We start from the raw sequence: 288358 nt of genomic DNA on the forward strand, positions 1-288358 counted from the left end.
CTCGAGCTAAATTTGTAAATCATAAAAGGATTCACTCCATAAATGTACAACTGGTATGCAACCACATGAGAATAATAATGCATTCTGGGCACTTATCATATCCCTGGCCTCACAATTTCACTGGGTCCTTTAAATTTAACTGCTTTATGGCAGCTCGTGCAATAAAAAGGGGCGTGGACGCCTTGAAGCTGGACTGCGTTGGGGCCTGTGAAGCCTCTTTCAGTGCAAGCCCCACGCAGCTCCTTTGATTGGAAGTTTCAGCGCAGCTTTGAAGACCAGGTAAGTGCTCATTAAAATCTTTTCATTCCTGCTGGCCATCACTTTCCAACCCTAGTCGGTTATATTAAATACACATTGTTGTTATCGGAAGTACCAATGCTTTTTCTAACAAGACAGGCTCATCCAACCAATTGGTTAGTGTTGTTTAGTGTCACAAGCTTAGAATTACTTCATGGCAGTCAGCTGACTCCTGAACCAATTATTGAAGGCCGTGTAAAATTTTCAGAGCATGCATTTACTGGTGTATCACTTTCCTTTCAGAAAATACAGCTACAAGCAGCCATTATTGCAAATGTTTTGTCTGCACTAGGCTGAGTGTTTTGATACACACCTTCTGAATCACGCACCTACCAATTCCCGCTTTCCAGAACAATGTTAGGTCATGAGGAGCAGCCAAGACTGCTGTGCACGCCTTTTGCCAATTCAACGAAGAAATAAGCTAGTGATAATGACTGGTAAATGTCATAATTATTTCCACTTGGTTGTCAAGAAGGAAAGAATTATCAGCCTCAACTGAGACTAAAACATTTTTTTCCCTCTGAACGGGCAGCATGTGGAACAGGCTCCTGGCAAAAACAGTAATGTGTCAATTAACTGTGCAATATCAGAAAGACAGGGAAGGAATTGGTAGTGACATTCCCCACATAGTCCTTGTGCTGCAGAGGTGATGAATGAGGTTCGGCGTTTTAAGCATGTATTGCAGCAGTGTGTTAATAATCTGCTGTTTCACATGATTGAAGATTCAGGAGAGAAGTCAGAATCGCTTAACCTTTTTTTTTGGAGATTTAAACTCCAGTTTGTTGCTCCTCAAGAAACTGAGTGGGGTGAGGTTCCATAAAAATGAACATTATCCATCATTTGTAGAAGGAACTGGCTTAATTGGCTGAGATCAATTTTCTTGACATCTCTTTTTGTCATAATAAACGTGATGACTTAAACTGTGAACACAAAGTGAAAGCTGTTTAAAACTATCAGTTTTTAGAGGGTTTTTGGGAAGCTTGTTAGTATACGTTACATAATTATTTGTGGTGATCTTTAGATTGTCACATCCTTATGTTGATAGTCACGCAGCCTTTATTTATAATTGAACTGATCTACACATATAATAGAGAAATGTGGCATGGTCAATTTTCATAATAGCATCACATGACACAAAGAGACAATTTTACTCAGAAATCATACGCTTTCAAAATAATGATTTTTCCATTGGAGCAAGGTGTAGGGTTCTTGTCTGCACTTGGCATGCATCAATAATGGCAAAGGGCATGTTTGACAAGAGGTCTGATCAGTTTCATGGTGAAGCCTCATTTAAAGAGAGCAGGTGAACTGCCACCCTGAATTGTACTGTCTTGGCAGTCTGCCATTTGATCAGGGCACCTGAGGAACACAGGCCGATGTAAGCTTACAGTAGCATCTTAAAAGGGTACATTGGAAAGACTGAGGTCTATCAGATAGGTAGATTAAGTGGCATGAAACTGTAAGGAGCATGGTACAGAAAGAAATTATACACAAGGACGTTTTTCAGTCAGCTTTGATCTTTCTGGATAACAATGCAAACGGCCACCTCCTGACCTGCAACATCCACAGTTTGCGCGCTAATTGACACCAAAATTACACTGGAGACCCAACTCTGTCATTTATTCAGACATATTTATCAGGCCTCAAATTGTTTCTGCATGAAGTACTAGTCACCCAAATTGAGGTCTTCCCAAAAATTAAAACAGTGGTAAATCAGCGGGGTGGTAATGAGATAAAAATCGGCAGCACTCTGTATAAAAAAGGCAGCAGCTGAATCGTTCTTACTACATTCCAGGTGTTGCTGCCTCTGCACCAATAAATCAGTGAATTCTCCTGGTTTAAAACCTTCATGTTAGTGAGTGTGTCTGCAATTGAATGTACTCTGAGACATACATCAATGGAGGTTAAAGATGTTTTCTCAGAACTCAATCTGGAGAGATTAAACACATTTTAGTGTTATATATTGAACTGTTTTCTTTGAGCATGAAGGGAATATTCAATGTTATCTCCAAGGATTTCAAACCTTAATACGGATGAACTGAAAGTTAACCACAGGAAAAATGATCAGTGAGATTGCCCATAACAGCATTGGCCCTAGAGCCAGTAAAATGCACACTGTTCTTTTCCCAATCGCATACTCTGTGAGACAGAAGGTTATATTCTAGAGCTGAAGGTATTAACTACACTTAACAAAAACCATTTAGTACCAGCTGCCACCTTGGCGAACACATGTATATAAAGAGACCAAAATGACAGTTAATTAAATAATACATTAATATTTAAAGACAAGATATTGTGCTCATAACCGCTGTAATAATAGATATCCCAACATTAAAAAAAACAATCTAATAGTACCTGCTGTCAGAATAGCCAAAAAAACATACATACAATCAATAAGATGGCAAATAGGGAATAGAATATTTTTCATTCTGCAACACACCTATTGAAATCTGGGTCAAGCTACTGGGCAGCACGGTAGCACAGTGGTTAGCAAAGTTGTTTCACAGCTCCAGGGTCCCAGGTTCAATTCCCGGCTTGGGTCACTGTCTGTGCGGAGTCTCCACGTCCTCCCCGTGTCTGCATGGGTTTCCTCCGTGTGCTCCGGTTTCCTCTCACAGTCCAAGGATGTGCAGGTTAGGTGGATTGACAAAGCTAAATTGCCCCTGGTGTCCAAAAAAGGTTAGGTGGGGTTGCTGGCATACGGGGATGGGATGGAGGTGTGGGCTTAGGTAGGATTCTCCTTCCAAGGGCCGGTGAAAACCTGATGGGCCGAATGGCCTCCTTTTGCACTGTAAAATTCCATACCTCAACATTTTCTTTTACAAAATTTAATTGGAAGGAAGTGGTGACCATCGATCACTTTGCGTGGCTCCATTTGGGGAAAAAAGTCCAAAAATCCTGAACTGTTGGTCCATGTCATATTACCCTGGCCCTGAAATTTGCGGTGGGATTTATTAATCACCCCATTGCGTGTTTTTCGGTGGCGGAGGCATCCCGCCAGCTGGATCCACTGACCCGCCGTTGTCAACGGGGTGTCCCGTTGACTGCACCCTTGTCGCCGGGAAACCCATGCGCCGACGGCGGGACCGGAATATTCCGACTGTGTGAACAGCAGGCAAATCCCACCCTCTGTGCCGTGGGATGTGCCGGCTTTGTGTTAATGTGCCACTGATGCTGCACACAGCTAAATCTGTTAGGAAGTGGTGTTTGCTTATTTTCATATTGATTGGTGGATCTCCAGAGCAAATCCCACGTGAATCAGGAATAATGAGCTTGAAGTGTTTGATAATTTGCATGCAGCATTAAAACAGACAAGTCCAGCTGAAGGTTGTAGTGACAAAAATGTCGGAATAGGTTTGACTCATCATTTCACTCTCACCAGTTGCATTGGGTGCCTCATGTGGATTATTTCCCCCATAAAGGTATTTTTTGTAAGAGACAATGAAAGAAGTTGTAGAGAAAAACAACTTATTTTATTTAACACATTAACTATTATGTGCAGTTCTCTAGTCAATGCCTGATTGGCCGACTCTATTTATACAGAGACACATGAACTTGTGAGAAGATCATCCCTTACCCTGTGAGACCCATGTGGTTTATAACAGTCATGCACCCAGAGAATCTTGCAGTGAAAGCCAGACAAAGGAAAAAGGAGATTCAAAATGAAAGGGGAGAAGAACCATGGGCTGGATTCTCCCAAAATGGGGCTATGTCCCCACGCCAGCGTAAAGACGCTGGCTTTGCCCTTCCCAGTTTCCTGCAAAAAATAAAAGTCGATTCACTTACCTTCTGGGGGCTAGCAGGGACCTGGGGAGCTTCACGCAGCCTTGGCTGTGGATATGAGCCCCCGCGTGTCCGGTTTCGAGTCCGCCCTTGCGCACGACGGCGGCCTCCAGCGGCCGCACCAAGCACCATGGCGGACTCGGGCCGCAGACCGACACGAACAAACTAGGCCCCCTCGATCGGGCGAGCATCAGACCTACCCTGGCCGCCCATAAGGCCCTACCCCGGTGCTTGATCCCCTGCCCCCACCAGGGCCCAACGAACTGAGTCCGCAGCTGCCGCGTGAGTGTTTGACCGACCATCCACATTATGTCCACGCCGTCGGGTACTCGGCCGGTTGGGAGCGGAGTATTGCTGGGAGGGCCTCTGGCAATGGCCCCCCAGCCGTGCAGCATAATTCGCGGACACATGATTCTCCGGGGCCCGGAGAATTGCCGGAGAGGCAACCACAATTTGGTTGGGAACTTCGATTCTCCGCCCCCGCGCCAAACGGGATTTTGGCGCGGGTGCTATGGCGAATCCAGCCCCACATTTTCAGAGGGATGAATGCAGAAACCTTCCTCAAGTAGACTGAAGACAGGGGAGACAAACTGCTGGGCCTGTACAGGAGGAAACCGAAAACGTAACACATCTAGCCAACCACAAGCTTCTAACACTTTTTCATTTTCGGTGATAGTGCACTACCCTCCCAACAGATGCCAAGAAAAAAGATGCCCATGGTGTCAAAGTCACGAGGCACAGAACTCAAACATGCTGACCTGAAAAGAAGAATATTTGTGGAAACAATATGCAGACTTTGACATCTGTTTCTGAGAATATACATTGCAAATGACAGCTATAATTGTGTTCACAACACCTATTTGTGACAAATTAGCTGAGCCTTTTCTTCACAGCAGACATCAATGAAGCACTTGTCTGCTCCTCTGGAAACTGCAGTAGATCCTGACCCAAGGACACACCAGTCAGCAGCCTCTTCCTTCATAAAAGTCTAAACTGCAGCCATAGGGGAAGAAGGCACAGCAGCCTAACTTCAATATACTTGCATCTAACATAGAGCCTTGTCTTTAGTGGTTTCAGAGTCTGTGAGTTGCCATGAGAACTGTCTGCCCAGATAAGTAGGGACATAGATCCCCGATCCAATTGGATTTTCACAGCTGGGACAGAACTTCCTGAAGCTCTCTCCACACAGCAGCACATAACAGTTCACCAGGAATTCCTCTCAGAGTATCACACCAATGATATATAGCAGGTGACACAAGACAGTGAAGGCATAAGTATCAGAGTTAGGACCAGTAGTGACATCAGTGCAGCAAACTGTAATGACTGGAGACCACCTTAGTACCTAATGCCTTTTGGAAGATTACCTCTCATGACACTGACCCTAAGCTTGCACCTTGGAGTAGGAGAAATAGGGTAAATTAAGCCGCCCACGGCAATCAAAGTGTTAGGACATACTAAATTAACTTGTATCCCCTCTGGATTTTGTTGTATTAAAGGAGAATGTGCACTTTTGTTGTGCTTTGCATGCATAGCGGTTAGACATACGTGAAAGGGTATACTTATTTTGTGCTGATTTATTCAGGTCGGTGACGATTATTGTAATGTAGGAACAAAGAGTTTGACATGCTGGGATGTTCGAGGATAAAGTAGTGGAGTGAATTGCCCTTTATTTGACGGTGGGAGAGAATGAGTTAAGGCAATTGTGACAATCAGGTCGACTGAGCTAAACAGAAGATTTTGCTTCCCTGATCTGATCTGCTCTGATATCCTTTGCAAAAGTCCTCTGCATGATTCCTTGGAATGATAGCCATTCTGATGCTCGCCTCCATGTATTTACTGCCTCCAAAACTAGGAAGGCCTCGTCCCCTTGAGGACGCAAATGTCTATGTGCAGGTGGTTTTGTATCAGAAAAATACCTATTGCAGGTTACAGAAAGCTGTAGCAGTGCAGAACACACCAGCTGGTGCATACTGCAGATGCCCTCCCAACTTTTCAAGGCAGCAAAATAGCCCTTTGAAAACCTCAATCATCCTCTTGACCTCTTTGGTAAAGGTGTAAGCCTTGTTGCAGTAGTCCTCAGCCTTCTCTTTTGGAAATGCTTAGAGAGAGGTCATTCTTCATGGCAGTAGGGAGTAGGCATTGTCACACGTAAACCTATCATTTGCAAGGGTGCTTCCTGTTTGATTCCCTTATTTCCCTTTTCTTTATTTTTGCTGAGATCGTTTTGATCCATGGATGCTTAATGAGCGTGTATCTTTGAGTCAGCAGCAGAGAGAAGGAGGCATTCAAGCAGTTGCAAGGTGGTGTATGGTACTGCTAGCTTTGGACAGCAAGACCGAGACTTTTCAGCACCCAAGAGATGGGGTGAGACTCAGTTCGATTGGTTGGCTGGTGGCCAATAAATAGGCCAAAAGGCCGTATTCTGCCTGGTAACAGGTGGTGATTGGGTCCTAGTTGAGTGGAATAATTTTCAGAGGCCCAAGGAGCTCAGTTTGATTCCTCGACACTCAGGGGTAAGGGCTTCCACTCTCTTCTCTCTCCCTCTATCCAAAAAGGCTGTGAGTTGCTGTATTTCTGAAACTGCAGAAACCTGAATGGTTTGACAGTGAAAACATTACAGAGACCTGGATCTGAAAGCTTACTTTGAAGGAAGGTCTGCTTAAAGACAACCATCTGAAACAAATAATCTTTTCCTTTTACTTATTATCTTCACCCCTATCCTCCACTCTGTCTTGTGGGTATGTGTAGAGGGTGGGAGGGGGAGGGGGGGGGGGGCAAGTTAAAGTGGAAGATAAGGAATTAGATAATAGTTAACCAGTTGTATTTTCTGCAAATTTGCTTGCAGTTCTTGTTATTAATAAAAAGTAATTGTGTTTAAATCTACACACATGGGGCGAAATTCTCCGCGGACCGACGTGACGCCCATTTCCGGCGGGAAAAAGCGGTGCGGATGACTCCGGCGTCCGGGCCTTCTTTTAAGCTGGCAATCTCCGTTCCCGGAAGGGCCAGCAGCGGACTGACGCGATAGGCGTCAGTTTCACCAGCTGCGGAAGTGGCGAGTCCCGGCGTTTGTGTGGTGGGGAGAGAGAGAGACCCAGTGGGGTGGGGGGTGGGGGAAGAAGAGCGACCCGGCATATGGGGGGGGGGGAGAGAAGAGCGACCCGGCATTGGGGGGAGGGGGGGAAGAAGAGCGACCCGGCATGGGGGGGGGGGGGGGGGAGAAGAGCGACCCGGCATTGGGGGGGGGGGGGAGAAGGGAGAGACCCAGCGTTTGTTGGGGTGGGGGGTTGAGTTGAGAGGGGAAGAGGGAGGGAGGGGGGGGAGAGCCGGAGAGAGGGAGGGAGAGAGAGAGGGAGGGAGGGAGGGAGGGGGAGAGCCGGAGAGAGGGAGGGAGGGAGGGAGGGGGAGAGCCGGAGAGAGGGAGGGAGGGAGAGAGGGGAGGGAGGGAGGGGAGGGAGGGAGGGAGGGAGAGCGGGGAGGGAGGGAGGGAGGGAGGGAGGGATGGATTGCGGCGTGGAGAGGAGAGGAGGGGGGTTACGGCGTTGAGTTGAGGAGAGGAGAGGGGGGTACCTGCGTTGAGGGGGGGGACCCTGCGTTGAGGGGGGGGAACCCTGCGTTGAGGGGGGGAACCCTGCGTTGAGAGGGTGGGGGGTTGCGGCGCTGAGAGGGGGGTAGGGGTGGTGGGGAGGGGGGTAGGGGTGGTGAGGGGGGGTGGTTAGGGTAGGGGGCAGCGGCGTGCAGAGGGGGGGCGACGGTGCGTTGGCCCTGGCCATCCGTCGCCACCCCCTCTCTGCATGCCGCTGCCCCCAAACCCCCCCCACCACCCCTACCCCCTCCAACGCCCCACCCCCTCACCACCCCGACCCCCTCACCACCCCTACCCCCCTCTCAATGCTGCAACCCCCCCGCAACCCCCCCCGCACTCGCCCCCCCCGCACTCGCCCCCCCCCCCGCACTCGCCCCCCCCGCACTCCCCCTCGCACTCGCCCCCCCCCGCACTCGCCCCCCCCCCGCACTTGCCCCCCCCCCCCCCCGCACTTGCCCCCCCCCCCCCCCCCCCCCCCCCGCACTCGCCCCCCCCCCCGCACTCGGACACTGAACGGCGTCAACCATCATCAATGGTTGACGCCGTTTTAAAGCTACTCTGTTTTTCGCCGACGTGACCCGTGGCCACGTCGGCGGGACTTCGGCCCGTCCGGGCCGGAGATTTGGTGAAAGAAAAATATAATGAAATCCCGCCGGCGTCAGCTGTTTTCAGAGGCTGCCGGCGGGATTTGCACAACGCCGGTTTTTGGCCGGTCAGAGAATAAAAAACCCTGCGGGAGCGGGAATAACGTCGCTGCCGGCCGATTCTCCGACCCTGCGTGGGGTCGGAGAATTTCGCCCATGGTGACTATAATTATTGGGCTGTCCATGCCAGGGGTCAGGGCCAGGGTAGGCCTCGCCTATTAGAGGTGGGGTGAGGGGAGCTCGAGCACCCCTGGAAGAGGTAGGTTGGATGAAGTGAGGGGTGGGTGGGGGGGGGAGGAGTCCTGAGGTCACGATGGGAACACAGATGGGGCTCAAAAGCTCGGGACTGCCTTTAAATATGGCGGCCAGATCCTCGAATCATGCATCAGTCGCTGAAAGTAAGTGTGCAGGTACAGCAGGCAGTAAAAAAGACAAATGGTATGTTGGCCTTCATAGCGAGAGAATTTGAGCATAGCAATAGAGATGTTTTATTGCAATTGTATAGGACATTGGTGAGGCCACATTTAGAGTATTGTGTGCAGTTTTGGTGTCCTTATCTGAGGAAGGATGTTCCTGCTATAGAGGTAGTGCAGCGAAGGTTTACTAGGCTTATTCCTGGGATGGTGAGACTGTCGGTTAGGATTATTTCATTAGCGTTTGGAAGAGTGAGAGGGGATCTCATAGAAACATATAAAATTCTAACAGGGTTAGACTGAGTCGATTCAGAAAGAATGTTCCTGATGGTGAAGGAATTCAGAACGAGGGGTTTGAGGATAGAGTCATAGAGTCATGGGGAGCACGGTAGCACAGTGGTTAGCACAGTTGTTTCACATCTCCAGAGTCCCAGGTCCGAACCCCTGCTTGGGTCACTGTTTGTGCGGAATCTGCACGTTCTCCCCGTGTCTGCGTGGGTTTCCTCCGGGTGCTCCGGGTTCCTCCCACAGTCCAAAGATGTGCAGGTTAGGTGGATTGACTAAGCTAAATTGCCCCTGGTGTCCAAAAAAGGTTAAGTGGGGTTGCTGGGTTACGGGGATGGGATGGAGGTGTGGGTTTTGGTGGGGTTCTCTTTCCAAGGGCCGGTGCAGACTCGATTGGCCAAATAGCCTCCTTCTGGACTGTAGATTCTATGAGTCATAGAATCAAACAGCACAGTAAAGGCCCTTGGGCCCATCGCATCAACACCTAACCATACTAATCCCATTTTTCAGCACTTAGCTCATAGCCTTGTATGCCCTGGGATCACAAGTGCACATCTAAATACTACTGAAATGTTAGGAGGGTCTCTGCCTCCACCATCCTTTCAGGCAGCGAATTCCAAACTCCCACCACCGTCTGTGTAAAAACGTTTTCTTTCAGATCCACTTAAAACCTCCTGCACATTACCTTAAATCTATGACCCCTGGTCATTGACCCCCTCCACCAAGGGGAAAAGTTTGTTCCTGTCTACTGTATCTATGCCTCTCATAATTTTATATATCTCAATTCCCCCCTCAGTCTTTTCTGCTTCAAAGAAAACAATCCAAGTCTATGCAATCTCTTTTCATAGCTAAAACTCTCCAGCTCGGGCAACATCCTGGTAAATCTCCTCTGCACCGTTTCCAGTGCTGTCACATCCCTGCTATAATGTGGATTCCAGAACTGCACACAATACACTAGCTGTAGGCTAACCAACATTTTATACAGTTCTAGCATAACCTCCCTGCTCTTAAACTCTGCCTCAGTAAATAAAGGCAAGTATACCTTAAGCCTGCTTAACCACTGTATCCACCTGCTCTGCTACCTTAAAAGACCGGTACATGCACACCAAGAACCCTCTGATCCTCGGTGCTTCCCAGAGCCCTGCCGTTCATCATGTGTTCCCTTGCCTTGTTTGTCTTGCATCACCTCACACTTATCTGGATTGAATTCCATTTGCGACTAATCAGCCCATCCTTCTGCAATCTAAGGCTATCTTCCTCACTATTTACCACCCCACCAACTTTTGTATCATCAGCAAACCTACGGATCAACCCTCCTACATTCATACCTAAATCATATATATGAACCATAAACAGCAAGGGCCCAAATACTTACAAAATTCTAACAGGGTTAGGCTGAGTAGATTCAGAAAGAATGTTCCTGATGGTGAAGGAATCCAGAACGCGGGGTCATAGTCCCCTCAGGACACAGTCTTCCAGTCAGAAAAACACACCTCAACCATCACCCTCTGTTTCCTGTCACTCAGCCAATTTTGGATCCAGTTTGTCAAATTTCCTCGGATCCCATGTGCTCTTCACTTCGCTATCATTTTCCCATTTGGGACCTTATCAAAAACCTTGCTGGAGTCTAAGTAGACATCGTCAAATGCATTTCCCTCATCTACGCACCTGGTCACCTCTTCAAAAAAACTCAATCAAGTTGGTCAGATATTACCTGCCCTTAACAAAAACCATCCTGACTCTTCTAGATTGATCCCTGCCTCTCCAAATGCAGATTAATTCTGACTCTCAGAATTGCTTCCTATAGTTTCCCCACATCTGAGGTTAGACTGACTTCCCTGTAGTTTCCTGGTCTATCCCTTCCTCCCTTCTTGAATAATGGTATCACATTGGCTCTCCTCCAGTCCTCCGGCACCTCTCCTGTGACCAGAGAAGAATTGAAAGTTATTGCCAGCACTGCTGCTATTTCCTCCCTTCCCTTCCTCAGTAGCCTGGGATACATTTCATGTGGACCTGGAGATTTGTCTACAGAGCCTCCACCCTATCTATGTTAATCTCTTTCATTTTATTACAGTCCTTCTCCCTGATTTTTATACCCACACTGTCCCTCTAACGAGTGGACACTGTCACAAAGCATTCATTTAGAACCCTCGCTACATCCTCCAGCTCCGCACACAAATTACCACTTCGGTCCTTAATGGACCCTACTCTTTCCTTAGTCACCCTTTTACCCTTAATATATTTATGAAACAACTTAGGATTTACCTTTATTTTACCTGCCAGTATCCTTTCATGCACTCTTAAATAACTGAAAGAGTGATTGCAGAGCAAATGAGGCAAAGCAATTTTACCATGTTCTGGAAAGAATATGGAATGCTTTCTCTATACCGCTAATCACTTTGACTGACAGGAAATGATGCACAAGTCACTTTATGAAGAAGCAACATTGAAGAGAATAAGGGGAAAAATAGAAACTTTATAAATGGCATGTTTGTTCCATGCAGAATGTGATTCAAGGCTGTTCTACTGAATGGTGTGACTCTGCTCATTCTGCATCCTTGGGGAGGCCCGACCCCTGAGTGGTTGGCGCTACTCCCCTACGCCGGCACCCTCCCTCACGCCGGGTAGGGGAGAATGCCGCCCAATATATCAGTGCAATGTCTGAAACATTTTTCACATTCCCACCCACATTTCCTCTCAGAGGCTGAACACCATTTATTATCCATCTGAAATGTTCACATGGTACTAGCAGCCCCTTCACACCTGCTTCATTTCCTGCAAGTATTCTATTATTAAAGGTAAGTTGTAAGGAAGTTTTGCATGGATTATTTGTTTCTTATACCTGCTATATCAAAGAAATGTTTACTCACATTAGGGCTGCATCGTATACGATGGCCGTTCGCGCTCTAGAATGACTTCTTAATGGGGAACTGTTCACAACCAAAGGCAAATAATTATCAGAGATGAAGGAACCCCCAGTTTCCGGTTATTTGACTCTAAGGAGAAGGAAATCCGAAGACAGTTGGATAGGTATATGGGAAAAGCTGTGCAAAGTGGGCCAGTTGTCGATTGCTAATGAAATGAACCTTTTCATTTATTTTCCATTCATGCAACACAAAGAGATCTGTCAGAGCAAAACATTGTGAATGTTTAAACCCATTTCCTACCTACTAGATGTGCCATGAGAACAAAGTAAGAAAGAGCATCCGGAGTGCTGTCCACTCTGTCTCAGGGCCTTCCACAATTAGGTTCCACTAAAGTTTGTTTCAAATGGGGGGAGTGAGTAATAGATTTCTCAGGCATTCGTGAGGCTATCACTCGCCCAGTGCAGCTGAAAGAGAGAAGAGTAATAAAATGGAGTGCCTTTTTATTTCCTGTGGACCAAGCTTTATTGCAGAAAGTGTCACTGTTAGGGGAAATAAAAACAAAGATAGGCTGAGCAGAGAAATGTTAAGTCCAAAGACATTACTGCTGGTACAAGGAGTTGTATTTGTTGAAGTCTGAATTTTGGACCTGAACTAAACCAAACCTCTATGACAAACCTGGTTTACTCATCCCTCATCATCCTGAGGGGAAGTGCAGGAGGCAAGAATGAAATAATTGAGCTGGTACTAACTGGGGATGTCACATTGATGGACTGGGTCCCATAAAGCACCGTAAAGCTGTGAGTCAGCTTAGATAATAATGACATCATGAAATTGAGTAATAGCCTACCTGGAAACCAAGAACATCCTCTCACTGGATCATGGGGGCTCGTATTTGTAAGCTGGAGATGGAAACTGGGAAATTTCTATATATCACTTAGTGTTATTGTGTATAACTCATGATTGAACCACATGGTCAATTAGGATTTCTTGTCAGGTACAGTAATGGCTCTTAAAATTTGAAAATGGACAGGTGGGACTACATTGTATCTCTGGCTATGCTCCAGTCGACAAGTGCAAACCTTTAAAACCTTCTCCTTCAGGACAGCTTTAATATCACTTATTGACGCTTGCATCCATGCAATTTGCAGTGTTTGAAAAAAGTATTTTTCTGCTTGCTTTAATCTTGCTGCAGCCCGGACCGGTTTTTACCTGCATCAATAACAGATTAGATCAATGTTGAGTGCTCGAGCACTAGAAATGCATTTTAGCTGGTAGAAAGGGAATCTTAGCATCGCAGAACAATTATTTAGAATGCACTGCTAAATTAATATTCAAATTGTGATCGACTTCGCACTCTTATACCCCTGCTCTAATCCGGCTGGCATTCAATGAGAAATAGACACAAAGTGTTATATTTTAACTTACTCATTCATCTCTAAATGCATAACTCCTAGGAAAAATAAAGTCCAAAAAAGCCAAAGTAAAGACAAAGGCCGCGATTCTCCGACCCCCACGCCGGGTGGGAGAATCGCGGGAGTGCCGGGCGAATCATGCCACGCCGCCCTGGCACCCCCGCGTGTCGCGTTTTGCGACAGGCCACTCGGAGAATCGAGCGGCAATTCTCCGGCCCGGATGGGCCGAGAGGCCTGCCGAATCCAACCAGTTCACGCCAGCGCCAACCACACCTGGTCGCTGCCTACGTGTGGGGCCTGTGGGGGGCGGAGGGAGGATCGAGCACCAGGGGCGTGCCCAGGAGGGGTCTGGCCCGCGATCGGTGCCCACCGATCGTCGGGCTGGCGTCTCTGAAAGACGCACTCTTTTCCCTCCACCGCCCCGCAAGATCAATCCGCCATGTCTTGTGGGGCAGCGGAGGGGAAGACGGCAACCGCGCATGCGCGGGTTGGCACCGGCCAACTAGCGCATGCGTGGGTGACGTCATTTAGGCGCCGCCGGCCGTGTCATTCAGGCCGCGCAGCTTTGACACAAGCGTCAAGGCCCGGCGCGCGAGATTGACGCGCCGCCGCTCCTAGCCCCCCTGGGGGTGGGGGGGGGGGGAGAATAGGGAGCAAGGAGCGGCCTCCGACGCCGGAGTGAAACACTCCGGGTTTCACTCCGGCATCGGCGCATTGTCTCCCTTTGGGAGAATTTCGCCCAAAGACAGGTGACAATCCATGCTGTCCTTTGGAGTGTGAGTCCTAGGTGCAAATTATGGACACTTAACCTGTCACAGTGTTGCAAGATCTGTGAGTGGACTGAGACGGACCCAATCCTATCCAAAGTTCAGCATGTGGTCTTATACGGTGGCCAGCATCGACAGCTCCCAGCCAAAGGGCATTTTCCTGCAAGCTGTCTTTTCTTATTTGTTCATGGGATGAGGATGTCGCAGGCTGTTCCCCCATTTATTGCCCACCCCAAATTGCCCTTGAGGGGGCAGCTAAGAGTCAACCACATTGCTGTGGGTCTGGAGTCACATGTAGGCCAGAAAAGGATGGACAACAGATTTCCTTCCCTGAAGGACATTAGTGAACCAGATGGGTTTTTGCGATAATCGACAGTGGTTTCATGGTCATCATTAGACTTTTCAAATTCCAAATTTTTATTGACTTGGCAGGATTTGAACCTGTGTCCACAGAACATTACCCTGGGTCTCTGGTTTACTAGGCCATTGACAATACCACTATGCCACCGCCTTCCCTATTCTGTGTAGAGGATGGTATCCTGTTGTACTCCACAACGGTCATCCAGGTGTGTCCAAAATGAAAATTCTGGCACGCAGGCAGTTCAGTAAGGTGGCCAGGCTCAATGCGGATATTGAGAAGATGGCTCCACAATGCTCCATTTGCCAAGAGCATCAGAAGCTCCCACTGGCCCCACTCCTGCATCATTGGGAGTGGCCAAGCCAGCCGTGGACACGGTTGCATGCCGACTTTGCCAGTCCATTTCAGCAGTCCATGTTCCTCTTGTTGATTGACACCCATTTTAAGTGGCTTGAAGTGCACAAGGTGGTGGGTACCACGTCCCAGGTAACTATTGAGGAGTTGCATTTCTTGTTTTGCATGCGCGGCCTCCCCCTGAAGTACTTGTCGCTGATAATGGCTCCGCGGATTTGAAGGCAAATTGGGTGCGGTAAATCGTACCACCCCATACCACCCGGCTTCTAATGGTTTAGCGGAGTGAACGGTGCAAACCTTTAAACAGGGCCTCAAGAAACAGTCTCCAGGATCGATGGACACTAGGCTGGCTCATTTCTTATTTTGAAATGAAATGAAATGAAAATCGCTTATTGTCACGAGTAAGCTTCAATGAAGTTACTGTGAAAAGCCCCTAGTCGCCACATTCCGGCGCCTGTCCTGGGAGGCTGGTATGGGAATCGAACCGTGCTGCTGGCCTGCTTGGTCGGCTTTAAAAGCCAGCGATTTAGCCCAGTGAGTTAAACCAGCCCATATTTTGCTACCGAAGCATTCCGCACTCGGTGACTGGGGTAGCCCCCGTAGCACTGCTGATGGACCGAAGACTTTGTGCCCACCTTAGTCTGATTTTCTCAGACATAGGTACAAAAATGTGCCACAACCAGGAGCAGCAAGCGCATTGCCCCACTCGACATCAACCTTCCAGATATTTTGTACCAGGTGACTCGGTGTTTATTCAAAACTTCGCCAATGGCGCCATACAGGGCCCGTTTCTTACCAGGTGCAAGCCCAGGGTCATACTATGCAAAAGCACCTTGACCATATTCGGTCCAGGCAACCGCTTCTTCGGAAAATTCCTCGTCCTCGGAAACTTCTTTGAAAACCGCGTCTGCTGCCTGATCAGGCCACAGCAGATCCCCAAGGGAGTCAAGATGGCGAGAGATGACTGAGTTCATCGACTTGGACTCAGAGGTGAAGAAGCAGGAGGTTTCCAATGGTGAACCCGCGGATCCACAGCCTCGGGAATTGCAGCTCTTACGTCGTTCGTGTTGGAAGCAGCATTCACCTTCGAAGTACCCGTCGCCTGATTCAGCATTACAGGTGCACGACGCACAGCCAAACGCCAAAACGGTCTGTATCCTCCTTGATCTTCGGAGGATTCTTCAGACTTGGTGGGGGGGTTGGGGGGAGGGACGTTATAAACACTCCGGGTCTTACAGGGTAGGGATGATTAACAACCTTGTAGATGTTGCAGAATGTGAGCTCCCCTGATAAGGGGGTGGGGGACCGTTAACAATAGAGTTGGCTAGTAAGTTAACAACTAGAGAAGATCCAGTAGGGACCTACTGGAGCTGCCTATAATAGTTATTGTAAAATTAAGCAAATTTTTATTCTGACATACTCAGTGTGGACTCTCCGCAGCCGTTACAAAATCTGGTAAAATCCAGCCCCTTCAGACGTACTGGATGAATGGGGTCCTGAACTGCTACTCCACAAAAATTAAAACTAATCAGCATTTGAGTGTTAAATCTGCAGGTGTCTCTGTTTAGCCCTTCAAGGGAAGTTCAAGTTATGGTAATTAGTAATTTGGACTAATGCTGCATCGGAAAATGTGCTTTCAAACCATCATGTTTTGTTATCACAGCATCCATACAGTGCCTGTTCCACCCTTTCAGCAAAATAACCCCAGTTCCTAAGAGGTGAGGACAGGAAAAATATTCCTGACATTTCTGGCCCACAAGGATTCCACATAAAAGTAATATTTCCCAAATCTCCAGGGTCTCTTCTAGCAGCTCCATGAACATTTGCTTAACTGAGGGATTTTGTGCCTCCTAAATGTGAAAGTTAAAGATAATGGATGTTCTGATAACACCATCGGACAGCGACTTGTCAACGTAAACCACACCCTCATTTGCCATGGAGGATAGTGTTTAGGGTAACAGGGCAAAGATGGATATATGGGGTGCAATTTAACCACTGCGTTGCACCCGGCGTGGATCTGGTTACACCGGTTAAATAGTGGGAAAGGCCAAAATGGAGATTCGTGCCAGACACAATTCAGTTTGCTATCTAACTGGCTCGCTCCCGATTGTGAGTTCCAGATCATTCTTATCATTCACCCTAATTTGCATTAATTTCCATCTCAATAGTGAGACGGAAATTAAGTGCAATGGCCTCCCAGGAATTAACCGGCTCCCTACCAAGAAATCACGCAGGACTCATTTAGTACTTCTTTTTAAAAACGTGAAGCTGAAGCAATGGCTGCTGAGGGGAACTGAGGAGGTGAGTAGCCATTCCCATTTTCCAGCATGCAGCTCAAGGGCACCGGAGTTTCTACCCCATTGCTCCGGGGGTTTGGGGGGGGGGGGGGTAGAGACTCTCCAGGGGGTTGGGCTTGGCAGGGGGAGGGGGAGTGAGGGGAATTTCATCAGTGAGGCCTTCAAGTTATCTTTAAATATTGTGGAGATCCATAACCGGGCAATCACAGCTGCTGCCTGTCTATCCGACCCAAAACTTCCAGGCCAGAGCCCTGCTCTTGGTTTTCTGTTGAAGGTCACTTTAACTCCCTTTGACTGTGAGCAACCTCTAGCTTCACAGCCGAAGGTTATTGCTAATAAGGAACGGGCCTTATTTTTCCTGGTCTTCCCATTTTATTTTGCAACTATGACATGTAGGCACAGTACCTCAACAGATCAATGTAGAAGACCTTCTCACGACCAGCATCTGAGATGCCTCCAAATTGTTGATCTTAGAAAAAGATGAATAAACAGAAGTGTCAGAGACAATTTGACATGCAAAATTTACCAAAGCCGGATCAGTCCTGCATCTTCGGCAGTTGTTCACCTGGACCTCTGCCTCAACTTTCGTCTTTTACACTTCAGGCTGCATATATGCTTAATCTGCCACTTTGCTCTGATCTCAACAAAGATCTCAAGACCCCAGAGTCAAAAGAAGGAGACGCGCTCGGCTTGCCCAGCCTTCTTAGTTGTGAGAGCATTTCACAACTCTCAAGTGGCTGCATGGTCCTGCTTTCGGCTCTAGAAATGCCTAAATGCCTAGTTTTTTGTTAGCTGCTGACTCTTCTGCCACTGCAGCCTGCAATAAGGTAAAGAGAGGGTGCAAGCAGGCCTGGTGCTAGTCTGAAGAAGGGGAATTGGTGCTTTTTCGACTCTTCTGCTGTGTCCTGTGTTAGTGTGGCTTTAACATACATATTGTTCCTGCCTTGGGTGTCTGGGAACTACCAGAGGGGGAGTGAGAGACGGAGTGGCCTAAATGCTGCCGCTGCTACTTGGAAGCTATGTGTCTGCTTGCGGCCACCTCTTGCTTCTGTTGCCTGGAGTGAGAAAAGGGAGAGAATGAGCTGCAACTGCTGCCAGTGCTGACGAAAGCAGAAGGGTGGTGGTCCAATTCAATTGAGCAACTTGCTGAAGGTATGAAGGGCTGCTCCTGCAGCTTGCTGGTGTTTTTATTGTACCGCTGAATGTTTAATGTTCAATGTCTGGAGGTCCTGTGTTCGCTTGCGATTGCCTCTTTTACTTCTGTGGCCTGGACCAAGGCCTGGGTGGAGTTGGTGACCAGATGTCGGTACTACAGGAGGGGAACAATGGCATGTTTCAACTGAGCAACTTGAAGTTCGTGATAAAATGCCTTGGAAGACTGTTAGTGGATTTATAGTGCTGGTGACTATTTACTATTTCAGGTTTGGAGGCCAGGCAAATTTCTGGTGCCTTTTTGTATTGTTGCTTGTTTATGTTTACTGTTTGGGAACTGTGTGCTTGCTATTGTACAGTTGTCATTGACTGTTTGATGCCTGCTGGCCATGGACTTGTTTGCTGCAGCCCTTTTTGCATCTGCGGCCTGGAGTCTAAAACTACCTTCAATGCTGGAGAAGGAGAGGGGTGTCCTTTCACTCGTCCGCCATGCTATTATACTGTTTGATATCTGGAAGCAGTGTGTTTATCTGTTGCAGACCCTTTTTTCTGAGGTCTAGAATCGCTCTTTGACCTTGCTGGGGGGGGGCGGAGGAGGGAAAGTGGGGGATTGATTTGGATGCTGGTAACTTGTAGGGGCTGGTTTAGCTCACTCAGCTAAATCGCTGGCTTTTAAAGCAGACCAAGCAGGCCAGCAGCACGGTTCGATTCCCATACCAGCCTTCCTGGACAGGTGCTGGAATGTGGCAACTAGGGGCTTTTCACAGTAACTTAATTGAAGCCTACTTGTGACAATAAGCAATTTTCATTTTCATTTCATTTCATTTTTCATTGTAGTGGTTACTGTTCCATGTGCATTTTGTTTTCTTTGAACAATTCCACTGTTCTGGCTTTATGTTTGTACCTATATTCTGTAGTGAGCAGGCATCTGTGTGACTGGCATGGTGGCTATTCATTGATGGTTAATGTGATATGTGGACTGTTGAGTAGTTTGATTGTATTATGCATTATTTACTGGTTGTTGCCTGGAGGCCATGTGTTTATCTGCTGCAGCACCTTTTGTCTGAGGTCTAGAATCCATTTTCAGCAGGCCGATGCACTGCTCAATGACCATATGGGTGGGCCTCATTATAACAGGTCTCCGCCTCAGTCTCAGGCCTCCACATCGGTATCATCAGCCAGGGACTGAAAGTAAATCCCTTGTCCCACAGGAGCCAACCTGGGGTGGCCCTCAAAGGCACCAGGAATCTCCGAGTGCCCCAGAATGTAACTCTCATGGACACTCCCTGGATAGCGGGCACACACGTGCATGATTTAGAGGCAGTGGTGGCATACAATCTGATCATTCAGGGAGTGAAACCCCTTCCTGTTAATATAGGACAATCCCCGATGCCCCAGTGTGTGTAGGGTGGCATGTATTCCATCTATGGCCCTCTGGACCTGGGATACCCCAGCGATAGCAGCAAATCCTGCAATCTGGGCATCTTGGTGGGCTTGGTCCCGCTGGAAAGTGATACGGTTGGATGCCAAGGCATACAGAGCATCCTCCACATCCTGGATGCACCTATGGGCTATTATTTGTCACAAAGATCCCATTTGAACCCTGGAATAATCCAGTGGCATTAAAGTTCAGGGATGCAGTGACCTTCACAGCCACTGGGAGCAGGTATCCTTCTCCTCCACATGATGCCACGTCCGTGAGGACGTGGCACAGTTGCCACACTGTCTCACCCCTGACACGCAGTCTTCGGCGGCACGTGGTGTCCGTCAGCTCATTGAATGACCAACAATGCCTGTACACCTTGCACCGTTGCTGGCCTCCATTTCTGGGTTCCTCCTCATTCTGATGGGCGGCTGTATTTTTAGGATGTGTGGCAGCCCAGTGCACCTGGGATGGTGCCTCCAGCTGCCACCTCCGGAATCTGCCAGCCTTGGCTGCCACCAGCCACGCGAGGGCAGCCTCTGAGGGATTGATTCCACCAGGCATAGTTTTATATGTAAGGAATTGTAGAAGGTGAGAGTCCGACAATCAGTTCGGGCTTTCACCCAGAGACCTTTAAATTGCCCCAAACCTCCCCCACCCTTATGTTTCCCGCCTTCTCTCAGACTATGCTTAGCTGTCCTCCTCTCATCCACACACTTACCCTTTGGCAAGAAGGTCCCCAGTGGTGAAGCCCTGCTCTTTATGCTTTATTGTTGGCAGCTGTCTCCATGGTGTGATGCTCCTCGAGGTCAGGCACAGTGTGCAGGCATCAAAGTTTGCTGGGCATGCTTTGTCCAAATCATCCTCGGAGGCATTGCACGTTTGTCCTCGAGGAGGTACTTGAGAATTAAGGAGTGTGAAGTGCTATCATACCCCCTTCCCTAGGGTGGGGATGGAGGCAAAATCTGGCTGCAATCAATGGGGCCTGGGAGGAGGTTGCAGAGGCGGTCAGTGCTGCCAGACTGATGAGGAGGACTGGAACCCAGTGCCAAAATGATGAAGGACCTCCTCAGGCCAGCTTGGTTGAATCACCTCCTCTGTGCCCTTAGCATCACTCCTATCCGTCACTGCTCACATCGCTCCCTGAATCCCATGGAAGCCAGTGAACCTGCATCTCCCTCACATCCCACCCTGCACCAAACCTCTACACCTGTATTATCCTCTTTGGTCAGGTGCCTTGCTGACACCTGCCACCAGCTCCAGGTACCCTGTGTAACTCGCCTTCATGCGTCTCACCATGTCCTTTCCATGTCCCCTAGGAGAAAACAGCCCACAACAGGCAAGGGCACCAGAACACCAGAGGGGCATCCCTGAGCTGCGAGTGCACCCTGTGTTTATTAATAATAATAATAATAATAATCTTTATTATTGTCACAAGTAGACTTACATTAACACTGCAATGAAGTTATTGTGAAAAGCTACTAGTCACCACATTCAAGTGCCTATTCGTGTACACTGAGAGGGAATTCAGAATGTCCAAATTACCTAAAACATAGACTGCAGCAATGGCAGTCTGAGCCCAATCCCGAGCGGGCACTCTCTCTGCAACCAAGTCGCTTCCCGTTAATCCCCTCCCAGACCAAGCAGCCACCTCCAGCAAGCTCAAAAATCTTGCCGTTTTTAAGAGTTACTTATCTTCTTGTTCCCCCACAGCATCCATGGCACTTGGGCCCCGCTTGTAAATACTTTATTTTTTGTTTAATGTTTCCAATTAAGGGGCAATTTAGCTTGGCTAATCCACCTACCCTTCGCATCTTTGGTTTGTGGGGGTGAGATCCACGCAAACACGGTGAGCATGTGCAAACTCCACATGGACAGTGACCCGCGATGGGTCCTCGGTGGCATGAAGCAGCAGTGACATCCGCCTAAGGGGGACGGAGCATCGCCGAGGGGTGGCGTGCCCAACGCACTAATGATAATAAAATCCATACAAATAATGGTTTTGCATGGAACCGCTGGCAGGGGGTGCAAACTTTGATTTTGCCGTCAGCAAGGGACTGGAGAAGGCGTTGCCATCAGCGTCAGGATATTTTCAATTTCAGGTGATTCTCCAGCCAATCGCGATTCACCCTTACGGTATCGCGATGTAGAGAATCCAGCCCCTGATCTGAGATTTTGCAGAATTTTCTGCGTTTATTTCTGATTGCTAACATCCAAAACATTTCACTTTTGTTTTCCTTTCAACAGCAATCAGTTTAATCACAGGATCTGGGACTTGCCAATGAGGCAACAAATATCTTCTTCATTACCGCCTTCAAGCTTTTCCCCAGGAAGGAACAATGAAAGGTTAGGTGGTAACGAGAATTGGAAGAACCTTTTGAGTTGTTTTTTTGTGAGTCACCATATTACTGTCTTGTCAAGTTTCTGCAATGCTCGATGATTACCTGACTGCACCAGATTCCTGCTATTAGAAATATGACGATAGATCTTTCCTGCTAACAGTAATTGTGCCATAAATGTCTGCGTCTGTCTGTTAGAAAGCAATGTTACAGCCAAGGGATGTATTAAGTCAAGAGTCCGTCAGGTAATAGACAGTTGGCAGTGAATTGCATGGCTATCATTCAATTAGAGGGCTCTGATAATGTTATCAATCACAAAACTGAAGCTGTTACAATTTATAAATGTCAATAGAAACCATAAAATAAAATGATAGTCTTAAGCTCACCCGCCTTTGCCATGAACTGAATGCTTTAGCTGTTTAATGCTTGGTTCCTCTTTGTGTTATTGGATGGGAGTTATACAGTCATGGGGCAGAGTCAGAAAGTCATAGTTATTATAGCACAGGAGGAAGCCATCTGGCCCATCAACTCCATGCTGGCTCTCTGAAGAGATATCCAGTCATCCTGACTTCCCTGCTCTATCTTTGTGGCCCTGCAGGTTTACTTTTCTCAGATAGTTTCCTTTCATAGAATACCTACAATGCAGAAGTAGACCATTCAGCCCATCAAATCTGCACTGACCCTCCGAAAGAGCACCCCACCTAGGCCCACTCCCCCACCCTATCCCAGTAATCCCACCTACCTTTTGTCACAAAGGGAAAATTTAGCATGGCCAATCCACCTAACCTGCACTTCTTTAGACTATGGGGGAAAACAGAGCAATCGAGGAAACCCACGCAGACGAGGGGAGAACGTGCAAACTCCACACAGTCGCACAAGGTCGGAATTGAACTTGGGTCCCTGGCGCTGTGAGGCAGCAGTGCTTATCGTTGTGATGATTCTCTGGCTGCAATGCGCCCGACGCAAATTCCACTGTGTTGGGAGAATTCCAGGAGAGGCCCGAAATAGGACTTGCGCCTGATGCCAAAGTGTTTTCGATGCTCCCGGCCCGCTCCGGCTGGCACGATCAGGTTCGCGCCCAGAAAAGGGGAGAACCTGATTCAGAGCTCATTTCCATTTATTTAATCTCATTAGTGAGACTAAAGTTGAATGCAGCAGCCTCAAGGTATTCCTGTTGCCGCCAGCGGGAGGTCCCGGAGGTCATGTGGCCGCAATTCACTGCAAGTCTCTAAAAGCAGGGACCAGGTGCCATGGACATTGAGAGGGATGAAGGAGGTGAGTACCTCTCTTCACTTACCTCCAGAGAGCACAAGGGCCACTGGTCCGATGCTGTTGAGAGGGGGTTCTTCGGGAGCTGAGGGTTGGGGGAATTTGGCTGGGCTGGAGGGAGCCAGGTCAGGAGTTTCCCCAGGTTGGGAGTTGCTTTGGGTCTGTGAAGCCTTGATGCCTGCTTTCTTTCACGTTGAACACCCCATTACAGGGCAAAGCACAGCTGCAGCCCCTTATGTCCTAAAATACTCTCACAGGAAAAACTCCAGAACAGAAAATTCCGGCCAAGTGCTCACGCCAATGGAAAATCGGTACTGGTCTCCACTGGCACTAGGAGCAGGGCCCGGTAAGCGAGTCTCTCCCCTTTACCATGCTAATTTATGAATGGGGAGAGCTCACCAGATTCTGTGGGAATCCCGGTATTTGAATGCCATTTTGAGCAGGTAGCCAGGTGCTGAGGTCTGGCAGAGCAGCCCCCCTCGGCTGCATAATGCAGATTCTGTGCCCACCCCCCCTGCTAACATGTAGGGTCATTCCTCTCCCCCCCCCCCTCCCCACCACCATAAGAATAATGGGTCAACTCCCCACATGAGGGGAGGCATGAGGTTGACCTGACCCCTCTCCCATGACCCCCCCAGTCCCTCACCATCAGACCTCTCCCATCATCCCCCGCCCCCCCCCCCATCAGAGAGCCATATCAGTCACCCCTGCCTGAAAGCTGAAGACCAGTCCACGCAGCAGAGTGAAAATCACTGCATTTTAACTTCCTCTTCCCTAACATCTGCCTCAGATAAGGGTGTTTAAAGTAGCAGCTGTTAGAAGTGTCAGAGAATTCCTCGAAAGCCAAGTATACTTCAATGGGTTTCAAATCCCTTGACAGATTTCTAAATGCAAAACTCTCTTTCAATCTCACACAGCAATACATTTCACTAGCCAGTGATTGGCAGTTTATTTCTCCAGACACATCTGCTTAGGGGAGTTGTTTATTTATCTTTCCCTTCATGCTTCAATGCATCTCAAGTACACAATATTAACTAACACTCTTGCTATGATTGACAGTTCCTTACCACTTCAAACATAGTTCAGTGTTTTCCATTCATTTCCCTTCACTGTTGAATGACTTTGAAGTGGTCAGCTGTGTAACTAACAGAAAGCACTTAACTCTGTTTGAGGTGGTCCAGGAGCTGTCAATCAAAGCTTGATGTTTTTCAGCATTGCAGTTAGTTTCACAACTGACCACTTCAAAGTTACTTAATTGTGAAGGGAGATGAATGGAACAATGGTGATAACTGGGTGTGTGTGGAAGTTACCAATTACAGCCCAGTAAAATCAATATTAAAGCGAAATAATTGAATAGCTTGCAGATCAAAGACCTGAGGGGTTGAAACACAGCTCTGTCTGGACTGTCATCAGCTTCCAGGAATGGGTTTCTCTTGTTGGGGGGGGGGGGGGGTGTCTGGACGATCGTTTTATTTTGGGGATTTGTAGGGGTTCTCTTTATTTAGGGGTCTCTGTGGGGGTCTCTTTTTTAGGGAGTCTCTGATGGGGGAGTGGTGGGTGGGGAGGGGTTCTGGTGGGTGTAGAGTGGGTCGGTCTTGCATGGTGGGGAGGCGACGTGGCTCTCTGATTGGAATTTGGGGTCAACTCCCTTAAAGAGTTACCCCTTTGTTCCACCGTGAGGTTCACCACGTTAGGTACCCGCTTGTCAGGACCAACACCAATTTTGGCTCAAAAAATTCCTGGTCCAGAGTACTGGAGAAACACAAGGGCATGAAGAATATGTTTCCCAGACTGTTAACTAACCCATTCACTCCGGGTCACTGTCCATGTGTGTTGTGTCCGGTTGTTTCTGATCATGAAGGTACACAGAACAGGAATATATGATTGCCACAAGTATTTACTCTTGATGGTAACCTTGCATTTCTACCTACAAACAATTCCATCTACTTACTGTAAAACTAAGGAGGGAGGTGACTATCCTCTTGTATGTCTTACTACCAAGTGCCCACATCCCATCCGTCCCACCTGCTGGCGAGAGGTCATAACTGTCCCTACATGTATTGGTCAGTGGCTATGTACAGTGGTGCTATTATATACAAATTTATACATTGGTACAACTATGTACAGTTATAGATAGATATGCCTATATGCATATCACCACATCCCCTTCCCTTTGGGAAACATGCTTTTATAATCATGTGCCTTCAGCATCCTTGCGTACAATCACATTTTTGTTTTAAAAATAAATATTCAGTCACAGGTTCAGTGGATCAGGCTTTCGCCGCATTCTGGTCGACCATCTGAGGACCAGCTGGGCTAGTGAGTGCCCCATCTGCATCAATCACTGAGCGTACCCCATCTGCATCAATCACTGAGCGTACCCCATCTGCATCAATCACTGAGCGTACCCCATCTGCATCAATCACTGAGCGTATCCCATCTGCACCAATCACTGAGCGTACCCCATCTGCATCAATCACTGAGCGTACCCCATCTGCATCAATCACTGAGCGTACCCCATCTGCATCAATCACTGAGCGTACCCCATCTGCATCATCAATCACTGAGCGTACCCCATCTGCATCATCAATCACTGAGCGTACCCCATATGCATCAATCACTGAGCGTACCCCATCTGCATCAATCACTGAGCGTACCCCATCTGCATCAATCACTGAGCGTACCCCATCTGCATCATCAATCACTGAGCGTACCCCATCTGCATCAATCACTGAGCGTACCCCATCTGCATCATCAATCACTGAGCGTACCCCATCTGCATCAATCACTGAGCGTACCCCATCTGCATCATCAATCACTGAGCGTACCCCATCTGCATCAATCACTGAGCGTATCCCATCTGCACCAATCACTGAGCGTATCCCATCTGCACCAATCACTGAGCGTACCCCACCTGCATCATCAATCACTGAGCGTACCCCATCTGCATCAATCACTGAGCGTACCCCATCTGCATCAATCACTGAGCGTACCCCATCTGCATCAATCACTGAGCGTACCCCATCTGCATCAATCACTGAGCGTACCCCATCTGCATCAATCACTGAGCGTACCCCATCTGCATCAATCACTGAGCGTACCCCATCTGCATCAATCACTGAGCGTACCCCATCTGCATCAATCACTGAGCGTATCCCATCTGCACCAATCACTGAGCGTACCCCATCTGCATCAATCACTGAGCGTACCCCATCTGCATCAATCACTGAGCGTACCCCATCTGCATCAATCACTGAGCGTACCCCATCTGCATCAATCACTGAGCGTACCCCATCTGCATCAATCACTGAGCGTACCCCATCTGCATCAATCACTGAGCGTACCCCATCTGCATCATCAATCACTGAGCGTACCCCATCTGCATCATCAATCACTGAGCGTACCCCATATGCATCAATCACTGAGCGTACCCCATCTGCATCAATCACTGAGCGTACCCCATCTGCATCAATCACTGAGCGTACCCCATCTGCATCATCAATCACTGAGCGTACCCCATCTGCATCAATCACTGAGCGTACCCCATCTGCACCAATCACTGAGCGTACCCCATCTGCATCATCAATCACTGAGCGTACCCCATCTGCATCAATCACTGAGCGTATCCCATCTGCACCAATCACTGAGCGTATCCCATCTGCACCAATCACTGAGCGTACCCCACCTGCATCATCAATCACTGAGCGTACCCCATCTGCATCAATCACTGAGCGTACCCCATCTGCATCAATCACTGAGCGTACCCCATCTGCATCAATCACTGAGCGTACCCCATCTGCATCAATCACTGAGCGTACCCCATCTGCATCAATCACTGAGCGTACCCCATCTGCATCAATCACTGAGCGTACCCCATCTGCATCAATCACTGAGCGTACCCCATCTGCATCAATCACTGAGCGTACCCCATCTGCATCATCAATCACTGAGCGTACCCCATCTGCATCAATCACTGAGCGTATCCCATCTGCACCAATCACTGAGCGTATCCCATCTGCACCAATCACTGAGCGTACCCCACCTGCATCATCAATCACTGAGCGTACCCCATCTGCATCAATCACTGAGCGTACCCCATCTGCATCAATCACTGAGCGTACCCCATCTGCATCAATCACTGAGAGTACCCCATCTGCATCAATCACTGAGCGTACCCCATCTGCATCAATCACTGAGCGTACCCCATCTGCATCAATCACTGAGAGTACCCCATCTGCATCAATCACTGAGCGTACCCCATCTGCATCAATCACTGAGCGTACCCCATCTGCATCAATCACTGAGCGTACCCCATCTGCATCAATCACTGAGCGTACCCCATCTGCATCAATCACTGAGCGTACCCCATCTGCATCAATCACTGAGCGTACCCCATCTGCATCAATCACTGAGCGTACCCCATCTGCATCAATCACTGAGCGTACCCCATCTGCATCAATCACTGAGCGTACCCCATCTGCATCAATCACTGAGAGTACCCCATCTGCATCAATCACTGAGCGTACCCCATCTGCATCAATCACTGAGCGTACCCCATTTGCATCAATCACTGAGCGTACCCCATCTGCATCAATCACTGAGCGTACCCCATCTGCATCATCAATCACTGAGCGTACCCCATCTGCATCAATCACTGAGCGTACCCCATCTGCATCATCAATCACTGAGCGTACCCCATCTGCATCATCAATCACTGAGCGTACCCCATCTGCATCAATCACTGAGCGTACCCCATCTGCATCAATCACTGAGCGTACCCCATCTGCATCATCAATCACTGAGCGTACCCCATCTGCATCATCAATCACTGAGCGTACCCCATATGCATCAATCACTGAGCGTACCCCATCTGCATCAATCACTGAGCGTACCCCATCTGCATCAATCACTGAGCGTACCCCATCTGCATCATCAATCACTGAGCGTACCCCATCTGCATCAATCACTGAGCGTACCCCATCTGCATCATCAATCACTGAGCGTACCCCATCTGCATCATCAATCACTGAGCGTACCCCATCTGCATCAATCATTGAGTGTGCCCCATCTGCATCATCAATCACTGAGCGTACCCCATCTGCATCAATCACTGAGCATACCCCATCTGCATCAATCACTGAGCGTACATCATCTGCATCAATCACTGAGCGTACCCTATCTGCATCAATCACTGAGCGTACCCCATCTGCATCAATCACTGAGAGTACCCCATCTGCATCAATCACTGAGCGTACCCCATCTGCATCAATCACTGAGCGTACCCCATCTGCATCAATCACTGAGCGTACCCCATCTGCATCAATCACTGAGCGTATCCCATCTGCATCAATCACTGAGCGTACCCCATCTGCATCAATCACTGAGCGTACCCCATCTGCATCATCAATCACTGAGCGTACCCCATCTGCATCAATCACTGAGCGTACCCCATCTGCATCAATCACTGAGCGTACCCCATCTGCATCAATCACTGAGCGTACCCCATCTGCATCAATCACTGAGCGTACCCCATCTGCATCAATCACTGAGCGTACCCCATCTGCATCAATCACTGAGCGTACCCCATCTGCATCAATCACTGAGCATACCCCATCTGCATCAATCACTGAGCGTACCCCATCTGCATCAATCACTGAGCGTACCCCATCTGCATCAATCACTGAGCGTACCCCATCTGCATCAATCACTGAGCGTACCCCATCTGCATCAATCACTGAGCGTACCCCATCTGCATCAATCACTGAGCGTACCCTATCTGCATCAATCACTGAGCGTACCCCATCTGCATCATCAATCACTGAGCGTACCCCATCTGCATCAATCACTGAGCGTACCCCATCAGCATCAATCACTGAGCGTACCCCATCTGCATCATCAATCACTGAGCGTACCCCATCTGCATCAATCACTGAGCGTACCCCATCTGCATCAATCACTGAGCGTACCCCATCTGCATCATCAATCACTGAGCGTACCCCATCTGCATCAATCACTGAGCGTACCCCATCTGCATCAATCACTGAGCGTACCCCATCTGCATCATCAATCACTGAGCGTACCCCATCTGCATCATCAATCACTGAGAGTACCCCATCTGCATCAATCACTGAGCGTACCCCATCTGCATCAATCACTGAGCGTACCCCATCTGCATCAATCACTGAGCGTACCCCATCTGCATCAATCACTGAGCGTACCCCATCTGCATCATCAATCACTGAGCGTACCCCATCTGCATCAATCACTGAGCGTATCCCATCTGCATCAATCACTGAGCGTACCCCATCTGCATCAATCACTGAGAGTACCCCATCTGCATCAATCACTGAGAGTACCCCATCTGCATCAATCACTGAGCGTACCCCATCTGCATCAATCACTGAGCGTACCCCATCTGCATCAATCACTGAGCGTACCCCATCTGCATCAATCACTGAGCATACCCCATCTGCATCATCAATCACTGAGCGTACCCCATCTGCATCAATCACTGAGCGTACCCCATCTGCACCAATCACTGAGCGTGCCCCATCTGCATCAATCACTGAGCGTGCCCCATCTGCATCAATCACTGAGCGTGCCCCATCTGCATCAATCACTGAGCGTACCCCACCTGCATCAAACACTGAGTGTACCCCATCTGCATCATCAATCACTGAGCATACCCCATCTGCATCATCAATCACTGAGAGTACCCCATCTGCATCAATCACTGAGCGTACCCCATCTGCATCATCAATCACTGAGCGTACCCGATCTGCATCATGAATCGCTGAGCGTACTCCATCTGCATCAATCACTGAGCGTACCCCATCTGCATCATCAATCACTGAGCGTACCCCATCTGCATCATCAATCGCTGAGCGTACCCCATCTGCATCAATCACTGAGCGTACCCCATCTGCATCAATCACTGAGCGTACTCCATCTGCATCATCAATCACTGAGAGTACCCCATCTGCATCAATCACTGATCCTTATCCCGGCACCATTGCAGATGCATCGTTAGCACCAGGGTGTGCTGGATCGTCTGTGACTATTTCGATCAAACCCGTCTGTTGGGTTGAGTACAAACGATCGCTGCACTTTGGGTAGGCCTCTTAGGTTTTGGCCCAGAAATGAGCTATCCTCGGTAAGCACCCTATACGAGTGTGGACCCACTTGCTGGACAACTGTTGCTAGCCTTGACCATCCTTTGCCATTGGGATCCTCGACTCTGACCGTGTCTCATATTTCCAAATGTTGGAGTGTCTCTGCAGATCTGTTATATGCCTCCTGCTTTTGCTTCTGCAGGACGAGCTTCATCTGGAGCTTTTGATCAACTGTGGGGGCCACCATGGAGGGCAGGGTTGTTCGCAGCTGCCTGTTCATCAATAACTGTGCTGGTAACAGTCTATTTACCAGTGGGGCTGACCAGGAGCTGAGCAGGCTGAGGTACATCTCTTCCTCACTGTCTAAAACCTTCATGAGCAGCTGTTTAACTATGTGAACGTCCTTCCCCGCCTTCCCATTCAGCTGTGGATAGAATGGGCTCGTAATGTGTTTGAAATCATACAGGTGAGCAAACGCGGTCCATTCATAATAACTGAAGCAGGAACCATTCCCCGACATGACGATGGGCGGTATGCCATGCTGGTCAAAGATCGATTTTACCTGCTGGATCATACAGCCAACTGTCGCATTGGGCAACTGCGCCACCTCAGGGTAGTTAGAAAAGTAATCGTTGACAACCAGATAGTCTCTCCCTAGAAAGTGGAACAACCCGACCTTGTACCATGGGCTACTTGCTTGGCCTGCAGTGGAATGTTTGATGGGGATCACACTTCTCCACCACGCCTGCTATGCCCTCGGTTATACCTGGCCAGTCTACCATCTCTCAGCCCCTGTGTTTGCATTTTCCAATGCCCAAATGTCCTTTGTGCAGCTTTTTAGCACGAGCGGCCGTAGTGAGTGGGGGATGACAATGCTGTCCACCTCTCATAGTTTGGCGCAAATGTTGTAATAGGCGGGACAGGAGCCTTTTGACCAACCCTCCCTTTGAAGCACCGGATCCTTGGCAGTTTCTGCCTTGATGAGCTTCAATTTCTTGTCCGATATCGGTAGTGACGCAGCCGCCATGTTGACATGAGCATGAACTTTGTCCCCAACCCCTCCCTGGACAGACTTCATTTGCAGATGCAGCTCTTGAGAGTGTGTCAGCAACAGCCAGAAATTTGCCTGATGTGTAGATCAAGTTGAAGTCATACCGCTGAAACTTCACCATGACTCGTATCTAGAGGGACATCTGGCATAGGTTCTTGTGGATTATTGCAACCAGCGGCCTGTGGTCCATCTCAATCAAAAATGTGGGAAGCCCATACATGTAATCGTGAAACTTTTCAAGACCCGTGACAAGTCCCAGGCATTCTTCCTTGACTGTGCATATCTGCGCTCTGTGTTCGCCATGGCCCTCGAAGCATATGCTATCGGCAGCCAATCCCCATCGTACTCTGTTGCAACAGCACCGCTCCGATCCTGTCTTGAGATGTGCCCGAGGAGAGTTTTGTCTCCTTGGCCGGTCGGAAAAGGCCAGAATGGATGCAATCATTAGGGAGACACAGAACGCTCTCCATTCCTGCTCATGTTTTGGCGACCACTGGAAGATCACATTCATCTTAACGGACTCCCTGAGCTGGGATGTCTTGGAGGCCAGGTTGGGAATGAATTTTCCAACGAAGTTGACCATACCCAGAATTTGCAGTACACCCTTTCTATCCGTGAGCCTCGACATGTTTTGATGATGGCCTTGATTTTCCCATCATCCAGCTGCACCCTTTTGATGATATCATGTCTCCTAGAAAAGTGATGGCATCCACGCCAACTTGGCATTTCGCCTGATAAAGATTGATCTATTTTTCCTGACCCTTTGGAGCACTTGCAAGAGCCGTGCATCATGTTCCTCATGCGTGGATCCTAGATTGTGATGTCATCCACATATACATGGACATCCGGCAGCCCTTCCACTATGTGCTCCACGGCCCGATGAAATATTTCCGATGCAGAGATAGTTCTGAAGGCCATCCGCTGGAAGGGCGTGTTGAAAGTGTGCAGTCTTGTGCTCGCCTCATCGAGCTTGAGCTACCAGAAATCCTGCAACGCATCCAGTTTGCTGAAGCATGTCGCTCCAGCCATTTCACACGCAATTTCCTCCCTTTCTGGGATGGGATTGTGCTCGCTTCTTATGCTCGCATTGAGGTCCATGCAAATTCGTAGGTCCCCGTTCCATTTTTTGACACATACCATCGAGTTCACTCAGTCCGTGGGCTCTTAGATGCACCTGATGTCACCCAGGGTTGTCACCCACTGCAACTCTGCCTTGGGTTTCTCCCTCAGTGGGGCAGGCACCCATCTGGGTTCATGCACAACCGGTCTCACGTCCTCCTTCAGTTGTATGCGATAGGTGAACGGTAGGGTGCCAAATCCCTGAAATACCTCCGGATGCGTCCTGGAGATGGTCTCCACCGAAGTGTGTTGGGGGGGGGGGGGGGGGGGCTGCCATGCAGTCTGCGGTGTACAACCTCTTGACTAGCCTGAGCTCTTCACAGGCCTTCACCCCAATGAGCGATTCACGTTCTGCCGCTATCACAGAGAATCGTATTTTGTGCATTACCTTTTTAACGGTGATATTCAGCTCGCATTCTCCCACAGTCGCGATCTGACGCCCATTGAGAATGACTCCTGCCGGATGCTGGATCAATGTGAGATATTACCTTTAGCTGCTGCACCACTTGAGAGCGGTATCACGTTGGCCCTTGCTCCCGTATCAAGCTTGCACATGATAACCATTTCATTGAGCATTACCGGGATCGTCCACCTGTCCTCGATGGTTCTGACATTTGCCTCGCTGGTTGTAGACTGTACGCATCACTTCTTCACCCATGCCGGCCGAATCGCTCGACTTATTTTGTTTGTAACCATGTTCACAACAGCTGGTGTTTGACCCTTTTGGCCTGATCTGGGCTCTTCTTTACTTCCCAATCAACTGTGTAGCAGCGAACAAAGTAGCCCTTCCTGCCACACTAGTAACAGTTCCTTTTGAAAGCAGGACATCGCTGCAGTGAGTGTCTGTTGCCACAGCACGAGCACAAAATGGCAGCTTGGATTTCCTGCCCAAAATGGCCACCCCCACGAGACCATGCTTCGTCTGATGTCTTTTGCAGGGAATTTTAAATGGCTTACCCCATCGTGAGCGCTTTTCTTTTGACCGTGCATAGCGATGCGCTCAAAATGGCCAACTATCCCAGGACCACATTTTATGTTTGGCTGCATACCAGAGCGTTCAAAATGGCCACCTACATCTGTTTCTTACTAAACTGCATCTCAGGATTTGTGGTGCCAGAATCGTTTCTCGGTTTGGCACCAGCACTAACTATGCTGAAGGCCCCGATCTGCTGCACAGAGGGCTCACTTGCCTGGCACATCCTGATGGTGGCATCCAGCGTGAGGTTGTCTTCCTTTAAAAACTGTTCTCCCAGTGCACCACCCGAGATTCCATATACGATTTGGTATCCGATCATTGGGGATTGCAATTGTCCAAAATTGCACGACTGAGGGCATTTAATCGCAGATTCATTGCAAAACTGTCGAAGGATGTTTTTGTCTATCTTGGCACTAGATCGGAACATGTATCGCTCAAAAGTTTCATTTCATTTAGGGGAGCAGTGGCAATCGAAGCGTTAAATCACCTCCTCGTAACTCTGCTCACTGATCGAAGCTGAACGAATTTTACAATTGAAGCTCTTGAGAGCCTATTGTTGTTAGCAGCAACGCTGTTAACACACCTTTCATCAGGCAGCGCCTGTAGGCCATGGGCCACCCAGAGAGTGTTTTCTGGGGCGGCACTGTAAAAGTTAGCAGCACTGTTGCTTCACAGCTCCATGGTCCCAGGTTTGATTCCCGGTGATGCGACCATCAATTCACTCAAAGACATGAGTAGAAGCAAACCAAGGTTTTAATCAGCTTAGAATAGAGCCTGCCTGCGACTAGTACAATACTGTGGACCGCCTACAGGTCAACTGCTCTTTATACTTCCTTTCATGGGGAGGAGCCATGGGCGGAGCCCGTACATGCCCCAACATATCCCCCTGTGGGTGAACCACACAATGGCCCATAGGTGGAGCCCACAAGGTCAACAACATAACATAGCTGTAACACAATGGCAAAACATGATACTAATACACTGGTGAATTACTGGTGCTATACATTCACCACACCCAGCTTGAGTCACTGTCTGTGTGGAGTCTGCACGTTCTCCCCGTGTGTGCGTGGGTTTCCTCCGGGTGCTCTGGTTTCCTCCCACAACTCCTGAAAAATGTGCTGTTAGGTAATTTGGACATTCTGAATTCTCCCTCTGTGTGCCCGAACAGGCATCAGAGTGTGGCGACTAGGGGCTTTTCATAGTAACTTCATTGCAGTGTATTGCAGTGTTAATGTAAGTTTACTTGTGACAATAAAGATTATTAAAAAGGCATGTAAAAAAGGCAATATTACAATAATCATGGGGACTTCAATATGCAGGTGGACTGGGAAAACCAGGTTGGTACCAAGAAAAGTAATTTGTGGAATGTCTAAGAGATGTTTTTTTTGGGAGCAGCTTGTAACCGAGCCTACTAGGGAACAGGCAATTCTGGATTTGGTGATGTGTACTGAGGCTGACTTGATTAGGGAACTTCAGAGAACACTCAGGGAGCAGTGACCACAGCGTAATAGAATTTACCCTGCAGTTTGAGAGGGAGAAGCTGCAATCAGATCTAACGTTATTAAAAATAAATAAGGGTGATTACAAAGACATGAGGGAGGAGCTGGCCAGAGTTGATTACAAAAGGGAGCCTTGCAGGGAAGACAGTGGAACAGCAATGACAGCGTTTTTTGCAGATTATTCAGAAGGCACAACAGAAATGCTAAGGGGAGGATAAGGCATCCATGGCTGATGAGGGAAGTCAAGGACACCATAAAAGGAAAAGAAAAAGCATAGAAAAAGCAAACAAAGTGGCAAGGATTAGTGGGAAGCCACAGAATTGGGAAGCTTTTAAAAGAGAGCAGAGGACAACTAAAAAAAGCAATAAGGGGGGAGAAGATGAAATATGAGTGCAAACTAACTAGTAATATAAAAGAAGATAGGAAGAGTTTTTTTCAATATATAAAAGGTAAGAGAGAGGCAAAGTGAGACATTGGACCACAGGTAAATGTGGCTGGAGAAGTAATAATAGGAAACAAAGAAATGGCAGAGGAACTGAATAGTTCCTTTGCACAGTCTTCACGGTGGAAGACACGGTGGGATGTCAGAGCTCCAGGAAAATCAGGGGGCAGAGGTGAGTGTAGTGGCCATCACTATGGAGAAAATTGTAGAAGATCTGAAAGTGAATAAATCACCTGGACAAGATGGACTACACCCAGCGTTATAAAAGAGATAGCTGAGGAGATTGTGGAGGCATTGGTATGATCTTTCAGAAATCACTGGAGTCAGGGAGAGTCCCAGAGGACCGGCAAGTGGCCGCTGTTTAAGAAAGGAGAGAGACAGAAGATGGGAAATTATAGGCCGGTTAGCCTGACTTCAGTCATTGGTAAGATTCTAGAGTCCATTATTAAAGAATGAGATTGCGGAGTACTTGGAAGTGCATGATAAAATAGGACTGAGTTAGCACGGCTTCGTCAGGGGGAGGTCACGTCTGTCAAAGCTGTTAGAGTTCTTTTGAGGAAGTAACAAGGAAATTGGACAAAGGAGAACCAGTGGACGTGATTTATTTAGATTTCCAGAAGGCCTTTGACAAGGTGCCACGTAAGAGACTGTTAAATAAGTTAAGAGCCCATGGTGTTAAGGGTAACATCCTAGCATGGATAGAGGATTGGCTGACTGGCAGAAGGCAGACAGTGGGGATAAAAGCGTATTTTTCAGGATGGCAGCTGGTGACTAGTGGTGTGCCTCTGGGGTTGGTTCTGGGACAACAACTTTTCACTATATACATTAATGATCTGTAAGAAGGAACTGAAGTCACTGTTGCTAAGTTTGCAGCTGATACAAAGATATGCAGAGGGACAGGTAGTATTGAGGAAGCAGGGGGGCTGCAGAAGGACTAGAACAGGGTAGGAGAGTAGCTTACCACTAAGAAGTGGCAGATGGAATACAATGTGGAAAGGTATGAGGTTATGTACTTTGAAAGGAGGAATGGAGGCATAGACTATTTTCTATTTCATGAAATGCTTTGGAAATCAGAAGAACAAAGGGATTTGGTCATCCTTGTTCAAGATTCTCTTACGGTTAATGTGCAGGTTTAGTCGGCAGTTAGGAAGGCAAATACAATGTTAGCATTCATGTCGAGAGGGACAGAATACAAGACCAGAGATGTACGTCTGAGGCTACATAAATCTCAGGTCAGACCCTATTTGGAGTATTGCGAGCAGTTCTGGGCCCCATATCTAAGGAAGTAGTGCTGGCCTTGGAACGGGTCCAGAGGAGGTTCACAAAAATGATCCCTGGAATGAAGAGCTTGTCGTATGAGGAACGGCTGAGGACTCTGGGTCTATTACTCGTTGGAATTGAAAAATCTGAGGGGGGGATCTTATTGAAACTTGCACGATACTGCGAGGCCTGGATAGAGTGGACATGGAGAGGATGTTTCCACTTGTAGGAAAAACTAGAACCAGAAGACACCATCTCAGACTAAAGGGACGATCCTTTAAAACAGAGATAAGGAGGCATTTCTTCAGCCAGAGGGTGGTAAATCTGTGGAACTCTTTGCCGCAGAAGGCTGTGGAGGCCAAATCACTGTCTTTAAGACAGCGATAGAAAGGTTCTTGATTAACAAGGGGATCAGGGGTTATGGGGAGAAGGCAGGAGAATGGGGATGAGAAAAGTATCAGCCATGGTGGAGCAGATTCGATGGGCTGAGTGGCCTCATTCTGCTCCTATGTCTTATGGTATGTCCAGTTTTCCCCTGGTAGCCCGGTAGCACAGTGGTTAGCACTGTTTCTTCACAGCTTCAAGGTCCCAGGTTTGATTCCCGGCTTGGGTCACTGTCTGTGTGGAGTCTGCTTGTTCTCCTCATGTCTGCTTTGGTTTCTTTCGGGTAGAACATAGAACATAGAACATTACAGCGCAGTATGGGCCCTTCGGCCCTCGATGTTGCGCCGACCTGTGAAACCATCTGAAGCCTATCTGACCTACACTATTCCATTTTCATCCATATGTCTATCCAGTGACCACTTAAATGCCCTTAAAGTTGGCGAGTCTACTACTGTTGCAGGCAGGGTGTTCCACACCCCTACTACTCTCTGAGTAAAGAAACTGCCTCTGACACCTGTCCTATATCTACTACCCCTCAATTTAAAGCTATGTCCCCTCGTGTTGGTCATCACCATCCGAGAAAAAAGACTCTCACTGTCCACCCTATCTAACCCTCTGACTATCTTATATGTCTCTATTAAGTCACCTCTCAGCCTTCTCCTCTCTAACGGAAACAACCTCAAGTCCCTGAGCCTTTCCTCGTAAGACCTTCCCTCCATACCAGGCAGCATCCTAGTAAATCTCCTCTGAACCCTTTCCAAAGCTTCCACATCCTTCCTATAATGTGGTGACAAAACTGGGTGCTCCGGTTTCCTCCCACAGTCCAAACATGCGCAGCATAGGTGGATTGGCCATGCTAAATTGCACTTGGTGTCCAAAAGGTTTAGGTGGGGTTACTGGGTTACGGGGATAGGGTGGAGGTGTGGGCTTAAGTAGGGTGTTCTTTCCAAGGGCCGGTGCAGACCCGATGGCCCGAATGGACTGTAAGTTCTATGATTCTCTGACTGCTCAATTCTGATGGAGTTCCTTGATGGATCCTGCACTGCACATTTAGTTTCAAAATGTATGTTTATTGTCAAGTGTTAGGAATTGGCAAGTGAAAAGGTGGAAAATGAAACCATCTTTAAAGTTGATGGGTTTTTTTTCTTGGGGGGAGGTGTTATGTAAGCGTCCCTTTAAGACAGGTTTTTGTCTTATCACACGACTTCAATTATGTAATTTTGTGGGTGCAGCTGAGCTGTGGCTGTGAGTTTTTCTTAGTTTCACTTTCAGATTTGACTGCTGTGGACTCGGGGAGAAAGAAATGTTTTGGCCTGTCTGCCTATTTTCATTTGAAAGAGTTGTTTCAAGGAAAAACCCATGGATTATAGCTATCTGCTGTTTTGGTGACTTAAATATATATTTTGCTTTCCAGAAGGGTTTAAATCTGCTGGTGAGATGGGGTCAGAATCTCAGATAAAGCCAGTCTTATTCAAGTGAGAATGCAGACTGTTGGCCACGCCCTTGAAAAGGGGTTTTTGTTTTGAATTGGGACAGTATAAGGGGGAATTCATTAAGTGTTATATATAGATTACTGTAGCTGTGGGGGGGGGGGGGGGTCATTATATTTGTAATTGATAAAAAATCTTGCTGTTTGTTTATATATAAATGTTAACTAAGTTCTTAGAATAAAGCTTATTTTGATTAAAATGTCTAGGAATACAATTGAATCACACCTCAAGTGAAGGCTCTTCTGCTCATCCTAGCCAAATTCAATAAAAAGTTACGTGTCAGGTGAACTCCATAATACACTTTGGAGTTTTTAAACTCTGGCCCATGACAGTATAGCCTGATGGGGGAGGGACTTCTGGGCCTTCAGGGAGATTGCCACCAGTTAGGAGGGTGTTGGGATGGAGGTGACCCTTCCCAACATCAATCCCCAAACCAGTACCCCTGCTACACCCCCAAGCCCCCAGCCTGAGATAAAATTAGTTTATTTCTGGACTTCCCTCCCTGAACGGTCATTCGCCTGCTAGCCATCAATTTGGGGCTGGGTGGGAAAGGCCCCTAAATGGCCATTCAAACTGTAAATAGTTTTGCTGTAAACAATCACTTCACTTCTGATTTGAAAGGAAGTTGGATCAAGAATAACTAATTAATATTTCAATATAGATAATTCAATGTGTTTCCTGATGTAATGGGGAAGAGGATAGAGGAAGCCATTTTGGGATCAGGTTACAGATTTCCCATTAACCAGGAATATTACAGACAGACAGCAATTGTGTCATGTGAGTGACCCTTTAAGAAATGTTTTGTCTTATCACATGGTTTCAGCGATGTCATTGTGTGGGTGGAGCTGGGCTGTGGCCCTGGGCTTTTGCTTTGCTTTGGGGCTGTTGTGTGGCTCTAAGTTTTTTGCTTTCATTTTTCATGTTTGGCTGCTGGATTCAGACAGAGAAGTCTTGTCCTGTCTCTCTCTCTCTCTCTGCATTTTAAAAGCTGTTTCCAGATTACGTGATAACTTGAAAATAAATAACTGCTTTCTGGAAGGAATTCAAACCAGATGTTTTGAAAGGAAACAAGAGTGTACACCAGGTTTTGAGTGCTGTGTGCTGGGCCACACCTTTGAAAAGGGTTTTCTGGTTAATGGGATGGTGTTATTAAATTGGAACAGCTAAAGGGGAACATTAATTAAGGGTTATACATAGGGTACTGTAGCTGTGTGGGGTATTTATGCTGGTAGTTGATAAAAATGCTTACTGTGTGTGTTTATAAAAATGTTAACTCAATTCGTAGAATAAACTTTATTTTTGATTAAAAGTGCGTAAGGCCTCTGTTGCATAACACCTGAAGGTTAGGCCCTTGTGCTCCCGTAACCAAAATTAATAACAGTTGTAGGTCAGGTGAGCTCCATGACATACTTTGGATTTTTCTAAACCCTGGCCCATAACAATTTCAGTTTTGTCTTGTGTGCTCTGTCACCAACTATGAAGTAGAACGCAAACTATAGAACCAAGCAGTCAGGCTTAGACCTTAAACAGATAAAATGTTGACTCTATCATTTGCCACACACAAAATGGATGGGAGCTCGAGCTCAAATTGAAGACAAAGTTTGTGAAGAGTTAAAATAATCTTCATTAGATGTTAGTCGGTTGTCAAAATAAAAAGGATGTAATCCTTTGGACACTGGGAGAACCTGTGAACTGCTTGTGGTAGGAAATGTAATTCCATAATGTGGGATTAGTGATAAGTGAAAAGGAACCGTTTACTTCTACAGTTTAAAGTGCAAGTTGCCTATAAAATAAAATAGTGTTTAGTCAATAGAGTTTTGGTCATTTGATGCAGTAAAAATTTGAAGTGTGGCACTGCTGTACCAGTAAAACCTCAGATTTGTTCGACCAGCTTACTTACTCAAAAGTTTTACCCAGGTGCCCTTATTTGCGAGATGAACAAAGGACAAAACAGGTTCACAGTTTAACACAATTTTATTCACAGTTCTATTACTCAAGAAAATATGACTCAGACGCACAGCTAAGCTTCAGGTTTTACCCGCACTTAGTGAAGGAGGTTGGCCAGGCTACGGTCACTCAATGTCGATGTCTTCTCTGGGCTTCAAAACCCAGGGTCCCGTCTTCTTGCGATGGTTGTGCCTGAGGGACTCTCAGGTTCTCACTGAAGATCTGTTTGACGTTCCTTTCTTTATACTGGTATGCTGGGATTGAGTCATAGATATCCGCCCACAACTGGCCATTTTGCCATCCAGACCCCAACTCGTTAATGGGAAAGACTGGATACTCCTGTTTATCAATGATGATTTAAGCAAGATCCATTGTGCTGTGAAACACCCTGGTCTGACCAGCCATCAGCTCATTAAGGAGTCTGATGGCTTCTTTTGTCTGTTCTTCGTCCTGCTGCAAAGTTGATCACCTGTGTCTGGAAGTTTGTTACATATTCATAGCATAGTCTTGTTCTTTGGAGTGGGTAATCACAAAGTCCATATAACAAGTTTATGCATTTACTTGGGTGCTTTTGCCGATGGTCAGTATCGATTCCAGCCAGGTGAGACGGTTTCTGTTCCTGGCCTTTGTTTATCTTCTCAGCCTGTTTTCAGTACCACAGCACCTTGACATATTATTCTTTCAGCTAGTTATCTGGGAGTTCAAATTTCTCTTTAAATGTATTGGTCTCCAAGGAGATCATGCCATTAAGGGATAGGTATCTCATGGACATATTCTGGGAGTACAGATATCAAGTTTAAAGTACCGTGAGTAAAACGTTCACTGTGCCTTTCTTCAAGGGTAATAGGTGACAATATTTGTCATGATGGTATGGAATGTTTCACATACTATCAGACAGCACAGCTGAAAAGGTTTATGAATCTCACACTGTTCCAAAGAACATACTATAACCTTGAACAGACATCCAGTTTTTAAAAAGTTCTCGATGATATATGTAACCTACTGTTTCTATCGCATTGGTAAGCTTTATTGTTCTTTGTTTTGCCATTGGAATCCAATAGATTCTCCTGAACACAGCTATAATAGTTGTCAGTTTGTCAATCGTGCATCACACGATTACATACAAGGAAAGGACATATTGCGAAGGAAGACATGACCAGGCAATAATGAACAAAACTTGGGTGTTTCCACTGAAATACTGCCCATTTTGGGGTTGATTTGTTGCACTAAACAGAGTAAAATGTGTTTGTAGACAGTAGAACCTCAAACATATGGCTTAGAAACTGTGTGTCTTAATGATCCTCCTCTACCTCAAACATATGGCTTAGAAACGGTGTGCCTTAATGATCCTCCTCTACCTCAAACATATGCCTTAGAAACTGTGTGTCTTAATGATCCTCCTCTACCTCAAACATATGGCTTAGAAACGGTGTGCCTTAATGATCCTCCTCTACCTCAAACATATGGCTTAGAAACTGTGTGTCTTAATGATCCTCCTCTACCTCAAACATATGCCTTAGAAACTGTGTGTCTTAATGATCCTCCTCTACCTCAAACATATGCCTTAGAAACTGTGTGTCTTAATGATCCTCCTCTACCTCAAACATATGGCTTAGAAACGGTGTGCCTTAATGATCCTCCTCTACCTCAAACATATGGCTTAGAAACTGTGTGTCTCAATGATCCTCCTCTACCTCAAACATATGCCTTAGAAACTGTGTGTCTTAATGATCCTCCAAAGTGGTTACAGCAGTTGCCTTTAAGGGCATCAAAAGGGATCCAGAAAATATCACAGAATGACAGAACTATTACAGTGCAGGTGGCCATTCAGCCAATTGTGTCTACATCAGCTCTCCAAAGCAGTTTTATGACTCAGTGACATTCCCCTGCCTTTTCCCTGTACCCCTGCACATTATTTTGATTCAAATAGTCATCTAATTTGCTCGTGAATTCCGTGATTGAATCTGCCTCCACCGCACTTCCAGGCAATGCATTCCAGACCCAAACCACTCGCTGTGTGAAAAGGCTTTTTCTCACATCAGATTTGCTTCTTTTAAAAATCACTTTAAATCTGTGTCCTCTTGTTCTTGATCCTTTTGCCAGCGGCAACAGATTCTCCCTATCTCCTCTGTCCAACCCCCTCATGATTTTGAGCATCTCTATTAAATCCCCTCTTGCCCTTCTTCTCTCCAAGGAGAACAGTTCCAAAATCACAAATACAGTACAGAAGAGGCCTTCGGCCCATCATTTCTGCACCAACGCATGAAAGACACTTGACCTGCTAACTAATCCCATTTGCCAGCCTTTGGGCCATAACCTCTTCAATGTATCATCATAACAGAAGTTTCCTATCCCTGGCCATTCTTGTAAACCTCTTCTGCACTCTCTGCAATGTGCTCACATCTTTCTTATCGTGTGGCGCCCAGAGCTGTACACAATACTCCAGCTGAGGTCCAAATCGATCTTGTATAAGTTTAGCATAACCTCCTTGTTCTTGTATTCCATGCCCCTTTAATAAAGCTCCAGATACTCTATGCTTTATTAACTGCTCTCTCCACCTTTCCAGTCACCTTCACCGATCTCTGTACATATAGACTAAGTCCATCTTTTCCGGCAACCCCTTAAAATTTTACTCCTTATTTTATGTGCCTCCATGTTCTTCCTACAAAAATGCATCATCTCTTACTTTGCTGCATGGAACTTCATCTGCTTCCTATCTGTCCACTCTACCAACTTGTTTTTGTCCTTTTGAAATTCTACACTGTCCTCCTCACAATTTATTTCACATTTTTTTATCATCTGCAAACTTTTGAATTTCCCCCTGCACATAGAGATCTTGACCATTAACGCATATCAGAAAAAGCAAGAGTCTCAGTCCAGGCCCCTGGGAAACGCCATCACAAACCTTGTTCCAGCCCCAAAAATATACACTGACTGTTACTCTTTGCGTTCTATTATTCAGCCAATTTTGTATCCACGCAGGTACTGTCCCCTATGTTACATGAACTGTAACATTTCTCGTTAGTTTGTTGTGTGGTATTGTTTCGAATACCTTCTAAACGTTCATTTACACCACGTCAACAGCAATACCGTCATCGACCATTTCTGTTACCTCTCCAAGAAACTACAACAAGTTAGTCAAACACGATTTCCCCTTTAGGAATCCATGCTGGCTCTTCCTCTTGAACCCACATTTTTCCATGTGACTACTACTTCTGACCCAAATAGTTATTTCTAGACGTTAGCTCACCACTGATGTTAAACCAACAGGTTTGTAATTGCTGTGGCTATCCTTGCAACATTTTTGGAACAATTCTTTAGTCCTCTGGCACATCCCTCGAGTCTAGAGAAGGCTGGAAGTTTATGGCCAGTGCCCCATTTCCATTCTCACTTCCTTCATTACCCTTGGATGCATCTCACCCAGGTGCATTGTCAACTTTAAATACTTACAGTCTATTCAACACTTTTGAACCCTTTTTGGGACAGAGTTTCCTTGTCTCCATGTCCTGGGTAAAATTACCTCCTTGGTAAAGACAATGATGTGACAAAACCTCAGATCTTTTTCTCCATATTACCGCTCAAGTTATTGCTGTCACTATAAGAATGGCACCGGATGAGCCAGTGCAATCAATACCTGAGGTAGATGGACATTGAGGAGACCATTTTGTGTAATGTTACTGAAAGTTATTGACCTGCTAGAAAACAAAGAGCTTTAGTTTTTGGGAGGCTCACTCAGCTTTTGCCTGAAGTACGGTTTTGCATTGGGAAAACAAATTCCCCAGTTGGAATCCCGATATTGTTATGCTGTGAAGAGGAGGAAAACAAGTCCTGGAAAAGACTAAATTGGAGACTGTTACAATCTAGCATCACAGATCATGGAGTGGAGGTTCCACTCTGGGCACAAATTACATCCAAACTTGGTGGGACCCAATTTGAAAAGTGGGTCCCACTCAATTTCATTTGACAGCTGACAAACACAAAATCTGCCATGAGCTATGATGCACCATCAATTGGACACGAGACGAGGATGAGATCCAAACGACAGGCTTTAATGCACAAGATATGTGCCCGGCAGCAGACGTACAGAAGAAGGGCCGGATGCCGGACAGTACGGGTTCTTATACCCCGCCTTGTAGGTGGAGCTACCTACCTCAGCCAATCAGCTGAGAGGCAGATGACTTCCCCAGCCAATCGGCAGAGAGGCACATGACTTGCCCGGGCCAATGGGCAGCGAGTCTTCTTCACCAATAGCAGATCGGTTCCAAGGTACCGTAATATCCCTAGTCATATTACCACAAGCTAATACAACCGGGCAGCATCTTAAATCTTAAAATGAAAACCTTTCTGATGCCGTAATTGACTAATGTGGCATTCATCATCTAATGGTGCCAGGAAAGGTTTATCTTCAAAGAAATTCAAGATACTGATTGCTTTGTCATTTGTTCAGGATCTAGGTGGGGTGCTTTGGAGTCTATTTTTCCTAAGTCAACTGCTCAAACCTGCAGTATTTTAAAACTATTATTTATTTACAGCTCTATGTATATATTGTGAACTCTGCACAAGGTTGGAACTTCCCCCTCCAGATCTCTGTTTCTTAGTCATTTGTCATTATATCATAGTTACATTAGTGTCAGATGCTTCTGCTGTTATTTCTTTACTCGACATCTCCCCCCAAATATCTATCCCAACTATATGAGTCCTCCTACATCTCCCCCACAATGTCTCAGTCTTCACAGGGTTAGTCTCTGAGATACCTCAGCCAATCTCCCTGATCCTGTTCTATTTCCTTACTGAGGTTAAGGATATTATGCACTCTCTCTTCATTCAATATATGTGTCCTTCTTTTGGGTGGCTATAGAGGTTTGTCTTGTCCCTTATCTCCATCCTGATTGGAATATTAAGCCCAAGTTTCTGTTTGTTTTCTTTCCATGACTATTAAGGCACTGTGGTTTCACCTTGTATTGCCCTGGTCCATCTAAACCCTGTAAGATCTGGCTTGCAAAACTCTTTCTGATATTATGCCTTCTCTCTGCTCATCTCCTATCCACACTCTCTCCCATTGCTGCATTGAAATATCATGGGCTGGATTCTCCATTAGGTGATGCTGAAATCACGAAACGCGATCGGCTGGGAAATTGTTTCCCACGCCGAAATCGAGCCTGACACCAGTTTCATGCCAATTTGGCATTCTCCAGTCCCCCAAAAATGGCGAAATTGCAGCGCCGGCTGTGCGGCCTGAAAGTACTGTATGCACCTCATTAGTGGTCCTGATGACTGATTCTCCAGGGCCTCAGCGATTCAGCGCCTCGGATGGGCCGAATTCCCTACGGTGTGTTTCTAATGTGCGATTATAAAAAATAGTGACCTGTTGTGCTGGCTGCGGCAGCAGAGGGAGGAGGTAGGAGGTGGTGTGGGGGGACTACGGTATCCCGGCCCGGACACCAGGCATGCTTTCTGTGGCGTGGGGGGGTGAAACAGGCTGAGCAGCCGGGGAGCTCCCAACAGGACAGGGGCGGTGCCCAGGCTTCGACCGCCATTATGACGCCCATCTTGCTGGCCATCTACCCTAGCCCCTGGGTGTACGCAGTGACAACTGCCATATGGGTGCCCCCTCACCCCCCCCCCACCCCACCCAACTGGCAACACCCACTGGGGATCACCCAGGGCCATGCAGATGGCAGCCCCCAGTGCCCCCAGAGGGCAATGCCATCCAATGGTGCCCCTGACAACAGGGAGGGGTGCCAGGACCGGGGGCACTGACAGGACCGGGATGTGGGGTGGGAGGCATGCATGTTTGGGGCGCGCGGTGATAACCGGGGTCCCCATGTAGACCATGGTACATGGATGGGCACGGGTGTATGTGCCATGTTTACCTTTCACCTCTTGTGGAGAATGATGGCATTTGGACATCGACTTGCGATGGCCGCTGCCCCGAATGCAGCCCTGTGGCAGCAGGAGCGACGGCGGCTCTGAGAGGAGGCGGAGGCTCTACCAGAGGAGTGAAATGCAGAGTGGCAGGCGGCAGCTGCTCAGGCTGAGAGCCGCCTGCCCGGCAGGCGGAGGCAGAGAAGGAGGAAGTGCCAAGAAGGCGTCGGATGAGGCCAGGGATTTACCGCGACCCTATGTCCTTTGAGGGCCTTCCGGACCGGACATGCAGACAGAGACAGCGGATGTGCAGGGAGACAGTGTGACATATTTGCTACATAATAGCATACCAGGCATTTACGCGACGGGGTCATTCCGAGTGGGGACCTGCCTGGCATCTCACAGGTGCATCCGTGCTGTCACAGACGCCTGTATGCCCAGGCGGAGTGGTACATCCAGTACCCTGTGGACTGCACCCACTAGGATGCCGGGGCAGTGGGCTTCACTGCCATTCACTGGGTCAAGGGAGTCATCAATAGAGTGCATATTGCCCTACGGCCACCGGCAGATAACAGGCCGCTATTCATCAACAGGAAGGACAATATTCGATTAACGTACAGGTGGCCTGTGACCATCAGATGTGGATCCTGCACGTCTGCGCCCCATACCTGGGCTGGGGCTGGTTTAGCGTAGTGGGCTAAACAGCTGGCTTGTAATGCAGAACAATGACAGCAACACGGGTTCAATTCCTGTACTGGCCTCCCCAAACAGGTGGCGGAATGTAGCGACTAGGGGCTTTTCACCGTAACTTCATTGAAGCCTACTTGTAAGTATCCCGGGCTGGGGTAGAGGATCATCTGCCTCTCCTCCACAGAGTCAAGGAGGGTCTCCAGCTCAGCGTCACAGAAGCGTGGCGCAGCTCTCTTTCCAGCCACTTTGGCTGCGACGCTTGTGTGTGGGAGGGCGAGAATGCCTTAAATGCAGCTGTACCGCCGTTGCACTTCCAGAGTGTGGTTTTTCCTATGGTGGCCATGCTAGCCCCTATGGAGTGGCTGAATACCTGTAGCGCCGTTTTTACCATTGTGAAACTGCACGATTTTCACGATGGCGTCGACACTAGTCTCTGGAAAGGAGAATCCAGCCCCCTATGTTTGGTGCCTGAAGCTGAAATTGAGCTTCTTTATGTCTCTGTTCCTCCTCATCCTTTTTAACCCTCTCGCCATCATTCAAAGTAATATTTGGTTCTAGTTTCTGTTGCACAGCTGGAAGTTGTGTTCTTGGTCATCTTGCCATTAACAGATCTGATGGTGAGTGTTAGGATGTCGGACCAGACACCAACCTTTGTTTAGATACCAGACAAGACCTCAACTTTTGTTAGGATACCGGACCTGACCCCGACCTTTGTCAGGATGCTGGACCAGACCCCGACCTTTGTTAGGATACCGGACCTGACCCCGACCTTTGTTAGGATACCGGACCTGACCCCGACCTTTGTCAGGATGCCGGACCAGACCCCGACCTTTGTTAGGATACCGGACATGACCCCGACCTTTGTTAGGATACCGGACCTGACCCCGACCTTTGTTAGGATACCGGACCTGACCCCGACCTTTGTTGGGATGCCGGGCCAGACCCCGACCTTTGTCAGGATACCGGACCTGACCCCGACCTTTGTCAGGATGCCGGATCAGTCCCCGACCTTTGTTGGGATGCCGGACCAGACCCCGACCTTTTAGGATGCTGGACCTGACCCCAACCTTTGCTGGGATGCCGGACCTGACCCCGACCTTTGTTGGGATGCCGGACCAGACCCCGACCTTTGTTGGGATGCCGGACCTGACCCCGACCTTTGTTGGGATGCCGGACCAGACCCCGACCTTTGTTGGGATGCCGGACCTGACCCCGACCTTTGTTGGGATGCCGGACCAGACCCCGGCATTTGTTAGGATGCCGGACCTGACCCCGACCTTTGTCAGGATGCTGGACCAGACCCCGGCATTTGTTAGGATGCCGGACCTGACCCCGACCTTTGTTAGGATGCCGGACCAGACCCCGACCTTTGCCGGGATGCCGGATCAGTCCCCAACCTTTGTTAGGATGCCGGACCAGACCCCGACCTTTGCCGGGATGCCGGATCAGTCCCCGACCTTTGTTGGGATGCCGGATCAGTCCCCGACCTTTGTTGGGATGCCGGATCAGTCCCCGACCTTTGTTGGGATGCTGGATCAGTCCCCGACCTTTGCCGGGATGCCGGATCAGTCCCCGACCTTTGCCGGGATGCCGGATCAGTCCCCGACCTTTGTTGGGATGCTGGATCAGTCCCCGACCTTTGCCGGGATGCCGGACCAGACCCCGACCTCTGTTCGGGTACCGGGCAAGAACCCCAAACAATTTTTCTAGTTTGTCTGGAGAATGTTTGCAGCACAGAAGGAGCCCATTCAGCCTGCTGTGTCTGGTCTGGTCCTCTGCAAGAGCAATTGAACTAGTGCCACTCCCCCACCTGTTACCGCCAGACCTACAAACATTTCTTCTTGCTTTAATAATCCAATTCCCTTTTGAGCATATTCTCATGTGGAGAAATAATGGGGCATCCAAAGCTAGAGCTCCCTGGAGAAAAGGGAAATATAAGTTAAAATAAATCAGAAAAAGGAAGATAATAACAAATTTCAAATTTGGAATATAGTCAAAAACAAGACAAAATACATAAGTTATGAGGGAGATTAAAAAAGCATTTGAGCAGAACAAAGAGAAAACACAGAGGAAGGATCAGTGGAAATATAAAAGAGAAATCAAAAATCTTGACTAAACATGTAAAAATTAAAAGCATAGTTCAAGGAATGTTGGTGCTGATTAAGCACAAATTTTAAATTTCCAATGAAGCAATGACCAAGACACTAATAAATATTTTTTCATCCGTTTTCACATGAGCAAAATAAAGGTAGTTTTAAGGGATTAAAATTGTATAGGTAATCATTAGAAATAAGATATAGACTTAAGTGTGTTTAATTTTATGTGTCTTTGCCTGGACGGGTAGGACCTATGCTTAGATTCATGCTGGACAAAGATGATCATTTGTGTGAGGGCTGGTTTCAATTCCAACTGTGATAGTATTGTGCTAAAAGATTAAATAAACTAGCAGTGGCTTCTTAACAACTGGGGACTTGTAAGGAAGATAAGCTTTTAAGTTTTAACTTAGCTAATTTTATTGCAGTTGGTGGTAGGTAGTGAGAGAGAATGCAACTTTCATAGCTCTGCAAGAAGCAGTTGGTTTTAGAAAGCTAAAGAGGGAACCTCTCTCTTAGCCTTGCTGGATGAAAAGCCATACTATGCAGTAATGGTTCACAGAACAGGGGCCAGCTAGTTAAGGAAACTTGAGAAATAAAGAAGTTTCCAAGAGGTCTGGAGTTAATGGAACAGAGGAAACTGGGAACCAGAACAAATTACTGCTCATAGTGAGTTGAAAAGGCATTGGATTGTGGGAGGCAAGAAAGAGATCAGCAGTTATGCTGAGGTTTGTGATGACTTGCTACACTTTGGGAAACATTATTTGAAATAATTGTGGAAAACTGTGGCTGGACCACAAGAGTTTGTGTAAAAGCCTTTAAGACAGAGGAAACCTGAAGGGAGAGGTGTAAAACTGTAAGCAAAACCTGGATGGAAGCAGTGGAGGTTATGCATAATTTAAAAGAAGGCTTGACAGTGTGACTTTTGAAAATGGAACTTGAATCACTTGTGTGTAAGCTGAAGTTCAGTGAGACAAGGTGGTTCATGGTGCAAGAATCATCTCAGGGATTTTGAAGAGAAATCCACGGACATTCATTTGGGTTCCGAGAGGAATGTGTCTTACCACAGGCATCCTGTGTGCTTAAAAGGGATTGTATGTGTTAATAGGACCATTATGGCTTAAGATATACTTTGTAATCCATGCTAACCCTAAAATCAGTATGCAATTGTTAAACTAAAGGGAGAGTAAGAGTAGTATCATAATCCAATTTTTTCATGTTTAATAGATGTTTTTTTCTTCTCAAGAATTATTAGCGGTCCTGTGATTCTGTTTCTCCATCTTTATTAAAAATAAAGGTTAAGTTATGTTGTTTTGAGCCGAGGATCCATTCTGGGATTTTCCCATTCAGTTATAACATCAACTGGGATTGTAACATCATCCAGCAAGGCTAAGAGAGAGGTTCCCTCCTTAGCGTTTGATAAGGTTCCCCACGGTCGGCTATTGCAGAAAATACGGAGGCTGGGGATTGAGGGTGATTTAGAGATGTGGATCAGAAATTGGCTAGTTGAAAGAAGACAGAGAGTGGTGGTTGATGGGAAATGTTCAGAATGGAGTTCAGTTACGAGTGGCGTACCACAAGGATCTGTTCTGGGGCCGTTGCTGTTTGTCATTTTTATAAATGACCTAGAGGAGGGCGCAGAAGGATGGGTGAGTAAATTTGCAGACAACACTAAAGTCGGTGGAGTTGTAGACAGTGCGGAAGGATGTTGCAGGTTACAGAGGGACATAGATAAGCTGCAGAGCTGGGCTAAGAGGTGGCAAATGGAGTTTAATGTGGAGAAGTGTGAGGTGATTCACTTTGGAAAGAATAACAGGAATGAGGAATATTTGGCTAATGGTAAAATTCTTGGTAGTGTGGATGAGCAGAGGGATCTCGGTGTCCATGTACATAGATCCCTGAAAGTTGCCACCCAGGTTGATAGGGTTGTGAAGAAGGCCTATGGTGTGTTGGCCTTTATTGGTAGAGGGATTGAGTTCCGGAGCCATGAGGTCATGTTGCAGTTGTACAAAACTCTAGTACGGCCGCATTTGGAGTATTGCGTACAGTTCTGGTCGCCTCATTATAGGAAGGACGTGGAAGCTTTGGAACGGGTGCAGAGGAGATTTACCAGGATGTTGCCTGGTATGGAGGAAAATTCTTATGAGGAAAGGCTGATGGACTTGAGGTTGTTTTCGTTAGAGAGAAGAAGGTTAAGAGGTGACTTAATAGAGGCATACAAAATGGTCAGAGGGTTAGATAGGGTGGACAGTGAGAGCCTTCTCCCACGGATGGAGGTGGCTAGCACGAAGGGGCCTCACGGTAGCATGGTGGTTAGCATCAATGCTTCACAGCTCCAGGGTCCCAGGTTCGATTCCCGGCTGGGTCACTGTCTGTGTGGAGTCTGCACGTCCTCCCCGTGTGTGCGTGGGTTTCCTCCGGGTGCTCCGGTTTCCTCCCACAGTCCAAAGATGTGCGGGTTAGGTGGATTGGCCATGCTAAATTGCCCGTAGTGTAAGGTTAATGGGGGGATTGTTGGGTTATGGGTCTACGGGTTACGTGGGTTTAAGTAGGGTGATTATTGTTCGGCACAACATTGAGGGCTGAAGGGCCTGTTCTGTGCTGTACTGTTCTATGTTCTATGACAGAGGTCAGAGGTGGGTTTTTTACGCAAAGAGTGGTGAGGCCGTGGAATGCCCTACCTGCAACAATAGTGAACACGCCAACATTGAGGGCATTTAAAAGTTTATTGGATAAGCATATGGATGATAAGGGCATAGTGTAGGTTAGATTGCCTTTAGTTTTTTCCATGTCGGTGCAACATCGAGGGCCGAAGGGCCTGTACTGCGCTGTATCGTTCTATGTTCTATGTTCTAAAAGAGGATGAAATGAATATTGCAGCAGCAGGAGGTAAGTAAAGATATTCAGTAGAATAAAACTAATAGGAAAAGGCTGGTAAATATGTTGGCACTATTCAAAGTTGGCAAGTCACCTGCTCAGAACAGATGCATCCTTGGTCGCAGAGGAAGTATGGGTGAAAATAACAGAAGTTCTGAACACCTTGGACATAACAGAGGACTGTAGGATTGAAAATGTTGCTAGCCTGTTTAAAAAGTGTTTACAGAGAGAAAGATAAACCTGATGAGTATAGAATCTAACATTTATGGCAGGAAAGCACAAGAGATCATTGTCAAGGGCAAAATTACCTCTCACTTGGAGAAGTATAGGTTAATAAGAGAGAACCAGCACCAATTTATTAAAGGAAAATTGTGTCTGACTAACCTGATTGTGTTCTTGGTGAAATAGCGGAGAAGGTTTGTGAATTGTGGGTGTGATTCAGCCACCGTGTTGCACCCGGCACGGAGCTGGGAGCAATGGGTGAATCCCATGAGAGCCCCAAATTGGGTTCTGCGCCGGGCACTGGGCTGATTACGAGGCACTTGACTCACTCCGACTGGCATGATCTGAATAATGCTCTCACTGGGCTAGTGCCACCCTGGCACTACCATGGCATCTGAGTAGCACTTCCAGGGTCCCAGGGAAACCGTCACGCTAACAGTGCTAATGTGCCCAGATGCCAGATTGGCACTGCCTAAGGTCAGACCCTGGGAGGTCTTGCTCATTCGAGAGGGGTTAAAGGGGGGGTTTGAAGGGCCTCAAAACAGTAGGGAGGGTGAGCGGAGTTTCTGAAAGTGGGGGTATAGCAATCAGGGCAGCCTGTCAAAGGAGTGCCCCGATCTGTGAGGAGCCTGTCCTGTTCACCAGTGCAGGAAATCTGCTAAAGTGTGGCCTCAATGGGAAGAAACACCTAGGCCCAAAAAACCAGCAAAGTGCTGGTGAATGTGGTGATTGTGTATCAGTGTAGATGCAATACAACTGAGCAAGCACTAGAGGGAGCACGGGAGAGCTATAAATACACAGGGACAGGAAGTGAGGACATCTTCACAGAAGGGAGAACTGGGGACAGACACACAAGCAGGCAGCATTTGAGGTAGCCGTAAGTTAAGTTCTGAAGAGAGAACAAATTCACAATAAAGCATCTTCTCCACCTTTTGAGACTACGAGCTTTATTAAGATACGAGGAACAACACAGTGAATAGAAGGCTGAATCATGTTATTGTAACCACTGAGAAATACCCCACCAAATGCACCCAAAAGCGCTCTTTGATTTATGTCTGCTGAATCGCACACTGAAGTTATGCATATGGACTTTCAAAATACATTTGATAGAATACACTAACCAGATTTATTGAAAGAAAATGGAGGAGCATACAATTAAAGGAATGGTGGGAACTTGGATGTATAATTGGCCAAGGGATGAAAAATAAGATTAAGACTAAAGGGCTATTTTTCTGACTGGAGAGAAAAGCCTCCCACCACCAATCAGACCATGATTTGTCTTGTTACAGGTATAAGTATATGATCCGAACTTGGGTGCAAGATATACATTTCCGGTGTATGCAGATGATACAGAATTTGGAAGTGTAGTAAATAGTGAGCTGGATATTAACAGATCTCAGGAGAATGTAAATAAACTGGTGAATTGGTCAGAAACATGACAAAGCAACTTAATGTGCATTTGTGTGAAGTAATGCACTCTTGAGAGGCAGCACATTCTAAATGGTACTATTTTAAGGTGAGGGGGAGTGCAAGAGCAAAGAGAACTGGACTGAATAATCACAAATCTTTGAAGTTGGCAGGGTTATTTGAAAAGGCAGGTGGTAAAACATATGCCATCCCTCACTTTTGTTTTCCAGGACCATTGAATACAAAGGCAAGGAGGTCATGCTAAACTTTTACAATCAATGGTCAGGCCTCAGCTCAGACGTTGTGTACAATACCGGGCAGCACTTCTTCGGAAGACTGCCAAAGCTTTGGAGACTTTGCATGTGAGATTTATTAATGTGATATAAGGGACTTCAGACATGTGGGGGTATTGAAGAAACTGGGATTATACTCCTTGGAACAGGGAAGGCTAAGGGAAGATCTAATAGCGCTTTTCAACATTATGAGCCGTATTCTGATAGGCCGTTGGGGTAAAATGCAAGTGGGTCAGTAATCAAAGGTCAAACGTTTGAAATAAATGTCAAAAAAGTCTGAGGTGAAATGAGAAGAAACATTTCACTCAGGAAAAAATGTAACTACTTGCATTTATATAGCATCAGTGAAAGTATTTTTCTGAAGTATAGTCATTGGGCGGGATTCTCTGTCCCGCCGCCCCAGTTTTCTGTTGCGGCGCACACTTTCCGTCTCGGCAGATGGCCAATGGGATTTCCAATTGTGCGCAGCTCCACGCCATCGGGAAATCTCCGGGCCTGGGTGCGCTGCCAGCGCAACGGAGAATCCCGACAGCGGAGAATCCCGACAGAGTCTCTCTCTGTAAAATGCGGCAGCCAATCTGCACACAACAAGCTCCCAGAGACATTAGTGTGACTATGGCTTTTGTTTAGTGTTGTCGGTTGCGAGATAAACACTGGCCTGGACACCAGGGCTAATTCCTCTGTTCTTTTCCAACATTGGATCATCGGGTGTTTTACATTTAAATGTGAGAGCAGACAGGGCTCAGTTTAACACTTCATCCAAAAGGATTGACAACGTGGCACAACCTCAATGCTGCATTGCTGTATCAGCCTGGATTCCTAAGCTCACGTCTTTGGAGTGGGACTTGAACCTACAACTTTCTGCTCAGAGGGAAAATGTTACCATCGTAGCCATGCTTGGCAGAAAACTGTTGAGATCTGTGACACTACTTGAAAGGATATTGAAATCATATTCCTCAGGAGCTTTCAAAAGGCAATTAAACATATACTTTAAGAGGAATAATTTACTGGGTTATGAATAAAAAATGAGACTATGTTGGGCACCCACTTCAAAGGAAGGGATTTTCTGGCCCTCCCCACTGGGATCTTCCGGACATGCCGAAGGCGACCCCCCCCACACACTGTAGGTTCCTCAGTGGTGGGGCCGGTGAGAAATGCAATTTGTATTTGACTTCAGTAGGACCGGAAGATCTCACTGACGGCCAATGGCGAGCCTCTCTGCTACGGGAGAACACGCCATGGGGCTGGGATGGAAAATCCCAACCAAAGAGTCAGCATAGGCAGAATGTGCTGAATGGCCCCTCGCTCCCATGCTGTACGATTCTGTGATTCTCCTCAATGATTCAGTTTGATATGTGGAATAGGGAGTCAAACTGTTTATAACCAGAAAAAAAACTGAGAAATTACATGCAGTCTGCACACTGTATGAAGAAAAGAAAATCCAGACAGAGCTTTTATATTCCAGGCATTAGCTATTACTTGTGGAAATAGGGTGTTTTGGTAAACAACCAGTAGTTATTCAGCTCATTGTTTCTGATGGATGGTATAATTTGTGCTTCCATTTGTTTAAATCTCTCAGTTTATTTATTCTACTTAACAAATGATGGAAGACAACCCATTAAACGTATAATTCTAACGGCAAATCTATGTGCAGCTTTTGCCTCTGTGTGGTAGTTTGGAGCTATTGCATTTTACATAAAGATTATGCGGGAGCATTAAACAGGAGATAAATGTGTAACCACAAATTGGTATAATCCACCTCTGCTCCCGCCAGTCTTCTCTTTTTTACATCTCTCCACCCATGAGATATAGGTCCATAAGTGTGGGCAGTTTTCTAGTAATTCAAATTGATAGCCATCCTTCATATGGTTAATACGTGTAGTAAATCTGTTTTCACAAAAAAACTGAATGATAAATAGCAGAGGGTGGATCTGAATGATGAGAGTTCACTTTCACTCCCAAAAAGGGATTGGATTTGTTTATTGTCACGTGTACCGAAGTGCAGTGAAAAGTATTTTTCTGCGAGCAGCTCAAACAGATCATTAAGTACATGGGAAGAAAAAGGAATAAAAGAAAATACATAATAGGGCAACACAAGATATACAATGTTTCAAGCCTGCAAGAGAAGATAAAAGAGAGAGGTTAGTAATAATGGGCAAAATTCTCCGACCCCCCGCAGGGTCACAGAATCGCCCGGGGCCGGAGTAAATATCTCCCCCGCCGTGGCCGGAATTCTTCGCCACCCGGGAATTGGCGGGGGCGGGAATCACACCGCGCCGATCGGCGAGCCCCCTGCGGCGATTCTCTGGCCCGCGATGGGCCGAAGTCCCGCCGGTGAGAGGCCTCTCCCGCCGACGTGGTTTCAACGACCTCTGGTGGCGGCGGGATCGGCGGCGCAAGCGGGCCACCGGGGTCCTGGGGGGGGGCGCAGGGCGATCGGACCCCAGGGGGTGCCCCCACGGTGGCCAGGCCTGCGATCGGGGCCCACCAATCGGGCGGGCCAGTGCCGTGGGGGCACTCTTTTTCTTCCGCCGCTGCCACAGCCTCCACCATGGCGGAGGCAGAAGAGAATCCCCCAGCGCGCATGCGCCGGTGGTGACGTCAGCGGCAGCTGACGCACCGGCACATGCGCGAAACGGCGAAGGCATTTCGACCAGCCCCGACGCCGGCCGGCGGGTGTCGAAGGCCGCTGGAGCCAGTTTGGGCGCCAGTCGATGTGGTGCCAACCGCTCCGGCGCGGGCCTAGCCCCTCAATGTGAGGGCTTGGCCCCTAAAGGTGCGGAGAATTCCGCACCTTTGGGGAGGCCCGACGCCAGAGTGGTTGGCGCAACTCCGCTACGCCGGGACCCCCCGACCCGCCGGTTAGGGGAGAATTTCGCCCAATGTTAGTTTTAGAATTAATTTTTAAAAGATTAGAACAAGTATAAGTTAAGTAAAAAGTGGATTTGTTGGGGAGAGAGCTCACAGAGAGGCGCCTCGCTCCGGCGCCATCTTGGAAAAGCTTGGGTGGGCTTGGTGTGGGTGGAAATTACAATTTGAAAAAATTTCATGTCCAATCCAAATCACCTCAAACACACTCTCGCTCACAGAGACGAGAGTGAAAGGGGCAGGTGATCAACCTGGAGGTGGGGGAGGCAGCCATTGAAACCTTTTAACCATTTTAACAAGGTGTGTATTAAATCCATGCTGGCCATGTTTCCCAAATCTCAAGAAAGTTGGCTGGGAAAAGCAGATTAGAAAGGGATGGATTCATTAGGTTAAGTGCCTTTATATCACTGCTTTTAGTCAGTGAGAGCTGGACTGTTTTCTCAAGCTCACCAAGCCAACCCTGTAACCCCTCCCACCTCTCTCCACAACACACATCCCCTCAATCACTGACTCCCAAGGCTCGATCCCAACTCCTCCTGTCGGCTTCCCCAATCACACTGCAATGTCCCGTTTTAATCTGTTATTTCCCACCCCTTCGTCCCCATTGTGATCACCCACCACAAAATCACCTGCTCCTCCGCCATATACCACAGCTTTCCCTGCCTGACAGGTCACATGCCTGCCAATCGGGTGGCTGTCGGGCAGAAAGGCTGGGGAAAATACACAAATACAGCCTGTAGTTAACTCTACAGGGTGATTAGGGAATGGTCCTTCTGCATTTCCTCTCCATGACAACTCACTGCTTTCCACCTTCCCACCACATCCCTCCCCACCCCATTCCTCGCTCCAAAAGCACAGCCAGCAGATACTGAGGCCGTCGTTTTCACACCAGAATTTCTATTTTATTTTGAAACAAGATTTGTGTCTATTCCTATCTAGTCGTCCATTGTTATTTGCCATACCACTCAACAGGATCATGGGACATTCAAATGTTTTGTATGCTAACGATCACTAAAAATGCATTATTACAGACGATTCAAACTCTCTGGAGTGTTCCATAGCACTAGATGAGAGCATTTAGTTTCTCTGTGTGCCACAAATCACTTAAGTATTTGGTCTAGGTACCGCAGTGTTGTAGTTACTCTTGGCATTGATGGACTGAAACGCAGTCACTCACTCAACCTGGCAAGGTTATAATAACTTGTGTCAATGTGCACTGGAACTCACACACACACACACACAAGCTTAAAGTCATGCATTGGAATGCTACATCTTGGGGAGAGATTGCTATTTACTGTCCTGTTAAGGCAATTTCAGCTATTGACCACACATACCAGGATACTGGATTGACATTTACAATACATTCCCTTGTCCTTAATTGCACCATGCCTAAAATAGTGCTCGGTCAGAAGTTCCATCTGTTTAACAAAATTAAGAAACAGAGATATGTTTTTCCACTGTCACATCTTTTTAATATATTGTACTCGGGTGTTGGCTCATGGTTTGGATACGCAATCCATGCCATGTAAATACTGTGGCTACAAGAGCATGTCAGAGGCTAGGAATCTGCAGCTGAGTAACTCGCCTCCTGACTCCCCAAAGCCTGCCCACCATTTACAAGGCACACGTCAGGGGTGTGATGGATTACTCCCCACTCGCTTGGATGAGTGAAACTCCAACAACACTCAAGAAACTCAACACCATCCAGGACAAAGCAAACCGCTTCATTGGCACTCCTTCCACAAACATTCATTCCCTCCACCATCAACGCACAGTAGCAGCAGTGTGTACCATCTACAAGAGGCACTGCAGGGACTCACCTAAGCTCCTTAAGCAGTACCTTCCAACCTGGCGGATGGGCTACTCCGGGGAGCCGAGGAGGTGAGGAGCCACCTTTGGTCACAGGCAGTGAGCCCTGGGGCACTGGGCATGCTACCCCTGCGCTTGGGGGATGTGAGGGGCAATTGGAGGAGGTGCCTGGAGGTGGCCCGCATTGGGGAGTTGACGCTATCGCGACTGGGGGTTGCCTGTGGGGTGGGAGTGAGGGGCACAGACATGCACGGGTCTGCCATGCCAACCCTTGGATGTGTGTTCCCATACTAGGGGAAACCTGAGCCCCTGCCTGTCTGCCAACTGACCACCCATAACTTCCACTGACCGTGGAAGATTCTGGCCATGTGGCTGAAGGCTATTGCTTATTGCTAATAGGGGTTAAACGCACATTTCACATATCCCAAATCGACCCCCGTGGATGGGTGGGACATGTAGCATGTGGGACTCATTGCCTAGCGTCCTAATAAACACCTTAATGCATGAACACTGCAGCCAACCTTTGATCACCCAGCGGATGGGCCCCTGCCCCGGGCACAGCCATGTCTGGGGGGGATGGGCCATGAGATTGGGGGTCAGCCTGCATCAACGAACAAAAAGCCCGAGGTTGTGTTGAGGGCATTTTAATGTTCCTCATACAAGTGTTCACCGCTGTGCCACTATCCAGCTGGTGCCACCCCACTACCCCCACCCTCCATCCCTCCATCCCCCTAAACCCCCCATAATACCCCCTCCAATGCACACTCCACTCCTTATCCCCCCCAACCTACCCTTGCCCCCTGCCCCCCCCTCCCTCCCCCAGTGTCCTCAGTTATCTTTGATGTGCTTGGCCTTCCTTGCTCTACAGCTAGGTAGCCAGCTGCTTACCATGCCCCGTGGCCTTCGATACTCCTGGCTGGTGTCCTCTGGAGGCTGTGGGGCCGGAGGGCTTTAGCACACTTGTTGGCAGCGCGCACACAGCTGTGCCGCCCGGTTCCAGGTGCTGGCTGGAGACGCGGCCTCATAAGAGGGGTGGAACTAATGGGAGCTGATGGCTACCGTCGCCAGTCTATAGCATGGGTGCGGGTTGCCACTCGGGGCTCTCTCCTCCCGCTCCTCTCCTCCTGCCCATAGAGCCCAGGGGTTCACCTTGTGCTGGAGGAGCAGCTGTTTTGAGCCCCGGCTGCCCCTGCATCATCCGGCTCTGCCAGCCTTGGCAGCTGCCCAATGCCTGCACCATGGCGTCGATGCCCTCCGTGATTGGGCCGTGCTGTGCAATGACTAGGCAATGCTCTGACTGGGACTGGGACAAGCTCCGCAGCACCTCGACTATTCCCATCTGAGAGCGGGACATGTCCCGCAGCACCTCATTAAGGTCAGGCTGGTGCTGGGTCACGTTCCCCCAGCTAGTCGAACATTCCGCCAAGGCCCTCAGCCATGGCTGTCAGTGACTGCGCGATGTCTTGGACATCTTCACTCATGCTGTCGACGTCGTGCACCAGGCTCTCCACTGCAGTCGCTACCCTAGCAGTGTTGGCCTCGGTGCCACACATTGTCGGCGACATCTCCTGCGACTGTAGCCTCTGGGACTCCTCCAACCGGCTATGGACCTGCTGGAGTGTCGCTAACATCTCCCTCCAGATATCCTGGTCACTTCCAAATGTCTCCATCTGCTCCAGGTAAACCTGTGCCAGAGGCTCAGCATCTGACTGGGACGTAGCTGTGTCCAGGGATCCAGGAGACTCCGACTGCTGTCTCGCTTGGGCATTCTTACCTCCATCTGATGTACATCAGCAACTGTGTGGTGCTCATCAGATTGTGCCACATTGGATGGGCTGGCACCGTCGGCTGCAGGACCTGCAGGTGAATGAGCACGTGGTTAGTGGTGAGGATGGGTCAGTCTATATGGCAATACGCACATGTTGCAGTCCACCCTGCTGGGGCCTGGTGGATTCTTACCTCTGCGGCGTGCATGGAGCTCTGTATTGGTGACTGTTCTGTCCTATGCCACACATGTAACCTCCAGGACCCTTTCCTCAAAAGGTTGTAAGGATTGTTATGTCTGGCACCGCTCCGCTGGTCTGGGCCCTCAATTGTGGGTCAGCTTCTCCTGCGTAGACACACAGAGGTTGTGCATGTGCTGTTTAAGTGCTGCTCAACCTTGTTAGCGGGGAGAGGGGGGGGGGAGGATTGATGGGGAGCGCGGTCCCGGCGAATCAGCTGGCGAGCCTTCATTTGTCATGTGAAGCCCATGCCATGAGGCCTCGTTAAGTGCACCAATTAACATTGAGTAATATTGCCGAGCCGAGCGCCGGGAAGCTCGCGGCAGTTCCCGCTCGTTACTTCGGAGAATCGCACCCACGGGAACACCATCACTTGGCAGTTCCCCTCCGAGTCACTCACCATCCTGACTTGGAAATATACCGCCGTTACTTCACTGTCACTGGGTCAAAATCCTGGAATTCCTTCCCTAATAGCACATTGGGTGTCCATGCACCATATCGGCTGCAGCGGTTCAAGAAGCCCATTGGGGGGGGTAACAAATCCTGGCCTAGCCAGCGAAGCCCACATCCCGTAAAATCAAATACATTTTGTTCAAATGAGCGGATAATAGAACAGTAAATTATCCAGAATACTTAGGAATTATGGAGGAGAGAATGAGGAAGATTTCAGTAACGCAACACACAAATGATCGAAACCGCCTTCACAAGTGGAATTAAATCACTATTTCACAATTCTTAGCCAATGATTTAGATTCTACCAATTAAAAGTGGAGATGACACTTTAACTCTCTGCAATAGATAGCATGACTTGATTCCTGTCTCGCTCCAGAAAGTAGTTTGTGTTGTTTTGAAAATCTCCATGGTGAAGTAGAAATTAAGTTGAAAGGTCATTGTGATACAACATGGGAAATTCTGCTGGAACAAAACACAGAAGTAAGATCAATTGAACCGATAATAATGTGTTTTCACAATAGACTTGGCCAAGCTCATGTATTTCATTAGTTTGTGGCTTGGCATTGAGTGGAGAACTAAAATCTTTGTCGATCTGCTTGATGAGGAGGGAATAGTTATCTTGGGCACAGAAAGCCCTGTGAATTTCTGCTGTAGTTTTTCTGGGCAGTCAATGTAGATCTATTTCTGATACATCAACCCATTCAGTTGTATCAAATTGCCTACTCAACAGGTGCAATTCCACAAAAGTTGTTCCATATTTTGACTGACAGGACAAGATTTATATGAATGATACAGGGATCGATTTAGGTGTGCTTGCTTCTCAGAAGCTATATGTTTATTATTCAAAAGTCGACCATTATGCTGAGTTTACATTCCTCTGTTTATTATTTTTTAAGGAAGACTAGATTTGAGTAAAACGTGCAACGTGCCAGTAATCACCCAATGTTGGCTAACGTTACTGTGAAAATTTCTACACTACAGGCGGGATTTACCAGCTGTTCGCACCAGCAGGAAATTCCGGTCCCATGCCAGCGCACGGGTTTCCTGGCTAAGAGGGGTGCACCGTTGACAACAGCGAGACCTGTAGATCCCGCTGGCTTGCTGCCTTCGCCGCCGTAAAATACACAGCGAGCATGGGGGAAAATCTCACCCATGGAAAATGTGGATCTGTAATGCCTGTATTTTCAGTGCTGTGAGTTCAGGTGGCTTTGCCAGGCTATCAGGCATAGTGCAGAGGACTTCAAGCTTTGTGAGCACCAGACCTTAATTCAGAAACCACAAATGCTTCCACTTCCTCCATATGCAGTTGGTGCGTGACATGCTCTTCACATAATCGATGCCCAATATAGAATCATAGAATTTACAGTGCAGAAGGAGGTCATTTGGCCCATCGAATATGCACCGGCCCTTGGAAAGAGCACACTACTTAAGCCAACAGATCCATGCTATCCCCATAACCCAGTAACCCCACCTATCCTTTTTTGGAAACTAAGGGCAATCTAGCATGGCCAATCCACCTGACCTGCACATCTTTGGAGTTACTCGCCGTAGGAGTCCCAACCCTCGACCTGCCCTGGCAGCCACGGTACCAATATGGCCAGTCCAGTTCATAATGTTTTTTGTTAATAAATTTAGATATCCTGCACATCTTTTTGGGTTGTGGGGTTGAGACTCATGCAGACACGGGGAGAACATGAAAACTCCACACGGGCAATGACCCGGGCCCATAATGTTTTAATTCTGAGGCAGTTTACAGTGCATCTACATTACCATCAGGCAACAGAGGGTGGTGACTGGAGAACAAGGGCTATCTTCTGACTACCTGGCTCATGGTTTGGATGTGCAATCCATGCCACATGAGCAGTATGTACAGAACGAGAACCATTCTGCCACATGCCATTCAAATGATAAAACAATGCTTCTGCTGCCTGTTCCACTCTGGAGGAGTCCTGCAGTTCACTCCACAGTATGTCTGTAAATAAAAACAGAAAATTGAGGGGGGAACTTGCAGGCACCGAGTGGGGGGAGGCAATGAGGGGGAAACTCGCTGGCATGTGGGAGTGGGCAGTGAGAAGAGGAGCGAAATTCTCCGACCCCCCCGCAGGGTCGGAGAATCGCCCGGGGCCAGCGAAAACCCCACCCTCGCCGTGGCCAGAATTCTCCGTCACCCAGGAATTGGCGGGGGCGGGAATCGCGTTGTGCCGATCGGCGTGCCCTCTACGCCCATCGGCAAGCCCCCTGCGGCAATTCTCCGGCCAGCGATGGGCCAAAGTCCCGCCGCTGAGAGACCTCTCCCGCCACCGTGGTTTCAACCACCTCTGATGGCGGCGGGATCGGCGGCGCGAGCGGGCCCCTGGGGTCCTGGGGTGGGCGCGGGGCGATCGGACCCCAGGGGGTGCCCCCATGGTGGCCTGGCCCGCGATCGGGGCCCACCGATCGGCGGGCGGGCCAGTGCTGTGGGGGCACTCTTTTTCGTCCGCCGCCGCCATGGCCTCCACCATGGCGGAGGCAGATGAGCACCCCCCTACCGCGCATGCGCCGTGGTGACGTCAGTGGCAGCTGATGCACCAGCACGTGCGTGAACTGGCGAAGGTCATTCGGCCAGCACCGACGCCGGCCGGCGGGCGTCAAAGGCCGTTTGTGCCAGTTTTGGCGACAGTCAGCGTGGCCCCAACCACACCACACCGGCCCGGGCCTAGCCCCCAAAGGTGCAGAGAATTCTGCACCTTTGGGGTGGCCCGACGCCGGAGTGGTTGGCGCCACTCCACTACGCCGGGACCCCCCGCCCCGCCGGGTAGGGGAGAATCCCAGCCGAGAACTGGCAGGAATGGGGGAAGTGGGCAGTGAGGAGAGAACTGGCAGGAATGGGGGGAGTGAGCAGTGAGGAGAGAACTGGCAGGCATGGGGATAGTGGGCAGTGAGGAGAGAACTGGCAGGAATGGGGGTAGTGGGCCATGAGCAAAGTACTGCCAGGTTTGGGGGTAGTGGGCCATGAGCAAAGTACTGGCAGGCACGGGGGGAGTGGGCAGTGAGGAGACAACTGGCAGGCTTGGGGGTAGTGGGCAATGAGCAAAGTACAGGCAGGCTTGGGAGGAGTGAGCAGTGAGAAGAGAACTGGCAGGCATGGGGGGAGTGGGCAGTGAGGAGAGAACTGGCAGGCATGGGGGGTAGTGGGCCATGAGCAAAGTACTGGCAGGCTTGGGAGGAGTGAGCAGTGAGAAGAGAACTGGCAGGCATGGGGGGAGTGGGCAGTGAGGAGAGAACTGGCAGGCACGGGGATAGTGGGCAGTGAGGAGAGAACTGGCAGGCATGGGGGAGTGGGCAGTGAGGAGAGAACTGGCAGGCACGGGGATAGTGGGCAGTGAGGAGAGAACTGGCAGGCATGGGGGGAGTGGGCAGTGAGGAGAGAACTGGCAGGCACGGGGATAGTGGGCAGTGAGGAGAGAACTGGCAGGCATGGGGGGAGTGGGCAGTGAGGAGAGAACTGGCAGGCACGGGGATAGTGGGCAGTGAGGAGAGAACTGGCAGGCATGGGGGGAGTGGGCAGTGAGGAGAGAACTGGCAGGCACGGGGATAGTGGGCAGTGAGGAGAGAACTGGCAGGCATGGGGGGAGTGGGCAGTGAGGAGAGAACTGGCAGGCACGGGGATAGTGGGCAGTGAGGAGAGAACTGGCAGGCACGGGGTGAGTGGGCAGTGAAGAGAGAACTGGCAGGCACGGGGGGAGTGGGCAGTGAAGAGAGAACTGGCAGGCACGGGGGGAGTGGGCAGTGAGGGAGGAACTGGCAGGCACGGGGATAGTGGGCAGTGAAGAGAGAACTGGCAGGCATGGGGGTAGTGGGCAGTGAGGAGAGAACTGGCAGGCACAGGGATAGTGGGCAGTGAGGGAAGAACTGGCAGGCACAGGGATAGTGGGCAGTGAGGAGAGAACTGGCAGGCATGGGGGTAGTGGGCAAGTGAGGAGAGAACTGGCAGGCACGGGGATAGTGGGCAGTGAGGAGAGAACTGGCAGGCATGGGGGGAGTGGGCAGTGAGGAGAGAACTGGCAGGCACGGGGATAGTGGGCAGTGAGGAGAGAACTGGCAGGCATGGGGGTAGTGGGCAGTGAGAGAAGAACTGGCAGGCATGGGGGTAGTGGGCAGTGAGAAGAGAACTGGCAGGCATGGGGGTAGTGGGCAGTGAAGAGAGAACTGGCAGGCATGGGGGGAGTGGGCAGTGAGAGAAGAACTGGCAGGCCCGGGGGTAGTGGGCAGTGAGGAGAGAACTGGCAGGCATGGGGGTAGTGGGCAATGAGCAAAGTACTGGCAGGCTTGGGAGGAGTGAGCAGTGAGAAGAGAACTGGCAGGCATGGGGGGAGTGGGCAGTGAGGAGAGAACTGGCAGGCATGGGGATAGTGGGCAGTGAGGAGAGAACTGGCAGGCCCGGGGGTAGTGGGCAGTGAGGAGAGAACTGGCAGGCATGGGGGGAGTGGCAGTGAGGAGAGAACTGGCAGGCACGGGGATAGTGGGCAGTGAGGAAAGAACTGGCAGGCATGGGGGGAGTGGCAGTGAGGAGAGAACTGGCAGGCATGGGGGGAGTGGGCAGTGAGGAGAGAACTGGCAGGCACGGGGGTAGTGGGCAGTGAGGAGAGAATTGGCAGGCATGGGGATAGTGGGCAGTGAGGGAAGAACTGGCAGGCGCAGGGATAGTGGGCAGTGAGGGAAGAACTGGCAGGCACGGGGGGAGTGGGCAGTGAGGAGAGAACTGGCAGGCACGGGGGTAGTGGGCAGTGAGGAGAGAACTGGCAGGCATGGGGGGAGTGGGCAGTGAGGGAAGAACTGGCAGGCATGGGGGGAGTGGGCAGTGAGGGAAGAACTGGCAGGCATGGGGGGAGTGGGCAGTGAGGGAAGAACTGGCAGGCATGGGGATAGTGGGCAATGAGCAAAGTACTGGCAGGCTTTGGAGGAGTGAGCAGTGAGAAGAGAACTGGCAGGCACGGGGATAGTGGGCAGTGAGGAGAGAACTGGCAGGCATGGGGGGAGTGGGCAGTGAGAGAAGAACTGGCAGGCATGGGGGCAGTGGGCAGTGAGAAGAGAACTGGCAGGCATGGGGGTAGTGGGCAGTGAGGAGAGAACTGGCAGGCACCGGGATAGTGGGCAGTGAAGAGAGAACTGGCAGGCATGGGGGTAGTGGGCAGTGAAGAGAGAACTGGCAGGCATGGGGGGAGTGGGCAGTGAGGAGAGAACTGGCAGGCACGGGGATAGTGTGCAGTGAGGAAAGAACTGGCAGGCATGGGGGGAGTGGGCAGTGAGGAGAGAACTGGCAGGCACGGGGATAGTGGGCAGTGAAGAGAGAACTGGCAGGCATGGGGGTAGTGGGCAGTGAAGAGAGAACTGGCAGGCATGGGGATAGTGGGCAGTGAAGAGAGAACTGGCAGGCATGGGGATAGTGGGCAGTGAGGAGAGAACTGGCAGGCACGGGGATAGTGGGCAGTGAGGAGAGAACTGGCAGGCACGGGGGTAGTGGGCAGTGAGGAGAGAACTGGCAGGCCCGGGGGTAGTGGGCAGTGAGGAGAGAACTGGCAGGCATGGGGGGGTTGGCAGTGAGAAGAGAACTGGCAGGCATGGGGGTAGTGGGCAGTGAGGAGAGAACTGGCAGGCACGGGGATAGTGGGCAGTCAGGAGAGAACTGGCAGGCATGGGGATAGTGGGCAGTGAGGAGAGAACTGGCAGGCCCGGGGGTAGTGGGCAGTGAGGAGAGAACTGGCAGGCATGGGGGGAGTGGCAGTGAGGAGAGAACTGGCAGGCACGGGGATAGTGGGCAGTGAGGAGAGAACTGGCAGGCATGGGGATAGTGGGCAGTGAGGAGAGAACTGGCAGGCATGGGGGGAGTGGCAGTGAGGAGAGAACTGGCAGGCACGGGGATAGTGGGCAGTGAGGAGAGAACTGGCAGGCACGGGGATAGTGGGCAGTGAGGAAAGAACTGGCAGGCATGGGGGGAGTGGCAGTGAGGAGAGAACTGGCAGGCATGGGGGGAGTGGGCAGTGAGGAGAGAACTGGCAGGCACGGGGGTAGTGGGCAGTGAGGAGAGAACTGGCAGGCATGGGGATAGTGGGCAGTGAGGGAAGAACTGGCAGGCGCAGGGATAGTGGGCAGTGAGGGAAGAACTGGCAGGCACAGGGATAGTGGGCAGTGAGGAGAGAACTGGCAGGCACGGGGGGAGTGGGCAGTGAGGAGAGAACTGGCAGGCACGGGGGTAGTGGGCAGTGAGGAGAGAACTGGCAGGCATGGGGGGAGTGGGCAGTGAGGGAAGAACTGGCAGGCATGGGGGGAGTGGGCAGTGAGGGAAGAACTGGCAGGCACAGGGATAGTGGGCAGTGAGGGAAGAACTGGCAGGCACAGGGATAGTGGGCAGTGAGGAGAGAACTGGCAGGCACAGGGGTAGTGGGCAGTGAGGAGAGAACTGGCAGGCACGGGGGGAGTGGGCAGTGAGGGAAGAACTGGCAGGCACGGGGGGAGTGGGCAGTGAGGAGATAACTGGCAGGCACGGGGGGAGTGGGCAGTGAAGAGAGAACTGGCAGGCACGGGGGGAGTGGGCAGTGAAGAGAGAACTGGCAGGCACGGGGGGAGTGGGCAGTGAGGGAGGAACTGGCAGGCACGGGGATAGTGGGCAGTGAAGAGAGAACTGGCAGGCATGGGGGTAGTGGGCAGTGAGGAGAGAACTGGCAGGCACAGGGATAGTGGGCAGTGAGGAGAGAACTGGCAGGCACGGGGGTAGTGGGCAGTGAGGAGAGAACTGGCAGGCCCGGGGGTAGTGGGCAGTGAGGAGAGAACTGGCAGGCATGGGGGGAGTGGCAGTGAGAAGAGAACTGGCAGGCACGGGGATAGTGGGCAGTGAGGAGAGAACTGGCAGGCACGGGGATAGTGGGCAGTGAGGAGAGAACTGGCAGGCATGGGGGTAGTGGGCAGTGAGGAGAGAACTGGCAGGCACGGGGATAGTGGGCAGTGAGGAGAGAACTGGCAGGCATGGGGATAGTGGGCAGTGAGGAGAGAACTGGCAGGCCCGGGGGTAGTGGGCAGTGAGGAGAGAACTGGCAGGCATGGGGGGAGTGGCAGTGAGGAGAGAACTGGCAGGCACGGGGATAGTGGGCAGTGAGGAGAGAACTGGCAGGCATGGGGATAGTGGGCAGTGAGGAGAGAACTGGCAGGCATGGGGGGAGTGGCAGTGAGGAGAGAAGTGGCAGGCACGGGGATAGTGGGCAGTGAGGAGAGAACTGGCAGGCACGGGGATAGTGGGCAGTGTGGAAAGAACTGGCAGGCATGGGGGGAGTGGCAGTGAGGAGAGAACTGGCAGGCATGGGGGGAGTGGGCAGTGAGGAGAGAACTGGCAGGCACGGGGGTAGTGGGCAGTGAGGAGAGAACTGGCAGGCATGGGGATAGTGGGCAGTGAGGGAAGAACTGGCAGGCGCAGGGATAGTGGGCAGCGAGGGAAGAACTGGCAGGCACAGGGATAGTGGGCAGTGAGGAGAGAACTGGCAGGCACGGGGGGAGTGGGCAGTGAGGAGAGAACTGGCAGGCACGGGGGTAGTGGGCAGTGAGGAGAGAACTGGCAGGCATGGGGGGAGTGGGCAGTGAGGGAAGAACTGGCAGGCATGGGGGGAGTGGGCAGTGAGGGAAGAACTGGCAGGCACAGGGATAGTGGGCAGTGAGGAGAGAACTGGCAGGCACAGGGGTAGTGGGCAGTGAGGAGAGAACTGGCAGGCACGGGGGGAGTGGGCAGTGAGGGAAGAACTGGCAGGCACGGGGGGAGTGGGCAGTGAGGAGAGAACTGGCAGGCACGGGGGGAGTGGGCAGTGAAGAGAGAACTGGCAGGCACGGGGGGAGTGGGCAGTGAAGAGAGAACTGGCAGGCACGGGGGGAGTGGGCAGTGAGGGAGGAACTGGCAGGCACGGGGATAGTGGGCAGTGAAGAGAGAACTGGCAGGCATGGGGGTAGTGGGCAGTGAGGAGAGAACTGGCAGGCACAGGGATAGTGGGCAGTGAGGGAAGAACTGGCAGGCACAGGGATAGTGGGCAGTGAGGAGAGAACTGGCAGGCATGGGGGTAGTGGGCAAGTGAGGAGAGAACTGGCAGGCACGGGGATAGTGGGCAGTGAAGAGAGAACTGGCAGGCATGGGGATAGTGGGCAGTGAGGAGAGAACTGGCAGGCACGGGGATAGTGGGCAGTGAGGAGAGAACTGGCAGGCATGGGGATAGTGGGCAGTGAGGAGAGAACTGGCAGGCATGGGGATAGTGGGCAGTGAGGAGAGAACTGGCAGGAATGGGGGGAGTGGGCAGTGAGGAGAGAACTGGCAGGCACGGGGATAGTGGGCAGTGAGGACAGAACTGGCAGGCAGGGGGATAGTGGGCAGTGAGGAGAGAACTGGCAGGCACGAGTGGGTGGGCAGTGATGGGAAGAGAACGTGAAAGACACTTGTGTGATGGGGATGAGGAGAGCCGCCGAAGATTGGGGAGGGTGGGGGAGAAGCTCCAGTAATACTCCTTTGTGGTGGGGGTCGGGTTCATCTACACTTCTGATCGGGGTGTCCTTTAAAGATGGCACCCTGATATCTGTGGAGCTGGTTCTATCAGGCCTGCCCCACCTGAGTGACGGTGTAAACCACACCCATTCATTTCCTTTACTCAGAGAGACTGAAGATCTGGAGTGTGGATTCACCGTCGGCGTTATCCTCTGTTTCACCGGCAGCTCACTCACGCCCGCGGATTTCCTAATGGTCTGGGGGTGCCCACAATGGGAAACCCCTTAGGCGGCTGGCGGAATGCCATCGGAGCACACCACATCAGAAAACAGGTGCAGCGGGACAGAGTGTCCCGCTGCCGGTCTGTGCAGCTAGAGAGCTACATGCTAGTTTCAGTCTGAATCTGACACTTTGAAAAAATATGGTACAATTCCACCCAATGTTTTGAGCCTCCCTGCGTGGGTTTCCTTGTGGCATGCCTGCCAAGCAGGCAAAGGTCACTGTCCTGGCATCTTGTCTCTCCTGGTTCCGGTCCAAGTTAATGTACATCTGGGCCCTCGCATCAAGAGCATCTGTCACATCCATAATTCATTTGTGTGCGGTTGACTAGATCATCGATGCTGCCCTGATATGAGCCACCCGCGTAGATATTCAGAGCGGTGGTGACTTTAAGGGTCATCGGCAGTGGGTGGCCTCCCATCCCATGTGGTGTTGGTTCTTGCAGAACATGGCAAATGTGGTCCACCATTCCTATGGACAGGCCTCTCCAGCACTGTGACTCGACATCTGAACATAGGAAGACCAATGCCAGAAGATTCTTTGCTGCTACAGTCTCAAAGGGGTCATCTCCCTTTACAGCTAAATTTCCACGCTCCCCCTCCTGAGCAGAGCGCCGGTCCAGGCCGTATGCAGAGACATGTCTCTGTATCTGCTGCTGCTCTATCGCTAAGAGTAGAAATGCCAACTTGACAGGTCCATGATTCTCCAGAGAAAAGGAAAGCAAAGTGAGCGGCGAGGATTCCTGAGAAGAGCCTGTCTCTCAGGTCTCTCCTCCTCTGCGACCTCTGCAAAGTGCTTCCCCATTCATCAGTGCCTCTCCACTAAGCCTCACACTATCCCCTCTCACACTGACATATTCCCACTCCTTTCCCTCTCACGTCCACCAGGACTATGCGCCTGGACACGTGAGAGTCTCATTGGCATACTTCTCATGGCCATTCCCCACCCTTCCTCCCCAATTCTTGTGTTAAGTGACAGTGTAGTTGAGTGAATGCATGTCATCTGCATCTGCATCCTCACAGGCAACATCAAAGAAACCCCCCATCATGACATGTAAGTAATGATATTCTTGCTTTGGGGTCACATAAGTGTATCCTGTGTGATGCAAACTCTTGATTGAGCATTGCAGTTTAATGCTTGGGACTCAAATAGTGGCAGTTCTCTGTAGCTTTGCATCTCTCATTGGCATTCCAATCAATTGAATGTTTTTTGTGATAGATGAGACACAGCTGATTAGAGTAAAGCCTGCAATGACCATGACATGCACATTCGAGAGGGGACCCTCATTCTCCCATTTCATAGCCCTAAACACCTATTCCTGAGAGACAGACTTCCTAGACAAGTGCAACTGATATACAAAAGAGGTCAACACCTTGGTCCTCAGAGTGTTGCCTGAGTGTGGGGTTCTACGTTCAGTTCATGTGGTGGTATGATTAGCATAGCTGCCTGCCATTGGTGCAGAACACCGGCTTACCATTGGCCCAGGTCGGTCATGTGCCTCTCGACCGGTTGGTTGAGACCAGTCATGTGACGGCTCCCCGATTGGTCGAGAGGCTGAGTTAACCCCGCCTCCAGGGCGGGGAATAAAACCCAGTACTCCCGGCGGTCGTCCTTCTACTGTAATCGACCGCAGGGCTAACATAGTCATCGAATTTACAGTGCAGAAGGAGGCCATTCGGCCCATCGAGTCTGCACCGGCTCTTGGAAAGAGCACCCTACCCGAGGTCAACACCTCCACGCTATCCCCATAACCCAGTAACCCCACCCAACACTAAGGGCAATTTTGGACACTAAGGGCAATTTATCACGGCCAATCCACCTAACCTGCACATCTTTGGACTGTGGGAGGAAACCGGAGCACCCGGAGGAAATCCACGCAGACACGGGGAGGATGTGTAGACTCCACACAGACAGTGACCCAAGCCGGAATCGAACCTGGGACCCTGGAGCTGTGAAGCAATTGCGCTATCCACAATGCTACCGTGCTGCCCCTAGTAGATTAAAGCCATACTTTTGTTCAGCAACTCTTCTCGCGTTCAATTGATGGTACATCAATTTAATCTACTAGAAATTTGAAGATGGAGCTCCAGAACAAGCCCGAATGCCTCCGCATCAGCCCGCTAACTCCAAATGCATCGGCAATCTTCAAGCATTGGCTGGCGTGTTTCGATAGCTATCTGGCGACCGCAAGCAGCCCCCCAACCATGGCACAGAAACTTCATATTCTCCATTCCAGCGTGGGCATGGCGGCCTACGCGATGATAGAGGAAGAAAAGGAATATGACGTGGCCATGGATATGCTAAAAGGACAATTTCTTAAGCCGGTAAACCGAGTGTACGCCCGACACCTGCTGGCTACCAGACAACAGTTCCCCGGTGAGTCCTTAGATGATTTTTACAGGGCCCTCGCTGTCCTGGGGAGGAATTGCGCCTGCCTCCAAGTTTCAGCCACTGAGCACATGCAACTTTTGATCAGAGATGCTTACGTGGCTGGGATGCAGTCCACCGCTATCCGCCAGTGGATGCTGGAAAAAGACGACCTCAGCCTAACTGAGGCACGGACTCTCTCCACCTCCCTGGAGGTCGCCGACTTAAACGCCCGCGCCTATGTCCCCAGCCGCGCTGCAGCGCCCTGGACTTCCTGGCACACTTCCCCACCGCCATCCACCGCTCCCGACCTCCCTCAGGCCTGCGCCGCGGGGTGCCCCGACAAGTCCACGGGGCCCCGCTGCTATTTCTGTGGGCTTGCCAAACACCCCCGCCCGCGCTGCCCGGCCCGTTCCGCCCTTTGTAAGAGCTGCGGGAAGAAGGGCCATTTTTCGTCGGTCTGCCAGTCCAAATCGGTCGCTGCTGTTCTGCGCAGCGACCGGGGATCTCCTCCTCCGGGCCCTTCCAGCGCACCGCGTCAATATCCCACCCCGCCCCCGGGCCCCTGCGCCCGGCCTGCGCGCCTCTCTGCCCTCGCTCTCAGCCGCTCCGATCGGCCCGCCGGCACCGCTAACCCCGCCCACAGCAACCACGAGGGTCCTGCGGGCGCCGCCATCTGGGGCCCCGGATGCCACGTGCGGGTCCTGGGCGCCGCCAACTTGGGGTCCCGACTCCACGTGCGGGTCCTGGGCGCCACCATCCTGGACTGGCACACAAGGTCTGCCAGCACCCACTCGGCCGACGACGATGACGACTAAGGATCTTCTCCACGGCTCGCAGCCATTCAGCTCGACCAGTCACGTCCACGCACGCTCGCCAAGACGATGACGCAAATCCATCTCAACGGGCAAGAGACGGACTGCCTGCTGGACTCCGGGAGCACGGAACTGCACCCTGACACGGTAAGACGCTGCACGCTCCCTGTCCACCCTGTAAAACACAAAATCGGGTTAGCCTCAGGTTTGCACTCCGTCCGCATCACCGGCTGCTGCATTGCGGACCTCACGGTCCAGGGGAAAGTTTTTTAAAATTATAAACTCCTTATCCTCCCCGACCTTTGCGCACCGGCACTCCTAGGACTGGACTTCCAGTGCAACCTGCAGAATTTGACCTTCCAATTCGGCGGCCCTATGCCCCCCCTCACTATCTGCAGCCTCGCGTCCCTCAAAGTGGACCCCCCGTCCTTGTTTGCTAATCTCACCCCCGATTGCAAACCCATTGCGACCCGGAGCAGACGGTACAGCGCCCAGGACCGGACCTTCATCAGATCCGAGGTCCAAATGTTGCTGAAGGAGGGGGTCATCGAGGCCAGCAACAGTCCCTGGTGAGCCCAAGTGCTGGTGGTCTGGACTGGGGAGAAAAACCGGATGGTCATCGACTACAGCCAGACCATCAACCGGTTTATGCAACTGGACGCGTATCCCCTCCCCCGCATTTCCGCCAAGGTAATCGAGATTGCGAAATACAAAGTCTTCTCCACGGTGGACCTCAAGTCCGCTTATCACCAGCTCCCCATCCGCGCGAGTGACCGCAAGTACACCGCGTTCGAGGCAGATGGGCGCCTCTACCACTTCCTCAGGGTTCCATTCGGTGTCACAAATGGGGTCTCGGTCTTCCAACAGGAGATGGACCGAATGGTCGACAAATACGGATTGCGGGCTACCTTCCCATATCTCGACAATGTCACCATCTGCGGCCATGACCAGCAGGACCATGACGCCAACCTCCGGAAATTCCTCCAAACCGCAAAACTCCTTAACCTAACTTACAATAGGGATAAGTGCGTGTTTAGCACCGACCGTCTAGCCATCCTCGGCTACGTAGTGCGTAACAGAGTGATAGGCCCCGACCCGGAACGCATGCGCCCCCTGATGGAACTCCCTCTCCCCAATACCTTCAAATCCCTTATACGCTGTCTGGTTTTCTTCGCTTACTACGCCCAATGGGTTCCCAATTACGCCGACAAGGCCCATCCCCTCATTCAGTCCACGACCTTCCCGCCGTCGACAGAGGCCTGCCAGGCCTTTAGCCGCATCAAAGCGGACATTGCAAAGGCCACGATGCGCGCCATCGACGAGTCCCTCCCCTTCCAGGTCGAGAGCGACGCATCAGAAGTAGCTCTGAAGGCCACCCTGAACCAAGCGGGCAGACCCGTGGCCTTCTTCTCCAGAACCCTCCAGGCTTCTGAACTCCGCCACGCCTCAGTGGAAAAGGAAGCCCAGGCCATAGTCGAAGCTGTGCGACACTGGAGGCACTATTTGGCCGGCAGGAGGTTTACCCTCCTCACAGACCAACGGTCAGTAGCCTTCATGTTCGATAATGCACAGAGGGCAAGATTAAGAACGACAAGATCTTGTGGTGGCGGATCGAGTTGTCCACGTACAACTACGATATCTTGTATCGTCCTGGGAAGCTCAATGAGCCTCCTGATGCCCTGTCCCACGGTACCTGCACCAGCGCGCAGATAGACCGCCTCCGCTCCCTCCACGCGGACCTCTGCCATCCAGGGGTGACCCGTTTCTATCATTTAATAAAGACCCGCAACCTGCCCTACTCCATCGAGGAAGTCAGGACAGTAACCCGTGACTGCCACATCTGCGCAGAGTGCAAACCACATTTCTACCGCCCCGAGCGCGCACATCTGATCAAAGCATCCCGCCCCTTCGAACGTCTCAGCATAGACTTCAAGGGGCCCCTTCCCTCCAGCAGCCACAACATTTACTTCCTGACGGTGATCGATGAATACTCCCGCTTCCCCTTCGCCATTCCCTGCCCCGACATGACCACACCGACCGTCATTAAGGCCCTACTCTCCATCTTCTCCCTGTTCGGCTACCCCGCGTACATACATAGCGATCGGGGGTCCTCATTTATGAGTGACGAGCTGCGTCAATTCCTGCTCAGCAGGGGCATTGCCTCTAGCAGGACGACCAGCTATAACCCCCGGGGTAACGGACAGGTCGAGCGGGAGAATGGTACCATCTGGAAGACCATACTACTGGCCCTCCGGTCCAGAGATCTTCCTATTTCCCGATGGCAAGAGGTTATCCCCGATGCCCTACATTCTATCCGCTGTACCACAACTAATCAGACACCTCATGAACGCCTTCTTGTTTTCCCCAGGAAGTTGTCCTCCGGATCCCCTCTCCCGACGAGGCTGGCCGCCCCCGGACCCATCTTGCTCCGGAAGCATGTGCGGGTGCACAAGTCCGACCCGTTAGAACATAGAACATAGAACGATACAGCGCAGTACAGGCCCTTCGGCCCACGATGTTGCACTGACATGGGAAGTCAAAAACTAAAGGCCATCTAACCTACACTATGCCATTATCATCCATATGCTTATCCAATAAACTTTTAAATGCCCTCAATGTTGACGAGTTCACTACTGTTGCAGGTAGGGCATTCCACGGCCTCACCACTCTTTGCGTAAAAAACCCACCTCTGACCTCTGTCCTATATCTATTACCCCTCAATTTAAGGCTATGTCCCCTCGTGCTAGCCACCTCCATCTGCGGGAGAAGGCTCTCACTGTCCACCCTATCTAACCCTCTGATCATTTTGTATGCCTCTATTAAGTCACCGCTTAACCTTCTTCTCTCTAACGAAAACAACCTCAGGTCCATCAGCCTTTCCTCATAAGATTTTCCCTCCATACCAGGCAACATCCTGGTAAATCTCCTCTGCACCTGTTCCAAAGCTTTCACGTCCTTCCTATAATGAGGCGACCAGAACTGTGCGCAATACTCCAAATGTGGCCGTACCAGAGTTTTGTACAGCTGCAACATGACCTCATGGCTCCGGAACTCAATCCCTCTACCAATAAAGGCCATCACACCATAGGCCTTCTTCACAACCCTATCAACCTGGGTGGCAACTTTCAGGGATCTATGTACATGGACACCGAGATCCCTCTGCTCATCCACACTACCAAGAATTTTACCATTAGCCAAATATTCCGCATTCCTGTTATTCTTTCCAAAGTGAATCACCTCACACTTCTCCACATTAAACTGTATTTGCCACCTCTCAACCCAGCTCTGCAGCTTATCTATGTCCCTCTGTAACCTGCAACATCCTTCCGCACTGTCTACAACTCCACCGACTTTAGTGTCGTCTGCAAATTTACTCACCCATCCTTCTGTGCCCTCTTCTAGGTCATTTATAAAAATGACAAACAGCAACGGCCCCAGAACAGATCCTTGTGGTATGCCACTCGTAACTGAACTCCATTCTGAACATTTCCCATCAACCACCACCCTCTGTCTTCTTTCAACTAGCCAATTTCTAATCCACATCTCTAAATCACCCTCAATCCCCAGCCTCCGTATTTTCTGCAATAGCCGACCGTTGGTGGAACAAGTCCAGTTACTCCACGCTAACCCGCAGTATGCGTACGTGGAGTACCCCGACGGTCGGCAGGACACGGTCTCCCTCCGAGACCTGGCACCCGCCGGCGTGCGGCCTTCCCCCCTTCACCACAGACCCCCCCCCGCCCCTTTTTCCCTCAGCGCCCCACCCAGGCCACCCCTTCCCCATCCATGGCGTCTCCACCACCAGCCCGGGGTACGGAGACAGTTCAAGGACCATCGCTCCCGGAGTCCAGGACACCAGCTGAACCACCACCATCGGCTGAACCAACGTCACCAACTCCACTGCGGCGGTCTGCCAGGACGTCATGGGCAACGAAAAGGCTGATCGAGTCCATTTAACTTCAACACCACCATGGACCTTGTATGGACACTATGTACTGTTGCTAAATGTCTGGGCCAGTGGGAAGCCAAGGATACATTTTTTTTTCTCCCCTTACTACTCATACCACCAGTTCTCCCCCCCCAGCTCTCGTTGACACCCCCACCCCCGGCTTCTTTCTCCGCAAGGGGTGAATGTGGTGGTATGATTAGCATAGCTGCCTGCCATTGGTGCAGAACACCGGCTTACCATTGGCCCTGGTCGGTCATGTGCCTCTCGACCGGTTGGTTGAGACCAGTCATGTGACGGTTCCCCGATTGGTCGAGAGGCTGAGTTAACCCCGCCTCCAAGGCGGGGTATAAATACCCAGTACTCCCGGTGGTCGTCCTTCTACTGTAATCGACCGCAGGGCTAACATCTAGTAGATTAAAGCCATACTTTTGTTCAGCAACTCGTCTCGCGTTCAATTGATGGTACATCAGTTCATTTGTGTTTCCCGAAGTGAGAGGGTCTTTATTACTGAGACAGGGATGCAAGCCATTCCTGAGGCACCCACTCTTCCTTTCCAGTCTGGCTTCTCATGGGACCCCACCCTGTTACCTCACAGTCACCTCCAGTGCTGACACCCCATATTCAATCCACGCTACCCACTTTCTAGCTCCTAGCACCCTCAATGGTGATTTGACCACAGGCCCAGCAAGGAGACAGGAAGCAATGCCTGCATGCCAGCATTCAGACCCCCTTAAATCAAGGGGCACCCAAAAATGGAAGGTAAGACCTGCTAGCAGCATCTTTGTATATTTCTAAGGTAGAGATGGTTACGTTCTTGGTAAGCAAGGGAGTGATAGGGTATGCAAAGTAGGCAGCGTGCAGATTTGAGGTTATTATCAGATCAGCCATGATCTTATTAAGTAACAGAGTAGACGTGAAGCAGTGAAGGGCCTATTGCTGCTCCATGTTCATATGTTCTCATCCCAGAACCGTTCTTGTAAACCTCTTCTGCACTCTTCCTAAAGTGTGGCAACCAGAACTGCAGACCAATATCCCAGCTGGGATCTAATTTGTGCCCTACACAAGTTCAGCATAACTTCCTTGTTCTTGTACTCTGTGCTGCTATTAATAAAGCCGAGAATACTGTATACTCCATGCGTCCCATCACATTTAATGACTTATGCAGAAATACACCCAGGTCCCTCTGCTCCTGCACAACTCCCTTAGAGTTGTACCACTTATTTGATATTGTGTCTCCATGTTCTTCCCATCAAAATAAACCATCTCAACCTTCTCTGTATTGAACTTCATCTGCCACCTATCTTCCTGCTCCACCAACTTGTCTATGCCCTTTTGAAGCTCTACACTGTTCCCCTCACATAGACATAGAACATAGAACAGTACAGCACAGAACAGGCCCTTCGGCCCTCGATGTTGTGCCGAGCAATGATCACCCTACTCAAACCCACATATCCACCCTATACCCATAACCCAACCCCCCTCCCCCCTCCCCTCCCCCTCCCCCCCCCTCCCCTCCCCCCCTCCCCTCCCCTCCCACAATCTAGGAATTCTCCCTCTTCACTTTACACTACCTCGGTCCCAATCCAAATTCGGGTAATTTATGTTCCCTGTTATAACTACTCTACAACACTTGTGCCTCTCTGTAATTTCTCTGTAGATTGTTTCCTCTACATCCTTCCCAATAGTTGGTGGTCTATAGAACACATTGAGCAATGTCATTTCACCCTTTTCGTACTTTAGCTCCAGCCAAATTGATCCTTGAACCCTCTGGGACATTCTCTTTTTCCCAGCACTGCAATACTCTCCTTAACCAATACCACTACTCCATCGCCTTTCCTTCATTTCCTATCTTTTCTGAAAACCTTGGGCGAAATTCTCCGCACCTGCGGAAAGTCGGCAAACGGTCGTAAAAATCGGGATCGTTTTACGACGGTCGCGAAGGCTTCATTTCCCGACCGATTCACTTCCTGGAAATGGGCTAGCAGCGCGGCCGCGTCAATTACGTGCGTGATGACGACGGAACGCGACGACGACACGAACCCGCCCATGTGACGCCGCCCGACGCCGTAAAAAGGCGCGGGCGACCACAGAATTTGTCGGGCAGGATGTCGGAGCCTAGGCGAGCTGCTCCTCGCTTTATTGATGCAGACGTCGAGGCGCTGCTCGATGCCGTGGAGCAGAGGAGGGGCATCATCCGCCCGCGGAGAGGGCATCGCCAACCTGCCAGCACGGTACGCCAGGCCTGGCGTGACGTGGCTGCTGCCGTCAGTGCTGTGGGGCAGACCCCTCGCTCAGCAGAGCAGTGCCGAAAGAAGCTACACGACCTCACCAGGTCTGCCAGGGTAAGTGCCATGAAGGTGCCCCCTAGTCACAACCATCCCTCCCCCTTAACTGCCCGGGGGGGGGGGGGGGGGGAGAGGGATTGGGGCAGAGTTATTTGAGGGTGGTTCACAAAGTTGTCACAGACCCAGCGCTCTGGCCCCGAGGAGAGATGCAATCATCTGATGACAACTTGCCCCCCCCAAACTGTGCCTGTATCAGAACGGACTGCTGATACCTACCGTTTTGTAATGATCTACCTATGTTCCCTCCCCCAACAGGCCAAGGCCGGTCATAACCACCGTGAGCGGCACAAGACTGGAGGGGGTTCGCCCGACATGCACCCCCTCAGCACCTTTGAACAGAGGGCACTGGACCTTGTTGGGGGGTCTGCCACCCGCGATATCGCACAATGCGAGGTTGGCGGAACTGCAGCAAGTGAGACAACCCTCCCTGACAAACACCCCCCCCCCCCCCCCCCCCATCCTCTGTCCCTTCACACACCCTGCCCACTGGGACACCTCCCCATCCTCTGTCCCTTCACACACCCTGCCCACTGGGCCACCTCCCCATCCTCTGTCCCTTCACACACCCTGCCCACTGGGACACCTCCCCATCCTCTGTCCCTTCACACACCCTGCCCACTGGGACACCTCCCCATCCTCTGTCCCTTCACACACCCTGCCCACTGGGACCGTCCAGCGGCCTGCCGAGCAAATCGAAATAACCCGTCTCATTCTCTTCCCTAGGACGTGATGCCGAACGACCAAGGCCGTCTGGCTGCAGACGGAGACAGGAATCTGCCGCCACCTCACCCGGGGCCTCACAACAGAGGGTGCCCGATCAGCGGGCAGCCCTATCCGCCCCAACCCAATCTGCGGACCAGGACGCACAGAGGGTTCGAAGTCCACCACCACCACCAGAAATGGCCAGGGACAACCCTCCTGTCGCTGAGCAGCCCCACACCATGGACGAGGACCTAACCATTGAGAGCGTCGGGCTTGCGGCACTGCTTTCTCCCACCACATCCATCATCCCAGAGATACACACCCCGGCGGGCCTATTTAGTGATGAGTCTCCTGGGGCACAGTCTGGTTGGCACATCACAGATGAGCAGGTACAGCAGGTGGAGGTCGGAGCAACAGAGGGCCCGGACTCGCGGAGGCCAGACCAGGCCCAGGATGCAGCTGGCTCCCAGACGTTTTCTGAGTTCCTGGAGTTTATCAACCCACCCGCACAGCCGATGCCTCAGGAAACCCAGGGAAACAATGACGGGATGAGGGCTTCCTTCCAGACTCTTCAGACGCTGTTAGAGGAGTCGAACCGCGTCCAAGAGCAGGGAGTGGTGCCGCTCATGGCAGAGACCCAGTCCGACACCACACGGGTGGCATCCGCGGTGGAGGCAATGGGTCAGGTTATGCAAGACGTTGGGGTTAATGTGCACGCGTCATCCTCGGCCCTGGACAGGGTTGCCCTCTCACAGGCAGCAATGCGCCAGAGCCAACACGACATTGCCGGCACGCTGCGGGTCTTGGCCGAGTCTCAGCAGGTCATTGGACAGTCGCAGCACGCCATGGCACAGTCCCAGCTGTCGATAGCACAGTCCCAGCTGTCAGTCGCGGAGACCATCAACCGCCTGACACATGTGCTGGATGGCGTCGTGCACACACAGGTTGAGATCGCACAGTCCCTGGCGGGAATGTCTAACTCCCTGGACTCCGTCTCTGCAAACCTTCGGATCCTGGTGGATACCGTTGCAGGCCTCCAGGACTGGCAGCGCCAGGTGTCGGTGGTGCGACGGGGAACCTCCCCGCTCGCACCTCTGTCCCAAAGTGAGGCCCGGGGGCCACCGGGCTCCCCGAGGGAGGAGGAGGTTTCGGGGCCCGTCCCATTAACTCCATCATGGGACGTCCCGGAATTCTCGGCCTCCCCCCGTCCCATCCCTGGTGCATCGGGTGGGCAGCAGGCAGAGCAGGGTGGCACAATGTCACCCGAGACGCCCGCAGAGCAGCCTGGCCCATCAAGGCCGGGTCGCCCCAGGAAACGCTTGGCCAAGGAGAAACGAGTCGAGGGGGGCGATTCGTAGCAATCCTCCTCCACTCCTGCTGTATCATCTGGGGATTCACTTAGACGTAGTGGTAGGGCCCGTAAGGCAACTAAGATAGACACTGAGTAAGTTGGCACGGGTGAAGGGCACAGTTTAGTTGTAGGGGCTAGGGCACCTGTAAATAATTGTTAATATTAAACGCACTGTTCCACCTTACTTGTAATACCGTGTGATTGTTCCACAGCCACAGGAATCGTGATGGTGACCGAGTGTCGCTGGGGGTGACGGGTGGTGAAACCTCGGTGCCGGGTGTGCAGTCCCTGCCCCTACCCCCCTCCCACAGCTAGCCCACGCGGGCACGTGATGGAGTGTCAGTGACGAACTCAGCGGCCACCAAGGTGGATGGTTCAGCTATTGCCATGGGTCAGACTCTCTCTAACGATTCTGAGCTCACAGCTCTTCGCAGAGCGGGCTGTCATCATTCCACATGGCACTGATCACACCCGCTGACACAGCCATCAATGTTGTGCCATTCGGTCTGGACCCAGTGATAAGCGTCATGTCGAAGTGGAGCAGTGTACACTGAGGGGGGGGGGGGGGGGGGGGGGTTGTGGTGGTGGCAGTTGTGTGGTGACCCTCTGCATGACTAGCGATGCAGGTGGTGGTTTGGTGTTCATCGGGGACGTCACATGCGATGCGTGAACCGTGCTGCCACCATGGCGTCGCGTGCCCGCCGTCCTTGCCGGGTCCGTCGTGCCGCCTCCTGGACATCACCAGCACCTGGGTCGTGTCTGCGTGCTGCGCCCGCCACTCCGCCAGCGTCCTCCTCCTCCTCCTCCTCCTCTGTGCTGGCACCACTGCCACTAGCTTCTCCCTCCGCCTCCTGCAACAGGTCATCTCCCCTCTGCATCGCGATGTTGTGCAGCGCACAGCAGACCACTACAATGCGAGCGACCCTGTCGGCCTGGTACTGCAGGGCCCCTCCGGAGCGGTCCAGGCACCTGAATCTCATCTTCAGGAGGCCAAGGCAGCGCTCCACCACACCCCTGGTTGCTGCATGGGCCTCGTTGTATCGTGTTTCCGCATTGGTCTGAGGCCTCCGTATAGGCGTCATCAGCCAAGACCTCAGCGGATAACCCCTGTCACCTAGCAACCAGCCCCTCAGCCGGGGGGGACGTCCCTCAAACATCGCAGGGATGAACGACTGCGCTAGTATGTAGGAGTCATGCACACTCCCTGGGAACCTTGCACAGACGTTCATGAACCTCATGTGGGGGTCGCATACCACCTGGACATTAATGGAGTATGTCCCCCTCCTGTTTGTGAACACGTCCCTGTCCACAGCAGGCGGGCGCATGGGGACGTGAACACAGTCGATTGACCCCTGAACCCTCGGTATCCCGGCCACACTGGCAAATCCACGGACTCGTGAGTCTTGACTTGCTCGGTCCTCGGGAAAGGTGATGTAGCGATCGGCGATGGCATAGAGGGCGTCGGTCACATCCCGGATGCACCTGTGCACCGATGACTGGGAGATCCCAGAGACGTCCCCGCTCGGAGACTGGAAGGAGCCGGTAGCATAGAAGTTCAGAGCGACCGTCACCTTGATGGCTACCGGGATCGCGTGTCCTCCCCCCGTTCCACGTGGGGCGAGGTGCGACAGGAGTTCGCAGATATGTATCACCGTCTGCCTACTCAGCCGGAGTCTTCTCCTGCAGGTGATGTCCGGCATTGTTAGGAAAGAGACCCGGACACGGTACACCCTCGGCTTTGGTCGTCGCCTCTGACGCCGTGGCTGCACCCTCACTCTCTCTTCTTCCTCTTCCTCCTCCTCCTCCTCCTCCTCCTCCTCCCCCCCATGCTGCTCGACGACTGGCAACTCCTCGGCCCTTCCCTCTGCTGCTGCAGCTGGCCCTGCATCCACTGCGGGTTGTGGGTGTGGATGCTGCTGCATCTCCAAATCCAGTAGAGCGGCCCCAACCACTGCGCAGAACATAGCCGTTCTGTTCCCATGCATCGTGCTAACCTACAGAAGGGTGGTAGGAGGCAGAGAAACGGGACATGTTAGACGGACGTTAGTCGACACCTCGGCAGCCGCCAGCCATGGGATACCAGTGTGTCCCGGTGGCCTGGTCGCGCTGCTGACACGCGGTCAGCCTAACCCCTGGTCACTTTCTGCATCCAACGGCCAGTAAACTATGGCCTCCTCACGGGTGCGTCAGTGGCCTGTGGCCGGAAGCCACAGGGGAACCAGCGGCCGTGTCCTCGTCACCTGCACACCATGGCATGGTGGCAGACATTTTGTTACGGGGTTGGACGGCTCACTCTCTACCTAACCCCCCCCCTCCGTCGCCCCCCACTGCCCCCTCCGTCTCCCCCACTGCCTCCCCCGTCTCCCCCACTGCCTCCCCCGTCTCCCCCACTGCCCCCTCCATCTCCCCCACTGCCCCCTCCGTCTCCCCCACTGCCCCCTCCGTCTCCCCCACTGCCACCTCCGTCTCCCCCACTGCCTCCCCGTCTCCCCCACTGCCTCCCCCGTCTCCCCCACTGCCCCCTCCGTCTCCCCCACTGCCCCCTCCGTCTCCCCCACTGCCTCCCCCGTCTCCCCCCCAGCTGCCCCCGTTCTGGACCCCCTCCCGTTCCCAGGGATGCCTTCCCCGCTGTGGCCAGACTCGAGCGGTGCGCTGAACGGTGCGCTGAGCGGTGCGCAGAGTGGTGCCCTGACCTCCTCCAAGCAGTCGTCAGCCAGGCCGACTGGTTGACGAATTTAAAAAGCAGGTGTGTTTCACGACGTCCAAACAGGGCGCCATGACGTCGGGACTTCGGCCCATCCGGGCCGGTGAATAGCGGGGGGGCTCTCAGTGGCGATTCTGGTCGTGTCAGGGGCGGGAAGGAGGCGTTTGTCGGGAAACGCGACTCCGACAATTTGCGGGGTTCGGAGAATGGCGGGAGGGCGTCGGAACAGCGTCGCCGTAAAAATTTCCGACGCCCGCTATTCTCCGACCCGTCGTGAGTCCGGAGAATCTCGCCCCTTGTACCCAGGAATATTAACACCTAGATCTGCCCTTCCTTGAGTCCTGTCTCCGTTTTCGCCATAACTTCACAATTCCCATGGCAAAGCAGGATTCCTCTGCCGCGCCCGCCCGACGACCGGAATATCCCTCCTGATTCAACGGACCTTTACGTGGTCATTGTCCCGTGGTGATCTTGCAACGGATGCGGTTGAAAGATCCAATCCACAATCTGCGCTTGTAACTCCCCAATCTTATTTATTATCCTCTGTGCATTCACATCTATGGGGTATAACGATGATTTGGATTTCATGACTTTCCCTCTTACTCTGACACCACTTATTAACTTACAATTCACTGGCCTTCCTCTCAGGTTATCAACCCCCTGACAATCTAGTTTAAACCATTCCCCACAGCACTCGCAAATCTCCCTGCAAGAATATTAGGCCTGGTGCTGTTAGGTTCCCAATGCCTTCCCTCCTACACCAGTTCTCCAGCTACGTGTTCATCCACTCAATCCTATTCCTATGCTCACTAGCAAGTGGCGTTGAGAGTAATCCCAAGAACACTGCTCTTGAGATCCTGCTTTTTAATTTCCTTCCGAACTCCCTAAAATCGAGGGTCAATTTGGCTAGAGCTAAGGAACAAAAAAGCTGGACCTGTACAATCTGGATGGGTTAAACCTCAACAGGAGCAGGACTAATATTCTCATGGGGAGATTTACCCGTGCTGTTGGGAGGGTTCAAACTAGCTTGTAAAGGGTTTGAGAACCTGAGAGGTAGCCCACTGAATAGTAAGTTAATAGTTGGTGTCAGAGAAAGGGGGGAAGACTTCAGCCACTCCAAGAACAAAGAAAGTACAAAGAAAAGTACAGTACAGGAACTGACCCTTCAGACCTCCAAGTCTGAGCCGACCATGCTGCTCGTCTAAATTAAAATCTTCTACACTTCTGGGGTCTGTATCCCTCTATTCTCATCCTATTCATGTATTTGCCAAGATGCCCCTTAAATGTCACTATCGTCCCTGCTTCCATCACCTCCTCCAGCAATGAGTTCCAGGTACCCACTGCCCTCTGTGTAAAAACAAAATTGCCTCGTACATCTCCTCTAAATCTTGCCCATCGCACCGTAAACCTATGCCCCCTCTACACTGGGAAAAAGCCTCTGACTATCCACTCTGTCTATACCCCTCATAATTTTGAAGACCTCTATCAGGTCGCCCCCTCAACCTCCTTTGTTCCAGTGAGAACAAACCAAGTTTATTCAACCTCTCCTCATAGCTAATGCCCTCCATACCAGGCAACATCCTGGTAAATCTCTTCTGCACCCTCTCTAAAGCCTCTACATCCTTCTGATAGTGTGGCGACCAGAATTGAACACTATACTTCAAGTGTGGCCCAACTAAGGTTCTATACAGCTGCAACATGGTTTGCCAATTTTTATACTCAATTCCCCGGCCAATGAAGGCAAGCATGCTGTATGCCTTCTTGACTACTAGTCCAGTTTAGTTTCTGGTCAGTGGTAACCCCCAGAATGTTGATAGTGGGTGAGTTAGCAATGGTATTCTTGGAGATGCTTATTGCCTGACACCGTGAGGAGGGAATGTATCTTGTTATATATCAGCCCAAGCTTGGATATTGTCCAGGTCTTGCTACATATGGACATGAACTGCTTGAATATCTGAGGAGTTGTGAATGATACTGAACATCGTGAAGTCATCAGCGAACATCCCCACTTCTGACATTGTGAAGGGGAGGAGATCAGCAATGAAATAACTCAAGATGTTTGGGTCTGGGACACTAAACTTATAAAACCAACCTAAGGAACTCCTGCAGTGATATCTGGGACTGAGGTGATTAAACTTCAAAAACCACAGCTATCTCCTTTGAACTAGATATGACTCCAATAGTGGAGTGTTTTCCTCTTGATTCCCTCTTTTTGTTAGGGTTCCTTAACGCCACATACTCCTTGAAGGATCATGCTAAATTACTCCTTCAACCTTATTTAAATCATTGTAGGACTGGAGTGGCACAGTGGTTCGATCCCGGCCCTGTGTTACTGTCCGTGTGGAGTTTGCACCTTCTCCCCGTGTCTGCTTGGGTCTCACCTCCACAACCCAAAGATGTGCAGGGTAGGTGGATTGGCCACGCTAAATTGCCCCTTAATTAGAAATTTTTTTAAAAATCATTAAAGAATCTCCCAACACCGGTAGCTTCCCCAACTGAATAAGTAAATTCCAGGCCACCCGCCTCATGCACAGTGGCCCACATTTAAACCCCACCGCAAGTGGGTCGGTAAATTCGACCATACCAGACTTTGCCGAGGTACTGGAAAATCCTGTCCAATATAAGGGTTCTCATACCTTGCTTGACTTGGAAAGACCAAGGAATTTTTTGCCACATTGCATTCACTGGTGCAGTGTGTGGAAGTTGCAGCCACAGTGGAAGAATTCTGCTGCCATTCCCCCGTTCCCTTGGTCATTCTTCTTTGAGGAAGCATGTGGTAAGTGCCAAACTTTCTCTTGCTCATTTCTTCAATCGGCACTTTTTCTGCCCTGGTGAATCAGCCCATTCCTTCCAGCCAGTTTTTATGTTGAGCAAGCTTGCTGCTTTGCAGTTTTAAATTACAGTTGTTTTCCCCTTTAAGCTGCCATAGGCCTTTAAATCCTGCAGAGGTATGTGATTATTTGCTCCTTAGTGGATAAGCTTAATTATGGTAGTGCGGCCCCTTTTAAAGGGATAGGATTTGCGGTCCACATGACCAGCTTGGGGCCAATCACCCAGGAGCATGCAAATCCCAGCCAATAGGGAGAAAGCACAGGGCCTTGTGAGTAGGGGCCCAGTCAGTGTGGGCCCCGGAGCTGGAAAGTCAAGACTAACCACCATTGCTCTCTGCCTGTGTATAGTTGCCTTTGCCTACTATTAATAAATCCACTTTATTGTTACTGAAAGTCTCCAGTGTATCCTATTGAGCCAGCACACTAACAAAGAGAGTAATCTCCATGTCTAAATTGCCTCTTATATGGTGGTCAGACTTAAACTGTATTTTTACCCAGATTCAGCATCTCATAAGTCATGGGATCATGATTTGTGAATCTACCAGCTTCTGTTAGCGGAGACCCAATTGGAACCTCAGCAAGGGTGGGTCACTAGATATTAATTTGGATCCATTAGATCTTCTTCACTACGGTCAGCTAATTCATTTCTAATTAGAAACTGGTTCCTGAAACATAAAGCTTGCTAAACCCCAGTCATACAAAGTCCAGTGTTCACCAGTAGTGTCCTTTGTGAGGTTTAATTTTGACCTACTACATCAGATTAGATAGAACACTAGCTGGGTGCAATTTAAAACTTGATTTATGTTAATCAAAGTGAGTCCCAGACATTTTCGTATTATGCTCAAATATTATTCATTTCCATTTCTCATTTGCTACCTTAACAACTTCTCACCAGGAATTTGGGTCATTTTGATACAACTCTGCTGGGTTTGGGGATGCTTTTGTGCACAGCAGCCTGGTTTGCTAGGCCCCAACTCATCACTCTGGATCTCTAACAACTATTGCAGTAAGGAAACCATTGTCTTGTCCCTCTAAAGATGTTGCTTCTTTAAAAACAGAGCCGTTTTGTGAGGAAATAATCTTATCGTCCATCAATTCTCACTGAAAAATTTGGAAATATTCTGTGAGACCTTTCTTTGCATTCCCGCAATTCTTTACAAATGCATTGCTCAGATGAAACAAACCATTTTGTTTTCAGATCTGCTTAAAGAAGCTTACATCCATCTGGAAAATGCTTCTGTCAGATGTGATGAAGATCTGAAATCATTTTTTTGAGTCATTTGAGTTCTATTATTTTGAGGTCAATGAAGCAGATTAACAAAGAGAGGGGCATACTACCTTATCCACTTTCCTACAGTGGATATTGTAAATCCAGTTTGGCACTCCTAATTCTCTGAATGTAAATTTTGGAGTTATTTTGGATAACCCCTTCATCCAGAAGTCTTGTACTCCCTGAAATCTTGGGATGTTTCCCAAACCGTGTGACATGAATGAAGGTCAACGTGCTTACACAGTAAAGAAAATTTGGAAGTTCCCATTACTCATGGTCAATTGACAGGAATTGTGCTCACTTTATCAGGATTGCATAAAAGCAAATACGTGCTTACACAGTAAAGAAAATTTGGAAGTTCCCATTACTCATGGTCAATTGACAGGAATTGTGCTCACTTTATCAGGATTGCATAAAAGCAAATATTTTAAATCTGAGCCTTGAAATACTGGGGCTAAAGAGGGGCGGAGAAGAGAAAAAAAAAGAAACCTATCATTGTTAATCTTGTTTGCTTTCCACACCCATTCACTTTCTGTATACATCAGAATTATGCTACAATAGTGCCAGGAATGAGTAGAGCTCCTCCATAACTTTAAAAATTTTTTTTTAGAGTATCCAATTATTTGTTTTTTCCAAATAAGGGGCAATTTAGTGTGGCCAATCCACCTAACCTGCGCATCTTTTGGTTGGGGGGGGGGGGGGGGGGGGGGCTGAAGCTCACGCAGACACGGTGAAAATGTGCAAACTCCATACAGACAGTGACCCAGGGCCAGGATTCGAACCCGAGTGCTCTGCGCCGTTGTCCCAGTGCTAACCACTTTGCCACATGCCAGCCCGCTCCTCCATAACTTAACAAAACTATTCTTCAGCATATTATTAATGCATTGTAAAAAATCTTATGAGGTACATTTCGAAATTACTTCTTGATTTTGGTTCCAAGATGGTCACACAGATGTAAAATGAACTGCTGACTCACCATTACCCATTTTACATGGTTAAACTAAGTTAAGATCTACCCCAAGGACTATTACATCATATTTAGGAGTGAACTTCATATCACTTTGCACTGGTTGCTATATAGCATCACCCAATCTAAAGGGGAGTTTTAAAAGTTCCTTGAGCCACTTGAGCTCTCCATAAATCTATTTTCTAATGTTTTGAAGACCATTACATGGAAACAATTTGAATTGGAAAAAATGCCCTTGCATTGTTTTTCACCCATTGCTCATTTTGTTTCCTGGAGATAGATCCCTGATAAGTGAATGGAACAGGGTTGACGCTGGAACTTTAGATCTGCTGTTTTGCATCATTCTTAGCAGTTTAGGTTTCAAAACAGTTCCAACATTACATAAATGCACTGCTTAGTTCAAGGCAACACCATCATACAAATATCTCATCAATGTGTAAACTAGCATAGAGAAGATGTAAAACATTGCAACTTCAAGTATTGTTACGAGAACCCCTTCATTTTAAGGAAAATATATATTTTGCACAAGTTTTCATTGTTTTATAAACATTTTAATATAATATGTACCTCAGTGTTTCCTGATACGAAGATAAAACAATACCTGATAATATACAAATTATTGTAGGACTACTGATTTGATTATGCACTCAATTCTTATTGGAATGTTTGTATCTAAAATTACATTTGGCATTATTGTAATAAACATGCAAAATCCATCATTAAGTTACTGATTTGGTAAGAGGTGTTTAAGATACAATGACACTATGCAATTGATTCCCTTTTGATTGGATTATGCTCCTAATTTCTCTCCAAGTTTTCTGATTAATTCAGCAAGATCTTCTGTGTTTTGTGATTTCTCTTCAAGAAGTTCATATCGGAGACTAGAAATATCTTGTTTGATTTCCTTGAGTTCACCTTGAAAATAATGAAGCAAACAATGTGAACAAACTACACTGATAAAGAAGAAATTTTGCAACCAAAATGGTTTTGAATGGAAGCTCTGGAATCGAGATGATAAGAAGACAAGATAAATATAATATTGAATAAAAGTAACCTCTGTTCAGGACTAAAATTCACAAACATTCACTCCAGTTCTAAGAACAATACATTGATAACAGTTGTTCAATAAACTAACTGTACCTTGCTAATATAAAATGAGAATCATAACAATATATAATCTGCTCACCCAGCCTTTCGACTAATCTATAATTCTTTTACTAGCTTGTCCTTTTTATTATGGTAAATGCAATAAAATCATATAAATATAGCACCTATTACCATTCCGCTTCCCGAAAGATATTGATGGGAATATTGGTGTTTACATTTTCTTCCATTTCCTTCAATATTTCAACAAGAATAAAAAAGAACAAGAACAAAGAAAATTACAGCACAGGAACAGGCCCTTCGGCCCTCCCGGCCTGCGCCGATCCAGATCCTTTATCTAAACCTGTCGCCAAAGGAGCTTTCTTCTCGTAACCTACTTGATGTGAAGTGTTTTGTTTTCATTAGTTTTGCAATATAGATTTCTTTTGTTTTGGGCAAATTTTGGCCTCATCAAGTTCTATATAATTAGTGCTATGGTAAATAGTAGCTGGGATTCTCCGAACCGCCGTGCCACAATCGCACTTGGCGCGGGTGCAGAGAACGTGTGTCAGGCCCGCGATCGGGTCTGACGCCGCTACCGTTATTCTCTGGGCAGTCTAGCTTGGAAACTCGATTGACAATTAGCTAATAATCTCCACAGAAATAGACTGATTTGTCCAGTTTAAGGACAGGGACGACATATGCAGCCTACTCTGTGAATTGTCTGAGCCCTTTTAACCTAGGTTTTCCCGACAGCAAATTTTGGTCTCAACCTTTTCCAAGAGGGGACAGGGAACCAGTCATGCTCTAAAATATTGGGTCAACATAAATCTTGGCTTTGGCTCCTTATAGACTCTTAGAATCCCTATAGTGCAGAAGGAGGCCATTTGGCCCATCGGGTCTGCACCGAGCGTCTGAATGAGCACCCTACCTTGGCACACTCCCCCGCTATCCCATAACCCTACCTAAGCTACACAACTTTGGACACTAAGGGGTAATTTAGCATGGCCAATTCACCTGACCAGCAAATCTTTTGGACTGTGGAAGGAAACCAGAGCATCCGGAGGAAACACATGCATACACGGGGCGAACGTGCAAACTCCACACAGTTACCCAAGCCCAGAATTGTACCCAGGTCCCTGGTGCTGTGAGGCAGCAGTGCTAGCCACGGTGCCGCTCCTCTTACTTTCCCAAGTCCTTCCTAGAAAACTTCAGTGTATTTGTTGATGACTTCAAACAGTCCTCCTACTTCCAGCCTGAAGATCTCCAAACAGTTCAACCTGATCCGCTGGAAACAGTGTAATTAATTCTTAATGGTTCCCCCGTGTAGGTGATTGGTCTGGCCTTCGTGATTTCTAAGCTCAAGGGTTGAAAAACAGTTTGGAGGTGATCATATGTCTGTTCCTCAATGATGGAGACCGCAGCTCCTGTGTCCACATTCATTTTCAATGGATGACCATTTACCAGCAATTCCACCATTATTAGGGCAACCTGGGTTGTGGTGATGCTGCAGAACTGAGAACATATAGGACATAGAACATACAGTGCAGAAGGAGGCCATTTGGCCCATTGAGTCTGCACCGACTTAAGCCCTCGCTTCCACCCTATCCCTATAATCCAAAAACCCTCCAAACCTTTTTGGGACACTTAAGGGCAATTTAGCATGTCCAATCCACCTCACCTCCACGTCTTTAGACTGTGGGAGGAAATCGGAGCACCCAGAGGAAACCCATGCAGCCACGGGGAGAATGTGCAGACTCCGCACAGACAGTGACCCAGCGGGGAATCCCACTGTATTGTCCCAGTTTCTGGAAGTGGGTGTAGCTGTATGGTGAGGGCCAGTACTGGCCTTGGCTTCTTCCCTGAAGAGTAGCTCACATTTGGCCTATTCTTGTAACATCTTCTTTGCTGTACTATTTGGCAATGCTTACAGTAATCCCATCATCTGACATCTGCAAACTTCCAGAGTAGTTTTCCTTACATCCCTGTGCTGTCATGACATTTCATTGACTGTTGGGTGACGTGAATTGAGTTCCAATGTTGTAATGGACTATTAGGCTTCTGATTTATACAGGCCCCTTCAGTTGAGGACTGGTCACTTTTACACGAGGCCCTCCCCCTAATCAGAGGACATTGCTGTCTGATGTCCCGTGTATCTCCTCAGCCCCTTTTTCTGCATGTCCCAGTGAGAGAGCTATTTTGATGGCTTTTAATAAAATCCAGATTGGGTTCTGCCAATAACTTTTTTGAGTTGTCACATTGTTTATTCCGCGTACCAATCTATCTCGCAACATTTTGGTTGGAGATTGTCTGAATTCACAATGTCCTGCTAATTTCTGCAAGAATTCGGTGACTGGTATCCCCAGAGTTCTCCCTGCCGTGTTAGAGCTGTATCTCTGGAGTACCGGGTCATAGTGTTTTTTTCACCAAGTTTACTAACTCGTTAAAAGTCTTCAAATCAGGGGCATCTGGATAGGTGAGACTTTTTATCTAACTGAATGTCGGGGCCCTTCATTCCGTACAATCACTTTCGGTTTCTCATCTTACTCAATATGATTAACCTGGAAGAAGTAACGCATGCGATCAGTGAATTGGGCCCAGTCTTCTCCATTGACATCATTGGATTCAAGTTTACCGAAGAGAGGAATTTTATTTTGTAACTGAAACAATCACTTGTTTTCAATAATGAAGGTTGCCTGAAGAAAAGAACTTGCTCACTCCTCGTCGCCAATGTAATAATCACTCCAAGGCCAGTCTTCCAGCATCATACCCTTTCGATAAAGCAACAAGAAAGGCCACTGCCACGACTGACAGCACACAAGTCCAAGCCCGGAGACCTACAGAATGCCAGCCCAGGTTGAAGCAGCAGGTTTTAAGTTCCTACTACTCATCCCCCATTGGGTGAGCTCCTGCCCGCTTAATAGTGGAATTCATATTCCACGAAGCCTACGGGGAGATCTATTGACAATTTACCAATGTTCTTCATGACCACCATAACAGGGGAATAATAGATGGTTTTGATTATCTGCATCAGCAAATAGACTTCTCTTCCCAAGCTTCAGCTAGGAATTTCCTCAGATCGTCTCACTCTCCACTGCTATAACTTTATTCTGTATGGTGGAAAGCAGGTTTAAAAGAACAGTCATGGTGTTAACACTGCTGCCTCATGACGCGGAGGATCCAAATTCGATCCTGACCCTCGTGTGGAGTTTGCACGTTTTCCTCCTGTCTGTTTGGGTCTCAACCCCCAACCCAAGGTGTGCAGGATAGGTGGATTGGCCACACTAAATTGCCCCTTACTTGGAAAAAAGTAATTGGATACTCTAAATTTTTAAACAAACAAAAAATAACAATCACGGTTTCTGGTGCCCTTCTGGTGGAGTTACAGCAACAAAACGAGCAGCTCTGGAGAAATTCTCACTCTTTTGTCATTTTTAGCAACAATACAAATGGGAAAATATAGTTCTGTCTTCAGTTTAGCTTATGCAAATATTGTGGGAAGTGGAAAATGATCAAACATTGTAACTGAGTGTCATTGGGATTGAGTCAATTTGTTGTCTTGGGCAATGATTCTTTAAAGTCCCTCCGGCAAGCCAATTGCTTTGACCAAGCTTTTGGTCACCTTTCCAAATATCGTTTAATGAGGCCCAGTGTCAAAATGTGTATCTTTACACTCCTGTGAAGGGCCTTGGGATGGCGCAATACATTAAAGATGCAGGATGCAGAAATGAAGCACCAAGGGATAGATTAAGAAGGAGAAAATAGAGTAGACGAGTAAGCTTGCAGAGAACACTGTAAAAGTTGCTGTAGGTGTCTGAAGAGAGTACGATTGGTGAAGGCAAATGCAGGTCCCTTCCAGTCAGAAACATGGACATTTATAATGGGAAACAAAGAAATGGCCGACCAACTAAATACATACTTTGTTTCTGTCTTCACAAAGGAGGACACAAATCAGATACCAGAAATGTTGGGGAACACTGGGTTTAGTGAGAGGGAGGAACTGAAGGAGATCAGTATTAACAGAGAAATGGTGTTGGGAAAATTGATGGGATTGAAGGCTGAGAAATCCCCAGGGCCCGATAATTTACATCCCAGAGTACTTGATAAATAGTGGGTGCATTGATGGTCATCTTCCAAGATTCTATACACTCATACAAATTGAAGGGTAGCTAATATAACCCCATTATTTAAAAAGGGAGGTAGAGAGAAAAATTGAATTATAGACCAGTAAACCTGATGCCGGTCTTGGGGAAAATTCAAGAATCCATTATCAAGGATTTTGTAGCAGCTCACTTGGAAAACAGTGGCAGGATCGGACAGAGTCAGCATGGATTTATGGAAGAAAAACCGTGCTTGACAAATCTGCTGGAATTATTCGAGAACGCAAAGATGATGAGGGGGTGCCAGTGGGTATGGTTTATTTGGACTTTCAGAAGGTTTTCGACAAAGCTGGATGGGAGGGTGAGCTGTAAGGAGGATGCAGAGGTCCTTCAATGTGATTTGGACAAGTTGAGTGAGTGCACAAATAAATGGCAGATGCAGTACAGTTTGGATAAATGTGAGGTTGTCCACTTTGGTAGCAAAAACAGGAAGGCAGGTTGTTATCTGAATGGCTATAAATTAGAGAGGGGAATGTGCAATGAAATAAAAGCAAATTACTGTGAATGCTGGAATCTGAAACAAAATCAGAAAATACTGGACAATCTCAGCAGGTCTGACAGCATGTGTGGAGAGAGAAGGGAGCTAACATTTCGAGCCTGTATGACTTTGTCAAAGCAACGAGACCTAGTTGTCCTTGTACGCCAGCCGCTGAAGGTAAGAAGGCAAATGGTATGTTGGCCGCCTTAGTGAGAGAATTGGTGCAGGAGCAGGGATGTCTTGCTGCAATTATGCAGGGCCTTGGTGAGGCCACACCTGGAATATTGTGTGCAGTTTTGATCTTACAAAGATAGACAAAGTACAGCACAAAAGATGGCCATCTGGCCCATCTTCTCCATACCAGTCTTATCTGAGGAAGCATGGCAAAGGTTTACTAGACTGATTCCTGGGGTGGCGGGACTGATGTACGGGGAGATATTGAGTCAGTTAGAATTGTATCTGCTGGAGTTCAGAGGAATGAGGGGGGATCTCCTAGAAACCTATAAAATTCTAACCTGACTAGACAGGGGAGATGCAAGAAGGATGTTCCTGATGGTGGGGGTGTCCAGAACCTGGGGCCACAGTCTGAGGATACGGGATAGACCATTTAGGACAGAGATGAGGAGAAATTTCTTCACCCAGGGAGCGGTCAGCCTGTGGAATTTGCTACCAGAGAGTGGTTGAAGCCAAAATATTGTATGTTTTCAAAAAGTAGCATTTGGGGTGTAGGGGATCAAAGGATATGGGGGGAGAGGTGAGACTAGGCTTGAGGGCCAAATGGTCTACTCCTGCTCTCTTTTTCTATGTTTCTGTAAGGGGTTGTTGTGGAGTAGAGGTTTCTACCTGTGATATACAGAGAGCGGCGGTGGTGTAATGGTGTCATCACTGGACTGGTAACCCAGGGTAACCTGGGGACCTGGGTTTGAATCCCTAGCCTAGACAGTGACATCCTCATCGCATAAATTAATTTTTTTTAAATCTGACCTGGTAGTGTTCAATGATGTGAAATATGGAATTCTATTTTAAGGCTTTGGAATACTAGGTACAGGATTTTGGCCGATATTGCAATTTCAATATTGGGGTCAACAACCCCACATTGTGTGGGGAAATTAAACACTCATCTGCGATTTTCCCTAAATTGTCCAATTAATGGCAACATTCTGGATTCGTCATCCAGTCAAAGATACTGTCAGGCTCAAAAGTGGGAGAGCCATTGCAGGTTCTCCAGCTTAGAAGGAGAAGCAGCTTGTAGTTCAGGGAAGAGACAGAGAAGGTGCCTCCACCTTAAAACTCCCCCTCTGAAACCTGACATTTTAATGTAACAAATGGCCTCGGCTTCAGGCTACCACCATGGAGTGAGAAGGGTGGCCTTTTGCAATTGCTGTGGCCAATGAGGCAGGGAGGACAGAGATGAGGAGAACTTTCTTCACCCAGGGAATGGTCAGCCTGTGAGGCAGGGAGGGCCTCAAAACCTGCCTGGAGCATTGGCCCAAGGTTTGCCACCAAGAGGCAGCTGGCCTGTTCCTGATGCCTTGAGGGGCGACTTGAAAATTCTGGTCTGCCTTTGTTAATTGGCCCTAAAATGCCATTTCCTGCCCTGAATTGGCTACAGGCCACTTGTGGATGGTACCCCTTCTGCTGCAGCTCTGGCAAAGTAGCTCAGGGGATGGTTGTCAGAAAACTGGCATGCCAGCTGGCGGTGTGAACTTTCATGCCCACCTGCCTCGTACCCACCCCACTTAGGGGTGAAATTCAGCCCTGGGTCATGTAACAGGATAGCACACTATCCTTTCACTTCCAGGGCCTTTGTGTACGTTGAGCTGAGGCGAATGAAATGAAAGTTTTCTCGCTCTCTGCTCATTCTAAAGGTTATACAGAAAATGAATTTGTGCAGCCTCAACACAGCGGGGAGAAAATCGACAGCCAGGAATATCTCTTAATTCTGCTCTGACTCAGTCTAGCAGCCTTCAACACTCAGGTAATTGGTTTAGGTCATATTAAAGTCCTGTTGGTGAGCAAAGCAGTGGGAGCTTTGCTCTATTTCTCTCCATGCTGCACTTCATCTGACAATGCGTGATGCTGGCACTGTCTCTGAAAAGATATTCCTTTCTTTATTCAAAGACATTAGTTAAGTACAAAAGTAAACTACAATGCATTTTTGTATTTCATAGTAATATTATTTGTTCAGGTGAATTTTCATCCTGCTTCCCATTGTCCATGTTACTTAATTTTTCAAAAATTAAGCCATCCCGGATGACAAAATAATACATTATTTTACCAGACGACGTATTACATGTTTCAGCAATGTTTCATGACTTAAATATAACAAGAGCTTTCCAAATTAAAAAAAGGTCCTAAGTGAGTCATACTCAGAATAACAAATTGTAAGACTTATTCAAGGAGGGCTGCAGAAGGACTTGGACAGGCAAAGAAGTGGCAGATGGAATACAATGTGGAAAAGTATTAGGAGTCCTAGTTCAGAATTCTCTTAAGGTTAACATGCAGGTTCAGTTGGCAGTTAGGATGGCAAATGCAATGTTAGTATTTATTTCAAGGGGGTGAGAATACAAGAGGTGCGATGTACTGCTAAGACTGTAGAAGGCTCTGGTCAGATCCCATTTGGAATATTGTGAGCAGTTTGGGCCCTGTATCTCAGGAAGAATGTGCTGGCCTTGGAGAGGTTCCAGAGGAGGTTCACAGGAAGGATTCTTGGAATCAAGGACTTGTCATATGAGGAGCAGTTGAGGGCTATGGGTCTGTACTCTATGGAGTTTAGAAGCATGAGGGGGGATCTCATTGAAACTCACAGAATACTGAGAGGCCTAGGTAGAGTGGACTTGGAGAGTGTGTTTCCATGAGTATGAGAAATTAGAACCCGAGGGTACAGCCTCAGATGTTAGAGATGAGGAGGAATTTCTTCAACCAGAGGGTGGTGAATCTGTGGAACTTATTGCCGCAGAAGGCTGTGGAGGTCAAGTCACTGAGTGAATTTAAGACGGTGATAGATAGGTTCTTGATTCATAAGGGGATCAGGGGTTATGGGGAGAAGGCTGTAGAATTGGGCAGCACGGTAGCATTGTGGATAGCACAACTGCTTCACAGCCCCAGGGTCCCAGGTTCGATTCTGGCTTGGGTCACTGTCTGTGCGGAGTCTGCACATCCTCCCCGTGTGTGCGTGGGTTTCCTCCGGGTGCTCCGGTTTCGTCCCACTGTCCAAAGATGTGCAGGTTAGGTGGATTGGCCCTGATAAATTGCCCTCAGTGTCCAAAATTGCCCTTAGTGTTGGGTGGGGTTACTGGGTTATGGGGATAGGGTGGCGGTGTTGACCTTGGGTAGGGTGCTCTTTCCAAGAGCCGGTGCAGACTCGATGGGCCGAATGGCCTCCTTCTGCACTGTAAATTCTATGAGAAACATATCAGCCATGATTGAATGGTGGAGCAGACTCAATGGGCTGAATGGCCTAATTCCGCTTCTATATCTTATGGTCTCATGTATTATTGTTGCTGCCTTGGTAGGATACTGAAATATTTTGGGCTGAATGTTTCTAGAACATGACAGTTTCCATTGAGAGGGCTGTGTTGCTAAGGTAAGCAGAAATCTTTAATATATATGTCTTCTGAGTTGATCAACCCTTCCCATTACATGATCATGTCTTTGACTTACCTTCATTGACTTCATCATTTTCCCTGTCCATTTGTGCTTTCAGCACATACCTCTTGATGAGACGCTTCATTATTTTCTGCAGGTGACAAGTAAGGACCCTGTTAAACTGAACTGCTGCCACATAACTACACATGATAAACTAACAATATAGCGTCAAAATCTGGCAATTCATTATTGTAGTTAACAGACAAATACCCCAAGTTAAATTTTAAATATTGCATTTATGGTTAGAAATGACAAGTCAAAGTTTTTCTTCAGCAGCCTTGGGCAGAGTACAACCACAAAATATCTAAGTGTCATTTTGGGTGAGTTTGGCGCGGTATTTCAGACATTTGTTTGGGTGTTGGGGAGTTACTCCCTGTCCAGCCCACACAGGGTGACAGGCTGGCAGTACCAAGGTGCCTGGGTGCCAGGAGAGCCAGGGTGCCACCCAGCTCTTCCCTGACCACCTGCATCTCAAAAGGCCTGGAAGACCCCCGAGTTCTGTTACACCTGGTCCATGCTAGTTCCCAGGTACCGGGAGAAACAGCAGATGCATAATTAAATTAGCTTAATGGCTCATTTAAATATGCTGATCTGGAACTCTCCCAGCGTGGGGAAGATCCAAATCACGACGTCTCGCGAGGTTCGGTTGAATCACATGAGATGTCTTCAGCCTCGCGAACCTCGGGAGAAGCCTCGTTGCAACACCAAGTCTGGTGCACTGTATTTCTTTTGTTTTATAAATTTAGAGTACCCAATTAATTTTTTTCCAATTAAAGGACAATTTAGTGTGGCCAATCCATCTCCCCTGCACATCTTTGGGTTGTGGGGGCAAACCCATGCAAACATGGGAAGAATGTGCAAACTCTACATGGACAGTGACCCAGAGCCGGGATCGAACCTGAGACCTCGGCACCGTGAGGCAACAGTGCTAACCACTGTGTTACCGTGCTGCCCCCAGTGTGCTGTATGTCTAAACATTTAGGAAAAAATGGAAGGGGTGGGTCCCACAATATAATGGTGGTGGGATGAGCTCAGATTGAGCCTAGCCCACCAGCATCCTCGGCTCCTTAATGATCGGGGCACCGTTCGCAATCAGAAAAATAAAAGCAGAACCACCTCACAGAACCCCACCCTCCCAACTGACACTGGACCTCTCCCCACCAAGGAATCTCCTCCACCCTAGAAAACTCCCAACGCTCCCCAACCCAAAACATCCCCAACGGAAGCCCTTCTGATACGGTCAGGATACTGGCTGGACATGACCCTCCGCACTGGGTATACCTGCCCCCACAGGTTCCGTTCGTCACGTTCCCATTCGTCAAGACCTGTTGTAAACTCCGCTGGATAATTCTCTGCGTGGGAGGTATGATAGAGAGGGGAGACGTGCTGAGTGGATACTAATGTTTGCGAATGGGATTCCCAACCTTTCATGACAGAAATCTTGGGCGTGGTTTAACTAAACGGGAACAAAGTCTCATAATGAGCGGGTTTAGCCGCATCTTTCCCAGAACTCACAGCACGGAGAAACACACGCTATAAAACGGCACTCTGGTTAGATGGGGGCTCAGAGGGGAACATGCGGTAGAGGCCTCATATAGCCTGTTTTGTGCACTGCCCGCCGGAACTCCTCACCATAGCGAGAGATCAGGAAGCCATCTCTGGAGCCCCAGACATAACCCTGTGACCCCCCCCCCTCCCCAGCCCCAACACAGTGTGGGAGGGTCACTGCGTCTTCACCCCTAGCACCCCTCCTGAACACCCACGCAGGGCACCCTTGGCCCAACAGCCACCGCGCAATAATGCCAGCTTGACACCTTGGCAGTGCGAACCTAACACCCTGGCAGTGCCCTGACACTACCATGACAGTGCTTGACCCAGCACTGAAAAACGCTCGCCAGAGGTCTCCGAGGAAAAGTGGATAGATCCCATGCCTCACATGCTTTGGGAAACTGCATATTACAGTAGCTAGCTGTTTCTCTGTAATATGCAGATTTGCCATAAAATGTTCCTGTCCATTTACATTGCAATGTCTCACGAGATCGCGTTAGATCCCGCGAGGTGTTGCGAGCTGGGTAGATCCGAGGAGTGGGATCTCCCGGCTACGATGCGCCGCGGTGTGCAATTTTCAGGTGCAACATGGCTGTAAAATCGCGTCTCTTATTACATCATTGGCAGGGGGTGGGGATACTGGATTCTCTGCCCTTCTGGCCCTCCTGCCTGTCGAATGGGGTGGAAAATTCACCCCAAAGGTTTGATAAAGAAACAGAGATAAAGGGTGCAATTTTTGGAAAGATTTTGAAGTGTGGTAGCGAGGAGGAACTGCCAGGAGCTTCCCAGCGCTTGGCCTGGTGAGGCCGGAAACACAATATAATCTTAATTGGTCCACTTAACGAGGTTCCACGGGCTTCAGGCCACAAATGAAGGCTCACCAGGCAATTAGCTGGGACTGCACTCACCAGCTCCCCCCCCCCACCGCTAACAAGGTTGGGCAGCACCTAAACAGCACTTGCGGGTGACTTGCTATTTCCACTCAGTTCGCAGCTGTTGCTCGTTCTGGGTGAGTGTGCTTTACACTCAATTTGGCTCTGTTTTATTCCTTAGCTCTAGAGTCGCCAGGTATCGTTATGATACCGCCACAAGATTCAAGTTCAAGTTCAGACCAATAACTCAATACACCAGTTAGTAAGTTCGAACAAGACACGTTTATTATAATAGTTATCTACTAATTATTCATATAAAACTAAAAGACTAGGCTAATCCTACCACTAACAGGCCAATACTTATCTGGAATAAGGGAACTGCCGGATCAGGGAACAATGGCCTCTTGCTTTGTCCTGGATTCGCAGGCTTCCAGTTGGTGTGGACTAAAGGGGTCAGGAGTGTCTACTCTGATAGCGTGCGTTGTATGACACTTACTTGATGGCGGCTGCTGACCAGGCCTCTCCTTCTCAAGGTCTTCTGCTGCAAAGGTGTTCTGCTGGGAGGGTCGGCTGGTCAAGAAGAAAGAATCAGTCCTGGGACCTGACTTTTATAGGTCCCAGGGGCTTCGCGTCCTTCTAGGCCGACCCTCTCTAAACCTGCAATCGATTGGGTCTCTTCCCAATCGATTGATTTGAATTTCCCCAATAACGGGGCTGTTCCTCGATCACCGGGCGGTTCCTTCCACCTTATTGGTGTCCTTTGTCTCAGACTCCACTGGCGCCGGGATGTCTGACCTTCCATAGAATATAATGATTGCAGTTAATTGTTGTGTCCATTATGCCTGGGATCACCGTGAATCGCTCATTAATATACGCAGCTCGTTAGTTACAATTCTGTCTGGTTTCTGTAGCAGCTGGAATACAGGGGATTCTGCAAACTGCTTGTTTCTTTGCCAATATCTATTTTTCCCTGTAACCTTTGCGTTCTTCCATTTTGTGTGAGGAAGTGGCCAACCCAGGTGGCTACAATGCCATGGTGTGGAGACATCCAGCCCCAAGGTTTGGAGATGCTGACCTTGGGAGGCTGCTAGATGCGGTTAAGGCCAGAAGGGATTTCCTGATCCCCCAAGGGTTCCGGAGGGTGAGCCACAGGGTTGCCAGTGGCGCCTGGGATGAGGTGGTAGTGGCCTTCAGTTCAGGAAGCATGACCAGGAGGACTGGCCTCCTGTGCAATATGAAGATTGACAACACAAACTGCTCCACACAAGTGAGTTGACTTCACCGCCCTCCCGCCTCCCCCCCCCCCCCCCCCCCCCCACCCCAGACCTTTCCGGGCAATACGAGCATCCCTCTCCAACTCTCTATGTGCCCACCAACCCCCTTCACCGCCCCCTTCCTTCAACGCCACCCAGACTTTTCCGCCCCACACGATCATCCCCTTCAAACCTCTATTTGCCCCCCAACCCTCACTTCACCCCCCTCTTTCAATCCCCCCAACCCTTCCTTCACCAACCCCCAACACTTTCTTCTGCACCCCCCCTCGCCACCACTGTGAGCAATGCGTGCGGCTAACGATGCCCTCTCTGTGTCTCCGCAGGAAAAGCTCTCCCACAATCGTCGGGAGAGGGCCCAGCCTAGCGAGGGGTACCGAACATAAAAATCCGCACTACCTTCATGGGACGGGCCCCGGAGGTTACAGCAGTGTGGCTGAGAATAGAGCGGCCACCGTTGCGGCCTCAGAGGTAAGGATCCACATGGCCTCACCCGGAGGACCTGTCAAATGTGAGTTGTTAATGCCGCACAGACTGACCCATTCCTCCGACCGACCACATGTCCATTGTCCCTCAGCTCTCTGTCGGGACCTCGGCCCATCGGTGGCGGAGAATCGCGGAGGCCCTGTAGAGTACCAGGTTGGCATGGCAAAGCCGGCATGGTTAACCCCCCCACGCACCGCCAATCACCCCTCCTCTCCTCCCCCCAACGCCAACCCCAGCAGTGGGTGTCCCTCACTTCCCGCCAAGCACTTGGGTGGCAAGCCTAGTGCTCCCGGGCTCTTAGCCTGTGAGCAAAGGTGGTTACTCACCTCCTTGGCTCCCTACAGAGGCCCTTCCACCATGTTCACATTTTTAAAAAAGAGTACTAATTGGCACCACTTGCTGAGGAGACTGCTGAATCGGAGGCCATTTTGGAGGGGCTGGTTTAGCTCACTGGGCTAAATCGCTGGCTTTTAAAGCAGACCAAGCAGGCCAGCAGCATGGTTCAATTCCCGTACCAGCCTCCCCAGACAGGCACCGGAATGTGGCGACTAGGGGCTTTTCACAGCAACTTCATTGAAGCCTACTCGTGACAATAAGCGATTTTCATTTCATTTCATTTTCATTTTATATGGGGTGGCTCCCGTTAATTGCATTGAGATAGGGCTTCGGTGGTGATTGTTGGCTTCTCGCCACGCTATGGCGCGATCCTGATTTCACCGACTGAGGCAGGCCAGTTGCATCGCAAACTGACACCTGGCGGGTTCACGTTTTTGGCATCTCCCGCTATTCACTGGCCTTGGCGAACTCTGGCTTGAGAGAAACTGGGCCAAGAATTGCGCCCCCAAATTTTGTTCTTTGGAGTTGAAGAAAGAGTATTACTCTTCAAATAGAGGCCCCTTGGCCCAGTGGGTCTGTGCCGTCCATCAAGCACCTATCTATTCTAATCCCATTTTCGAGCATTTTGACCATAACCTTGTATGCTATGGCATTTTAAGTGCTCATCTAAATGCTTCTTAAATGTTGAGTCTTCCTGCCTGTTCCATCTTTTCAGGCAGTGAGTTACAGATTCTCCCCACCCTCATTCCTGTCTGCTTTCTGTGGCCCTGGTGGGTCCCATGCATCCCCCCCGCCGGCCCCTCGTTCTATCCCAGCCTCAGATTTGACCAGCTGAGGATTTCTTTAAATAGCTTTTGAAATGGCAGCCTTGCACCAACTATGGTTGGTGGGAGCCAGAAGCACCATTAGTTGGATGATGAGATGTGAAAATGAAGTCAGTATCCTAATGACATAACTTGAGATGCTGCCACCCTTTGTACAGAACGTTTGCAGGTGAGGTGTGTGTTGGGGATTACAAATTGCCCCAATATCTTTTGGTTCAGGTTTTTCTGCTCAGACTATCTCTCAATACCATAAAATCTAAAAGCGCTGCTGCTGTCAATGGCAAAGAAAATAATGCGATGGTGAACTGTGTGTATCACCTAAAGAAGTGGCCTGTAACTCCAATAGTTGTGCTGCCTTTCAGGGAAAATTATTTGCCACTGAAGGTGATTCAGCTTTCTTGCTAGGGCAGCAGAGGTAACTGTAAAACTGTATAAGTGGTTTCCCTGTCACAAACCTGCACATTTTTCAACCTGGCCACTGTACAAAGTAACGACCCACAATAAAAAGTCATAATCTTCTCGGAAGAAGCACTTTTTCTCCAGTGATGAGCACAGATGAAAACTTTAGATGCCTGAAGGTTTTGGGGATTCCTTTCAAGGGGATATAGACTGCCTTCACTTGCAGTAGTTGCCTTGGAAGGTTACTTGTATAAATGATGTGGGAGAAAATGTTCCTGGATCTCATTCATCACTTTGTTCTTTGCATGTGTTAAAAATCAATGCTGAAGGATAGAAGTCGCTGAACAACCCCACACACAGCAGGCATTGCTGTTGCTCCAGGCCTGGAGTAGCAACAGCTTTCCCTTGCAAAGGCCCTTTCCTGTTGATTCCTTTACTTCCTATTTCTTTTGCGTTGTCATTATAATTTTTTGGTCCTTGGATCTATAATGGAGACATATCTTTAAGTCAAGGAGAGGAAGTGAGGAACTCAAGACACTGTGCTATGAAGATTTAGATTTTGAACAGAAGAACTCAGACTTTCTGGCACCCGAGCGATTGGAGGGATTCGGTTCAATTGGTTGGGATGGTGGCCAATGGATTGGCCAAGGACAATATCCTTCCCAGCAACAGACAGTGATTGGGTCCTGCCATGTGGGCCTTTCAGAGAACCCAAGAAAAAGCTACTGGGTGCTGAGAGGAGATGCTGTGGGTCTTTCTCTCTCTCTCTGTCTTTCTCTCTCTGTCTCTCTCTCACTCTTTATCTGTCTCACTCTGTCTGTCTCTCTCTCTCTCACATTCTCCCAAATGTTTCCTGCTGTTTCTCAGTCTGCAGAGAAGTCTGGATCCCTGATGAATCTACAGTGAAAACCATTACAAACTGAAAACAAAGACATCCAACTGGAGGCCTAGACTGGAAGACATCCATCTGGAACAGAGACTTTTATCCTTTCGCTTTTAGTATTATTTTTTATATTTCTGTCTTGTGTGTGTGTGTGTGTAGAGGGTGTGAGTAGAGGGTGGGGTGAGTTAAAGAGGGGATTAGAAATTATATAATAGTTAACCAGTTGTATTTGTTGCCTATTTAATTACAGTTATTCTTATTAATAAAAGTTAATTATATTTAAATTTACAAACCTGGTGACTGTAGTTATTGGGCAGCAAAAGATCAACGACTTCAGGTTTTTTAAAATTAAGAGTTAATTTCAACTATGTTGCGACTCTGGGTCAAGTGGGGCTGGAATTGACAGTGCACTAGCCCAGGGTGTCGGAAAACCTGGCCCCCTTTCAAGCCCTGGTAAATGCCGACCTGCAAGGGCCATTCACATAACCTGACTTGCCAAACATGGGCACAGTGAGGTCTAGACAGGTACAGATCCAGTGGCTAGAGAGACGTGACCAGGATAATCAGCCCGTTGTTTGCAATGTTAAAACAACTACACGTGCATAAGACCAAACGTGCACATGTACATGTGGGATGGGCATTATAGAAACCTTTTTACAATTTCAGGGAACCGTCTTTACTGTATTCAGAGCGATGGTACGTTTTGCATAACTGCTTTCTGAAGGATGACTGTAACACAAAGGCACTATGACCACTCGACTAATTGCTCTTCCTGCATTTGAAACAGACCAACAATAGCCAATACACACTTTGAAATCCAGTAAAGTTAAGCAATTTTGTTGCAATTTCTCAAGATAATCTTCTTCTTATATAACTATAACAAAAGGTAACAACTTATTGAACAAGATTCAGCTTCAAAGTGAACAAAAGGGGAGAGCACATGAACTGCATTTCTTCAAAATGCAATTTATCCACCATTACGGAGTAAGTTTATAAAGGCTTCGAAGCTCCCTAAATTATAATTTTACAACTGCCTGAAGGTGGTCTCAAAATCATTACATTGAAAAGATCTGAAGTCTTTCTCATTTATTTTTCAATTCACACTTTAGAGTAAAGCCACTTCCACCTGGTTAGACAATTATGATCAAGATCATGGTAACCTAGCAAGCACACTTTGCAAAGAGGATTTGAAAGACTTCTGTCTTCTAATAGAATCAGTTGGTAAGACCTGTAATGTTCTGAAACTTGTGTTATTGATTTTGCGGAACAGATTTTACAACAGTGGTGGCCACAGAGATACAATTGTCCATTTGTTAAAGGTTGTGACTTTCATTTCTGGCTATAGAATTTACCCAGTGGTCGGAGGAAATGTGTATAAGACCAATACATGCAAAACTGCACTGCTGGCTTCAGAGAGCTATTCGATCTGCTGCCAATCTGTTATTAATGGCTCAAGGCCTCTATAGTGGCCATGCTTATTTTTTACCAAAATTCCTGCTCCAGCGGAGCTTGTGAAAATCAACTCTGGGGGTATCGTCCCACTACTCGACGGCACGGTGCAACAGTGGTTAGCATTCCTGCCTCACAGAGCCAGGGACCCAGGTTCAAATCCAGTCTTGGGTCACTGACTGTGTGGAGTTTGCACGTTCTCCCCATGTCTGCGTGGGTTTTCTCCAGGTGCTCCGGTTTCCTCTCGGTGCAAAGATGTGCAGGTTAGGTGCATTGGTCATGCTAAATTGCCCCTTAGTGTCCAAAAGGTTAGGTGGGGTTACTGGATTACGGGGACAGGGTGGGGTTTGGGCCTAGGTAAAATGTTCTTTCAGAGGGCAGAATGGCCTGCTTCTGCATTGTAGTGATTCTATAATACTCCAGACACAACTAATGTCCCTCCATTATATTACAGTTCTGGCATCAAGATTAAGAAGGCACTTGCTGTGCCACTGTCTCAAACATTCCTGTGCTAAACTTTGTGGGTTTTGGGATTGAAGCGTATAAGAGGAAAATGCACCTTCCCAGAGGGGAGAACCAAAAACATGTGTTTTCCAGCTGTCTCATAGACTTAGTTGTAAAAAAGAACTCCCCAGATTTCCTAGACAACAGCTTGCAGCACAAACATATGGCCGAGGAGCAGCCACGTCCAGTGGTTTGGGGGGAGATCATAGAGGAGGCAGAGAAGGTCAAGGATCACAGTGTGGGTAGAGTACAACCAGAGTGGTGAGATGGAAGTTGCAGGCATGGGGGTGTTGGGGCATGAGGATGATAAGTTAGTGGAGGTCAATGGCAGTTAGAGATCAGAGAAAGTTTGAATGGGGGGGCGTTCAGTGCTGACCAAGGGTCATAGGGAGAGACTGTGGGCGGGATTCTGACCATAGGGAGAGACTGTGGGTGGGATTCTGACCATAGGGAGAGACTGTGGGTGGGATTCTGACCATAGGGAGAGACTGTGGGTGGGATTCTGACCATAGGGAGAGACTGTGGGTGGGATTCTGACCATAGGGAGAGACTGTGGGTGGGATTCTTCGACCCCGCCGTACTGTTTTCTGGTGTGGCGCACCCCCGCCGACAGCAGGATGCTGGCAGTCGGCCAATGAGGTTTCGCATTATGGGCACCCCCACGCCGTTGGGAAATCTGTGGGAGAGAGTGCGCTGTTAACAAAGCGGAGGATCCCGTCAGCGGAGAACCCAGAAGGTCTGATAGCACGGAAGTGGTGAGTTGGATAGATTCCAAGGGGGCTTACAGTAGAGTTTGTTGGTCTGGGAGAAATATTCCTACTGCTCCTAGTTCACAAGCAGTTCTGTAAATCCACTTTACGCTTATTCCCTCCTTTTACCTGACAGCTTTCCTGAGGCTCCTCATGAAGACGTGAAGAGGAAAGATTTGCAAGGCAATGGAGCAAGAGCAGGGAAGTAGCTCTTGAAAAAACAACCGGCCCAGGGATAATGGGCTAAACAATATCCCTCTTTGAATCTATACAATAATGACTAAACTTCAAAATAAATTAATTTGCTGCAAAGCACTTTAGGATATACTGGAATCTTGTAAGCGCGTTATGAATGCAAATTCTTGTTTGTTCCTTTTTAGATTGGCTGAGTTAATTCCTCCTGCTGTAGGTTTGAATTGGGTTACAAAGAAAATATTTTTTAATTGTGTACATAAAAATGAATAATGAAATCTATGAAAAACATCAAAACGGTGTTTGGGAATATTATGTTTCAAATGTAAGGATAATACTTAACACAGCTCCCCTGCTTTAACGAATATATACCTTTTGATACCGACAGACAAAAGATGGCATTATCTGCTCCAGTGTTCGGAGAATGATCATACAATTGTAAATAACTTTATTTCTGTCAAGATTAAGATCATTTATATATTTATAAAACAATTTACATGAAATCAAGTCAATACATTTAATAAGGGATGGATTAGCTCTGCACCCCATGCAGACAAATTTCTGTGCTGATTAAATGCCTGGTTAATTGAGACAATTACTATAGAAGAGATGCTGACTACAGTTATCGTTGTGATCTAAGCTGTAATTTAATGATATTTCCAGTCAGGAAAGCAGCTGCTTTTGATGATTAGCTGATTTTTTTCAAGCGCCTAAATACGTATGGAGTGATCCTGATTTTTTTGTTCATGGCAGGCGATTATGGTTGAAGTGGAATTTATTAAGAAGGAGCTCTCGCACTCTCACCCTACGACTATACACCAACAACTTTGGATCCACCTCCCGAAATGGTTGACATTTGATCAGTACTTATCACTACCCAATGTATTGATGAACATTTGGTGCCCGAAGTTTAAATATAAGCAATTATGAATAAATATTAGATATGTGAATCTACATGAAATAATTGGGTAGAGTAAGATTCTTTCCACTGCTGATTCACAAGTTATCCCCATCACTGAAGTGTGCATTCAGTATTGCTAATGTGCAAAATGACAAAAAAAATACTCTGCTGTGATAGGCACTGGGTGCAATTGTTCCTGGCATGGAACAGGGCATGCCGGGTGAATAGCGGCAGAGGGCCAAACCACGATTCGCACTGGGCACCAACCATTCTGCAATTTACTCGATTGGCTCAGATGGCAAGTTCTGGATCCCGGCCAAAAATGACGAGAATATCATTAACTCTAATTTGCACGCATTTCATTCTCATTAGCGAGATTGATGTTGAATACAGCAGCCTCCCAGGAATTACCTGTGGGGCAAAGTTTCGAGGAGATGCGCTGGGCAGATTTTTACACAGCGGGTGGTGAGTGCCTGGAACACGTTGCCAGTGGAGGTTGTGGAAGCAGATACATTAACGGCATTCAAAAGGCATCTTGACAAACAAATGGATAAGATGGCACAGAGGGATACAGCATAAGAAAGCGCTGAGGGTTTTGGCTAAGGTTAGTATCATAGAATATAGAGAACATAGAACTTACAGTGCTGAAGGATGCCATTCAGCCCATCAAGTCTGCACTGACCCACTTAAGTCCTCACTTCCACCCTAACCCCGTAACCCAATAACCTCTCTTAACTTTCTTGGACGCCAAGGGCAATTTAACATGCCCAATCCACCAAATCTGCACGTCTTTGGACTGTGGGAGGAAACCGGGGCACCTGGAGGAAACCCACGCAGACATGAGAACATGCAGACACAGCACAGACAGAGACCCAGCGGGGAATTGAACCTGGGACCCTGGCGCTGTGAAGCCACAGTGCTAACCACTGTGCTACCATGCTGCCTGGTCCAGGCTTGGAAGGCCAAAGGGCCTGTTCTTGTGCTGTATTGTTCTTTGCTCTTTGTACCCGACTCCCCAGAGGGAAATCATATGGGCGTCGCTTAGTGCACCTTTTCTAAATAGTGGAGCTGGCGCCATGGCTACTGAGGACAGGAGTAGCCATTACCATTTACCGGCATGCAGCTAAAGGACACTGGAGCTTCTGCCCCAGTGCTCGGTGGCGGCGGTGGTGGGGGGGGGGGGACCATTCAGGGGGGTTGGACTTGATTGAGGGGTCTGAAGCATTCCCGGTTTGGGTTTATCCCTAAGCGGGGGGGTGCGGAGGTGCTTTGCGTTTGTGAGGCCTTCAAGCCATCTTTAAATATTGTGGATATATGTGCATATCTGGGCAACCACATCTGCACACATCTGTCCTGCCAAACACTTCCAGGATAGAGCCATGCTGTGGCTTCAATGCTGAAAGTTCAGTTCACCCATGTTGACTCTGAGCATCTTCTATCTAGCGTCACAGCTGAAGGTTAATTCAAATGAGGAATTACCTTGTTAGTTATGAGGGCACTTCATGATCCTTAACTCTCAGGTGCCTCCTTGAAGGCGCAGGTGCCATGTCCCAGAGGATGTTTAGTGTACTGCATGCCCAGTAATTCTGAACAGTGGGCTGGATTCTTCAATAATGGGGCTATGTCCTCACACCAGCGTCAAAACATGGGCGTTTCACTCTGGACTTTGCTTAAGAAATTCCAGAGTGGTTCTCCAATTTGCAGGGGGCTTGCAGGGCCCCAGAGTGCTTCTCGCAGCTCTGGCTGTGGATACAGGGCCCCGCACTTCCAGTCGGGAGTCCGTGCATGCGCATGGCGGTGGCCTGCGGCATGGCGGACTCAGCCCACGGAACGGCATCAGGAATGTAGGTTCCCCCCCGAGATCGCGCGTGCCCGCGGATCAGTGCTGCCCGGTCGTTTGCCTCGCCGTCTGTGAGTCTACCGTGCTGCCTGCCCCCCCCCCCCCCCCCCCCCGACCCCCACCAGGGCGGCCGTGGACTTAATCCGCTACCGCCACCGGCCTTTCCTGACAGGCAATGACGTCGGGAACTCGCCCAGCTGTCCTCGGAGAATCGCCATGGCGGCCTCTGTCAATGGCCCCCAACCCGCACCGCGTAGACCGCGTACGTGATTTGCAGGAGCCGCATCAACGCCCATTCTCCACCCCAGCGCCAATCGCAATTTCGGCACGGAGGCAGCTGCCAACAATCAAACATCAAAGAGCAGGGCTTCACCACTGAGCCTGTCACAGTTAAAGGGTAAATGGCTTGATGAGCGGAGGGCAGTTGATCATAACCTCCCTAATGTTCCCAACAGAGGTTTGGGGTCCAGGGGCTCAGGGTCTGCCTGGGCATGAGTGTGCAGAGCCAGGTTTGCCTGGTAAGGGTGGGGGATGCCTGGGAAATTTGGGAATCCTGGGATGGAAGCTCTAACTGATTGTTTGTCTGTCTGTCTGTCTCCTTCTCCAATTCCTTCCAGACAAAATTTTTATCCTGGTATGGATTCCACAGAAGAGGTCCTGGCTGGACTTGTAGCAGCCGAGGAGGGCAGATGCCATGGAAAGCAGCAGTGACAACAAAGGCCGGAGGCAGCACCACATGTCCAGGGGGCCACTGCACAGATCCGACTGCTTACCAGGCTGAGGAGAGGACCAGAGGGGGAGGCAGCGACGCCCCAAGGTGTACAGGCATCGTTGGTCAAGCCATGAGCTGACTGAGACAATGTGCCGCAGAAGAAACCTTCTCAGCAAAGAGACAATGTGGTCCCTGTGTCATATCCTCACGGACATGGAAACCCGTGGCAGAGGAGGACACCTGTTCCTGGTAGCCATGAAGGTCACTGTAGCCCTCAACATCTATTGCACTGTATAATTTAGCGTTCAAGGAGGGACCAGTGTGGTATTTCTCAATCTTTTGCCCACAGGTGCATCTGGCTATCGGCTATAGTCTGACTCCTGTCTTTCTGCTGACCATGCGCTCACGCCCATCCTCTGAATGGGGCCTGAATCAGGGACTAACCTTAGACAATTATGCCCACAGCAGTCACCACCCTAAGAGTGTTGGTCTCAGTGTCATGCATTGCCGCCATCATCTTCTGTGCCGTAGCCTTTGGGATTCCTCCAATCAGCCTTGCAGTCACTGGAATGTCGCTGTCACAACCTCCTGAATCTCATGGCTGTGTCCTATCATCTGCATCAGCTCTGGGAGAACCTTGTCCAGAGGTTCGACATCTGGCTGGGATCCAGCTGAGTCCTGGAATCCAGAAGACCTCAACTGCGGATGTTCCTGCCTCCCCTGATGTACATGAGCATCTGTGTGGTCCTCACCAGATTGTGCCTCAAGAGGCATGCCCACGAACGTCGGCCACTGAGGGTGGGGTGGGGGGGTTGGCGGGCGGGAGGTGGGAGGGGAGACTCTGTTTGGCCGGCCTCATCAGATGGAGATCCTGCGAGACAATGGACATGTGGTCAGTGAGAGGGAAGGATCCTTTTGTTTGGCATGAACAACTCACTTCAGACAGATCATCTGGATAAATGTGCAGTGGATCCTCACTTCTGTGGCGCAGGCGAACCTCGCTCTTGGTGACTGCTCTCTCCTTAATCAACTCCACAATCTCCAGGGCCCATTCCTCATAGCGGGTGAGGACTCAAATCTTTGGGATTCCTCCCCCACCTTGTCCCTTTCCAGTTTATTATGGACTGTCTTCTCCTGCGACCACAAAGAGAGGGCATTGTATGCTGCACACCTGCTGGGTCAGGGGTGTCTATGGGTGACATAAGTGGGCACCGCACCTGGGCATGAAAGGGTTGTGCTGGTGGGTGTCAGGGGGTTCTGAGGAAAATGCTTGAAGCTCGGATCTGGGGAGGGTGCGAGGTGTCAGCCAATGGATTGGCGAGGGGGGGGGGTGCTTTGGGAATTTGAGGGGTGGCTGGCAGAATTGATGCCAGGAGAGGTGGTAACTTACTTTTGCAGCTTGTTGGAAGTCATTGGTCTTCTTTCAATATTGGACGGTGGTTTTCCTGGTCATGCTGCCCACACTGACAGACGCTGCCACTGCCTCCCAGGCGGCATTGCTGATCTTGCTGCTGGTTCTCCAACCCCCTCAGGGAAATATGATGTCCCCTCTCATCAAAGTGTCGAGAAGCATTGTTAGTTCGACATCCCCAAGGTGAGGAACATCTGCACGTTGCCATGCTTGTGTGATGATTGGCAATGAGTGGTGAGGGAGCGTTTAAAAACAGCTCCCCCTTGTTAGCGGTGAGACCTATGTCGGGTGAATCAGATGGCGAGGGAGCCAGTCATGTCGCAAATCTCATGGGGACTCATTTGTGGGGGCTCATTTTCCATTGTGTCGTTGAATATGGGACTGTTGTGAAACTCCCCACCAAAACTGGGCTTTAACCTTTTTGGTCCATTGAATCGAGCTCACTATTTCTTATGACATTCTCACCTGGAATTCCCCATTTTCTACCTCTAGCTGTAAACATTTAATAGCGGGAGCAAACATCTATTTTATCCACTTGCCCTCTACAACTTTGCCCCCTTCAGAAGTAATTTTCTGAAGGCCTGTCTCTGGATGCTCTTTCATATACATCACTTTATGGCCATCAATGAGGACTGCAAGGATCACAATATCATATTCAAATGGCAATCAATCCATGAGTGACTGATCACCATATGGGAGTATATGATCACTGTGAGAATCTGGAAAACCAAGAAGATTGGATCCAATGCTGTTTTCTGCGAGAAAATGGCTAGTTACCATTCATTCCCCAACAGAGCAGCCGGACATTCCTCCGAAATCCACTACAAGGTTGTTGCGAAGGATTTGCTTTTGTAAATTGATGCTCTCGTAAATGCTAATATTGTCATGACCACCTGCTCCGATATGTATCTAGCTCTCATCTCCTGGGTTTGCTGGTACTGGAACTTCTCAATTTAAATACTTCTGTAGATAAGATTTGTAGCACTCACAGAGTTGCCCTTATTCACTGGAATTCACCTACCTGGTACCTTGTTGGTGGATTCCTGATGCTTTGTAAACTGTGATCTTCAGCACTTCGAATACTCGAATGTTTGCTGTACCTGAGCTGAAGGGAAAAATTAAACAGCTTTAAAATGACAATATAGACCTCACTCTTTCTGTTTGTTCAACAAATCTATTGTGAGCCCTGAGTTATCTATCACTTGATAACTGAAACTGAGTGAAAACATTGTACTCCCCTTTTCCAAAATAAACTGTGATAGTCCAAGGTAACAAAATTGTCACTCATTCTGTCTCCAAACCTAAGCTAATGCCGGCTGTTCTAAGAACAGTCTACTGACATGAATCAAACATGAGGCTGTGCTCATGTACTGATTATGGAAATCAATTTTATGTAGTTAGGATAAAAACACCTTTTTTGATCCATTTTTAATTTTACCTGGGGGCAGGGATAATACCGATGAGGCTATGTTTATTGTCCATCTCCAGCGGCCTTCAAGTGTTGAATTGATGCAGTCTCTGCGATGAGGGTGCTCCTCCAATGATGGGATATTGGGATGTTGATCTGGTGATTATGAAAGTGTGTGAAGTGGGATGGTGATGGTGTTCTGATAAGCGCGCTGGTCCTGGTGGTAGAAGCCATTGAAGAGGAAACCAAGGGTGAAATTCTCCCATGCTGCCGTCGGTGTGATCAATGGTGGTGGGGGCAGAATTTAATGTGAGGTCCAAAAATTGATTTCACGGTAGTGTGAAATTACAGTGGGATCCTCCAATGCTGGCTACCACGGCAGATTGGGAATCGTGCCGGAGGCCGGTGAGAAACCGATTTACATCCTGCTAATAGAATACAGATAAAGTTCCAACCGGAAACTTTCCCCCCGATACCCGATTCTCAATAACCAGTGGGAAAACACATCAGTCCAGAAGACATCGGCTTGCAAAACCTGGGACTCACCTGAAGAAAGCCTGGGGCTGCCTTTGGAATTTGGAATGTAGGCCCCCAGCGTTCCTGGACCCTGGAACAACACAGCAGTAAGTGTGGGAGTATCTATCAGGTGGATCTTCCAGCTTCAGTATCTACGAGGAGGTCAACCTTCCAGCCTCAGACTGTTCCTGAAGGTCCATCTGCCTTTTTCAATGGTGGGTCAGTGATGTAGGATGCCTTTTAAATATGGCACCCAGGTATGACCGTGGGATGCGTGCCATCAAGATCACCCTGCCACAGAAGACAGCTCCAGATGCATAATTAATTATGGCATTGTGGAAGATATGGCATGGTTTCCCAATGGCCTCTGTAGTGGGAATCATTCCTCATCACCCAATCTTCCTCACTCAGGCTGGATGAGACAGGAGCAGCGAAATGCGCCCCGGCTGCAACTTTGTGGAGTAACTGGGGTGTAGAGAGATAAGTGGCGGGATTCTCCGACCCTCCCCCCGCCGGGTCGGAGAATCGTCGGGGCCGGCGTGAATCCCGCCCTCGCCGGCTGTCGAATTCTCCGGCGCCGGGGATTTGGCGGGGGTGGGAATCGTGCCGTGCTGGTCGGGGGCCGTTGGCAGCGCCCCCCCCCCCCCCCCCGGCAATTCTCTGGGCCGCGTGGCCGCCAATATTAGGCCGGCCTGCCGGCATAAAATACACCAGGTACTTACCGGCGGGATCTGGCTCCGTGGGCAGCCTCCGGGACCCTCGGGGTGGATATGGCCCGGGGAGGTGCCCCCACGGTGGCCTGGCCGCAATCAGGGCCCACCAATCCGTGGGCAGGCCTGTGCCGTGGGGCACTCTATTCCTCCGCGTTGGCTGCAGTGGGCCTCCACGATGGCTGACATGGAGATGAACTCCCCCTGCGCACGCGCTGGGATGATGCGAGCACATGCTGGCGCACCCGCGCATGCACCAACTCGCGCCGGCTGGCAGAGGCCCTTCGGTGCCAGTTGGGTGGCGCCGAGCCCCTTCCACGTCGACCGCGCGGCACAAACCACTCCGGCGCCGGCCTAGCCCCTGAAGGTGCGGAGGATTCCGCAGCTTTGAGGCTTCCCGCGCCGGAGTTGCCCGTCCCGCCGATTCCCGCAGAATCCTGCCCAATAAATATCCTGTTTTTATAGCATTAGCTGTTGTAAAGCAGGTATTTATAGGAACAATTAAAAGGCAATTGGTTCAGCCAATGGAGGGAGGAGGGGTAAAGCTTTACATGGGAACATCCTCGAGGGATTCCCCAGAGCATCATTGGGAAATCCCTAAATGCGATGCTGGCGAACCAGGGAGTTTATGGGCCCTTGTTATGGGTCAGAGTTTAGAGAACCCCAAAGTGTACCATGGAGTTTACCTGACCCACAACTTTTAATAGATTGTGGTATGGGGAGCACACGGCCCACTCGACAGGTGTGGTACAACAGAAATGGAAAAGTATTTTTTAAAGCAAAACAATGTTTATTCTATGAATTTAAGTAATCTTTTTAAAACATACAGTGAACATCTAAGAAACCATTAATTTAAATCCAACCGCCAAAGACTACAACACTGAGTAATCTGTAAGCTGTCCTTTTTACATCCAGAAGACTTACAAAAAACATAATCTTTAACAGAAGCACGTTAGGTTAAAGTCACTACTCAGAACATTTATAATTCTGAATTCACCAAATGACCAAGAGACAGTCTTTTGATGGCAGAGAGAACAGCAGTACACCTGCTCTGCCTGACTTCAGCTCCAACACTGAAAATGAAACTAAAACACACCCTGCAGCAAACAGCCTAAAACAAAAGTAAAAAGCTGACAGACAGCCCAGCTCCACCCACTCTCTGACACACTGCATTAGTAAATACTCATTTCTTAAAGGTACATTTCTTAAACACCTATTTCATAAAGGTACTCTCACATGACACCCTGGTGTTATTTCTAACTACAGTTTTTTTTCTGCTGGGGTTTCCTCTGTTCTGAAGTCCTCACTCAAAGACTTTGTGCTCGGAATGCTGCCCACTGGCAGTGCTAACTTGGAACAGGGCCTGAAGAGTATGCTGAAAGATAAAGGGGCCTGAAGGTGGCGGTCTGAAGGGGGGGGGGGGTCTTTGGCAAACCCATAGTGGGAAGTTGCCCACTAGGGGGAGCTCTTATCAGCGATTGTGGGGCTTTGCCAATGATTGTGAGGGGGCGGGGGGGACTTGTCAATGTCAGTGGGGGCCTTGCCAATGATTAGGGGCACAGGGGCCTATCCAGTGATTAGGGGAAGGCTATCCAGTGATTGGGGAGAAGGGGTGATTGCCAGTTATTGGGGGTCCTTGACAATGATTGTGGGGGGGGGGGTGTCATTGTCAATGACGGGGGGGGGGAGGGAGGGTCGTGCCAGCGATTGGGGGAGGGGGTCCTTGCCAACGATTGGGGGGAGGGGGGCCTAGCCAGCGACTGGGGGGAGTATGGTCCTTGCCAACGATTGGGGTGAGGGGGGCCTAGCCAGCGATTGGGGGGAGGGGGTCCTTGCCAGTGATTGGGGGGATCCTTGCCAGCAATTTGGGGGGGGGGGGGGGGGGCGGCATGCCTGTGATTGTAGGGATTGGGGTGATTGGTAGTGGGGTTGCTGTAGTGTTATTCTGAGATTTAAAAATGATTCCCAATCTTTGACGATCCGGCCTTGCCGGTTTATTTGGGCTCACGGCACAAGTCATCCCTGGCTCAAATGTTGAATGTGAGGAATTGCAATCTGGACCGTGCTGACCCACCTGAGGGGAATCACATCTCGTTTCCCTCCCCGGAGACCAGACTTGGAAAGCTTTGGAGAGAATTCCATTATTTATTTTGTTGCTGTTCCTGTTTCACTTGATGTTCAATGTTTGGAACTGCTGCATATTTAGTTTTGCTTATTGTTTGAGGTGTGTGCACTGATAGATTACCCATTCACTTTTATTATCACATTATGCATCCCATTCAAAATTTCTTGGTGCTAAAGATCCACTGCATGTGTTAATTATTAAAACTTTACCTTTTCCATTTCTGCATTTTCCTGATACGTTCCTTTTCTGCATCTCAAAAGGCTGGTCAGTGATTTTTTAATTCTCAGCAGGAGATAGAAGAAGGACTTTGGGCTTGGCACCAAGTTAAATGGAACTGCAAGTGTCCGTCCTTCTTCAAAATAGGAAATCCATAGTTTGGCTCTGGCAAACTTCCATTCCACATCAGCATCATTCTACAAAATCATGAAGTTTATAATAAAGAAATAGAAAAATATTAATATCTAATGGGGTGACATATTTGGAGCATTGTCTCATAAACTGTTTAAATGCAGAGAATGCAGGTCAAGTGGTTTGCACAGAGCAATTAACATTTGTATGCAGTTACCAGCCCACACAAATTGACTTTATTGTTGCTCTTAAGTCATATTTTATGTGAAACGTTGACAATAATGATTACAATCTACTGTTACATCCACATTTACCCTAACTTGTGTCTTGAAAGGTATACAAGACATATCAAAAGCAGTATGTGACTCAAATTATCAATTAGAGTTGTATTCACAGTGATAGTAAATCTTCTGTTGTGTTACTCATGGCATGTCCTCTGGCCCTCTATTTTTAAGCACCATTAACCTTCAGTTCTCTATTCTACAGCAGGTCTAACAGCAGCAAGACCTCCAAGATAGTTGGGGCTCGGAGGCAGGTACCAAAACCATGCCCATCTGGAGCAGGAATTGAAGCCATGCTGTTGACACCAATCGATCCATACTGGATGTCCAGTCAACTGCCCCTCCAAGGAGTCCAAGTTGCTATGGCAACATACAATTTTCATGCATGGGGCAACCTGGAGATATAGGTAGTGAGAGTAGAGACTATCCCGTGGCTGACCAGGAGTCTCTCCCTCTGTTACCACCTGCCATTGCTGTAAGTTGGAAGAATTTACAGGTTTATACTCAACCTGCTTGGTCATTTAATGAAATCCCTTCCTTGGTTATCCAGTGCTATGGTGGGACTGGAACCCAGATCTTCTGACAGGGCACTAACCATTCCACCACTGGACCTCCCACACCATTGATACCTTTGTGCTCATCTCTGACCACCTATCTTCGCTTCTTTGCAACGTGATCTCTTGTGATCCTACAATGCCTTGACTGGCACCAAATTTCTGTCATCATCTTCAGCCTCCTATCTCTGCTGATATGTCTTTCTGTTATCTCTATCTTTCTTCTCTGGACCTTTTACTCAACAGGTCTGCTCATTGGTCAAATGACTGAAATTGCTGAATTTCTGAAATACTAATGATTTGACTAAGGGCATGACTAATTGTGCAAAGAAAAATCTATTTTATTTGGCCTGTCAGTCAAAGAAAAAAAGTCAAAGTTATCCCATTCCTGCGTGAGAGAAAGGACGCAGGAGGAATGATTCATGAATAGTCATAAAGAAGGAAAAGCCAGCATTCATATTGCACTTTCCATGACCACCAGATTCCCACAAGTTGGTTATGTAGTTCTGGAGTGTGGTCACTGATTTAATATCGGAAACACAGTAGTCAGTTTGCACAAAGCAAAATCCCCCCCAACAGCAATGTGATAACCTGTTTTTGTGATGTTGATTGAGGGGCAAGTATTGACCAGGATACCGGAGATAACACTCCTTGTGTTCTGCAAAGTCCTACCATGGGACCATTTACATTTACCTGAGAGAGCAGAGTGGGCCTTGGTTTAGTGACTTATCCAAAAAATACATAGAATGATACTTATGACGAAGTGGAAAGAATGCTACCAACTGAGCTGTGACGGACACAATCAAAAAAGACAGCCCGAGTCTAGCCAGGTATCTGGGAAGAATGGTAACTGAGCTACTGAACAGTAGCAGTGTATCAATGCAGCTAACCATCTTCAGAGAAAGGGGGTGATATTTGGAAGGGGGAGACGGCAGAATGGGCAAGATGCTAGGAAGAAGGTTCGGTATAAATAAAAGGCTCGTGTTCAATGCAACAATGGCGTTTTGGAAAATAAAGATGAAGTTCTGAAAACTAGAAAGAAAGCCAAATTGGACAGGTGGGTCCATTTTGGAGAAGATAGGACACGACGTTACAGAGATGGTGACACTACTTGGAGCCTGAGGAAAAGGAAAGAACAGATGGTAGAGAGAATGAAAACTGGTCTCATGCAAACTGGTCTCAGTTTTATGCTATCTTTCTTCAGCACCGGCTGCCTTACACTCTAACTCAAAGCTGTGAAACTTCAGCGAATGAGGCTTTTCTTATTTTTCTGCAGAGGTCGGCCTATTACTCACGGGGGAAAAAAAATCTACTTTGCGATGTTTCTGATAATTAAGCAGTAAGTAATCAGATTCAGTCGATTAGGTGCTGCAAAGCTTTTTAAAATCAATGCAAGGTTCTGTTTACTTGCAAATACTTTATAGATGGAAGGATGTGGTAATGAGGGAACACTGCCAAATTTATAGGCTATAGAAATTCAGGGATATATTTTCTATTATGTTTCTGAGACACAAACATAACAGTAGTTGCTCTTTATTGATGGAACTCAAACAACCTAATACCATTCCTATTCACAGGTCTTGATTCTGCTGTCTCTGCCCCACACCCCCCACCCCCCGCCCCACCATAAAATGTCACATTTAGTTGCTCTTGCCTTCTAATCAATATAAATCAATCATTTAGTGTCAAACAGTTGCAGGAAAATATATTATCACTGGGAAATGTTTTGTTCAGTTGTACTTTACTCCTGCTGCTTCACTGTAATAACTTGCATTGGTACAATAATTGTTTTATTGGACATAAGGAGGTTTCATTTCTGCACAAAGCATCACGTTGGGCTCTTTTTGGTGGGGAAATAAACGTAATGGCTGAATTCTCGGTTTGGAGACTACTTCTGCCTCTGATTTGTCCTCATGCTGGGAGCAAGAATCCAGAGGCGATTCACTATCCCTTGCTATGGCGTGGAATGTGAAGGATTCCCTCACGAATCCAGCTGTCAGGCCACCATTTTGATCAGGCGGCCCAATAACAACGTCCGGCGGCTGGGCAACCTCTCTTTCCCCCCCCCCCACCTCCCCCCCCCCCCCCCCCCCCCCCCCCCCCCCCCCCACACAACCCCTGAATTGCAATTCCATCGACCTTCCACCATGGGATTTGCTGGGTTAACTCCCCCCCCCCCCCCACCCCCCCCCCCCCGCCTCCACCCCCCACACAGTACGAGAGTGACCAGACACCTCCGTCAACCGTCCCTCCACGGGAGACTCCCCCCATCAGAGAGAACATCACCAGAGATCCCCCATAACAGAGACACCCACCAGAGACCCTCTCAGGTGGGGGATGTTTGGTGGGGTTAGGAAGGGGTGGATTTGCATTGTGTGGGGGGGGGGGGGGGCCTCCGATGGACTTTGAGGCAACTGCCTTGAAGAGATATCCCTTGGCCCACAGCGAGGTCCACCGCACCAGGGCCATGCTGAAAACTCATGTACGCTTGGAGAATATGCGGCGGAATTCTCCCATCGGGAGACAAACAGCCGACGCCGGAGTGAAACCCGGAGTGTTTCACTCCGGCATTGGAGGCCACTCCTCGTCCCCTATTCTTCACCCCCCCCCTCCCCCGGGGGGCTAGGAGCGGTGGCGCGTGAATCTCGGGCACCGGGCCTTGACGCTTGCGTCAAAGCGGCGCGCCGGGAATGATGCGGCCGGCGGCGCCTAAGTGGCGTCAGCCGCGCATGCGCAGGTTGGCTGGCTCCAACCCACGCATGCGCGGTTGCCGTCTTCCCCTCCGCTGCCCCGCAAGACATGGCGGCTTGATCTTGCGGGGCGGCGGAGGGAAAAGCGTGCGTCTTTTAGAGATGCCGGCCCGACGATCGGTGGGTACCGATCGCGGGCCAGACATCTCCTGAGCACGCCCGTGGTGCTCGATCCTCCCTCCGCCCCGCACAGGTCCCACAAACACCGGTCCAGTGCTGTTCACGCCGGCCGCGACCAGGTGTGGTAGGCGCCGGCGTGAACCGGTCGGGTTCGGCAGGCCGCTCGGCCCAACCGGGCCAGAGAATCGCCGGTCGCCGTGAGAAACGGCGAGTGCCGATTCTCTGAGCGGCCTGTCAAAAAACGTGACACGCCATTTTGGGGCGGGGTGGGAGAATCGCGGGGGGTGCCAGGGCGGCGTGGCGTGATTCGCCCGGCCCTCCTGCGATGCTCCCTCCCCCGGCGTGGGGTGCGGAGAATCGCGCCCATGGTACCTGCCACATCAACAAGATGCAAATTGGTCAATTTGACCTATTTGAACCCTCCCGCTGGTGTGGGATGCAAACCTCAATACTGCCAGTAAAGGGGGACAGAAACGGCGTACATTTATCACATTTATATTTACATATAAATATTCTATTTATATTTCTTCAACTGTAGAATCCCTCACAAAAAAAGCTATTTTATTCAAATGCTTAATCCTGTATAAGAAGGAACGTTGAAATTCGTTGCCCCATTTCAAAGAGTCTACAAAAACTTGGAGCTGTCAATCAAACTGTGAAATGACAGCACCCTAAGGTGACACTGGAAAATTGTGAAATCAGTTATGCAGCACGAATAGAGAAATGAAAATCCTCAGGCTTATATCAAAAGACAGAAGAAATAATAAGCAATGATTTTGTTTTAACACTCCACAAGTTTTTCTTTCAAAGATTTAAAAGGCAGGAGTTTTAATGTTTTCATAGAATCATAGAATTTACAGTGCATAAGGAGACCATTTGGCCCATCGAGTCTGTGCCAGCCCTTGGAAAGTTGCCCCTATTTAAGCCCACGTGTCCATCCTATCCTCGTAACCCACCGAATCTTTTTGGACACCAAAGGACAATTTAGCATGGCCTAACCACCTAACCTGCACATAGTCGGACTGTGGGGGGAAACCGGAGCACCTGGAGGAAACCCACACAGACAGGGGGAGAAAGTGCAAACACCACACAGACAGACTCTCGAAGCCAGAATTGAACCCGGGTTCCTGGAGCGGTGAGGCAGCAGTGCTAACCACTGTGCCACCATGCCAACCACTCTGCCACCATGCCGCCCTTTTGACAAGTTGACAGTTCCTTTTAGCACTTGCTTTTCACGCTTGTCTTTGACAGACCTCTTGACAATTCCAATGAGTTTATGGACTTTTCACGCACATTCATGTCTATATTCAACAATCCCAGATGGCACTTTACTGCTCCCAAATGATAACTTACCTCTGCCAAAGGGCACCTGATTTTCCCTAAAAGTTTCTCAGGACTATATCAAAAGGGGTACTCTACTTTTCTAAAGGTGTACTTCACCTCTTCAAAGGACTCGGCAAAGTTTATACCTGCTCTTTCCAGATCTAATCTGCACACGCTATGTTATCCAACTAATAGAAATCAGATCTGAACAGCAGCTGCTGTTTTATATGGGCAGCTGCCTCTGTGAAATGCGCATGGACAAATCCCAATTCAGCCCCTTCCCAACTCCATAAAAATGGTTGGTGTCGTGTTCACAGTAGGACCTTCGGATTTCAGCCTCTTCTGCCATTTCTGCAATGGTAAAGGGGTTCTTTGTCATTGTGAAAATCCAGTCCTCAATCAACTTGATCATCCTAGGCGAATCCTAACACATGCAAAGGAATAACTTGCCACAATGGCGCAAGTAGAACATATTAACAGGAGACCTGGGTGCTTAAGGGGCGGCATTTATTTTCTGGGCTGGGATGCATCTGAGAGCAGTTGCCTCAGAAAGGTATCTGAAACTTTAATTTGTATATTTCCCAGCACAGAGTTCACTGTAATCTTGCCTTTCAAACCAGAAATATTTTTTCTGGAAGAGTTACAATGTTATTTTAAATCATTTTATGGATCTTAATAGAATTTTACAGCATGACATCAACATAAAATGGTTTAGTGCCCTACTTTAAAGATAGTACAGTGGAATTTAAATAAAAATCTATTAAAAATTCATCCACTATTACTACAGACAGTTGTATGGACTATATTGTTATTTTAACCTATGAAAGCATTTTTATCCTTTTACTGTGCAAAACACATTCATAAAAAATATATTACGTGTTTCTCCCTTTGATAGACTAAAGGCATGATTCTCTGGAAAGATTTCAAAGTATGATAGCAAGTGGGAACTGTCTCGAGCTTCCTGGTGCACTGTCCAGCAAGGCTGGCAACACTTTCAACGTTAATTGGGCCACTTAACCATTCCCGAACCCCCAGGCGAGACAGCAGTCAGATGTCTCTGGAGCCCAGGACCAATCTGGGTCACAGCCAGATGCTGAGCCTGTGGAATGTGATATCCCGGAGCTGATGGAGACGTTAGGGAGCAGCTAGGGAATTCAGAGGGTGATATCAGCAACACTCGAGCAGGTCCAAAGCTGATTGGAGGAGTCTCAGAGGCTACGGGCGCAGGAGATGTCACCAGCAATGCCTGGCACTGAGGCCAACACTGCTAGGGTGACGACTACCGTGGAGAGCCTGGTGACGACGTCGGCACCATTCCTGGAAATGTACATGGCATTGTGCAGTCGTTGCCTACTATGGCTGAGGATCTCAACAGAATATCCACCTTGCTCGGGGATGTGACCCAGTACCAGGCTGACCTTGATGAGGTTCTGCGGGACATGTCCCGCTCTCAGATGGCAATGGCCACGGTGCTGCGGAGTTTGTCACAGTTGCAGGTGGGCATTGCCGAGGTGCTGAAGAGCATAGCCCAATCACTGAGGAGCATTGCCCAGGGCGTCGACATCATGGTGCGGACCAAGGGGAACTGCCAGGACTGGCAGAGCCAGATAACGCAGTGGCAGCCGGGGCTCGAACCAGCTGCCCCTCCATCCTACGTGAACCCCAGGGCCCTTCGGATACCGACCGGGAGGATGGGGTGCTGGATGCCAACCCGTACCCATCCTATGGAGTGATGACGGTGGCCACCAGCATCTCACAGTCAGCACCTGGGTCAGGGCTGTGCATGTGCCACCGACAATGAGCCGTGGCCCTCCGGCCTCAGAGCCCCCAAAGGACACCCGCCAGAGGGCATAGAAGGCCACGGGACGTGGTAGGCAGCTGGCTGCCTCCACCTCTGATGTGCATCCTGGGACACACCTAGACGTAGCGGTGGAGCTAGGAAGGCCAAGCATATTGAGCGTCACTGAGGGCACCAGGGGAGGAGGGTGTTGGGGGGGGGGGGGAGGTAGGGAGTGAAGGGGGAGATGGGGGAGGGGGAGCACCATTGTGAGAGTGCAGAATTGTTACACAAAACACCCTTGTGCACAACCAGTATGATGCCTCTGTCACTTTCCACCGCAATGCTGGCCGACCTCTGAACCCGGGCTCATCTCTCCAGGCATCTCCCTCTCCCCGTGGCACCCACTCACCCTTCGGCCGTGGACATGTCTCCGGAGCTGTGTCTCATCCCCTGGGTGTTTGGGTGTTGGCTGTTACGTGTGTGGTGTTGCCTCCCACAGTGTTAAAGCACAGTGTCCAGGCATGAAGGTGTGATTGGAATACTAGTCATTGACTCCCACATGCTGCCTGGCCCGGCCACCCACGGGAATCCACTTGGGTTGTGTCAAGTGCTCACTTAACCTTGATAGCCAATTCCCTATTAGCGATAGCCTTCAGCCGCACGGCCTGAGGCCTCGGCAGTTGATGGGTGTGGTAGTATGGCTAGAGAGATCATATTACCTTAGAACCAAGCTGCCATTGGTACAGCAGCCTCGCTGCCCATTGGCCCAGGCAAGTCATGTGCCTCTCTGCTAATTGGTTGTGGCTGGTCATGTGACTCCCCACCGATTGGCTGAGAGGTTGGTAGCTCCGCCTACAAGGCGGGGTATAAGAGCTTGTACCGGCTGGCAGTCGGCCTTTCTCTGTACGACCACTGCTGGGCTCACATCTAGCGCATTAAAGCCTGTTGTTTGGAACTTCACTACGACTCGAGTCCAATTGATGGTGCATCAGTTTAATACGCTAGACTTTGAAAATGGAACTATGGATCAAGCCAGAATGCCACTGAATCAGCCCGCATTCTGCAAACGCGTCAGTAACTTTTAAACATTGGCTGGCATGCTTTAACAGCTACCTCACTACTGCAGAAAATCAACCAACAAAGGAGCAGAAACTCCACATCCTCCACTCGTGCGTGGGCACCGCCGATTACTCGATGATAGAGGACGAACTGGACTATGATGTCGCTGTGGATCTCCTAAAGGGACACTTCATCAGGCCAGTAAACCAAGTCTACGCGCGGCACCTCCTGGCAACAAGGCAACAATTCCCCGGTGAGTCCCTCGATGAATTCTATCGGGCCCTTATTGTCCTAGGGAGAAACTGTGCCTGCCCACAGGTCACTGCTGCAGAGCACACCGAACTCTTGATTAGGGATGCCTTTGTGGCGGGCATGCAATCACCCCAAATATGGCAGAGACTGTTAGAGAAGGACGCTCTCAGCCTCACTGAGGCACAGACCCTTGCATCCTCTTTGGAGGTCGCTGACTGCAACGTGCGCGCGTATGCCCCCGACCATGATGCAGCCCCTTGGGCAGCATGGCACACGATGCCCCTCACCCCCGCCAACTCGGACCCCCAGACCTGCGCTGCAGGTCGCCCCAGTAGGGCCATGGGCCCCCGCTGCTATTTCTGCGGGCAGGCCAAGCACCCTGCCCGCGCTGCCCGGCCCACACCGCAGTCTGCAAGAGCTGCGGCAAGAAAGGGCCATTTTGCGGCCGTCTGCCTCTCCAAGTTGGTCGCTGCCGTCCCAGACAGCAACCGCAGGGGGCCCCCCCTGCACTCCCCTACAGCCCCGTGCGGCCCGCTGACCTCGCTGCCTCCAGCCCCCACCGCCACGAGTGATTCCCAATCGCCGCCATCTTGGGCCCCCGATGGCACGTGCAGCCCGCGGGCTCCGCCACTTTGGCCCCCGACTCCACGTGCGACCCCCGGGCACCGCCATCTTGTTCATCCCCCACCACGTGCGGCCGACTGGCGCCGCCACCTTGGATCGGCACGGAAGACCCCACAAGCGATTACTCCATATTGGATGACGACTCCGCGTTCTTGCCACGACTCGCCTCGGTGACTCTGGATCAGTCACGGCCCCGCACGCTTTCCACGGCGACCACACAGATCCACCTCAACGGTTGCGAGACGAGCTGCCTACTGGACTCCAGGAGCACAGAGAGCTTCGTCCACCCCAACACGGTAAGATGCTGCGCGCTCCCCGTTCACCCTGTAAAGCACAAAATCGCTCTGGCATCTGGTTCGCACTCAGTCCAAATCACCGGGTGCTGCGTAGCAGACCTCACGGTCCAGGGGAGAGTTTTTAAAAACTATAAATTCCTCATCCTTCCCCGCCTCTGCGCACTGGCACTTCTTGGACTGGACTTCCAGTGCAACCTGCAGAGTTTGACCTTTAAATTCGACAGCCCTATTCCCCCCCTTACTGTCTGCAGCCTCGCGTCCCTCAAGGTCGACCCCCCTTCCCTGTTTGCAAACCTCACCCCGGATTGCAAACCCGTCGCCTCCAGGAGCAGACGGTACAGCGTCCAGGACCGGACCTTCATCAGGTCCGAGGTCCAAAGGCTGCTGAAGGAAGAAGTCATAGAGGCTAGCAACAGTCCCTGGTGAGCACAAGTGCTGGTGGTTAAGACTGGGGAGAAAAACCGAATGGTCATCGATTACAGTCAGACCATCAACAGGTTTACGCAGCTGGACGAGTATCCTCATCCTCTCCCCCGTGTCTCTGACCTGGTTAACAGGATCGCGCAGTGCAAAGTCTTTTCCATGGTGGACCTTAAGTCCGCCTACCACCAGCTCCCCACCCGTGTGAGTGACCGAAAGTACACTGCGTTCGAAGCGGATGGGCGACTCTACCACTTTTTAAGGGTTCAATTTGGTGTCATGAATGGGGTCTCAGTCTTCCAGAGGGAGATGGACCGAATGGTTGACCAATACGGTTTACGGACAACCTTCCCGTATCTCAACAATGTCACCATCTGCGGCCATGACCAGCAGGACCACGACACCAACCTCCGAAAATTCCTCCGTACCGCAAAACTCCTTAACCTCACGCATAATAAGGATAAGTGCGTGTTTAGCACCGACCGTCTAGCCACCCTCGGCTACGTAGTGCGTAACGGAGTGATAGGCCCCGATCCCGAACGCATGCGCCCACTAATGGAACTCCCTCTTCCCAACTCCCTCAAAGCCCTCAAACGCTGCCTGGGCTTCTTTTCTTATTATGCCCAGTGGGTCCAGAACTACGCTGACAAAGCCCGCCCACTCATCCAATCCACCACGTTCCCCCTGTCGATGAAGGCCCGCCAGGCCTTTAGCCGCATCAAAACAGACATTGCGAAGGCCACGATGCGCGCTATCGACGAGTCCCTCCCATTCCAGGTTGAGAGCGATGCGTCCGATGTAGCTCTGGCGGCCACCCTCAACCAAGTGGGCAAACCCGTGGCCTTTTTCTCCCGGACCCTCCACGCTTCCGAACTCCGCCATTCCTCGGTGGAAAAGGAGGCACAGGCCATTGTCGAAGCTGTGCGACATTGGAGGCACTATCTTGCTGGCAGGATGTTTACCTTCCTCACAGACCAATGGTCAGTAGCTTTCATGTTCGATAATGCACAGAGGGGCAAGATAAAGAACGACAAGATCTTGCGGTGGCGGATCGAGTTGTCCACGTACAACTACGATATCTTGTATCGTCCTGGGAAGCTCAACGAGCCTTCCGATGCCCTGTCCTGCGGTACCGGCACCAACGCACAGGTGGACGGCCTCCGCTCCCTCCACGCGGACCTCTGCCATCCAGGGGTCACCCGCTTTTTTCATTTTATCAAGACCCACAACCTGCCCTACTCCAGGGAATGCCACATTTGCGCGGAGTGCAAGCCGCACTTCTACCGCCCCGAGCAGGCGCATCTGATAAAGGCTTCCCGCCCCTTTGAACGTCTCAGCATGGACTTCAAGGGTCCCCTCCCCTCCAACAACCGCAACACATATTTCTCAAATGTGATTGACGAGTACTCCCGCTTCCCGTTCACCATCCCCTGCCCCGACATGACCACATCAACGATCATCAAAGCCCTCCACTCCATTTTCTCCCTATTCGGTTACCCCGTGTACATCCACAGCGACCGGGGGTCCTCATTTATGAGTGACGAACTGCGTCAATTCCTGCTCAGCAGGGACATCGCCTCCAGCAGGACGACCAGCTACAACCCCCGGGGTAACGGACATGTCGCAAGGAAGAACGGTACGGTGTGGAAGACCGTCCTACTGGCCCTGCGGTCCAGAAATCTCCCAGTCTCCCACTGGCAAGAGGTTCTCCCAGAAGCCCTCCATTCTATTCGGTCTCTCCTCTGTACTGCCACGAATCAAACACCTCACGAACATCTTCTTGTTTTCCCCAGGAAGTCTTCCTCTGGGACCCCACTCCCGACCTGGCTGGCCACCCCCGGGCCCATCCTGCTCCGGAAGCATGTGCGGGTGCACAAGTCCAACCCGTTGGTTGAAAGAGTCCAGTTACTCCACGCGAACCCTCAGTACGCGTACGTGCAGTATCCCGACGGACGACAGGACACGGTCTCCCTTCGGGACCTGGCACCCGCCGGAGTGCGGCCACACCCCCCAGCACCAACACCCTCCCCCCAGTCCCAACCGCCCCCAGCGCCCCTGCAACTCAGCGCACAGGAACTCCTTCCCCCGGCCCGACTACCGCTAACTCCGACCGGGGGTACGGACACAGGACCACGACCGCAGCTCCCGGAGTCACGGACGACCACCGCTCCAACGTCACCGGCGCCGCTGCGCAGGTCCGGCAGGACACCGAAGGCACTCACCCAGCTGATCGAGTCAATTTGATGGACCTTATGGACTTTCATGTTCTGCATAATGTTCCTTGCCTGTGTTTTTTTATTATTATTACTATGGTTATTGTTATTTTTTTCTCCTGAACACTGTATATAGTATGGTTTTCTTACACGTTCGTCGCGGGCCAGTGGGCAGCCATAGTTACCTCGGTACTACCTGAGAAGGTCTCTAGTCATACCACCAGTTTTATAGGACATACACCACCTACCCCCGTCTCTCCGTCACTCCTTCCCATCCCCCCCCGCTTCTTTCTCAACAAGGGGTGAATGTGGTAGTATGGCTAGAGAGATCATATTACCTTAGAACCAAGCTGCCATTGGTACAGCAGCCTCGCTGCCCATTGGCCCAGGCAAGTCATGTGCCTCTCTGCTAATTGGTTGTGGCTGGTCACCCCACCGATTGGCTGAGAGGTTGGTAGCTCCGCCTACAAGGCGGGGAATAAGAGCTCGTACCGGCTGGCAGTCAGCCTTTCTCTGTACGACCTCTGCCGGGCTCTCATCTAGCCTGTTGTTTGGAACTTCACTACGACTCGAGTCCAATTGACGGTGCATCAATGGGGTTATGGGTGGTTGGTGGGGCAGACGGCCAGGGACAAGGGCTGCCCCAGGAATGGATGTACATGATCTAGGGGTTGGTATGGTGGTTCCACGTGCGGTTGACCCTGGTTGGCCCCCAGAGCCTCCTCCACACCCTGCCATCGGGTCAACCACTCCCAGCAGCGAGTCCCGTCCCCACCGAGCACTGGGATGGAAAGCCCAGCACCCCGGTCTCTTTGCCTGTGAGCAAAGATAGATACTCACCTCCTAGGTCCCACAGAAGTCCTTCCACCAGGTTCATGTTTTGCAAAAAGAGTACTAATTGGCGCCAATGCGAGTACTTGTTGGGGCTGCTGAATCATGGAAGGCCATTGGATAAGGAGTGGATCCTATTACTTGCATAGAAATAGGGTTTAAGTGGTGATAATTGGTTTCTCACCACGCTACAGCAAGATCTCAATTTTCCTTACAGAAGCAGGCCAGTTGCGTCAGAAACTGTTTGGTGCCTGGCACAGTTCTCGTTTCGGCCTCTCCTGCTATTCACTGGCCTTGTTTTGCCAGAGCACAACAAGGCCGGAGAACTGCGCTATAAGTGTTGACGCCGGGACTAAATTGCATGAGGTTTGGGTTCCCATTGGAGGCACTATTTCCAGAGCAATTCAGGACATACCGATTGGCCAGCACTCTGCCCACATCAATCTAGAGCAATTCTCATTTTCCCCGGCATCAGATTGGCTGGGTCGGACTTGGCGCTGGAGAGCTTGGCAAAGCTGGAGCTGCTTATAAGCACTCAACTCCCCACACACTCTCATTACAGCCAGAAAGATGGCTGCATGAAGAACAATACCACACTTGGCGGATGTGGAGCTGGAGAGATGCGGTGGAGGAGGCGGGAAACCCCCTTCCTCAGGGTGGGCAGGAGGATACGGCCCATGGTCATCAACTGGGTCTGAGTGGAGGTGGCCAAGGTGCTCAGTGCGGAGACCCTCACCAGGTGGACTGGCACTCAGTGCTGCAAGTAGATGGAGGACCCACTTAGGGCAACTCAGGTGAGTCACCACCTCTATGCCCCTGGCATAACCCCTGTCCCTCCTCACATCACACACGCACTGCCATAGAGACCAATCAAAACCCACCTGCTCATATCTCCCCCCCCCCCTGCACCAAAACCCAAGACCTGTATTGCTCTCTTTGGCCAGGATCCTTGCACACACATGCTACCAGCTACAGACCATGCCCCCACTCACCACCCCCCCCATCCCATGTAACTCGCCTCCATACGTTGCACCATCTCCTTTATCTGCACCCGAGGAGATGAATGAAGGGGAGTCTGGGACCTCCAGGATTTCACCCCCACCCAGCAGTGGCCGTTATCCCCACACGTGCAGGAGACTGTACCTCAGAGGCGGAGGTCAGCATGCGACAACCAATTAAGCCTCTAATGCAAAATGATGTCCCTATAGCAAGTGAGTCACCCTTCTCCCCCTGACCACCCCTTTCCAAGAACTCACCATGTGTCTTTTGTCTTGCAGGATCACCATCAGACCAGACCGGCCCGTCTGGGGTACCTCACCCTGCAGCCACATCCCCAGCACAGCCTTCAGAGGTCCAGTCTGGGGATAACACCAACTTCTCAGCATTGTATTCACCTGCACCCTCCACCATCGCAGAGACTATCACCTCGGTGGGACATTTTAGAGAAGAGTCTTCTGCGTCACTTTCTGGTGCACACATCACACATACTGCAGCGCATCAGGTGAAGGTAGGGACTTACAAGGGAGCAGACAGTTGGACGGCTGCCCAATCCCAGGAAATATCTGTATTTCGGACAGGTATCGCGCTTCTGAAGATGCAGAGCCAGGATGTACAGGAGGGGGTGGCAGCAACTTTCCAACACCTGCAAGTGTAGCTCGAGAAGTCCAACTGCCTGCAGGTGCAGGAGATCATATCGACAATACACGGTACACAGGCCAACACTGAACGGGTCATGTCCACGGTGGAAGCCTTAGGTCAAGAAGTCACAGTTATGGGCCAAGACCTCCAAGGATTGGGGCATGTACCTGGCCACATGGACATTCCTGTGGCGCTCCAAAGCTTGGCCCATTCACAAAGGTCATGGTTGAGGGCATGGAGAGCATTGGCCAGGCACTGACTGATCTGGGCCAGTCACAGAGGGACATGGCTGAGGCAGTGAGGGAAATGACTCACTTGCTGAGAGATGTAGCCCAGTCTCTGTGCTTCATGGTTGAGGGCATCGAGACCCTGGTTCAGACAAGAGCAGTCCTCCAGGACTGGCAGCATGTAGTAGCCCGGGGCCATCGAGCGCTCTGAGGTAGGAGGAAGCGATGAGATGTGGGAACACCTCAGCTCTTCTGAGTTTCCCCCCCCCCCCCCCCCCCCCCCCCCCCACCTGACACTGGCACATCAGATGGGCAAAACAAAGTGACACCTCATCACCTGTGACACCCGAAAGTCGGCCGAGCCCATCCGGGTCCAGACCCTCCAGAGGACGGCCGGCAAAGGCATGAAAGGTAGCAGGCTGCCTCCACATCCGATGTGATGTCTGGGGTCACACCTGGGAGGTGTGGTAGGCCACATAAAATAAGAAAGTTAGAGCCTAGTTAAGTTGGCATGGGTGCCACACAAAGGTAAGTGGTAGGGGTCAGGGCACAATAACTGTATATAGTCATTATTAAACACCATTTCACCAACGTTCCGACCTGCCTCAATCCTCTTTCTGAAGGGTGTGAGGGATGGGCTTGGCTGGGTGTAGAGCGTGTGCTGGGAGTTGGGGGAGGGAATTATGGGAGGATGGTGATGTGGGGTGTGGGCGTTGGCGAATGGAACAGGGCAGGCTCCCACAGAACAACTGCATGTTCCACCTGGGGTCAAGCTCAGAGGCAGCAGGGAAAGGGGCCGGAATTGTGAGGTCGTCTTGAGGACAGTTTACGACCGCTCACCATCTCCTGTGGTGATGCTGGTAGGACCCTCGAAGGGGGGGGGAGGGGGAGCTGGACTGGTGGAATTGAGTGAAGGGAGGAGGGACAGGGGATGAGCGGCTGTGGGTAAGGGGGCGCCACATGGAAGGGTGCACGCCGCTGACTGTCCACTGTGAACTTAGTGCCACGGTTCGTATGGGTGTCCCTCCAGACCACGCCCCCCCGCCCCCCCAGCACAGGAAAAGGCTAGGGGATGGGCATGCTCCAGTGTAACCAGTGACATCTTGCTTGCTGGGATGTGTGTGATTGGGGAGTAGAGTGTTAATATGGGGCTGCAGCTTGTCAACCTCTCGAGTGCCATTCCTGACCCCGGCGAATCCAGGAGGGGGGGGGGAGCGTCTATTTGACGCAGGTTTCATATGCTCCACCCCTCCGAAACGGCGTCACCGAGGTGCGCGCCACACGCCTTTGGGGCAGCCCCACCATGTCACCTGAAGACCCTCACTCAATGTTCCACCCCAGACGGGCTGAGTTCCCGACCACGTGGTTGACGTGTGGTCTCAGCTGTGCGGAATTTGATAATTGGACTTGAAAATGAGAAGGCAATTTCACAAACCAAGGTTTTGAATTGAAGTAAGGCAATTTTGAAGGGACAAGGTCAAATTAAGTCCATTAAAATACATGGGCTAACACCACAATCCCAAAGTAGAGCATTTTTATGACATTACAGTAAGCATTTCAATTATAACATTTACAAGACAGAAGGGGGGTGTTCTGTCTATCATCCCTGTACCAGTGGTAACCCTTCAAAGCTGTTTTTCGTTTATGAGCAAGTAGTACATTTCCATAATAATCATTAATTTCACATTAAATCATTATCTTTTGACTTTTCGCAGCAGCATCAAGCATCAGCCTATTTTATCATACAACATAAAGCAATTTTTAAAAAAACTAGAACATCACCTCAATCTCCTGAAAAGAGCTATTGATCATCGCAATCAGCATATTTAAGAGGACAATGACCATTGTCACATGGTATACGCCATACAAAACATAGCCAATATTTTCAATAAATTTGTGACTATAATTGATGACGACAGACTTGACTTCTGATAATCCAAATATTGCCCAAAACAACGTTTTAAAGCTTTCTTCAACACTGAAAAACAGCAAGGGAAATAAAAAAAACACATGACCATTTTTCACATCAATTCAGTGCACATTCAAAACGCAAATAAAAATGCTACATATCATCGTGCAGATACAATATTATTTACAAAAGTAAGATACTGCAGATATTGAAAATCTGAAATACTAACAGAAATCCTTGACATACTCAGCACTCTGGCAGCATCCGGGGAGAGAGAAATAGAGTTAACATTTAAGTTTGATGAGATTTTGCCAGAACTGGAAAAAGTTGAGTTGAGAGAGAATTTAAGCACAAATAGAACATAGAACATAGAACAGTACAGCACAGAACAGGCCCTTCGGCCCTCGATGTTGTGCCGAGCAATGATCACCCTACTCAAACCCACATATCCACCCTATACCCGTAACCCAACAACCCCCCCCCCCCCCCAACCTTACTTTTTAGGAAACTACGGGCAATTTAGCATGGCCAATCCACCTAACCTGCACATCTTTGGACTGTGGGAGGAAACCGGAGCACCCGGAGGAAACCCACGCACACACGGGGAGGACGTGCAGACTCCGCACAGACAGTGACCCAGCCGGGAATCGAACCTGGGACCCTGGAGCTGTGAAGCATTTATGCTAACCACAATGCTACCGTGCTGCCCTCATGGAGGCAGGGGAAATTGGCTGGGAGGGAGATTGGAGGGAAGGAAATAACAGGACAGGTCTATGATAGAGTGGAAGAAAAGAGAGATTAAGTAACAAAATTGATGATGGCCCAGAACAAAAGAAGATGGCAATGGGACAAGTAAAGAAACAAAAATGAGTCAAGAGAATATGTAAATGGCAATAGAATAATCATTATCAATAGTTGCTGTCTGACAAAATGGGAGCAGTGATATGAACTGAAACTATTAAACTCAAAAGTTCAGTTCAGAAGGCTGGAGTGCTTAATCAAAAGACCAAGTGCAATTCCTCAAGCTCATGTTAATTTTCATTGGAGGAGAGGTTAATATTGTTCAGTGGGAGAAGGAATGGATAGGACTTTGAAGTGAGGGGTTATAGCTCCAGAGAGGGCCTCCATCTAATAAGGTGAGAGTTGCCGCATGATGTACCATCAATTGACGACAGGCGAGAAGTCGGGAGAAAAACTCTGGCTTTAATCAGCTTAAAGACACCTGCTGGCAGCCGGTCCCAGAATGAGGGCAGTGCTGGAGGTTGGCCACCTTTATACATGAGCCCGAGGGGAGGAGCCACAGGCGGAGCCAGCAGGGGCAAGCCCAGGCATGTAACAGTACAACAATACAATACAATACAGTGGTTTACTACACCACATAACCTTTGAACTCCGCCAGTGAGTTTCATTGGAACAGAGTAGGAAGCTGAGGACAGAAAATGTCAGAATGAATGGGATAAAGAATTAAAATGGTAGGCAACTCAAAACTCAGTGTTACTGCTTTGATTTCCACAGAGCAATGGAGGCCACATTGTGAATAGCGAAAACACGACACTAAATTGAAAGAAAACATAAATCGCAGCTTCACCTGTGTTATAGCCTGACTCAAGGTCACAGGGTCTGCACCATCAGGTGCTCCACAGTCCCATCTGAGAATGATCTCCCCAGATGAGAGGGCAGAGGTACACACTTAACCTAGAGTATCTTGGGACATAAATAACCCGGACCCAGAGTGGGGCGGGTGGGGGACACCCTTCTGGGAGTAGGAGTGTATTCGAAAAAGTAAATAAATGGTGTATTTTTGGTCATTGCTTCTGAGTGATTGCTCGTTTGTGACTTTACAACCTGGAGGGAGCGTTTACCCTGGAAAGTGAGAAGGATGGAGATAAAAGGGAAGATGTCAAGGGAAGGGAATGGGTTATTTAGGCAGGTTTAGGAGTGGACCAGGGTGTTACCCAGGGGACAGTTCCTTTGGAATACTGAAGGGAGGGGAAGATGTATTTTGAAGTTGCTGGAGGTGGTGGAAATGGAAGAGGATAGTCCATAAAATGTTCAGGGTGGTGGGCTGCAAGTTGAGGACGTGGGGAGCCCTGGGCAGGATTCTCTGATCCTGAGGCTAAGTGTTGACGCTGTCGTAAACGCCGTCGTGTTTTACGTCGGCACCAGCAGGAAACCCAGGAGCAGCTATTCCGAGCCCTACAGGAGGCCAGCACAGCACTGGAGTGACCCTCACCACTCCAGCTGCCGATACCGGCGTCAAATGGGCGCCACGGGTCTGCGCATGCGCACTGCGACCAGCGTGGTTGCGCGCATTCGTTGTGGCTTCCTTGTCCACGCTAGCCACGACACAACATGGCGTAGGGCTACAGGGGCTGGCACGGAGCAAAAGAGACCCCCAGCCCGAGAGGCCAGCCTGCCGATTGGTAGGCTCCAATTGCAGGCCAGGCCACAGTGGAGGCCCCCCCGGGGTTGGAGCCCACTCCCCCAGGCCGCCCCCAAAAGGTGCATGCCGAGGTCCCACCGGGTAAGATCACACGTGGACGGCGCCAGCAGGACTCTGATTTTCTTGCGGCCACTTGAGCCATCCCAGGCGTAGAGCGGCCCCCGACCGGCACCGCGCTGACCGTGATGCCGCCAATGGTGTCGATTCTTCGCTCACCGGAGAATCGGCGCACCCGGCCCAGTGATTCTCCGGCCCGGCGTAGGCTGAGAGAATCCCGCCCCCCTATCTTGATTCTGGGAAGGAGGAAAGAGGATTGGAAACCGAAGTATAGAAATTGTTTTGGACACATCACGGAGAGGGAATCCTTGGTTGAGGAATAGGAAAGAAATATAGGAAGCCTTAATATTGAAGGTAGCATTGTGAGAACAGATGTGACAGGGATAGAGAAACTAGGAGTATGGAATGAAGTCCTTAGAGGAAACAGAATGGGAGGAAGTATGATCAAGGAAGCTGAAAGCAAGAAATAAAAATACCGTCATCAACATACCAATGAAAGAGACGAGGAAGGGGACTTGAGCAGGATTGGAACAAGAATAATTCATATCTCAACAAAAACAAAATCAGAAATAATGAGGACCAATGTGGATTCCGGGAATAGAAATATCTTTTGTTTGGTCAAAAGAGAAGTTGTAAGTCAAAAGAGAAGTTGATCAATATGAGCAGTTCAGCCTGACAGGGTAGGCCTGGTTGGCTGGGATTCTCTGACCCTGCACCCGAAGGGGCGCCTGCGGGATTAGCGCTGCGCCGGTCAGGGGCCAATGAAAGCGCCCCCCCCGGCGATTCTCCAGGCCTCGATGGGCCGAGTGCCTGAACTTGGCCACAGAATTGGAGAATCCCGGCCGTTATGTCGCCACTTCAAGATGAAATGGGAGATGGGAGGTGGAGAAAGTATAGATATTCTAAAGGAGATGATTAGGGGTAGAATTCTTCAAACTGTTAAAATGGTAAAGGGCATTAGATGATTCATGGCCACATGAAAGAAACTGGACAGCAGAAGAAAAATAGAGCAGTTTTGAACCTTTTATATATAAAAAAAACCAATTAGACTTCATTAAACTCAATGTAACTTTTAAACAATTTTATACAGTGAGACAATGAAAGGATAAATTATCACTTCAGTGATTTCTATTTAACAACAGTCTGTGGCAACAGCATGCCATATGCAGAAGCACAGAACATCTGCCAGCAACATCTGGATTTCCACATTTACCTACACATGTGCAGATTCCAATAAAGTTGCTATCAGTTTCAGAGGGGGAATGAAGACAACTGTTTGTCATCATAACTACATCAAAATTCAACCTATATGTTTCACTAAGATCATGGGCAGGATGTTCCGATTCCCCAGCCATGTGTTTCTTGGACACACACCGTTCACCGACAACGGAATTCTCTATTCCTGCCACTTTTCAACGGGATTTCCCATTGAAGTCACCCCAAGCTGTCGCGAAACCAATGGGCGGGGGTGTGCTCCTGGTAGGAAAGGAGAATCCCGCCACTAGAGAATTCCAGCCCACATCGCAATTCCTCTAAACTCCGGGCAATATAGGCCTAGGTCTGAATTTTCAAAAAACAAAGCAAAGTCTCAGGTTCTGACTTGAAAAACAGCTTGTTTCTCTCCAGAATCACTGCCAGGTTTTCACTCCAGATTTGCCAATCTGGCAGTTCAAACTTGGTAGTGCTAGATTGACAGTTTCAGGTTGGCAATGCCAGGGGATGGGACCCGGAGCGGGGCCTCCAGGGAATCCCATGGGGGAAGGAGGGGGGTCACCTATTATGCTTGGCAGTGCTAGGTTGGCAGTGGCAGTCCGGCCGTGCCAGGGTGAACTCCCCTACCAGGCCCCTCATCACCCGGGACAGTTATGTCCTGGAAACCAGTTGTGATTCCTGCCAGCTTGCCCTCACACTGACAGTGGTGGTGGGGGGGGGGGGGGGGGGGGGGGGGGGGGGGGGGTGCCATTGGCATGGGGGGGGGGGGGGACATTTGACCACCCCAGAAGCAATGGCATGAAGCTGTTTAAAAATATTGGAATGTAGTCAACTTCATGGTCATTAGGTTCATGTCGGGGAAGATCTGAAACTGAGATCCTACCACCATAAATACCATTATGGCCCTTACGCGAGAGTTAGCGACCATAACGGGATTTGCACCAGTGGCGAACAGGCAGAGAAAACCATGGGCCTTGACTAGTCAATCCATCCCCATAGAGTCCCTCATCCCAAACTTGATTCCAGTAATTCTCCATCATTCTCCTGATACACAGGCATATCCTTCCTTCAGGAAGGAGACCAAAACGGCGCAAATTACTTCAGGTATGGCAAAGAATGAAATGGAACTGTAGGCAAAGGCTACTATCAGATAGTGAGTCGGTGTTGCTGAAGAGCAAACTCGAGAGCGTGCATTTGGCAGTGCCAGGCATTGAGAGTGGAATTTAGAAAACTGCAAGGGGAGTAATTTCAGGAATGCTGATTATCTTGGAAATATCTGTAATCAAGGGTGGATCTGAAACGTGAAGCATGGAATTTCATTTGGAATCCGCATGGAATACATCTGAGCCGGAGAAAGCTGTTGTGAAAAGAGATCTAGTTGTGAAAGGGAGTGTGAGACGATGTCTGGTCAAACGTGAAGAGGGAAACAGCAAGCAATGAAGATGAACGAGAGAAAAGAGGCAAAGGGAAATCCTGCCGGAAGGAAGAGTGGAACTTCTGCAAGCTGGACATTCCTAGAATAGAAAAGGCAATGAACGTAAAACAAAGATCAAAACAAAACATTTAATATCCTGGAAATCTGAATTAAAAACAAAACATACATGTAAATACTTTGGTCAGAATTAATACAATATTATTTTGGTAAAAACCATCTGGTAATTGCTGCTAGTGAACAGCCGCAAGTTAAATTTTTGAACAGCGAAAATATTTTTTTTATTCTTTAATGGGATGTGGGCATTTCTGGCTTAACCAGCATTTATTGTCCATCCCTAATTACCCTGAGAAGGTGAGCTGCCTCCTTCAAGTCCATGTGTTCTTTGTTCCCCTACACTTCTATGAGCTTGGGGACTTTACCTTGAGGAATCTCCCTTTCAATTATTCCTTTGTTCCTCCTCATTTGGAGGTATTTGACGCCCCTCTGACCTTTCTAACACCATTTTATAATCTAACTGGGATGCTCTTCTGATATCACACAGCATTTTTCACATTTTACCCCAGTTTTTAAAAAATCCTTCACGGAAACTCATAAACTTATTGACTGCCTCTTTGTATTCGATCTGTTTCCTTCCGTTATTTTAATCTGTTACTTCCTCTTTTGCTCGTTGTGTTGGTCCATTCTACTTCATTAAATGCTAATGAAAAGCTTGTATCTGGAACCCATGCTTTCACTTTTCAGATGCTGTCAGACCCACTGTTTATTCCCAGCACCTCCTGTTTTTATTTCAAAGTTACAAAATGTGCTGTTTTTCTTTCCATTCTTGTCTTTATAGATCTTTTAACTTATATTTTTATTGACTTAGTAGGGCAGATAGACTGTTTCCTGTATACAAAGAGGTATATCATTAAAAGTGGAGTTAGGTCATTTAAGGGTGATGTCAGGAAGCACTTCTTCACTCAAAACAAGAAATATCTTGAACTCACAAAGTCCTATGGCGACACCAACTGAGTGATAAAAAGTTGGGGATAAAATGGGATGTAGACAGATTCCAGAAAATGCTTTAATTGTTGTATTTCTATGTTTGCTTAATACAAACTTACGAATATCACACAAGATTGTTAAACTAATTGGGTAGGTTCAGTTTATTTGAAAATGAAGTCATGGTTTTCTCAGCAGACAGATTTACTTTAAAGATTCAAATGCTATTGTTAATAGTTATAACTCCTTCACACCACATGCCGCTAGCTAAACTGAAAGAAACTCTGAACAATGTCCATCCTTGGGTTTCCTCCAATGCTCTGGTGAAGCCCAACACAAACTGGAAGAATAACACCTCATCCGATTTGGCATGCCTCTAACTCCACCGTCCTGCCCGTTCTCCATAATCTTTCAACCCATTACCAACGAAAAATCTGTCTAGCTCCTCCTTAAATCTAATCTGTCGCAAAACCACCATATTCTGAGGTAGCAAATGCCACAGATTCACACCCCTTTGGGAGACATAGTTTCTCCTCAACTCTGTTTTAAATTTGCTTCATCTTATCCTAAGACTCTGACCTCTTGTTCTAGAATGCCCCACAAGAGGAAGCATCCGCTCCACGTCTTCTTCATCCATACCTCAATTTGGCCTCCCCTCATTATTCTAAACTCTGGTGATTATAGGCCTAAACTGTTCAATCTCTCTTCATACGACAAACCCCTCATCTCTGGAATCAAAATAGTGAATCTCTTTTGAACTGCCTCCAATGTCACTACATCTTTCCTCAAATCAGGGGACCAAAACTCAGGTGTGGTCTCACCAATGCCTTGTATAGTTGCAACAACACACCCTTCCCTTTAACTATATATAACTCAAATGCTGGTTGATCTTTAATGTGAAAAGAAATCAGTACAATACACCATGAACATGATACTAACTCAATCTACTTCTTAAAATGTTACCACTGAATTTAGCACTTGGCAGATTCAAGTGCAATATAATCCAGCTCTCATCCATAATTAATGGAGCCTTGAAATGATCTGAAGATGGCAGAAAAGATTGTGGCTGAGTGAAACTTTTCAATGATAATCAACCAATATTTTTTTTATATGGTGAGAAATTAATGAGCCTGGATATGTTCACAAAATAGGAATATTAGATAATTAATTGTTGGCCACTTAATCATGAACGTAGATGTGTTACTACATCTGGGTACAACATGTACTCAATCAGATATCCACTTTTCATGGTTAAGGTAATGGATATTTCAGTTCAAGTTTTGACTTACTTAGGTGAGGATGTCATTTTCCAACATAAATTGCAGCTCCAGACTGCTCTTCGGTGTGGTATAAAATCCATCAAGACACACATTTGTCTTGGCTAACATTCAACATGTAATTAGAACAGCAATTGTACAAATAATCTGAAAGCATTTCTGGAGTGCCATCAATAAAATATGGTTATCTCCATAAAAAATTGCCCAAATTCACTAATCTTCCTGCCTCTGTACCAATTAATGGAATAGCTTGTTTTCCTGTGAACCTTGGTGGCATCTCAAAAACAGCTGAACACCCACTGAATCTCATTGTTCACTGGGGCCCTCTTACCAGAACTGGACAGCATGTTCATTTAACCACTGGCACAACCTTGCAAGGATAGTAGGCACTGGGTTACATCTCCACTGGTGAACTCCCCCAGGTGCAGGACATCATCAATTGCATCTATCATGGCATCTGTGACCAGTGAGATTGATCAATAAGAAGGATTTCCCTTCCCTCCATGCCTAGCTGGCCTGTGATCACAACGAGCGCTGCCTCCATAGCTGTGTTTGCTTTCCTGGCAGCTGCCTTTACTCCTTCATCTATTGCCAGTCCAGGCTGCCTCAAATCTTCACTCAAATCCCCTCAATGAGTACGTGGATCCTTGGGGACAAGGTCACTGGCCCCTCTCTGGGAGTACCAGGCAGAGGCACCAATGTAGACTTTGAAAATGGTAAAGTCCTGGCAAGAGTTAATTCATCAAGGCAGGAGAAAGATGTAAGAGGAAAAGAGTAATTTAGAGACTGAGGGAGGTGATACCAAACAGAGAAGTGTCTCTTGCTGCTGGAGGAGGTAGCCTCTTTCTTTCTTCCTCCACGAAGAGACCCTTCCACATTTCCTTCACAGCCTCCAGGTCAGCATTGATGAAGGAAGAGTTGGCACTGCCCTAGGTGCCAGGCACTCCTCTTAGATATTTTGTTTTCTTTTGGTGCTGTGCAAAGCTTTGAATCAAATTTTAGATTCTCCCTTAGGACAACCAGCAGTGAGGTGAGGTGCTGAAATGAGTCACACAATTCATCTGACCCACCTCATTGCTGCTCCCACTAGCTTGAAGTGGGCAGGAAATGCGTCACCATGTCAATTAAGGTCTCACCCAGTGAGAATCTGAACTTTAATCAGCTTCTCACCAGAAGCAGGTTTCTGATTCAAAAACAGAACCATTTCCTGGTTTCTTATATGTTTCTCCTCACTTGTATAGTGTGAACTACCTCCTACTTTTCTCAACCTCACTGCCTATGTTCACTGGTACTTGGGGCAAATAGTGATTCTGGCATATGGTGCCAGAGTGTAGATTTTCATGGTGACACTGGCTGTACCTTCATTCATTCTCATTCCTTCATTTCCAGAAAAAGACAGCAAATCCTCAGCCCATCAAAATGAAGCAATATTTCCACTGTGTGCCATTCTCAAAATGTGCAAATCAAGTGTGTATGTCTGTGTGACTGCATCTCTGTCAAAAACTATTATATGGCATGAATATTATTGTACTCAGTGTGAGCTTGCAGGAGCTTTCAGATTCACTGTACTCCATAGCCAAGACCCACCAGAATGGTTTCATTACGTTGGCCATGAGCTTATTTTCTTTTTCGACAAAGTAGCACTACTCCCACTAATTAAATACCATCTCATTGTGCAAGCTTTGGAAGAACAGTGAGCTATAGAAAGTTGATAGGTTAGTAACAATTTTATGGGCTCTGCATTTTCAGCGGCACACTGCATGTGTCCATTTAATAATCTTTGGATTGTTACCTGAGCCATCTGTCAATGGCATAGGATCAAACAGATTAGAGAATTAAATACATGGTGCAAAGAGTGTCTGGGAAGAAGGGATTTAGATTCATGGGGCTCGGGCATCAGAATTTGTGTTCCATTTAAATTATCATCTCGGACCAGTGTCCTGGGCAATTATATTACTGGAGCTGTGGACAGGGCTTTAAACAACTGGATAGGGGAAGGGACAAGGGAAGTGGGAAGAGAGCTTGGGTGAAATGGGACAATGGGGGTTTAGAAACCCAAAGAGAAAGCTGAAGGCAACAAGACAATGTGGAGAAAAGTAGGGTGAGGCAGGAAGGGGCAGAGAATTTAACAGTAATTGTGCATCATAGAGTATGGCCCATGCAATGAATAGTAGTAAAAACAAGTGAAATTAAAGGTTTTTTATTTGAATGTGTGAAGCATCTGCAATTAGATGAACTAATGGCACAAATACAGGTAAATACAGGCAGCATGGTAGCACAGTGGTTAACACTGTTGCTTCACATTGCCAGGGTCCCAGGTTCGATTCCCGGCTTGGGTCACTATCTGTGCGGCGTCTGCATGTTCTCCCCCTGTCTCCGTAGGTTTCCTCCGGGTGCTCCGCTTTCCTCCCACAAGTCTCGAAAGACGCACTGTTAGGTGAATTGGACATTCTGAATTCCCCCTCCGTGTACCCGAACAGGCGCCAGAATGTGGTGACTCGGGGCTTTTCACAGTAACTTCATTGCAGTGTTAATATAAGCCTACTTGTGACAATACAGTTCCATATATTATTATAAATAGTTTAGTTTTAATCATCATTATAGAGACATGGTTACAAGGTGAATAATTATTCTGGGGCATGCAATATTTTGGAAAGACGGACAGAATGGTAAAGGAGGAGTGAAAGCAAAGGATGACACAAAGACTTTAGTGAGAAATGATCTGACCTCAAAAGATCATGAAGTAAAATAAGTATAGGTGGATATTGTTACGACACCCTGGGCTAGTGCGAGGTCACTTCCAGACCCACAGGCCCCGGAGTCCCAACACAAGTGAATTGACCTATAATCTGTATGTTTTCCTGAGACCTTTGACCACTGTCTGTTTCAATGACATACATGCATCGGATCTGTCAGTGAAATATTTTTTTAAACTGTCTATTTATAACAACAGTCCACTAATCTAACTATTCTCCTAACACCATCCATCCCTCCACCCAGACACACACAAAACAAACACATGGTGGGGGTAGAGAAGGATCAAAATAACAAGAATTACCCCGGGAATGAGAGATGACTTTCTTCTCTGTGGAGGTTGTGTTCTTTGTGGGCAACATCAGAATGCGAGGTGTTAAAAACCATTGGTTGGTCTGGATCTTTTAGTATCTGCCTTCAATTAGAGATCTCAGCTGCTGGAATTCTTCTGGAGAGTCACCTTCACTTGTACAGGCCTCCACCAGATTGACTCTCAGTCTCACGGAGATAATATTAGAATTCTCTGCCTGAGAGTTTGCAGCAGATTCACCGTCCACTCTGCCTTTCGACAGCTTGTCTGGTCTTTGTGCAGGGTTTCTGGCTGTAAGAAGAGAGAGAGAAGGGCCTAGTCTTCAGGACCTTTCAGGGTTCTCAGGAGAAGTATCAGACTGGGAATTTCCCAGTCTTTCAGAGTATTAAACTTTCACAGGCCAGGCAACTGCTTGCAGTCTTTCAATCAGAAGTTGCTTTCACAGGCCGGGCTGGAGATACAGTATGCAGCATATCAATCAGAAGTTACTTTCACAGGCTTGAGAGAGAGCATTTGAACCTGCTCCTTGCTGCCTTCCATAGAACCTAGTCTCTCCAAAGTTTAAACCAGACTGAAACTTAGTTCTGCAAAATTGAGCTTTCCTATGTGTTTCCAGAACATTCCAAAACCAGCCATCAATCAGAATTGAGAGGCATCAAGACCTGGATTTCAGGAAGGCTGATTTGCTGCTAGCCAAGTCCATCAAAATGACTTTACAGGACCCTGCCACATAGCACACTGGATTGAGGAGAGTGCTTGGGCCAGTTTCGGGGTGGTTCAGCTTAAAATCAAGGTCTGCAGTTTGAAACCAAAATCTGTAATTTTGAAGCGGCCAGGAATTAAAAATGGAAGCAAGAGTCAGTCGAGGACTCAAAATAGGTTCCTTACAATATTAGGAACAGGAAGAGTCATAAAACACTGCTTGGATTAGGTTCTAAGCCCTGAACAATAGTTATACCATTGCCGAGCACATTAAGCAATAAATTATTGGAGCTTGTAACATAGGCAATATAATTGTGGGAGACTTTAATGTTCTTATAGACTGGGGAAACTAAATTGGCAAGGGTGGCCTAGAAGATGAATTGGTAAAATAATTTTGTCACAGCTTCCTGAAGCAAACCATTGTGGAACTCGCTCGGAAAAATGAGGCATGGGTCATAGTAAAAGATCCATTGGGAAACAGTGATCACAATGCAATTGAAGTTAAGTTTGAAAGAGACATACTTCAATTGCATAGATGTAAGAGGAAAACTAACAAAGGTTGATCAGGTTAATAGATTAACAAATATGAAGTTAAATAAACTGTGGGAAATATTTTTAAAAATAATCTAGAGATTCAATTAAAATAAATTCCATCAAAAAACAGAGACTCAGCAAGAACGACCCATCCGTGTCCCACTCGGATAGTGTTATGTTGAAAGGCTTATTGTTTTGCAAAGGAAGGGGAGATGGTAATGTCATTGGCCTTGCATTACTAATGCCCTGGGGACACAGGCTCCCATCAGAGCATCTGGTGGGTTAAATTCAATTGTGGGGGAAAAAATCTGCAATATTAAACTAATCTCAGTAATGTCAACCATAGAAACTACCTTTGATTGTCATTAAAAACCCCCATCTTGTTCTGGACAGTGATACCCATCAAGAAGGGAAAAATAACCATTAGCTTGGCTGAGGATTGGGAGTGTTTTAGAAACCAACAAAGGGCCACCAAAAGGTTGATAAAAAGAGTAAATTAGCCAGGAACATAAAGCAGATTGTAAGAGAATTTCCAAGTGTATAAAAAGGGAATAGAGTAGCTATCGTAAATGATGGCCCCTTAGAAGCAGGGAGTGAAATCATGGGAATGAGGAAATGCCAGAGACATTGAACAAATAATTCACGTCTGTCTTCATTGTTAAAGACACAAGTTGCATACCAGAAATAAAAGGTAGCTAAGGGCTAATAAGAGTGATGAAATTAAGGTAATTAATATCAACTGCAAAAATGTGTTAGAGAAACTTAACAAATTAAAATTTGACAAATCCCCAGCACCCAATCATTATATGGGCAAAATTTACCACGCAGCCTGTTGTGAAAGCTGGCCTGCTATTGGCCAGTGCAGGGCTTTTCTAGTCCTGACATTATCAATGGGGTTTCCTGTTGAATGCTGCCATGAACCCCGTGACGGTGGTGGGGGGGGGGGGGGGGGGGGGGGGGGGGTCATCGGCAGGACTGGAATATCCCACTGGTGCGAACAGCCGGAAAGTTCCGGCCGAACATTTCAGCTCGGTCTCCCTTCAGCTTCCTCTATTCCAAAAGAATCCAGCTCATCCTATCCAATCTTTCCTGATCGCTAAAATTCTTCCACCCAGGCAACATCGTTGTAAGCTCTGTACGATCTCCCATGCAATCAGACTTTTCCTATAGTGTGGTGACCAGAATTATATTCTGTACTCCAGCTGTTGCCATAATATTCAGTTCCAGTATTACCTCCAAGATCTTACATTCTATACCTCTGATAATAAAGGTAAGTATCCTGTATGCCGCCTTGGCCACCTTGTCGACCTGTGTCACCACCTTTGGGAATCTGTGGATATAATTCCAAGGTCCCTCTGTTCCTCTATACTTCTGAGAATCCTACTACTTATTTTGTGCTCCCTTACATGGTTAGATTGCACCAAATGCATTATCTCACACTTCTCCAGATTGAAATTGTTCTGGTCCCAGCTATGAGAATCTTAGACATTCCTGAAACTTGTAAGGGTTTGACTTGATAGACCACAATCATCTAAATAATGCAATGTGTGGAAAAATCAAGGGTAACAAAATAAACAACAGGATCTCAAGAGCCAGAATTTCCACGCTCCCCATGACGGAGGCATGCTGAACCAAACCAAAAGTAAACAATTCCCAACTCACCACCCAGAGATCAAGTTCTCATCCCCGAAGAGGAATGGGCCCTGGAAATTGTGCGATTGCCCGAGGAGAGAGCAGTCACTGACAGCGAGGTTGGACTGCGCTTGAGAGGTGAGGATCCATTGCCCCTTCATTCAGGTGACCTGACTCAAGTGAGTTGTTCATGCCAGACAACATGATCCTGCCCTCTCACTGACCCCGTGTCCATTGTCTTGCATGATCTCCATCTGAAGACGGTGGGCCATCTGGGGTCGGTCCTCCCCCTGCCACCCAGGAGAACATCTCGGAGGAGAGCTCCGAGGAGAACACAGGCGAGGCTTCACAACTATCACCCATACTTTCCACCAGTGCAGAGACACACACCTAGGTGGGAAATATTAGTGAACAGCTTTCTGGGGCACAATCTGGTGAGCACCGCACAGTTGCTAATGCACATCAGGTGGTGGCAGATACATCCAAGAGAGACAGCAGTTGGAGGTCTGATGGATCCCAGGACTCAGCTGGGTCCCAGCCAGATGTCGAGCCTCTGGACAAGGTTCTCACAGAGCTGATGCAAATGACAGGCCAGAGCCATGAGATTCAGGAGGGGGTGTCAATGGCATTCAAGCAACTGCAAGGCTGATTGAAGAGTCCAAAAGGCTCTGTCATGTCGCAGGAGATGTTGCTGTCAATGCATGGCACTGAGGCCAACACTGCCACGGTGGCAACTGCACTGTAAATTCTATGAGAGTAGAAAACCTGGAGCATAACATCTGCGTATTGAATGGTGGTGTCTAAGGCATTCAGTCTGTGATGACCATGGCTGAGGACCTCAACATCATACCCCAGTCATGGTGGGGCATGACCCAGATGCAGGTGGACTTTGTCGAGGAACTGCAGAGCATGGCACGGTCACTGAGCAGCATCGCTGAGGGCATCAACATCATGGTGCAGACAATGGGGAGCCTCCATGACTGGCAGAGCCAGATGACTCAGAGGCCTCTCGCACTCAACCCAGTTGCTCTCCCCTCATGAAGTCCCTGAGGGCCCTGCAGCACCATCAGAGAGGAGGAAGCACTGGAGGGAAACCCACGGCCTTAAAACAAGGAGGCTATGGTGGTGTCCATTTCTTCCGAGTGCTCTCCTTGCCACACCGGTGCATCTCAAGGGCAGTGGGCATAACAGGGTGGCCCGCCTGCTCAAGGCTCTTCAGAAGATGTCCGCCCGGAGCATCAAAGCCACGTAAAGCTGCAGGCTTCCTCCACCTCTGATATGCATCCTGGGGACACACCTAGATGTCGCATTAGACAATGGAAAATCAAAAAGCGGAAGGAGCCTGACCACCAAGAGCAGGTGTCCTCCTCCTCCTCCTCCAGGGGGTGTCATGCCAGGTGGATGTTGTCTCTCTGCTGTGACACAGTCTTCTACGGCACATGGTGTCCGTAAACTAATTGAATGACCAATGACGCCAGTACACCGTGGGCCGTCATTGGCCTCTCCTTCTGGGCCCCTCCTCAGCCTATTGGGTGCCCCCTGCAACCTGAGTTGTCATTACTGCCTTCTACGGTGTCTGCCTGCCTTGGCTGTCACAAGCAAAACGAGGGCAGCTCTGCGGGATTTACACCAGCAAACACCGTTATATCTGGAAGGAATTGGAGAAGGAGAGGAGCTAACAATTAGTTTGGGCTTCCATCTTGGGACCCTCAAATCCCCCAACCCTCCCCATCATTACTATGACTGTCCTGCCTTCTCTCGAGTGCCATTCAGTGAGCCAGTTGTGCTGGCAAACCTTGCTCTGCATACCCTAGCCACATCAGCCTAGAGCCCAGAGATCTGCCAGGAACATTAGAGATGCTGTGCTCAGCTGACCTTCGCTCATCCACACACTTAACCTTTGGTCGGGAGAAGATCCATAGTTGTGAAGCCCTGCTCTTCAGTGTTTCATTGTCGGCAGCTGGCACTATGGTGCTGATGCTCCTAGAGTACAGGCACACTGTTCGGGCATCAAAAGATGCTGGACATGCAATACGCTAATCATCCTCTGAGACATGACACCTGTGCCTTTGAGGAGGCACTTGAGAGTTGAGGAGCTTGAAGTGCAACTAACAAGGTTAATTCCTCATTTGAAATAGCCTTCAGCTGTGAAAATGCTCACAGTCAACGGGAATGAAATTTATTTTCAGGAAGAGAAGCTTCAGCAAGCTCTGTCCTTGAAGAGTTTGGTAGGCTAGATTGGCTGAAGCTGTGGTTGTCCCTGTTTCAGGTCTCCATAATATTTAAAGATGCCTTGACGACCTCACAGATGCAAAGCCCCTCACCCCGTGGGCGCAGGGGCGATCCCCGACCTAGAAAGCTTCAGCCCCCCGACCATGCCCTAACCCTCTGAAGGGTTCCCCAACGCCCCCCCCCCCCCCCCCCCCAGCCCACCCACCCCCAGCACTGGGAAGCAGCTCCCGTGCCCTTGAGCTGCATGCTGTTAAATGGAAATGGCTACTCACCTCCTCATTTCCCCTCAGGAGCCGTTCATATTTTTTTGAAAACTTGGCACGCACATACTTAATGCCGGGGAGAAGGGCAATATCTGGGAGGCCGCTGCATTTGACTTCAGTCTCGTCAATAAGATTGAAATGAATACAAATGAAGGATAATGATACTTTTGCCATTTTTGGGCTTGATTCGGAAATTTAGCATGGCCAATCCACCTAACCTGCACATCTTTGGACTTTGGGAGGAAACCGGAGCACCCGGAAGAAACCTACGCAGACATGGGGAGAAAGTGCAAGCTCCACACAGTCACATGAGGCTGGAATTGAACCCGGGACTCTGGAGCAGAGCTAACCACTGTGTCACCGTGCCGCCCGCACGGGATGAAATATCTGGGTGAAATATAAATAAGAAAGATGTCTGGTGACTGAGGTTGTTTGAGCTCTACTGTCAAGTGCTTAGATGTGCTGCATAGTCCCAGGATGGGATTCTCCGACTCTCCGCACCAAAATCATGCTTGGTGCGGGGCGGCGAATTACCCAAAATAGGCTCCCACACCGGCACGTGATTCTCCGGTGACCAGAGAATTGCTCCCAGTCACGTGTGCGCGATCGATACAGCGCTGGTTCAGCGGCCCCCGCGGCGATCCCCCGCGCTCGATGAACCGAGTTCCACCGAATCCCGCTGGAGTCGTTCTTGTATCGTCCCACCCGGGGGGTAGGGGGATCTGACTCCGGGGGCAGGGGTCTCCACGGTGGCCAGGCCCGTGATCAGGGGCTACCGATCGGCGGGCACGCTCATTCCGGGGTGGGGCCTATGTTCCTCCGCGCCGGGCCCCTGTAGGGCTCCGCCATGTTGCGCGGGGCCGGAGGGAATATGGCCGCAGTGCACATGCGCGGACCCGCGGCCAGCCGCCCTGCGCATGCGCGGACAAGTGGACGGAAGTGCAGGGCCCCGTATCCGCAGTAGCAGCTGCAGGGAGCATGCCCGAGCCCTGCCAGCCCCTGAATGACGCAGAATCACTCCGGACTTTTCAAAAAAAGCCTGCAGTGATTCCCGCCCGTTTTCCGGCGGGCGTGGGACATAGCCCGATTTTTGGAAAATCCTGTCCACAGTTTGCGGCATTTGTTTTTACCTCATTTAATCAGTAAAGGTCTGCAGCTCCACAGCAGCTGTGCGCCTTTAGAGAACTTGTCAGAAACACTCGCTGGCCTCATCACTTTTCTTGGTTCTCCCCCACATCCCACCCTCTCCGTCGGCCGCACCCCGGGCCTTAGTACACATTTTGTGCCTCCTGCCTGTTAATTGGCTCGCCAGCATGAAATTACATTCGTGGCTGTCGCAGCCTGAAGCAAATTCCATGTCCGCTTCTGCATTGCACGCGCCCGACAAGTGCAAGATTCAGGCCGATAGGTTTCAAGGGCAGAAAAGCTTGCGGAAGATTACTAAACCATTAAAATGAAGAAAAACATCAAGTTTTGGCCTTAAAAAGCCACCACCAGCAGAACTGCCTTCAGTTCAAATTTAATCCTGTGCAGCCATCTTAGATCAGTAAATTTAAGATATTTACAGAGACAATACTAGAAATTAGGACTACGCTGTTCAATGTAGCAACACAATATGAAATATTCTTGTGACCATTCCAAAAGTATCATAAGACTCAATTTTTTTCCCATCTCAGTTAAACTGTTGGCCATACAGCATTTCTAAGGAAGTAGGTAACCCTCTGTTACTTCACTGAAATGGTGATCCTCTCGATGTGTCTCCAGGTAATTAAACCTTAAATTAATCCTCATGATTCCAGTCTGTAGTTTTTACAAATGATCATAGTAATAAAATCCGGAGCTTTAAGAACAAAATGGTTACATAGGAAGGCTCTGTTAAAGTTTAATGCTTCAATCAGCAATAGAAGTCATTTTACAACCCACTCTGGAGTAAAGGTACGTGCCTTTAGGCTCTGAAAAGTACAGGTAATCAATTTGATCCAAACTTGCTGCAAAAAAATAATTAAATGTATGCAACATATATGCAAATACAAATACTAGTATACATCAGTGGAGCAGAGTTCTAACTGGCCACATGTTTAATAGTAGACTTATAGGTTACACGATAATCTTACTCTTTATCAAAGAGGTTTATAAATGCCAAACAGTTCATTATAAGCAATTAAACCAGTGCCAGTACTTACGTTGTAAATGCATTGTTTTGCTTTGCTCCAAGGTAGTGCGAATAAAGGTTAAACATCCCAATCATGAAGGCTACAAAAACCATGATGAATATGACCATGAATTTGAATATGTCTTTCACAGTTCTTCCTAGAGATATTTGTAAAGGCCCAAAGCTTTCATTAGCTGGAAGTATGTATGCAATTCTAGAGAAGCTCATCACCACTGCTATTGCATAGAGGCCTTCAGATATAAGTTGGGGATCAGATGGAAACCATTTAATTCGAGCTGGAAGAAATATTTAAAATACATAACATTAATTCTGCTACATGCCATTTTGATAAAAAAGCAGATTCAAATAAGTCCGAGAACCTCCCTTCTGTCATGGTTTCTTATAAATTCAAATCACTGTCAGAATTTAATTCAGCTTTTTGATTTTTGGTGAGTTTGCAAATCTATCTTATTTTTCAAACCAAAGCTTAACACACACTAGATACAAGTTATCCCTGAACCTTTGTCACACTGATATAGTAAATACTTTCAGTAGAGTTGTGTGATGCATCTTCAGTTATTTGCAATGGTCACATGTTTGTTGCCCTTGGAAAGCTGTGGGGAGCTGTGTTTATGAAGACCATGGTGGGGTAAGACTACAACACGAGCACACTGATTCGTCAAATTGCTTTCCTTTTAGCACAGCCACTCATTGAAAGAGAAAATTAGTGAATCTATGGTGTTCCTTAAATTTGTAGCTGAAGTCTACTTCTCTGTTTTTATAATAAGGTGGATTACAACAAAAAGGAACAATTCCTAAATTACAAGATATTGGCTGACTTGAGGAAGCCATTCTATGCTATTAACATATTGTGAGATTTGGGGGTAAAACTGGAAGCCTTGTCCACACTCATAGAACTCTGCAGCAAAGAATGAGGCCATTTGGCCCATCACGTCTGTGCCAGCTGTTGGAAAAAGCTGCACTTAGTCCCACTGCCCTGCTCTCGGCCTCTATCCTTGTACATATTACCCCCCCCCCCCCACACAAAATATTTATCTCATTCCACTTTAATTCAATACTACAGATCATTTTGCAGTGAAAATTATGTTCAAAAAACAATTATAATTCTAACAAACTGGAGAGCTACATTCCTGGCATTGACCTCCTCCGCCATCAATTGCCATTACTTTTTGAGCATGTGAATGGAGGGTGTGGTGAACATATGCTACTACAATTCACCACTGTGTTGTGTTGTATTATGTTGATGCCCTTTTGGGCTCCGCCCCCTCGGGGGTGGTATATAAACCTGTAAGCCCATAGGCGACACACAGTACAGAGCAGTCGCAGGCAGGCACAGATCTAGCTTATTAAAACTATTGTTCACTTCTACTAATCGTTTCGTGTGAATTGATGGTCGCATTCAAGGGCCTTTTGGTTCCCTGAAGATCTTGGATATCTCTCCCACTTTCAATCACCTCCTCTGGTTCAACATGTGAAATGCTTGACAACTGCTCTCTCTCCCATGTTGTGCCATTCTTCAGTGTTTTCCAAGTCAGTTCACTTCCTGCATGACTGTCAGCACCTGCTCCAATCACAATTTGCTTTCATTTGAAGAGGTTGAAGCTCACTTTCACTGTGCTAGATGCTCACGATATTGGCCCCCTACTCAGGCATCCAGCTGATCAACAGCACAGTTAGCGCTGGTTTGTACAGAGGCACTCGACAATCATGGTGAGACTACTGGTGACTCCGGTAACACCATGTTAATTCAATCCTCATCCGCTCGAGCCTCTCCACAAGCAAATGAATTCCTGAATGTTTTGACTCCAGACGTGGAGCATTAAGAAACCTCAGCTGACTCAAGTGAACCTGTCATGACTCCGGACGGGGAGCGGCAAGAAACCAAAACTGATTCAGGTGAACCAGAAAGGGCTCCAGACGGGGAGCATCGACAAGCCAAAACTGACTCAGGTGAAACAGATCAGACTCCAGACGGGGAGAATCAACAAGCCAAAGCTGAATCAAGTAAGCCCGACATGACTCCAAACGGGGAGCGCCGCGAACTCAGTGACGGAACGCTCAAGGAAACAGCAGATGCCACAAAGGTCGCTGACACGGGTAACTGTGTGAAGGACTCGTGTATCCACAGAGTGTGGTCCTTGAGCGCAGCAAACATGACAACACAACCATCAACACAACAACATCAAAGACAATAACAAGAAGAGTACCAAAGGCAACAATGTCGGCGACAAGCACAATAAACACAACGTCACTGGAACTACGACTGGTACAACATGGTATGACTTTGCAAATGCGGGACACTGTTACTGCTCAGCTCAGTACAATGATATACCATGGCAGGATGACAGAGATTGCATACATCGCTACCACAAGCATCGGAAGAAAAAATACTCCAAATCAGACAACAAAGTGATTTGACCACTTCTTGGTTCCTTACGCACAGGGACGCTGATGGCGTTTACAATGCAATGCCACCATTAACATCACCACCTCACCAACCAAACAAGAAAGACACTCGACCATAATAATTAATGAACTTTGGACTCATACATATGATTTGGACTTATTGTTTAATCATTGCTGAAATGAAAAATGAAAATCGCTTATTGTCACAAGTTGGCTTCAAATGAAGTTACTGTGAAAAGCCCCTAGTCGCCATATTCCGGCGCCTGTTTGGAGAGGCTGGTACGGGAATTGAACCATGCTGCTGGCCTGGTCTGCTTTCATAACTTGTACATAGCATCACTTATCTACCTGTTTTTGTTCAATTTTCTTTAAGTGTGCAGAAAATATGTAACACGAAAAAAGGGGGAATATGGTGATATGCATCACTGTAAATACACAAGGGGTTAATATAAATACACGTAAACTAGATAGACACTAGAGGGAGCACCAGAGACATGACACACAGACATTCAACCAATAGGTCAGTAAGACAGGACACGACTAATGGGCATTCACGACACACACAGAGGTGACACTACCACAGGGGGGCATTACACCAACCCCTATGTAAGGACACAGCACACATGATCTTCCGCTTTCCAGTGGAGACACTTAGTGAGTACAGACAAGGTTCATTTGGAACACATCACACCCACCACGAGGATTGTAGCAGACTGGTTCGTCAGTCTGAGTAGCTATAGCAAGATTAACAGGAGAGTCGAATCCAAGTAGGAGAATCATTAACAGTTTAATAAAAGTGTTAAAGCTATCTCCAAGTCTGAACCTTCCTTTATCAGAGTGCACATCAAGGAAGCAGCTTATGCTACGTCAAGAGCATAACAAAACACAATGCACCTCGGGTGGCCCCTATTTGCATCCTGGTATGGGTTAAAGGGTACTTAATTCAGATGGAATTGGATCCAGGTGCTGCTGTCTCGGTAGTGTTGCACCGTGTGTTCGACTGCATCCGAGACGGGGTGAATAAAGTGTCATTGGCTGATTTGGTCACCTGCCTCACTACAGATGCCAGGGAGCGTTTCTCTATTGTGGGTTCCACATTCGCCCCGGGGGTCTATGGATGTCAATCTTTGAGCTTTCCTCTCATTGTGGTGCAGGGACACGGTACTAATCTGCTAGGTCAGGATTGGCTGCACCATTTGCAGCTTGACTGGCAACGTATCCTCAAGGTGGAAACCAGCAGTTTATCTGCGGTGTCGCAAAAATTTCCTAATGTTTTCAGGCCAGGAAAGATTAAGGGGGCAATGGCAAAAATCCAGGTGGATCCTTAGGCCCCGCCTTCATTCTCGACCAGTCCCCTACGCTATCGGTAGTGAGGTCGAGGCCGAGCTATTTTGAGCAAGTATCATTTATTTTTAGCGGAGAGATAAGACTGAGTTAATATTCAGAATTAGGTAGACTGTGACGACAGCCAAATAACTCATTTGGCTCTAAATTCGATAAGACCCATTTGTGGGCGTAGGGATCAGGATATCAGATTACCCATGCTCAGTCGAGATAACACAGGCAGCACTCAAACCTCATACTGGCTGCTCATCACCATGATTGTGGTATGCTGCCCAGAAGGAAACAGGTTGCTGATTGGCTGCATGCTCAGCAGGGGCCCCACCTTCATGTGCGGCTGACATGATGTTCAACTAGTCTGCACTTCTTAAAGGCAGCCTTTACCTTTGAAAAGGGGGGTGCATTCAGGCTGCAGCAGCTAGTGGGAGTGTCAGTAAAAGTCTTTAAGAGAGGGAAAACAATGGAGCAGTAGGCTCAGGAAAGGACCCCTAGATTCTCTGATGCGGTGCTGGAGACATTGATCCAGAAGGTTACTGTGAGACAAATGGGAACAGACGACCAGGGAGGTGGATTGTAAGATCAGCCCCTGAGAGTCTGGCTGCAGTGCTGCAAAAGGTTCAGTGATCTCATAGGCATGTTCAAGGTCAGTGAGCGTAAAAGACATCTCCTACACACTGCACTACTAACCTCACACACTGCATCACAACTTTGTCACTCATCCATCAGCAATTCCGAGCAATCAAGACTCATACCAGGATTCAGATCCATCACCTCATGCTCACACACTTACCAAAGCTGCAAGGATCATCTGCAGCCACCTCTCACAACTTCCACTAATCCTGGCAGAACATCACCCAAACACAGTACAACACACTTCCTGGCACTTTTCCTTCTCTCTGGTAAGGGCAAGGTGGCACATAATGGGATAGAGCAGCAGCCAGCCAGCAGGGGACTGGCCCCAATGCATCCCCTGAGTCCGCTGGCTGAGACGGCACTGTGAATTATTGATTTTACAATGAGTGAGGCCGTTGCATTCAATGTCATTGAGAACTGAGGATGACAGTGTATGCCTGGTTTATGAATCTTCCATAATCCTACTTCACCCTCATCCTGTTATCTGACACCAAGTGTTAGCTGCAAATGGTGTGATCATGGACTTCTTACTTTCCATTCAAGCCCTTCCCCGAACACTAAAACTCTCCGACTGTATTTTTGATTTCATACACCCAAGAGCAGGAATCTGGCCAGCCGCCTAAAGCTGAAGGGCCCAACTGAGAGCAAACATCTGAAGAAGTAGAATGTCACTTGACCTGGCACTCACAGGCAGCCGTTCATACACTGGCACTGTGCAGACTTAAGAGGGTAATCTAGGGAAGGGATCTTCACACCGTGAATCACTAAGCATTGAGAGGGCTGCATCAAGGCTCGGGGAAGAGGGGTCAGCACGTGCATCAGCTCTGCAGTGGTCAAACTGTCGGACAGGTTCTGCTGCATAAGATTTCAGGTTTTGGTTTCAGATTCCTGACAAGTTTAACCTCCTGCAACTGTAAATGCTAACCTATAGTCACCTCACAAAAATTGATCAACAGCTTAAAAAATGACATGGTCGGAAAATAAATCATATGCTTAAAATAAGTTGTGAATATAGACAGGGGAGGATTATCAGTGATGCTGAAACTTGTTTAGAAAGCAACTAGGCACAAGGTTAACATCGCACTGATGGGAAGGAGGTCAGAGGCACATGTTTACAGTTACCAAATCAGAAGGGAATGTTGGATGATGGGGAAGTGGGATGTGAGACGGAGGATTAGTTATGAGGTACCATCACATCTGATGTTCCAGTGCTGCTCCTGGTCACAGCATCAGTGATGTAAGTGATTCAGGTGTGGGGAATTCAGCAGCGACTGAGGCTAGTGGTGCAGTTGGTAGGATATGGCATTTGAAGCCATTGAATTGCATGTGGCACTGCATTCAGGGGTGTGTCACCTAGCATTGACCTTCACAGATATCAGTTCCCATTGCATGTTTGAAGGGTCTTGTGCTCTTCAGGGGATAAAGGACATCTCTCCATCTGTATACTCTTGTGCCGAGATCTCCTGTGCACCATTTGTTCGTGCTCTCCCCATGGTCAGCCATTGTTGAATCTTCCACAAACAGTATTCGGAACAATCTCAGCAGCCACAGTGCACCTCCCCATTTACAATGTCCAGTGTGCTTTAAGTAATGCCTGGTACTCAGGATATTGGTCATCCCAATAATGCTTGCAGCTAAAGAACAGTGTGGGAATCAGGGGTTGAACTTAATAATCATGGAAATTGGTGATTAACACAAAGTTGTCCTCCTGCCTGCAGTGCAATCGGCAGACGTGGATTTAAGCCAGAATCCATTTTCAGAGGTTATCCAATAAAAACCCTCAGTTTTTTATTTGCAACCTTGTGCTTGAATTTCCTTGGAATGGCGATCAGAGACAGATTGCCACTCACTCCTAATGTCTTGCCTGGAATGAAGCCACCCCTTTTACATCTGACCTTCCAACTTAGGCCTGCTGTGGACAGTGCAGTGCAGCGCACGTCTGAGGCCTTCAGTCGAGGGGTTCGGCAGGGGGAAGGAAACCACAACCCCTTCTTGATAGCACTAGTTGCTGAAAGGCAGGTAAATTTAAACATCCAGCCGCTTTCAGAACTCAGGGAGAAGACAAGTTTGTAAGGCAAGCAGGTAGGATTGGGGTTGGTGGCGTGTTTCAGTTGGAGGGGTGAGTTGTTTGGTCAGGTGGCTGGTGGGGGAGTTAGTTGGTCAGTTCGGTGGATGGGTTCGGGTGGTATTGTCAATGGGAGGGGGGGATTGGTCGGTTGGTGGGTTTGGTCGGTGAGTGGGAGGGTGGGGTTATTCAGCTAGTTGGGGCATTTGGGTGGTCAGTGCGGGTGTCGGGCAGTCATTGGGAGCATCAGGTGGTTGGAGGGAGTCGGGTTATCAGTGAGGGTAGATGGGGGGAACGCATGTTTTTTTACACAGAGTGGTGGGAGCCTGGAACTCGTTGCCGTGGGAGGTGATGGAAGCAGGTACGATAGTGACTTTTAAAGGGCGTCTTGACAAATACATGAATGGGATGGGAATAGAGGGAAACGGACCCAAGTAAGGGGAGGGATTTTAGTTCAGGCGGGCAGCATGGTCGGTGCAGGCTTGGTGGGCCAAAGGGCCTGTTCCTGTGCTGGAACTGTCTTTGTTCTTTGTTTCAAAATATCCCAACAAATTATTACTAATCAACATCCAATAACCCTCTCTCCACATTTTGTAATCCTGGACAAGCCCCAATTTTGTTATGATCCCAATTGATGTTATAACTGGGAAGATCACAGAATGGAACGCTGGGTCAAAAGACTTTTAAAAAATAAATTGTGGAGGAACAGAGACACAATACCATTAATTCTAACAGCAAGAAAACAATTATTTAACATGAAGAACTTGAATTATGATATGATACTCCTTTATTCCCTCTTCACTTTAACAAGTACATCTTAAGCTACACTGGTCTCATTAGCACACAAAGGCCCTTTTAAGAACACAAATAAACGTGGTCAAATACACACTCCACTCTGAACCCATGTTAGTGTCTGTGGGTAAAAGCAAGTTACTCCGGATGCTGGAATCTGAAACCAAAGAGAAAATGCTGGAAAATCTCAGCAGGTCTGACAGCATCTGTTCTTATTTCTGTGTTGCCTTTTCTATCTGTAGATATTCTGCTTCCTAAATACTTCAATTTTTGTACCTGTTTCTTAGATCTTCCTTCTATGAATATGTGAATATATGAAGGGCTCTTGTCACCAGAATAAAAATCAGGTTGTCAAGTGGCTTTTTATCCCAGCCAATACATTTATATCTGACCTTTAACGTCTTAATGAAATCGGTTGAGTGGGTGTGGTGCTAAATCACATGGTGGATTTCTATTTCAGTAATGAATTAGACACTGCAAAGTAGTGAAGGCTACCTTCAAATCTATGAAAGTAACCTCCCAGAACAAGTCCTGCAAGCAGCAGCCTTTCACACAATTGAGCCAGGATGTAGCTATGAAGCTTCAATGCTTAGGGTAATTTTTGCTTGCCATTTCTTAAAGCAAGAGGTCTTGGGGAACGGTGTGAGCATCCCTGTCCCACCCTAAGACTTGATGGCCAAGTAAGGTGCATTCGTAATGTGGCCAACAGCTTGAGTATCAACCTGTAAAATCCTTCCAACATCCTAATGGCAGACGGTAACTGTGGGAGTGACTCCTGGTCGGCCCTGTTTATAGAATTTACAGTGCAGAAGGAGGCCATTCGGCCCATCGAGTCTGCACCGGCTCTTGGAAAGAGCAACCTACTTAAACACACATCTCCACCCTATCCCACAACCCAGCAACTCCATCTAACCTAAGGGCAATTTAGCATAGCCAATCCACCTAACCTGCACATCTTTGGACTGTGGGAGGAAACCGGAGCACCCGGAAGAAACCCCGCAGATACGGGGAGAACGTGCAGACTCTGCACGGACAGTGACCCAGCGGGGAATCGAACCTGGGACCCTGGAGCTGTGAAGCAACTGTGCTAACCACTGTACTACTGCTGATGTGCTGATATCATTCAAGTCTCTGGTGACAGGCTAGTAACCTGCTGTTTCTATGGGAACAGATGAAGATCTTCCTTGTGCACAATTAGTTGTGGGAAGAGGAACAAAAACAGAATCTGTGGCCCCTTCTTAAACTCCCTTAATTACCTATTTCGGTGAAACCATGGACTCACAGCTCAGTCCCAATACACATGTTGATATCACTCTTGATGAGCTGTTAACAAATGGAAATTAACAACCCACTTCTCCCAAAGGGGTGGTTGTTTTCATGCTGCCCAACACACTGTAGTTAAATACAAATAGCTGAGGAGATTGTGGAGGCATTGGTGATGATCTTTCAGGAATCACTGGAGACAGGAAGGGTCTCGGAGAACTGGAAAGTGGCTAATATAACACCGCTGTTTAAGAAGGGAGGGAGGCAGACGATGGAAAATTATAGGCCGGTTAGCCTGACTTCAGTTTTTGGGAAGATTTTAGAGTCCATTATTAAAGATGAGATTGCAGAGTACTTGGAAGTGCATGATAAAATAGGACTGAGTCAGCACGGCTTCATCAAGGGGAAATCATGTCTGACAAACCTGTTAGAGTTCTTTGAGGAGGTAGCAAGGAAGTTAGACAAAGGAGAACCAGTGGACGTGATTTATTTAAATTTCCAGAAGGCCTTTGACAAGGTGCCGCATAGGAAACTGTCAAATATGTTAAGAGCCCATGGTGTTAAGGGTAAGATCGTGGCATGGATAGAGGATTGGTTGACTGGCAGAAGGCAGAGAGTGGGGATAAAGGGGTCTTTTTCAGGATGGCAGCCGGTGACTGGTGGTGTGCCTCAGGGGTCAGTGCTGGGACCATGACTTTTCACAATATACCTTAACGATCAAGAACAAGGAACTGAAGGCACTGACGCTAAGTTTGCAGATGATTCAAAGATCTGTAGAGGGACAGGTAGTATTAAGGAAGCAGGGGGATTTCAGAAGGACTTGGACAGGCTAGGAGTGTGGGCAAAGAAGTGCCAAATGGAATACAATGTGGAAAAGTGTGAGGTTATGCACTTTGAAAGGAGGAATGGAAGCATAAGCTACTTTCTAAATGGGGAAAGGCTTAGGAAATAAAAATATCAAAGGGACTTGGGAGTATTGTTCACGATTCTCTTCAGGTTTATTCTCTGCTGGTTCAGTCGGCATTTAGAAAGACAAATGCAATGTTAGCATTCATGTCGAGAGAGACAGAATACAAGAGCAGGGATGTACGTCTGAGGCTGTATAAGGCTCTGTATAAGGCCCCATTTGGAGTATTGTGAACAGTTTTGGGCCCCGTATCTAAGGAAGGATGTGCTGGTCTTGGAAAGGGTCCAGAGGAGGTTCACAAGAATGATTCCTGGAATGAAGAGCTTGTCGTATGAGGAACGGTTGAGGACTCTGGATTTGTACTCGGAGTTCAGAAGAATGAGTGGGGATCTTATTGAAACTTACAGGAAACTGCAAGGCCTGGATAGAGTGGACGTGGAGAGGAGGAAAACATAGTTTCCACTGGGAGGAAAATATAGAAACAGAGGGCACGACCTCAGACTAAAGGGACGATCCTTTAAAGCAGAGATGAGGAGGAATTTCTTCCGCCAGAGGGTGGTGCATCTGTGGAACTCTTTGCATCAGTAGGATATGGAGGCCAAACACTGAGTGGCTTTAAGACAGAGATAGATAGATTCTTGATTAATAAGGGGATTGGGGTTATGGGGAGAAGGCAGAAGAATGGGGATGATATACCTTCAATTCACAGTGAGGCAGAGAGGCTTTATTAGTCATGAACTTGCCTAGCCAGAGTCAGTAGTACAGATGACCCACAAGGGGCCGGCCTTTATATGGCCCCAGTGTGGGTGGAGCCAGAGGTGGAGCCATACCGAGGTTACAGTACAGTACCTGGAAGCAGTTCATATCACCACTTCCAGGTCATAGGTCACAGGTTATGGTATCATGCATGCATTCTGCTAAAGACATTCACCACAGGGGATGAGAAAAATATCAGCCATGATTGAATGGCAGAGCAGACTCGATGGGAAGAGTGGCCTAATTTTGCTCCTAGATCTTATGGTCTTATGGTCTAAGTCAGCATGTAGCTGACTGCCAATGTGCCGTCAGGTTCAACATTTTAAACAACAATCCCGCTATTTGTTCCAAAATACACAACCGCCTGCAAGTAAACCATTTCCCATATGATGTCTAAAAATTCAAGCTATAGTTCCCATGTGATGTACCATCAATTGGACTCAAGACACGATTAGGATCCGAACTGTGGCTTTAATCAGCTAGTTGTTAGCCCGGTGGTCGACCACAGAGTAAGGCCGGCCGCCGGGAACCCTGGGTAATTATACTCCGCCTCAGAGGCGGGGTCTACTTGCCTCTCGACGAATTGGTGAGCAGTCACATGACTAGTCCCAGCCAATCGGACAAGAGGCACATGACCAGCCAGGGCCAATGGGAAACCCATGCTCTACACCAATGGCAGTGCTCACATTCATACCACCACATTCACCCCTTGTGGAGAAAGAAGGCGGGGGGCGGGGTGTAAGTGGAAGAGAGAGTGGGGGAGGGGGGGCGGGGCGGGTCCGAGGACTGGTGGTATGAGCAGCAAAAATCAAGAAAGGTGGGCTGCCCACTGGCTCGTGGCAAAAAAAACAATACTACTACTGCTTAAGGTGCAACAGAATAACAACAAAGTCCAAAATGTCCCATGGCCGCATCAGATGGACACGATCAGCCTGTTGGGTGTCCGTGGTGTTCTGGAGGACCATCGCAGTGGAGCCGGTGACGTCGGGCCGATGGTCGTCCTTGCCTCCGGGAGCGTCGGTCGTAGATGTGTCTCCGTACCCTGGGCCGGTGGTGGAGACGCTGTAATCGGGGGAGAGGGGGCATGTGCGCTGGGTCGTGGGGGCGCGGGGGACACTGGGGGGAATTGGGGTTGGGGGGGAGGTGTTGATGTAAGGGGAGAAGGCTGCACACCGGCGGGTGCCAGGTCCCGAAGCGAGACCGTATCCTGCCAACCGTCGGGATACACCACGTACGCATACTGCGGGTTGGCGTGGAGTAACTGGACTCGCTCAACCAACGGGTCGGACTTGTGCACCTGCACATGCTTCCGGAGCAAGATGGGCCTGGGGGTGGCCAGCCAGGTCGGGAGTGGGGATCCTGAGGACGACTTCCTGGGGAAAACCAGAAGACGTTCATGAAGTGTTTGATTAGTGGTAGTACAGAGGAGAGACCGGATTGAATGCAGAGCGTCGGGGATGACTTCTTGCCAACGGGGAATAGGGAGATCTCTGGACCATAGGGCCAGCAGGATGGTCTTCCAAATGGTGCCATTCTCCCACTCGACCTGACCGTTACCCCGGGGGTTATAACTGGTCGTCCTGCTAGAGGCTATGCCCCTGCTGAGCAGGAACTGACGCAATTCATCACTCATAAAGGAGTGATACTCATACCCCGGTCGCAGTGGATGTACGCGGGGTAACCGAACAGGGAGAAGATGGATAGGAGGGCCTTTATGACGGTTGTTGTGGTCATGTCGGGACAGGGAATGGCGAAAGGGAAGCGGGAGTATTCGTCGATAACACTCAAGAAATATGTGTTACGGTTGTTGGAGGGGAGGGGACCCTTGAAGTCTATACTGAGACGTTCAAAGGGGCGGGATGCCTTGATCAGATGCGCTCGTTTGGGGCGGTAGAAGTGCAGTTTGCACTCGGCGCAGACGTGGCATTCCCTGGTGACGGTCCTGACTTCCTCAATGGAGCAGGGCAGGTTGCGGGTCTTAATAAAATGGTAAAAACGGGTGACCCCTGGATGGCAGAGGTCCGTGTGGAGGAAGCGAAGGCGGTCAATCTGCGCGCTGGCGCAGGTACCGCGGGACAGGGCATCAGGAGGCTCGTTGAGCTTCCCAGGACGAAACAAGATATCGTAGTTGTACGTGGACAACTCGATCCGCCACCGCAAGACCTTGTCGTTCTTGATCTTGCCCCTCTGTGCATTGTCGAACATGAAAGCTATTGACCGTTGGTCTGTGAGGAGGGTAAACCTCCTGCCGGCCAGATAGTGCCTCCAATATTCGACTATAGCCTGTGCCTCCTTTTCCACTGAGGAATGGTGGATTTCGGAAGCGTGGAGGGTTCGTGAAAAGAAGGCCACGGGTCTGCCCGCTTGGTTCAGGGTGACCGCCAAAGCTACGTCAGACGCGTCGCTCTCGACCTGGAATGGGAGGGACTCGTCGATAGCATGCATTGTGGCCTTTGCGATATCCGCTTTGATGCGGCTAAAGGCCTGGCGGGCCTCCATCGACAGGGGAAAGGAGGTGGACTGGATGAGGGGGCGGGCTTTGTCGGCGTAGTTGGGGACCCACTGGGCATAATATGAGAAGAAGCCCAGGCAGTGTTTGAGGGATTTGAGGGAGTTGGGGAGGGGGAGTTCCACCAGGGGGCGCATGCGTTTGGGATCGGGGCCTATCACTCCGTTACGCACTACGTAGCCAAAGATGGCTAGACGGTCGGTGCTAAACACTCATTTATCCTTATTGTAAGTGAGTTTAAGGAGTTTTGCGGTACGGAGGAATTTCTGGAGGTTGGTGTCGTGATCCTGCTGGTCGTGGCCGCAGATGGTGACATTATCGAGATTCGGGAAGCTGGCCCCTAAACCGTGCTTGTCGACCATTCGGTCCATCTCCCGTTGGAAGACCGAGACTCCATTTGTGACACCGAATGGAACCCTGAGGAAGTGGTAGAGGCGCACATCTGCCTCAAACGCGGTGTACTTGCGGTCACTCGCGCGGATGGGGAGCTGGTGGTAGGCGGACTTAAGGTCCACCGTGGAGAAGACTTTGTTTTTCGCGATCCTGTTAACCAGGTCGGAAATACGGGGGAGAGGATGCGCGTCCAGCTGTGTAAACCTGTTGATGGTCTGATGTAATCGATGACCATCCGGTTTTTCTCCTAGTCCGAACTACCAGCACTTGGGCTCGCCAGGGACTGTTGCTGACCTCGATAATTCCTTCCTTAAGGAGCCTCTGGACCTCGGACCCAATGAAGGTCTGGTCCTGGACACTGTATCGTCTGATCCTAGTGGCGACAGGTTTACAATCTGGGGTGAGATTAGCAAACAAGGAAGGGGGGTCCACTTTGAGGGACGCGAGGCTGCAAACAGTAAGGGGGGGAATAGGGCCGCCGAATTGAAAGGTCAAGCTCTGCAGGTTGCACTGGAAATCAAGGCCCAAGAGTGCTGGAGCGCATAGACGGGGGAGGATGAGGAGTTTGAAGTTTTTGAAAACCCTCCGCGGACCGTGAGGTCCGCTATGCAGCACCCGGTGATTTGGACGGAGTGCGAACCCGAGGCCAATTCAATCTTATGCTTAACTGGATGGATGGGGAGCGCGCAGCGTCTTACCGTGTCGGGGTGGACAAAACTTTCCATGCTCCCGGAGTCCAGCAGGCATCTCATTTTGTATCCGTTGAGCTGGATCGTTGTCGTAGTCTTGGCGAGCGTGCGTGGTCGCGACTGGTCGCGTTTGATGGAAGCCAGTCGTGGTGAGAGTTCCAGATCCTCCTCAGTGGCAGAGTAATCGCTTGCAGGGCCTTCCGTGTTGGCCCAAGATGGCGGCGCCCAGGACCCGCACGTGGAGTCGGTGTCCCAAGATGGCGGCACCCAGGACCTGCACGTGGAGCCGGGGCCCCAAGATGGCGGCACCCATGGCTTGCACATGGCGTCTGGGGCCCAAGATGGCGGCACCCATGGGGACCTCGTGGTGGCTGGGGGCAGTGTCAGCGGCATCTGCGGGCCGGTCGGGGCAGCTGGGAGCGAGGGTCGGGAGGACCGTGGGACCTTTGCGGGGGCTGGGAGGCGGGCTGGAGAGGTTTGTGTGCAGCGCTGGGCTCCAGAGGGGCCCGTGGGAAGGGGGGGTATCCATGGTCGCTGCGCGGAACAGCAGCGACCGACTTGGTCTGGCAGACCACCGCGTAGTGGCCCTTCTTCCCGCAGTTCTTGCACAGAGCGGAGCAGGCCGGGCAGTGCGGGCAGGGGTGCTTAGAGAGACCACAAAAATAGCAACAGTGCCCCGCTAGTTTGTCGGAGCGACCCGCAGCGCAGGCATGGGGGGGGGGGGTCGGGGTCCACTGAGGACAGGGGTGGCGCGTGCCATGAAGTCCAGGGTGTTGCTGCGCGGACGGGGGTGTAAGGGCGGGCGTTCAGGTCAGCAACCTCCAGGTAGTTTGCAAGAGTCTGTGCCTCAGCTAGACTGAGGGTGTTCTTCTCCAGCAATCGATGGTGGATAGAAGAGGACTGCATGCCAGCAACGTAAGCGTCTCTGATTAAAAGTTCCATGTGCTCAGTCGCCGAAACTTGGAGACACGTGCACGTTCTCCCTAGAGCTGCAAGGGCCTGGTAAAACACGTCGAGTGACTCACCAGGGAACTGTTGTCTAGTCGTCAGGAGATGCCGTGCATATACTTCGTTGACCGGCCGGAGAAAGTGTCCTTTGGGAATCTCCATGGCTGCATCATAATCGCTTTCGTCCTCAATCATTGAGTATATCGCTGTGCCCACGCATGAGTGGAGGATGTGGAGTTTCTGCTCCTTGGTGGGCTTGCCGGCTGCAGTCGTCAAGTAACTATTAAAACACGCCTGTCAGTGATTAAAGATTGCAGACGCACTCGAAGCATGCGGGCTTCTATGGAGGCAGTCAGGCTTGATGCGTAGCTCCATTCCAAAATTCTAGCTGAGTAAATTGATGTACCATCAATTGGACTCAAGACACGATTAGGATCCGAACTGTGGCTTTAATCAGCTAGTATAGCCCGATGGTCGACTACAGAGTAAGGCCGACCGCCGGGAACTCTGGGTACTTATACCTTGCCTGAGAGGCGGGGTCTACTTGCCTCTCGACCAATTGGTGAGCAGTCACATGACTAGTCCCAGCCAATCGGACGAGAGGCACATGACCAGCCAGAGCCAATGGGAAACCCATGCTCTGCACCAATGGCAGTGCTCACATTCATACCACCACACCATGAAGAATTATCGTAGTGATAGGCAATGCAACTTTCTACTAAAGCAAAATACTACAGATGCTGGAAATCTGAAATGAAGACAGAAAATGCGGGAACTACTCTCCAGATCAGGCAGGATCTGTGAAAAAGTTGCAAAGTTCATGTTTCAGGTCAATGATCTTCATGAACGCTGCCACACCTGCTGGCTATTTCCAGTTTTCATCGAAATCAAGAATCATAGAATCCCGACAGTACAGGAGGCCATTTGGCCCATCACCGCTGCACCGACTTTCTGCAAGAGCCCCACCCTATTCACATAAAAAGAATTGGGTACTCTAAATTTAAAAAAATAAAATAAAATAAAGAGTGCCTTATGAGAGGGCAGGAAACAACCGAGATGATTGACTTTACACACTCAAGCCAAAAAATGGAAACTCCTCTGCTGCCTGGGAGCAGCAGCTACAGCAGCAATCCAGAATGAACACTAATATCATCACTTCATAGCTCGTAATAAACTCAGAGATGCTAGTGAGAAGAGGAGTAAAATATCCATGGGCTTCTCTACTTTTCTGTTGTCTATCATATCATGAATCTGAAAACATTGCCTGAATTTCTGTTGAGTAGCTATCAGAGTCGGATTTTCACTCCACTCTTTGTTTCTAATCTGCAATTCCAACCATTACTTTCTCTGCTGACCTTTATACTCAGGCCTAATGGCAAATGCTGTGTGTCCTGAGGCCTACAGATTAGGGCTGCTGAGTCGGACATAACAAAGCCACTCTTCCCTTTTGATGGCCCTAGCTGCCGTAAAGCAGGTACGTTTAAAGATACAACCAATTTCAGGAGCTTGGGACAAGGTACATTTGCAAGGGAAGTGGGCAGGATTGTCAATGTGTCACTGTATCAGCAAGTGGATGCTGCGACAATTAAAGTGTGAAACTAATTGCCCCATTAAAGCCATGCAATGGTTATTGGCTCCACCTCAAAAAGAGTATAAATGGACACAGCTGGAATAGTTGCTGGGAGATTTTATATCGAGCTAATAATAATAATCTTTTTTGCTGTCACAAGTAGGCTTGCACTAACACTGCAATGAAGTTACTGTGAAAAGCCGGCGCCTGTTCGGGTCCACAGAGGGAGACTTCAGAATGCCCAAATTACCTAGCAGCACGTCTTTCGGGACTTGTGCTGCCTTTGTATCTCTACCAAATGGGAAGCATAATAAACTTGCTGAAGGTAAAAGACAAGCTGCTGCATTATTGCTCCATCATATATTCACAGTTAATATCAGGATTGGGGGTGGGTAGTCACACTCACAGCCAGGCCAACACCTTCCACATGGCCATTATTCCGATATACAATGGCTTCTTCCTTCACGCTCCAACAATTTCACACTCCTTTTTCCCTAACTTGAGGCAGCAGGACCTTTACATCAGCTTCCGAGAAGTTAGATTCATGACAACTTTCTGCTTTAGTGGAAGCACTTTAGTACCTCTTCCAGGACTCTGCACAGCCCTGGGAGTTGTATAGCCCCTTTAAAGACACAATCGACATCCTCGTTCTGCCCTGCCTGGGTGGGTCCAGCAGATTTGACCTTCTACTGACATGACTCCATTCTTGTCCTGCCAACATTATGTAAATGAGCCGATTCTCCTGTTTTCTGACAGGTTAGACCTAGTTTGACTTAACCAGACATAAAGTGCCTCTCCACTGCATTTTCTCTGTCATATCAGGGACACATGAATTCCTAGGCAAAAATATCTTCATGTTTATAACTAGTGTCAACATAACATATCTGCGTTGGCAGACAAATAATCCCTACTTCAACTTCATACAAGTGGCAAGCATTCAGTGAAACTATTCACTTTTACATATCACAATATTAAAAAATATTTGTAGGAATTCCTTTCTTGGCCAATTTAGTGTCAAACAGCAGAATGATAATGGAACAGTAAAGCAGTAACAAGCATGGAATTTGGTGTTAAATCAATCAAAGTTAACATAGCAATAGAGCTTGGTGTATCATGGATTTACCACTATTAAACAAATAGTTTGTTATCGTACCATTTTATATCGAGATTGCAAACTCACCATCTGAGAAATTGCATATTCTGCCATTCCGAGAACCCATGATTAATGGTTTTAGCACATACAGTGAACATTGCACATATATGTCATGAGGAAATTTGAGCTTATATTTGTTCCATCATTATAGAGATTTAGATTTTCAATTAGTAGGATTTGATTAAATAGTAAAATACATAGCTACTTGTTTTTTATGGCTACTGAAAAAATGAATCAGCATAATAAAGACTGATAGCAAAGTGCATCAGACTGACCAAAGGTGTAGTACTCTATTTCTGTTGGAAGAGTCACATTAACTAAATCCATTTTGATTTTTTCATCCACAAAACTTTGCGCCTTGGAGGCATGCCAGAATGCCATAAATCGTGCTATGAATGATGCTGCAAAGATGGCGAGCATTCCAAAGTCTAATAAGTTCCATAGTTCCAGCAAATATTCCCTCGGGCCTTGCGACCACATTTTTTTACATTCCAACCAGATCATCCCTATGAAAAGGAAAAAACAAGAGATTAACTTTGCTCATTGGCACATGACAGCATATCAGATTGTGTTAAGTGACGAATGTATAAAATTGTCGATTAAATTTGAAGACCAATGCACCCCATTGTCACGACTGACAATTAGACAACACACATATGAATGCAGATTGGTTGATAGCTGTTGAAAACACTTGTCGCGGCAAACAGAAAATTACCCACCAGAAGTGGATGCCATTTCATCCCAGATTTTTTGAACTTTTATTAATTTTAATAACTCCTCACCTATTTAGCGAGCTGCCATTCCTAAGTCACCCTCTAAATTATGTAGGTTCATGTGCAGTTTTTGGAACACCCTAATGGCATGATGTGATGTTTCACAATAACAAAATATAAATGGTATTTTCTCCAGTGATTACAGCACTCCTTGCCTGACATGAAAGCCCGTATGGCGGGGATACTAAGTAATCCTCAGGGATGGTGCGCTCACTTTGAGCGCATTTCATTTTCTTACCTTGGTGGGAAAATGAAACTGAGAATGGTCAACAGAATTCTGCTTCTGCATCACTCTCCAACTCAAAATGGGTTGGCTTTAAGAAAGCACAAAAGTTATATTATATTATATAGTGAATAATTAAACCCATATACCTTTTTGTGTTATAGGGTGTTGGCTCCAATTCGTTAGGTGTGAAGAAGTCTTTGCAGTCATACAGTTAACCTCCGTAAGTCTTTATCAACTACTACAACTATTCACAAATATCCAGTGAAGGTTACAAGCTAGGAGTTGATTCCGTGCTTGCGGGTACACCTGGCTCTGTCCAACACTAGACTGACGCTGGGTGTGGGTGATGTTCTGTCCTGCATCACCCTATGTGCCAGACTCTTATTCTATACCTCCCCCAACTCTTTGTCCAATATAATTGATTTGATTATAGTTTACCCTATGGCATACATTGTTATTACTATCATACATTTACATTGTCATCACTATCCCACCTCCCACCTTCGAGTCCTTGAATTCAAAAGGTCAAGCAGTTTGAAGGCATGATAAACTTTCCATATCTCGTTTGCACTGCTGTCAGAGGAGTGGTACACTCTGTCACAGCTGCTTCTTCCTGAAGTTTCGGAGATTGTTCTGGTACCTTGGTATGTTATCACTCTTTTATTTTGATGGTTGCAACCCTAATTTGTTTCTTGCTGCATGGACTAATATTATATTCACCTCCTTGTCACTTCTTACGCTTCTTCCTTCATCTTGTGGGCCGTAACCATGCCCTCTGTGCCTCTGTTTTGGAGCTTCTTTTCAGGTCAGTTTGCTAATATTTTTCGTCTTCGGGCAGTTTTTGTCTCCACAAGGGTTTCCATAAGCTGCCACCTTGTTGTAGGGTGTTGGTTACAGCTCAGTAGATCTGAAGAAATCTTTGTTGTCTTGCATAGGTAAACTAATTATCTTTATTGACTCTTAGGTTATCTTTATTGACTTTTAGAACCATTTACAAATATGCAGTGAAGGGTACAAGCTAGGAGTTGCCTCCACTCCTCCCCCCACCTCTCCCCTCCCCCCTCCATCCCCCTCAATTCCCCATCCCTCTAAATCCCCCCAACCCGTCCTCCTCCTGCAACCCCCCTCCACCCCACTCTCCCTCCTTCCTCTCCACCATACCCCGACCCTCCCACACCCCCATCCACTAACCCCTAACTACCCTGTTCCACCACCGCTCTGTGTCACATCACCCCAGGGGTGAAGGGCCTGTGTTGGCACTGTCAGTGGGTCAGTATACAAGGCAGAAAGATGATGATAACTCACTGTGAGGTTAGCTCTGGTGCTCCTCAGTTTTGCACAAGTCTGACTCCAGTCTTGCACCCATCCTCTGAATGGGTCTGCATAGGGGGCATTCGATCTTGGACCACTGTGCCCAGGGTGTGGGGAGAGCAGAGGGAAAAAGGGGGTGGAGGTGCAGGCAGGCCCGCTGTGAAGATTAACGTGACAGATGCTTCATATATATCAAGCTTAACATGTTTTAATTATGAACATTTGACATTTCCATTTCCCCAAGCTACAGAGATTCCCCCAACCCCACCCCTGGTGCCCATTCAGTGATCCTCTCTCTTCTTGATCTTTCACGGTCCAGTGCCACATCTGGGTGTTTCCCCAGGATTCACATCAGAGGTGGAGGCAGCCTGTTGCTTTTTGCACCCTGTTGTCTTTGATGTCCTTGGGACTCCTCCAATCGGCTTCACATTTGCTGGAATTTTGCTGATATCCCATCATGAATCTCATGGCTGTGGCCTATCATATGCATCAGCTCTGAGATACCTTGTCCAGAGGCTTGACATCTGACTGGGACCCAGCTGAGTCCTGGGATCCAGTAGACCTCTGACTGCTGACTCCCATGGATGTTCCTGGCTCTACCTGGTGTGCATCAGCAACTGTGTGGTGCTCCCCAGATTGTGGCCCAAAAGCCTATCCACTAATGTCAGCCACTGAGGTGTGTGTCTCGCTGTTAGTGGAAGGTGGGAATGATAGCTTTGACGCGTTGATGGTGGTCTCCTCGGAGATCTCCTCCGAGGTGGTCTCTTGAGTAGAAACTTACCCTTGCAGCTCGGTGAAGGTCATTGGTCTTCTTCCTACATCGGACGGCGGTCCTGCTTGTCATGCTGCCCACACTGACAGCTGCTGCCACTGGCTCCCAGGTGGTATTGGTGACCCTGCTGCTGGTCCTCCGACCCCTTGGAGGAACAGGATGATTTGTCTGTCATCCACAGTGTCGAGGAGCCTGGCTAGGTCGGCATCCCCAAAGTGAGGAGCAGGTCTGCGTGCTTCCATGCTTGTGGATCGACTGGGAGTGAGGGAGCATTCATAAGCAGATCCCTCTCATTAGTGGTGAGATGCTGAGGCGTGAATCTGGCAAATCAAGATGGCAGGCAGCCAGTATGTCAAGAGGTTTGTGAGGGATCATTTCCAGCACTAAATGCCGTTAAATACGGGCCGTTGTCTCGCCAACGCAGCCGTTAAATACAGGCTGCTGTCTCGCTAACACAGCTGTCAATTACGGGCCGTTGTGTCGCCAACACAGCCGTTAAATATGGGCCACTGTCTCGCCAACACAGCCATTAAATACGGGCCACTGTCTCGCCAACACAGCCATTACATACAGGCCGCTGTTTCGCCAACACAGCCGTTAAATACGGGCTGCTGTCTCGCCAACACAGCCATTAAATGCAGGCCGCTGTCTCGCCAACACAGCCATTAAATACGGGCTGCTGTCTCGCCAACACAGCCATTAAATACGGGCCGCTGTCTTGCCAACACAGCCATTAAATACGGGCTGCTGTCTCGCCAACACAGCCATTAAATACGGGCCACTGTCTCGCCAACACAGCCATTAAATACGGGCCGCTGTCTCGCCAACACAGCCATTAAATACGGGCCACTGTCTCGCCAACACAGCCATTAAATACGGGCCGCTGTCTCACCAACACAGCCATTAAATGCGGGCTGCTGTCTCGCCAACACAGCCATTAAATACGGGCCGCTGTCTCGCCAACACAGCCATTAAATACGAGCCGCTGTCTCGCCAACACAGCCATTAAATACGGGCCGCTGTCTCGCCAACACAGCCATTAAATACGGGCCGCTGTCTCGCCAACACAGCCATTAAATACGGGCTGCTGTCTCGCCAACACAGCCGCCGAGAAACATCCCGCCAATCGCACCAAAAATGATAATTAAAATTTTTCCATTAAATAGTACCAAGAAACTAAGCTTCTTGGCTCTTAGTTTGGTACAATAGTGCTTGTTGTAGTCACTGTAATACAACATTTATGCATTATTTGCCTAGTATATGCAGACAACTCTCGATAAAATTAAGAGGTACGTGCCTGGCAAAAAGAAAGATAAATGTTAAGATTGTATGGTTATACCAGCTAGATAGAGGCAAATAGACAGTCTACAAATGGGCAGCATGGTAGCACAAGTGGCTAGCACTGTGGCTTCACAGCGCCAGGGTCCCAGGTTTGATTCCCCACTGGGTCACTGTCTGTGGGTAGACTGCACGTTCTCCCCATGTCTGGGTGGGTTTCCTCTGGCTGCTCCAGTTTCCTCCCACAGTCCAAAGACATGCAGGTTAGGTGGATTGGCCATGATAAATTGCCCTTAGTGTCGAAAAAGGTTAGGAGAGGTTATTGGGTTATGGGGTGGAAGTGAGGCCTTAAGTGGGTCGGTGCAGACTCGATGGGCCGAATAGCTTCCTTCTGCACTGTATGTTCTATGTTCTAAATGGAGGATCATTACTCAGAAGGATAACACCATCTTTCCACAGGATGCCCAGACAACCAGTTTATAAATAGCATAAAGATGAGGCCATATATTTCAGGAAACTTTATCAGCTACAAGCTATAGATCCTAATCTATTCAATAATGAACTCACAATTGTTTATTAATCTTAGAATCACACTCAGTAACACTTAAGTTGAAACTTATACAAATAATTAATATATGGGGATAACTTAGTCAGTTATCCCCATATATTAATTATTTGTATAAGTTTCAACTTAAGTGTTACTGAGTGTGATTCTAAGATTAATAAACAATTGTGAGTTCATTAATTTATTGCCAAATTTCAGTTTTAATAACTGGCAAGAAAGGATTAACTTATTCCTCTGTCGTTTATGCAAATCCAGATCAGAGTTTGGCAGTGTAAATGCTGATATAATCCAAATTGGTGATATAAAATGGTTCAGCAGAACAGGATTACTCCCCATTCTTGTAATTTTTGACTGTGCGGTACAAAGGTGTAGATAGTGAGCCCACACACAGCACTCCTGACCTTGTTGGCTCTATTGCAAGAATGGGCATTTCAGACCTCCTCAGAATTTTGATGGAGTTAGGCTAGGTTTCCAGGGGGACTAGTTCATGGCTTCTCAGAGAAATTGTGAACCTGTAGAGAACCAATGAACCAATGAAATAAGACAGCTAAGTCTTTGAAATTCTTATAAAACAGAAAAAAAAACATATTCAAAAATGCCTTTTAAAAACATTGGTCAAAAATATCCAGTTGTTCCTGCTGGTGGGATCTTCTGGTCTTACCGTCGGTGAGCCCACGCTGTAGGTTCCTGGCAGTAAAAGATATGTACAACAGTAAAACTCGCTGACAGTGGTGCAGCTGTAAGATCCCACTGCCGACCAGCTCTGCCATCGTAGAACACACCGTGGGGGTCCAGAAAATCCCATCCATTACCTCTCTTACCTCCTCATAAAACTGTCACCAAAACACAGGCAGTCGGCCATCTGTTCAGCATACTTCTGTTGATACAGTTGCCAGGCCTCATTATGAATGCTTGTTTGAGCTCCAACATTACTAATACTGACTGGGGTTTGTTTACACAGTTGCAAAGAAGACTTTGTTACATTGATATCTTTATTACTTTGTAATTACTTAATCTTTCTTTGAAGTGATTTTTCAATGTCTGTGTGTTTATTTGAATAAGATTAAAGGTTTCTTTAATTGGCATTTCTCTGTAAGTGTTTGATTGGCAGGTTTATGAGAAGGTGAGAGGGACCAAGGACATGCCTTTGAACAGATGATGAAGAGGGGCAATGCTTTTGATAGGGAATTTTTGCTTTTTTCCCCATTTTGTAAACATTTCAAAGACTTGTCAGTGTTATTATATGACACACTATATCATTATGTACCCAGAAATATTGAGGGAGTGGACATGGAGGGGGCATGAGGGTATGGAGAGAACCTGTGGGGCATGGAGGGAGTGTGGAAGATCTGATGAGCTTGGAGAAGGCATGGGAGACATGAGGGATGGATGGGTGGAGTGAGCGATGCCGACAAAAAGGCTGAGCAACTATGAATTGCACTAGGCTAATATCCCAGAAAATGGAGGTACACCTTCTAACCTGTTGGACATACCATCTGCCAGCCTCCTTGCTGTCTCAGGCTTGCCTCTGGAGGGACCGGGCAATGTTTGTTCCAATTTAGTGTCAAATGCTCTCTTCAACACCTATGCAATGTTACAGGATCAGGTGTAACATATATAAATTGATATTTAAATTCAGTTCAGGGCGGACAACTGGCAGATGAAACCTTAGAGTGGGCAAGGTTGCTGAGAAGTGAGGAGTGATTCATTTTGAGGATGTGGACAGACAATCTAAAGTTACTGATGCAGTTCTAAAGGGGGTGCAGGACCAAAGGGACCCGGTGGTGGGTTTGATTCTGACCTTGGGTAACTCTCTGTGTGGCAGGACAGGTTGAGAGGGTGGTGAATAAAGCATACAGGATCCTGGACTTTATATACAGGGGCATAGAGAAAAAAAGCAAGGAAGTTATGGTAATCCTGAACAAAACACTGGTTCGGCCTCAACTGGAGGAATATAGCCTCCGGTTCTGGGCACCACTCTTCAGGAAAGATGTGAAAGAATTAGAGGTGGTGCAGAAAATATGAAAGAGAATGGTTCCAGGGAAAAGGAAGTTCAATTATGTAGATTCATTGGGGATGCTGGCAATGTTTGTCTGTGAGAAGAGAAGATTATGAGGAGACTTGATAAAGGTATTCAAAATCACCAGAGGACTCGTCGGGTGTAGAGTGGCACTGTGGTTAGTACTGCTGCCTCACAATGCCGGGAACCCGGGTTTGATTCTGACTCTCTGTGTGGAGTTTGCACATTCTTCTAGTGTCTGTGTGGGTTTCCTCCGGGTGCTCCAGTTTCCTCCAAAGATGTGAAGCTTTGGTGGATTTGCCATGCTAAAAACCGCCTAGTATTGAAAGGTTAAGGGAATGTGAGCCTCGGTAGAGGGTCAGTGCAGATTCGATGAACTGAATGGCCTCCTTCTGCACCATTGGGATTCTATAATTCTATGACTGGACAGAATAGGTAGAGAGGAACTGTTGCCATTGCTCACTGGGTTCTTCCAGGGCCACTCAGCTCCTGACCTCATTCCAGCCTTGGCCCAAACATGGATTCAATATGTGAAGAGAGACTGTCTGTCCTTGACAGCAACACAGGGTTTGGCCAAGTATTGCATTCAGGAGCCCGACAAAACTGGAGTCAATGGGAATCAACAGCAAAACTCTCCACTGGTTGGAGTCATACCTGGCACAAAGGAAGATGATTGTGTTTGTTGGAGATCAGTCATCTCAGTCCTGGGACATTGCTGCAAGAATTCATCAGGCTAGTTTACTAAGCCTAACCATCTTCAGTTGCTTCACCAATGACATCCCCTCAAAAAGACACAAATGGGGATGTTCACTGATGATTGCGCAGTGTTGAGAACCATTTGCGACTTCTCAGGTAAGGAAGCACGGTAGCATGGTGGTTAGCATAAATGCTTCACAGCTCCAGGGTCCCAGGTTCGATTCCCGGCTGGGTCACTGTCTGTGCGGAGTCTGCACGTCCTCCCCGTGTGTGCGTGGGTTTCCTCCGGGTGCTCCGGTTTCCTCCCACAGTCCAAAGATGTGCGGGTTAGGTGGATTGGCCATGCTAAATTGCCCGTAGTGTCCTAAAAAGTAAGGTTAAGGGGGGGGGGGGTTGTTGGGTTACGGGTATAGGGTGGATACGTGGGTTTGAATAGGGTGATCATTGCTCGGCACAACATCGAGGGCCGAAGGGCCTGTTCTGTGCTGTAATGTTCTATGTTCTATGAAGCAGTCCGTATCTTTACACAGCAAGACTGAGACAATATCCAGGATTGGGCTGATAAGTCACAAATAACAATTGCACAACACAAGTGCCAGGCAATAATCACGTTCATCAAGAGAGAATTTAACCATCTCTCCTTGGCATTCAATGGCATCATCTTTGCTGAATCCCCTTCTGTAAACATCCTGGGGGTTACTATCAACAAGAAGCTGAACTGGGCTAGCCATATAAATACCGGCTACAAGATCAGGATAGAGGCTAGGGATTCTGCAGTGAATAACTCATCTCCTGACTCCCCAGAATCTGTCCACCATCTCAAAGGCTCGAGTCAAGAGTGTAATGGAATACTTTCCATTTGCCTGGATGAGTGCAGCTCCAACAACATCCAGGGCTAAGTAGCCTGCTTGATTGGCATCCCATGCAGCACCCCCCGGGTGGTTGTGGACAAGGCAGTGTGGCACCCTGGCACTCTCCCTGGCATTTGGGCACTGAAGCATTGCCAGCCTGGCACCTTGGCAGTGCCACCTAGGCACCCTGGCAGTGCCTGTGTGCTTTGGCGGCATTGATAGGGTATCAGGCTGACACTGTCAGCGTGCTCAGGTGCCAGGTTGACACTTTCAGGGGTCAGGCTCGGGTAAGGGGAGGGAGGGGTGAGGAGGGAAACCCCTCTAAGTGTGGCCTCAGTGGGGAGAAATTTCCCTCGGCCATAAAAAAGCCAAAGTGCTATTGGATAGCGGAGTGTTCCTCGGCACTGCAGCCACAGTGAAACACCCCATTAAACGTGCCGTTCAGCGGAACCTAACTTGAGTTTGCTGAACTGTGCCGATAAAGTGCTCCCACAGACAGGATGAGATAAGGTTGACATAAGTGAACGACCTCTCAGGCCCAGAATTTTGTCATGGGATTTCCTGGTTCATCAAAGCTAACTCTTGACAAATTGCCCACACACAGCTCAGACTTTTGGTTGCAATATGCAGGAAGAGAAAGGAGTCAGGGCGAGTAACTGTGGAACATATGTGGAGGCAGTCTGGAAGCAAGGCCTGCCTCTATGACCAAGCATTGTGTTTACATGATAATTTTTAAAAATTCCCTCCAGCCCACACAATCCAAATGCCTGATCCATGCCAACCTATCCCAACCCATGCCCCATCCCAATGGCTCTTCACAATCCTATGCCAACTCTATGCCCCTCCACTCACCCTCATGGCCATGATACCCTCTATGCCAACTCATGCCAACTGCCCACCCCACCAACCACCCTTTCCCTTATCCCTCCATGCCAATTCACCTCGTATCTGTGAACAGTTCCTTGACAGCTTTGGCACTTCCTGGACAGCTTTGACAACTCCTGGACAGCTTTAACAGTTCCTTGACAGCTGCACATCTCTTTCACAGCTTGACAGTTCCAATGAGTTTGTGCATACACAGCACATAATTACGTTCATTTTTAACAATCCCAGAGAGTGCCTTACCTCTCCCAAAGGGTGTTTTTCCACTCCCAAATGTATCCCAGGGCCCTATGCAAAGGGGCACCTTACCTCTCCAACTTCAGAGGTAGCTGGTGACTTGAATGTCCAGCTGGCTCCACGAATCACATATGTCTGAACCCCGTTTAACTCCAGTTCCACTCTACAAAGCTGGGAATTGCCATATTTGGCGGCGGGACTTAGAAATTCTGGCCATAAAATCCGGGCCCTAATGGGAATATCTTCTTCATCCCATTGCCATGGAGTAGGAGAAAGAGCAGGATGTGGAAAATAAGAAGGCAGCAACGTTTGAGGAAGATGCATACTTCATTCCGGCAGCCCCTCTCCTCCACACCCCCAAGAATATTCAGAAAGGATTTTTCCAATTAAACTCTCCAGTCAATTTTTATAACGCTGCGACAAATCTGGCGCTCCCAGGGATCTCTGTAATATCAGCCATGGTGTCATCTGGGCTTTCGTTTAACGATCAACTGTTGAACATTTCTGGACAGCCGGGAGATAGTGTTACAGCCGGGAAAACAACAGTATGCAGCCGGCCAGTTCTACTCCGTTCCCAAGGTGCCAGGGTCCAACAGATGGCACCCACAATGCTTTGTGAGCTCCATGGCCAACCCAGTCAACCTCCTCGACAGTAATAGCAATCTCTCTCTGTATGTCCAGATCGAGTGTCTGTCACAATGAATTTATCCTTCAGAATCTGGCCCTCCCAATAATGTGAACAGATGGCAGGAGACATTTGGCATCTTCCTCTCCTGGCATCCCAACAGCTTTCCCAATGCTGAAACCCCTCTGTCATGGTGAAATGGTTATGTGCCTTCCCTTTATCAGTGCCGGCTATCAGATTGTCCGGGGAAGGACATGATTTTAAAGCGGCACAGAATTATAAGTGAGCCATCAGTAAGCTGTAAGTTAACTTGTTGGCCCAAAGAATATTGGGCTGGTTTAGCTCACTGAGCTAAATTGCTGGCTTTTAAAGCAGGCTAGCAGCACGGTTCAATTCCCGTACCAGCCTCCCCGGACAGGCGCCGGAATGTCGCGACTAGGGGCTTTTCACAGTAACTTCATTGAAGCCTACTCATGACAATAAGCGATTTTCATTTTTTTGGGGCTGGTTTAGCTCACTCGGCTAAATTGCTGGCTTTTACAGCAGACCAAGCAGGCCAGCAGAACGGTTCGATTCCCGTACCAGCCCCCCCCGGACAGGCGCCGGAATGTGGCGACTCGGGGCTTTTCACAGTAACTTCATTGAAGCCTACTCGTGACAATAAGCGATTTTCATTTCATTTTCATTTCATTATAGTCCCCTGCTGTTCAGCTGTTAGCTGCTCCAATCCGGCAGTCAGATACGGCTTTTTAAAGGCAGCACCCTAATTTCCAAGCATGTCAGGCACAGTATTCCCATTGTCTCCAGGGGTTTTATTAAATAAATTTCACTGGATCTTTTAAATGAGCTGACCCCAAATTGTGGCACATCAGCTCCCTAGAGGATGGTAGGCTCCAAGTCCTGCACAATTTTTCACATGGAATTTCAATCCCAAGTAGTTTCTTTGAAACCTATCTTAACTAATACTCAACAAACAATGGTCTCAAAGTCGACTTTACTTACAATGGATACACCTTCACCGAATAACTAAACCTGTTCAAGTAACGATTCAGCTGTGAGGTACCTTTACTTCCGAATATCCTGCGGTCTTTAATTTTCAGAGCAATTAAACATCACATTTTGCAATTTAAATCCATTTCCAGCGATTAATTACATTTCACAAATTAAGTTTAATGTGGGTTTTACAACCTGGTGAAGTATCATTATTGTTGCTGGTATGGCTACTGAGAATAGCAATTTCCAAAAGCACAGCTGCGCCACCAACAGGACTTCAGTGGTAAGGCAGCCCCGAGTTTGTTGCAATATTGAACCAGAATCATTTTTCAATGCTCAATCCTTCGTCGGAAGTGACAACTGTTCGGCATAGTAAACAGGAGGGCTAAATATGACTGGACAATTCCGATTTGTCAAGGAAGAACACAACAATTTTCTCCGCTTTGCCATGCCAGATCCACCATCACTCCAACCTTTCCTTGAGGTGCAGACATCGAGCACTGTTGTAATTCTAGGGCTTCTGCTTCCCTCCAGTCTCCAAGTATCCAATATTTATGTGTGATCCATTACAGTGAGTGTTGACAGGCTATTTAAATGCATGGGGCATCATGGGTGGAGTTTGATGTGTTCCCCTCAGCAATGGGTTGGCAGACAGTGTGTCTTTAAAATCAGGTGCCATGGTGGCGGTGACATGGTGTAGTGCCATGGTCACAACCTAGCAGGCTTCACTGGTATTACCAATGGTGGGAGAGGCATTGGGTGGCCCGTGCACTCTTGGACAACTGATCCTCTTAAGTGGCTGACTAATGATCATTGAAGAGCTTCCTCCAGTAACTGCTGGTGTTTTAGCAGATTTCACTTAGTGGCATGTTTGTGGGTTAAAGCACCCTGTTCAAGCACCTTGTGACCAATGGACACTTGTCCCCAATATGTAATCTTCCTGCTGCCCTCCCAATCCGGAAACCCCAACCCTCTTACTGAGGCCCGAGAGCCTGGCACAAGTGAAACCCTGACCTTAGTTGGGTCTCCATCGTGATGGGTCCTCACAACGGGGACCTCTTGTTGTCCCAGCAGTGGCCATCACTCTCAGTGGTACAGCTGAGACTAGAGACTTACTCGCATTTTCAAAATATTAATTCATGGGATGTGGGCACTGCTGGCTAGGCCAACGCTAATTACCCTTGAGGAGGTGATGAGTTACCTTCTTGAACCACTCCAGACCCTGAGGTGTAGGTACACCCACAGTGCCGTTAGGAAGGGAATTCCAGGATTTTGGTCCAGTGACGGTGAAGGAACGGCGATATATTTCCAAGTCAGGATTCTGTGTGACCTATTGGGAAACTTGAAGATGCTGGTGTTCCTCTGTATCTGCTTCCCTTGTCCGTCTAGGTGGTAGAAAGAGATCATGGGTTTGAATTGTACTGGTGAAGGAGCCTTGGTGAGTTGCTGAAGTGTAGATGGCAGACAGTGCTACCATTGTAAATTGGTGGTGGATGGAGTGAATGTTGAAGATGGTTGATGTGATGGCAATCAAGTGGGCTACTTTTGTTCGGGATGGTGTTGAACTTCTTGAGTGTTGGTGGAGCTGAACGTGGCTTCATGAAGGGGAAATCATACTTGACTAATTTATTTGAATTCTTTGAGGTGGTAATGAGCAGGATAGATTAAGGGGCACCAGTAGATGTAATACGCTTGGATTTCCAAAAAGCGTTTGATAAGGTACCGCACAAAAGGCTACTTAATAAGATAAGAGCCTATCATGTGTGGGGTAGTATATTAGCATGGATTGAGGATTGGTTAACTGATAGAAGCTGGAGAATCACAGAATGGTTACAGCACAGAAGGATGTCATTCTGCCCATCATGTCCATGCTGGCTCTAAGCAAGAGCAATTCATTTGAGCCACTCCCCGGCCTTTCCCCCATAGTCCAGAAAATCTTTATTTTTTAGATAATGAACCAATTGCCTTTTGAATGCCATGATTGAATCTGTCCCCACCATAATCTCAGGCAGTGCATTTCCGATTCTAACCACTCACTGCTTAAAAAAGGTATTTTCCTTATGTTACCTCTTCTCCAAGGAGAACACTGCCAATCTATCTACGTAACTCAAGTTCCTCGTTCCTGGAACTATTCATTCTTATGTATCTTTCTGTACTCTCTCTATTGCCTTCACATCTTTCCTAAGGTGCGTTGCCCAGAACTGGCCGCAATACAAATCAGTGTTTTGTACAGGTTTATCAAAACGTCCTTGCTTTTGTACTCTGCCTTCATCTTGGCTAGGCCCTATGCTCTGTGATTTCCTTTTTTGTTCTTCAACTCCTTTTCTTCCTCTAAGACCTTACATTAATAATAATAATAATTTTTATTAGTGTCACAAGTAGGCTTACATTAACACCGCGATGAAGTTACTGTGAAAATCCCCTAGTCACCACACTCCGGTGCCTGTTCGGGTACACTTGAGGGAGAAATCAGAATGTCCAATTCACCTAACAAAGAAGTCTTTTGGGACTTGTGGGAGGAAACCGGAGCACCTGGAGGAAACCCACGCAAACACAGGGTGAATGTGCAGACTCCGCACAGACAGTGACCCAAACCGTGTATCAAACCCAGATTCCTGGCACTGCGAAGCAACAGTGCTAACCATCGTGCTACCGTAAACCGGCTCTTTGAAAACCCCATCCCATGTGTTCGATGGCTCAGTGTCAAATTTGGTCTAATAAGAATTCTATGAGGCACCTTGATCCTCTTTCATGGTTTAAATAAACAGTATATAAATGAAATTGGTCATTTTTAATTGACTTGATCTGTCCTACTCTTACAAATATCGGCAGTGTGATACTTGACAGCGTTTATCCCATCAGATAAATTTCTCAATAACAAAATGATATATTTTGAGAGCTGAGGCCAACTGGGCAGGCACGTGTGTTCTTTTGTTACAGTGAGAATGATGCCATGATAGCTGTTGTTCAGTCTACATCACCTATACCCCGGTAGAAAATTGCTTTGCTGGCTTATGAAAATGAAATGAAAATCGCTTATTCTCATGAGTAGGCTTCAAATGAAGTTACTGTGAAAAGCCCCTAGTCGCCACATTCCGGCACCTGTTCGGGGAAGCTGTTACTCAGTGTGTAATAAAAATGTTGGTAAAGTTCAACGTGCTAGGTTCTGACGCAATGTGATTAAAATCAAAACAAATCCCTACCTATTACCCAGGAAACAATTAAAAGTTCCATCCAAGTGAAGCCAGTTGTTTTCATTCTGAAGAGCTGTCTGGGATGATCTGTCGTTGACTCATTTGGCAGGAGTTTGGTGCCTTCGAATCTGTCCGCTGCGTTCATAATCAGCAGGCCAAGAAAAACAGTGAAAGAAGCTCCGTGTGCTACAAATTTCATAAATGGTGCTCGCATGACTTTCCCCAGCTGTAACACCACAAAAATTAAATTTATACTTTACAGCGTTTTCTTTGCCTTAATAAAAATCTTAAAATAAAATCTTAACGAAACAAATGTTGAGATTCCAAAGAAACATTTGCCATTGTAATTATGCATCATTGGATTTAATTTTACTCGCTCACCCCTGGAAAGCATTTCCCTTTTATGAGCAATTCTGTTTTTACAAGCTCTCAGTTTGTGCCAGGCTCACTCGCTTTTACTGACTTCAATGGGCCTCCTTACAGGGAGACATATTCTTGAGAGTCTGACCTATATCCACTTATCCGTTTTATTGAATCATTAATTTATAACTGTAATTTATGATTTGAACGTTGCTGGATCAAGATGTGAAATAGCTTGAGATATTCCTTCCCGAATACAAGTCGGAGTTGAGGAAAAGTCACAGACGGTGGACATCAATCATGTACAGCTCGCAGCTCGCAATAATTGGAAGTTATGTCTGAGCCAGCGACACCTGAATTAATGCATTGCTGCCTCTGAGGTTGCATTAATTCAGGTGTCGCTGGCTCAGACATAACAGGGGGCAAGTCGATTTTGCTTGTTGGTCACATTACTGAGAGGTAATTACTGCAGCACTCATTTATTGGTCTTATCTACTCTCTTCTAATTGTTCCACATACTCAGTCTTGCACCATCCTTTCTTGAAAGAAAATAACAAGCTTGCATTGCTGCCTCTGAGGTTTTGCTATTTTCTTTCAAGAAAGGATGGTGCAAGACTGAATATGTGGAACAATTAGAAGAGAGTAGGTAAGACCAATAAATGAGTGCTGCAGTAATTACCTCTCAGTAATGTGACCAACAAGCAAAATCAACTTGCCCCCTATGAAGTCTATTTGCAGATATATTGGAATGTGTAACTGAGAAAAATCCTGGTGTGAGTGAAGCATTAAATTTAAGCAACAACAGATTCCATTGGGAGCTATCGGCAGAAAATGCCCTATTTAATCATCACCCAGGCACAAAGGAGATCAGTTATACTCTTATTATATATCCAAAGCACTTACTCTATTGGCAATAAAATGAGGATCTTTGCATTTGATTAACTGGGTTTGCCTCCGCGATCTGAGAAGAGTTTTAAAAAGTTGAAAATAACCAACCTTGCTGCAGGGGGCAATCCAATAGCACAAGGCTAGGAATGGTAGGCCAATAGCTACAGCAAGCACTACCAGAAACTTGATTGCTATTGACTGCTGGCGTAATCCTGAGAGATTTTCATACCAGATAGACAGAAGCTGCTGTTGGCAGTTTGGATGAGCTACAAACTTGAAAAATAAATAAAATGTAAGTTAGAAATTAAAGTGCATCTTATTAATGAAACTAAAATGGTTTAATATTTTAAATATGATGCATCTACAATGCAGTATTTAGTTTTTAATCTAACAGATGAAGGTGATAAATGTGTTAATGATGTAATCAAAAACCACTAAAATATGAGTGTTCATAATTAGAAGAAACATTTTAATTTAAATTCAGAAACTTGTTTCGACCTTTTGAAGGGGAATGCATTTCAAATTTAGAACCTTCTTTCAAACAAGTTTCTGTAACTTTTACAAAACAAAAAATCTAATTTTCAAAATCTAGTCAGCAAACTGCGAGCAGTTCCAACTAATTCCAAACTTCTTTTGGTGAACTACTCTACATTGATATCCAAAACACAATGGCAATGCCTGTGCATTGAAACTATAACCTCTCTCTCGGATTCAGCTTCTCCTTACCCGTCATTTCAGCCAGCAAGAAGGAGATTCATAAACGTTTGGCTCTCAGACAGTCACAGAGAGGGGAATGTGCTGAAAAGGCTGGAGAGCCACAAGTAATAATGATTGATTTTTACAGTTAATATTCCACTAATTATTCTTGTAATGGATGTAAACATAGTGAATTGAAGAAGAGTGTACAGCAATAGACATATTCACAAACAATGCAAACAATAGTACAGCTGCATTTGTCAGTCAATGCTGAATGCCTATGATCGCTCTATTTGGCACACAAAATACCAGGGAGGGCACCCAGAAGTTACAGCAAATGATGCCATCCCTGAGAAGTTGATCCTTCTCTGACAAGGAAAACTGCATTGATGCATTCTGGGAGTTTACTTCATCCTGATTTCACCCCAATATCTCTGGTAGTGTTGCCCCTTTAAGGGGCAATCCCTTCATGGGCCATGTGAAAGACCCGGAGCCTATGGGGGTGGAACACGCAAAAACTCAGATGAGCGTGGATCTGGCTGATGGGGTTTGGTCAGAGTTAGCTTGGGAGTCGAGAGAACAAGCCTGTGTAGTAGTTGTACTGTTCTATATATAAAGTTCTTCTTAGAATATTTAACACTGCCTCATTGCTTGCCCCGCAATGCAACATTGGCGATGAGATTAAATTAATCCAGTCAAAGGAAATTTGTCGAAAATTGGAAGAGGGGGGAAAGAGAGTCCTGCAAAGGTATCAATCATCAGCAGTTGATTAGCTATGCCACCATTTGTTTGATTTGGAGTTTGAAAGTTGGGGCCAATGTGTTTAAAGGCTATGACACTTTCTCGCAGCCAATGAAATCACGGCAGAAAACAAACAGAAAATAATATTACTTACAGTTTGCAGCCCACAAACATATACCCTCATGTGAAGCCGAACATCTCCTGAAGCTCTGAACTCAGTCCCTTGATCAATTGGTGCAACTAGTGAGGGAAAATCCCTGACCCACAATGATTATGCAGTGCTACAAATTTCATATAGCCATTGAAGATCCTGGAGAAACGGTATCTGCTTTTCTAGCCAGACTTTGACAGATGTCGGAACTTTGTGAGTTTGGTACTTAGCTCAGTGATATGCTGCATAATCGGTTGGTCTGTGGTATCCACAACTTAAATATTCAGCAGAAGCTGCTGGCAGAAACTAAGATATCCTTGGACAAAGCGATTGAGTTGGCTCAAGCGACTGAAAGGGCTGAATAAAATGCTTTTGTATTACAAACGGGCAAAGCGAGGCAGCTGTGGCAGAAAATGGCAGCTGCTTGAGCTTCCCAAAGCAAGGGAGCAGTAGATCCAGAGAAGAAAAAAAAAGTGACAGGCAGTCATAAGGATTAAAGGCTTGAACTGTTGTGGGGGAGAGCATTCCCAAGGGAGATGCAAATGTAAGGAATTCATGTGTTTCAAATGTAGTAATAAAGAATATGTAAGCTAGACACAGAGTCAAACAGTCTACTCCAAGTTCCCAAAAAGAAATTTGGAGACTCCACTGAACAAGCTCAAGAAAGATCTTATGGAAAAATCACAAGTACACAAGCTTAACCTGGTGAGATTAAGTAAAACACCCCACATTGAGATAGTCCTTGTCGTCAATAACTGTCCGCTTAAATTGGGGGTTGATACAGGGGCGGCTGGCACGGTAGTGGGTGAGCAAACACTTAGGAAGGGCTACAGCAGGGCAGCACGGTGGCGCAGTGGGTTAGCCCTGTTGCCTCACGGCGCCGAGGCCCCAGGTTCAATCCCGGCTCTGGGTCACTGTCCGTGTGGAGTTTGCATATTCTCCCCGTGTTTGCGTGGGTTTCACCCCCACAACCCAAAGATGTGCTGGTTAGGTGGATTGGCCACACTAAATTGCCCCTTGATTGTAAAAATGAATTGGGTACACTAAATTTATTTTTTTTAAAAAGAAGGGCTACAGCCTGTGAATCTCAGAACGTCAACCACCTTCGCCACCTATAATGGTGAGGAGGACTGAAGATATTAGGGATGGAATCCATACCAGTATCGTACCAACAGGAGTCAGCCTAGCTGCCTTTAATCATAGAGCAGCCCCACAGGGTGGGATCAGGTGAAGAAAATCAAATTGAATTGGTCAAAAATATTTGGCACCACCGAAGGACTTTTCAGGAACTCCTGCAGAAATACCACAAGGTATTCCAGAGAGAGTTAGGATGCATCAAAAGAGTGAATGCAAAGATCTGTGTAGAGCGAGAAGCAACACCCAAATGTTTTCACACCACACTGATGCCTTATGTTCTGCACCAAAAAGTGGAGGTGGAGCTGAACTGCTGGAAGACCTGGGGGTAACTCACGGCCTAACTGAGATGATCATCTGGGACAACGGTACTGCATTCACAGCCGAAGAATTTCAACTTGTCATTAAGTCCAATGGGATCCAGCACATAAGGACAGCCCCCTCCCATTCCACATCAAACAGGCTGCTTGAAAGAGCAGTCCAAACGTTCAAAGCATCATTGAAAAAACAAGTTCATCGGCAACTCCTGCTTTGTTTAGCAGACTTCTTCCTCTCATAAAATTCAACCCCCTATACCCCCTACACCATGACTGGGATCACCCCGGCTGAGTTGTTAATGGGCAGGTGCCTCAGAACCCGGCTTGACCTCATTTTTCCAAAATGTTCGGGGAGGGTGGTGGTTATGCAAACTTCAGAGAAAGGTCACCATGATATAACCAAGAAGAACAGGTCATTCCAAACAAAATAGTTACTGTGTGCGCGATATGTGCACCCAAAAAGCAGCACACCGTGGCGCAACGTAGCCGGTAACTGCTGGAAGAACCCGTACCCAAGATCTACCCAGCTCACCAAACCTCACAAGATCTAACGCGATCTCCGAGACGTCACAGTGTGAATCCAACCCATTCTGGGCAGGATCACTTTTTGGCAAATCTGCATAATAGAGACACAGTGGGTTGGATTCTCCCAAAATTAGATATGGGCCGGACTCTCTCAGCCTACGCCAGGCCGGAGAATTGCCGGGCTGGAAGCGAATCACGCGACGCCGCTCTGACGGCGGTCCGCCAATTCTCTGCTCACGCGACCCCCACAGCGATTCTCCGCCCGGAATGGGCCGAGTGGTCCCGCCAGTGGCATCCACGTGTGGTCTAACCCGGTGGGACCTCGGGGTGCCTCCGGGACGGCTAGTGGGGGGGGAGAGGGGGGTCCGACCCCGGAGGGGGGGGGGGGGAGTCCGACCCCGTAGGGGGGGGGGGAGTCCGACCCCGGGGGGGGGGGGGGGAAGTCCGACCCCGGAGGGGGTGGACCTCGGCTGTGGCCTGGCCCGCAATCAGGGCCCACCGATCGGAGGGCCGGCCTCTCGGGCTGGGGCCTCTTCTGCTCTGGCCTAGTCCCTGTAGCCTGATGCCATGTTGCGTCAGCGCCGGTGCGGAGACAGAGGCTACCGTGCATTCGCGCCAGTCGCAGCGCATATGCGCAGACCCGAGGTGCACATTTGATGCCGGTATTGGCAGCTGGAGCGGCGTGGGTCATTCCAATGCCATGCTGGCCTCATGCAGGACTCGGAATAGCTCCTCCTGAGAGCCTGTTGTCGCCGTTTTACAACGGCGTTTATGACGGCGTCAACACTTAGCCTCAGGATCAGTGAATTCTGGATAAAAACGAGGTTTACTCACGAAATACCTATGAAAAAGTTGACCTAATTCAATGCCCTGCAGGGTGCTAGCAGTGACTCGGAGTAAATCTCGCAGCTTTAGCTGCAGATACGGGCCCCCACACTTCCGGTTTGGAGTCCAAGTATGTGCACGGCGGTGGCCTCCAGCAGCCGCGCCGAGCTCCATGGCGGACTCGGACCGCGGAGCCACACAGAGAAAGGAGACTCCCCCAGATCAGCTGTGCGCCCGAGCCTGAAACCGCAGATCATTCCCCGAGACTCAGTCCCCGGCCGCCTATAAGTTCCCCCCTGGCCTGCGATCCCACCCCACCCCCAGCCAGGGCGGCCGCGGACTGAGTCTGCTCCCGCCATGCCAGCATCCTGTACGGAAATAGGTGGTTAATTCTACACCGTCGGGAACTCGGCCAGTCGGGAGCGGAGGATAGCTGTGGGGGCCTCTGGCAATGGGCCTCCAGCCACATGGTGTACTCCGCGGTCTCGCCAATTTTCGGGGCCCAGAGAATCGCCAACCTGGGCCCGATTACGGTGTGAAAGTAGATTCTCCGCCCCCGCGCCGGCCGCAATTGTGGCGCGGGGCTGCGGAGAATCCAGCCTAGCTAGTCTAATATGCAATTCCCTGAGGTAACCAAGGCATTGGGATCTATCCCTTTCCCGTTGGAGACCTCGGGCGCGTGTAATTCAGTACTAGTCTCCACAAACGGGGACCAGATGGAACCGCACTTGTGCGGTTCTCCCAGGGGATTGGAGGCCCCCAGGTGAATGTCCTCTCAGCAGTGTGGTACCCTGGCACTGCTGATGCCACCTGGGCACCTTAGCACTGCCAGCTGGGAGCTGCATTGCCAGGGTGGCAAGCTGTGACTGCCAAGGTGCCATGCTGGCATTTTTTGCACGGTGATGATCAGGCCGAGGGGTGCCCCCTTACAGTGAGTTGGGGCTTGGGGGGGGGGGGGATTGGGGGGGTCGCGTTGGGGACTCAATGCACTGAAGAGCTTTGGTGAGCAGGTCTCCTCAGTGCAGGAAATGCGACTAAATGCGGCCTTAGCCACGCGTTCCCAATGAGGTCCCTTATCGAACCAAAGCCATGCTGGATAGAGTTGTGTCTCTTGGCACTGCGAGCACCGGGAAACAGGCAGCTAAACTTGCTTGCTATGGGACATGGTTCCCATTTGGTTTGATTGGGCCCTGTTTGTGCGAAACCTTGGTGGAGGACCAGAATGGTTACCTGGGAGAGTTGTTATCAGGACGAAGGCAGTATCCTGTCATAGACCTACATGGCCGTGAATCCAGAAAACATATTGATCATTTGAGAAGGAGAGAACTTATTGCCCCACAATTGGGTGGGTCGACCCTATCCCAGCTACCAGTATACCACTTGCCGAATCAGAGATGTTAGAACAGAGACCTTCTCAAGGGGAATAATCAGAGGCCACAGAAGGAGCTGAAGAAGTAGTCAGTACTGCCCCTACTTCGGACTCTACCAATTTTTATGCCTTGCTGTAGACTTAGACGCCTCCTGTCTGGAAAAGCCAGTTGCCAAGCTGAGACTTTCAGCAAGAGTTGTGAAGTCACCTCATAGATTTACCTTATGAACTTTGCTTTAAGCTCCCTTTCTGTAACTCTCTTTGTATAGAACTGGAAGGAAGAGTTTTTCTGCTTTTGTATTTCATAAATCTGTTAGGAACATATGGGGGAGGCATGTTGTAATGTGGCCTCTTTAAGGGGGTGATCCTGCCTCAGCCACATGACAGGCCCAGAGCCTATTGTACAGAGTACACGATTGTTAGTCTATCAGCTATTTGGGCACGAACCTGGCTGTTAGGGTTTTGTCAGAGTTGGCTTGGGAGTCGAGGGGATGAGTCCTGTGTAGTAGTTGTCTTGTTCCATATATAAAATTATTCTTAGTTAAATAAATACCCATTGCGATTTAATACTGGCTCGACGCTTGCCTCATAATGCAACAAATTCATTCTCCGATATGAGAACAGAAAGCTCAAGCCACTGTCAATATCAATGTCAAAATGAGTACCCAAGTGAAGCTCAGAAGGTGAGTAAATCACGTAAATAAATGGGAAATAACTTATTTCTTTCACAAGTTTTGGAGTCAGCAGTAAGTTAATAACAGACTCTGACGTGTGAACCTCAAAAAGGAATTTTTCACCCACTACCTTTCTTTCAAAATCTGAAATTTCTCCTCTCATTTGCCAATACGTCTCTGTATATAACATACATGAGTTTTGCATCCATATTTGCACTGGCACATTGACAAAACCATAACAAGAAATGGGGTGGAATTCTCCGTTTCTGAGACTAAGTGTTGATGCTAACGGAGAATTCATGGACATTCATGACAGAAAATCTGCCGCCACACCTAGAATGATTCTGCCACTATTACGGGGCTGGCAACAGTGCCGCGTGGAACACAATCGATTACAATGTAAAACGGCCGCGGGATTTGCTGGGTCAGTGATTGACACTCCAGAGGCTGACAAGCTGCAACCCCTTATACACATTTCAATCCCCCCACACACTCATCCCAGCCAACAAGATGGCACTGGTTGCGCAGCAGCATGACCATAGAGCTGATGGATCAGCTGCGGCCAGATGGCAACCAAGGGGGGCGGTGGACACCTATACTATCCGTGGCACTAAGTTCAAAGTTGGCTGTTAGCTGCATGGCTGCCTTGCCAGCTGCGGCAATGGTGTTCTGTGCCTGTCCACCTCGATCCCACAGCCCACCTCCTGGCCATCCCCCACTACTCTCCCCGACCCTGGCAGAAGCCCCCCCCACCCCCCCCACCCACCCCCCGGCCAGCAGCACAACTGTCAGCAAACTATGGCAATGTTGCCCTCTCTCTCCTTCAGCAGCCACCATGCCTGTTTCACGATTTTTTAAAGCTTAAGTGAACCACACGGTCAGGAACTCGGTCTATTGGAGGCGGAGAATCGTGGAGGCACCGGAGAATACCGGGTCGGGCCTGCTAATGATATGCAAATGGTGTCTAATGTACATGCGTTCCGGAACGCATCGATGCCACTGTTGAGGTGTTGGAGCGTCGGAACCAATTTTCCGCTGTAGCCATGCTGGCCACGCAAAATGGACACTGAGCCAAACCAAAATGGAAGACTGCTGGGAAACAGACAGTTTAGCCAGAACAGCAGTCTGCAAAGAGCAGTTTGCATTCTGCAGCAGCAGAAACCAGTTTGGGCTCAGGTGAAAAGACCTTAGCTAGGTGCAAATGGCAAAACGCTTTGCATGCTAATGAGGCCATCAGACTTGAACACCCACACAATAGATACATTTGGTTCTGAATGGACACATTCTAATCAAGACCCAGACATCGAGGCACCAGAAACCTCCAAACAAAAGGACATAAGAAACGCCCCCTCCATCACGGAGACCCCCTCGCATTGGGGAATTAATCCAGTATCGATAAGAAATTGATCCAATAGGTAGAGCCCGCCCGAGAAGAGGGAAGGACAATGGAACCCCTATAAAAGATAGGGACCTCGTGTTGTCCGGTCTGTTAAACCCGTGCTCCGGCTCTGACTGACATCGCGCATCCTGACTCCAGCCGTTGAGCACCAGCCGCCGAAACCGTAAGTTCAACGCTCGCTACGCGATCCAAGCCCACTAGACTCCCAAGTACCAGAACGCTTGCTGAAGGCTGCAGACAAAACCAGGACGAAGGCCTCGTTCTCTGACCTTGCCTGTTCCTGTTAGATAAGTATTCTGTTTGCTTAAGTTTAGTTATAGCTTAGTCTCTTAGTGTGTGCATGAGTATTTATTATAACTGTATAATAAATATTGATCGTTTGAACTTTACTAATCGGTGTATCGTCTTTATTACTTTGAACTTGACCTTGGAATACTTGTGACGTTGCCTATACGGCAACTGGCGACTCCAGAGCTAAATAATTACATAGAACAGAGCCTAGCAGTGTTAAGCACACGTCGAACTCGGAGGCGTGTTAATACACTCCAATAAACGCGTTTTACGCCCATAGTAAAACGTGCAACACCGCCCAAATTGACTTTCCCAATTTTAGCGTCGGCTAGTGGAGGATGCCGCCCATCATCCTTATACTGCTTTGGTCCCGAGTTAAGTTTCTTCTTTGTAGGCTGTTAACCAGAGGCCCTGGAGCTCGGTACAGAGCTAACACTGGCACTGCTCTGTCCTGGCCTAAACTCTCCTTCGCAGCTCTCACCTGCAGATTCTGTTGTGAGATCTTATCCAGTAGGTACTGTCCCTGTGTCTCCGGCCATCTTTTACTTGTAAGGAAACGATTAATCTTCACAGTCCTCTTGCCTTGCTTGCCAGGAACTCAAAAAAAGAAGTGCTCCTCTGTGATTTGGCACCAAATCACGTCCATACAGGGTACTTGACGCCCTTGACATCAAATGTATATACAAAGTGCATGACCTGCTCACTATTGCTGCTTCTCGCCGGAAGATTGCACACAGCCTCAAATCCTTCTCCTTTAGAAGGTGGCCGTGGATACCACTCTCAACAAAAATGCCGCAGCAGCCGTTGGGTGCTTTTCCCACAATTGGGGCCATCGCGGGAACTATCCATCCGCAACCTTTCCGATATACGCCCATGACCCACCAGCAAACCCAAGCTTTTGAAAACCCTATTCTAGACAAGCCAATGGCAGCATTTACCTGATTAGAGTTAAGAAACAAGAGAGCCGCCATTACATTACTGAGTGCTTCTCTAGAATATCAATTACTGGGAAAGATGTGGAATTTACATAGAAATTGTTGAAAATTGGAAAAGCGATACAGCTGTGGAGTGGGCACTCCAATTAACTTAACTGGGAAAGTAAGATAAAGTACATGTAAATGGCAGAGAGGGGAGAGAGTTTTTAAACTGAGATTCAGGAGAATTTTCTTGATTATTTCTGACTAAACAAAGAAAGAGGCATAGCTGGATTTGATTCGAGGGAAAGAGGAAAGTGGATTAATTGTCAGTACAGAAACATGTATGGAGCAGTAATCATTGTATTATATGGTTCAAGTTGGCTATGGAAAAAAACAAGCAGCAATCTGAGTAAAAATATTTATTTCGAAGAGGATAATTTTCAGCGGGGTGAGAACAAATCTGGCCGAGGTAAATTCGAATCAAAGATTGGCAGGCCAAAACTGTAACAAAATAAGGGGCTGCCTTTAAAAAGCAGGTAGTCAAGGTACCGTCGAGCTCCATTCCAATGCAAAGGAAAGGGTAAACCAAATAGCACCAGATCTCCCTGGGTGAAAAAAGAGATAGGGAATAAAGTGGAGCAAATAAGTGGAGGGAATACCGTGGGGGGGGGGCAGCACGGTAGCATGGTGGTTAGCATAAATGCTTCACAGCTCCAGGGTCCCAGGTTCGGTTCCCGGCTGGGTCACTGTCTATGCAGAGTCTGCACGTCCTCCCCGTGTGTGCGTGGGTTTCCTCCGGGTGCTCCGGTTTCCTCCCACAGTCCAAAGATGTGCGGGTTAGGTGGATTGGCCATGCTAAATTGCCCGTAGTGTCCTAAAAAATATAAGGTTAAGGGGGGGGGGGTTGTTGGGTTACGGGTATAGGGTGGATACGTGGGTTTAGAACATAGAACATAGAACAGTACAGCACAGAACAGGCCCTTCGGCCCTCGATGTTGTGCCGAGCAATGATCACCCTACTCAAACCCACGTATCCACCCTATACCCGTAACCCAACAACCCCCCCCCCCTTAACCTTACTATTTTAGGACACTACGGGCAATTTAGCATGGCCAATCCACCTAACCCGCACATCTTTGGACTGTGGGAGGAAACCGGAGCACCCGGAGGAAACCCACGCACACACGGGGAGGACATGCAGACTCCGCACAGACAGTGACCCAGCCGGGAATCGAACCTGGGACTCTGGAGCTGTGAAGCATTTATGCTAACCACCATGCTACCATACTGCCCTTAAGTTTGAGTAGGGTGATCATTGCTCGGCACAACATCGAGGGCCGAAGGGCCTGTTCTGTGCTGTACTGTTCTATGTTCTATGTTCTAAATAAAGAATGTATATAACAGATGTTAGGCTGATAATACAAGTGAGAATAAGTTGAATATAGAAAATTCAACAGGAAAGTGAAAAAGATAATAAGGGAGGCAAAGCGAAAATATGTGAAGAGACTAGCAGCGAACACACAAGGGAATCCATAAGTCATATATTGGCATAAGAATAATAAAAAAGGTAGTTAGAGGAGGTGTAGGTCTTGTGGTGCAGCAGGTAGCATCTCTGCATTTGAGCCAAAAACTGCAGGTTCGAGTTCCACCCCAGGATTTGATGACTAAAGAAGATGTATTCACAACATGGTAAAGCAGGTTGAGTGCGTCAACCTGCACATTCTTCTAAACACACCAGTGGCTGGTGGTAAGAGCGGGAAAAACCCTGGTCAGCCACGATAGATGTGGAGTGGCGCTTCTCAAACAGTAAGTACCGTTGACAGCATAGCGACCTGTTCCGGGAATTACTTGCAATAGAACCAGACGAAAGTCTGCCTTTGTGCCGCCCACAAAGATTTAGTGAGCTCTATGGTGTTGATCATGACCTGACATTTACTCTGGCATTGCCCACAGGGAATCCTGAGGATTCAAGAAATGTGAATTCACCAATGAGGCTCACCAGCCAATCAGATTTAAAAATTGAGACAGCATCAACACAGCAGGCCATATGGCCTCCTTCTGTGCTGTAAGCATTCTGGTCAGAATTTTGCATACTTGGGGAGGCTTTCCAACTTCGTGAAAATGGTGGGGGAAGCACAGATCCAGAAGTGCCGCCCCCAAACCCAGTCTGTGCTATTTTTGCAAGGGACCGTTGGGGGCAAGTTCTAATGTGCATGCCTGTGGTTCACATAGGAAACTTTGTGTGCTGAAATGCAGCTGCCTCAGTCAGATGTGATTTTGGCTCGTGAGATGTGCAAAATGTGACTTGTGCACTTTAGACCTGATAGAAGGCCCAAAGTGGCTCAAGTTCTTTGAAGAGGTAGGGTAGCCTTTTGGAGAGTTCAGGTGAAATTTTTGATATGGACCTGGGCCACCTTTGGGAGAGGTAATGGGTGCGATTCTCCGCTGCCCACGACGGGTCGGAGAATAGTGGGAGGGCCTCCCCGCCAATTTTCACGGCCTCCCGCTATTCTCCCCCCCCCCCTCCGGCCGCCCACCCCCGACACGAATCGCTGCTCGCCGTTTTTTACGGCGAACATCGATTCTCCGCAGGCCAATGGGCCGAATACCGCGGAGTTTCACGGCCGCGATCACACCTGCTTTCAGCGTTCGTGAAAACGGCCGCAAAGTGCCCGTCCCGGACAACCATGGCACCGATGGCATGGGCCTGCGATCGGTGGGCACCGATCGCGGGCAGCGGGTCCGATACCCACGCACTATTTGTTCTTCCACCGCCCCGCAGGATCAGTCCACGGGGCGGCTGAGGGGCATGGCGGCCCACGCATGCGCGTGTTTGGCGCGTCTGCGTGATGACGTCATCCGCGCATGCGCGGGTTGGAGCCGTCCAACCCGCGCATGCACGGCTGACGTCATCGTGGGCGTCAGCCGCCGTGACTCTTGGCGGGCGGAGTTAGCGACGTTCGCTAACTCCGTGTCGCCGTGATTCCCCCGGCCCCGATACTATCCCCGCCGGGGGGGGTGAATCGGGTCCCGGGACGGAGCTCCGAGGCTGGCGTGAAACACGGCCAGTTTCACGCCAGCCTTCACGGCACGCCGGATTTGCGGAGAATCGCGCCCAATGTGTCATTTAGGAGAGAGAAGGTGCCCTTTGAGAAGGGTAAGCTGCCCTTTTGGATTGTTGAAAGTAGACATGAATGTGTCGAAACGTGCATACACTCATTGGAACTGTCTAGTTAATTGGAATTGTCAAGATAACTATTAAAATAACTTCAAAAGAACTATCAAAAAAACTGGCAATGGAACTGTCAAGCTTTCAAAACAATGAAATTTACTTCCCTTTAAATAATAGAAAAAATGGCTGCAGTGTTAAAAACATCAGTGCTTGCTATTTCACACTGCCTATTGACATCAGACTGAGGGTTATCATGACAGGATGACCAAGCTACATGACCAAGTTCACAATCTATCATTATCATAGTTGGGTGAACTGTCAGCTCACAGTTTGATTGATAACTCTGTGGATAGGATTTTATGGCCTTTCCCATCAGTGGGATCTTTTGATCATGTTAAAATCGACCCCCCACACTCTGTTCCCTGACAGCAGAGTGGGCGATTCTGTGTCTATTTTATGAGCGACCACTGCAACAACACACCCTGTGGGGATCAGGGACAGGGACTTCTGGATTTGACTGTGCATGTGTGAGTGGCTGAAGTTGCTGTCAGATTTACACAGTGTGGCAGCGCTACTGCACACAGTTTCTCTGAATCACAAATGCATATTTTGATGTAATAATATCTTTAAAGCTACAGTAAAATTTTACATTATTCTTTGATTAACAAGATGTACTACCGAATCATAAAATACATTAGACCACCAAAATAACATATGCTGGCCTCTCATGTTATTGCACATAAGCTCCATTGATCATTTTTCTCTCCTGCATCTGATAATAATTTTCACCCATTACACACAGGTAGTAAAACATCTTACACCATTTGTTTGGTGTAAATTTGTCAAAGCTCCACTGCTGGGACAAGACAACAAGTAAACTAGTTTCCACAGATGGAACAAATATGTAATGTTAACTTTAAAAGGTACCGCCAGTTAATCTATAGGTTAACTTGTATTTCCCAATGTTTGGTTTGGGCTAGTGGCCCACAGCATACTTGTTGCACTCTGAGAAGAATCTATTCAAAATCCTAACACTTTGCTGCAAAAGGTCGATAAGGTTAAAATACATTCGCAATTTTACAGAAAATGTGATTAATTAAGAATTTATATTTTAGAAGCCTATTAAATATGATTTTTATAATGCCTCGTACCTTTTTGACCTCACATTTAATGGCCAATTTCAGTCGACTAAGACTCGGTCGAAAGTGTAGGTGACTGCTGGAATTGGTTTCCACAGTCCCGTTCAAAATGGCTTCCACTTCTTCTGTAATCCGGCACAAGTCTAGAAGTCCAACAACAAAATCTTTGCATTGCATAGATAATTTTTTGTAATCGTTCTGGAAAAACACAAATATGAAGCAATTAAACTGCTGCGAGTCTTGACTTGAATGCTTACGTCCCCTTCCACTAATAGGTCCCGAAATTCCTCAGCACACAATTCCACGGGTTACATTAGAAATTGTACTGACTGGTGCTCTCTGGTCCTGATCTGGTTGAAGTTTACAAAATCAATGGATAGAACCTAATTTGTGCGGGACCAACAGATGCCAAATGCCACAACACTACTTTTTCACACCACCTGCCTCATGAAGTTAGATATTCTATGGATTATGTATAATAGATATGGCTAAAATTTCATAATTGGTAGTTTAGAGCTCGCACTTTTGTCCTCATGTGTAGTTTAGTCCTTTTCTTGAAAGAGTAATGAATGTTTAAATGTATGGGCCAGGGTGATACTAAAATATACATGGTTATATTTTCTTCACTGGAAGTTTGAAAGGGTTCCTCCTTTCTCTCATACAAAAGTAAAACACTGTTGATGTTGCAAATCTGAAAAACAGGTTGGCAAGCTGAATTTTAACTCTAAAAAATGGGCAATTAAAGTTATAACACAGATTAAAACGGCGCCAGAAAATAGGGCAGCAGGCGTCAGGGCGGGTTTCGTGCCTCTCCCCGGGATTCTCTGACCCAGCGGGGGGGGTCGGAGAATCCCGGCCAATATGTAGTTGCAGAAAGCAACTAGGAAGGCAAATGATGTTTTATTGCAAGAGGATTTGAGTACAGGGGTAAAGAGGCTTTGCTGCAGTTGTAAAAAGCCTTGGTCAGGCCCTACCTGGAGTACTGTGAACAGTTTTGGACCCCTTTATATGCAGGTATATGCCTCTCCATTCACCTGAGGAAGGAGCAGTGCTCCGAAAGCTCGTGTTTGAAACAAACCTGGTGGACTTTAACTTGGTGTTGTAAGACTTCTTAATGTGCTCACCCCAGTCCAACGCCAGCATCTCCACATCATGAGATTAAGGGGACAGCTGCAGCCTGTATAATTCTGCATAATTGTCCTTTATAGTGTGAGTGTGATAAGCAACATATATAAATATGCTACAGTCTTTGCGTAAGGGTGGCACCCTGTTGGAGCAGGATTTGTCTCTCCAGCATGCTTGTGAATAAAAGTCTCTCTCACCATAACTTACAGACCTCAATGGTTTCAATCTTTTACCACAACAGAGGAGGGAGCGGGAGCGGGAGGCGCACCGAGAACCAGGGGACACAAACTCAAAACAAGAGGTACGCCATTTAGGGTTGAGATGAGCAGGAAATTCTTTACTCTAGAATTCCCTAGCTCGGAGGGCTGTGGAAGCTCAGTCATTAAGTATGTTGAAGACAGGAATCAATATGTATAATGGGGGGATTTTACACGCGCCCCCTCACCGTGTTTCTCGGCGACGGGAGACAACCCCCTGTTGGCTGGAGACAGGATATTCTGCCCCCCCCCCCCCCCCCCTCCCCGCTGTCAATGGAATTTCCCACTGAACCCGTCCGAGCTGCCGGGAAACCCATGGCAGGGATTCACCATTGGCCAGATTGAAAGATCCCACTGGCAAGAACGACCGGGAATTTGATGAAGTAGACAATCAGCAGTAATCTAGTTGAATAACAGGACAGGCTTGAGGGGCTGAATGGTTTATTGCTGTTCCGATGGTTCTATGAGATCCCACTCCTATCATCATCTGCTCCCCCAATCACCAATTTCTCCCACAGACTACAAACAGCTTCCTCAACCAATAACTCTCCTCACCCTGATTACACCTGGGCCGGGATTTTCCCCTACCTGGTAGGGCGGGGGGTCCCGGCGGGACGGAGTGGCGTGAACCACTCGGGCGTCGGGCCTCCCCAAAGGTGCGGAACTCTCCGCAACTTTAGGGGCTAGGCCCGCGCCGAAGTGGCTTCCGCTCCGCCGGACAGCGCGAACGGCGTTTGCCGCCCCGCCAGCTGGGGCCGAAAGGCCTTCGCCAGCCGGTGGAAGTCCGCGCATGCACCGGTGCGTCAGAGGCTGCTGACGTCATACTGGCGCATGCGCAGGGGAGGCGGTCTCTTCCGCCCCCGACATGGTGAAGGCCATGGCGGGGCGGAAGAAAAAGAGTGCCCCCACGGCACAGGCCCGCCCACCAATCGGTGGGCCCCGATCGCAGGCCAGCCCACTGTGGGGGCACCTCCCTGGGCCAAATCGCCCCCCCCCAGGACCCCTGCGCCCGTCCGCGCCTCCAATGTCGCCAGAAACAGACGTGCTTTGATTCCTGCCGGCGGGAACAGCCTGTCAGTGGTGGGACTTCAGCCCATCGCGGGCCGGGGAATCGGCGCCGTGGGCCCGCCGACCAGCGCAGCGCGATTCCTGCCCCCGCCGATTCCCAGGTGGCGGAGAATTCGGGCCACGGCGGGGGCGGGATTGACGCCGGCCCCGGGCGATTTTCCGACCCCCACGGGGGGTCGGAGAATTCCGCCCCTGATCTCTTCTGCTTGTATTGGAGATGCTGTGGGATGAGTTGAGGTATTTGGGCTTTTTGAGGGGTGGACCAATATATGGAAAAGGGAAAAGTCTCTTCAGAATTCTGAAAGGGTGGGGAATGAACATAGAACATACAGTGCAGAAGGAGGCACCTTTTTTGTTTTTTTCCAATTATGACACATCAGGGTGAGAAAAGCAGAGAAGGTTTGCATGAATGAGAAAAGGGGGCATTGCAGGAGAAAGAATGGGACAGACAAAGAAAGGCAAAGCCTTGGGTTCTGTGCAGAATGATCGGGTGACAGGAGCAGAGCAAAGGGTGACAGGAGGTTGGCATAGAGCTTGCAGAATAAAGAAAGTAATTCAGAATTTTTATTGAAGGCAAAAATAGTTCAATCACCCAGATGTGTCAGGTAAAGTGGATATTAGATTGCAGTTCAAAGTAAAATTGCCAACTGAAAGGAAACACCCTAGGTTTTAACACCATCTGATGAAAGTTAATCCTGTATAAGGTCTAGGTTGAAAATTCTTCTCAAACCATGAAGCCATATCCTAACACCCAACAGCAGAGTGCACTGCAGGACCAATGTACTAAAGTTCTCTGCTACCTCAATATATTACCGATAGAACTATTTTACAATCTTCATCATTACTTACAATAATATACATAAAGGAAAAATATAACTAACCCACGTTACCCTTTTTTAGAATCATCTTAATTTTGCAAGTTGAAATATTAAATATCATTTTGTCCTTCAGAAATGTCTTTATTTGGGAGTTAAATGCAATAATGCTGCTTTGGCAGTAATATGGTGCAGCAGAACTTTGGCAGAGCACCCAACTGTTCTGGAAGATAGTGCCAGATGTTCGGGAAAATCATCCCAGCTGTTACAGAAGATCGCCCAGTTCTTATGGCAGATCATGCAACTGTTGTATCTGATCAGCCAGCTGTTAGTGAAGATCCTTTAGCTTTTAATGAAGATCACCCTGTGGTTCTAGCAGATCACCCGGCTGCCATAAAAGAATGAGCAGCTGATGTAGTAGATCAGCCAGCTGTTATAGCCAATCATCCAGTTGTTACAGAAGGTCCCTCAGCCGTGACAGAATATTATCCAGCCAATCTAGCAGATCACCAGGTATCAGAGCAGATCGTCAGACTTTATTTTAGTAAATCCAGCTGTTCTTGCAGAACGACTCGATCAGTGTTTATCAAACTTTTTTACCCGGCACCCATTTTTACCAACCAGCCATCCTTCATGACCAACGTCGGCCAACCTTCGCGACCCACGCCGCCCACCCTTCGAGACCACCATTTTCACTAACTTTTATTGTGACAGGTGAGCCTGCTTGGTCCTCACGGTCTCACTTGCTTTGTTATTCAATGTTACATTTCTGATCATGACTTCAGCTGATGATTGAAGACCTCACTGCATCCGTTGAAAAAAATCAAAAGGTTTGTCCTCGAACCCGCCATGTTTAGTCTTCAAATGACTTTGAAGTTTTCAGGGTTTTAAATTTTCATTTGCCAGTGCTTCCCTGCTTATAATTTTGTATTCTCTATTCTGCTTTACCTGGATGGCTCAGATGCGTAGTGTTGAATGAAGAACACAAAGCTTTGTTAACAAACAAAACAATGAATTTATTTACGCTGCGAAGATTCATTCACATTCTGAAAGTAGGTTATTATATTATTGGGGCAGCAGGGTAGCATGGTGGTTAGCATAAATGCTTCACAGCTCCAGGGTCCCAGGTTCGATTCCCGGCTGGGTCACTGTCTGTGTGGAGTCTGCACGTCCTCCCCCTGTGTGCGTGGGTTTCCTCCGGGTGCTCCGGTTTCCTCCCACAGTCCAAAGATGTGTGGGTTAGGTGGATTGGCCATGCTAAATTGCCCGTAGTGTCCTAATAAAAGTAAGGTTAAGGGGGGGGTTTTTGGGTTACGGGTATAGGGTGGATACGTGGGTTTGAGTAGGGTGATCATGGCTCGGCACAACATTGAGGGCCGAAGGGCCTGTTCTGTGCTGTACTGTTCTATGTTCTATGTTCTATATAAAACTCTGCTATCTCTAACTTACAGAACGCTCAAATATACAATTGCTCTCTATGCCTGACCCTCTCCCAGCTCTCTACTAACTCTCAACCCCCAGTATCCCCGAAGTCCATGATATATATGACTGTTCTGTGGTTCCCTCTAGTGGTATAAATCATTGGCCAGGATTCTCCCCTACCCGGCGGGGCGGGGGGTCCCGGCGTAGCAGAGTGGCGCCAACCACTCCGGCGTCGGGCCTCCCCAAAGGTGCGGAATTCACTGCACCTTTGGGGGCTAGGCCCGCGCCGGAGTGGTTGGCGCCACGCTGACTGGTGCCAAAACCGGCGCCAACAGCCTTTGACGCCTGCCGGCCGGCGAAGGGGCTAGCCGAAAGGCCTTCGCCGGTTCGCGCATGCGCCGGTGCGTCAGCTGCCGCTGACGTCACCACCGGCGCATGCGCGGTAGGGGGGTTCTCTTCCGCCTCCGCCATGGTGGAGGCTGTGGCGGCGGCAGAAGAAAAAGAGTACCCCCACGTCACTGGCTCGCCCGTCGATCGGTGGGCCCCGATCGTGGGCCTGGCGACCGTGAGGGCATGCCCCGGGGTCCGATCGCCCCGCGCCTCCCTCAGGACCCTGGGGGCCCGCTCGCGCCGCCAATCCCGCCGCCACCAGAGGTGGTTGAAACCACGGCGGCGGGAGAGGCCTCTCAGCGGTTGGACTTCGGCCCATCGCGGGCCGGAGAATCGCTGCAGGGGGCTCGCCAATCGGTGCGGGGGGAACGCCGATCAGCACAGCACGATTCCCGCCCCCGCCAATTACTGGGTGGCGGAGAATTCCGGCCACGGTGGGGGCGGGATTTTTGCCGGTCCCGGGCAATTTTCCGCCCCTGCGGGGGGTCGGAGAATTTCGCCCATTATCATTAATTTGTTAGCTCTTTACATCCCAGTCAATGTACATATCATGACATCCCCTTTTTTTTCAAAGACGTTTGGAGATTCCTACAAATATAAGTCAATATCATTGTCTGGACATTACAAGTAATTGAGTACTAGTTAACAATTAAAAAAATACTTTTTTACAGTCCACAAATTGAGTCTGTACTCAGCCTTCACTGGTATAGTGTGCTGAAGTACCAACAAGTCATCAGTCCAAATAGATCAGGGGGTCGACTGGTTGAACCACTTTTGTTATCTGACCTGGTCTTTTTTTCTGTGTTGGTGGTGTCAGGTTTGTGTGTCCTTTGCCCTAAAAACTGGTTTGCTTTTTGGTCTTTGAGAAAATACGAACTCATTAAATTTGTTGGCATGACTTCCTTTTTGTCTAAACAATATCCTGTTCTTCCTGACATTGGTGCCATTATGCATGAATTTTGTATTGTCCACAAACACCTTTGTTTGTTCGATCTCGACCTGTAGCTGTGTTTCTCACACTGTTCTGCAGTCCCTTGCTCGATTGCCATCTGGATTGCTTTCCACCCTGTCCGGCCTGTCAAGTGTGACTGCAAGTTTCAACACTTTCTTGCCATTGCATTGGACTGTTCAGGTGTCCTTCGGTTTCTGAGTCGTACCATTGTGTACAGTTTGTTGTTCTGTAGTGGTTCTTTGTGTGATCAGGATCTGTTCCTTCTGGATTGTTTGATTCATTTTCAAACTTTTTAGTATCAATGTCCTTTGTATTATCTGATGTTTCGCTGCTCTTAATGATCTCAGTTTCCTTGGGATGATCTGATATATCGTTGAGCTTTGTGACATCAGTCCCTTCTGGATGATCTGATATTTTGTTGAGCTTTGTGATATCTTGGTGCTTCTCATCTGGCATCAACTTATCCAAGATGTCTCACGGGGGCCTCACGGTAGCATGGTGGTTAGCATCAATGCTTCACAGCTCCAGGGTCCCAGGTTCGATTCCCGGCTGGGTCACTGTCTGTGTGGAGTCTGCACGTCCTCCCCGTGTGTGCGTGGGTTTCCCCCGGGTGCTCCGGTTTCCTCCCACAGTCCAAAGATGTGCGGGTTAGGTGGATTGGCCATGCTAAATTGCCCGTAGTGTAAGGTTAATGGGGGGATTGTTGGGATACGGGTTACGTGGGTTTAAGTAGGGTGATCATTGCTCGGCACAACATCGAGGGCCGAAAGGCCTGTTCTGTGCTGTACTATGTCTATGTCTATGTCATTTTCTTGTAGGTTGTTCACAATTGATGTGTTCTTAATTGATTCATTCATTGTTGCACTCTGATTGTCATGTTCATTTGTACAGTCCAGCTGAGATCTGATAGTCTCACATTTGTCCTGCACAGCTTCTATTCAACTTATAATCACTTAGTCACTATTCGCGAAGACAGTGGATAGATCTTCAAAGTCTTTGTTTGTTGATGAAATAAACTAGATAGACCTCCACAGTCTTCTCTTCCATGGCTCTCTCTCTGGAGCCTTTCAGTGCTCTCTCTCTCTGGAGTCTTCCAGTGCCCTCTCTGTGAAGTCCTTCATTGCTCTCACTATGGAGTCTTTCATTGCTGTCCCTCTGGAGTCTTTCATTGCTCTCTCTTTGGAGTCTTTCATTGCTGTCCCTCTGGAGTCTTTCATTGCTCTCCCTGTGGAGTCTTTCATTGCTCTCCCTGTGGAGTCTTTCATTGCTTTCTCTCTGGAGTCTTTCATTGCTCTCTCTCCGGAATATTTCATTGCTCTCTCTCTGGAGTCTTTCATTGCTCTCTCTGTGGAGTCTTCCAGTGCTCTCACTCTGGAGTTTTCCATTGCTCTCTCTCTGGAGTCTTTCATTGCTCTCTCTCCAGACTCAGGAGTCTTCCATTGCTCTCTCTCTGGAATCTTTCATTATTCTCTCTGTGGAGTCTTTCAGTGCTCTCTCTGTCTGGAGTCTTCCATTGCTCTCTCTGGAGCCTTTCAGTGCCCTCCCTGTGGAGTCTCTCATTGCTCTCTCTGTAGAGTCTTCCAGTGCTCTCTCTCGGGAGTCTTCCATTGCCCTCTCTCTCTGGAGTCTTTCAGTGCTCCCTCTCTGGAGTCTTTCATTGCTCTCTCTCTGGAGTCTTTCAGTGCTCTCTCTCTGGAGTCTTCCATTGCTCTCTCTCTGGAGTCTTTCAGTGCTTTCTCTCTGGAGTCTTCCATTACTCTCTCTCTGGAGTCTTCCATTACTCTCTCTGGAGTCTTTCAGTGCTCTCTCTGTGGAGTTTTTCATTGCTCTCTCTCTGGAGTCTTTCATTGCTCTCTCTGTGGAGTCTTCCATTACTCTCTCTGTGGAGTCTTTCATTGCTCTCTCTCTGGAGTCTTTCATTACTCCCTCTGTGGAGTCTTTCATTGCTCTCTCTCTGGGGTATTTCATTGCTCTCTCTGTGGAGTCTTTCACTGCTCTCTGTGTGGATTATTTAATTGCTCTCTCTCTGGAGTCTTTCAGTGCTTTCTCTGTGGAGCCTTTCATTGCTCTCTCTCTGGAGTCTTTCAGCGCTCTCCCTGTGGAGTCTTTCATTGCTCTCTCTGGATTCTTTCAGTGCTCTCGCTGAGGAGTCTTTCATTGATCTCTCTCTGGAGTCTTTGTGTAAACTACTTGTTCAATGCTGCTGCAAAAGTCTTCTTCAGCTGTTTGTTCAAATTCACGCAATGTTCTGCCTTGCGAGTTAAAAAAAACTTCTGTGCCTTTGGGGCAGCATGGAGGCACAATGGATAGCACTGCTGCCTCACAGCGCTGAGGTTCCAGGTTCGATCCTGGCTCTGGGTCACTGTCCGTGCGGAGTTTGCACATTCTCCCCGTATTTGTGTGGGTTTCGCCCCCACAGCCCAAAGTTCTGCAGGGTAGGTGGATTGGTCAGGCTAAATTGCCCCTGATTTGGAAAAAATGAATTGGGTACTCTATATTTGGGGGCAGCACAGTAGCATAGTGGTTAGCACAGTTGTTTCACAGCTCCAGGATCCCAGGTTCAATTCCCGGCTTGGATTCGCTGTCTGCGCGGAGTCTGCTTGTTCTCCCCGTGTCTGCATGGGTTTCTTCAGGGTGCTCCGGTTTCCTCCCACAGTCCAAAGATGTGCAGGTTAGATGGATTGGCCATGATAAATTACCCTTAGTGTCCAAAAAGGTTGGCTAGGGTTATTGGGTTATGGGGATAGGGTGGATGTGTGGGCTTGGGAAGGGTGCCCTTTCCAAGGGCCGGTGCAGACTCAATGGGCCAAATGGCCTCCTGCACTGTACATTCTATGATATGATAAAACTTGTTTTTTTTGATTTCCGGGCTGTTTTTCTGTACGTGAGCGCGTCCACAATGTTCTGATGTCATCACGTCCATGGCTTTATGCACAAACATTCAAACTGATCCTTTTCCAGAGTGCGCACTTTTTTCAAGTGTGCATCTGCAATCTTCTGCGCATGCGCAGAACGGTATTCTTCTGGACCCTGTCATTTTTCAATGTGCGCGTGTACGAACTGGTCCTGCACATGCACAGAACGTTCAAATTCTGAATGGCACGTTTTTATCCTTTAACTGCGAATGTCTGAAGTGTCCAACGCTTGAAGCGCCTGTTTTTTTCGGGTGCGCGTGCGCAGATTGGCCTTTTTTCCAGCGCGATGAATTTTTAACTGCGCCATAGCTTGAACGGAGGCAAAAACCTTTTACTTTGATTCAACGATTCGGCACTTCTATTTTTGGATTCTTTCCTTGTATGGGACATTTTAATCGAATCTTGCAACCTTATTTTTTTGTTACTTTTGCAGTTACTGCAGTTAACTCTTTTCATTTCATTTAATCTCACAATAATAATCAAACTTTTTATGACAACTTCAAAGTTATTTCTTTCAACTTAATTCTCAAACTGGAATGAGTTGTATACTTCTATAGCCTGTTGTCCAACCATAAGATGTAACAAGGCAGTTTTACACTTATCACTGGCAGTTTGGAGGTTGGAGGATGAGACGTACAGTTCAAACTCTTGTTTGAATATATTCCAGTTTATATTTACATTACCCGATATGCTGAATGCCTTTGGAAACTGCACCTTTCATGACTCTTCGTCTGGGTATTTCTGATGGTTGCTGGAGTCTTATTGTTGTTACTGGAGTTTGGTTGAGATTTTTTTCTTTGCATTTTTTTTTCTTCAAATGGAGATTTTTCTTCTCCCTAAACCTTACTAATTTACTCTAAGGTCACATCTGGTACCATGCTGTAACGTGGTACCTCATTATTTAAAGTTTTCCACTCCTTGTACCATGTTGTAATTTTCCACCCCTGGTGGTATGTTGCACTCTCTACTCTGCCTTACCTGGATGACTTGGATGCGTAGTGTTGAATAAAGAACACAAAACTTTGTTAACAAACAAAACTATAAATGTATTTATGCAACTAAGATTTATTCACATTCCTAATGTAGAAGGTTATTGTATAAAACAATGCTACCTCTTACAGAATTTCCAAGTGTACAATTGCTCTCTACGCCTGACCCTCTTCCAGCTCTCTCCTAATTCTCAACTCCCAGAATCCCCGAAGTCCATGATATATATGACTGTCCTGTGGTTCCCTGCGGTGGTATGAATCATTGTCATTACTTTGTTAACTCTTTACAACCCAGTCACATGACATATAACACACATGAACTTTGAATCCTGATTTGCAGTGGAACAATGTATAACCGATACCTCAAGTGATCATCTTTATGCTGCTTTGGTCCTGTTTTCAGCATCTTCTTCATGGGTTGTTCACCAGAGACCATGATGTTCACACCATCACTGCTGGCAGCTGCATGATGGAGGAATCTCTCTCGCACCCATAGCACGTGGTGTCAGCGTTCGAGGCGTGTGACCTGCTCTCTGTCGCCACTCCAGGCAGGAAGACTCCAGCGATTTTAAAAAGTCTGCTCCTGGGTCAGCGCACTGACATCAGGAGAAGCCGTCTTCTCTGCTGGCTCCGGGTCTGCGCATTGCTGAGGGGGCATGGATGCACAGAACGGCTGGCACTCTGAAAGCCGGTCCTGGCCGGCAATTATAAAAGCCGGTCGCGCCATTGGGCACTTCTTCCCGTGATCGGAAATGCCGCGACCCACCCGACACCCACCCGCAACCCACCCACGGGTCGCGACCCTGATTTGAAAATGACTGGACTAGATGTTACAGAAGATTGTCCAGACGTTATAACGGAAAACCCTGCTATTAAATAAGATCATCTAGCTGTTACAGCAGGTCATGTAACTCTTTTAGAAGATCACAGTTATTATAGATCGTCCAGCTGTTCTTGCAGATCATCAGACATTATATCAGATCACCCAGCTGTTTTTGAAGATCACTCAAATATTAAAGCAGACTGTGTCGTTCTCTAGCAGTTCACCAGTTGTTATAGAAGATCATTCAGTTGTCACAGTAGATCAAACCCTGATGTTATAGTAGCTTGTCCAGCTATTCTGGCAGTCATCCAGATGTTGTAGTAGATTATCCCACTACCATAGTCAATTGCCCAGATGGTAGATAAAGCACCTGATTGCAGTTCCATTGAATTCAAATGGGATAATCATGTTTCCTCACCGTGAGGATGAAAATTACCCCCATTGTCTCTCATGTAATCCAAACACAAATAAATTCATACAGAATATAACCAACAGTTAAATTTAATTTAACTAAACAGCAATTAAGGATTACTTTTAATTCATTCAAGATAAATTATTTTGAAGTGGACAGAATTGGATCTTTTCTCTTTGACAAGCATTTTACTTTCCTCTCCTCTCAATGTTGCAGCTACTTACTGAATTAAGGGGAAAACAATCCCTCAGGAGTAATGAAAGTTAATTAAAATTGATAGGACCAATTATTCAGTCCCATCAGAAAACTACATTACTGTGTGAACATTTCGCTAAACTAAACACACATGGGACGGGATTAAGTGTTGACTCCGGGCAGGATTTGTGAACTTCTACAGCAGCAAAACTGGTGCCGCACCTGGACCGATTCAGAGACTGTTAAGCGGCTAGAACCAGTGGCACGTGGAACACAATCGTTTCAAATGGAAAAAGGTGCCAGATTCGCCAGAGTTGCGATTGACATTCAGGAGGCTGACAAGCTGCAGCCGCAAATACACACTTCACTCCCCACACACACCAGGCCAGCCAATAAAATGGCAGCACGGAGAGCGGCCTGAGATTTACAGACACTAAACTCAAGACCCTCCTGGGTGACGGAGGGAAGCTGAGCCACCCTGTACCCTGGGAAGGAAGCTGCCAGCCAAGGCCATTCGCCATGCCTCAGCGCATGTGGCAGAGGCCGTCAGCGCCGTCAGTAACACCGCCCGGACCGACCTGCAGTGCCGTAAAAGACTGCACGACCTCCTCAGCTAGGGTGAGTAGGCAGCACTGTACCCCTGGCGCCAACCCCGTCTCACACACCCATTTGCCACCACTCCCCCTCCACCCGTAACAGGAGGGCAGTCGAACCCCTACCCTGCACCACATGCCATCACCCATACCGGCCGCCAAGGCCGGGTGTCTGGCCACTGAGGTTGCTAGCTATCCACGCTCTGGACTGCATGCACCGGACTATCTAACACTGTGGTTTTCTGTTCCCTTCCCCCCAGGAGAAAGCCACTCATAACCTCAGGGAGCGAAATTGTCTGGAGGGGACCACTGGACCTGCGGACTCTCACGTGGCAGAGCAGGTGGCCCTGGATGTGATCAGCGGGCCCAAGGATAGAGACGTCGCCAGAGTGGAGATCAGGCTCGGACAAGGAAGTGAGACCTCACTTAGTTGGGGTTTCCTGTGACATGATGTGATGCAGTCCCAGACGGAGATGGTCCACTCCCTGTCTCCATGGCCGTGAGCGTGCAGACCCTGGCTGAGACGACAGCAGGACTCCAAGACCTGCAACGCCAGGTGGTGGGGGAGTCTCAGGGGATATCTTCGCTCGCAACCCTGTCCTATAGAGTAGCCTGGGGGCCATCAGGCAGCTTGAGGGAGAAGGAGGTAATGGGGCCTGTGCAGGTGACTCCTGCAGGAAAGTGCCGGAACACCGCTGCACCTCGGACTCCCCTCCTCCTGTCCCTGGTTTATCTCGTGGGCAGCTGGCAGAACAGAGCAGCACCACACCACCTGGGACACCCGAGCTGCAGCCAGGCCCATCCAGGCCCGGTTGCTCCTGAAGACGGCTGCCAACGGCGACCCATGTCGCAGGGCGCAAATCACAGCAGGCTGTCTCCACTCCTGATGTACTCTCTGGGAACCCATCCAGGCATAGCATTAGGACCGTAAGAACAGAAGGTTAGACACTAGTTAAGTTGGCATGGGTGCAGGGCACAGTTTAGTGATAGGTGCTAGGGCACAAAACTAGTGTGGTGAACAGTGGGGGCTGGGGTGTGGGGGATAGTGGGATGCAGGGGTGGAGCTGGGGTGTGGGGGATGGCATGGTGCAGGGTGGGGGCTGGGATGCGGGGAATGGTGGGATGCAGGGGTGGGGCTGGGGTGCGGGGAATGGTGGGATGCAGAGGTGGGGCTGGGGTGCGGGGAATGGTGGGATGCAAGGGTGGGGCTGGGGTGCGGGGAATGGTGGGATGCAGAGGTAGGGCTGGGATGCGGGGAATGGTGGGATGCAGGGGTGGGGCTGGGGTGCGGGGAATGGTGGGATGCAGGGGTTGTGGCTGGGATGTGGGGGATGGCATGGTGCAGGGTGGGGGCTGGAGTGCGGGGGGCAGGTGGGGTGGAGGGTGGGGCTGGTGTGTGGGGAATGGTGTGTGGGGAATGGTGGGGTGGGGGCTGGGAAGCAGGGGCTCGTGGGGTGGAGGGTGAGGGCTGGGGTGCAGAGGTGGGGGTACCCATATGGCCGGGGTCACTCTGCAGAGCCAAGGCCAAGCTGGGTGTTCAGTGGGGTGCACAGCAAGATGGCTGCCTTGCAGTCCGTGGCAATGGCGATCCATGCCTGGATACTGCTCCAGTCCCATGCTGGGGGTCATGCTGTCGAGGCGACGGTGAATAGCAGTTAAGCGTGAAACAGGCATCCTCCACGATTTTGGTGTCGGAACCAATTCTCTGCCCAATCATATTTCCTGATTCCGGGTGACAGAGAATCCCGCCCAAGGTTCTGAAAGATTGGCTTATCAGAATTTTTGTTTGCAGTCCTTTCACACATTAAAGTTGATTTTCACTCCTTTCCCCTGACATTAACAAGACTATAGTGGCCTTAAAATGGGTTAGTCACCTTACTGTCCTGTTATCATTGGCAATGAGGCCAGCTCCGCATTGAAATGGGTCCACCAGAGGTGGATTTACAATGACACACTGTGCCTAGGCATAGGGCCCCAACCAATGAGTGGGCCCCATGCCGGCCAATGTCTGTGGGCACAAATCAGAGTCTGATAGCTCCGTATTTGCTGATAGGCTCAGCAGGCAATACAGAGCGATATCAGATTTTGATTGGCTGAGTCCCCTTACAGCGGGAAAACAGATTGGTCTGAATATTGAGGCCTGCACGTGCAAGGAACGAGAGGCAACGAGGCGAGGAAGGAGAGAGGCAGAAGATCCTGCATTTATCTTCTTGTCCCAGGGCTGAGGGCAGGCCAGCCAGCCAGAAACAGCAAGGTGAGGTGCAAGACACGGAGTAGAAGCCACGAGCCAAAGTGAGCGAGCCGGTCAGCAGCCATTGAACAGAGAAGGGAGGCACAAGGGGTGATTCGATGAGGGCTGAGGAGAGCAGGCCAGGCTGCTACACCAAGGAGAGGCTGCGAGCAAAAGCCATGAGTCAATGTGAACCAGGCGGTCTTCAACTGTCGAGCAGGCGAGTGGCAACTCAACCCAGCCAAGGCTGAGGAGGGCAGGCCAGCCAGTGACAGTGGGTCAAGGCATGAAGTGCTGCGACCAGGCGAAAGCCATCAGGTGGTGAGTGAGCCAGTCCGGGTCAGCAGCTGTTGAGCAGCGAGAGGAGCAGGGGAGGGGGAACTCAACCCCCAGTGCTGAGTAGAGCAGGCCAGCCAGCAACAGTGAGGCGAGACGCGAGGTGCCAGGTGAAAGGGGATTGGGGAGGAGAACATGTGAGGGAGGATTAGCAAGGGTTGCAGAATCTCAGGGCGGGAGAGTGTGTGAAGGCTAGGTTGTATTTTGGAGGGACAGAGATGTACGATGTGAGGCGCAAATAGGCAGGAGAATAGAGTGAGTGTTGCTTGAAATCCAGAGTCACAGCTTCATAGTTAAAAGTTTAATCCCATTTTTGAAGAGCTTGAATCAATGTGAGATTTGGGAATTGGGGAGGAGAACGTATGAGGGAGGATTAGCCAGGGTTGACTGTGAGATTGACTGTGCAAAATCCTGCTCTTTCAGAAACTTCATCAAAGCTCTGACATGGAAATTTGAAATGACCCTTGCTCATTTGAAGCGGAGGCAACACAAACAAAGGCCCATTGATGATGGGAAGCATACAAGACATAAGACGTTATTTTCTGATAAAACAGAGACAATTATGTCACTTTAAAGGGGAAAGAGGTGATTATCTTTGAGACTGTCAATGTTATCTGTGATATAATAATGGTGCAAATGCAGAGTAGAAGTAAACCCCTGAAGAAAACTAATTTATTTTGCTTGTTTTTCAACAAAAGTTTGGATGAGAATGCTAAAGGCCACTGCAGTAAGAGATTAATTTTACTGGGAGGATATAAGCACAAATCTTTTTCAAGATGAAGTTAAACAATTCATTAATTTCATAGATAATGATCAGCTCTGTGCTTTGAGATCACCAGCTGATTTGTGCTGACTTGGTGATGGTTTTCAGGCAACTTTCTGAATATAGAAAGCATTCTGAAAATATTTTAATAATACAAATCACAAACGCTTCTGGTAAATGTTCTTTTTTTGTATTGAAAGAGCCAAAGACTTTTTATCAAGTACCATAGGCGGAATTCTCTGCAAGGCCCGACGCCGTTGTGAAACCCGGAGAGGTTCACGACGCTGTCAGAGGCCGCTCCTGGCCCCAAAAGCTCCCCCCCCCGGGGCTAGGAGGGCCGCCGGGCCTTGTCGTCGCTGGCGTCAAGGCCCGGCGCACCGAGAATGACGCGGCCGGCGCGCCTAATGACGTCAGCCGCGCATGCGCGGGTTGGCCGGCTCCAACCCGCGCATGCGCGGCTGACGTCACGACGGATGACGGCTCAAACCCGCGCATGCGCGGTTGCTATCTTCCCCTCCGCTTCCCCGCAAGACGCGGCGGCTTGATCTTGCGGGGCGGCAGAGGGGAAAGAGTGCGTCCCATTGAGTCGCTGGCCCGACGATCGGTTGGGAATGGCCGGCCACTCGGCCCATCCGGGTTGGAGAATCGCGGGCCGCCGTTGTTCCGAGCGGCTGTGTCGCAAAACGTCATTTTGGGGGGGTGGGAGAATCGCAGGGGGGTGCCAGAGCAGCCCTTCCGCGATTCTCCCACCCGGCGTGGGAGCGGAGAATCGCGCCCATGAGTCAGGAACATTTGACAAGTTTAGCAATACTGACGATTGAAAGTCCGTCTGTGCAAGATTTACTGACGATGATGTAATTGATGATTTTGTGAAGAAAAAGTATAGCAAAAAAGCTATCTAAATTGGCAATGCCAACAAGGGATGAAACAAGAAAATCTTAAAAATCTGCCCGTCTTCCATTTTCTCTTGTTTAAATTCTGCTTTTCACAATGGGGCATTGCTGGTCTGGGGCGGCATTCTCCCCTACCCGGCGTGACGGAGGGTCCCAGCATAGGGGAGTGGCGCCAACCACTCAGGGGTCGGGCCTCCCCAAAGGTGGGGAATTCTCCCCACCTTTGGGGGCCAGCCCCGCGCCAGAGCGGTTGGCACCAGAGGACAGGCGCAAAAAACTGGTGCCCCCGGCAGCGGGGCTGGCCGAAAGGCTTTCGCCGGTCGGCGCATGTGCGATGTGGGGTTCTCTTCCGCTTCCGCCATGGCGGAGGCCGTGGTGGCCGCGGAGGAGAAATAGTGCACCCAGGGCACTGGCCCGGAGTCTGAGCGGGGGGCCCCGATCGCAGGCCAGGCCACTGTGGGGGCACCCCCCGGGGTTCGATCGCCCCCCGCCCCCCCCCCCCCCCCCAGGACCCCGGGGCCTGCTCGCGCCGCTGATCCCGCCATTCCAGAGGTGGTTCAAACCTCGGCGGCGGGAGAGGCCACCCAACGGCGGGACTTCGGCCCATCCGGGCCGGAGAATCACCGCAGGGGCCTCTCCGATCAGAGTGGCGAGATTCCCGCTGCCACCACTTCTCGGGTGGCGGAGAATCTCTGCCACGGCGGGGACGGGATTTTTTGCGGCCCCAGGCAATTCTCCGACCCTGCTGAGGGTCGGAGAATTTCGCCCCTGATATAATGGCTGCAACTGGTCACATGCTAATAGTTCTAACAACCATCGCTCTCAAGACTGGCTTTCAGAAATTCTATGGAACAAAAAACAGAACCCTGCCAGACAGAAGCATTGGTATTAGATTTGGGCTCAGTGGACACCCCACTCATTTGAATTTACGGTAATAACTTCTTTGGTTTTATGAGAGGAAGTGATCAAGTTAGATTTTGAAACTGAATGAGACTCAGAAGTATACAGAAAGGCAGCATATGCACCTTGTTGTTTGAAGTATTTGGTCCTGCACTGGACTGGCTCATTCTGTCCTGCACTGGCCTGTGTGACAGGGATGTCATTGGCTGATTTTTCCATCTCGTTGTTCATCAGCAAGTTCCATGTTTGCTCACCTCCAAACACACTCATCACAATATTCACCATCTTTACCGTCACTTTGCAAAGGTAAGCTTATATTTCAATTCAACAATCATTCATACACGTGTGTTTTTACAAGTTACAAAACACTAAAGCAGTAATCAATGTGTAATTTTGTGGCTTGCACCTTTGCGTACTGTCAGGCATGGGTGGCTGGGGTCGGGGGCGGGGGGCGTGAAACATCATGGAGGAGAAGGGGGAGCAGAAATGAAGGTGAATGTGGGGCTCCACAAAGTGTAAATCCACTTCTGGGGGTCTACCAATGGGTTACTTCAATGCGCCTGTCTATTTCAGGCAGAAGACCATTTTTTAATAATCAAACCAGAATACTATGATGTAAATAGGACCCTGAATTGCCATGATTTGGAAAGATTAGCTGGAGCCTCCACAGGAGATGAAACCAAAGAAACGCATCAAAGGTAAGTGCTGAACTACTTTTATAGGCCCTGATGGATCGCATGAGGCTGAACAGGTGACCAACTGTGTCCCTTAAAGGACTGCATTAAAAAGATGAGTTTGTGTGTGGAGCAGGAGGTGCATGAGTGTTCCTCCAATCCCAAATTCAAATCACGTGAGCAGCTACCAGTTCCTGCTCATGAAATCCAACACAACCTTAACAACTCCACATCGTAATCTAAACTCTAACCATGGCATTGACCCTCTTTGATTTCCACCACTAATCTATAATCTTCGCCATCACCACCCTCCCCAATTCCAACCACTGCTCCTTTCCTCTCAATCATTCTCCTCTCTTGAATGTTCCCCTCTCTAGAGGCGCAATTCTCCGTCCCCCACACCGGGTGGGAGAATAACGGGGAGGGCCTCCCGACATTTTTTACGCCCCCCCCCTTGCGCCCCTGAGATTCTTCCTCCCCCTCTTGGAAAACATTTTTCACGGCGAACGGCGGTTCTCCGAGCCCAATGGGCCGAGCGGCCAGCCCTTCACGCCCGTTTCACCACGGCAGCAACCACACCTGGTCGCTGCATTCGTGAAACGGGCAGCGGATGCCCGTTTGGGGCATCCAGGGGCCCGATTGGGACGGGAGCACCGCGACTGTGCTCGGGAGGGGATAGGCCCGCGATCCGTGCCCACCGATCGTCGGGCCTGCGTCCAAAACGGACGCACTCTTTCCCCTCCGCCGCCCGGCAAGATCAAGCCGCTACGTCTTGCCGGGCGGCGGTAGAAAAAGACGGTACCACGTGTTCGTCATCTGCGCGCTGATGTCATCCGCGCATGCGCGGATTCCTGCGCATGCGCGGATGACATCCGCGAAGCACCGTTCGGGCTTCATTTCCGGCAGCCGAGGTCGCGGCCGGGAACGACGGGGGCCCGCTCCTAGCCCCCCGGGTGGGGGTGACTTAGGTGCGGGGAGCGGGCCCCGAGGCCGTCGTGAACCTCGGCCGAGTTCACGACGGCCTCCACGATTTTGGCCACCAGCGGAGAATTCTGCCCATAGAGTGACAATTGTTTCTACAATGTATGGAAAAACAGTAAATATATTGATTGGCCAAATATATTAAGACTCACTCAGTGATATTGCAATTGTAACTTCATTGTTTCAAAATGTATCAGTTTAGGGTGTAAAAGTCTGTTGAATCAGGATATATGTAACTCAAGTTATTGTCTTAATTACATCCGCAGCTGCTCGAATTGAGGGATGTACATTGCAGAATTACTGGTTAAATCTGATTACTATAACATAAGGGGTTCTAACCACTATAGATTCAGTACAAGTAGTAGGAATTTTAACTTACCTTAAATTCCTTCTCAATATTTGCCAGCACATTGAGCTCATTACTGAGCTCCAGAGCCGTAAGTACTGGGTCCTCACTGGAGAGTGACAAGTAGGCAGGGCTTGCCAAGCCTCTGTAGGCATTAATTCGAGATCTAGAGTGGCTGAAAGAGTCAGTCAATTGATTCTCAGTACACACCTTACATTTGCAAAAATAGTCATGGGGCCGGTCAATACGGGCTCCCCTTCTCAATAAGATGTGAACTATTTCATATTCCTGGCAATGTGCTGCCAGGATGATTGGAGTGATATCGTGTGAAAACCTGGTTCCATCTTCATCATAGGCATAGAAATCATTGTACTCTGGTTTATATTGATCTGGACCCAGAGCCAGTGTGTGTGTTGTAGCAAACAAATGATGATTCAAGATGGCCTCCACTATTCGCACATATCCCTTACTGATAGCTAATAACAAACCATCCCCAACACGTGACAGGTTATCAATCTTCAGCAGAAGCTCTATGACCTCCAGATGCTCATTTGCGACTGACAATTGCAATGCATTCTGACCCATGTAGTCAACGCAATTCACATTAAGTGATTCGGATTCCTCCAGCATCCTTCGGACCACAGGAACATTGCCATATTCAGCTGCATCTAGGAATCTTTCTTCTTCAGGACTTAGGTTTGTGGATCGGTCATTAAACATATAGGCTGGCCCTCGGAATGCCTGTCTTCTTCCTTTTTGCACTGTCTGCCTCCGTGGCCTATCCGCATTGAAATGACTGCTGAAACAGGAGAGAAGAATCAGGTTTTAGTGCAAGAACGCATTTAGCATCATGTTCACTCAACATTTCTAATTTATGAAAAATTTCAAATTCTATAATGAACTCACATTTCTGTGTGAAGTATTAGTAACAACACAAGTGAAAGAGATATTTGGATTGGCAATTGACCAAAGCATGTCAAAGTTACTAGCAATGAATTATTACGGATTCTCCATTATTTTTATTTAAATTTTACAACCTTAGTCCGTTTTGTACATAAAAATGCTTTCATGAAGTATTTTTGCCAACAGTTCCATAAGTCATAGAAAATTAGGACACCCAATTGATCATATTTCCAGCCAGTTCTAAATTACATTGTATCACTTTTCCATCAATTTACAAAACAAGCGAGAACAGTGAGGCTACACAGTTTTCAGCAGTAAATTATCGTTTAAGCCATGTATAATTAAACTAGGCCGCTCCTTTCCATGCAATGGACAATGTCCTGTTTCCATATACCACAATGTTTAGTCTTTATACCACTTCCCTGAAAATGACATGGAAGAACTCACCACCCCATACCCATTGATGGGGGCATCTCCATTTTGCCAGGGTTCTTTGAATGGGTATCCTGAACAGTTGCCTAGAGAGGGCACGTAATTGATTTTTATATTTAAGTTGGGGTCCTGTGACACAAGTAGGACTCCAATGATATTTAAGGACCAAGCTAGGCAGGCAGTGCACTGTGTTACATGGCTCAGTACAAGTTAGTGGTTAGTCCAAAGAGAAGACAACAGCTAAGTTTAACTTGAATTTTGTGTGGATGGGAGTAGCAAGAGGGCTCCCCAGGACTCCACAGAATCTGCCTCTGCCTCTTAAATTGGGAGAACACTCCACAGGTTTAGGGCACAATCTACCCAAAAAGGACAGAGTCACGTAGCACGAGATTAGCCAGGATTCCTGGCACCCAGAGCGCCAAGAAATACCCCGCTATCTAGCATCCATCTAGATAGGGGACCTCAACGGGGAACTCCTCAGTGCAGCGAGATAAGGGCACCATTTTTAAATGGCATCACAATCTTTTGAGCCCCGGCGTGGCTCCCCCTCCCCCTCCTCCCCTCCCTCCCTCCCTCCCTCCCTCTAAACCACTACAAGGAGTCCCCAGGCCTCTCCCCACATCCATGCAAGGCACCCTCAACTCAATCACCACTGCACAAAAAATGCCAGCTTGGCACCTTGGTAATGCCAGCCTGTCAGTGCCCATGCCAGTACCACCTAGCCAGTGCCAGGCTGGCATCTAGGTGGCACTGCCAGGCTAGGACTGCCAGGGCATGCACCTGGGGGCCTCCAATTCCCTGGGAGACCCCCACAAGTGTCATTCCATCTGATCCCCGTTTGTGGGGACCTCCAAGACAAGGCAGTTAGATTCTATGCCTTGGTTAGGTCTCAGGTATGCATATTATAGTGAGACTAGCTGTCTTATCTAATATGCAGATTCACATTGCGACATCACGTGAGATCTGTTAGACCTTGCGAGGCATGACGAGCCGGGTAGATCCCAGAAATGGGAGGCGGAATTCTCTGCTCCCGCGAAAAATCGGGAAGGCCATCTTGAAACTCAGCTGAGTTTCACGATGGCCTCGGAGGCCGCTCTTCTCACCTTATTCACCCCCACCCGGGGGGCTAGGAGCGGCGCTCCGTAACTCTCGGCCACCAGGCCTTAACACTTGCCGAGAATGACGCGACGGCAGCGCGTAAGTGATGTCAGCCGCGCATGCGCAGGTTGGCCGGCTCCAACCCGCGCATGCGCGGTTGATGTCATGATGGCTGACGGCTCAAACCCGCGCATTCGCGGTTGCCGTCTTCCCCGCCACTGCCCGCAAGACGTGGTGGCTTGATCTTGCGGGGCGGCAGAGGGGAAAGAGTGCGCCGCTTTGAGATGCCGGCCCGACGATCGGTGGGCACCGATCGCGGGCCAGTCCCCTCCTGAGCACGGCTGTGGTGCTCAATCCCCTCTCCGCCCCCACAAGCTTCAAACGAGCATTTGGCGCCCATGTTCACAAAGGCAGCCACCAGGTGTGGTTGCCGCCGTCGTGAACCGGTCGCGAACGGCAGGCCGCTCGGCCCATCCGGGCCGGAGAATCGCCGGTCGCCGTGAAAAACGGCGAGCGGCGATTCTTCCGAGCCGAGGGGGGGGGGTGGGAGAATCGCGGGGGGCACCAGGGGGGCGTGTCATGAGTCGCCCGGCCCTCCCGCGATTCTCCCACCCGGCGTGGGGAGCGGAGAATCGCGCCCGGGATGTCCCGAAATCTACCAGTTGTGTTCGCAATGCCGTGCTGCTTTTCGGGTGCAACGTGACTGGTAGATCTCGCTCTTACTATCTTCTGCTCTAGAGGCCAACAAAAGTAACCAATATTACTATGGCCTGGATGTCTGTGCACTTCCACTGAAGCATTTGATTTCCACCTACAGACCAATTGCAGAAAGTTGGTCTGTAGGTAATGAATCGCAGAAAGTCAGTATGCAGGTACAGCATGTATTTAAAAGGTAAATGGAATGTTAGCGTTTATTGTAAAAGGGCTGGAGTATAAAAGCAGAGATGTGTTGTTGTAATTGTATAGGGTGTTGGTGAGTCCGGATCTGGAGTATTGTGTCAGTTTGGGTCTGCTTGTTTGAGGAACGATGTGGTGGCATTGGAGTCAGTTCGGAGGAGGTTCACCAAATTGATGCTGTCAATGAAGGGGTTGATGTATGAGGAGAGATTAAACAGTTTGGCCTTATACTTGCTGAGGTTTAGTAGGATGAGAGGGGATCTAATCGAGGTTTATAAAATACTAAAAGGGATTAATAAAGTAAAGTAGACCAAATGTTCCCCCTTGTAGGGCAATCCACAATGAGAGGTCACAGGTATAATATAATCTTTATTGTCACAAGTAGGCTGACATTAACACTGCAATGAAGTTACTGTGAAAAGCCCATAGTCGCCACATTCTGGCACCTGTTCATGTACACGGAGGGAGAATTCAGAATGTCCAAATTACTTAACAGACCCTTTTTCGTGACTTGTGCGAGGAAACCGGAGTATCTGTTGGAATAGGTTGAAAGGTGGTAGATTTAGAACTGAGATGAGATGGAACTATTTATCTCAGAAGGTAATGAATTTGTGGAACTCACTGCCCCATAGTGCGGTGCTGGAAGCTGAGTCATTAAATAGTTTCAAGCAGTAAATAGATATGTTTCTGATTTTTAAAATTGGTTAAAAGGATATGGGGAACAGATAGGGAGGTGGATTTGAGACCAGGAAGAGATCAGCCATGAACTGATTGAATGGTGAAGCCTCAAAGGACTGAATTGCCTACTTCTGTACATAATCCCTGGGCGGGATTCTCCCATTCGGCGGCAGAGTGTCCACACCTTCGGAAACGCCGCTGCGTTTCATGACGACGTGAATGGGCTGCTGGGAGCACCGATTCTGGCCCCTACAGGGGGCCAGCACAGCGTTGGAGCGGTTCACACCGCTCCAGCCTCCCACTCCGGCTCGAACTCTGCGCAGTACCAACCCGCGCATACGCGGTGGCCTCCCTCAACATGCCGGCCCCGACGCAACATGGCACGGGAGTTCAGGGGCCGGCGCGTATGAAAATAGGCCTGGTGAGCGCGAGGCCGGCCCGCTGATCGGAGGCACCCCCCACGGTCGGAGCCCCCCTCCCCCCCACCCACCACAGGCCGTCCCCCGACCCTGCGCGCAGAGTTCCTGCCGGCTGCGACCAGGTGTGGACGGCGCCGGCGGGACTCTGCCTCTTTCGAGCGGCCACTCGGCCCATCCTGGCTGGAGAATCATCGGCCCGTGACCGGCGCCGCACCAAACGCGCCGGCGCTAATGGCGTCGATACTCAGAATCGTGTGCCGGCGTTGGAGCGGCGAGGCGTGGTTGCGGGGATTCTCCAGCCCGGCGCGGGGCTGGAAGAATCCCGCCCCCTATGTTCCTATGATCCATTGACTCAATGAGTTCTTGCCCTCAAATGTGATGGCCACCCTCCGGAGCTATTGGTTGATCAGCCACGATGTTATTCTGATCAGCTGCCTAAAGTCCATTCATGCAAAAGCTTGAAAGAGGAAACCCTGCCCATAACAATGTTCCAAGCCATTTCTGGAAGAGAAAAAAGCCTTTTTATACATAAACCTCTTCTTATGCTGCTATAAGACACAGAAACCTGACTTGAAATAGTCCCTTTTGTCTTGCATCAACACTGACAAAGTCACAAGAGACTAGCACTAGCAACTAATTAAGAATTCAGTGGAACAAATGAATTCATTAAAATACTACCAACTTTCTTTACAAGTTCTGATTGGCTGAGTATGTGTCTGCGTTCCACTATTGTGCATCTGGGTCAATAGTTCTCATGACAGGCAACATCTTACATGAAAGACAGGGATAGATTTAAACTTAAAAGGGAAGCTGATGGATACTGCTCCTTTGCATTTCGAAAAGCAAAGGTATCCACTTGTCATGTTAATTAAATGTCCGTGCTCAATAACAGGCAAAAAGATTATGTGGTGGTAATAAAAGTCATGCATTATCAGCACTTGGGATGAGAAATTAAACTGAGGTTTCGTCTGCCTTCTCAAAGAAGAGCAGAGGAGTTCTTCTTGGAATCCCGGTGAATATTTATCCCTCAACCTACATCACTAAAAACAGAATATTTGGTCATTATCATGTTGTTGTTTGGAATCTTGCTGTGCTTTATTGGCTATTTTTCTTAATTTACACTGCAGAAGAACTTCATTGGCTGTAAAATGCTTTCAAACATGAAAAGCACCAAATACTTCTTTCACCATTTAAAACCCATTTCCACCCTTCAAACCAATGGCAGAATTTTATGCTTCCATTGAATAGGGGTGGCTGTAAAATGTGGGAAGCCATTCAGAAATCCATTGACTTTGACGGGACCAGTAATTCCCGCCCCAGGAGTTAGCTAAAAGGAGAAGTCATGCAAATGAATACCAATCTGATTTTAGAGATTATTTTGAGATACCAGTTAAGGTATTTTTTTAATACATTATCACATATTTATAATGAATATGTGATAATGAAGAAGTAGTATTTATGTTTTTTTAATACATTATCACATAAATGGATTCATAATTAAGAAGTAGTGTTTATGTATGTCCTATGTTTTTTCACGTATGGAACAATCTGTCTGGACTGTACGCAAACCAATATTTTCACTGTACCGCACTACATGTGACAATAAATCAAATCCAAATCTTACCATTAAATTACTACAGATAGGAAGATGAATGTGTTTTGAGTCTACATTGTGCCCCACCATCAAATTTAAATTATTGAGAACTGTGATGCTGGAATGTCCTTCCAGCTGTAATGTTTCTGCATTTCACAAAACAAGGATGAAATTGATGTGAGGTCCGATAATCAGGAAGAGGTAGGATCTGAGCAGGGTTGGGTGGGCTGACAGCGATAACGGGTAGCTAACTCATAACATCATGGATGAGTGGGTAAGCCCAACTGTGCATTGTGTAACTGCGATGTACAAGTTGTGAAATGGAATGAAGCCAATAAAGGCTGCACCCATACTGAATGGGGATATCCGTGGACATATGGTGGGCACGGTAAGAATGAGGCGGGAGATCTTTAATCCCCGTAAGAGAAAATAAACTGCAACAAAAAATAAACAACATCAAAGAAGGTGCAATTGAAGTGGTTTGAGATGAATTCAGCGGGAGTATGATCATGATGACTTGTAAGAATCCAGAGCAGGAATTGGTCTTAATGACCTAAGCAGGTCAGGAAAGTTGCAGATTCAGCACAAACTGTAGTCCACTGCACCTGGCATTTCCTTGCTATGGATCCTCTATTCACATCATTCCACAAACTCACTGAAGTTTCAGTAGCACCCATTGTTCCTTTGCTATGTATTACCTCACTCTATCACACTCTGCTCACCTCAGTTCTTACACAATGCAATGCCTCCTGGTGATGACCAACAGTGAGACATTTGACATTCCATCCTGAAGTCCACTGGCTTTCGGAAGGAGCAGACAATCCCGCCCCATGGCTTGAATCAATTAAATAATGAAATAAAGGCCACAGAACAAACACACAACAGAAATAAATGTCCTTGTGATTATGAAGTTTTGGTGCCTGCTAATAAACGTGAGGATAGACTAATAAGAGGCAAATCAAAGTTAATTAGACAGCTGGAGAGAGTATAGAGATTATTTTGAGATACCAGTTAAGGGGTAACCAGCATTGTCACACAGATGGATTTATAATGAAGAAGTGCAGATGAGATTTATAAAGTCAGAGTGAAATTAATAGCTGGAACTTTTGAAAAGCGACTGGTTGCTACTGAAGTTAAATTGGACTCACAGCTGGAAAAGTAATCTTAAAAATCCTTTCTTTAGCTCTGTTTTTAGATCCTTTGATAGCCATATACATCATGTGACACAAAAGCTGCATTTCTCGACGTCAATATTTTTCAGATAGAAGCATTTCTCAAGCCACCCAAAGAGGCAGCAGTTGCAAAAGGGTAATTTTGGAAACTGAACAAATGAGTCAATGGTCTGAATGATACTTCCAGGGTATGATATGTTTTGCTGAGCAGTGTTTCCACAAAATAGGTTGTATTCAACTAATGACAATGTGTTATTCATATCATAAATGAAAACATTCAGATATCTTCATGATAAACTGGTAACATTTAAAGAACAAATCAGAAAAATCTGCAAATGACCAAAAGAACTACGCCACAAGGCGTACAACTTTATTGTATTTACAAAGAGAAGTTAAACAAAGCAAGCACCACTAGTTCAACACTTCAGTTGATAAAGAATTGTACTATAAACATAGCTGTACTTTTTAATTTGCCTCAAGTATGCCCTTATCCTAGTAAACCTTGATGGTTCACTCACTTTTCCTTGATGCCTCAGATATGCCTCAGCCTTCCGGAATTTACCTTTCTTCTCCTTGGTATTCCAGCTTTTCCTTGAGATACAAATTTTACAAGGACTCTTCCATTAACCTTTTGACTATGCTACCCTCTACTTTTTTGTTCCAGGTCTCATGATCGTGGTTGCCTGAGATTCCTGTTCAGGATGCCGGAAGATAACCAAATCTCTTCCCACAGCTTTCCAAACTAACCCTACTGACTGTTTTCTGGCACAGGACTCTGTGAGGACCACAGTTGGTTTCTTCCTCTGGCTTCAAATTGGCTAGATAGAGCCCTACCTATCTTCCATGTAGTGCATGATGAAGTTACTATTCTGTTAGCTCTCTCAATCTGGTGAGACGCAGCTTTCACCAAGCTACAACTGTCACTATCTGTTCCCAAACTAAACTACTTGTTTCTGTCTGCAAATACATGTAATAGATAAATGAAACACAAGAATCTTCTAAGTAAGGCTCCACCCTGAATCACTATCTCTATGGCAACATGACATACATGGCCAGATAAAAATGCAAATTAGGTACCTTTATTTCTAAAGTTTTACTTGATTCTGGGAACCATATGAATAATCTCTCATGGAGTTCTACAACTCTCTTTCCCAGAATTGCTAGTTCGGACCTCTTAAGCCCAAACATTTAAATGTGATAAACTCCAAGTTTGTTTGGATTGCATTTACTTCAGAGTTATTTATCCTGAAATTAAAATTAAATTCTAACCAATTTGAATTGTGAACTCAGTATCCACAACAGGTGGTTCTGAGGAATTTGAGAAAGTGTTATTATTAAGGTTAGGGTTGAATTTAAAATTGGGAGCCATGTGTAGTGCTTTTAAAGCAAAGCATGGTAGATCGATAACAACCTTTAAAATCTGCAGTCCTTTAGATTTTCGGCAGGAGTAGTGTCCAGGGGCCTGTCGAGAAGGTAAGTTTAACTTTAAAAACGTACCTTGCAGGAGAAGCGGTCTTCAGATTTTCGGCGGGAGCAGTGTCCAGGGGTCTGTCGGGAAGGTAAGTTTAACTTTAAAAACTTACCTTTAGAGCTGCAGGAAGTCGGCCTTGGGGATTTCTGGGAAGATTTGTTAGTACCTGTATATAAGTTGGGCGGTTGCTAAACCCGAGACTTACACTTGTAGTGTCCCCCACCCTTCCACCTCCTCTAAGCTAAGAGGTTGAGTGAATATCAGGTAAGCTCTTCCTTTCTTTTTCTTGTTTTATCTAGAGGGGATGGCAGGGAAGGCAGTACAATGTTCCTCCTGCAAAATGTTTGAGGTGAGGGACACCGTCAGTGTCCCTGCTGATTTCATCTGTGGGAAGTGAACCCATCTCCAGCTCCTCAAAAACCGTATTCGGGAACTGGAGCTGGAGCTGGATGAACTTCAGATCATTCAGGAGGCATAGGTGGTAATAGATAGAAGCTTCAGGGGTATAGTTACTCCAAAGGTGAGAGGGGCTGGGAGGAAGCAGTCAGTACAGGGATCCCCTGTGGCCGTTCCCCTTAGAAACAAGTATACCGCTTTGGATACTGTTGGGGGGTTGACTTACCAGGGGTAAGCCATGGGGTGCAGGTATCTGGCACAGAGTCTGTCCCTGTTGCTCAGAAGGGAAGGGGGGGGGGAAGGAGTAGAGCATTAGTCATTGGAGACGCCATAGTTAGGGGGATAGATAGGAGATTCTGTGGGAACGAGAGAGACTCGCGGCTGCTGTGTTGCCTCCCAGGTGCCAGGGTCCGTGATGTCTCGGCTCGTGTTTTCGGCATCATTAAGGGGGAGGGGGAGCAGCCCCATGTCGTGCTCCACATAGGTACCAACGACATAGGTAGGAAAAGGGATAGGAATGTAAGGCAGGAATTCAGGGAGCTCGGGTGGAAACTTAGATCTAGGACCAACGTTATTATCTCTGGGTTGTTACCCATGCCACGTGCTAGCGAGATGAGGAATAGGGAGGGAGAGCAGTTGAACACATGGCTACAGGGATGGTGCAGGAGGGAGGGTTTCATATTCCTGGATAATTGGGACTAATTCTGGGGTAGGTGGGACCTCCTCAAACGGAATGGTCTACACCTGGGTCAAAGGGGTACCAATATCCTGGGGGGGAAATTTGCTCATTCTCTTCGGGAGGGTTTAAACTAGTTCAGCAGGGGGTTGGGAACCTGAATTGTAGCTCCAGTATACAGGAGGTTGAGAGTAATGAGGTCATGAGTAAGGTTTCAAAGTTGCAGCAGTGTACCAGCAGGCAGGAAAGTGGTTTAAAGTGTGTCTACTTCAATGCCAGGAGCATCCGGAATAAGGTGGGTAAGCTTGCGGCATGGGTTGGTACCTGGGACTTCGATGTTGTGGCCATTTCGGAGACATGGCTAGAGCAGGGACAGGAATGGTTGTTGCAGGTGCCGGGGTTTAGATATTTCAGTAAGTTCAGGGAAGGTGGTAAAAGAGGGGGAGTGGTAGAATTGTTAGTCAAGAACAGTATTACGGTGGCAGAAAGGACGTTTGATAATGACTCGTCCACTGAGACAGTATAGGCTGAGGTTGGAAACAGGATCACCCTGTTAGGGATTTTCTATAGGCCTCCAAAAAGTTCCAGAGATGTAGAGGAAAGGATTGCAAAGATGATTCTGGATAGGAGCGTAAGTAACAGGGTAGTTGTTATGGGGGACTTTAACTTTCCAAATATTGACTGGAAACGCTATAGTTTGAGTACTTGACATGGGTCCGGTTTTGTTCAATGTGTGCAGGAGGGTTTCCTGACACAGTATGTAGATAGGCCAACGAGAGGTGAGGCCATATTGGATTTGGTACTGGGTAATGAACCAGGACAGGTGTTAGATTTGGAGGTAGGTGAGGAATTTGGTGATAGTGACCACAATTTGATTACGTTTACTTTAGTGATGGAAAGGGAAAGGTATATACCGCATGGCAAGAGTTATATCTGGGGGAAAGGCAATGAGACAAGACTTAAGATTTATCGGATGTGGAGAGAAATTGCAGGGGATGGGCACAATGGAAATGTGGAGCTTGTTCGAGGAACAGCTACTGCGTGTCCTTGACAAGTATGTACCTGTCAGGCAGGGAGGAAGTGGTTGAGTGAGGGAACCTTGGTTTACTAAAGTAGTTGAAACACTTGTCAAGAGGAAGAAGGAGGCTTATGTAACGATGAGATGTGAAGGTTCAGTTAGGGCACTCAAAAGTTACAAGTTAGCTAGGAAGGACCTAAAGAGAGAGCTAAGAAGAGCCAGGAGGGGACACGAGAAGTCTTTGGCAGGTAGGATCAAGGATAACCCTAAAGCTTTCTATAGATATGTCAGGACAAAAAGAATAACTAGGGTAAGAGTAGGGCCAGTCAAGGACAGTAGTGGGAAGTTGTGTGTGGAGTCCGAGGAGATAGGAGAGGTGCTAAATGAATATTTTTCATCAGTATTCACACAGGAAAAAGACAATGTTGTCAGAGAGAATACTGAGATACAGGCTACTAGACTAGAAGGGTTTGAGGTTTATAAGGAGGATGTGTTAGCAATTCTAGAAAGTGTGAAAATAAATAAGTCCCCTGGGCCGGATGGGATTTATCCTAGGATTCTCTGGGAAGCTAGGGAGGAGATTGCTGGGCCTTTGGCTTTGATCTTTGGGTCATCTTTGTCTACAGGAATAGTGCCAGAAGACTGGAGGATAGCAAATGCTGTCCCCTTGTTCAAGAAGGGGAGTAGAGACAACCCCGGTAACTATAGACCAGTGAGCCTTACTTCTGTTGTGGGCAAAGTCTTGGAAAGGTTTATAAGAGATAGGATGTATAATCATCTGGAAAGGAATAATTTGATTAGAGATAGTCAACACGGTTTTGTGAAGGGTAGGTCGTGCCTCACAAACCTTATTGAGTTCTTTGAGAAGGTGACCAAACAGGTGGATGAGGGTAAAGCAGTTGAAGTGGTGTATATGGATTTCAATAAAGTGTTTGATAAGGTTCCCCACGGTAGGCTATTGCAGAAAATACGGAGGCATGGGATTCAGGGTGATTTAGCAGTTTGGATCAGAAATTGGCTAGCTGGAAGAAGACAAAGGGTGGTGGTTGATGGGAAATATTCAGACTGAAGTCCAGTTACTAGTGGTGTACCACAAGGATCTGTTTTGGGACCACTGCTGTTTGTCATTTTTATAAATGACCTGGAGGAGGGTGTAGAAGATGGGTGAGTAAATTTGCAGGTAACACTAAAGTCAGTGGAGTTGTGGACAGTGCGGATGGATGTTACAAGTTACAGAGGGACATAGATAAGCTGCAGAGCTGAGCTGAGAGGTGGCAAATGGAGTTTAATGCAGAAAAGTGTGAGGTGAATCATTTTGGAAGGAATAACAGGAAGACAGAGTACTGGCGAGGGGACATAGCTTTCAATTGAGGGGAGATAGATATAGGACAGATGTCAGGGGTAGGTTCTTTACTCAGAGAGTAGTAAGGGCGTGGAATGCCCTGCCTGCAACAGTAGTGGACTCACCAACACTAAGGGCATTCAAATGGTCATTGGATAGACATATGGACGATAAGGGAATAGTGTAGATGGGCTTTAGAGTGGTTTCACAGGTCGGCGCAACATCCAGGGCCGAAGGGCCTGTACTGCGCTGTAATGTTCTATGTTCTATGTTCTATGTTCTATGAATTAGAGGACTAAACTTTGTGGCCCTGTCATTAGGGGATGGGGCTGGAAAATGTGACAAATCATTTGAAAGTCCATTGACCTTGGCTGGAAAATCCCATTGGCAGAAATTCCACCCAGAGAGTGTTAATTCTGGTTAATCATACTACAATATCACAGAAAGATGATGAGCAGGATTTTCCGGTTCTTCCCACCAGCGTGATCTTCCCGCTGAAGGCGATCTCTCGCAGCACATTCCCTGGAGGCGGGGCGGGCAAGACATATGTTATGGGCCTGGGTTTAGAGAACACCAAAGTATATCATGGAGTTCACCTGACCTACAAATGTTTATAGATTTTGGTTATGAGGAACACAAGGGCCCACTCTTCAGCTGTTATGCAACAGAGGTCTTCAGCACTTTTAATCAAAAACAAAGTTTATTCTACGAATTCAGTTAACATTTTATAAACACACAGTAAACATTTTTATCAATTTTAACAATGTAAATATCCCCCACAGATACAGTACTCTATATTTAACCCTTAATAACTTCCCATTACTGTTTCACTCAAGTAACAACATCCATAAATCAGACAATCCCTTTTACCACAAAACAGTAGGTTTGAATTCCTCCCAGAACACAGTTATTACTTTGAAGTTATCAAGTGATCTGGAGACATCTTTTTAACATGCAGAGAGCGAAAGACTCCAAGATCCTTGTCGTCTGAATACAGCTTCCAACTATCGAAACCAAAAGTAAAACTCAGCCAAAAACAGCTGCCAGCTCAAAACGAAAGTAAAAACCAGAGCCACCGCCCAGTTCCACCCACACAATGACTTTACTGCAGCCATTTGAGAAGACAAACAGTTCTTAAAGGGACATTCCCATGACAGATACAAAACGCTGTAGATTCGGTGGAACCAAAAAATACCGCTAGCGTCCAATGGTGCACAAAACATAGTGGGGGAGGCGGAAAATTCCAGCCAACGTTATATCTAAAGAAGATACAGAGCAATTGAGAAGCTGGGTTGGCACATCGAGCTGGTTGTGCACTCAGGCAAAACCAGATACCTGTTTTGATGTATTGGAGTTAAGTACCACGATGAAACTCCCTAAAACGGGAGAAATATATCATCATGAAAATGAAATATAAATGCAAACTTCTCATCCTTATCTGACCCAAAGAACATGGCTGCTTCACATGCTACTCTTCCTGATGGGTATTCAATGCAGGTGATTTCATAATATTTTGATGTCTGAGAATGGGAAATGTTTTTCTTTAGTTAGGAAGCCAAAAAATAAATCAACTTATTAAAATGTATTGGTTCGTGAAAAATTCGTTCTTGCAGAGGGAGTGGATATGTGATTCAATTTGTGACATATTTTCTCTGAAGTTCTGTACGATGTGCATTTGGAAGATGATACACCTTGATTTTATGTAGATACTTGTTTATTGTGGGATAATGTACACTCTATGAAAAGTATAGATGAGGAAGGTTTATAGATTGGCATAAACTGGGGAGAAGGGAATACTCCAAAATTATAATGTACGGATTCAAGCCACCAACTGTTAGATTGCTTCAGTAAAACATTTGCATGTACAAAGTGTTAGGAGTCCTAGAGGAGAGACATCTCCCAATCTAATGCTTTGAACAAAATATGGATGTCTTTGACAGTTTAAAAAATGTTGTTGTACATAAGAGTGGGGATTTTATGGGAAAAGAGTCCTGTTTTGGGCGCATTTAGCAGCGTGTTTCTCGATGCCTGCAGCGCTGAGAAGGACCCCACTATCAAATGGGATTCCGCTTTTTGGCCTCGGTGAAGAATGCCCCACTAAGGCAACACTTACCTTGCCACCCCAATCTCTCGACCCCTCCGCAAACTTATTGCCATGGCTTCCAGACCCCCCCCAACACACCAACCTACCTGTAAGGTGGTTTTTGAGCCCCCCCTCACACCAGTTCATAAGGGCAGGGCACCCCTGTGCCTGATCCCTGGCATGGGAAACCTAGCACTTTCTCACTGCCAGCCTGACTAGGGTGGCACTGCCCAGGGTGCTTGTGTGCCATTGCCAAGGTGCCAGATGGCAATACCAAGTTGTCTAGGTGGCAGCAGGAGTGCCAGCATACCACCCTGCCAAGAGCCCAACTAACTGCAGGCCTCTGATAGCCTGGTGACTCTCAGGTGCCTTTACACCAGGTTTGTGTGGATCAGTGCTAAATGGCACCCTGGCAGGCTCTCCCAGGCCTCGGGAGCATTGGGTGTCGACATATTTATGTGAGCCTAATGATCACTTAAATATGTAGATCTGGATCTCACCGAGTGAGGACGAGTCCTAAATCATAACATCTCACGAGATACATTGCATCACCAACTCAGGTGCGACGAGGCCTTTAATCGCGCCTATCATAGCATATTTTTATTTAAAGAGAAAGAGGGGAATCTATTCATTCTATAGTATTATTACGAGCTGATGATACTACTGGCCACGTAAGATCCTAGAGTGGAACCCGGCTTGATACATGGTAACCTTTTTTTGTTTAGATACATGGAAGGTGGCTACTGAACAGAGTTACAAGGGTCAGTTTATGATCTTTTAACAAAAGAATAAAACATTTATTAAACAAGAAAAAATGATCCATAATATAATACTCCTTCATCCCAATTACATCTTTACAGATATATACAAATTTGAAAAGATAGCACAGGTTACGAAATCCCATTTATACTCTAATGTGTTCAGGTGGCCACGAACAAGTTCTGAAAGACGTGCTGTTAGGTGAATTGGACATTCTGAATTCTCCCTCGGTGTACCCGAACAGGCGCCGGAATGTGGGCACTAGGGGCTTTTCACAGGAACTTCATTGCAGTGTTAATGTAAGCCTATTTGTGACAATAAAGATTCCTATTATTATGTCCTCAGCAAGTACACCATCCACGTGAACCAATAGGTGAACTGTGGTCAGCCACACCACACCCTGAAACCAAAAAACAGATTCCATCCAAACAATTTCTCAACAATTCCCCCCAGGTGGGCAGCATGGTAGCATGGTGGTTAGCATAAATGCTTCACAGCTCCAGGGTCCCAGGTTCGATTCCCGGCTGGGTCACTGTCTGTGCGGAGTCTGCACGTCCTCCCTGTGTGTGCGTGGGTTTCCTCCGGGTGCTCCGGTTTCCTCCCACAGTCCAAAGATGTGCGGGTTAGGTGGATTGGCTATGCTAAATTGCCTTTAGTGTCCTAAAAAAAATAAGGTTAATGGGGGGAGGGGGGGAGGGGGTTGTTGGGTTACTGGTATAGGGTGGATACGTTGACTTGAGTAGGGTGATCATTGCTCGGCACAACATCGAGGGCCGAAGGGCCTGTTCTGTGCTGTACTGTTCTATATTCTAGGTGCTTGTCACACAATAAGCCAATTGATCTCACTAGAACACTGTCTTCCACATGGGGGTTCCGATCTCTGTTCTTCAAGAACACGCCTTAGCACTGTCTTCCTAACAATGCTTTCTCCCCATGTCTTCACGGAGGATCCACCTCCTGGGTTTCAATCTCTCCTTTCGATGTTCCACTGCCCTGGATCATCACCTGTATTCAAGATTCGCCTTCCACACACTTTCACAGATACCCAACAGAACACCACTGCTTCACAGAGCCATAGTAAGGAGTAAGCAATCTTCTGATTATCATCTCTGCCTTCTTGCAAGCCCACTTAGCTTGATGCAAGCTTTCTATAGCTTTGTCATTTTAACTTGGAACCTTTCTCTTAGCTTCATTGAACAGAACCTGTTTCCACGAGTCCTTTTCTTGTTCCTTGACTTCACTGTCTTTCTGGAACTCCCTTCAGTCCCATTCCTTGGTTTCAAGGACCTTTCTGTTCTTTATTTTCGGACTTGCTTTATATCCCCTTCTCTTCCTTTTGTTGAATGCTGTTTCCAACTGAACTAAAACAGCTTTTTTTGGCTCTGTGGAGCCCTGGTTGCTAGGCAACACCCCGGGCGGGATTCTCCCAGCCCTGGGCCTGCCAGAGAATCCCCGCGACTGGAACACGCCTCCCCAATCCCGGCACGCGATTCTCTGCAGAGCGGAGATTCGGCGCCATTGGCGCCGGTGTGGTTGGCGCAGCGCCGGTCACGGGCCGCTCTACGCGGCCAGCCCACTGATTCTCGGGCCGAGCAGTCGTTGTGGAAACGCTGAGTCCCACCGGCGCCATCCACACCTACTCTCAGCCGGTGGGAACTCAGCATGGAAGGGTCGGGTGGTGGCCTGTGGGGGGGGGGCTCCAACCCCGGGGGGGTTTCTGATGCGGCCTGGCCCATTCACGCCATCATAAAATGCAATGGCGTTTATGCCGGTGTGGACACTCTGCCATGGGATGAGAGAATCCCGCCCCTGGTGTTTGCTTTAAAGTTATTTTTAAAATTCATTAAAATGCAGGCATCTTTTAAAGTGAAACAAAAACTGAAGTCATGAACACACATCTGCAGAAATATAAATTAAGCTTAAACTCAAAACTACACCTTATTCCTAACATGCATAAATATGAATGTAAATTAAATTTTAAAATATATCTATTTCCTAATGGCAGTGCAGTATTTAATTATGTTCAGGTAATTGACATTAATTGAGGAATGACTTGTGCTCTTATAAGTTGGAAGGCCCCCTTCTGGGTTGAAGATTCTGACCTCCCCCACTGACTGGAACAAACCAGCCCGTCAACCCCCCCACCGCACTCCCCTCCTCTCCACCTGACCTGGGGCATCTGTCCATCTTGTGTCCCACCCGTCATCCACCCTCTTGTGCCTCCCTGGCTTCCCACTCCCCCTCCCTCCCCCTCCCCTCTCTCTTCTTACTAATTTTTTTAAAAATTGAAGTACTCAATTCTTTTTTTTCCAATTAAGGGGCAATTTAGTGTGGCCAATCCACCTACCCTGCACATCTATTTGGGTTGTGGGGGGTGAGACCCAGCCAGTCCAGGGGGAAGGTGCAAACTCCACATGGGCAGTGACCCAGGGCCGGGATCGAACCCAGGTCCTCAGTGCCGTAGTCCCAGTGCTAACCACTGTGCCACTGTGCTGCCCTGAGAATGCCTTTTTTTAACTCTCCCCCCACTATTCAATATTATAAATTGAAAGGCAAACAGAACGCTGGTGTTTATTGCAAGGGGAATGGAATATAAAATAAGGAAGTGTTACTGTCGCAGTACAGGGCCTTGGGCAAACCACATCTGGAGTACTATACACAGTTTCAGTCTACTTATTTGAAAAAATATATAATAGTGTTGGAAGCAGTTCAAAAAAATTTCACTCTGCTCATTCCTGGGATGAGGGGCTTATTTTATGAAGAAATGTTGAACAGGTTTGACCGACATCCATTACAGTTTAGAAGAATGAGGAGTGATCTTATTGAAACATATAAAATCCTGAGGGGAATTGACAGGATAGACACCCGAAGGATGTTTCCATGTGTGTGAGAGACTAGAATCAAAAGACATAGATTAAGGATGAGGACTACTGTTTAATAGGGAAATGAGAATCCTTTCCCCCAAAGGGTCATTAGTATGGGGAATTATTTTCCCCAGGAAGCAGTGAAGGCTGGGTCAGTGAATTTATTGAGTTAGACAGATTTTTGTTAGGCAAGGGAATGAAGGGTTATGCGGGAGGGGGTGGGTGCAGATGACAAAATGGAATTAAGACCACAAACAGATCAGCCATGATTTTATGTAATGGTGCAGCATTCACCAAGGACTAAATGGCCTACTCCTGCTCTTACGACCGATATTACTATGTTCCTATAAATAGGTGCATACTGAAACTGTTTGGGGTGTGTGGAGGTGCATGTTTATAATGTATGTCTCCAAATAAAAGCTTCTAACTGTGAAAAGAAGTAGGCCCTGGTTCTAGGTTTAACCATCTGGCTTCATGTGTTCACTGAATTTCCAAAAACACTGGTATTCTGACAAATCTTGGACGTTGAAACGTTGTCCGCAGACCTGTACATGTGTGGTTCCTGAAAACTTGACATTTCTGTTGTTCCCCTCTCTGAGGCCCACTTAAAGTTCCTTCCACAGCAAACCCTTACTGCTGATGGTGTTGAACATCTTTCTCATCCAAAGTCAATCCATAGCTGCCATAGTGCCTGCACCTATTCTAATGTTCTCTTTCAAATTCCTCCAATCTGTGCAAATAAACCCCTCAGGGATACTGTCACCCAACCAGTTCCAACTGAGATAGCGTCAGTGAGCCTTATTCACATTGATCCTCCAGAATTATAACCATCCTCACGGAGTGCTGCTCAAAGCCCGTCCGTTTGAATATTCCAAGTTCTCTAAACCCAGTGAAATGTGTGTAGGAGATACTAATTACAAATCATGGTTGAAATCCAATTAATTAAATAATATAATCACGATTTACCTCTGCAAAGTGAACTATTCAGATGCACCCAACCTGCCATAATTAAAAAGCAAATAAGTGGTGGTTGGTTGGGGATTAGATTTTTGCTGATATAACCCACCATGTTTTCCCAACTCTCATCTGCCATTGTGGGGTGGGGGGGTTGGTAAAACTCCCCCATTGTCTCCTCAGGATTGAGATGTTCTAATTTCTGCTTAGAATAATAGAATCATAAAGTGGTTACAGCACAGAAAAGTGGCAGGTGTACCCATGCTGACATGCTGCGAGAGCAACTCAACTGATCCCACTCACCCTCCCTTCCTTCCTCCCCCCCCCCCCCCCCCCCCCCCCCCCCGCGCGCGCCATCCTGAATTTTGACATTCTCTTCAGGCACTCAGCCAATCCACTTTTTAAAGTGCCAATTGTAGCTGTCTCCACCACCCTCTCAGGCAGTGTGTTCCAGATGCTAACTACTCGCTGCATGAGAATGTTTCTTCATGTTATCATTGCTTCTTTTGCCACTCACCCTGAATTGATTTCCCCTGGTTTTCAACATAGAACATAGAACAGTACAGCACAGAACAGGCCCTTCGGCCCTCAATGTTGTGCCGAGCCATGATCACCCTACTCAAACCCACGTATCCACCCTATACCCGTAACCCAACAACCCCCCCTTAACCTTACTTTTTTTTTATTAGGACACTACGGGCAATTTAGCATGGCCAATCCACCTAACCCGCACATCTTTGGACTGTGGGAGGAAACCGGAGCTCCCGGAGGAAACCCACGCACACAGGGGGAGGACGTGCAGACTCCACACAGACAGTGACCCAGCCGGGAATCGAACCTGGGACCCTGGAGCTGTGAAGCATTTATGCTAACCACCATGCTACCCTGCTGCCCTTATACTTATACCAAATAGAAAAGTTACTATCTAAACTCCTCAGTGCTTTATATCATTTAGCCTTTTTTATATTTCTTCCATTCCTGATCTTAATGGGACATTTTAGTAAGTCAGCTAACTTCTCTCAGGCACTTCAATCCCAAGGTGATGTTACTAATTTGTCAATTGATCAAGAAATGACTTCTCGCCTTCGGAGCTATTTGCCTGATGCGCCATTCAGAAATGACCAAGCTTTCACAAATTTTCTAAGATTGAATATGAGGTGCTAACAAAGGTCAAATAAAAAACAACAACATGTATTTGTATAGCACCTTTAATTTAGTAAAACATTCCAAGGCACTTCACAGGAGTGTTAGAAAGCAATATTTGACACAAAGCTACATAAGAGCTGACCAATAAACTTGGACATAGGGGTAGGTTTTAAAGAGACTGTTCAAGGAGGAAAGAGAGTTAGTGAGCTGGAGAGGTTTATGGGCAGAGTCGCAGATCTTTGGACCGAGACAGCTGAAGACAGCCACCATCGATGAAATTATTAAATTTGGGGGTGCTCGAGAGGCCAATATTAGAGCAGTGCAGGATATCACTTGGGTTGTGGGGCTAGAGGAGATTACAGAGACAGGAAGTGACCGGGAAATGGAAGGATTGAAAACCAGGAATTTTTAAATTGATGCGTTGCTCAGACATCTAAGCACTAATCACTCGTTTTTTTGCAAACATTCTCTATTTTTTCCAGCATCTGTACTTCTAAAGGGTTTACCAGCCTTGGTTTCTGACACACCGAGCCCAGCCATATACTGGATTCACAGTCAAACCACTATGGCTTTTGATTCATTGCATATAACCCTTAAAGAATCAATAGCCACAACATTTAACCCTCCCTATTTAGAATTCTTAGAAAAAGCATCTAAATACTTTTTTCAAAGTGTTATGCAGAATTAAGACTCTCCAGACCAGATTTTCACAGTCAGGAAGACTCCCTTGCCTATAAAGATTGTGGTGATATCCGGATTCAGAAGTCCTGCCCCTTTTGCAATTGTTGCGATTAGTGGAAAGGGGCATGATTCACAGAAGAGAGAAACCCCAACTCAGCAGAACATCAGAACACTGCACTGCATTTAAACAGACCCCAATTTGATTGTTGCAAGGTCCTTAACCTGTAGTGTGCAATGAAAATTGTTTTATTCATTTGTATTGTCCAACTGAGGTCACCATCCACATATATACCAGCAGAGGGAGTTTGCTAGGAAGGATCCATGTCTAACAATTCATGCAGTTCCACTTATAAATGTCACTGGCTGAATAGATAACTGCTTCTGTCCCCAGTGCTTTGCAACAGTGACAGAATAGTGAAAAATAAGAAACATTGCTTTCAAGTATGAAATGTTTGGAGATATTTGCCTGCTTTCTACTGACAGTATTTTAAGTTAGAGATTTTGGGATACATTTTTAGACACACACAAGTGGCACTCAGGTTTCGTTAAGCAAATACAGACCTTGTTATGGGTCAGGGTTTAGAGAACCCTTAAGAGTATCATGGAGTTCACCTGACCCACAACTTTTAATAGATTGTGGTATGGGGAGCACACGGCCGACTCTACAGGTGTGGTACAGCAGGAATGGAAAAGTATTTTTTAAAGCAAAACAATGTTTATTCTATGAACTCAAGTTAACCTTTTTAAAATATACAGTGAACATTTTAGCAACCATTAATTCAAATACAACCCCCAAAGAATACAACACTAAGTACTCTCACATGACAACCTGAACAAATTCAACTACAGAATTCGACTGAAAACCACCCTACTTCAAATGGCCACAACATTCAACAATCTATGCTTCAAAGACAGGCAAAATTGATTTAATTGTGTATTCTTTTAGCTTTTTAGCAGACTCTAACTTTCTTATTTCTGAGATCGGTGTGTGTCTTTATTATTTTTTCTCAGCTTTAGTAACCACTAACATATTTTCTTAACTCAAGCAAATCTGGTTAAATTGGTTCCATATGAACAAAACAAAATCTCAGAACGACTTCTTATTGCTGAAAGAAATTAGCTTTTGGCAAGAAACTAAGCTTTTGAAAAACATATTTCAAATTATATTACAATTCTTCCCTTTGTGTGGATAATCTTGGTCTTTTTTAGGATTATTATGACTGCACTTAAATTATTTGCTTGACAAAGGTGATTTTTCCAGTTTTTGTCAAATAAAGAATCAGTCCACCCTTCTATTCAAACTTTCTTTTGTGCTAATCTAGATGAAAGATAATCCTGGGGAATGGAATGTTTTCCTTTGAAGGCTGTGTTGAATTTTCCCAGGTTATATACATATGGGTAGGTTTAAAATAAAGCTCCTCTACTCTGCCCTGACAGTGTGCTCATTCCTATCAGAAGAGCAGCTTTGGTTATATCAGTGGGACAGTTTTCAATTTCCTATACAAGCCATCCTGTAGTTTCTCTGAATGCCGTTGCAAATTTAGCACAAGATGGTCTGAACCACTTTTTCAAATTACTATTACAACCAGAAAAAGCCTTTCATCACATCAGTGTGAATTGAATTTGCTGACATTATCTCATAAAGCAAACTGACCTTGTACATTAATTAGCTTGAAATTGAACATGCCAGAAAATCACTGTGAGCCTGAGTAGGCAGCTAAGGTGAGCCAAATATAATAATATTAATTAGTCTTCAAATTCTTTATTATTCTGGAAAAGTAAAATCATGGAGGGATGAGAGACTTTGGGCGTGATCTATCAAATGTGACTCACCGGAACCGGGCTGGGACACATTCCAGGAGAAACCTCCAGTCTGGATTCCCAATGGCTGTTACGCCTCGGATCATGCGAGACGTCGCGATCTGGCTCCCACGAGTAAGTGATTTTAAGAACACACTAAGCCATGCTTGCGCTGGATCTAACGGCCACCCGGCATCTATTGGCCTCACTGAGGGGACCCCAGCTGGGAGCGGTTCAGCCAAAAACAGGGACCAGGTGGAACGGTACCTAGGGGTGTCTCCCAAGCAATCAGAGGCCACTGGGTGGTCGGCCTCCAAGCAGGATCACTACCCGGGTGCCAGCCTGGTACTGCCAGAGTGCCCAGGTGGCACTGCGAGGCTGGCAGGGGTACTGACAGGGTATCAAGTTGATAGTGCCAAGGTGCCAGGCTGGCATTTTGCCCACACCAGGATCAGGCCTGGGAGTGCCCTGCCCGTGTGATGTAGGGTGCAGGGGGGGCTCGCTGACCCCCTTATAGATGCAATATTCGCAACGTCCTGAGTAAATTATGTTGAAATTCACCTTCAAGTGTTCCCACTCCTAAGCTTCAGACATCTATGAATATGTTTTCCTTCTTTGTTCACAATGACCACTTTACTTTTGGTTGTGTAATAATACATGCTAATGAAATAGTGGCATTAATGAGTTGATTTCATGCATTTTCATCCAACGTGAATGACTTTGAAAATCAGGATGCAGAAAACCAGCCAATCACAAGGAATTTGCTATAATAGTAATATTACACAGACCTTCAGTTAATTCAGTATTTAACTGGTGTAAATGGCAAGTATTTAGTTGATCTATCTGAAGTGTACACAAACCTTAATCCATAAAGGACAACAGGATTTTCCCCTTTACAGACCATGAGGTTATGTTTGATCACGTGGCTGAGCTGCCTGATGCCCTTGTTTGACTTCAAATTTCACATTCATCTCACCTAATAACGCACTTAAACAGCTTAAAAAAAACTGTAAGAGACGGGGGACTGTTAACAGACTTAATGGTCAAAATGTCCAACCAACACAGAGCAACAATCAATATATTCGGTAAAATGTTGAATCACAGGGCAGCATGGTGGCTCAGTGGGTTAGCCCTGCTGCCTCACAGCACCGAGGTCTCAGGTTCGATTCCGGCTCTGGGTCACTGTCCGTGTGGAGTTTGCACATTCTCCCGTGTTTGCGTGGGTTTCACCCCCACAATCCAAAGACGCCGAGCAGAAGCTTATAGCTAAATTCAGCACACATGAGTACGGCCTTAACCGGGACCTAGGATTCATGTTGCATTACATTCATCCCCCACCATCTGGCCTGGGCTTGCAAAATCCTACCAACTGTCCTGGCTTGAGACAATTCACACCTCTTTAACCTGGGGATACACCTATCTCTGGATCTGTAAAGACTGAATTACCTGCAAATGCTCGCATTCAAAGTATTGTCTTGCATCTTTGACTTTGTCTATATATATATGTTTCTGGAACCTCTTCATTCACCTGAGGAAGGAGTAGTGTTCCGAAAGCTAGTGATTTGAAACAAACCTGTTGGACTTTAATCTGGTGCTGTAAGACTTCTTACTGTGCTCACCCCAGTCCAACGCCGGCATCTCCACATCAAACCAAAGATTTGTTTTTGTTTTTTTTTTAATTTAGTGTACCCAATTAATTTTTTCCAATCAAGGGGCAATTTAGCGTGTCCAATCCACCTACCCTGCACATCTTTGGGTTGTGGGAGCGAAACCCACGCAAACACGGGGAGAATGTGCAAACTCCACATTCTGGGACAGCAATCCAGAGCCGGGATTGAACCGAGGATCTCGGTGCCGTGAGGCTGCAGGGCTAACCCACTGGGCCACCGTGCTGCCCCACATCAACCCAAAGATGTGCAGGGTAGGTGAATTGGCCATGCTAAATTTCCCCTTAATTGGAAAAAAAAATTAATTGGGTACTCTAAATTTAAAAAAAATGTTGAATCACACAGTCAAATCAGAATTCAATGTAAATCAGGGTTAGCTTTGAGAAAACTATAAGTTTACGGCCATACTGCATCTTGAGTACTGTGTACAGCTCTTATCACGGAGGTAAGAGAAACACTCTAACACAGGACGTAATGTGGGGATTAGTCATGTGGTTAATTCCTCGTGTCAGATGTATGAGTTATGCTGAAAAACAGGCTATTCAGCCTGGAATGAAACCCTTGCAAGGTGACCTTAGAGAGTCATATACTTAAAGGAATGGAAATAGTAAATGAAACCATTACCTTAAATTAAATTGAAAGAATAGAAAAGGGGTCATAGATCCTAACTAGTGAAAGTTATATAATAATAAATTTTACTGTCACAAGTAGGCTTACATTAACACTGCAATGAAGTTACTGTGAAAGCCCCTAATTGCCACACTCTGGCACCTGTTTGAGTACATTGAGCGAGAATTCAGAATGTCCAATTCACCTAAAAGCACGTCTTTTGGGATTTGTGGGAAGAAACCGGAAACCCACACAGCCACGGGGAGGACGTGCAGACACTGCACAGACATTGACCACAGGAGTCACATCACCCCTGGCACAGCCACAAGGCTTGCCGATTTTGACTGATTCCAGCATCTCTCAGTCTCAGAGGTAGGAGGGGACAATTATATGACCATTCATCTCCATGCCTAATCACTCACTGCATAAAAAGGATTTTGCTCACGTCGTCAATGGTGCTATTATCATTCACCCTATACAGTGTCCTCTAATTCTAGTGGCTCTGCCAATTAGAACAGTTTCTGCCTATCTGCTTCATCTGGATCATTCATGATTTTGAACTTCTCTGGAGGTGATTTTCCAGCCACCTTGCGCCCGGCACAAATCCTGCATTGTTGGGAAAATTTGACACAAGGCCAAAAACGGGTTTTGCGCCGGGCACAAAACAGTTTGCAATCTTCCCGGGACCTTCCCACTGGTGTGAACTGGACCTCACACTGTAGCCACCTGGGTTGGCCACTTCCCCACACAAAATAGAAGAACGCAAAGGTTACAGGGAAAAATGGACAATTATAAAGAGACAAGTAGTTTGCAGAAGTTCATATGTATTCAGGCTGCAAAGAAAGCAGACAGCACCGAAACCAGCAGTTTACATATTAATGAAGCGATCCCCGGGAACAATGGATACAACGATTAGCTACAATTGGGACATTCTATGGCAGGTCAGACTTCCCGGCGCCAACGGGGTCTGAAACAAAAGGAAGCAAACCAGTTAGGAAGAACCGCCCCGCGATCGGGGGACAGCCTCAGTATTGGGGGATTCATACCAATCGATTGGGATGAGACCCAATCAAAGGACAGTAGGATTGGGGTTGGCCAAAAGGGTGCGAAGCCCCTGGGACCTATAAAAGTCAGGTCCCAAGTTTAGCACCCTCTCTTAGCCGGCCCTCCCAGCAGAACACCTTTGCAGCAACTTGAACGTGAGAAGGAAAAGCCTGGCCAACAGCTACACCGACAAGTAAGTGTCATACAACGCACGCTACGAGAATAGACACTCCTGACCCCTTTAGTCCACACCAACTGGAAGCCTGCGGATCCAGCACAGAGCAAGAAGCCATTGTTCCCTGATCCGGCAGTTCCCTTATTCCAGATAAGTATTGGCCTAGTAGTGGTAGGAATAGTTTAGTCTTAGTATTATATGCAGGAGTAGTAAATAACTGTGTAATAATAAACGTATCTTGTTTTCAACTTACTAACTGGTATATTGAGTCATTGATCTGAACTTGACCTTGAACCTCGTGGCGGTATCATAAGGATACCTGGCGACTCTAGAGCTAAGGAATAAAACGGAGCCAATTGAGTGTAAAGCACACTCACCAGAATGAGCAACAACACAGAAAAGGCGAGAAGCTCATTTAAATGTATTTGAATGAAGGGCAGCGTGGTAGCATTGTGGATAGCACAATTGCTTCACAGCTCCAGGGTCCCAGGTTCGATTCCGGCTTGGATCACTGTCTGTGCGGAGTCTGCACATCCTCCCCATGTGTGCGTGGGTTTCCTCCGGGTGCTCTGGTTTCCTCCCACAGTCCAAAGATGTGCGGGTTAGGTAGATTGGCCATGGTAAATTGCTCTTAATGTCCAAAATTGCCCTTAGTCTTGGGTGGGGTTACTGGGTAATGGGGATAGGGTGGAAGTGTTGACCTTGGGTAGGGTGCTCTTTCAAAGAGCCGGTGCAGACTCGATGGGCCGAATGGCCTCCTTCTGCACTGTAAATTCTATGAAATTCTATGAAATTTCAATCTAATTAACGAGATTGAAAACTGATCTTTTGGTCTCATGCAATTTTCCCTCCCAGCAGCGGGATGTCAGCCGGGCACCAATTACTACTGGACCTTACAAAGGTGGACCAGAGATGATGGACTCTGAGAGGGAGGAATGAGGTGAGAACACATCTCCACTTACTACTAGGCAGCACAAGGGTGCAGCAGCCACTGGCCAGCTGCTGTGCGGGGAGAGGGTGGTGTCCTTCAAGGGAGCTGGGGGTTGGGGGGCTCGGGTTGGGCTGGAGGGGACCAGGTTGGGAGTTTCCCCCTGGATGGGGGTAACGGTGGGTCTATGAAGCCGTGCAGCATGTTTTCTTTCACATTTAACACCCCATAATAGCGAAGATCGCAGCTGCGGCCTATCTGTCCTAAAATCCTCTCACAGGACAAAGCCCTCACACCCAAAGATGTGCAGGCTAGGTGGATTGGCCATGCTAAATTGCCCCTTAATTGGAAAAAATTAATTGGGTACTCAATTTATTATTTTTTTAATTAATGGAAAAGTGGGGGTTCTCTATATCCAAGGTGGGGAGAAGGGGTTCTTTAACTTCATCTTGAGATCGGGACACCCTTTAGAAACAGTGCCCAGATCTCTGTGAGGTTGGACTTGCTGGCACGATTAGGCCCCGCCTCTCACAATGCCAGCACAAAACATGCCCCCCTTCAAGAAATGGCAGTGTTGGAAACTGAAACTGACACTTTGCCATTTGGGGGAAAAATCCACCCTCTATCAAATCTCCTCTCAATATTACAGTTTCTAAGGAGAACAACTGCAAGTTTCTCCAATTTATCTAGGTAACTGAAGGCCCTCATCCATGGAGCCGTCTTGTAAATCTTTCCGGCACCCTCCCTAATGCCTTTAGATTCTTCCCACAGTGTGGTATCCACAATTGGATACAATACTCCAGTTGAGACAGAGTTGGTGTTGTATAATGCTTTATCTTTGCTTTTGTACCAGCTGTTGAATTCCCTGACACCTCTCCATCTCTCTGACTCAGTTTCTCCTTTAAGACACTCCTTAAAATCTATCCCTTTGACCAAGCATTTGTTCATCTTGAGAGGCATTGATAGAGTGGATAGCCAGAGACTTTTCCCCAGGGCGGAAATGGCTGTCATGAGGGGACATAATTTTAAGGTGTTTGGAGGAAGGTATAGGGGAGATAAGAACATAAGAACTAGGAGCAGGAGTAGGCCATCTGGCCCCTCAAGCCTGCTCCGCCATTCAATTAGATCATGGCTGATCTTTTGTGGACTCAGCTCCACTTTCCGGCCCCAACACCATAACCCTTAATCCCTTTATTCTTCAAAAAACTATCTATCTTTACCTTAAAAACATGTAATGAAGGAGCCTCAACTGCTTCACGGGGCAAGGAATTCCATAGATTCACAACCCTTTGGGTGAAGAAGTTCCTCCTAAACTCAGTCCTAAATCTACTTCCCCTTATTTTGAGGCTAGGCCCCCTAGTTCTGCTGTCTCCCGCCAGTGGAAACAACCTGCCCGCATCTATCCTATCTATTCCCTTCATAATTTTAAATGTTTCTATAAGATCCCCCCTCATCCTTCTAAATTCCAACGAGTACAGTCCCAGTCTACTCAACCTCTCCTCATAATCCAACCCCTTCAGCTCTGGGATTAACCTAGTGAATCTCCTCTGCACACCCTCCAGCGCCAGTACGTCCTTTCTCAAGTAAGGAGACCAAAACTGAACACAATACTCCAGGTGTGGCCGCACTAACACCTTATACAATTGAAACATAACCTCCCTAGTCTTAAACTCCATCCCTCTAGCAATGAAGGACAAAATTCCATTTGCCTTCTTAATCACCTGTTGCACTTGTAAACCAACCTTCTGTGACTCATGCACTAGCACACCCAAGTCTCTCTGAACAGCGGCATGCTTTAATATTTTATCGTTTAAATAATAATCCCGTTTGTTGTTATTCCTACCAAAATGGATAACCTCACATTTGTCAACATTGTATTCCATCTGCCAGACCCGAGCCCAGATGTCAGAGGTAGATTCTTTACACAGAAAGTGGTGGGTGCGTGTAATGCACTGCCAGTGGAGGTGGTGAGTCAGAATCATTAGGGACATTTAAGCGACTCTTGGACAGGCACATGGACAGCAGTAAATTGAAGGGGTGTAGGTTAGGTTGATCTTAGATGAGGATAAATGGTGGGCACAACACCGTGGGCCGAAGGGCCTGTAAACTGTGCTGTACTGTTCCATGTTCTATCTTACCTTGAGGGCAGGAGTTTCTGACCATTCCCACCAGCTGGATCTTACGATTCCGCCAATGGTGACTCCCCCAACCTGGGTTCCCGTCAGCGGAGGGTGCGGACAATGGGAAACCCTGTTGCAAGCAGCGGGACCAGAGATGTCGCCACCAGCCAATAGTGGGTCGCATCCGCTGCCGCAGATCTCACCACCGGGCCGGGGGGAGGGGGGCATGGAAAATCCTGACCAATATCTCTGTATGTGGCTCGGTGTCATAAAGTGAAATCTTATCTCTTATTTTTCATATTGTGGTCATTCAGCACATTTGTTTTGTTTTGATTTGTTGTTATTTGGGGATCGTAATAAAATTGGGGTCGCATCCAGCGTCGATCCAAATTAGGCAGTGAAATGGGTTTGTTGGAACTTTCCAGAATTTAAACAAACAAGATTTCACATTTGATTTTGCTACGTAGCTTTGATGTTTGGGCCTTTGCGGTGAGAGTTTGTCTCTCAGTACCTTGGTATATCGAATAAAAGATGTGAAGGCTGTATGTGGCAGAGTTAATGGGGATCAGCTTAAAATCGCAAGCTAAGAAGATACAGATCTTTGAAGAATTGACTCGGCATTTAAAGCTCAAGGAACAAAATAATGCTTCTGCCAAAAATCAAATAGAACCAGCCAAACTTCAACTTGAAAAAGGAAAATGTAGAATTCAGAAGAGAATGAGAACAATAACAGTTAGATTTCGAACAAGAAATGAAACAAAATGAATTAAAAAGAAAAACCAAAAGTAATAAATTAGAATTGTAAAGATAAAAGTTCCAAGAATGCGCACTGAAGAGGATAGACGAGGATGGCCTGGAGCCAACTTCCTATCGTAACCTGTTGAGATTGTCCAGCATTTTCTGTTGTTGTTTCAGATTCCAGCATTCGCAATCATTCCCTGTTATTCTTAGTTTTGATTTAACACCAAATATTCACTTTGGACTTAAATTTAATGAGGGAGGGATTGGAAATGTACTCTGTATCTTTTGCGAAAATAGCCATGAATCTGAATTGACCTTAGCAATATTGAGCTACACTCCCAGAGAGTGTTTTCATAGGGAAAGCTGTGGAAGTCTACTTCTCTTTCAGAATAGTACTCTTGAGACTATGACAGAGAAAAGCTTGCTGTTCTCAATGCCTAAGAGTTGGTACCAGAGGCCAACAGACAGAACTTCAGAAATTTGAAAATGAAACAGAGCCAGACCTATATGGAATCTGCTCGAGAAGGAAATGGTGTTTGATAGGTGGTATGGATCATTGGAGTTTGTGTGAGACTTTGATAACCTTAGGAAAATGATTCTGATCAAATAATTAAAAAATAATCTCCCTTCCAGAATAAGGCCCAACAGGAAGAACCTTAAGTTCGTAAAATAAAGGAAGCCACAGTAGTGGCAGATGATTATGAATGAACTTAGAGGCACATTAGTAACAAGCCCTAATCTGGACACTTCCAGGGAAATTAGATAGATGGGGGGCACGATTTAACGGCTCGTCGCGCCCAACTTGGTGATTTGTGATGCTCGAGATGTCTCGTGCACTTCAACAGAACCTCAGGAGACGTCGCGATCTGGATCTCCCCCTCACAGGGCGTGATCCAGATCCGTATATTTAATGATCTATTAGGCTCATTTAAATATGTGTTCCTGTGATCTAACAGCGATGCCTGAGAGAACTCGCCAGGATGCTATTTAGCATTGGTTTATACTAATGTGGACCAGTCATAATGGCCCTTAGGGGTCTCCCAGGCCATTAGAACAAAAGAACAAAGAACAAAGAAAATTCACCTGAGGAAGGAGCCGCGCAAAGAAAATGACAGCACAGCAACAGGCCCTTCGGCCCTCCAAGCCCGTGCCGACCATACTGCCCGACTAAACTACAATCTTCAATACTTCCTGGGTCCGTATCCCTCTATTCCCATCCTATTCATATATTTATCAAGATGCCCCTTAAATGTTACTATCGTCCCTGCTTCCACCATCTCCTCCGGCAGCGAGTTCCAGGCATCCATTACCCTCTGTGTAAAAATCTTGCCTCATACATCTACTCTAAACCTTGCCCCTCGCACCTTAAACCTATGCCCCTAGTAATTGACCCCTCTACCCTGGGGAAAAGCCTCTGACGATCCACTCTGTCTGTGCCCCTCATAATTTTGTAGACCTCTATCAGGTCGCCCCTCAATCTCCGTCGTTCCAGTGAGAACAAACCAAGTTTGTTCAACTGCTCCTCATAGCTAATGCCCTCCATACCAGGCAACATCCTGGTAAATCTCTTCTGCACCCTCTCTAAAGCCTCCACATCCTTCTGGTAGTTTGGCGACCAGAATTGAACACTGTACTCCAAGTTCTGCAACATGACTTGCCAATTCTTATACGCAATGCCCCAGCCAATGAAGGCAAGCGTGCCATATGCCTTCTTGACCACCTTCTCCACCTGTGTTGCCCCTTTCAGCTAGAGAACCCAGTAGTCGGGGCAAGGCAGGGTGGTACCCCAGCACTCCCCCTGCACCTGAGCACCTTTGGCACTGCCACCCAGGCACCCTGGCAGTGCCACCCTAGCTCTGCTAGGGTGCCCAGGTGGCACTACGAGACTGGCAGGGGCACTGCCATGATGCCAGGCTGAAAGTACTAATGTGCCAGGTTACCCATGCCAGGGGTCGGGCCTGGGTTCGTCTTACGCATAAGAGGAGCGGTGAGGGGTGGCTCGAGGACCCTGGAAGGGGTAGGTTGTGTGAAGTGGGGGAGTTTGGAGACCGTGGTGGGGTCGCTGGGAAGAGCTGAAGGAGTGGGGATGCCTTTAAAAACGGTGCCCCAATCTGCAAATAGTCTTCCTGCCAGTCTTTCCTTCCATAAAATGACTAAAGTGCTATCTCCACAGGGCATTCCTCATTGAGGCCAAAAAAAGACAAAATGCCGTTGAATAGAAGGCTGTTTCTCAGTTCTGCAAACATGGAGAAGCACCCCACTAAACGTGCCCGAATCCGGACTCTGACATTTCTTTGCCCGGAAAATTTGATCATGAAAAGAAATCTGACTCTCTCTGGCTCTATTGAGAAAGATGGCAAAGGTAAAGATACTCCTCAGGTTACTAAAAAAAGGTTTGTTGGACAAGTTTGGTTCAAGAGCATTAAAATGCTACTTTTGTCAGAAAAAAGGACACATGAAGATTGAGTGTTAAAAATTTGAAAAGCCCGTTGTGTTAGTATAGTTCAGTGGCGTTCCCTGTTCCTTCAGGAAAATTGACCTGGTGGGTAAGGTTCACAGCAAGCAGACCGTTTCACTGATGTTCACTGATGCAGTGAACCAGGTTGCAGAAAGCTAGAAGTCTTCTGTTGGACAGTAAAGTGTCCCCATGCTTGTTTGGTGACGGAGGCAAGTCAATTGTCAGCCTTGGAGATACAAGGGGGTGAGACAATCACTGATATTGACATGAATTTCCCTCTAGATTTGCTACATGTAAAGGTATTAGTGCAGGGTATTGATGGGAATTATATGCCTATTCCCGACACAGCATTGATTCCAAATTAGCTTTTGATCCTGTTACCATTGGTGTAATTCCTAGAATTCCTATTGAAGGTGTGGATTTTTTACTTGGAAGTGACTTGTTTGGGGAAAGGTCAGTGGGCGGGATTCTCTATTTCTGAGACTAAGTGCTGATACCAACGGAGAATCCGTGGACTTTTACAACAGAAAGATCGGCACCATACCTGGACCGATTCCACTACCATTGAGGGGCTAGCACCGGCACCATGTGGAACACAGTCGATTTCCATGAAAAATGGTGTGGGATTGGCCAGGTCCGTGATAGATTCTCGGGATGCGGACAAGCTGCAGCCGCACACTCACCCCGCACACTTGTCAAAGCCAAAAAGATGGCACTGATTGTGCTGGAGCGTGCCCATACAGCTAATGGGTCGGCTGGGGCCAGAGGACAACCATACGACCCCTGGCACTAGGTTTAAAGTGGGCTGTTAGCGGTGTGCCCGGCTGCATGGTCGCCTTGCCGGCCGCAGCAATAGTGTTCAGTGTCCTACCACCCGAACCCACAGCCTATCTCCTTTCCCCCCCCCCCCCCCCCCCCATGTTATTCCCCCTGGCCAGTGGCACAACTGTCAGCAAACTATGGCGATGTTGGACACTGCCCCCCCCTCTCTCTCTCTCTCTCTCAACAGCCACCACACCGGGTTCATGATTTTTGAAAGCATAAGTGACCACGCCGCCGGGAACTCGACCCATCAGAGGCGGAGAATCGTGGGTGGGCCCACTAATGATATGCAAACAGTGTTTAAAGTACATGCGGAGTGAAACGCAATTATGCCGTTGTCGAGGTGATGGAGAATTGTGATTTCCATCAAACTGGCCCTTGCCGCGATTTTCACGACCACGTTCCTGATCAAATCGGGGGCGGCGTTGCTTTTCAGGACATTGCCTGAGGCCAGCCCTCCGATGCTCTGCCCCTGCCTGGCCGAGACCCGATGGCATGGGTCTTTTATGGTGTCATCTGTCGGGAACTCGGCATGGTGGCTGCGGACTCAGTCCCGCGCCGCCACTGTCGGAGGAGAGCCAATCCGCAGCAGGGGGGACTTCATCAGGGGCTGGGGACACTGTGGGGGGATGATCCGGGTTGCGCGAGCCGGCCGAAAGGGGGGACTATTTCGCGGGCTGTGTCCACGAGCGGCTGCCACCATGTAGCACGGCACAGCCGCTGCAGGCCGCCGCCGTGCGCATGCGTGGCCATGAGCCCGGCAATTCTCTGGGCCGTATCGGGAGCTAGAGCCTGGTGCTCTATGCTGCCAGCGTGCTAGCCCCCAGCAAAAAGAGGAATTGGTCACCATTTTACTCCATTTTATCTGGTGTAAAACACCACCGTTCCCGTGCCGGTGTGGGGACATAGCCCCAGAATCGGAGAATCCAGCCCGTTTACCGTGAATATGCTGATAAGATTCTTCTTCTTACTCAAGATATCAAAGAATAATTAGAATGCCAGCTTGTTAGCACCAAGCTAAGGAGGCAAAACTATTGGCAGCTAGAGAGGCTTGGGGAGACAGTGACATAGTGGTAATGTCACTGCGCTAGCATTCCAGATGCCGAGAAAAACTATCTCAGGGCATGAGTTCAAATCCCACCATAGCATCTGATAAAAGTTTAATTCAAATTAATGAAAATAAATCTGAAATTAAAAGTTAGTCCCAATAATGGTGACCATGAAACTATCATTGATTGTTGCAGGGAAGGAAATCTGCCATCCTTACACAGTCTGGCCTACATGTCACTCGAGATCTACAACAATGTTGTTGGCTCTTAAGTGCCTTCTGAAATTGCTCAGCAAATCACGCAGTTCAAGGTCAATTAGGGATGGGTCATGATGCTCACGACCCATGAAAGGATAAAACGAAACGATTGAAACTAGAAACACAGAAAGAGCACGAGCAAGCTGTCGCAAAGCAGATAGAAACAGTACTCAAAACCAATGATGAAAAATGAAAGATTAACAACATTGATGTTGGGCAAGATTTGTGGAGTTCTACAACAGCAAAACAGGCACCGCACCTGGGCCAAATCAACGACCGTTGAAGGGCTAGCACCATGTGGAACACGATCGATTCCAATGGAAAACGATGTTGATTCACCAGGGTTGGGATTGACACTCCAGAGGCTGACTAGCAGCAGCCGTATATTAGAACATAGAACAGTACAGCACAGAACAGGCCCTTCGGCCCTCAATGTTGTGCCGAGCCATGATCACCCTACTCAACCCACGTATCCACCCTATACCTGTAACCCAACAACCCACCCCCCCCTTAACCTTACTTTTATTAGGACACTATGGGCAATTTAGCATGGCCAATCCACCTAACCCGCACATCTTTGGACTGTGGGAGGAAACCGGAGTACCCGGAGGAAACCCACGCACACAGGGGGAGGATGTGCAGACTCCACACAGACAGTGACCCAGCCGGGAATCGAACCTGGGACCCTGGAGCTGTGAAGCATTTATGCTAACCACCATGCTACCCTGCTGCCCCTATTCGCACTCCTTTCACCATATGCACTCATCCCAGTCAACAAGATGGTACTGATTGGGCTGGAGCGCCCCCATCCCGTTGCTGGGTCAGCTGGTGTCAGAGGGTATCTCAGAGGGGTGGTCTGGGGGGGCACCCATACAACCAGTTTCACGATTTTTGGAAGCACAAGTGAACCTCGTTGTTGGGAATTCGGGAGGATCGTGGAGGCCCCCTGAGAATACCAGGTCAGGCCTGCTAATAATATGCCAACTGTACATGCGGAGTGGAACGCATTGTGCCGCAATCGATGCACCGGAGAATTTGCAATTTGGCGTCAACCTGGCGCCGGCCACGATTTCGCCATCAAAACCCATTCTCCGTCCAATTGTGTTTCCCGATTCTGGTGTCGGCCGGCGGAGAATCCCACCCAAAAGCTGCATCCAGTGTTTAAAAAAAAGCAATGCTTCAGGAAAAAAAATACTGTTCTTGAATGAAAATTCGAACTTCAGAAAGAAAAAGCAGCAAGAGTTGTTAATGCTGAATTGGCAAATTGAATGCAATGCATTCCTACAGTGCAGAAGGGAGCCATTCGGCCCAAAGAGTCTGCACTGACCCTCAGAAAGAGCACTCTACCTAGGCCCGCTTCCCCTCCTTGTAACCACACCAAACATACACACATCTTTAGACTGTGGAAGCAAACCAGAGCACCCGGAGGAAATCTAATTAGACACGGAGAGAATGTGCAAACTCCTCACAGTCACCCAAGGTTGGAACCAAATCCGGATCCCTGGCGCTGTGAGGCTGAAATGCTAACTATTGTGCCACTGTGGCACCTATAGTTGAGTTCAGTGGCATAAAGAAAAACAAGAAGAGATTAATGGTATTCATGAATTAAATCAAGCCCTTTTAGCTGAGCATTGGAATAAATTCAATAGAGTTCTTAAAGCAGCTGAAGAGGATGTCCACAAAAGGAGTCAGATTTAAACTTGCATCTCCTGGAAAAGCAAAAGGAATGGTCAGCTCATGAAGTGGAACTTACTGTTGAAAATGCTCCCAAAGTTAGGTAAGTTCCCATTACAAGTCTGAATAAAGACTTGGGCATTAAAAAGCATGGTGGCATGGAAGAAAATGATAAACAGGAAGCAGAACTTGAGCACAATGGTTGAGAGTCTGTATCTGAAGTAAAAGCATTAAGACCAGCACGAAAGAAAACCCTGATGACAGCATGGTGTATGGCTTGAAATTGCAGAAGCTGGAGGGAAAGATGCAATATGACCAGGGATTTCTCCTTAGGTTCCTGCTTGGAGCAGCCAGAAGCTCTGCCAGCAATCAGCAATATCAATATTGACAAGACCAAACAAATCACAAGACCATTGAGCCCTTCATGAATGCTGTCCCAGAATCCAGATTTCACAGCATCCCATTCAGAAGGCAGTCACAAATTGGACTAATGGGAGTAAATGTAAATGTCGTCACAGTCGCAGAGTTGAGAGTTGATTTAACATGAGGATCACCACATCTCAGACATGGTGCAAGGTTGAGAATGTGGGACCTTCAGGGCAGCACGGTAGCATTGTGGCTAGCACAATCGTTTCACAGCTCCAGGGTCCCAGGTTCGATTCAGGCTTGGGTCACTGTCTGTGTGGAGTCTGCACATCCTCCCCGTGTGTGAGTGGGTTTCCTCCCACAGTCCAAAGATGTGCAGGTTAGGTGGATTGGCCGTGATAAATTGCCCTTAGTGTCCAAAATTGCCCTTAGTGTTGTGTGGGGTTACTGGGTTATGGGGATAGGGTGGAGGTGTTAACCTTGGGTAGGGTGCTCTTTCCAGGAGCCGGTGCAGACTCGATGGGCCAAATGGCCTCCTTCTGCACTGTAAAATTCTATGTAACCTCAGTTGGTATGGGAATTGAACCCAGGCTATTGAGTTAAGCAGCCCCAAGTGCTAAATGTTGGATCAAGGAGGTGAAAGCACAGGCAAAGCAGAGAACCAAGGAAGATTATTATAAATATAACCTTAAATGATGATACCTAGCTGAAAAAGTGCAAGAACACATTTAAAGAGTCTGAAAGGCAACATGAGGAACGTAGCACTAAAAAGAAAGCACATCTTAGGAAATGTCTGGACCTCAGCTTAGACAAGAACTGGAATATTTACAGCATATGCCCATTAAGAAGGTTAGCAAAATACAGTGAGTTTGGTGCAACACCAGACAACACCCTTTGTGATAGGCTGGTATCTGGACTCCGCAGTAAAGCCATTCAGAGGAAGCTGCTTACTGTAAGTGATATAACTCTCAAATCAACTGTATATGTTGACACGTCTATGGAGACTTCACAGATAGGGGATGGGAAGAAGATCCACAAGATGGAAACTGCCAGAAACAAGAGGCTGCAAGGGCACAACCATGTCATTGATGTGCATAGGTTGGACATTCAGCGGGGATTGCTGAAATCCATATAAACTACATCAATTGTACAACCCTCATCTACACACCTGGTCACATGGTCACCTGGCCATGTTTCCTGAAAAAACTCTAAAAAATTAATTAAATACAATTTCACAAAACTATGTTGATGCTTCCTGATCCCATTATGCTTTCCCAAGTATCCTGCTATAACTCCTTAATAATGGATGTTGGCAATTAGATTTTTCAAGCAGTCTGTGATGGTTCTCTTTGCTGAACTCAAATCTCGCCACGTGTCCGTTGATTTTTTGTTCTCTGATAATTATTTCCAAATCTTTACTTACTGCTGATGTTAAACTAACCAGTATGTAGTTACAAGCAATGTCCTGATAGCCTTTCTCAAATAAAGCTGTCGTATTTGCCACTTTCCACTCTGCCAGTTCCCAGATATCTAGAGAAGATTAGAGGAGGAAGGCCAACATCCCAAGGAAATCCCAGAGACAATGTGACGGCAGTTTCAGCATATTTGTTCGTGAACATGAAGCTGAAGTGCAACACCTCAAGAAAGATCATAGATCATAGAATTTACAGTACAGAAGGAGGCCATTTGGCCCATCGAGTCAGCACCGGCTCTTGAAAAGAGAAGTCTACACCTCCACCCATGACCCAGTAATCCCACCCAACACTAAGGGCAATTTTGAACACTAAGGGCAATTTAGCATGGCCAATCCACTGAACCTGCATATCTTTGGACTGTGGGAGGAAACCGGAGCACCCGATGGAAACCCACGCAGACACAGGGAGAACGTGCAGACTCCGCTCAGACAGTGACCCAAGCCGTGAATCGAACCTGGGACCCTGGATCTGTGAAGCAATTATGCTAACCACTATGCTACCGACGTGTTGCCCAAGGAAAAATATTAAAGAACTATAAAGGAGATGCTACATGAAAAGGAATTCCAAGAAAACTGGAAGAAAGTGAATAAATCAGCAGGGAAACTAACTCTTTTTTTGCAAGATAATTGGAACTCTGAGAATTCATGCAAGCTGAATTCTAAATCCTTATTGCCATCTTTCCTTGGTTTCGTTATTTATTAAACCATCATGATTTTTTAAGGACAACATGTATAATTGTGAACTTTGGAAAAGGAAAAGGTGTTGGGCGTAATTCTCTGTCGACCAACACTGGAATCGGGAAACGCGATTGGACGGAGAATCGGTTCCAACGTCAATATTTTGGCGGGTGCTGATTTCACACAAAATCGCAATTCTCCGTCGCCTCAACAGTGGCATCAATGCATTCCAGAATGCACGTACAGTAAACACCCTTGGCATATCATTAGCAAGCCTGACCCGGTATTCTCCGGGGGCTCTGCGATTCTCTAGCTCCAATGGGTTGAATTCCGACGGCGAGGTTCACTTGTGCTTTGAAAAATCATGAAACAGGTGCCATGGCTGCTGAGGGAGAGAGAAGGGGTACGGAAAGCATCCAACAACACAATAGTTTGCTGACAGTTGTGCTGCTGCCTGCGGGGGGGGGGGGGGGGGGGTTCTGCCAGGACTGGGGGCAGTAGTGGGGGATGGCCAGGAGGTGGGCTGTGAGTTCGGAGTGGATAGGCATGAAACACCATTGCCGCAGCCTGCAAGGCAGCCATGCAGCTGCGCATGCTGCTGAGTGCCCACTGTGAACATAGGGCCGCTGGTTGTATGGGTGTCTGCCCAGGCCAGCCCCCTAGATGCCCTCTGGCCCCAGTCGACCCATCAGCCAAAAGGACACGCTCCAGTGCAACCAGTGCCACCTTGTTGGCTGGGATGGTGTGTGTGGGGAGTGAAGTGTGTATATGCGGCTGCTGCTTGTCGGCCTCCTGAATGCCAATTGCAAATCCAGCGACTCCAGCACTGTTTCCCATTTGAATCAATTGTATTCCACATGGCACCGGTGCTAGCCCCTCAATGGTCGCTTAATCGGTCTAGGTACAGCGGCAGTGTTGCAGTCGTGGATCTCCACGAATCCTGCCCCGGCTTCAACACTCAGTCTCAGGAATGGAGAGTCCCGCAGGTAATCTGTGCAGTATACTATAAGCTTCTTGTTGTTTCTGATGTTAAAACCTAGCCACATTTTGAAAATCTTAACATTGTAGCTCTTTTCCCCGAAGGGATTCCCAGTTTGCGGAGTACGAGTGGAGAAATGATGACCATGCAGGGAATGGACTGAGTGTGGGGCTAACAGATGGCAAAGTCTCCCCAGCATACCGGGTGTCCAGTGAATTGAAACAGCTGAATCCACAGGATTCTTGCACAGTGACCCCTCGGGGAAAGAGAGGAATTGGCTGTTGCTGGGCTTCACAGCAGACAATATGTTTACCCAGTCTCCAAAAGGACACAAAACACAGCCATCTGATCCCAGCTGTCATGAAAACCGGTCCATGAGACCAGGTTCTTCCGGAGAGAAGGAGATTATGATGCAGTCAAAAAAGGCTAGATCTGGAGAAGAGGCCCTGTAATGCTGTAGTAAGACATCCCTACTCCTGTATTCAGGACCTCCTACAATGAAGGCCAACATGCTATTTGCCTTTCTAACTGCTTTCTGTATCTGCATGCTTGCTTTCAGTGACAGGTGCATGAGGACACCCAGATCCCTTTGAACATCAACATTTCCCAATCTATCATCAGTTAAATAATACCCCACCATTCTGTTTCTCCATCCAAAGCAGATAACTTCCCATTTATTCGCATTATTCTGTATGTGTCATATTTGCCCACTCACTCAACTTGACTAAAACACTCTGAAGTATCTTAACATCCTCATCACCACTCGCATTCCCACCGAGTTTTGTGGCATCAGCAAACTTGGAAATATTGGGTGGAATTTTCCAACAAAACAGCAAAGAGTAATTTCTGGCAGGAAAATCGGTGCAAATCCCGTTGGCCGCAACAGCGTGGTCCAGATCTCAATCTTTAGGAACTTTGAAAAACTTTTACCCATGTGAAAAACGCTGGAAAAACGCTGCGCTTGAGGCACAAAGCTTCTGATTCTCCCACCCGGGGGGTTATTTGAACACTTCAATCAAGGGGACGCTGCATTTAAACAGCTTCTCAGCATTTGATCTCATTCAAGCCAGGAGATGGCAGTGAGAAGACCAGCTCCCAGATCATCGGAGGGGGCCCTCACTCGATTGTTGAATGCCGTGGAGGAGAGGTGGGCCACAATTTACCCATTTGTTGGCAGGAGGCCCTCCAGCAAGGTGATGATTCCCACCTGAGAATGGCAGCACTGGTCAGTGCCAGCAACCTGACCAAGAGGACAGGATTCAATGTAGGAAAGAAATGATTGATCCACTGTGACCTGCAAGGGTAAGTGCCCCCTCTCCTCTTGGCACTCCACCCTTCGGTCAACTCCTGGAATGTCACCTATTGCCCACATGATATCACCTCGCAGGTTCCCAGCATCCGGCCTCCCAGTATCATCCTCAAACACCCCCCAGGACCCCCCATCAGAATCCCTACTTGCCAGTTGTCCTCGACCTCTGACCTACTAGGCGTCCGCTTCACATTACCCATTTTTTGTTCCTGCAAGAGAAGATTGTCCACCTCAGAGAGGGAGGGCAGTGGAATGCCTGAGCTAAGGATCTGTGTGGAGTTTACACATTCTCCTTGTGTCTGCTTGGCTTTCTTTCGGATGCTCCGGTTTCCTCCCACAGTCAAAAGATGTGCAGGTTAGGTGGATTGGCCAAAGCTCAATCAATGCCAGTGCCAAAAATGAATTGCACATCCACATGAGTGGCCAGAAACTAAAGCAAGATCCCAAGTCAATGCACTTGGAAGTGACTCTCGATGGAACTCTGTCCTTCCAGGGACATCGGAAGAAAGCAGCAGCAAAGGTTAAAACCAAAGAGGGTCATGAGCTGCTCATTAATACTGGCAAGGAGCTAGGAAAGTCAGTTGACGAGTTTGTTCTTGATGGTGAATCTGATTTCATGCATCTTAGGCTGATCCGCAGGTTTTCCTCTCCAGAAGAAGGTGTAACCACCGCCATCTTCCCTCAGTTGCTCATCTCCTGGTCTTCAAGTCTCTTGCAGGGCAGCGATTTCATTGTTGAAATGCCTGAGTTCACAGGGAGCAAGGGCAGTTCTCCGTTCCGGTCAACTGCATTGCTCCTTATCCATGGGGGTTCGTACATTCCAGGCTCCGAAATTCAGTTTAACTTTGATTTGCTGACCGCAAGTAAATAAACGCGATTTTCCAGCCAGGTTGGCGATGGAACAGAGTCTTTTTAGGGCACCTTTTCCAGCCCTTTCCCTATGTGGGGTGAGCAGAGTGGTTCTGAAGAGGGCTGCTGAGTCATGAGGAAAGCTGCCGAAACGTTCTCCTATTCCTCTTCCAAGAGTGAGACGACTGAGTCAAATTCTACCACCAATACGCCGATCTGGAGCTCGGGACTTCCAGACTTCACGGTCCAGTCCCAGTCATCTCTTGCCAATCGTGCTGGTTTCCTCTTGGTAGACGCCTAGTGCAGGGCATCTTTTAACGTGGGTATGCTGTTGTACATCAGCAGACACGCGGTCCTTGGCAGAGAATAGGTCCAGTTCAGTTGAGGACTTGTTTCAGATTGCACTTTGGTTCCTCTCCTCCGACCTTATCATCATGGGTGACCTTGCCAGGACTTTAAGACTCCCAACAGATCCACGGAACGTTCAAGCCTTTCCACCACAACAAGGTGACAATCCAAGGAAAGGAATTAACAAGCAATGTTGAATATAAATGCAGCATAAATAAGAACACCACAGAAAGGTGAATTCCATAATGCAATGTTGCTTATCTTCAAATAAATTTACTTTCTGTCCTAATTTTCCAGCTGTGCTTTGCCAAGCAGACTAATAAATTATTTAACATTTGTTTCTCTAAACAGTCATGACTTGTAAACAATTGAGCCCACAAAGCTTTAAATTTTGCCTCTGAGTCGGGTCATGAATTTAAACCCGAGTAAAGGTATAATCTGGCTGACAGAGTACAGAGCTGATGGAGTACTGTACCGTGGGAGATGTCCGCTTTTGGATGAGATGTTAAGCTAAGACCCTGGCTGTTTTCTCAGTGAAAGATCCCACACATCTATTTGAAGAAAAGCAGGTGAATTCTCCAAATAGCCTGTTCCCTCACAACCTCAAAATGCTTAATGTTCAAGGTCGCTCTGAGGTCACAAAACGTAACTCCAATCGTTAATTAAACAAGATGTGCATATGCTTCCAGTTGCTGAAAGGTGTTTAATTTGATGAGGAAGTATTGTCATGAACACTGTAATCACAGAAAATAGAACATAGAACATAGAATGATACAGCGCAGTACAGGCCCTTCGGCCCTCGATGTTGCACCGACATGGAAAATACTAAAGGCCATCTAACCTACACTATGCCCTTATCATCCATATGCTTATCCAATAAATTTTTAAATGCCCTCAATGTTGGCGAGTTCACTACTGTTGCAGGTAGGGCATTCCACGGCCTCACCACTCTTTGCGTAAAAAACCCACCTCTGACCTCTGTCCTATATCTATTACCCCTCAATTTAAGGCTATGTCCCCTCGTGCTAGCCACCTCCATCCGCGGGAGAAGGCTCTCGCTGTCGACCCTATCGAACCCTCTGATTATTTTGTATGCCTCTATTAGGTCACCTCTTAACCTTCTTCTCTCTAACGAAAACAACCTCAAGTCCATCAGCCTTTCCTCATAAGATTTTCCCTCCATACCAGGCAACATCCTGGTAAATCTCTTCTGCACCCGTTCCAAAGCTTCCACGTCCTTCCTATAATGAGGCGACCAGAACTGTACGCAATACTCCAAATGCGGCCGTACTAGAGTTTTGTACAACTGTAACATGACCTCATGGCTCCGGAACTTAATCCCTCTACCAATAAAGGCCATCACACCATAGGCCTTCTTCACAACCCTATCAACCTGGGTGGCAACTTTCAGGGATCTATGTACATGGACACCGAGATCCCTCTGCTCATCCACACTACCAAGAATTTTACCATTAGCCAAATATTCCTCATTCCTGTTATTCTTTCCAAAGTGAATCACCTCACACTTCTCCACATTAAACTCCATTTGCCACCTCTCAGCCCAGCTCTGCAGCTTATCTATGTCCCTCTGTAACCTGCAACATCCTTCCGCACTGTCTACAACTCCACCAACTTTAGTGTCGTCTGCAAATTTACTCACCCATCCTTCTGCGCCCTCCTCTAGGTCATTTATAAAAACGACAAACAGCAAAATAGTCTATCTTGAAGGACTAAGAGCAGTCTGGAGGATTGTGTATTGGACGACATTGGGTGGGATTTTCAATCCCCCCGCCCCCCGCCCCCCCCCCCCAAAGACCTCTCTCTCACCGCAGCATATTTTCCAGCAGCAGAGGTGGACTGCCATTGGCTGGTGGCAGGACCTACTAGTCTTGCTGGCGTCTGTGGATTTTGAGCCCCTCACCCTCTGCCGCCAGGGAACGCACTGTGGTGGGGGCCACCGTTGGTGGCACCAGAATATCCTGCCGGTTGAAGGAGGCGGGAAAATTCCGGCCACTGTCACTTGAAGGGTTACCGCAGGATTCTGATTGTTATCCCTGGAAAATACAAACTTTTACAAGGAGAGATAACCAAGCAGTTTTGAAGAGACTGAAAACCTCTATACCCTGGTGGGCTATGTTCTAAAAGGGCCACATGGTAGCTCATGGCTGTGGGAAAAAACAGATGCCTGGTTGGTTTTGGTTTTGCTTTGAGAAGAAGGACCAACTGCCAACTGCTTATGAAAAGAAACAGCAGCCTTTTTGCAGCCCATCTACAGTCAACAATTGGAAGTGAATAAAGCTGCTCCTATGTTGTTCCACACACATGAATAGAGTACCTGCAAGTGTTCCTCAAGCCTGCCTCAACGGCAGCGCAATGGTCATCAATTTATTCACCGATCAACGCATCTAACCCGGACCTATTTCAAAGGCTCCACCATTTATCCCTTTTGAACTATTGACTTTTAACCTTTGGCAGTGTATGTGTGTGTGTGCCTATTTGACAAGACTGGTTTATAATAACCTAATAAATTTGTTGCTTATTGCAAGAAGCGTGATTAAAACCTCTTTAATTCTGGGTAACAGTAGCAAAGATAAGCAATTGGCTATTTGGGTGAATTAATCAAACTTTTAAACAGATGGAGTAGTGAGGCGAGGTAAACTGCACACTCCTCCCATCCAGCTGGAACAATATTATTCACAGCAAAGAGGACGGAGTACACATTGGCATAAGTGATGGGATGTATCCAACTTGAGATGTCACTGAACCCACCAATGTTGGTGTACCAGAGTAGGTTCACTGTTTTTCATATGGCAATGCGAGTGCCTGGATTACTAATGGTACATTGGGGGCACCCACCTTGTGTGAGAAAGTCCACTGCAAGTATCTAGGTCTAGGTGAAATGAGGATGTGACTACACGTCTGGATTCACGCCCCCCCCCCCCCCGCCCCCACCCCCCCCCCCCCGGCCCCCCCCCCCCCCCCCCCCCCCGCACCCCCCCCACCCCCTCCCCAGCGATTCTCCGGCCCGGCACCAGCCCCTCGACAGCAGAGCAAATGCCTTCTGCACCCCATGTCGACATGGCCATGCAAATTGTACAGTAAACGCTGTTGGCATATCTTTAATGGGCCCGACTCGGTATTCTCAGGGCCTCCAGCGATGCTCCACCTCCGCCAGAATGGGGAGGTTCACTTGTGGTATGTCAAATAGGGAAGCAGGTGCCATGGCTGTGGAGGGGGAGGGAGGAGGACATGTTCTCAAAGGTGCAACTGTGGGCTGCCGCTGCTGCCGCTGGCTGGGAGGGGTGTCTGCCAGGGCCGGGGGAATACCGAAGGGTGACCAGTGGATGGGCCTTGGGGTCAGGGTGCTCCCCAGAACCGGAGTATCAGGCACCTGCTGCCATTGCTGCAGCCTGCAAGGCAGACACCTTGCTGTGCAGCTCACTGACTGCCCACCATGGCCCGTGGTTATGCAGAGCGACACTCGCCAATTAGTGCCTCCAGCCTCCCCCAACCCACACCCGGGCGCCACCTTGTTGGCAAGGCATCATGCGGCCCACCCAAGGAGGATGCCCATCAATTGATCCCACAAGGGGTTGCCGGACAGAGGCTGCAGAGCATACAGCTGGCATGTGTAGTGTCAGGCACTGGTACCCCTCCCGGCAGAACAGGTACCGGGCCAGAGACCCCCTCCCCCCCACCCGCCCCAGACACCGACAGGGACAGGGGTGTGGAGCACAGTGCCATGGAATGGGAGGGCTGCAACGATGTCTATGCAGTGATGAGGGGCATGATTGAGCAGTACACGGCATCCTGAAGATGCGGTTCAGGTTCTGGACCGCTCTGGAGGGATCCTCCAGTATACCACTGGGAAGATCTCCCAAATCGTGGTGGTCTGCTGCATCCTCCACAACATTGCGCAGCAGAGGGGCGATATGCTGGAGGAGGAGGACACACTAGGCCTCGTCCGATGAGAAGAATGCAGAGGAGGGCCAACATAGTGATGCACGATCAATTGCACAAAGACAAGAGTTGAATACAACTGGGGCTTTATTGCCTCTAAGATGTGTGGCCACCCACAGCAGCTGGCTAAATGGCTGCTGCACGGAGGACACACATATTTATACTCCGCCTACTGGGCGGAGCCAGCAGACAGGGACTACCGTCATACCTGTAGTACAGGTCCTACAATACATCACCTAATATAGGGGCAACAGTGGTTTACCACATTCATCCCCTGTCAAAATTGAGTACGGCGGGGGTGGTGGAGAACTACATACAACAACTACATATATAATATTTGTGAGAGAAAAAAATGTCTTTTGAAGTCCAGTGGATCAGTTAGAGGTTTAACTGGTCCGGGGCTTTGATGTGCTGCTGAGAGTGACGCGGTGGTGGCAGCGATGTCGATGCTGGTCTGGTCTTGGGCGACTCTGGAAGCGTGCCGAAATTCTCTTCATCCTTGGGCATGGGCAGTGGGAAGACGGATGGTCCTGGGGGGGTTGCTGCTGGGAGCGCCGGGGGAGGGGAGGGTCGCGCCGGGTCGGAGGGGTGTGTGTGTGGGGAACCTACTGGTGCCAGGTCCCTGAGGGAGACCGTATCCTGACGGCCATCGGGGTACGCCCGACGATGGCTAAGCTGAACACGCACTTCTCCTTGTTGTAGGTGAGGTTTGGGAGAGCGGCGGTGTGGAGAAATTTGGCAAGGTTGGCATCGTGGTCCTGCTGATCATGGCCACAGATGGTGACATTGTCTAGGTATGGAAAGGTGGCCTGCAAACCGTACCGGTCGACCATTTGGTCCATCTCCCTTTGGAAGACCGAGACCCCGTTGGTGACGCCGAAGGGAACCCTGAGGAAGTGATAGAGGCGACCGTCTGCCTCGAAGGCCGTGTATGGACGGTCCGATTTACGGATGGGGAGCTGGTGGTAGGCGGATTTGAGGTCTACCTTTGAGAAGACCCGGTACTGTGCAATCTTATTGACCATATCAGATATGCGTGGGAGGGGGTACGCGTCAAGCTGCGTGTACCAATTGATAGTCTGGCTGTAGTCCACAACCATTCTGTGTTTCTCCCCAGTTTTAACCACTACCACTTGGGCTCTCCAGGTGCTGTTGCTGGCCTCGACGATGACTTCTCGAAGCAGCCGCTGGACCTCGGACCTGATGAAGGTCCTGTCCTGAGTGCTGTAGCGTCTGCTCCTGGTGGCGACGGGTTTGCAATCCGGCGTTAGATTTGTGAAGAGGGAAGGTGGATTGACGACCTTTAGGGTCGCAAGGCCGCACACAGTAAGGGGTGGTAGGGGCCGCCGAATTTCAGGGTTAGGCTCTGGAGGTTACACTGGAAGTCCAGACTGAATAGCAGGGCAGCGCAGAGATTAGGGAGGACGTAGAGGCGGAAGCCGCTGAATTCTACGCCCTGGACCGTGAGTGTGACCATACAGTACCCCGGATCACCACAGAATGGGATCCGGAGGTCAGGGAGATTCTTTAATTGGCGGGGTGTACCGCAAGGGAGCAGCGCCTTACCGTATCTGGGTGGATGACGCTTTCGGTGCTCCCAGAGTCCAGCAGGCAAGAGGTCACGTGTCTGTCGATCTTAACGCTGGTCGATGCGATGGCCAGGTTGTGTGGACGAGACTGGTCAATGGTCACTGAGGTGAGTCATGGTTGGTCGTCGCTGGTGTCGGATGATGGGGTGCCCGGGGAGCACGGGTGCTGGAACGCTGGTGGTGCCCATGTGCCGCGGGGGAGACAAGATGGTGGCGCCTGAAGATCTTGGGGAGGACAAAATGGCAGCGCCCATGGGCTGCACGTGGCGGGGGTTGAAAAAGATGACAGCACCCATGGGCCGCGCGTGGCCTGAGGGGGAGAAGATGGCGGCGCCCACTGGCCGCACATGGTCTGGGGAGGTGAAGATGGCAGCGCCCATTGTCTGTAAATGAGCGGGGTGGGGGCGATAGTGGCAGCTTTGCAGGCCTGGCACACCGTGGCAAAGTGCCCCTTCTTACCGCAAGCCTTACAAAGGGCAGCGCGGGCCAGGCAGTGTTGGCGGGGGTGTTTCTGCTGGCCGCAAAAGTAACATGAGGGACCCCCGGGGTTCCCTGGCTGGCGCGTGGCACAGGCGCGTTGGCTGGGTAAGGCCCATGCTGGGGTGGCCGTCTGTGGGGTCCATGATGCGTAGGAGGGGTGGGCCATGTGGCTGGGGGTGTAGGCCCGAACATTGCGTGAGGCGACCATCATAGAGAGCGCTAGCTTCTTTGTCTTTGCGAGATCGAGCGTGGCCCCTTCTAAAAGTCGCTGGCGTATGAGGTCCGACCCAATCACTGTAACAAAAGTGTTCCGCATAAGGAGGTCAGAATGCTCAGTGGCTGTAGCAGCCTGACAGGCACAGTCCCGGACGAGCGGGATTAAGGCCCACCAGAAGTCTTCTGTGGACTCACCAGGGAGTTGAGAGCGAATGGCGAGCACGTGCCTGGCGAAGAGCGTGTTCGTCTTCTGGGCGTAATTTTCTTTAACTAGCGTCATGGCTTCGACGTAGTTTGGCGCTTCCTGGATCAGCGGAAAGACGTTGGAGCTCAACCTCGAGTACAGTATCTATATTTTCTGAGCCTCCAGAACAGGGCTTGGCACCGAGTTGATGTACGCCTCTAAACAAGCTAGCCAGTGCTGAAAATTCTTTTTGGCGTTGCTTGATTGCAGATCCAGCTGCAGGCGATCCGGCTTGATACGGAGGCCCATCTTCTGAAAATCTTACAGCAATAAATTCATGCGCGATCAATTGCACAAAGAGGAGAGTTGAATACAACTGAGGCTTTATTGCTCTAAGATTTGTGGCCTCCCACAGCAGCTGGCGAAATTGCTGCTGCACAGAGGGCACACATATTTATACTCCGCCTACTGGGCGGATTAGCAGACAGGGACTACTGCCGTACCTGTAACACAGGTCCTACCATACATCACCTAATATAGGTGCAACAGTGGTTTACCATACATAGACAGAGCATCGGTCCCAGGAAGTCACAGGAGGCCACACAACCTGTGTCCTTGGGCTGCCGAGTACGGGATAATCGAATCTCCTCCAGGCTCACCGACTAGGGCTAGCGGCAGCCCTAGTCCTGTGCCAGCCCCCCTGCCCCGACATCACCCCCCCTAAACACCACCTCCTCTGTCCACCCTCCCTGACTCCCCCCCCCCCCCCATCACCACCAAACCTGTCTACCCTCTCTGCACCCACCACCTACCCACACCTAATCCCCCCCATGCTCCATGCCTGCCTCATTCCATGGTGCTGGCTCTGTGCTGGCGGTATGAGCAGCTCTGGTCTATGGGATGGAGAATGATGACAACCCGCTTTGCAATGAGCTCTGGCGCTCCTTGTCATTGGACAGATTCTGACTCCTACCCTCGGTAGCACATTCCACCCGGGTGATCCCTGCAGGCAGGCTGGCCATTCTACTGGTCCCATCAACCCTTGGGGTTGTGGAAGTGGGGATGGGCTCCGGGATGTTATTGGAGGGGGAGAGAAGAGTGGGAGTGGAGCTGGGCACCAGTACGGTATGCGGTGGCTGCCCTGGTGGACCTGGCTCGTGCCCACCTCTGATGCCCGTATCCCCCACCAGCGGCCTCCCACCCCCTCCACCCAAGCTCTGCTCCCAGCCCAGCCAACCCCCCAAATCCTGCAGAGTGCCGAGGCAGGACAGAACATTAGTGCACAGAGGCATTTATTGTGATATGTATATGTGCGCTAGCCTCTAACACTATCCTATGCGCTGCACCCATGCTAACTAAAAAGGTGTTTGGCTTTCTGACCTTATGGGCCCTCAAGCTCTGTCTAGGTGAATCCCCAGGCGATACAGCAGGAGTGCAGGTGGCCTGCTGCAAATCCCACCCTGTGACCTGGGTCCCTTTTGGCAGCCGTCCTCTGGAGCCACCAGGCTTGGATGGACCTGGCATCGTTCAGGTGTCCCAGCTGGCATGGTGTCACCCTGTTCTGCCTGCTGCCCATCAGATGCGCCAAGACAGGAGGGAGAGTTCAGATGTGCTCGGTGTTCTGGCCCCTTCCCTGCGGGAGTCACCGGCACGGTCCCAGCACCTCCTCCCTCGGGGTGTTCGATGGCCGCCAGTGTAGGTGGGGAGGTTTTGCATCATGTGGCACAGGGACATTTAGTCCCATTGGGCGTTCACTTGCTTCCCGATGCCAACCTCCCCCTCGGCGACTGCCTGCTCTCAGGCTCCACGGATCAGGTTCAATGCCCTCCGCTCAGCGATGGTGAGGTACCGCAGGTGGGGCAGGCCCTCTCCAGTTTGCTCTCTCGCTCTGCAGTTGTGGATCGCCTCCTCCTGAGAGACAGATAATGCACAGTCTGAAACATTCAGATGTGGGCAGCATAGGGGATCTGCAGCTGGTGGCCTGTGTGTGCAGGGCACCCAGACATGGCAGGCGGTATGGTTGTTGGCATGTGGTGCAGGGTGGAGTGTGTGCAGCCTGCCGGTGGGTGGGGTTCAATCACCATCTTGGGGGGGGAGGTTACGGGTACAGGTGTGTGGGACGGGGGTTGGTGCCAGGGGCACAGTGGTGCTGGTGGCCCACCGTGGTTGGCCTTGGGCATTGCCCAACCGCGCCCAGCACTGCCTTCTGGTCTGCCTGGTGGGGCTGTGTGGAAGGGGCTTGTGGGGGTTTAGGAAGGGGTGGTGTCAGTGGCACCAGGCTGGTCATTCACCTTGGTCGCCCTGAGGAGCTTCTTGTTACACTGCTGGCCGGTCCTGGTGGTGAGGCCAATGGAACTCATGGCCTCTGCCTCCTGCGCGTAGGCACAGTTGATGTCTCTGGGTGGCAGCGACCTTCCCACCCCAGGGAACAAGGTGCCCATCTCTCCTCCATGGCATCTGTCTCAAACTCTACATCAGTGAAACAGGGTGTCACTCTTGGGGTGCCATCTTGTTGGCTAGAATGAGTGTGTGAAGTGAGTAAAGTGAAAGGGTGGGATTCACTGTCCCGCCGGCAGCAGGATTCTCCATCCCGCCAGCCAGCCAATAGGGTTTCCCATTGGGAGCAGCCCCACACCGTCGGGAAATGCCCAGGTGTGGGTGCTCTGCCAGTTTAACGGAAAATCCCGCCAGCGGATATATGCGGCTGGAGTTTCTCAAGCTCTCGAGTTCCAGTCCTGACCCCAGAGAATCAGACACCAGTATGCATTGGAATTACGCTAGTTCCACGTGACTCCGGTGCTAGCCCATTAATGGTTTCTGAATTGCTACCGGACCAGCACCACTTTTGTCAACGTAGAACACTCGCGATTCAGCCCCAGCGTCAGCACATAATCTCTCAAACTGAGAATTTTGCTGTTGGTGTCCAAAAGTTTCCAGAAGAATTGTACAAGACAGGGAGCTGAAAAAGTGGAATGATATGGGGTGATTGAAGACACAGCAAAAGGTATGAGAGACTCGGGTCAGAGGAACAGAGAGTAAGGGTCTAGAGAAATTTACAGAAATAGGGAGGGACAAACAATGAAAAAAATGTAATTTAGTGGGTGGCACTGCTGCCTCATAACACCAGGGACTAGGGTTCAATTCCGGCCTTGAATCACTGTCTGTGCGGAGTCTGCATGTTCTACCTGTATGTGCATGGGTTTCCTCCAGGTGCTCAGACTCCCACAGTCCAAAGATGTGCAGGTTGAATGGATTGGTCATGCTAAATTGCCCCTTAGTGCCTAGGGATGTGCAGGTTAGGTAATCGGGTATGGGGATAGGGGGAGAAGACAAGGGTGGAATACTCTTCGACGGGTGAGCGCAAACTTGATGGGCCGAATGGCCTGCTTCTGCACTGTAGGGATTCTATGATTCAAGGACAAGAATTTAAAGTTTCAAGCATTGAAGGACCAAAAGCCAATGTAGATCAGTGTCCAGGGGTGATCATGAATGGCACTTGATGTGGGGATAGGACACTATTCGTAGAGTTTACAGAAACTGGAGTCAATCTGGTACAAAGAGATCAGTATTTTCAACACTGAGATATCTGGAGGAAGACACCAGGAGATGTTTCACCCTTTAATCTGTTCCTCATTCTGTTGCCTTGGCAATCACTTTTGGGAAAAATTGTTATTGGGAGCAAAAGACTGCGATAGGCATTCATTAGGGAGCTGGATAAGCAACTTAGAAAACATCCAATTTATTGTAACTAGATTCTATGTGAAAAGAGCTCTTTGTATTTCTTACATGGCCAAGTCTTTTAATATCTCTCCTTTTTTTCTGTTTGTTACCAGATATTAATTGTGCATTTGTTTGAACCAAAGATGGCCAGGGTCACTCAGCTCCGACTGCTGTGCACACGCGTGAATAACTTACCCTGCTACCACACAAGATCATAAAGTGGCTGCTGATTGAAATTCCTATTGTTGTGTCCATAAAGTAATGCGTACTGAGATAGCCCTCATTATTGAGATCACATCCAGCATAGCGTGCAGTCTGACATTAAATGAAAGGAGACATTTCTACCTCTGAATAAACAGCTTCACTTCAACTTCTGCACAATTTGACTTTGATAGCAAGAAGGGGGCGATGGATCAAGTAATATTTAGCCACAGGGTGAGCAGTCAGAATGAGGGAGGAGAAAAAGTAAGTGACCTTGAGGTTAACATCAATGAACAAATGCCTGGTAGTGGAGAGAAATTATAAGAGGTAACATTGTAAACAATTTTACATGAGGATAAGGATAAGGATCATGAAAATTATGTATGGCAAGAAAATAATAAATTTACAGAGCCTAAATCTGAGAATTAATGTCAGATGTAGTGTAGTCTAAAATGTTTATAAAAAACAGAAAAAAAACAGATTATGAGAAAAGCAATCTCTTAATAGTACGCAAGAGGAAAATTAATAACTTTCAGTGCAAAATTCACGACCATACTGGAAATATATTAACAATTAGAACTTGTTTAACTTTTTTTAAAAAGAGAGTGGACTGATATGAAATAAAATGAGCAGGTGGGCAACTCACTGAGTATAATTAAATTGGTTGATGTTGGGTAACTTTCAAAAGTGAGAACAACGTCAGAAGCAGGGAATTAGAAATGAGTGTCCACCCATCAACTCTCAGATTTATATTCTACCATGTCTACTTCCCCAAATTCATAGAATTTACAGTGCAGTAGGAGGCTATTCGGCCCATCGAGTCTGCACCGGCCCTTGGAAAGCGCACCCTACTTAAGCCCACACCTCCACCCGATCCCCTTAGCCCAGTAACCATACCTAACCTTTTTGGACACTAAGGGCAATTTAGCGTGACCAATCCACATAACCTGCTCATTTTTGGATTGTGGGAGGACACTGGAACACCGGGAGGAAACTCACGCAGACACGGGGAGAACGTGCTGACTCCGCACAAACAGTGACCCAAGCCGGGAATCAAACCTGGGACCCTGGAGCTGTGAAGCAACAGTGCTAACCATTGTGCTACCATGCCGCCTCCTTGAAAGTTCATTCAACGTAAATTATTTTTGTTTATAAAAAAAACAATGAGACAACATTTTAGAATGCTTCACAAAGCCAACCCCCTATTATTGAACCCAAATCACTGCCTCCCACAGATTGCACTTTCCTCCAACCCAACAACACAGGAGCCATTATGTCCTATGGAGTATTTGAACAGGTCAGACTGTCTATTTTCCGATTAACATTAATTTTGTTCCCCAACCTACGATTTATTCAGATTCTTCGGGTGGCTGGAGGAGAGAGATCCTTAATGGGATCAAGACATAATCCCTACTCTAGTGTTTCAAATTGTGTGAAATTTGGAGGAAGGTCATGGTGCCCCTAGATGAAAATGAAATGAAAATCGCTTTATTGTCACGAGTAGGCTTCAATGAAGTTACTGTGAAAAGCCCCTAGTCGCCACATTCCAGCGCCTGTCTGGGGAGGCTGGTACGGGAATCGAACCGTGCTGCTGGCCTGCTTGGTCTGCTTTAAAAGCCAGCGATTTAGCCCAGTGAGCTAAACATGAGGTAGCAGGCAGTGGAAAACAGTCTCCCTTTCCCCAAATATTAGCTCTAATATATTACTGTGCAGTAATATATTAGGAACTAACACAACATAATTAATATTACTTTGGATTCCTTTCTGAATTAGTCAACAATACCCTTAATTTGAACCAAATTCGGTAACATCTGGCAGGCACCTACACTGCAAACTGTGTGACAACTTGTCAATCTTCAATGTGAGAGGTTGCTGGTGAGTACTCAAGTGTCAGAAGTAACAAGTTTATGTTGAAAGTGTTCACAGCAGCATGTTACTGCAGGTGAATTTAAACAATGTAAAGAAATGCATTTCTGCAATTTAAACCAGTGTGTGCGGTGACAGTGAACGCCGCAAGTAACGCCTTAAACATTGCTTACCCGGGAGATGACTGGCACTCCCCCCAAGAAAAGAAATTCAATGGCAGATACAATATTAACTTGTTTCAATTAGTATTTCATTTAAAAAGAAAATCCCTGTCTCGAAATATTTACGGTGTACAGTATTACTAATATAATGCAGCTACATATTAAATAAAAACACACTTATATCAGTATCAGCTTGTCTAGAAAGTCACATGTATAAATAACATATCGCAAGATTATTATTATTGGCATTCCAGAACAAAACTTCCTCATGATTTTCGTAAATCCATTTTTGAAATATTCTGCACACTTTAATGAACAACTTCAATTAAATACAGGAAATGAACAAAAGTAATGTTCTAGTGATATGATCCGCACTGAGCCATGCCCTGTTCACTCACGGTAAATAGTGCCCATACTGAGACGTGTAGGTTTCTTCATTGATCACCCTTTTCATTGGAATATAATCTTCCCGCCCGCTGGCTGGATTTGCGACGATCACTGAATTAACCGCAGCCACCCAGGGCTTCCTCTCATCCATCGCTTCACCTCTCCCATTCCAAGCTCAATATGCCTGTACTTGAAGCTTTTTCACCAGGCAATTATACCCAAGGGAGGCTGCGAGTTGCTGCCGTCCTTAAGTGACGCCTCCGATGCGTCAGGTTTCTAGTAATCTATTTGTGTGCCGGACACTTTCCTGCCCGAGGTAGCTCTCGATGTTTTTAGTTCTGGTGACGACCGCGCGGATTCTGGACAGAAGTGGTGGCAAACAACTCGGAGATCACATCAGTGCAGAGTTCAGTGCGATGCCCAATGTTTAACAGGAGCAGGACACACTGAATAAATCAATTAGAATTGTGTCAAAGACTTCAGGAGTTCACTGATACATTTAACTGATTCAGTTGGCACATTCATCTATTTGGATGGTAATTCTGCCTGCAAGATAAAACAGTATCGAATTGAAATGATATTATGATTATGATATATTAATATCTTGAAGTAATCACAAATCTTACCCTCATGCAATTAATTTAAAACTAAGGTTTGATTTGATGGGCTGACAACAATTGTGAAAAGGTGTTCACATAGGGGCAGCAGGGTAGCATGGTGGTTAGCATAAATGCTTCACAGCTCCAGGGTCCCAGGTTCGATTCCCGGCTGGGTCACTGTCTGTGTGGAGTCTGCACATCCTCCCCCTGTGTGCGTGGGTTTCCTCCGGGTGCTCCGGTTTCCTCCCACAGTCCAAAGATGTGCGGGTTAGGTGGATTGGTCATGCTAAATTGCCCGTAGTGTTCTAATTTAAAAAAAGTAAGGTTAAGTGGGGGGGGGGGGGGGGGTTGTTGGGTTACGGGTATAGGGTGGATACGTGGGTTTGAGTAGGGTGATCATGGCTCGGCACAACATTGAGGGCCGAAGGGCCTGTTCTGTGCTGTACTGTTCTATGTGTCTGCTGTCTTTGTCCCACTTGGTGGCTGATGTCAGGGGTTTGTAAGGTGCTTGTCGAAGGAGCCTTGGTGAGTGGTTGTGGTGCATCTTGTAGATTGTACTTGTTGCTGCCACTATGTATCGACGGTGGTGGAGGAAGTGAACGTGTAAAGTGGTGGATGGGGTGGCAAACAAGTGGGCCACTTTGCCCTGGCTGGTGTCGAGCTTCTTGAGTGTTGGTGGAGGCAAGGTCATTGATAAAGCAACTGAAGGTCCGAGGACACTGCCTTAAGGAACTACTGCAGTGGTGATGTGGCACTGAGATGATTGGCCACCAACAACCACAATTTTCCTTTGTGCCAGGTATAAGAACATAAGAACATAAGAACTAGGAGCAGGAGTAGGCCATCTGGCCCCTCGAGCCTGCTCCGCCATTCAATTAGATCATGGCTGATCTTTTGTGGACTCAGCTCCACTTTCCGGCCCGAACACCATAACCCTTAATCCCTTTATTCTTCAAAAAACTATCTATCTTTACCTTAAAAACATGTAATGAAGGAGCCTCAACTCTAACCAATGGAGACCTTTCTCCTTCACTTCCATTGTCTCCAATTTGTTTGGAATCCTTGAAGCGTTGGGAACCAAAACTGAGCATCAGTGAGCAGTTTGTTGCTGTGTACATGCCGCTTGATAGCATTGTTGAAGACATCTGTCTCGAAGTTGTCTTAAATCATTTTCAATAGAGTTTTTCAATACATTATAATTCGCATTTTAATCAAAGTCCTGAATCCATTTGATTAATTTCATCAAAAATATGAAGGCATTTTTAATTCACATGAATCGCCACACCTATTTCTTCCATGTTTATTTTGGGTCAGCTCATTAAATGAATTTTAAATTTTGGTCAGAGACTTTGGTACTAAAATTGCGATTAAACTGAACATAAATATATCTAGTCAGGGGTGGATTTCCAATGAAACACACCATGACATGTCACAGGGCCCCCAAACAACACAGGGGGCCCCAAAATGGTGAGTGAGTGCTGAACTGTTGGAATGCTGCTTTGCAGCTGAGATATTAGTTAGCCTGCTCAGCTGTACACAGAAAAAATCCCCTGGCAGCTTCCGCCCTCTCAACACACTCAAAGAAACCATTAAAGCAATTTGGGAGCTTGATGCAGCTGAAGCAAAGGAGAGGGAGAGGAAGAGCAGGGAAGTTCAGGATAAGCAACCGCAGCATGCTTCAGTCAATCTGGATGGATGGCCGAGATCTGAGAGAGCTGGTAAACATCTTCCAGTGATATCCCGGGACTAATACTACCTCTTGTGGCTTTTTGATTCACCATTCGGTGGTTGTTCAGTTCTAATGTTCAGGCTCCTCTTGCCAAAGCACTGCAGCTTTCAGTCGTACAGGGTGAGTACAATTCCCAGGGGAAGGAATGGTGACATGGTGCTAGTTTTCAGAGCCACCAGATTGCATTGCTGGGCAGTTAATTTTCCAACATAGATTATAAACTGAGAGGAGTGGGGAGAGAGAGAAAAGATCTGGTTGTGCAACACATTCATTTTACTGCATAATAACCCTTCTCTTTGTCGGCAGTAGGGCCACAGGAAATGACTGTCTTAACATTGCAAAAACCGATTGAGGATCTGAGTTGAACTGAACAATGACTGGGAGGAGTGGGGGGAATGGAGGAAGAGACAATCAGAATGCCATCCGATCGTGGTGCCATTCATTCAGAGGGAACTGATGGGTAAGGGGGTGGTTTTAATATTTTCTTGAAGCTTCAACCCTTGTGTGTTAATAGCGGTTTGGGCTGGTACCGTTTTCCAGAAAAGCAGGGGAAGTTTCCCGCCAGTCCTGCTATCCATCAACCAGCATTGGGGTTTAAGAGTTAGACCCACACAAACACGGGGAGAATGTGCAAACTCCACACCGGCAGTGACCCGGGGCCAGGATTGAACCCAGGCCCTCGGCGCCGTGAGGCAGCAGTGCTAACCACTGCGCCACCATGCTGCCCAATATTGATGCACTGTAAATGGCAATAAATAAGTTTTGAGGTGAGATTGGGTATAAATTAACTATTATAAGATTAAGTTTAACCGCGGCGTTTAGTCTCCACCCTGAATTTTAAACCTATTCATAACATTTTTTATTGCCGGATGGTTAAATTAGAATAATCAACGCTGCAATTTTTTTTGATGTGAGAAATTGGCAACAAATTGAATAACATGAAACTAAAGAGTCAACACTGAACTGAACCAGACAGTGCAGGAACAGCGATATCAGAAGGATCATCGCCTTTGTTTTTCTCTCCACAGAAGCTGCTGCATAGGCTGAGTATTTACAGCATTTATTCTGAGGACAGATCGATACTCAATGCACAGAAATTAGTCACTTTCAATTCAATTATTTTAGTGCTTAAGATGGCACCATGTCCCGTTTCACAGCCAGTCAAAAGCTCCTGTTTTATGCAACGTGAGCCACTCAACAGAAATTCCCCTTGTTTTGGCTTGAACTCTCAAACTTGACATTGCGCACACTTCAATCCGGCATTATTATGTTAACTAACTGTACCATAAGAGCAATACAGTGCTCATTTGCATACACTTTAAGTTCCATCATCTCGTTAGAGGTACCAAGTTTCTGTGACTGAGTGACAAGAACTGAGGTTAGATGATAGTGCGCAGTAGTATATGTGACTGTGAAAACGCCAGTGAAATAACCAATGTCCTGTAGTTTTGGGTTGGGGCTGGCAGTGGGGGTGGTTGGAGCGGGGCACAGGTGTTGAGGGGCATGGTGTCCGGGGATGTGGGGGTAAGGGGCAGGCCCAAAAATGCAGCCACACAGGACCTCACTTAACTGTATACCTGTCACTCTCTGGTTTAAATTATGCTTCAACACTTCTGCTGAATGTCATAATTTGATATCCTTCCCTGCATTTCAGGAAGTGATACATATCAATATGTACTACATGCAGATGGGTGCATTTTGTTTTCACTTATGTAACTTAAAGATTCATCTGTCAGATCTTAAAACTTGACTCATGAGTAGCTTTTGAATTTCAATAATGAGTCCTAATCATTATTAGAGACTAGAAGAGGTCACTTTTTATTCTATGAAGCCAGAAATTAAAAAAGCTCCACCTGGACATTTCAGTAGTGTTTGAGGTTGCAAAGATATTGGTTGCATTCTCCGATATGCTTTCAGCTAAGACAAACCAGTGTTGAATCAGTTAATCTAAAGTAAAAGTAGCTTTTACCAGAATCGTTGATGTTATAAATTATTTTTGTTTGTACCAGCTTCAGGAAAAACATAACAGATTGGTTCTACATATGCCTCTCAGATATTTTTGAAGAATACTGCTGGTAAAATACCACCTTGAGATGACTTCTAGTCAGATATCTCTCATGCTTAATGTGTACCTTAGTGGACTGGTGAAGGCCTTGGAGTCAGCGGTCGCACATTTGGTAGCTCCCGCTTAAGGTGGCATTTTTCGGTCCCTCCCTGTCTGAGGGGTGAACTTTTTGAATGGAAAGAGGTGTAGGAGTGGCAGGGGAAGGTGTAATGCCTCTGGTGTGGCGAGTGGATGGATCCATGAGCTGGGAGTGGGTCGAGAAGAAAGGTGTATTGGAGCAGGAGAGTCTTCAGGTGCGCCACAGGCTAAGATGGCAGAGGGCAATGGACTTGTTCTGCCCACCCAGTGGTCAACGGAACAGCTGGTGGAACTTCTAACTGTTAAGTTCAGCCAGCAGAAGACGAAGGCCCTGAGGGTTCTGGCCAAGGTGGTGGAACCGATTGAAGAGTATCTCGAGAGAGTGGAACAGAGGTTGGTGTCCCGGGGGGAGCGATCCAGAAAGTGGAGGAGGCGGAGGGGGAGCACGAGGAACAGCTGGCCTCATTGGTGGCTGAGGTGGGGGTGATGCGGGAGACCAAGAAGAGGCTGAAGGAGAAGGTGGAGGATCTGGAGAATCGCACCAGAAGGCAAAAATTGAGGATTGTGGAGATGTCCGAAGGCATTGAAACAGCAGAGGCCGGCATGTATGTCATCAAAATGTTGGCTCAGTTGATGGGGGAGAGGGCCTTTGACCGGCCCTAGAGGTCAACTGAACACACAGAGCGCTGATGTGGAGGCTGCAACAGGGCGAGCCACCAAGGACGATGGTGGTTCAGATGCTTTCTGGATAAAGAGAAGATTCTTTGTGGGCGAGGCAGATGAGGAAATGCAGCTGGAATGGGAACAAGCTGTGGGTGTATCAAGGCCTAGGTGCAAAGCGGGTGAAGAGGAGGGCCAGGTTTAATCGGGTCAAGGCTTCCCTCTTCAAGAAGGGGGTGACGTTTGGGGTGCTGTACCCAGCCCACCTCTGGGTAACTTTTCAGAAGCAAGAATCTCATTTTGGTAGGCCAGAGGAAGTGATGGCGTTTCTGAGGGACAATGGCCCGGCAGGATAAGGAGGACATTGAACATTGGAGCAATTTGTGAGGAGGTTTCTTTGCTCTTGGGAAACTTTTCCACTTGAAATGTTCCTTTGGTTTTGATGGCAGGGTGTTTGGAGGGTAGGTCCCTCGGGGGGGTGGGGGGGAGGAGAACAAGGGTGAGTGCACCTTTTCTTGGAGGTTTTGGGGGACCGTGGACAGGGGGGGAAGGGAATCAGGGGGACTGTAGGGAATTTGGAGGGTCTTGGACGGGGCTGCCATGCTAGCTGGGCGGGCCAGTTAACGTGAGTGATGTGAGGGGGGGGAGGATAGGTTTGTTGTTTCATTTGGGAGGGGTTGCTGATAACGGAGTGGTTGCCGTGGTGAAATTGAAAAAGGAGTGATGATGATAGACATCCAAGAGTGGGGCTTCGGCCCATCACGGGCCGGAGAATCGCCGTAGGGTGCCCGCCAACCGGCGCGGCGGGGGGTCGGAGAATCCCACCCAAAGGACCAGACATGGTTTAGGAAAGGATGGATGGGGCAGGTGTTCTATTCGGGGCTGGACATGAAGACGAGGAGGTGGCAGTGCTGATGAATAAGCGGATAGTGTTCTAGGTGGGAAACATTGATTCGGCGGCGAGGTTTGTGATGGTGAGTGGGAAGCTGAAGGGGATGTCGGTGGTCCTGGTAAACGTTTATGCCCCAAACTGGGATGATGCAGTTCTCATGAGGCGGGTAATGGGGAAGGGTCCTGACCTGGACTTGCACTGATCGATTATTGGGGGGGTGGGGGCGTTCTAATATGGTTATAGAGCCAAGCTTGGACTTGTCAACCCTGAAGGGGTTCGTGGAGCGTGTGTGTGTGTGTGTGTGTGTGGGGTGGGGGGGCGTGCATGGACCCGTGGAGATTTGGAAGGCCGAGGGTAAAAGAATTTTCATATATCTCCCATGGGAACAGGGTGTACTCCCGGATTGACTTTTTTGTGGTGGATAAGACGTTGCTGGCGAGGTAAGTCAACTTGGAGTATTTGGCGATTGTGGTCTCTGACCACGCACCACACTGGGTGGATTTGCGACTGGGGTGGGGGGGGGGGGGGGGGGGGGGGGGAGGGTGCCAAGTGCCCGCAGTCAAGGCTGAATGTGGGGCTGTTGGCGGATGAGGAGTTTTACAAGTGGATGAGGGCCGTCTTCTGGGAATATGTGGAGCTCAATGACACAGGGGAGGCTATGGCTGCCACTCTGTGGAAGGCACTCAAGTCTGTGGTGCAGGGGGAGTTTATCTCAATTTGGGCGGATAGGATGAAGGTGAAACGGGCAGAGATGGCACTTCTGATGGAAGAGATTCTGAGTGTAGACAGGAGGTATTTGGAGGCCCCGGAGGAGAAGGAGAGGCAGCAGCTCCAGGTGGAGTTTGGATTAGTGTCCACAGGGAAGGCGGTGGGGCAGCTGCGGAGGGCCAGAGGGGGATAAGTATGGGGAGAAGGCGAGTAGGATGCTGGCCCACCAACTGAGGAAGCAGAAGGTGGCGAGGGAGATTGGTAAAGACGAGACGGGAAGGTGGTGCTGGGTGTGGCAGGGTGTATGGGGTGTTTGAGGCTTTTTATAGGAGATTGTATGAGTTGGAGCCCCCTCCAGGGGGTAAGGAATGCAGTGGGAAGTTCCTGGATGGGTTGGAGTTTCCCTGGGTGGACGATGAGTTGGTGCAGGGATTGTGGGCCCCTATTGAGTTGCGAGAGGTGATGGAGAGTATGGGGCAATGCAGGCAGGGAAGGCCCCAGTCCGGATGGGTTCCTGTTGTAGTTTTCTAAAAGGTTTGGGGGTGGACCTGGCGCCGCTACTGGTATGGGCATACAACGAGGCAAGGGAAAGGGTGTAACACCCCCTACCACTATCACAGGCTTCCATCTCACTGATATTGAAAATGACAAGGATCCGGAGCAATGTGGATCATACTGTCTGTTATCGCTGTTGAATGTGGACACCAAGTTGTTGGCGTAGTCCTCCACGACAGGAAAATTGGTGCGCATTCCTCACTGATTCTGGTACCGGTGAGGGGCTAGCACTGGGACCACGTGGAGCACCCGCGGATCACGTAGAGAACGACCAAAGAATCGCCGGGTCCCGGGTCACGCATGCACAGGGCTGGCAAACTGCAGCCGTGCACGCCTACGTCCCCATCGGTAACACCGGGAAACATGATGCGGCCATGCTGGACCCTGACCCCACAGCCCACCCCCTGGCCACCCACCACCACTCCCCCCAGCCCTAGCCCCCCGGCCAGTTGCACGGATCTCGCCAGCTGTGGCGGCGCTGGACACTGCCCGCAGCTGGCACACCATGTTCCCAACCACTGGGACCACATGCGGCCTGCGGCATCGGGAACTCGGCCCATCGGGGGCAGAGCATCAAAGAACAAACAAACAAAGAACAAAGAAAAGTACAGCACAGGAACAGGCCCGACGGCCCTCCAAGCCTGCGCCGACCATGCTGCCCGTCAAAACTAAAATAGTCTACACTTCCGGGGACCGTATCCCTCAATTCCCATCCTATTCATGTATTTGTCAAGATGCCCCTCAGGTGGGCTGACTGATGACGCGCCAATGGCGGTGCGGCTGCGCACAGCGCGCATCCCGATAACGCCGACTTGGAGGGGGCGGAACATCGCAAACTGGAGTCAACCCTCTGTCTGCCCCAATTCCGGCTTCGGAAGCCATTCTTCGCCCAATCGCCAAACCTGATTACGGCGTCGGATTACGGGGAATCCAGACCATGATTTTTTGAGCAGGATTTCCTTCTGGGATCTTCCCATCCAATTGTAACATCAACTGGGATTGTAACACTGTTTATATAAGACAGTTCCAAACTTCCAAACTTTTACCAGCCTTTGCATGAAAAAGTGTTTCTTAATTTTAATCCTGAATTGTAATTCTCATCATGCACCTAGAGATGCCCCAAGGCAGACTTTTGTCTATTTCCATCGTCAGTAACTCTTAGAACCGGCTGCTAGTGTGTCACCAGATTCTTATAGCTTGAGGGAGCCTCATTCCAGCGTGACTGACCAGGAATCTCTCCCGCTCATACTGCCAGCCATTGACATGCACAAAGGATTTTACAGGTTGACACTCAACCTTTGTTTGCACTGAGTGCTGAATTTGGGTGCATTTGAGTGCTATAGTGAGAGTTTGGTGACTGAGGGATATTGAGGGTTAATTTTTATCTAAAGTCTAGTCTTTCTTTTATTTTGTTAATTAACTTAAAAGCTGCTGTTTGGGTTTAGAAGAAGGTGAGTTTTCAATCAGCTTTAAACAAAGGTTCTACTTGGGATAGCTTGATCTTGGTTTCAGACAAGGCTCGGCACAGCATCGAAGGCCGAAGGGCCTGTTCTGTGCTGTACTGTTCTATGTTCAATGTTCCACTGTGGACATCACCCTTGCAGTGTTGGCCTGGGTGCCATGCATTGCCAGCAACATCTCCTGCGACAGAGGCTTTAGGACTCCTCCATTCAGCCTTGTAGTCGCAGGAGTGTCACTGACAGCCTCTGCTGGTATTCCCGGCTCTGCCTTTGCATCTCCAGCAGCTGAGGGCCGAACATGTCCAGAGGCATGACCCCTGGCTGGGACACAGCTGAGTCCTAGGATCCAGCAGACTTCCCATTGTCCAGTCCTTGGAACACTCCTGGCACCATCTGATATGCATCAGGGGAGGTGGTGGCAGAATGTTATTGCTGCTGGACTAGTGATTCAGAGACCCAGGGTAATGATCTGGGGACCCGGGTTCAAATCTCACCATGGCAGGTGATGGAATTTAAACTCAATAAAACATCTGGAATTAAAAGTCTAATGATGACTTTTAATGAAACCATTGTTGGCTGTCGTAAAAAAAACTATTCTTTAGAGAAGGAAATCTGCCATCCTTACCAGGTCTGGCCTACATGTGACTCCAGATCCACAGCAGTGTAGTTGACTCTTCAATACCCTCTGAAACTCCGCCTAGTAACCCACAGGCAGGGGTGCACTGCCCACAGGACCAGAAAATCCCTCCACCAAAGAACGGTCGGAAAATCCCAGCCTGCCATCGAGTTGTCAGTCCATGAAAACAATTACTGTGGCCTCTACTTCACAATCATCAGCACCACTGATGGCCACAGCCACCTCCGTACCCTACTCCCAGCACCTTCAGACATCCTGACCTGACAATGAAGGAGACAAAGGATTGGTCATCCCAATTCCCAAAGAACTTGTCCCTGAGACCGGTTTAAACTAGTTACTGATGTTCATCAGTCTGTGAACCGACAGCAGATCCAAGCAGAAGAAAGCAATCTCGTCCATGTACAGGGAAGCTTTAACCTGAGTGCCTCTGCTGCCTGGGACTTTCACCTCTCCTATTTCCACATCTCTCCTGATAGATTTGATAAACTGAACAATCAAGACAGGAGAGAGAGGACAACCCTGGGCGGGATTCTCTCACCCCAGGGTCGGGCCGGAGAATTGCTGGGACCGGTGCGAATCACGCCACCGCCGCCCCGGCGCCTGTCCACCAATTCTCCAGAGAATCGGCGCCATTGGCACTGGCACGGTCGGCGCGGCGCCAGTCGGGGGCCACTCTACGGGCCCCCCCCAGCGATTCTCGGACCGCAGAAAATCCCGAGTCCCGCCGGCGGTGTTTACACCTTCTCTAACCCGGCGGGACCTCGGTGTGGATGCATCCGGGGGCGGCCTGGTGTGGGGGGAGGGGGCTCCGACCCGGGGGGGGGGGCTCCGCTGTGGCCTGGCCCGTGATCGGGGCCTACCGATCGGCGGGCCGGCCTCTCGAGCTGGGAGCCTTTTTTGTTCTGTGCCGGCCCCTGTAGCCCTACGCCATGTTGCGAAAGGGGCTGGCGCGGAGAAAGGAGCCACTGCGCATGCGCAGACCTGCGGCGCCCATCTGATGCCAGTGCCATGCTGGGCCCCTGTAAGGTTCAGAATGTCTGCTCCTGAGGGCATGTTGATGCTGTCGAGAAACGCGATGGCGTTTACGACGACGTCAACGCTTAGCCTCAGGATCACAGAATCCCGCCCCCTGTCTGATTCCGGATTTGCTTTGGAAGCTTACTGATTCCCACCTATTGATTGAACCTGACATTTGTGGAGATCAGTTGGATCCAATTGCAGATTCCTTCCCAAAAGTGCATTTTGAAGAGCACTTCCGTCATGTAAAAGTGTTACATCCTCTCAAAGGCCTCTTCCTGGTCCAAGCTGATGATGCAATGGGTGGATGTATCCCCGAGCAGTGCAAGGCTATTTGATATCTATAGGCACCACCAGTTTTAAAGTACAGCCCTTCAACATTACAGCCAGAACTTTATGAGGACAAAATCTGTCATGTGCACTCAGGCTTTTCTTGATGCCAGTGTAAATTGAACAGAGTGAAGACTGGCAACTGTGATGCTGGGGGCTTCAGGAGATAGTACAGAACGATCAGCTATTGGGCACATCTGGCTGAAATACTGTGGGCGGGACTCTCCGACCCCCGCCAGGCAAGAGAATCGGCTGGGGCGGGGCAGCGTGAATCCCGCCCCGACGCCCCGAATCGGTGGGGGCGGGAATCGCGCGCGCCGGTCGGGGGCCGTTGACAGCGGCCCCCCCCCGGCGATTCTCCGCCCCGCGATGGGCTGAGTCCCGCTGGCGTATATTACACTAGATCTGTAGCGGTGGGACTTGGCTCTGTGGGCGGCCTGAGGAGTCCTTGGGGGGAGCGTGGGGTGATCTGGCCCGGGAGGGGGCCCCCACGGTGGCTTGGCCCACGATCGGGGCCCACCGATCAGCGGGTGGGCCTGTGCTGTGGGGGCACTCTTTCCCTCCACGCCGACGGTGTAAAGGTCCACCATTAGAGACAGGGTACGGCAGGACTGCAGAGCTTTGACCTGACCCACTGCAGGTTTGAAATTCTCTGACACAGTATTCAAAAGCTTCTCACGTTATAAAGTAAAGTCATCATAATCCCAGAACATAGACTTCTTCCCCCTTTGAGGGGAAGAGCTGACGAGTGATGATTTAACCTAAAGATAGCCACACCTCAAGTGAGGGGCAAGTTTGAGAAGGTGGACCTTCGTGAATAACGAGCCAGGATGAGAACTGATCCGGCGCTGTTGGCCTTGCTCTGCATCACAAGCCGGATGTCCAGCCAAATGAGCTAAGCCAGCCCCATGTTATAATTCATGTTATGTAAATGGTAGTGGAAGAGGAGGCTCCACAAATCTCCCCATCCTCAATGGTGGTGGAGCCCAGCACATCAATGTGAAAGATAAGGCTGAAGAGTTTGCAACCAACTTCAGCCAGAAGTGCTGAGTGGATGCTCCATCTCAGCCTCCCCCTATGATCCCCAGCATCACAGATGCCAGTCTTCAGCAATATTCCAGCTGCACATTAACCAATGATTCTTTTGGTTTAAAATCATCTCTCTAATTTTGTAATAAGCACTTCATTATAAATCTAAGCCTCATACGCCACCTTTGTCTCTCCTCTTTTAAAGATGTTTATCTGAACCTAGCAGGCGGGAGTCCCCCCTCCTGTAGCACGTTTTGAGGTGACACCCACCCAGCCATTGGCAGATGGGGTGATCTTCCAGTCTCACCGCCGGTCAATGGGATTTTGCACCCTCCACTGCCAGGGAAACCACGGTGGGGGCGGGGGGGGGTCGCTGTTGGTGGGATCCCACTAGCGGGAACAGCCGGAAAATTCTGCGTGCGGTCTTTGCTGCTGTTATATTCCTTTTAAAGCGTTATTATTTTGTGCAAATTTCCTTCTTCCTCACAAAAAGTGCACCGGACCAAACCTGCTGAAGAGGCAAATGAACTTGAAGCATTCACATTTCCGATGTAACTGAATCTGCTGCATTTTTACAATATTTTCTGTTTTCATTTCGAGAAAGCAAACTCTGCTGTCCCCAGTGTGACTTTTCCATTTCCACATTATTGTGGTGGCATTCTTCCAGGTGAGACTGCTTAATTGGTGCCTGTTGCACTGAATTTTGCGACATATTTCTGTTCGGGGAACTGGATGAACATTTCATCAAACTCAATTCTGTGAATTTTGTTTTGAACGAAAAGAAAAAACACAAATATTGTGTTCACACCAGTAGAAATTTCAACTTTAAGGACTTAAATGGGTGAAAGTTCAATGTGGAGGAAGTAATTTCATTTAAGTAACATTAATCCTTTTTTATATAATAAATACTTTCACATTTTGGGGTTTCTCATCGCCTAAGCTTCATCAGCAAAAATTAATTTTGGGCCCTTTTCAGGTATGAAATTGATAAGGTTTGGTATGTGTGTGGGAAGCTGAAGACTTGATATGTGGGGGGTTTCTGATATGTGGGCCTCTGATGGGGGTCTCTGATGAAGGTCTCTGATGGGGGTCTGATGCGGGTTCTGATGTGGGTTTCTGATTGCGGTCCCTGATAGGGAGGGCCTGATGGGGTCTTTGATGTGTTTCTCTGATGGAGGGTTTGATGGGGGTCCATGTTGGGGGCGGCCTGATGTGTGGGCTATGGGTAGGATGGGCAGGATTTGCATTGCGGGTGCGGCCTCTGATGGACTTTGGGGGACCAACGTTAAATACTTACTCCCTTGACCCACCATAAGGTCCACCGCGTGAGGGCCACACTTAAAATACATGCACCAAATGAGTTCCGGTCGAGAGTGTCGGAGCATCACCGAGATGTTTGTCCAGCCCATTAATCAGCTGCAAATAGGTTCAAATGATGAGTGTAGCTCGCTGCTGCATCTAGTGGGGGACTGGAGAATTGGAACAGTTCCAATCTTGGGCTGTGTTCTCTGATCCCAGACGGCGAAATCGTGTTGAGTGACGGGGCGGAGAATCCCCGATGACATCGAAATCGGGGACGGTGCCGCTTTCGCAATGCTCTGCCCCCTGAAAAGCGGTATACTCGCAGAGTACGCTGCACGCCGTATCCATGGCCTCAGGCCATTGCCTGAGGCCCGCTCTGCGATGCTCCATCCCTAACCAGCCGAGTTCCCGACAGTGTGGGACACATGTGGTCTCACCCGTGGGGAACGCAGCGTGATGGCTGTGGACTCAGTCCAGCGCCGCCACAGTCGGGGGAGAGCTGATCCGCGGGCAGGGGTGGAGATATTCGGGGTTGGGGACACTGTGGTGCGGCGGTCAAAGGAAAGTTAGCCGGCCGAAGGCCGAACTATTTTGCAGGCTGGGTCCGCGAGCAGCATCTGCTGTGCGCATGCGCGGTCATGGACCCGGCAATTCTCCAGGCCATATCGGCAGCTAGAGCTGGGAGCTCTATGCTGCCTGGCTGCTAACCACCCCCCCCCCCCCCCTCCCCACTCCCGGAACAGGGAATCGGTGCCCGTATTGCGGCAGTTGTCCAGGCGTAAAACGCCACAGCTTTCACGCCGGTGTGGGGGCTTAGTCTCCAGAATGGAGAATCAGCCCCATGTGTTTTGTCTGACACATGATTCTCCACCACATCGGGAGCCCCACTACTGGCCACGGGTGGCGGAGAATCCACCCCTTAGTCACTTTTTGGGAGAATCGCCACCTGAGTTTTTAATAATTGTGGGCTGGATTGTCTGTTGTCGGGATCCTCCGCTTCGCTGGCAGCACACTTACACCTGCAGATTTCCTGATGGCATGGGGGTGCCCACAATGGGAAACCCCATTGGCCAGCTGCCAGGACAGAGGATCCTGGTGCCATTGGGTCTCCACATAATGAGGGATCTGAAGGGGGGGGGGGAATGTTGAAGTGAGACCCCTTTAAGTGGCGAGCTTTGGTTGGACCACGTGACTCATTCATCCTATCAGAGAGAAGTGTTCACAGCCTAAAAGAAAGAATGGGCTTGTGTTCACAGTTCTTTGGTTTGGAAGTGGGGAAGCATCTCCAGTATCGCAACATCTGGATATAGTTCTTGTTTGTAAATAAATATCTCGTAGTTGATCATTGACTGATGGTCGTCTGGAGTCTCCATTACTTCATAGACCATTTGAAAAGAGTGTGGGAATCAGCAGTAAAACAAGCACTAGGGAAAATCCAAAGCTCTGTTTTATAGCCAACACAGAGAGTAGAACAACAGAGTCTGAGAAATGTAAGCTGTGTTTAATTTATTGTACACATCTAATTTTAGCCAGAGACTGATCTATAAACTGTGTCTACAAGAGTAGGTCAGACGTTGGAACAATTGTAGGGAGTGACTTGCCTCCCAACTCCTCAAAGCACTTACAAGGCAGAAGTCAGGAATGATGGAATACTGATGCAACTGAAAGAGTAGACAAGGGTGAGATAATGCGGGTAATCCGTGTTCGATTCAGGTACTGCATCGCAGACTCATGACTATCGTTGGATTAAATGGAGTTGGGGGTGAGCAGCAGAACACATGGCAAACTAGCCACAAAGTTGAAAACAGAGACTATGGGAATACAAGTAGTAACGCAGCAGAGTGATGTTCTACAGGGATTGGTGTTGTGACATATGTTACTTAGATTTGATAATTGGAAGCACAATATCAACATTTGCAGATGGTACTAAATATGAGCATAAAAATTAGGTGCAAGAGTAGACCATTCAATCTCTCGAGACTGCTCTGCCATTCGATAGGTTCATGGCTGGCTAATTGGGCAGTATTGTTACTAGAAAATACAAGGAAATGGCTGGTTTAGCACAGGGCTAAATAGCTGGCTTTTAAAGCAGACCAAGGCAGGCCACCAGCGCGGGTTCAATTCCCGTACCAGCCTCTCTGAACAGGCACTGGAATGTGGTGACTAGGGGCTTTTCACAGTAACTTCATTTGAAACCTACTTGTGACTATAAGCGATTTCATCATAAACTTGCAGAATGAGTATGTAGATAATGGGCGCGATTCTCCGCTCCCCACACTGGGTGGGAGAATCGCGGGAGGGCTGGGCGACTCACGACACGCACCCCTGACGACTCCCGCGATTCTCCCACCCCCCCGCTCGGAAGAATCACCGCTCGTCGTTTTTCACAGCGACCGGCGATTCCCCGGCCCGGATGGGCCGAGCAGCCTGCCTTTCGCGACCGGTTCACGACAGCGACAACCACACCTGGTCGCTGCCGTCGTGAACATGGGCGCCAAATGCTCGTTTGAAGCTTGTGGGGGCGGAGAGGGGAGTGAGCACCACGGCCGTGCTCGGGAGGGGACTGGCCCGTGACGCACTCTTTCCCCTCCGCCACCCCGCAAGATCAAGCCGCCACGTCTTGCGGGGCAGTGGAGGGAAGACGGCAACCGCGCATGTGTGGGTTTGAGCTGTCAGCCGTCGTGACTTCAGCCGCACATGCACGGGTTGGAGCCGGCCAACCTGTGCATGCGCGGCTGACGTCACTTAGGCGCCGCCGTCGTG

The 288358-nt window shown here is 48.5% G+C and overlaps 1 protein-coding gene across 1 annotated transcript; it reads right to left on the bottom strand.

Annotated features, from left to right (window-relative positions):
- Nucleotides 1-89714: 89714 nt before the first annotated feature.
- LOC119977838 (short transient receptor potential channel 6-like) lies at nucleotides 89715-218633 on the bottom strand. Its single transcript, XM_038819076.1, has 11 exons — nucleotides 217874-218633; nucleotides 198774-198959; nucleotides 185520-185684; nucleotides 184173-184389; nucleotides 170016-170246; nucleotides 152326-152590; nucleotides 134184-134379; nucleotides 117895-118098; nucleotides 113948-114031; nucleotides 98565-98640; nucleotides 89715-90095 (listed from the first exon to the last, which is right to left on the bottom strand). The coding sequence occupies exons 1-11, from the start codon at nucleotides 218558-218560 to the stop codon at nucleotides 89971-89973; spliced, it is 2436 nt and encodes an 811-aa protein (XP_038675004.1). The 5' UTR covers nucleotides 218561-218633; the 3' UTR covers nucleotides 89715-89970.
- Nucleotides 218634-288358: the final 69725 nt, after the last annotated feature.

Source organism: Scyliorhinus canicula, chromosome 14 (assembly GCF_902713615.1).
Source record: "Scyliorhinus canicula chromosome 14, sScyCan1.1, whole genome shotgun sequence".
Taxonomy (NCBI): Eukaryota; Metazoa; Chordata; class Chondrichthyes; order Carcharhiniformes; family Scyliorhinidae; genus Scyliorhinus; species Scyliorhinus canicula.

Excerpts from the sequence above, each read along its gene's own strand:
- LOC119977838 (XM_038819076.1), bottom strand. The coding sequence starts at position 218,560 with ATGTTTAATGACCGATCCACAAACCTAAGTCCTGAAGAAGAAAGATTC. Across the intron at positions 185,685-198,773 it reads TTAAATGTGAGGTCAAAAAG|TTTGTAGCTCATCCAAACTG; the intron begins GTACGAGGCATT and ends TTATTTTTCAAG. Across the intron at positions 90,096-98,564 it reads AAATGATGAAGTCAATGAAG|GTGAACTCAAGGAAATCAAA; the intron begins GTAAGTCAAAGA and ends ATTATTTTCAAG.